The sequence below is a fragment of the Eretmochelys imbricata genome, chromosome 7, assembly GCF_965152235.1.
Source record: "Eretmochelys imbricata isolate rEreImb1 chromosome 7, rEreImb1.hap1, whole genome shotgun sequence".
Classification (NCBI taxonomy): Eukaryota; Metazoa; Chordata; order Testudines; family Cheloniidae; genus Eretmochelys; species Eretmochelys imbricata.
Genome location: NC_135578.1, coordinates 39,939,952 through 40,211,395, shown reverse-complemented (window position 1 = coordinate 40,211,395; position 271,444 = coordinate 39,939,952). Strand labels below are relative to the sequence as shown.

The 271,444-nt window shown below is 42.9% G+C and overlaps 1 protein-coding gene across 1 annotated transcript; it reads left to right on the top strand.

The window, feature by feature from the left end:
- Nucleotides 1–27,892: 27,892 nt before the first annotated feature.
- SLC6A11 (solute carrier family 6 member 11) lies at nt 27,893–201,728 on the top strand. The gene is made up of 14 exons (XM_077821422.1): nt 27,893–28,112; nt 32,326–32,460; nt 32,621–32,761; nt 34,384–34,474; nt 66,789–66,921; nt 92,943–93,077; nt 155,533–155,636; nt 172,121–172,245; nt 175,477–175,589; nt 177,617–177,754; nt 193,267–193,369; nt 194,169–194,269; nt 194,970–195,140; nt 201,576–201,728. Exons 1-14 carry the CDS (start codon nt 27,893–27,895, stop codon nt 201,726–201,728), a joined length of 1,863 nt encoding a protein of 620 aa, XP_077677548.1.
- Nucleotides 201,729–271,444: the final 69,716 nt, after the last annotated feature.

Genomic DNA, 271,444 nt, shown 5'->3' with positions numbered 1-271,444 from the left:
GAAGATCTTGCCAACTGATTTTTGAGATGCAGTGAGAGCTGATCAGGGTGGTTTTTTTTCAGTTCTCAGTGCGTATGTCTACATTGCAATTAAAAACCCGTGATTGGCCTGTGCCATATGACTCAGGCTATAGGGGTTGAGCTAAGGGGCTGTTTAATTGCAGTATAGATGTTCGGGCTCAGGCTGCAGCCCAGGCTCTAGGATCCTACAAGGTGGGAGGGTCCTAGATCTTGGGCTGCAGCCTGAATGTCTACACTGCAATTAAACAATCTCTTAGCCTGAGCCCCACAAGTCAGTGGCACGGGCCAGCTGTGGGTGTCTAACTGCAGTGTAGACATATCCACTGGGGGCTGTGACTTTGACAAGTCAGTGATGAGCTTCCACTTGCCCAGTGTTATGCAATGCAGTAAGCACCCTGACTGTGCTGACAGCTGGTTCATGGACCATCTAGATGTTTGGTGTCAAGACAACCTGCTTGCTAGAGGAGTGATTAGCTGAGTTGGCCAAATGTAAAGAGAGCAGGGCTGTGGCTACATGCAGTGGGCAGGGTTGGTCATATACCCCAGATTGGATCATTGGAAGATATATTAATGAATTTCAGATTCAGCCCAAGTGGGGAATGAAGGCACTGATTTTCCACCTACAAGAGACTTTCAGTCTCTCACTGGTGAACTGGAGAGTTCAGTTCTGTAGTTGTTTTCAACTCCCTGAGTCTCACTTTGATTTTTTGGGGGTGTGAAAACATCCATAGGCTGAGTTTTGCTTCAAATCTAAGCTAGTGAGTTTCACCGGGTTTTGACAAGAATGATTAATCAGACCTTCCCTTGAAAGGAAGTCCTCAGCAAATCTTGTCTGAGTTTAGAGTTTGTAATGAAACCAGGCAAGTTTGGACTGGTTTCTGGATTCATTGCTAACATTTTGCTCAGGTCTATGAATCACCCCTTACAGCAATTAGCCATGGTATTTACATGTTTGCTACATAAATTAACATGGGGATCACTTCTGATGCTGACTGGACTTTCCATCAGTTCTTTACAATGCATATGTAGAAAAAATCAGATGTCTCGCTGAAAGCCTTTGATTGTACTGCTACTTACACCAGTGCAATACAGGATTAATTTAACTGAAGTCAAAGATGAAAAACTGGTTTAAGTGGGGTGGGGCTCATTATAATCAGAGAAAAGTTCACACTGCAAAACTCAGATCTAGATCCAGACCATATCACACAACAGCCCTCCCCATCCTCACACTGATTAGAGGTTTTTGTATCTGTGAATTTGATTTGGCCAGTTATCAAGAAAGGGGGCTGATTGCAAAAGTGGTTTGACCCTGACTTGAGTTTGGCTTGTTCAGGGGCATTCAGACCTAGGGAGTTTGTTATTGGCTGGTGCACAACAGGAGTGTGGCCCTCCCTCTGGCATGTGGGGGGCATGCTCACTTGCTGGTTTGAAGGGTTTTGCTATTGTTCTTTTAATGCAATATGTGAAATCTGCTTTGCAGTTCGAAGTATTTTATAACCTTGACAATCTGATATTTAGTAAGCTACCTAACATGAAAAATGTCAAATAGCATGAATCTGTAGGTTGTCATCATGCTAGAATGGGCAAAGTAAAGTGCAAAGGTCCTCAGATGTTCAAGAACCTCAGCAGTCTGAAAGTTAAAGTGAAATGCAATGAACATGGTGAAATATTTTAACAAGTTTGATTTAACATTGCATTAGAAATATGCAGTGAGTATAAAATGAACTATTTTTTTCAGCACAATAAATATTACAATAGTCCAGAAATCATTTTAACTTATTTAAATCAATATGTTGAAAATATATATTTCCTTTACCTTTGTCTGCAAGGCATAATTATCTGAAAATAAAGTGTTGCATCCATTGGGAGGCCTCAGGAGGTATGAACTGAAATGGATAAATGGGGTTTTTGGTGGGGTGAGCTAGTGTGAGAGACTGATGCTAGTTCTAGTCATTATTTATTGTTATTACTCATTTTATGACAGCACACATGATCTAATAGGCGCTTTCCCAATATTCTTGAAAGGAGATAGAATGTTCCCTGTGGAGCTCACTCTCTATGGAGACAGAGGTCAGGGGAAGGGGAAGAATAAATGGGGGTGGAGGAGTTGTTAGAACCATTCAAATTTTTCCCTTGGAAAACTTTGACTTTTCATTGAAAACTGAAGAATTTTAATTTTTCATGTCAAAAACAGACAAACAACACAAACCAAATCAATTTTGGGTTTTCGATCTTCCAACAAATAGTAATGACAACAACAATCAAGGAAAGTAGACAATTTCAATGGCATTTTTCATTTTGTCAAAAACCCAATTTTCCCTATCAAAAAAAAGTTTTGATGGAAATTTTTTTGACCAGCCCTAATTTTTATACACAGTCTACGTGGCACGGCAGAAGCAGGACTTTGAGAAGTCATTGATATTGTCTTGTTTTGTTCACATGTTAAGCCAAACAGGCTCACCAATATTAGTGTTCTGGAAGAGAAAAAGACCACGAGTATTGAGGCAATGATCATCCTTCAGCAATTCCGCTGGATTGGTCACGTTGTCCGGATGCCAGACCATTGCCTCCCAAAACAGGTCCTGTTCTCTCAGCTGAAAAAAGGGCACTGTAACGTGGGTGGACAATGGAAGCGTTATAAGGACTTGCTGAAGGACAACCTAAAAAGGTGTAATATTGACATTGATACTTGGGAGACACTTGCCCAGGATCGCTAAAATTGGAGTGAAGTCCTATGTGACGGTCCCCTGCATTTTGAACTTGCTTGCCGACAAGCTGAAGAGGACAAGAGGTGCAAGAGAAAGGAGATACTCACTTCCAATCATGGTCAACAGCCTCCTGCTGATCCTGAAAACATCTGCCCCTATTGTAATAGAACTTGTGGTTCAAGGATTGGCCTTATTAGCCACCTGAGGACCCATAACTCCCATGGAAGTTGATCATACTCGGTAATGAGTGATCACCCATCATTAAGCCATTGAACACCACCTACACTGTCCACAGAGTTGTTACTTTGGTTTATTTAATGGGGAAGTAGAAGAAGCACAAGAATTTTTGTTCAGGTTCCATTTGAACTCAGAATGGAGCTTTATTTTAAAAGTCAATTAAAATCCAGACCTGGCTGAAAAAATGGGTCAGAAGTTTCATGAAAGTTTAGTCCCTTTCTTTATTGATTTTTTTAAAAAAAAATATTTTTATTTATTTTAAATTCCAACTCTATAGCTGGTAAAAAAATGGATTCATTTTTTGCAAAACTTTTTTGACCTATTTTTTCAATCTGAAATTTCAAATTTCAATTTATTTTGATCAGCTGTCATTAAAACACAGCTTAAACATGGCCGCTGCTGCACTGCTTTTGCAACGGATTAGGTCAGCTAGAATGGGTGGAATCAAACATGTTCAAACACTGTTCTTTCCTAAGCCCTGGCATAGGATCATGTTTTCCTCAGACATCCCTCAAGGTGGCTGCACCATCTTAGGAAAATATTCCCCTGGACGAGAGCCTGTTAGGGCACTACGTTTAAATGTATATTGATTCAGAGTGCGGACAAGCTTTAGTTTCCATTTGTCACAACTCAATTTACTTAACTGCATTCCTGTGTCATTCATTACCTGCCAGAATGGCAACATTCTCCTGGCTTCTTTTAAAACAATGAAGTGTTGATTAACCTTATTGGATTTTCAGCAAACTTTCTGTGAAATTGCTCAAAGGATGTTTGAGTAATACGACAAAACTACAGGTTAAGTTTCGACTAAGCTTTTGAAAGTGAAACTCAAATGTCTGTTCCTATTGTGGATTAGGTGACTCATTTGAAGGGATAGATGAATCTTTTAATGGTTAGGCCAAGATTTTAAAACATGACTATTCATTTTGGTTGCCCAAATTGGCATACCTTGAAGGAGCATGATTTTCAGAGGTCAAGTGCACAGTGCTTTCTGAAATTAAGATTTTTTTCCCCAAATCACTAGTAATTTTTTAAAATCTCAGTTGCTGTGCATATATGTATCCAAAAGTTTGGATGTTTGAGGTTTTGCAAAATTTCTCTAAACCTCTTAGTTCTAGACACTGGAATGAAAATGTCAGGAGAAGATTTATAGCAATGTTCTGATACTCTTAAAGGCAAGTTGGGGAAAGAATGAAGATATTCTTGAAGGTAGGAAAAAGGGGAAAAATAATAGGGGATATCTGAATGCAGAATGTGAAAGGGGGTGGGATGATATGATTGAGTGGCCATGTGTATCTTAGGGACTTCAGGTTACTGATCTAGCTTCCAACCCCACTCTTCTTTTGATTATTTTTTTTAAATGCTCATTGTGCCCAGTAATTGACAAGTGTAAGTGGTTATGGTGGGGGTCTGTTGTTCTAAGCTTTCAGATTGCATGAATTAGAAAGGATAGAGGGTTTAGGGAGCCAAGGTAAGAGTCGGTAGTGATTTCAGTTCATTTTGAAGGGATGACTGGCCACAAAGCAAAGTCTGATTTCACTCGTAAGATTTGTAGTTTTTTTAAGGTATTTTACTGTGCACAGAGCAATGGATGAGCACATTTTTAAACCAATCAGAATAAATACATTTAAAGTAAGTAATTAATATAGCATTGTCCACTCTTCCCAAACTGGCTGAATGTAAACCCTCTCTATATGTTGTGGGCACTGCCATATTGGGGCTGTGTAGGGAGGAATGGGTCTCGGTGACTGAGGGAATATGATGCTGGAAAAAGTAGCAATCCTGTGTCGATTTTCATGTGTATAATGGGGTTGACTTTCACATCCATTATATTAGGTGGGTTCTCCTCTTGCACTCTGAAGTGGAGCTTGGGGAATGCCATAGGTATGGAGCCTTTTGGAAATAGCTTCTGAAGGATATGTGTTGCTGTGAAGACTGAGGAAGCAAGGGAATGGTGGGTAGACACTGGACATATGCATGAATGCCCTAGCCCTCATGGATGTACTGAGATGCATGAGCTTTCTTTATGGACTTCAGGAAAAACATAGGTATTGGAAGTAGCATCTTCTGCGGGGGGTAATCTCTCCTCCAGCCACACAGATGATAGAAATTCTACAAATTGCAACACATAAAGATTTCTGGCCCTTCTGAAGGTTTTCCCTTGGAAGAAACGAGTGGCCTTCAGGTTGCTTAATTGCAGCGGAATCTGAGCACCCAATGGAATTGGAAGACAGGGATTTGGGGAGAAGAATACCATGTTCTCTATGCCTGTCTGTCTTCATTCCTCCCTAGAGCATTGTATAATTGGCCTGGATCATAATACAAATTTTGGATTCGCCTGAAGCAATCTAGGATTGGCCACTGCCAGAGGCATAATGCTGGATTTGATGGCCCAGTAGTCTGATCCACTATGGCAAATCCTGTGTTCCAATGCACTCTAATAAAGGCATAAGCCTACAGAGAAAGAAATGTAAAAGACCAAATTGATTCATGCCTGGATGCTTTAATATGTCAACTGGAAGGTGTGGCCTCCTGCCCTTGGGATATATATATATATAGGATGTGGTGATTTGGACACTATGGCTTAACTTCAGTTGAAAAATTTTGCCTAGCTTTATGTGAAAGAGCATTCCCAATAGATGGCACTGTTGAAACTTCATCTATTGTCTAGTCCAAAATGTAAATATACTCCATGGATCTGGAAATCTGGGAATTAATTTTGCATCCTATTTTAGAAAAAAATAATAATTTATGAGACTTTGTCTGGAGCCTGGCTAAGTGAGATTCCAGATGGGAGATGTACTAAAATATGCATTTAATAACACAAATGCTATCAGGTAATTCAAGTTTAGGGAGGGAAGGTGATGGAGGAGAATTAAAACATAAATAGTGATGGGTTAACCATAAAATGTTTGAGTTCTGATGCTGACAAGACCAAAGTTCATAATTGATTTTGGTATTCACTTCCCAGCACAGCTCCCAAAAGTCCTTTGGAACATGCACCCAACACTTTTTAAATAGTTGTGAGTTGGAAATCATTCTGTGTACTGAATTATTGAATACTAATGGCCTTCCTCTTTTGTTCCAAAGTTTCCATATCTAAGTCACTGGAGTTCTCCATCTGCCTCTGTCTTCAGCTCCATACCTTTGCTGTGCAGAAGAATATCTGAAGCATTTTGACATTCTGTGGAACGCATATTTATATCAGGCAGGCTACAGGACTGTTGTTACATATTTCAGTCTGCCAATTAGAACCTTTGTTACCAAAAGGGAAACAGAACAGCGTTTCATTTATAAGATATGGCAAGAATCCTGTGTTCCTATTTCACATTTCTAGTAAAATGTATAAGATAATTAGAAGATGGTACATGACTCTGGACTACATGCCTATTCTTTGACTGTACAGATACAAATTCTGGTGCATAAAGATCTCAGGTAACTTCACGTTCAACTTTTGGGATTGCTTGTTCTGAACCAAATACTGAACATGCATCTGATCTCCTGTAACAAATATAATAGGCTCTGAGATTCCCCCATAACCAACTGACCTGCATTATGTGAGACATTTCAGAATGTGATGGCACCAGAGTAAATACAGCACTTGCAGGTTGTGCTTCTATAATTTAAAAAATGAAAATATAAGGAATTGCCTTCTGGCTGATTTAATCGAACATGGATTGCTGTGGATACCAATAAGATGAGCAAGTGAATCAGGACCCAGCTTTGGATGTAGACTGCTCTGGGGTCCTTCCAAAATATCTACTTGTGTGGCCCTAGGTATACATCTTTCAGTAAATGATGCAAAGTGGGAAACAACTGGTTCTAAGATTTTGGCACAGTACAGAAGTGTGGGGAGCTAGTTGTAGAATGGGGAGGTGGGAAATAAAATTATCAGAGCATCTTCTTGTTCAATCTCTTTCCATTTTGTGTTGCTCCTTTTTTTTTTTAACTCTCCTCTCTCTGCTACAATCACACAAATCTATTATCCAGCAGCCTGAATGACTCTTTTGTGTATCTGTTACTCCTTTTTATACTAAATCAACAGAATTGGTATCGAAATAATTTTCTGTGAGTGTTTGACTTTTAGGAGAATATAAAAGAGATCATGACTAAAGAGCATTTTGTGCCAAGCCATGGCACACATTAGAGTTTTGATGTCTTTTTCCCAATGAGTTACCAAAGATACCAAGGCTGGACATCCAAGGATTTATTATTTTATACTTTTTGTTTGAAAGTCAAAAACAATAACTCAGAGAAATATGTAGCAATGGGACAACTTCTTTTACCAAACCTAGAATCCATACAGAAATCCTGGATTTCTGACTGTGGGCAGAAGTTGGAACTCTGGAGGTACAAGTGTCCTTTATCTCTTGCAGAATGTGAGTGAGGAGGTCCTGGGGTGGTGGTGATCACTTATTATTTTATTTACTTGGTAGTCCCAGAAGCAAAAGGAGAACTAACTTTCAAACAAGAGTTTTTTCTCCATAGTAAGAGTTTCCCTACTGTTAAAAATACACATTTGGCCAGATTTTCAGCAAATATAAGCCATTTTTCAACAGGTGAGGAAATGGTTCCTATTTTAAAAATCAAATGGGTATTATAAAATAATGTTTTAAATTAAGGAGAAAATATTTAATGAAACTTGAAATAATCCTGTGTACCTCAAAACCTAAAAAAAGAAAAATGCTAGAGGTTTCTACACCGAGATGTTCCCATCTCTTGAAATAGATACTTTATTTTTTACCTTGAATGTTTGAGTCTTGTTTCTCATATGAATGTAAAATAGCTTAAAAATACAGAATATGTGATTTTAAACCTGGATGAGCTGGGAATAAAATAATGTAGTAGATGTTGGAGATAAAATTGCTTCCTGACAGCTTCTGCTATGAAGTAGTATACAGATTTGATGCCATTCACTATAGTACTTCATGTTTCACATAAGTTTCTGAATGCAGCTCAGAAACTTTCTTTAGTCCCTTCATTCTAATGCAACCCAAACACTTCCTGAGCAAGCCATTAGGCAGCAGCCAAATTTTGTTTCAATCAGATGGACACGTAGATGGGTTGTTTTTGTGTCTGGCCAGTGTTCTGACTGGTAAACAGAAAAGAGGACTTAGAACTTCAGGATGCAGTTAGCAAAGTAGCAGTGAAGCAAAGGATTAAGAAATAATGTGTACAAAGAGCTACGTACACACAAGAGCTATGTGAACAGCACAGCACCATGGAGAAGCCAACCCAGAGGGGCCAACGGGTGTCTTGCCTTAAGGCTGTCACAGCAGTCCCACTGAGCTCAGCCATTGCAACACAATCACAGACTCACATTACAGGTCAGTGTTACAAACCCGTGTGACTGCCAGTCTGTGGTAAAATTGTCCTGAGGAGCCACCTTTGTTGCAATCCAAAAACAAAACTGTTTAACAACACAGAGGCAGACTGGTCTAGTTTGCTTGACCTTGCATGGGAGTTCTACAGGGCGATTGTGTGTTGTGTGAAGCACCCTATTACTCTTTTGTGTTGGCTACCCAGAGATTTGGGTTGGAGAGCAGCATCTACTACATCTCCTCCTATTCCTCCCCCTGCCATATACACAAAAGTACTTAATTCATGGAGGATAGGTCCAACACCTTGGTCATGTATGCAACCACATGCTCTGGGTCTCCCTAAACCTCTGACTGCAAGAAGCTGGGACTGGATGACAGGGGACGCATCACTCAATAATTGCCCTGTTCTGTTCATTCCCTCTGAAGTACCTGGCACTGACCACTGTTGGAAGACCGGATAGTGGGCTAGGTAGACAATTAGCTATTCTTATGTCCTTATATACACTGCAGCCGGAGATGTAATTTCCAGCTTGGGTAGACGAACACATGCTGGCTTTGCTCAAGCTAGAGTTCTAAAAATAGCAGTGTAGCTATGGCTACACTAGTGTTGGCTCAGGCTAGCCACAAGAGTACAATGTCAGCCTAGATCCCAGGTACATACTCAGGCAGCTAGCCTGAGCCACTGCCCATGCCCCTGTGGCCACATTGCCATTTTCAGCATGCTGGCTCAATCAAAGCTTGTGCATGTACATTTACGCGAGCTGGAAACTGCACTGCCAGATGCAGTATAGATGTACTCAAAGGGGTGGGAGTGGGTGGACCCTTGGCTCTGGCAGTCCAATGTGCTGGCTAGCCTCACTGTATAGACCTGGTGCAGTATATTTCCCACAAAGAGGAGGGTAACAATGCCCTTCTCCTTATTGAAGTCTCCTGGCAAAGCCTGATTGAGCCCTTAAGCCAGGAGTAATCAATAGGCAGACTGTGGGCCAAATCCAGACTCTCAGATGCCTTTGAACAGATTATGAAATCTTTTTATTTACTTACTATTATCATGTTTATTATTATTTTGTATTATTTTCTCTAGAGTCTGGATTGTGACTATACCTTAACCAAGAAATTTGGACCTTGACAAAAGAATAATTGATTTACCCCGCCTTAAGCTCTTAATAACATGTATACAGCTTAAAAATAGAAATATATTTATAATTACAAATGCATTTAAATCAAAATATCTGAAACCAGTTGCACCTACTTATTAGTATTGTTACCCCTTTTCAATCGGAGCAACTGTTCAAAGCCCTGGGGATGTTCCAGTTGAAAGTAGAAATTGAGGGAATCTGGTATTTGATTTGATGCCATCTTCTTCATTTACAAGGAATGTACCACCAAGTCTGGTGTCTCTGAATGCAGAAGGAACCAAGAACAGAAACAGCCGTTTCTTTGCTTACAGCCCCCAATCCTCTTTAGGCAGCAACAGACCCAAAAGCTCTCTTGTTAGCTTTTTCCAGGGTGACAGTGCTTACATGCTCCCACTTGGTGTTTTTGCTTCTCCTTCTCTTTCCATTCTTGTCTGTCCTCAGTTTTGCCTCTCCTCCCCCACCCCCTACCTACGAAAACTATATATTCAGCCTGGGTGGGTTCACGCACACTTTTTGTCTTAGGTAGGGGCTTAGGCTTACAGTTATGTTGATTGAAGGGTAAGTTCACACCCATTATTCTCAGTGAGGGATTTAACTCAGCCCATAACAAGGTTTCACTTAGTGCATAACAGTATCAGCATAGGACCTGATCCGGCAAGCATTTATGCACAGGAATAACTTACTGTGGTAGGAGGTCTCATTGAAACACACTATTAAAATAAAGCCAAAGGATAATAAAACAGTGCTGCTTCCAGAGAGAGAACAGCAGTTAAAACAATCCCCATTGGGTTAAACCTAGTTCCTCTGATTGTATATATGGTCCTTGGCTTTCAGCAATATAGAACATATTTTTAAACATACCTTAGTTAAGGATGCCTTACTGTGGTGTTGAAGCAGGTGTAACTTGTAAGCTCAGCAAGCTGACAATACAAGAATCTTACAGACCTCTTTGAAGAAGCAAAGTATATAAGGTCTGTTGAGAATATGTGTTAGAGATAGCAGGCCTGGAGACATGTAGAACTTAAAATACCACTGGATGTAAGAAATTACATGAAAACAGTAGCTAAATACTTCTTGTACTTTATTTTTTAAAACAGGAATCTTAAATGTAAAAACCTAGTATTCTGAAATATTGAAATTCAGGAATCTTGTATTTATTCTTCACACTGACAGTATATTTTTTCCATTCTTGCTGCCCTTGTAAAATAGAAACATTAATATATTGTTCTCGTAGTTAATAGATGCTCTACATGCAATGTGCACTAGTTAAGTTGTCACATTTTTGGCACAACTTAAATTTTTGTTTTGTACTGACATTTGAGTACTTGTTTTCTTCACCTTAATGCTGCATTAATGCTAATTTATTTGCATTTTTTTGCATTGGAAGATTGAGATAAGTCATTTACATTTGCAGCATTCATTATATCTACCACAAATAACTAGATTTTAAAAAAATAAGACATTGCAGTACTATAAATTTCTAACTTAGGGATAGGTTCCAACATCGGATGAATAAAATTTCTTCTCTCGTTTTTAATTGTGCTACTCTTTACATCCAATGTAGATCTGAGGTTGATGTGACTGGATATGTTAACTTTTGGGGAGGGGGGGGAGAGGTTTTAACTGATGCATATTTTATGTCCTGCTGTTCAGTGACATTTACAGAATGTAAGAGACAAGAAGTCCTTGAAAACACTTGGGGCATAATGGCAGCATTCTTTTATGAATACCTGGAGACCAAGAGTTTAGAATCCTCTTGGCCTTCTATACACTGGGTTTAGTAACACTTAAGACTTTTGACACTATACTGCACATTTTTTGAATGGTGAGAGAGACATTCAGGCTGTGACATCTTTGATGCTTGGCTCTATGAACAGACCCAATTAATGCACAAGAGTGAAATTCTCTCCTCTGCAGAGGGTCACCATGTGGTTTATTCTTCACTTAAGTCCTCAAAATATGGCCCTCTACAGGGTTTGAATTTCACCTCCCAGTGAAATGACAATCAACCTCCCAAGGCTAATCTGGGTTTGGATTTGAAATAATACATGCTCACAAGCATGTGACTCAGGTCCCCAGAGTACTTCCATCCTGGGCTAATGGAACCTTAGCACACACAGAGGTCATTTCACTTTGGATGGAAAGATAAAAGCAGTGATGGATATGGAGCCATTGTAGTGTCTCCAAAATTAAAGTTGTGAAACCGTTTCCTTTCTCAGCCTGATCTTGAAGCCCCCTCCAACTTTGTTACAGTTCACTTTGGTCTGAAATTTTGTACGCTTGGTTTTATGCCAGAAGAGATGAATCTGGGGAATATATGAGGTTAATCAATGACCTTCCTCTTCCTGCTTTAATCATGGAATCAGTCTATATTTGACTGCATCCCATGTGCAAGTTAGAGTGGCCTTAAAACTGCTCTAACTTGAACCTGCTTTCAATGGCCATAGTTAAGCTTCTGGCCACTATGGCCTATTACAATATGCAAAGCTGCAGTCTGTGCCTAACACAACAGAACTTTTAAATTCCAAAGTCACCATTACAGAGTTTAGAAGTTATAAAGATCTAAAACTCTGGATTGACTGTGAAACTGGCTGTAAACTCTGTAGTAGTCGGTGTGAAGTTTCTAAGCCCCATATCAGTTAACTCCAGACTTTCCAGGCTTCTAAACTCTGAAACATCTTCTGTGCAGTTACTAAACTTTGGAATAAGTGCTAATGAGTTCAGAAACTCCAGACTAATCATTCTAGAGCCAATCTTAATATATTACAGTATGAATAACAGGTTTGGCTTAAGAACCTGAAGTGAAGTCCTTGCCAGTGATTTCAATGGGGTCAGGATTTCACCCTTGATTTTCAGATACTGACGCTATATGATGATAACCAGGCAGGTGCGTAGCAGGGATTGTTGAAATCATTAATATTCATTGTTTATTTAGACCTTAAAAAATCCCTTGAGATTGTGCACACAGCTAGTCTATGTGACTCACCTGGTCCCGTCACTGCTATCCTTGTCTTCCTTCTCTTCTCTCTCCATCTTATGTTACATGTGCTTTTTGTGTTTTAACCTAGACTGTGAGCTCTCCAGTGAAGGGACTGATTCTTACTTTGTCTTGCTGCATAGCCCAGTGCAATGGTGTCCTCTGATTGGCACGTCCTGGCAGTACTGTAATCAACGTGATTAAATAATTATACTAATGATAAATCAGTGGGAACAGCAGGTGCTCAGCACCTCTGCAAATCAGGCCTTTAAAAGAGAAATAAGGAGGACCTGCTTCTTCCTCCAAAGGAAACCCTTTACTGATGAGAAGAAAACACTTCAGGTAAAATTTTCAAAGTCATTAAGTAACTTGAGGGAATGTTTTTTCAAAGGCACAAATGTCAGTGAGGCACCTAATGCTCTTTGAAAGTCAAAGGGAGCTAGTCACCTAATTACCATTTGTACCTTTGAAAAGTTCCCCCTTAGGCACTTAAGTGCCTAAGCCACATAGGCTCCTAAATCCCACTGAAAACTTTACCCTTACGGCCCAAATCTGCAAACCCTCCACTTATAGATATTTATAGATATTATTAGGAGAGGTCTGTGTGCTGAGAAGCTCCAGGACTGGCCCCAAAATGATGCACTGGGTGAAAACTGCAAGTACAAAACTACACTGGGTCCTGTAATATGCTAAATAAATAGATAAATTCTGGCTGTCACCTCAGGTCAATTAAATTCTTCTTCTCAATGGGTCTTTTCCCCTCCTTTAAACATAATTTATGTTTAACATCTGTAATTGGTGATGACACTGACTTTACAGTGTAAAATTTATGGACACTAAACTTACATTAATAAATCCTGGTGCTGATTAATAACTTTTACTTATAATTGTACCACTGCTTTTCTTCTAATTCATTTACATGGATACTGTTACACTATAAATACCTCTCCATTGCCCCTTCATTGGGATAAGTAACAAGTATGACATCTGGTAATGAATCCTATTGATGCCAGGATTCATCTTTGCTTCATGACTTTGCTAGCTTAAACACAGTTCTAATCAGGGTGCAGGAGTAGCTCTTCTAGCTATAAAACATTCACAAAAAGTAATCTGCCAAGCTGAAATTAGGACTTCCAATGGAGTCTTTTAAAAATTGATACCCAGGACATTGTAGCTACCATAAATCATCAGAATGACAATTCTTAACCCCAGTTAAACCATCTTCCTTCCTTCCAAGCCAATGGGCTAAATTCATCCCTGGTATAGGCTCTCCTGAACCCAATGGAATTACACCAGGGCTGAACATTAGACAACATGCACAAATAGAGCCCTGGGGCATTTGCCATTATCTGTCCCTTGGGTGACATTCCTAACCTTGCACCTTTTATGTTATTTACTGCAAAAGTCTACCTATTCTCTGACTTGCCTTTTCTCAATGTCCCCCTAGATTTATTTATCTTTAACTTTCCTCTGCAATGTTGATTTCTCTTGCGAAAAATAAAAAAAAAAATTACACATTGGCCCATCATGGAAATGACTTTCTTTTGGTATCACAGACCATTTCCAGGGATGATTAGACCTCTGTAATTCTAAAAGTGTTAGGTCCAGATTTTTAATGGCATTTAGGCATTGCTGGGCTCAGCATTGCAATGCCTAAGGCTTATTTTCAAAAGGGATTTAGGCACTTAGGAGCCTAAATCCCACTGACATCAGGAACAATTCCAGCGTTGCTATGCATAGGACCTTTTCTACATGCGAATGGTATACTGGACATATTCTACAATGTTCTGAATAATAATCATGTGCTTTCTGACAATTCAGAGTTCAAACCATTAACAGGAGTTTCTGAGAGGTTTTTTCCCCCCATAAGATTTTGCCAGCAAATTTGTTTGTTGTGACTCACCTGACAATCAAGTAGACACCATCCATTGCTGGACAGCGAGGACAGCAAATTGGGCATGTATTTCTTCTCTTCTCTTCCCGCCACACTCATCAGTAGTTGGTTTTTGAAATATGTGCCAGCAAAGTAGGCATCTGTACCTGCTGCTTTTTGTTCTACTAGCAGCTCAGAGCTTTGTAAACTGAAGGATAATCTGTGCTGTTTGCAACAATGTACTTTAATTATTGATTTTCCTTTTTAGCTTTAACTTGATATGGGGAAAAATAGCTGTCCAACCAACAGCAAATTATACATGTTTCTGGTATTCTTATTCGTGATCCACTTTAGAAATGTGTCTTCTTCTTTCAGCTCTCCAACTGATCTCAGCAGAGTCGAAATTAGTAATTAGCAGCTAGTGCCTCCATCCCCTATACATCACATGCTGCTACATGTTAAAAGTGTTTGAAATATGATAGACACAAAGAAGTTCACACCTGAGGCTGTACACACAATGATATTTTTAGCGAGGACGACACATTGTAAAATTCCAGCATGCTCTCTTGTTTATCACCCAAAACACAGTGATGTTGCTATTGTAGGGCATAGGAGGGTGAACCATTACAGCAGAATAATGTAGTCATTTTGTTCTGTTTTTTTAATAAAATTCAACTCATGTTTTTCAGGTCTATTAGCTAAAGTGCTTGTTATTCCTTGCATCACTGAATATAAATTTACAGGTATTGAAGCAGTGCTGAGTCAACTGTTAAGAAAATGTTTTAATAAAGGGAGTTTGTGATCCAGTACTAAAGTAACTTTAAAAATCTGAACATGGGGAATATAGTTAAATTTAGTCAACACAACTATAAAAAAACAGACAAACAAAAAAGACCCCCAAACCCCTCTTCCATACTTTTCACTAGCAGTATACAGGAGTGAAATTTGGCAGAAGCATCCACAATATCACATTCCCTTCTCTGCTGGAATCTTATTGAAGGCAATTAATTCTTAATTAGCAATGCTCCAAGAGACACCAGAAGAAAGGCCTATTTGCGGACTTGTTCTGAGGTGTCATCTGTAACGTATATAAAGGAGCTGATGCAGTAGCAGCATGTCTGTTTAGGCACATCAGGCCAGCTTGCATTCTGTAGGAATTTAGCATTCATCACTGTAATGAATACCAGCAGTATCCTAGAGTGATAAAAACCAATCCCATTAAAGATGGACTAGGTATTTCTGAATGTATTAGCACTACAGTGCCTCACCTTTTCTTCCAACCACTGCCACTTCAGCATCGAATGCTTCTTCTCCAGCATGGCCAAAACTGAAGCATTTCCACCAAAAATGGTTTGACTTTAGTCACAAGGATTGCATAAACAGAGTGATTTACAAACATTTAGAGGACAAAATTACTGCCACAGACTGAAGAACTAGTGCCTTTACTGTGTTGGGGGGGATGGAATTCAGATGTATGTATGTATGTATCAGAAATGCTAGTTGAGGAGTTAATCATATTGCCACAGATTACTGATAGAAAGCTATGGTTTCTGAGTAGTATTTAAATAGCAGAACCTCTATGGTAACAACTTTCTCTAGGTGTCTTTTGGTTTTTTGAGTGGAAGTATGCCAGAATGCATCCTGTCTCCTGAGTATCAACTACATTGCTATGCATAACGAGGAGGCAGAATGGTCTAGATCAGTGGTTCCCAAACTTTGACAACCCGCAAACCCCTCTCACTAAGATGTCAAGTCTCGTGAACCCCCTCCTAAAAATGAATATTTCCAGGGATTTTCTCCTTTACCTGAGTATAAATTAGAAAAGCAGTGATCTTGGAAATATAAAATTGTTTTTTATGATGTGCTGATTACTATGTATTAATTATTATTTATCATGACAGTATCTTTATTACATTATGAAAACAGCAACACTCTTCCGAGATCTCACTTCCGTCACTTGTATCACTTTGAATAAGCCTGTTATATGACAAGGCTCCTAGGTTTCATCAAGGAGTATCCGATGTGAAACAGCATGCAGGGATTTAAAAAGCCAACTTAAATCAAGAATTCCTCCTACACAAGCATTCAGGTCTTGAGCAGTCCAGGCAAACCACACACATTACAACGAAGCTTAAACTTGTTCTTCATCATCACTGTAAAAACAACAAAAAATATCTACCTTCCTTTGCATTTCTTATAAGGAGTCTTGAAGTTTAAATCTCTGCAGTGTGATAGATATGCTGGCTTTGATCTGCTTAGCTCTTGGAAGTCCAGGGGCTCTGGGCTGCTGGCCCCGGGGACAGCTCTGTCCGCCATTAGGGAATTTTTTCCCGAGAACCCCCTCTAACATTTCACGAACCCCAGTTTGGGAACCACTGGTCTAGACTCAGGTCGGCGGGTTCTCTTCCCAGCACTGCCACCAAGCTGCTCTATGATGTCAGGCACTTCTCTGTGCTTCTGTCTGTCCTCCCAACCTTTCTTTATTTAGACTCTATGCATGGGGGGGGGGGAAGGGGGACAAAGAGACTGTCCCTTATGATGTATTTGTACCGTTCCTAGGACAGTGGTTGAGGGAATTCATATTCAAGACTCAGGCGTGATCCTTTGTGTCTGGGCGGGGAGTGCTGGATAGGCACTTAGCTCCTGGGGTAGAAGGAGGGAGATCCTCACATTGTTGTGTAGCACCGTTCTGGTGAACTTTGGTCTGGTGATATTAAATGATGAAAAGGGTTATGTCCAGCTCTTTTTCACTGGACTTGGTGTGTTGATCAGACTTGATGTATTGGAAGATTTGCTGTCTGAAAATTGTGTCCTGCTGGACATTACACCTTTGATCCCAAATCATATACAAAGTAATACAATACTGGGGTGACGTATTACTGCCACTTTAATTAGGAGTTAACTGTTATGCTATCACCCAGTGGATCAAGAACTGGAATGGGAGACAGAAAAACTGGGTTCTGTTCCAAGTTTTGCCATTCACTTACTGTGTAACCTTGAATATGTCACTTAATCCCCCCTGTGTCTTGGTTTACCCAGCTAGAAAAATGAGGATGATAATTACCCATCTTGGTAAACCCCTTTAAGGTATATGCATAATCAATACTATATCAGGGCTAGTAATTAATGTTAGATACAGCATAGTATATTAAGACTAGTTACACATTTTTAAATATTTGAAATTACATTTGAGTTTTCTAAATTTTAGGAAAAACTGATATAAAGTTCAGTGATGTTCAGAAAAATGATTGTGTGTTTGTGTGTGTGTGTGTGTATAACTACTTCTATGTTTACTTTCTTTCTATATCATTAAGTAGCTCAGGTTGCAAACCAGAAGAAGATTTTTTTTAAACTGCCATTATTACAAACTCAACCTGAGTTATGAAAATCAGCATGAAGCCCGAGTAAATGGGCTTTGCATAGAAGAACTGCCTTCCCCTCCACACCAGGAAGTAAGGCACCGGGAACTTCAGCAGTGAGCTATGGTCCATGGGTTACTGCAGATGCTGAAGCCCACCATGTCCACTCCCCCCATTTGGAGTCAGTGGTTCCTCTGCAATGGGTTGGTCCACTCACCATGCTCTAACTCTCTGCCCACATAGATCCCAATCCTATGGTGCACCAAGAATCTCGTCTGTTTCCCTGCTCCCTCCCATGCAGTAGGAAAGAGACATTGCTGTAGGATTTGGGACCTTCCATTCCTGCCGAGAGCAGCCACTGCATTCTGGCCTTCACTCTTCTGCCTTCTTGCAGCATCAGCAATGCTAAAAATTCTGAAATCTGCAGCTGGCTGAGAATATGTGCAGAGGATTTGAACTGCAGCTTTCCTCAAAGATTTATCCTTTTCCCCAGGTTGTCCAACTCTCACATGAGACCTTGTAGCAAACATTGGCTCAGTACATTGATGCTACATAACTCTCTATCTCTGCATGGGCACTGTAAGTTCAGCCTCTGCTCTGGAGGAAAGTTTGAACAATATTGCCAGCTGGGTGCATGGGAGCTACTTTACCCTGAGCTAAGCCTGGGGAAATGGAAATATTGCTGCTGGGTAAAGCTCTTTGTCATGAGGATGCTCTCTCTTCCTTTGGTTCATCACTTACGGAAGGGACTCATTAGCCGATACAAAGTCAGAAGAGGTCTCTAGATACCACGCTGAAGCTCACCCTTCCTACGCAAAGCCCCCTAGGTTGGACATGGTTCAATAGTGTTTCTTTCTTTTTCCAGTTGAACCAGGCTGCACTCGTATTTGGCACATCAAAACCTCCCAGCAGTAACATTTCCCCCATGTGAGCACAGGGCTGGATTGTTGTAATTCCCTCGCAGCTGGACTTCTCCATTGCTGGCACCTTCTGCAGCACATCTGCCCCATCAGCTTGAACTACCGTTTCCACAGGAGGCCTACCATGTGTGCTTGGCTGCCCATTGATTTTTGAGATGCCCTGTTGATTTTTGAATGGTATAGGCCCCGGCTATGCTTGAGACATCTTTCTTAAACTTGGCCTGATGCATATCTGACCCCACTTGTTGCTGAAGGTTCCTATCACTGCATCGCATCCTATGTGAGTAGGTGGCAGGGCCTTTGCTGTGGGAGGGGTCTAGAGGATAGAACCCATTTTCCCTGAAATCCATCTTTCTCTGTTCCTTTGAAAAAACATTTTAAAATATTGTTATGTCAAGGGTGCTTTCTACTTTTGATCATAATTGCTTACTTGGATAGCTATTTCCTTCCCTCCCCACACCGCATTGCCTTTTGCCCTTTATCACCCTGTCTGTGTGGACACCCTTGACTACTGGATTTTTTTGTTGTTGATCTTTTAGAGGGTGGTCTTTTAGGTAAATGTGTTTCAGTGCTTTTCGGGCAGTGCATAGGGGCCTGCAGTGTAAGTACATTGGTTTAGTAAATCATGGGACCGATTGTGCATTACTACATCATCTAATTTTACAAACTTTCTATCATTGGAAGATAAGGTAATGAAACTGGCTTTGCATAATGATAATAATTATAATATATTGAAATACAGAATAAAAGGCATCCCATGCTGATTTAGTACAGGAGAGGCAATTTTCTATTAATATAAGGGATGTCCCTTGTAATATGGCAATCCTACCCCACACCCTCTCTCAGTCTGCAGAGCAGGAGTCCCTGAAAAACACTGGAAAGGGCTCTCATCTTCGTAAGGAAGCAAAGGGAAGTATAAGGAACCTTGTGTGGGGTTTTTTTTTTATGGTTTATTAACATTGCTTCAGTGAATTAAAATAGAAACAGCTATTCCAACATGTTAGTATTTTTAAAATTGGAAAAATGTGCCTGCTTTGTAGCACAGGATGTTACTGAGCTGCCATACACAGGAATCAGGCCTAATGCCAGGAAGAGGGGTGCTATGGAGTAAACACAGGCTCCTTTTGCCGGCTGAGGGGTCAGGCTGACATGCTAATAATGGAGTTGTATTTAATCTTGCTCAGGTGATGTGATGGTGAAAATGAGGCAAGGCCTTGAGGGTGGAAAGTGTGAGGTAGGAAGAAAAGGGGGAATCTTTTAGGCTGTAGGAGCCCACAGGAAAACAACAAAAGATGAAACAGAGATTTTCCTGGCTTTCTAGAACTCTAGACTGAGTGTGTCTGCCATTGTGATGAATGGATTAGAGATGGGAAAGATACATATCTACAACAATAGCTGTTAAGCCTCTGGAAATAGAGCTTTGACAATCAATTGGTGCTTAATTTAAAATGCCTGTTATCCACTGCAATGAATAAATCCTCTTATTTTCCATTGTGCCAAATTGCTTGGACACGAGTCAGACAGGTTATTGCTGTTTGTCTTAAATACAATCTGTGATGGTCTTGCCAAAGAAGCTCAATCACATTGTAGCATACACTCTGAAATTGCCTCAGACTTTTGATCCCACGTAATTTGTCAGATCAGTATCATTAATGAAATTCCGCTTCTGCTTTTCCTTACTGTTGAGTAGCCATTTACACACTAAAAGCTTGATCCTGCAAGATCTTTGCACTGGATCTTTGGACAATTTTGCTTACACCAAGTCTAAAATGAATCTTTTAGAATTGGCTAGGGTTTTTTTTTTTCAGTTATATAGTGATAATGGGATTTCACTGAAGCCAATAAGGTTGCACTGGTGTAATAGGAAGCAGAATTTGTCCCAAATAGGCCAAGTCCCTTCAATTCTAAAATTGTATGACTGACCACTAATCTGTCTCTGGAGACAGCCATGCTGACACATGAAAATCTCTTCAGACTGAAATGCTGCTCACCCTGGGACTATTCATAATGAGAATACTCCTTTGCACAGGGATAGATTGTCTCATCTCATAGATCCTGCCTAGCAGAAGTAAAAAAGTTTACAGGTAGGAGTGTGCACAGTGCAGGGCGAGGTCTCCACTCTCTTTCCTAGTAACATAGTACTGTGCAGTGTGCTAGCAATGGAGGCATGAAAGAAGCTGTGTTGCCTCCCCTCCACACCCCCACACCCCAAAAAATGTTGCAAAAATGTGTGTATCCACGGTGTACAAGGGAAGCAAAATGTAAATCTGCCTTGAGCAATTTTAAAATATGCCTTCTCCCACATGTAAGGGCAGTGCACTGAGGTGAGAGAGATCGCCTCATGGTTCACATGAAGTGCGTGTGTGTCCAGGGTGGGGAGCAGGTGACACTATTGTCCATTGTGCACAACAGGAAGAACAGTGAGTTCCAGCTGTCACAGGACAGTCTGGGTGTGGTGTGCTCTGCTCCAGGACAGTGCTGTCTGTTTTAACTCCATGGCAAGACTCTGTGTGAATGCTGTGTTCTCTGTGGCTCTTTCCCAGCATGCTTGGGGCATGTTATACTCTCATGTATATTGTTTTAAAAATTTATGGCACGTGGGACTATGCACTGCCTTTGTCTGGGTAGGAGAAATATCTGTTCTCCACATACAGGCCTTGGCGTGGTTTCCTTGATAGTGGTAGGATGGAATTGGAACTCCTGTTTTGATGCATCATTTTAAACAATGGCCTTAAGTGAATCCACTGGCCCTTTTCCCTGTGGAGAGGAGGTTGGAAGTAACAACAGCTGTGAAGGCTGCTGCTGCCTTGATGCTCAGCTAGCAGCCATGGAGCAGAGAGTGGGCAGGAGGAATTATCCTCCTCCAGTCTTCCCCAAGGTACAGCCAGGCTATTCGGGGAGCGTCCTGGGCCCAGGATCTGCCATTGCATGAAAAATGCAGTTTTAATCTTTTTAGTGTAGATGATCATCTTGCTGCAAGCAAGCAAGATTGTAAGATAAATCAAACCTTGAACACCAGTCTCCTGTCTTATGGTACAGCTTTGTTGCGAGATTTGCTCTCATCGAGTCGGTGAGTTCAGCTGTGATTCCATGCCATGTGCAAAGCTCCTGCTGGACTTGGGCATGAATTCATGATGAGAAGAGTGAGCTGAAATTCTGGGTCAGTAGAGGAAGTGAGCTGCAACTTACATTCCAGAGACAGTTTTTTCCTCCACTCAGATGAAGTTTTCAAAAAAGGGCAGAGTGAAAAAATCAGTTAAAAAATGTGGGAAGCTTTGCACTGCAAACACAGATCTGTGCCTGTGCTACAGCATTCACGGGGGCAAGCAGTTTAACTCCCTCTTTGAACCCTGAAACTGATAGGGGACTGAACGGCTCAGGAGCTCAGGAATGGGGTACAGCACCGACCACTGTGAGGTCACCAGCTCAAATCTTAACCACTTCAGTCGTGAGCAAACACTCACAGCATCTCAGTTTTCCTGTTGCCTTCAGTGGGCACTGGTTCAGGCCACTGATGCTGACTAACCTTAGTCCAGTTCTCAGTGGAAAGCTATCCACCATAGGCAGTGGGTATCGTAGGCTGGGGGAGGCTGTGCCTCCCCAAACAGCCTAGCATGGCCCCGCCCATGCTCCGCCCCCAAGCCAGGCTCCCTCCTGCAGTTTCCAGTGGTCTTCCCTGGCCCAATCTGTCTGGTGTCTGGTATCTGGTGCTGGGGCCATGCTGCCCGCTCGGGCCGCCTGGCGCACTGGGGCTGGGGCCTTGTCCCCCTAGCTGCCCGGCGCTGGGGCCGGGAGTCATGGTGGGGTGCTCTGAGCTCCTGGTAGGTAGGAAGGGCAGAAGGGGAGGGAGAGAGGGGGCGGAGCGGGAGGGGTGATGCCTCAGGCACAAAGGGAGGGGTCGGGGGCTAGCCTCCTCCAACAGCTGGGTCACCAGCTACCCATACTGTCCACGTCATAGTTGACCCTAATTTGAACAGTGCCAATAGGGAGTCCAAGACCTGACCGGAGACTACACTGGCTTTATATCCCGGAAGGTGGCCCCTCCAGGTTAGGCACATTGGCATGGCAGGGTGGAGGAGCTTGCAGTACATCTCTCCATGCAGTGTCCGTTCTATGGATAAATAGAAAACTTTGTTCCCTCATGCTGCAAATCTGGTATTTTACGTGGGCATTGTATTCAGTAGTCCCTAGAGTGTGAGGGACAGGCGGGAGGAGAATAGAACTCATTGGCCATCATGAGTGACCAGGGGACAGCAAACAGGGGAGTTTGAGAGAGGGAGAAGGAGATCCCCCTGATGAATGAACAAGGTGTGAGTACTATTCTTGGGGTGAGTGAGTTTGTTTGGCTGTTCGTGTTTTTCTTTCTTTCAGGTTATTTCAGTTACAGAGTCAGTTGGGATTATGTGTTGGGGGGACTGTTTGAGCTTTGCTCCCTGGATTATCCTTGATCATCTTTGATCAGCCTCAATCAGCCTTGTGATCACCCTCCCCCATCAGGAGGTGGGGCTGACCTAGGAGAGATGGCCTTAAAAGAGAGACGCTAAGTGACCAAGTTTCAGAGTAACAGCCGTGTTAGTCTGTTTTCTTTAAGCGACCAAGGAAAGCTAGCAAAGTGGGGACCGCAAACAGGGGACTTTGGGAGGGAGTTTGTGGGAAGGAGACATAATAAAATCGCTGTGCTTAGGAAGGGCTGCATCGTCAGTGCCAACGCTGCTCCTGTCTCCTCCACCTACGCCTGTATCCAGACAGACAGCCTAACCATGGATGCTTCTACCCAGATCCTGGTGTGGATTTGCAGAGGCTGTGGCCTAGATTTCCCACTCACAGACATCCAGGCTGGGAGGCTGTGGGGATCATCCAGTGTGAAATATGCCTGCTGGTGGAATCGCTCAGGAAGCAGGTGGGAGAGCTACAGGAGAAGGTGGCTAGGCTGAGGAGCATCTGTGCCCACAAGGAAGTCCTTGAAAGCATTCATATGGAGCCAAAGCTGAAGAAGCTATCATAGGACTGCTGTCACACCACCAGGGGGAGGAGGATATGGCTTTCTCACAGGGAAGACACTGGCTGCTGGTTATTTCTGGCAGCAGGCAGTGCTCCATCCCTAGTCCCAACCTACCCACCATGGTGATGGAAAACCGATATGCTGCCCTGGCAACAAGCAATGAGGAGAAGCCATGTGCCCCCAAGGCTGGGAGGATGGCAGCCAACACTCCCAGGCGGATCCCTCTTCAGAGGGGGACATAGGCACCCATCTGTCACCCTGACATGGCATCCCGAGAGGTATGTTGCTTGCCAGGGGCCCATATCCGAGACATTATGGAGGGATTGTCAAGGATCATCCAGTCTTCTGACTACTACCCCATGCTACTCATCCACGTGGGCAGTAATGGTACTGTGAGGTATGACCCGTACAGGGCTCTGGGAGTACAGGTGAAGGAGTTGGGAGCGCAGATGCTGTTCACTTTGATCCTTCTAGTCAAGGGTAGGGGCCCAGGCAGAGACAGATGCATCCTGGAGGTGAATGCCTGGCTGCGAAGATGGCCAGGTGGGCTTTGGCTTCCTTGACCACCAGATGCTGTTCCAGGAGAAGGTCTGCTAAACAGAGATTGGGTCCACCTATCGAGGAAGGGGAAGAGCATATGTGGATACAGACTGGCTAACCTAGTGAGGAGGGCTTTAAACTAGGTTCGAAGGGGGCAGGTGACCAAAGCCCACAGGTAAATCAAAAACATGGAGACCTGAGAAAGGGTCAGAATCTGGGGGGAGCATGAGCTGTTATAGCAGGGATAAGGGGGAGAGAAGACAGAACTGGGGGACGGGGGAATCAGATCAGTACCTTATATGTCTGTATATATACTAATGCAAGAAGTATGGGGAATAAGCAGGAAGAACTCAAAATGCTAGTAAATAAACACAACTGTGACATAGTTGGCATCACAGAGACTTGGTGGGATAATACACATGACTGGAATATTGGAATAGAAGGGTACAGCTTGCTCAGGAAAAAGGGAGGTGTATGTAGGGACAAAATTAGAAAGGCCAAGGCAAAGAATGAGATCAAACTAGAGATATAAAGGGTCACAAAAAACATTCTACAAATACATTAGAAGCAAGAGGAAGACCAGTGGCAGGATAGGCCCATTACTCAGTGGGGGCGGGGGGAAACAATAACAGGAAATGTGGAAATGGCAGAGATGCTTAATGACGACTTCAGTTTTCACCAAGAATGTTGGTGGTAATAGGATGTCTAACACGTTGAATGCCAGTGAAAATGAGGTAGGATCAGAAGCTAAAATAGGGAAAGAACAAGTTAAAAATTATTTAAACAAATTAGATGTCTTCAAGTCACCAGGGCCTGATAAAATGCATCCTAGAATATTCAAGGAGCTGACTGAGGAGATATCAGAACCGTTAGCGATTATCTTTGAAAAGTCATGGAAGATGGGAGAGATTCCAGAAGATTGGAAAAGGGCAAATAGAGTGCCCATCTATAAAAAGGGAAATAAGGACAACCCGGGGAATTACAGACCAGTCAGCTTAACTTCTGTACCCAGAAAGATAATGGAGCAAATAATTAAGCAATCAATTTTCAAACATATAGAAGATAATAAAGGTGATAACTAACAGTCAGCATGGATTTGTCAAGAACAAATCATGTCAAACCAACCTGATAGCTTTCTTTGACAGGGTAACAAGCCTCATGGATGTGGGGGAAGCGGTAGATGTGATATATCTTGACTTTAGTAAAGCTTTTGATACTGTCTCACATGACTTTCTCATAAACAAACTAGGGAAATGCAACCTAGATGGAGATACTATAAGGTGGGTGCACAACTGGTTGGATAAGCGTTCCCAGAGAGTAGTTATCAGTGGTTCACACTCATGCTGGAAGGGCATAATGAGTGGGGTCCCGCAGGGATCAGTTCTGGGTCCGCTTTTGTTCCATATCTCCATCAGTGATTTAGATAATGGGATAGAGAGTACACTTATAAAGTTTGCAAACAATACCAAGCTGGGAGGGGTTACAAGTGCTTTGGAAGATAGAATTATAATTCAAAATGATCAGGACAAACTGAAGAAATGGTCTGAAGTAAATAGGATGAAATTCAATAAGGAGAAATGCAAAGTGTTCCTTCCTAAGTGGAGTAATCTGTTGCACAAATACAAAATGGGAAATGACTGCCTAGGAAGGAGTACTATGGAAAGGGATCTGGGGGTCATAGTGGATTAGAAGATAAATATGAGTCAACAGTGTAACACTGTTATAAAAAAAGCAAACATCATTCTGTATTAGCAGGAGTGTGGTAAAAGCAATTCTTCCACTCTACTCCGTGCTGATTAGGCCTCAACTGGAGTATTGTGTCCAGTTCTGGGAGCCACATTTCAGGAACGATGTGGACAAATTGGAGAAAGTCCAGAAAAGAGCAACAAAAATGATAAAGTTCTAGAAAACATGACCTATGTGGGAAGATTGAAAAAATTGGGTTTGTTTAGTCTGGAAAAGAGAAGACTGTGATGGGACATGATAACAGCTTTCAAGTACATAAAAGGTTGATACAAGGAGAAGGGAGAAAAATTGTTGTTCTTAAACGCTGAGGATGGGACAAGAAACAACGGCCTTAAATTGCAGCAAGGGTGGTTTAGGTTGGACGTTAGGAAAAGCTTCCTAACTGTCAGGGTGGTTAAGCACTGGAATAAATTGCCTAGGGTGGTTGTGGAATCTCCATCATTGGAGATTTTTAAGAGCAGGTTAGACAAACACCTGGAAGGGATGGTCTAGATAATACTTAATCCTGCCATGAGTGCAGAGGACTGGAGTAGATGACCTCTTGAGGTCCCTCCAGTCCTACAATTCTATGATTCTTTGTTAGATTTGGGTATTAATAAAAGGTGTATTAAGAAAGATCAGAGGCAGGGGTGGGACCATTGCCCCGAGCTGGAGCATAGATTAGCAGTGATGGAAGCTGTGCCCATGAGGAATGAGTTGTGAGGAGAGATTTTGAGAAGGAACAGGACCAGCACTGGGTAGGATGGGGGCCTAACTGGCCCTAGTGCTCCCTTCACCCAAGTAAAAAGAAAAGGAGGACTTGTGGCACCTTAGAGACTAACCAATTTATTTGAGCGTAAGCTTTCCTGAGCTACAGCTCACTTCATGGGATGCCTCAGCCAGGTAGTAACTGATTAATAATAAACAGCAGCTGCTGCAAGGGTTGGGGTTCTGAGCCCTTCCAGAACTGGGTTTGGCTGTGGGCTACAGCTCTTCCCACTGCTGCCAGCACCACCCCGGCTCTCCCCTGACAAGCACAGCTGGAAGCTAATGCAGTGAGCTCCCCTTCCCCTACCTGCTCACAGCTCCCTCCTCTCCCGGGCTGCTCCTTGGGGCTGGGTGCAGGCTACCTGCCTTGCCTGGAGAGCTCGGAAACACCCCCCGCCCGACACACACAGCTAGAAAGGCGGGGGGTGGGGGTGATGGTCAGTGGCAGGGGCGGGGGAGCGAGCGAGCGGGCTGGGATGCTCCAGATGCGATGCAGGGCGGAGGAGGCGGTGGGCAGACGGCACTGGGTGGAGGGGGGAGGCGGGTGTTATACCATCGCTCCGGGAAAGGCTGAGCAGTTGCAAATTCTCCTCCGCCGCGTGGGTAGCAGGGAGCGTCCCATCCCCTGCAGCCGGGAACCGGGCAGCAGCTGACAGAGAGAGGATAAGGCGCCCCTTACCCCTGCCCCTCCTTGCACCCTCCGTCCCCTGCCTGCCTGCGCCGCCGCCGGGCGCCTGCAGCTTCTCGGCTCCAGTGCAACAGGGCGGACGGTGGCAGCCCACGGGGATCCGCTCAGAGCCCAGCCGAGACCCAGCGACCCTGCCCCTCTCGCATCAGCACACGCAGAGCCCTGGGTGAGTAGTGAGGGCGCCTGCTCTTCCGGGGAGCCCAGGAACCATTCTTCCCCTTCCCCCTTGTATCTGTGTGGAGCTGGAAGGTGTATGAGGCTGCAGGTCAGATGTGCTTGGGCTGGACTCGATGATAGCTGAGAGGTTTGCAGAGCTGGGATCCTAGCAAGGGGAGGGATTTCTGAAAGGTGGCTGTCGGGGTCTTTAATTCTCCTTACTGCACCTAAACGATCCCACACCACCACCTTTTTGGGGCAGGGGGAACTTGTCTGATCTAGCAAAGTTGGCATCTCCTTCACTTTTAGCACCTTCTAGCAAACCCCTGTATATTTATAGGACATGCAAAGCCAAAGATCAAATGAGGGATTTGTGAGTGGTCATTTGTTGTTTTGTGAAAGTGATTTAAAAATCCATACTTCTTTCTTATCCCTTCCCCCCCCAGGCTGCACAGAGTCATGACCGCCGAAAAGACTATTCCCATAATTAATGGCAAGCCAGAAGATACTTTGGACCCTGAAGCCTCAAATACCAACCTGGTCCACAGCAATGATAAGAAAGTGCACGAAAGAGGCCACTGGAACAATAAGGTTGAATTTGTGCTTTCTGTGGCAGGGGAGATTATTGGGTTGGGAAATGTGTGGAGATTCCCATATCTTTGCTACAAGAATGGAGGAGGTAAGATGGCATCACATGTAGATTCACAGCTCACCATAAACACATGGTAAATAAACAGTAAACAAATGCTTTGAGGTGTCTTCTTGCATTGGTTGTAAAAAATGGGTGTTTATAAGAGGACTTCAGTGCTCACGCCGCTATGGAAGCATTAAGGATTGTGTGGCTGTGTAAAATTATGGAATATTTTACTTATTTTTTTGGAAAATGTTTTGCAATTTCCTTTTGCAAGTTTTTTGCATCTAAGAAATGTCATGTTTTTGTGAAGACAGTAATGCACTTACAAAATCTTGTGAAATTAAGTGGAAACCACATTGTACAAAAATGGCCAATGTGACTCAAAACTATTTGCACCCAAATGGTCCCATTTTAGTACAAACATCTCATGAAAAAGAGACTAGTACACTACTAAAATGGGACTACATACTATATGTTTTTGTGCATGTAAACATATACACATGCTTATTCTCCCAAAAACTAAACAAAACAAGAACAAAAAAAAAATCCTATTAGGAAAAGCTACAATATAAAGTAATTGTTTATTTTCCAAAACAAGGTACTTAGCAAAGTACAATTGGTTTTGTTTTTTTTTTTCTAATGGTTTAATGGCTACATGGCAATCAAGGACTGAACTTCTAGGAGGATTGTTTTCTTATCATACCTGCATCATTGGTTTCTCCTGTGTTAAATCAGAGTCCCTTTAAATCAATTGCACCCAAGTTAGTTCACTTATTTTCTTCCCAGATAGGGTAGGAAAGGACGTTGAATTTGTTAGTTGCAGAAAGGATACTAGTCACTTTATTAAATATTAGAAATAACATTAGATACATGAAGCTGTGGAAGACAATAATAGAATGTAACTTAAGGGAGAAAAGCACAAGTTCAGGTTATGCATATTTTAGGTATTATTTATAGCTTGTATGAAACACATAGGATATAATACAGTTATGAATAAACACTAAGCCTGTGATATAGCTACCAGTGGAACAAAGATTAATCAAAATAAAAAGTAGTTTAGGAATATGGTCAGCTGGATACAGACACTCTTCCAATTCAGGCCTAAAACAGTAGTAAAAGCAGATAGCTTAGGAAGAAAGCAATGTGCTTGGTAGCTGATATGTACACATGCATAAAAAGACCTATTCATCAGTAGGTTTTCTCTGCCAACAATGCCAAATTTATCTCCATTGTCACTCCACTGAGTAACACCAGGGATAATCCTGACCCATTTTTGTTTGGTACATTTCTAAAGACTACTTTGCAGTATAGGTATGTTGGCTTTATAATGTGGCTTTAGTTCCTTTTATTCCTGCACTTTGGCAAAAATGAGATAAAAATAACTCTGCTGTTCTTAAGATGGTGCATGTTGATTTCTGGTAGTGCTTTTATTATATAAAGATAACAATCTGGGCATGAAATGCAAAACATATTTGATGCTGATTTGTAAGAATTGTCCCAAGGGTTTTTCTGAGAAGGTGGAAGAAAACTTTGAGATATAACATTTTGAACACACCCTTATTCCCGTGGTACCCTTTATATACTTGTTACTTACATGTGTAGTATATCTGCATATTCTAGCTAGTCAAAATGTGAAATTGCCATTTTCACAAATGTTAGCTTCACATTGAAAATACTTCAGTCGTGTTTGCTGTGTAATTAGATGGAAACACATTTAAAACAAATAATAAACTCCAGCATCCTGAAGACAGAATGTAATGAAAAAATTTGACAAAATCCTGGCACCATTGATGCCAATGGCAACATTTTGTTACCTTCAGTGGGGCCAGGATTTCACCCAATCTGCTCTCAGCTCTTTGTGCAACCCCACTGAGCGTAGGTGCGATGCTGGAACTGAAATCAAAATTTGGTTTGTTTTATACATGCATCTATGTGTAAAATGCAGGTCAGGATGTGTGAAAGAACAGTTTTAATTATCTCAGTTTGTTTATAAGCATGGGAATGTGGCTTATTGGTGATAGTTGATTGTCCAGTAAGATAAATTGCCTTTTATAATTTTAGATCAGTTATTGTTTAGTTGGCTGACTGATAGTTTATGTGGAGAGTAGAAAGCATGGTTCTTCTCTCAGTTACACTGGTGTAAATCTCTTGAAGTCAGTGGAGTCAGATCAGCATAAAACTGGTGTAAGTGAGAGGAGAATCAGTCCCAGAGAGTCAAATCTCACACTCCTGACTTAAACAGGTACTTATGCTAAAGTCATCAGGACTATGCATTCGAGTAGGCCAAGCAGGATTTGACCAGACCAGCAATTCTCAAACTGTGGAGGTTTTACTGGAGGGATCTGCAGAATTAAGTATTTGGAGAAACCATGCATTAGAGGTTGGGAGAGGCAATGGTCCCTGAAGAGACCTCTCTTTAGTTATGGGTCTGCAGACTGAAATTGCAGGTCCACATGATGCCATGCTATACTTCTGAAAAGCAAGCATACTTTGTTTTATCTCCTGTTCTAGATCCAAGTGAGTGAAACATAATTCAACATTGTAATTTCCTCTGCTTTTTTTATGATTAAAACACAGAATCTCTGGTTATTTATACAACTAAAAAGTTGTCCTGAAACAAATTTCAGAAACATTGGTTGGCTGTGAAGATTCAGAAAGTAAGCACATTTTATTGGAGACACAGTCTAAAAAGGCTAGTCAGTAAAGATACTTGCATTTTCAGAGAGCTGGTTCAGGGAGATGCCATTGCCACTAAAGCTCTGCAGTGTGTAGGAGAGGTGGAGTAGTGCGTGCTGTGGGTGGCAATATTTTAAAATACATACTGAATTAAAAAAGGGAATGCGACTGTGAATTTAACTTTGTCACTTTGAAATGGACCTCGTGCTGGTTTAATTATTTCATTTAGTCTTAAATGAAGCTCCAATTAAAGTATGCCAGGGTTGTATGTTCAGGAACCTCAGGCAATATGCTGAGGCCTGGATTCTGCTATTCGAACTCATGGTGAGTAGTGCCTTATTCTGCCAGTAGCCCTCCTGAAGTCAATGGGACTTTTCACAACCACTATGCCATGTGAGTAAAGGTGGCAGAAAATTAGGTCCTTTGAGCATTAGTTCCCCTGGTTTGAATATAAATCGTCTGATCCATCAGTGTGTTTATTAGCCATCTGTGGTATCTCTTCCTCCTCCAGATGTATTTCCTTCTTCCCTTGCTTGGGTCTAAACCTGCGGTCTTTGTGTGCTATAACTCACCCCTGGACTCATTAGCAGAGTAGTGTGCTGGATGGAGCTCTTTTTCTGTGTCTTCTCTTCTCACTTGCTCTCTTTCAAGTGAAAAAGCTTCATCTTGTTTTTAGCTACATGGGTTCTGTTCTCGATAAAATCCATGGGGATTGGACTAAGATCAGAGATCAGAATTTGACCTAACACAGTTATCCTTTCTCACCTCTGTTAATGTATAACCCATTCTGATAATATTTATCACTCCATTTTTGCGGGTGTTGAATGTAAATATTTTTCAATATGACTAAACATTAAAGGAGTGTTTGTTTTCAAATTTTAAATTACAGTAGTGTACTATTTCTGCTATACCTTAGTCAATAAAGGAAAGAATGGTATTTACTACTGTACAACTCTTTGGCACTTACTGTACTTATATATTAAATATTTCGTATTTAATTTTTCCTGTGGGAAGCTCAGAAAGTGCATGGATGCTTTGTTATTTTTCTAGTGTGTGAAGTTAAAATTTTTTAATTTCTGGTGTATATTTTCTTCTGATCAAAGGCTAAATCCTGTAAATAGTCCCATTGGTTCTCTGTCTGTCTATATGATTCTCACCATCATAGTACCCAGTGCCTCACAATTCTTAATGGATTTTATCTTCGCAATTAACCTGTGAGGCAGGGAAGTATTATTTCCATTTTAAAGATGGAGGGAGAACTGAGGCACAAGGTGGATAAGTGACTTGCCCATGATCATAAAAGAAGTGTGAGGCGAAGCTGGAAACTGGATGCAGGTGTCTTGTCCTCTGGACAATACTGTAGGAGTAAAGTGAATAGACCGACCCATAGAAATTAAGTTTCAGAATTTAGGGCCTGACCCTTTCTCCCATGTGTTGTGCTTCCTCCATTGGCTTCAGTGGTACTACTGAAGGGAGTTAGGGTTTGTAGGATCCTTTCTTTGTTAAGGAAAGCAAATTTTTCATTTTTCTTTCAAGGATCTTTGTTTTCTCTAACCAGCTCCCCATTGATGTTTGCTTGTAGGTGCTTTCCTCATTCCATATGTGGTTTTCTTTATTTGCTGTGGAATACCAGTATTTTTCCTGGAGACCGCCCTGGGACAGTTTACTAGTGAAGGAGGTATTACATGTTGGAGAAAAGTTTGCCCACTGTTTGAAGGTAACAACCAGTTCTTTGTTCTTTTTTTTTTTTTTTTTTTTTTAATGCATGATATGTTTCAGCAAAAATAATGTTAAGATATGCAGAAAAAAGTATGGTCTTGGTTTGAAAAGCAAACGGTTTCTGTAATTAATTTCTTTTCTTTATTTTTTTTCTCCAGGTATTGGATATGCTACCCAAGTTATTGAAGCACATTTAAATGTTTATTACATCATCATTTTAGCATGGGCTATCTTCTATCTATTTAACTGCTTTACTACAGAGCTCCCTTGGGCCACTTGTGGACATGAATGGAATACAGGTATGTCCCCAGCAAATTTAATAGCTATAGAAATACTTGCAAGTACTTGATTGCTAAATTAAACTGTAGGGGCCAAATTTTTTGCTGGTAGAAATTGTCTTAGTTCCATTGAAATCAATGGACATGTGAAAATCACACAGCAGAGAATTTGGCCCACAATATTTACCAGTGTTTCCTGAAGAGTCCTGGTGTAGAACCTTGCTCATGCTTTTGTGGTGGTTTGTTTTTGTTTGTTTTTTTCTCAACATTGTATAGACATTAGTTCTTGTCAAAATGTAATGATACTGTACAGGATCAGAAGCCCTAGGCTTTTCTTAATTCTGAAAGATGCTATGGGCTAAATTTTGGGATCGCGACTCAGGACCGTGTCGTACGTTCACTTTTTTACACTCAGAGAATTCAGCTTAAAAACTGATGGCACAATATGGCTCTCAGTTTTTCATCAGTCCTTATTCAGACAAACCCCCAGTGAAACCAGTGTGTGTCTTGCCTGCTTAAATACTGAGGGAAAAATTGAGTAAGGATCTTTGTATCTGAACTTTTTATTCAGAGATATATAACTTTGTTGTATTGTATTTTCTGACTGTACCTGGGCCCACTCCTGCAAACCCTTAGCTGCACAAATAGGACTATTTGTGTGATTGACTGCTGTTGTGTGAGTGAGGGTTTGCAGGATAGGGCCTGTATTTGGAAGGTTTATCCTAACAAGGATATTCCTTTATCAATCTGAATGTTTAAGTACTGCATTTCACTTGAAATGAAGATCATAATGGTTAGTGGAACTGAATGCCCACTAATACTTTCATCCTCTTGTACAGTGTATTGGTTGTAGTTTTCATGCCATTGATTTTTTTCCCATTCCACCCCTTATATTACTGTTTGCCCTCACCCTATCCTCACACCCTACTGTGGCTTTATGACTTTGACTCACTTCCACTGGGCCCAATCCTGCATTCCATTCACACCCAAAACATACTCTGAAGTTCATTCGGATGTGTTAAGAATCCAGGATCAGGCCGACTGGTGGTGGTAGGATTCAGTGTCCTTTTTCTCCTCCATGCAGTGACACCTAGCCAGTATTGATCATTGTTCGAATAGTATGTGTCAACTCAATAATGCTGAGATGCTTTGATCTCGTCATCTTTTTTCCCCCTAACAGGGCACCAGAGAGTAAATTTCTCACTTGCCACATTAAGGCCTGTGCACATATGTTGCTGGCAGAAAGTGATTCCTGAGCCAACTGTTGGCATTGGGATTTGAACCTTAGTTAGCCAGTTGGAGCTGGCTGTATGTTTTAACTCCCTAGCAATCACACCAATTCAAAGCTTCTTCTGCCTCAAACACTGCATTGGCTCTTGCAATTGTAGCTTTTCATTCAAAAAGTACAGTAGGTAAATGTAACATGCTGTGCAGGAATATCTTCCTGGGATGAGTCTGTGTGATTCAACGACCAAAGTACACTGTAACAGAACTGACAATTCCATACTATTTTCAAATGCCGGGGAAGCCTTTGTTTGCTAAGGGTCAGTTCAGTTAGACTGGTGGCATTACATGATGAACATACTCTAAGCAGACAAGTGTATTGCAGATATCATAGCAAACTTTTTTTTGTTCTTTTATAGAAAATTGTGTGGAATTTCAGAAACTTAATATGAGCAACTGCAGTCAACTCTCTTTACAAAATGCCACGTCTCCAGTCATGGAATTCTGGGAGTAAGTGTACATAAACTTTCCTTTCCATTCAAGTATTGATTACCTTCCAGTATTTTTGACCATGCACACCTAAGTCTGACTCCTGCAGCCATAGGTGCTGGTGCTGGGGGTGCGGCAGCATCCCCTGGCTTGAAGTGGTTGCCATTATGTACAGGGTTTACAGTTTGATTCAATGTCTCTCAGCACCCCCACTATACAAATTGTTCCAGCATGCCTGCCTGCAGCCCTTAGCGATGTGAAAAGCTCAACTGGAAACTGTTCTCACATATAGCAAGAAGGTCAGAGTAAGAGTTTAACTTGCTATAGGATAATGGAAAGGAGACTTTCTGTTCTGTGAATAACATTTTCTGTTTCCTATGGAGACATTATTTTGACATAGGGCTCAATCCTGCGCCTCGACAGTGCATGGGAGTTTTGCCACTGACTTCAGAGAGAGATTTGCTAGAAGATGGGGGAGAGAGCCGGTGATTTAAAATATTTGTTATCTAGTTCTTCAGCGCATCTTTTTCTTGTAAGAGATGCCCAGTTTACATTATTTGAGATAACTGCTACAAGCTTTTCATAAAGGCAAAGTTGCAATGGTCTGTTAACATACTACACCATACATTACTTGTTCACGAACTGGTTAATATTCTAAGAACCTGGCTAGAGATTCTGTCTTGCCAGCTAGGGAGCCCTCCTCCTCTGAGTATGCTAGGGAGGATGATTGAATTTCTAAATATCTATCCTCTTTTTGGTGCTTCTCTTGTGTAGGTACTTGGTGTAAAAGCTTTCTCATTACCAGGACACTCCCTGTTTTACTATATCACAATCTCATGGGAAGAATCCTCACATTTTTCCAGTAATGTGCAATACAGAATCTAGCTGATAACAATAAAAAATAAATTAATGTGTGGCTCTACTTAAAATGCAGATCCTTTACCGGAGCATTAAGTAAGTGGGTCAGGGGATCTCTAGGAAGCTGGCATGACAACTGGTATTTTAGCTATTGTCTTTCATTATTTTACAATGAAGAGTCTTACGATTATTTACTCATCCCTAATAATAATAGGAATGGTTTGAGTGTCTTGTATCTCCATGATTCTGATTTACTAGCTAACATAGTGATAGTGAATATTTATTGACAAACTGAAGGCTTCTTTTAGTGATTTTTTTACTTTGAATTGTATTAAATTGATTATTTTTCAGTAATGGTAAATTTAACAAAGGGTATATATAACTGTACATTTGTTCTGTGGAAGACAGTGTACATGCAAAGGACATGCAAAGATTGAAAGCATTGTTTTTAAAACAATGTCACTATTTAACATTACTAAGTATTTTAATGGCACATTCTAATCACAGTAATCTGCAGACAGGACCTTATTCTGAAGCTGTTCAATGTATGGAGTCTTAATCACAGCACTTAGACATGGAAAATACTTATTAGGCCATGTATTAGGACCAGCTCCCAAGGGAGACCTCTGCATTGACATAATTTACTTTCATGTCAGCATGTGCCATTGTCTTTAGCTTGGGCTCAATTAGCCACACCATGGTGAATTATCTGAGCTTTCCATGGCAGGGGCTATTGTCTAAGTATGTGGTATTTGTCGTAGAGGTTCATTTCAATTGCTGAATATGACTACTGCACCCTTGAAGTACCACAGTCACATCAGTACAAATACACCTGCCCCCGACTTATTGTCAAGGCAGGTGGAATGTGAAACTGAGAAGTATTGCAGGCTGAGAGAGGGGGCATGGAGGATACATACAGGAGGATGGTCCATACAGGACATAGTGGAAATAATACCAGCCAAGCTGTGAAAGGACGGTTCATCTGTTGGACACCCTGACCAGAGATACAGTGGCCATCCTTCAAAACTATTCTTTGATAATTAGATCTCCTTGCCACAGTGCTTGAGTAATTCTCCATGCTTTCAAGAGTTTATTTAAGAAAAGATGAGTAGTCTTTTCTACTAGAATCTCACTAATCCGCCTACTTTATACTGTATGTCAAAATACAGCCACCTACCCACTTCTCAGGAAAGATTTCATAGTAGAGTAGTGGGGAGAAGTCTTGGCTTCATTATTTTTGCAAACAGCATTATGGTACATTTACTAGTAGTGTAGGATAATTAAAAGTAAGTTGTTATACAACTATCCTAGTAAATCAATAAAGTATGATTTGTGATACCTTTGCCTTGTTTTTCCATTTGCTTGTTCATTAATTTCAAAGTTCAGCAATGCACAATGGGTCACTCAATTATCAATACAAATTGGCAAGTTTCGTTATATCAGTATAAAAGGCCTTAAAACAGATTTGTGGCTTATATCCCTGTGGTTACATTTTGTTATGAAACGCGCTGCTTTGGACTGCCTAAAGACAGTGCTCCCTTGCTAATATGACAGAAATGCAGACATTGTTATTCTGTTCTTTGCCTCCTAAACGTAAAGATAAATATGATAATACAGTTTAACATGGACCTGAGTCACAATGGATTTTGAATATTCTGAAGTTTGGAGAGATTTGGGTCTGTGGCTTTAGGTGAGAGTTAGAGGCCAATTATGAAATTGGAAGGGGTGCATATAAGTTTAACTGCATGCTCAAAAGTTTTTAAAGCAAAAACATATGACAGCATAATTAAAATATTATTTTAGAAGAAGGTTCCTAATTACCTAGTTTCCCTAGTGTAGTAAACCCATACTTGATTTGTGACATCAGATAAACTGTTCCAAAGTAACCTCCATGCTTTCTGTGAGCATACCACGTCTGTTAAGTAACCTTTTTGTTATTTCTCTAGAGCTGCTTTTCCTCTGTTGTGGTGTGTAGATAAGCTGCTGATAATGCTAACAGTTTACTAGCCAAAAGAGCTTAATAAAATTAAACTGTTACATGTTTTCCCTGGCCAAGTAAAACTGATGTGGCATAGCTTTCTCCGTTGGAGTCTGAACAGGCTATAATCCTGCTGAGGAAGATGTTTGTCTAGTTAAAATTTAAGTAGATGAAGCATTGCATGGTTTCAGAAGTTATCAGAGACATGATCCGGAACTGGGTAAAAAATAAACCAACCAACAAATTTAGGAATATATTTGTTTAAAAAACCCCAAAGAATTGTGGTTATTTTCTAATGGCTGGACTGTTATTAGATTTAGAATGACCAGATGATTACAGTTCCATTATGTGCTTTGTGTCTCAGGCATTTAATTACATGCATATAGAATGACCTAGTGATCTATAAATTCAAAATTGCAGTGCAGTTTGCAAAGAGAATAGTAGTTAATAAGTAGTAAATCCATTACAAGTTTAGTGAAATTGTACAGATAGGTGTCTTGTGACTCATACCAGAAATGTAATTGTACTTAACCAGAGGTCTTGTTTACACAGTACTGATTTGCTTTGTAAATATTAGACTGTCTTGTGCTTGTAAAAGGAGTTGTCTAGATTGCTTGGGGGCTGTAGTGCTGCTCTGAACAGCTACAGCATGGGTAAATCACTGGCTTTTTGTTCTGTGTTTGCACAACATCTAGCACAGTGAGGTCCTGGTCCATGTTGGGAGGTCCTAGTTGCTGTCGCAATACAAATAATAAATATACGTTGGCTCATCCAAATGCTTCATTGTGTTCTGGAGACGCCACCTCTTGGAATGAGGGTTGTTCAGTCTATAATCATCCAGTCCGGATTTAGACTGTCAACAAGGGTGTCAAATAATATTCACAATGATGCTGCTTTCTTGCCGTGTGCATTTCTAAGTCATGTAGAGTCGCTATCAGCTGGGAACTTAGGTCTATACTGACTCAGGCTGGTTTCAAAGTAGAACTTTAGAAGATAGAGATTCCTTATCCAGATACCGTCTCCTAAACAATCCAATCCTCTCTTTTTAAATAGCTAATAATCTGCAGGACCTTTTTAAATAAGACAGTAAGAAGCAGGTTTTCTATGCTCCGCCCCTCTCCTATGGAGTTTGATCCTGTGCCCATTCAAGTCAATGGGAAAACTCCCATTATCTTTAATGGTGCAGGGTCAAGCTGTGTTCAGCACATGTGATTTTCCAAGAGAAGGAATTAGGGTGTTATGTATTCGTGGAGCAGCATGCAAAGGGAAGTAGACAAATGTATAGATGTGGGGGAGAGAGAAAACAGAGATAAGTACAATTTTCAACTCACAGGCAGATGCTTCAGTGGTCATCCTTAAAAAAACTATCCTTTGATAGGTAGATCTCCTTACCACAATGTTTTTGTTGTTCTCTATACTAACAAGGGTTTATGTAAGAAAAAAATTATCCGGCTTGAAAAGTTACAGTATTAGAGATTCATATTTGCATAATGCTGTATATTTCTCAAGTTACTGTTATGGGTCTAAGATACTTAAGCTAAAAATATTCAAGCTAATATTTATAAAGGGTACACAAGTTGCTATATATTGCAGAGCAGAACATAGCTGCATCAGATATCAGCGGATATTAGTAACAGGGGCTGAAGTTGGACTTGGCTTTGAATAGGTGTAACAAATATACCATGTGCACAAGAATCCTAGGGAGTATTTGTGCTTTGGATCCTTGGGAGTGCTGGGGAAGGCTTTGCTTCTGATTTTGCAAAGAAGATACCCATCCATATCAGAAGCCTGGATCTTTGTTAGATAACACAGGGCTTTGAGGCTGAAAATGGATAGGAATCTTCAGTGGGTTTGAGAATAGCAAATACAGCCTTGGGCATTCCCAGATCTCCTGCTTCAGCGCCCAGGAGTAACTCCATCTAACTGTATTGGTGATAGAGGGAATACCCAGCAGTGGAATGGGAAGGAAACATTCCAGTAGTAGCTCTGACTCACACTGTGATGAAGTTAACCTCTCCCAGAGTTGAGCATAAACCCTGTGTCTGCCCACCATTCTGTCAGGTACAGACTCTCTACTTCTGATAGTGACGGTGGTGGCAGTGGTGGGGGAGATCTGCTTTGTGTAACTCAGTATAGCACCCTGTTTCCCTCTGGTGGTGGGTGGGACACAGAGAGAGGTTAATGAGCCTGCTGCAGGCATGGCTGGTAGAGAGAGGTCTCTCTGCTCAGGCAATAGAGGCTTTTGCTTTTAGAACCACAGGTCTCAGGTTCAGTCCCTGCTGATGATGATCCATGCTGTGATGTGGCATTAAACTTCAAAGGACTGTGCGAGTTAATATCTTGGCTTGTGAGCCAGTAACTGATTGCTGCTTATCTATGTTCACATAGCCAGGAGGGTGTGATCCTGCTGGAGATGTAGCAGGCCAGGCAGTGGAGAAATGACTCTGAATCTGGGAGCTTTGATTTTATGTCCCCTTTTCTGCTAGGCCAAGGGTGACCATCCCTGGTATTGATTTTGAGGTTTCATCTGCATTTGTAGGTTTCTCGCTGTAACTTTGACCAAGGAGGTCAGAGCTGCAGCACTGGGAGAGTCTAGGAGCTTGAGGAGGGCTTTATATTCTCACCATTTTGAAGTACCTTGTGAACCATGGCCTAGATAATGCCGCGATATGTTTTATATGTCATCTAGAATTGGCATTCCTCCAAGCTGGGTAGTTGACTCAGTCCAAATTCAGGGACCTGATCCCCATTAAACTCCAGCGTTGGGCTGTGAAAGATGTTCGGAGCATGTCCAGTTTACTTTGAAGCGTAGGTGTTTCTTTCAAAGGGTTAGGTATCCCAGTCAAGGTGCTCCAGAGAGAACTTGTTTTCTTATATCTCTGAGGTAGTGACATGTGGGGTTTCTGGCATCTGCTCTTCATCCAGTTGGATGCTCATGCTGGTAAAGGTTCAGGTAGTAATAGAGGTGAAAGGCCCACAGGAGACACTGGATCAGCCTGGAAGGATGGAGCAGGTGAGATTCAGAAACTGAGAGGGGATTCAGTTTGCTTGTTCAATCCCTGCAGGCCAGGAAATCTTCTTGCAAACATATGGGAGAGTCCAGGGAGCCTATGGGTACCATTTCCACTGCTCCTGTCTGTTACCATGGTCTGGAACTAGAGCTTCAGGGCCCTGGGAAGAGGGCTGTGCAGACAAGTCCTGTGGTACTGAGGTTGATTCCACCTCAATAGTTTCCTTTATTGGCTGATTTCAGAGTAACAGCCGTGTTAGTCTGTATTCGCAAAAAGAAAAGGAGTACTTGTGGCACCTTAGAGACTAACCAATTTATTTGAGCATGAGCTTTCGTGAGCTCAGGTATGTATCTGATGAAGTGAGCTGTAGCTCACGAAAGCTCATGCTCAAATAAATTGGTTAGTCTCTAAGGTGCCACAAGTACTCCTTTTCTTTTATTGGCTGAGTAACAACCCAGACCTGAGCCAAAGAAGGCCTGGTTGTTAGCCTGTCATTCTCTGGAGGGGGTGGCACATCCTCAGCATTTCCAAGTCAAGCCTAGTTAGAAAAAACCCTTTTTGTCAAAGGGAAAGAAAAGGAGCTGCTCTTGGTAAAAGTCAAAAAAACAAAAAAACTCCTCACAAAGTAAAAAAAAAAGGCTTTTAATCCTATGAAAAGTCATTAACAAGTTTGGGCCTGATCGTGAGGTGCTGAGTACCCAGGGGCATTCAGCGCCTCTCAGGACTAGGACTAGCTGTGCATGTCTTGAGGAGAACATTATGCTGTGCCAGACTCACTGGTTTCTGTCCAGTTCACAGGAGGCCATTTGAAAATGGTCTTTTGTTTTGATTCACATGAGCTCTTCATCTGGTTTGATTACAACTGGAGATTACAGTCAGAAGTATTCACTGATTTGGGATGCCCTATTTGAAGTGTCTATGATCTGATTCTTCTGAGTACTCAGCATTATTTAGCATTTTGTGTTCAGACACAGCTCCCATTCACTTCAGGTGCAGTACTCAGTACTCCTGCAAAGCAGACCCCAAGGTTTCAAGTTGGCACCCAGAAAATAAGAAACACACAATTAGTGACCACGTGTGAAAAGCTGGGTTTACGTGACTTGCCTAGCATCACACAGGAACACTCGGGCACAGGCAGGGATAGAATTCAGTTTCCCAGGAAAGCATTCAATTGTCTTGATCATAAGGCCATCATGTCTTTTGCTGCAATCCCCCTCCTCATTCACTTCACACCTTCCAACTCCTACCCCAAATGGAGCAGGCCATCCAACACTTTTCTTCACTGCATAGGCTGGGTTCATTCCCAAAGAAGGATGATACTGTGCACTGAAAGAGGCAGGGTTCTGTGGAAAAATGAGTAAAAACTTTTGGGTACTTGACTTTGCAACCTTGATGTTCTTTTAATATAGTGTTTTTATATGTAATTTCCTAGGTTTTAAAAAAGCAAACTGAAAAAGCAGAAATTCCATCATGTGGCATCATATTGACTCCAACATGGTTCATCAGGAGGGGTGCAACCTTAAGATCCACACAAGACCTCTGCCTCTTGAACTAATGGAGTAACTGATAGTGGATTGACTTCTTTATGTGGACCAGCACTAGATGGTGATGGGACACTTTGCCAGTGGGTTTCAGAGAGATTTGCTGACAGCAGAGGAGTGATAAGATTCAGCACTCTTGGCTTCCATTTCAGGCTCTGGTGGGGAGTGTGGTGTAGTGGGCACAGAGTTGTCTACCTATTACCCTCAAGTTTAATCCCTTTTGCTCCACCCCATCCAATTTGTCCCAGTCCTTTCTCTTACCCATCCCTGGCTCCTCATACCAGTCCCATTCTCCTTGCTTACCCAGTTCCAGTCTCCACTCCTCAAGCTTCTCATCCTAGTCTGCTTACCCAGTTAGTCCTAGTTTCCTCCTTAGGGTTCCCTATCTAAGTTCCAGTCTCTCCTGCCACCACTCCCAGTCTCCTTGTCTAGCCAGTCCCAGTGCTTTTCTTTTTGCTCCTCATCTGATCTGTCTCTCCCTTTCTCTCTGGTCTTTCCCTCAGGTCATTCCTTCTACCCTGCTCCCTTTCCCCCTTACTGGCTCTACATCCCAGGCTCCTATTCAATCTTAGTCTTCCTCCTATCCTCGCCCCTTCTCCTTGTCCTAGGATCCCCCTCCCCTGGTTCCTTGTTGCAGTCTCTTTGCCCAGCCAATCCCAGTTCTCCCCCCACCCCACTCCCACGCAGCCTGGCTCCTCATCAGCTCTTTCTCTCTCCTCCTCCTCCCCCTGTTTCCTACCCCCATATTGTTTCCTAGTCCCAGTCACTTTGTCTAGCCCATCCCAGCCTCTCCTTCACTACACCCATCGTCTGCCCATCTCCTTGCCCAGCCAGAGCTGCAGCTTCTGCTACCCTCACTCCCAAGCCCCCAACTCACAGTCCCTCTCTCCCTCTCCTCAAGTCCCAGTCTCACCAGGCTTCCTGTCCCAATCCATTCCTTGCCCTCCCTCAGTAACATGTAGGAGCTGTGACAGGATGGAGCATGCTCAGTGAAGATAGAATCTTCAGCGATTTTAGCTGTTAAACTCTAAGAGGTCTCTATTGAGCATGTGTGAACATCAGTTTTTCAACCGCTTATAATTTGCCTAAATTGGAGTGGATTTTCACAAAGATGGCAAAAGGCACATCTCTGACACAAAGGCTCCCCACCTTGCCAAATTTTAACTCCCTGCTCCAAATCATGGAATCGTCTAAAAAAAATCAGATTTTTTTTTAACATTGCAAAGCAATTATATTTTCATGGCCTCTCTCTCGGAAATGTCTACACTGTTTTGACTGAAACATTCCAGAAAATCTTAGCCTGACTCAGACAGTGAGTGTGGAAAATTTCAATCCAAATGGTTAAAGTTTGGCAAAGGTATAAGCAAATGAAAACAGGGTCTTATAATAGGAAATTATGGGCAACCTAAATAATAGTTGGTGCTCCCAGACCTGCCTATAATACATAGAAATGCCAATTTCCAGGTATTGTTAGCACCTTGAACTCTTTGCTAGAGCAGAACAATCTATTGATACTTCATAAATCAGCAAATTTAGCTCCTTTTTCTGATTGCGATTGATTCACAGCCTTTGAGTTGTACTTCTTTCTTATCTTTTCAAAACTATGTCACAAATACTTCATGCAATAATATTTCAGTCCAGATGTAGTTCAAAAATATTCACTTTGACTATTCATTCTTTGTAAGGCTAAGATTTTGTCCTGGGTATTTTTAGTAAAAGTCATGGGCAGGATGCGGGCATAAACAATAAATCTCAAAAGCTGGAGCCCCACCTCCTGAGACGGAAGCTGAGGAGGTCACATACTATTACAGAATCCATGACTGACTGGTAGCCTTAATTATTTGTAATCTCTGATTGGAATTCACAGTGCCTGGGTGGTTGCCATGACGAAGTATGGGGAAAGTTGTGCCTTTGATCTTGGCAAAAAATGTAAGTTTTTGACAACAAAGTTAAGTCACATGATGCCATATTTTAATAGAATTGTTTTATTTTCATTTGCAAGCAAAGTAAATTGCTTGTGAGCATATAATTACTCAGTAATAATTCAATCACATGTAGATAGAGCAGAACAACAAAATAGTGATAAAACTGAGAATTTTAGAAACAACTGGCTAATGTTTTTTGTATTGATAAACTGTGATGGACATACCTAAATTATATGGCTTTCCACCTATCTCTCAATAGTATTATTGAGTGCCAGTTACTGCTGTGAACTGAACATACTGAGACTGAATATATCTCCTGTCTTCTCTAAACAGATCTTTAGACATCCTGACAAAAGGAATGTTCTTCAGAAGCAGTTTGTGTGCACCTAGGAAATTTTAAAGCAATCCTTGAAAGATCGGGGAATCACAAACCTTAACCCTCGCCACAACAAGATTTGGCTGATCAATAGCTCAGTCAAGGCTTGACCCACATCACAATTAAGGCAATGGGAGTGTTTCCATTGACATCAGTGGGCATTGGATCAGTTCCATATAGGATTAGTATTATTTATATTACAGTAATACCTAGAGACCTCAACTAAGAGAGGGTCCCATTCTGCTTGGCGCTGCACAAACACATATGAAGAGATAGTCCCTACCCTTCTTATGCATCCTGATCATGTTCTTTCTAACATTTGCATCTAACCAAAGGGCTAAAGCTTCTAAAATTGCTGAGTTTTTCTGTACTTTGTTTCTGAGAACCTAATAACTGTATGTATTCTGCAAGGTGTGCTGCTTTGATTAAGTGCTGCCCGAAACCAACACTTCCCCTGTTAGTAGATCACACTGAGGCTGTCTTAGTTCTTTGAGAAAAGAATGGGCCATTGCCTTTTGCACAGGACAATCTGAAAAGTAACATTTAATAATTTGTGCTAGATTGTTCCCCTCCTGTAAATGGTTTTTCTCCTTTGGTCTCCCACGCAAGTGAGTAGTAGTGCAGTACAAGGGACCTGAATTACTGTGGAATGGGTTTTAAAGATCTTTGGGATGACTTAAACTTGTGGATGGCATTGTACGTCATTAAATTTGATACTTACAGTTACCCAGAAATGTGTCAGGGGCATCTACTGAGTTTTACTCACTCTCTTGAAATTAACAGACTCAGGAATGACACAATCAGGTAGGATTGACTAGCGGTGTCCCCAACTAACTTTGCAATCAACATTAGGCACCACAGTCCCATTCAAAACATACCTGTTGTCAAGGCTGATTCCCCACTCTGGCACTTCGAGTGCAGAAGGTGGGGGCCCTCAAAGATTTTAAAAATTAATACTTGCCATTCTAGGCTTGTATTAAACAACCAAGGTTACAGCTTTTCTCCGACTTTGGCTTGGTAAACGCTGCCACCACCCAAATGCAAAAAAATCCCTTGGACCCAGGAAGGAGCACTTGGGAATTCCTTCCTGTGGGGTACGCTCAAGCCCTTTCACACACACCCCTCCAGGGAAGAGCTGAGAAAGAAAACAAAGGAAATTAGGTGTTGCTACCAGCTAATCAAACAACATGCACAAACCTCTTAGGACACCAAAAAATCAATCCTGTTCTTAAAAAAGGTAAATATTATTAAAAACAAAAAAGAAAGAAAGTACATCTGGAACTTAGGCTTTTGCTAAAGTTTAAAAGAGCAATTCCAAAAATTAGGCACCCAAAATAGCTTTCTTGGGGGTTCAGCTTAAAGGTTCCAAGCAAACAAAAATATCTGATTAAGCACAGAGGAGTCCATTAGCCATAAGAAATAAACAGAAATAACCCTAATCACATCTTTCTAAACATTTCTCATCTACTTACACATTTGGGAGTTCCAGATAAGTAGTTCTAGATATGATCTGATGATTTATGATCATACCAGGCTTAAAGCTGCATACAGCATTGCTGCTCTGTGTCTCCGCTCTCCGGAGAACAACCACAGACACAAAGGGAAAGCTTCTTTCCCAATTTAAAAAGTTCTAGCCTTCCCATTGGCTCTTTTGGTCAGGTGCCCCCCTCCTTTTTTTTTACCTGGGGGACTTTGTTAACCTTTTACAGGTAAAGCAAGCAGAGAACAGCCACCAAGGGGGACTTTATAGCTAACTGGCTGGTTCGGTGTCCATAAAAGGAGCTACCCCCTCTTCATTCAACACACCTGTCCTTAGCATAATTTGTTTCATTGCATAAAATAAAAAAGTCCTATGTTATTAAATAATCTTGAGATCTGCTTTGTGGCTTTTGAAAAAGTGCAGGCAAAGACAAGAGTCACAACTGAGCTGTAGTGATGAGGCTGATATTTTCATAAAGAGTATTTCCCAAGTATAACTTCTGTGTTGGTTGATCCAGGAAATTAATTGGAATAATTACCAGGATATCGTTCTCAGTCAGTTTGAGCAGCTCAGCATGGGGTTCCTGCTGTGCAGAAGAAGTAACCAACAAATGCTGAACAGTCCTTTTTTTTCTGGCAACAGTTCTGCAACATTTTGAAAGCTTGATCCACCTTGATTTATGTGTTGTATTGACCAGATGTTTGTAACAACCAGTTTTCCTGGTGTAATCTACAGGAATACTGCAAGTAGGGCAGAAGAGCTTTCTACCACCTCATTCCTGGAGAGCTCTCTGCACTGTGCAGTTGTCACCTCTTAAGTTCTGCTACTTGGGGAAAATGTTGCATGTACCCCTCAATGTGGAATGAAATAAAAAATTTTAACATTTTTAAATTTTAACAAGCTGTCTTAAATATTTCAGTGGGGTGAGAGCAAGTGCCATTTGATTTGGAAACAGAGTGGTAATATTAATTTACAGCACTCATGCTTAGGTTTCAGCCCTATGTCTTATCAATTACAAAAACAGATTAATATGTGGAGAGAAAACCCCTTTGGAGATACCTAATGCACCAAGATAAACAACAAACCATAACATGAATTCTAATTATCCTCTTGCTTACACCTATTTTATCGGTGTATCTCCATTTACTTAACTGATTTAGATCAGTATAAGTGTAAACAAAATCAGGCCCGTTTCTCTCCCTCATATCTTTTGCCAACACTCTCCGGCCCTTCTTCTTTTTCCTTTATGACGCTTTTCCTGGTGAGGGTCGTGGTGGCAGCATGAAGAGTAGGGAGAACCAGACCTCCCTTTCCTCCACAACAGGTTTCATCTCCTCCTGGGGGATTCCGCAGTGTTGCCAGGCCATCCTGGAGATATAATCCCTCCAGGGTGCGCTGGGTTGGCCTCAGGGCCTCTGCCCAGTGGGATGTGCCTGGTAGAGTTCCAACAGAAGCCTTCCAGGGGGCATCCTTACCAGCTGCCAAAACCACCTCAACTGGCTCCCCTTGATCTGGAGGAATAATGGCTGTACTCCAAGGCCCTCCTGCATAGCCGAGCTCCTCACCCTGTCTCAGAGAGTAAGCCCAGCTACCCTGCAGAGAAACCTCATTTCGGCTGCTTGTACTTGCGATCTTGTGCTTTCGGTTATTACCCAAAGTTCATGACCATAAGTGAGGCTGGGACGTAGAATGACCTATAAACAGAGAGTTTCGTCTGAAAACTCAGCTCCCACTTCACCACCACAGATTGGTACAGTGTCTGCATCGCTGCCACACCAATCTGCCAGTTGACCTCACGCTCACGCTTGCCATCACTCGTGAATAACACCCCTACATACTTGAACTCGTCCACAAAGAGCAGCTGCTCCCCCCCTCACCTGGAGAGAACAGTCCACTTTCTTTCAGGAGATTTGGAGGTGCTGATTCTCATCCCAACCGCTTCACACTCGGCAGTGAAACGTTCAAGTGAGCGTCAGAGATCACAGTTTGAAGAAGCAAGGACAACATCAGCTGCAAACAGCAGAGATGCCACCTCCGAGTCCCTGTACTGGATACCCACAGCTTGGCTGCTCCTTGATATCCTGTCCATGAAAATCATTAACAGGAGTGGGGACAAGATGCACCCGTGGCGGAGTCCAATGCTCACCTTGCACAAACTCGACTTAATGCCAAGAATACGAACTCAACTCTCACTCTGAGAATAGAGGAACCGGATAACACACAAAAGTGGCACTGGCAACTCATACTCCCACAGCACTTCCCACAAGATATGTTGAAGAACACAGTCATATGCCTTCTCCAGGTCTACGAAACAAAGGTAGACTGGATTATCAAACTCCCACAACCCCTCAAAATCTGTGAGACAGCAAAGAGCTGGTCCATTGTTCCATGGCTAGGACGGAATCCACATTGTTTCCCCTGAATCTGAGGCCCTTTACTAGTTATTCCCCTCCTTAAGCAGCTACTCACACCTCCTATGAAGACTCTTACTGGCTGCTTCTCGATGCTTACCTGGTCTTACCTCAACATGTTCAGGTGAGAGTGACTTCATCCAATTTCATGGAAACAAAGGGAAAATACTTTTGGTCTGTGGGAGTGAGTGCTGTTGTTCTCCATCACAATTCAAAACATGCTCTTCTGCTGCAGGGCTGTGGTGTTTGGATGGGATGATCCTGAGAGATGGATTGAGTTTTAGTGACTATCCTTCCCTGAGCTGCCAGACTGCAATGGGACCATGTAGATGGACCCTTTCTGAGATTCAGGTTCCAAGGTGGTAAAATAAGGCTAATGATACCAACCTACATAGTTGTGGACATAATATGAGTTGTATGTTTTTAGATTTCACCCTCGTTCAATATTGTACCCAGTTTGCAAATGGGAATACTGAGGCAGAAGGGTTGAATGATGTTTGTATAATGTTCAGTGGTGTTGTAAAAGGTGAGCAAAGTGCTACAGAAGTATGATCTTTTATTAAAGCCAGTCAGCAGCAGAAGTGGGGACAGAACTCCAGACTTCCCAGATCCCAGCTTTATGGTTAATCCACTGGACTTGGGATAACATTTCTGGTTTTCGTTTTTTTCTTCTTGCCTGTCAGCTCTTCTTCATCCCTGCCTCTGGAGGGACACTACCTCTCAAGTGTCCTGCATGGTGTGGGACATCCCACATCTGGCCCCAGGTTTTACAGTTGTCCAGAGGTCTCTCATTGCCTTAGCAAAATCCCACTTTGGCACCTGGACACAATCACTGTCGGCAGCAGTGGTGGATACCTTCTCCTCCCCTGCTGCAAGCAACAGTGCCTCCTCCCTGCTTCCTTCTGGGGCAGTATGCAGCTGAGAAAGCACATGGAGGCTGCTGGGGACTAGGCCAGGCTGCAGCAGTGGGGAGATCTGTTGCGGGAGGAGTGATGGGGTTTCTGACACAAAACACAACAATGAGCATTACAGTAAATGGAATTTTTATTTTACTGTAAATAGAGACTTTCTACAAAAAGAATGCTTTTAGTACACAGAATCATTGTTTAGTTTCATTATGATAAATTCCAGGCTATTTACATGCTTGCACATAAATGGTTTTAATAAAAAAGTGTGTGTAATAAAGAATAGGATGTCCTTCTCTGTGCCCCTGTTTTCAAAGAGTAGTGTCCCTCATTGCCACTTATTTTGAGGGTCACTGGCCCCTCCTTGCAGAGTCCAGGGGTTGAGAAGTATGCCAGTGCCCCTGTGCTAAAGTTTGACCCATCACCTTCTGTTTGTAATTTGTTTGTTTGACTTTCTTTGTTAGAACTCTTCTGAGTGCAGGCAGGACATGCTGGTATGATGGATTTGAAGAGAGAGAGATTCTTGGCCAATCACAGCATGCTTTTCACATTGGTGTGCTATGCTGGCAAAAGATAAAAAGCTGTCATTAATGTGTGGTTATTGTAGGAGGCTGCAGCACATTGCTTGGTGGCTCCCCGGGAGGTATTGTTTTAGAAAGTTATAGACTCTCATTGGCCCAGTTCAGAGGTTTCTGCTCTGGCCTATGTTCCCCATTATGTGGAATCATTCCTGAGCAGAGGGACACCTGCGGTGAGGTGGTGTAGATTCCCTCAGAGGCACAGCACAAAACTTGCAGCCTGCCAAAGAGAGGGGTCAGGTTGCTTTAAGACACCTTTGTGCTGTCCCAATTCTGGGCTACTCCAGAGTGGCCCCTGGGGCAACTTAGATCACCTGGAGAAAAGGAGGGGATTTAAGCACTGAGAGATTCCTTTGGAAAGGGACATGGGGAGGAAGAGGAACTGCTGTCAAAAATGCTGAGAGAGCCATAGGAGATATTGGGAGAGAACCAAGAGTCCGCAGGATGTCCATGAGTGGGAGAAAAGTCATATGCTGCAGAGAAATGAAGGAAGATGAGGCCTGGAGACTTGGCCAGGAAGAAGTTACCATGACCTTGGTGAGTACAGATTAAAGAGAGTGGAAGCCAGACTGGATGGATCAGGAGCAAATCAATGGCAGCTAATGCTTCAATCATATCTATATGTGCCCATGTATATTTCTGCTTTCTTTTCCACTAGCTTTCCCTTTGGTTCTCTGTTTTGCGCACAGTCTTTTTTCCTGGCCACTCCCTTTGTCCCCTTCATGCCAGCACTGCACTTGAAGCAGCTCTCTAAATCCTGTGCACAGATATCCTCCTGCTTCTTTTGCAAAGCCTTCTCCAGATGTATTTCTTTGAGTAACTTTCAACATTGATCTCCATGCCTGTCGTGTCTCCTCCCCATTTTGTCTGGACTGCTGGTGTATCTGTATATCTTGGGGGGAGGGATAGCTCAGTGGTTTGAGCATTGGCCTGCTAAACCCAGGGTTGTAAGTTCAATCCTTGAGGGGGCCATTTAGGGATCTGGGCCAAAAAATTGGGGATTGGTCCTGCTTTGTGCAGGGGGTTGGACTAGATGACCTCCTGAGGTCCTTTCCAACCTTGATCTTCTATGATTTTATCTGTCTGTATAAACTTTCAGGCTCTTCTGGGCAGATTTGGGTTTTGTTTTTCTGATCCTTCCCCAAGCTCAAGGAGGGTCTGAGAATAGAGACTAGCTCTAGCCCTACTCCAATACACACTGTTAAAGCAAGTCTAATGAACTCATGTAGGATGGCATCCAAGTAAATAAAGTGCTGATTTTAATGAGATGTAGACTTGAATAAGAATGCTTGGCATTTCAGCAAGTGCCATGAATCTTCGATAAGATGCACTGAAGTGCAGGTTAATCTTATCCTAAAGGTTTTAAATGCTGTAAAATGAAAAATAAAAACAGCCACATGCTGAACTCCATCATAACAGGGCTGTGGAGGGAAAACAAGATGTGCTGACTGATAGGAAGGGTATCCTGGTTTGGAGTATTTCATAATATTCAAATGACATGGATAAGTCACAGAAATATGCATTGAGGTAAATTTTTCAGAGCTGTACACGATGCTGTAGCCATGTGACTGCCTCCCATTAACACCACCCCTAGGGCTTGTGCTCTGTCTACCACTTTGGAAAGAATTGTACAGCTAAGTCGCTTTCCAAAGGAGAATTCATACATTTTGGATGGAATTTTATTTGCAGGTCCTGATCCATTTCTAATAAGTACCGTACATTAGCCCATTTAGTAGTCATGGAGTATGGACATCTGGAGGGGTACCACTGATAACTGGCATAGCCTATTTGGGAGTACTCTTGTAAGCCTTTGAATGTGTAGATTCCCTCAGTGGCACAGCACAGAACTTGCAGAACTTCCACATTCTAGCGGAATTCTGAAGAAGTAAAAGGGAATGAGCATTCTAAAGGAAACATGTACATTCCATGGATTTCAGATCCTTTACTTGTCCATTTTCGAAAGAACCAAAGGGTGCTAGCTACTCAGTTTCCATTGACTATCAGTGGGAGTTTGGCACATACCCTTCTTCGGTACTTTTGAAAATCTGAAAATTCATACCAAGAATACATATTTGGGACCTGATTCTGCTGCCCATGAATCCAATGGAAGCTTTGCCACAGACTTTCATCAGCAGACGAGTAGGCTGTTGGTGGTGTCCACATTTCTCCGGCAGATGGGTTATTTCAGTGCTTGCTGAGCACTCGTTGCAGTATCACGATGTTAAATAATGTTTGCATTTCATTGCCCATTTTACTTTATTCCATTTTTGCTTTAGTATTATTACTACAAGATTAATTTTACAAGATTAGAGAAGGAACTTCTCAAAGGATTCTATTCCTTTTCAGGTTTCAGTGGTATCCGTGTTAGTCTGTATCAGCAAAAAAAAGTGAGGCACCTTAGAGACTAACAAATTTATTTGGGCATAAGCTTTCGTGGGCTAGAACCCACTTCATCAGATGGATGAAGTAAAAGATACAGGAGGAGGTATAAATACATGAAAGGATGTGGGTTGTTTTACGAAGTTTACCAAGTTTTACCAAACTTCAAAAACAGACTCCAACGTGAAGCTGCAGAACTGGAATTAATTTGCAAACTAGATACCATCAGATTAGGCCTGAATAAAGACTGGGACTGGTTGGGTCATTACAAAACCTAAACTTAATTTCCCCAATACTCATTTCTTCCGACTGATACTCACATCTTCTTGTCAACTGTCTGTAATGGGCCACTCTCTTACCACTTCAAAAGTTATTTCTCCTCCCTTGGTAGCCAGCTGTTTATTGACTTATCTCGTTAGACTGACCTAACACTTGGTAAAACAACCCAACTAACAAATTTATTTGGGCATAAGCTTTCGTGGCCTAGAACCCACTTCATCAGATGGATGAAGTAAAAGATACAAGAAAGGATCCTTTCATGTATTTATACCTCCTCCTGTATCTTTTACTTCATCCATCTGATGAAGTGGGTTCTAGGCCACGAAAGCTTATGCCCAAATAAATTTGTTAGTCTCTAAGGCGCCACAAGGACTCCTCGTTTTTATTCCTTTTCAGTCATTCTCATTGTCAAGCATAGAAAATAAATCCCCACTTTCTGGCTGATAACAGAATCAGTATGCTTATTCATCTCTTATTTTATTTTCATGCTAGTACTTTTGTGCATGGAGTTTTTCAGACTGATACACCCAGAAAGGGTCTCTGTAGCAAAGAGTTCACACTCTGCTTCTCTCCTCCTGCAAAGGAAGTAGAGGGTGAATCTAAGACTGAAGCCAGTGGGACTCCACGTAGACATATCCCTGAAGAATCGGGTATAAATGCATATAATATGTAGACAAAGAAGAGGGCAATGCATGAGGCATTTGAGTTGTTGAGGTTTGGCAGACATCTAGTTTCATTAGGATATATATTTGTTTGCATTATTTTAAGTTTGCAGTTTGCTATAGAATAACGTAATTCACACTCCAGGGATTAGAGTAGTAAGCATTTTCCTATTTAAAAATACATTTGTAAATTTCACGTAGAGGGGAAAAGTTCCATTCCCCTTTTACCAAAGTCTTGTGCCATGTAGCTCCCAGCTAATGTGGATTTATTTTATTCTGTAGCTAAATAGTTATTAAATCCAAACAGAAGAGCACTCGGAGAGAGTGACCCACCATTTGCTTTATTCAACACATTAATAGCTACTCTTTTGTATATATTACATGTAGGGCATAGAATCAGATGAAAAATATCTTTTGACTTGTCTTCTCCTCTTAAAAAAGAAAACCATCTCCCAGATTCTGTATCAGAGATATATCAGGTTTGTAATAATCACTACCTCTGGTGCCTAGCCCAGTATTGTATTATACTCTCTATTTTCATTAACAAGTAGTTATGAGACCTGACATATAAAAAAATGTCCTAAGAGTAAAGAAGTTACAGAAAGTGACATAAATGCAATTATAAACTGGGAAATATAGACAGCTGTGGTAATAATAAGGTCATATTAGTTTCACTAAGAAGGATGCATTTTTATTTACCCTGTGCTGGGAAGTAACCACTTCATTGCTGCTGAATGTATCAGGCATATAGTGCAAAATGCACATCTAATACTGTTTCTTATACCTAGTATGTCACCTTCAAAGGGTTGGGGCCTGATTCTCAGTTATGGTAAGGCCACATTATGCCACTTGGACACTGTAAAATGGACGTAGAGTGGGTGGAAATTTACAAGCACATTATAGCCCTTGTAAAGCCCCTTTACACCTCACAAGCAGCATAAAGGACAGTAGTAGTGTGAATCAAGCCCCTAAAGTTGGCATTTCAAAGGATGTTACTGCATCTGATCACTGCAGAGGCTAAAGCAGGAACCAGCAGAAAAAGTGTTTAGTTCTTATTAACCAAGATACTCAAGTTCCTTTTTATTTAAAAAAAAGTTAATTAATTTGGTGCTCACAATTAATAACAAATAACATTGGCTTGAACTATGAATAACACTGGGAGACTTGGTGAAAATTTCTTTTCACATCTCTGCCAAAGCATCTCAGTCCTGACCTGAAGGCTCCTGTGCTTTTTCATCCTTTGAGCAGTGACAGACACACTGAATTATTCCACACAGCAAACCAGATCTCCCTGTCTTGTCAAGTTGAACTAGGAGCAAGATCTGGCCTGGGAGTGGCAGTGTTAGGAAGGTGCCTGTGAGGCATTTGTCTGCACCTCTCACTGTGGAGCTGTCTGGGGTGCCAAATTGACCTCCTGCATCAATTAGAGCAGTCTAAAGGCTGCTCAGTTACACTAGCTACAACAGTTTTCTAGGGACTGCTCTGCTAGCCAAGGATTTTTGGAATGTACTGTGGTCTGGCACGAGCCCTTCAGCCCACATCACACCCCTCTCCACCTCTGATATGATCCTGTGCCCAAGTGGAGGCTACACTGGCTTTACACCACTATTCCCTCTCCATCAGGGTAATCCCCAGCTGCCTTTTTAGGACAGCTCTCCATTGCCTTTGCAGTATTTTGGCACAAAGGGGATAAAGCCTGTGTGTTGTATTTATGTTTTATTTTTATTAGACAGCCCACTCATTTTAACTTGGATATTAATACCTCCAAGCACTGTGGTGGCAATGTGGTCCTATGGTTTTGAACCAATGGGAGGAAGGTAATATTTTTGGCAGCTGAACCATGTAACAGGAAAAGCATACACTGTATACTTCCGATATTAGAACCAATTAATGCAAGAGTTAGACCAAGGTTCATAACTGAAGCAAGAAATCCAGCTTATCAGACCAGCTGGGATCTCTGTAATAGTGGCAGTCAATTTCTGGTGGTGTGGAGTTCACTGATATTAAGCAACCCCTGGCAGTAGGCTTATGGAGGAAGTTCTGGAAAATGATCCAGTCTGTGGTCCAGCAACAGGCTGAAGGGAGGTTTGGCAATCTAGCTAGATAGATGTACTGTGCTCATCAGTGTGGTACCAGAGTACCTTACCGAATTATACAAATCTACGTAAATGAACTACGAAGACCTACTTTTTTTCTTGTCTCACCCTATTCAGGGCCAGAAGGAAAAACATCACTTCCTTCTTCGAATCATCTATTCTTATTCCTCTCCCCACTCCTAATTATGTCTATGATGATCTTATGAGCTTATTTGGAGCAGCCTAATATGCTAGACTAAAGAGAAATCAAGGGCCCGCAGATTGTGTGTTTGTAAAATACTAATAATGATAAACCACTACAGAGCTGTGTACATTGCAGACAAAGCCAAGCCAACTGAAAGGTAAGCAATCACTGGTACATTTTCAGAAGTTACCGCTGAGTAAAATATAACTTGAAAAACTGTCCTTTTCCTTGATTCACTGAGTTTTACATGAGTAGAGATGAACTGTGTTGGAGTTATAATCTGCCATCCTTATTTATGTTGAGTAGCACCTTAACATATGAGTAATCCCTTTGTGACCATCCACACCATAAAACACTAACTCATTGTGAATGAGAATGGCAGAATCCTTTCAGTTTTGAACTAAATTGCTATTTTTAATATAGTAGAGGCTAGCAGTGGCTTCCAGTCGTACAAGTTCCAGTAGATACAGTGATCTGGACTATTACTGTTGAAGGTGTATTATTTTTGTAACAGCATTTGCATGCCTTGGCCAGATTCTTAATTGGCCTGTGCCTTTTGCAGTGCAAAGTGAGTGTAAATTGCTACCACTTGTAGCATTTGACATCCACTTTACACACATGTGGACTGGCTCACGTGACTATCCAAGGTGCTGGGCAATGGAGAATCTGACCCCTAATTTTAAGTATTTTTCAACATCCTGATTAATACCTAGAGCATGAATGCCATTTCCCATTTAAAGAGTTCAAATCCTGGAATCTGACAATTCAGCAATGGTGAAATTACCCTTCTCCCTGCCTGTGTTCCTTACAGGCTATTCTGAACTGTTTTATTCAATTTTAGTTTAACTGACTCAAGCAATGGAACTTCCACCGCTTCCCTGGCAATCTCACTCATTACGTTTTCTAACAGACCTGATGGTTAGGCAGATTATTTTGGACACATGTCCTCCAGTTCCCTTTGCTCATTTTCACCGTTACTCATAGCAATAAGTTTTTGGGTCATCCTAGACCATTCCCACCTCTCCCTGTGGTTTACACCCTTCAGATACATAGAGAGTTACATTTCCCTGTTAGTTTCCCTTTGGCATAGAAGAGAGGCTGCTGTTACTTGCTGCTCCGGTTCAGAGAAGCTCCAATGCTCTTTAGTAGAACACGTTGTTCTGATAGGACCAGCAGAACAGCACCAGAACCTCAGAGATTCCCTGATGCTGCTTCCAGTCATGCAAACAATTGCCCCAAAAAGGTAGTGGAAGCGCAAGCAGAAATTGTTCACATTGGTGGTGCACCTGGGAGCAGAGGAGGGGCAATGTCAAGTGGGCCTTTGTTTCTTTTTGTGAGAAGGTCGGAAAGTGCAAATGCTGGGGCAATATCCTTACAATGTGCGTTGTTTATAAACCTGGTCTGTGATTATGGAGGAGGCTGAGCCCTCTTCTGTCAATAACCTGGCCCAGGCACCCTGCGTGAGATAAGCGTCTGCTTGGTTGATGTGTAATGCGACGAATGTCACTTTACTCGCCAGTGTGTTGCTGACAAATGTTTCTGTCGGACTTTCAGTGTGTTTGGAATTCCTGGAACCATCCAGGTTTCTTTCTCTGGTTTAACACTGGGCTTTCCAGCTAAGGAGGAGTCTTGCTGACTAATTAGAAAGCTGAATGAGAAATTACAGCCATTTGTGTGACATCTGAAGTTAGGGACTTGAAAGATTAAAATCTTGTAGATGGCAAGGAGAAACATGCTCACATGGACCAGAAGTACATTTTTACATGCTGTACTCAAAATAATGTGAGATGTGCTATAAATAAACAATAACAAAGTACCTAGGCTCTGGAGAGAGAGAGTTTGAGAGATGGAATTAGCAAAGTACATATCATTAGGGAGAAAATCCTGCATGGGCACAGAGGGACTGGTATTGTTCTGTTGAATGGGGGAAGGCTACACAAGGTGCTGAGCATTGTCGGTGGAGAGTAACATCCAACTCCATTGTGGCTCCCTGCACGCTGCTGCTTCTCAGTAAGGTTAGGGACAAGGCAGGCAAAGGCTGGGACCACTCCTGCTCCAAGGCCTTGTCACAGGGTGACTAGCCCTTTAAGGAGAAAAGGGGTCATCCCCACTGTGCAGTAATTAGCTGCTTCCCAGCCTGCGGGGGTCTAATGGGGTTATGTGTTAGCCTGATGAACAGTTGGGGCTCATAAAAAAGGGCTGCAAGAACTCAGTGAGGGAGAGGAGCTACAGGAAGCAGGTTGGGCTTCTGTGGGTGGCCCTGAGGTAGGGCAGGAAGGTTCCTGGGAGAAGCTGCTAAAGTCCTTTGGGTGGGAGGCAGTGGCAACCTGCTGCGAAACAGGGCCTGCAGGAAGGAGGAAAGCCCTGTAAAGCAATGCTTAGCTAAGAGAGCAAGGGGGAATTCTGCAGGGCCTGGGGGTAGAGGCCAAGAGCAGGGGACTTTAGTAAGTGGTAAGACTGTGAGAGCGATGCCTGGGAGCTGGTGCTCAGTAATAGAGCAGGGCAGGAGTTTAAGGTAGCCCAGAAGGGGCCAAGAACTGAGCACCAACGGAACTACAGAGTAACGCCAGAGGGGAAGAAGAACCTTTTGTTTGGACTTTTAGTAGTCCCATCACCATCACCCAACCCGCATCACCAACACCGAGGCATGAGGAGAAGATCAAGGGGATGCACCCCATGGGAGGAAACCAAAGCATGGCCACCTTATGCCCTGAGGGAGTGCCCTTCAGGCAACAACTCTGTGACAGGCGTGGTGGGTAGATTTTCTTTAACCTCGACTCCCAGAGCAGTGAGCTGGGCTGGGCTCTGGAGAACTTGGCTGTGAATGAATATAAAATTCTTGCTGTGTTCCTGGGTGAAGAGATATGGATAAGTAAGTGAACCCAAGAAGCCTCCTGCCCCAATTACTTGTAAAGGAAAAGCACCTTGTAAACTATTCTAAAGCAGTGAGTAGACACTAAGGGGTTTTCCCAAATAGATTGAATCTGTTTCTCAGCTTTTCCAAACCATGAAATAATGCAATAAGTGGCCTGGGACATTCCTTTCCACAATATGTTGGCAGCAGTTACATCTCCTGCTATTCAAGTTCCATCTCCTGCACATTAGAAAGCTTTACTGAAGAATCCCTTTCCCAGGAAAATGCAGTGTTCCTGAGAAATGTAGTGCCCTGAAGAAGTGCACTCCTGGAAGCTGAAGTAAACACATTATCCATCTTTCAAAATCACAGTGCTCAAATTGGGATGAAGAGGTTATTTTTCAGCTGTGAAAAGTGGAGGTTAGCACATAATCACCTATCCTCCCATCTCTGCCAGTTCTAGCACTGGAACGTTCTTTTTTCTCTTTGTGGTTTTCTTTGCTGATTTACTAAATGTAAGGTAGCTTCCACCCCCAACCCCTCAAAAAAAAAAAAAAAAAAAAAAGACAAACAAACAAACCACACATACAAAAACCCTAAATACATTTTCAGTAAATGTATAAATGCCTTCCCTCCTTCAGGCGTTTTATCTTCCAGAGCTTTGCTATTGCACAGGTGTGAAAGCACGATAACTGAAAAGGTGCACGAACAGAGATAACCGGTAGTCACAGGGACTTTATAGAAGTTAGCGATGGGAGAGAGATCCTGGGCTATCTACATTCCTTTCCCAACACAAGAATGGTCCCTCTTGGACATTTTCCTCTGCTAGAAACATGTTCCCTAGCCTCCTTCTCCCACCCTACCCCTCATCACTTGTTTCTCCCACACATTACATCTTGACAAGCTAATAATATAAGGTCTTGGGAGCTGCCGCAGCCTTTTACTAGATGCCAGTACAGTGCTTAGCACAATGTTGCCTAGACCTAGATGGAGCCTTTTTGTGCTACTGTAATGCAAATTATGTTAATTTGCCCAGCCTAGTTTTAAATATGTAAGTGATAAAACTCCCATTGACTTCATTGAGAGCAGAGTTAGGCCAGTGCTGAGTACTCTTGAAAATCCGCCCGTAAGGATCCTGTGGTACTGTTCTTTGTAAGGTCTGGGTTTTCCCCCAGTGTCTTTGGCTGAATGTTTTCTCGGTTATTATGTTGTGCCAGTGAGCTGCTGCCCTCCACTGCGTGGGTGCCTACTTTTCAGTGGTTCTGTGTGCGTGTAGCTTTGAGGTCTTTTAGGATGGATACATGCTAAGGGGATGTTTATTAGTTTTAGCGCTAGTATTTCCTTAATGCAGCCACCCAAGGTACCTCGCAGCCAGGCAAAGCTTTCAGTAGGTTACATAATTAAAAGCGCAATTAAATCTTAATGTAATCCATGACCATGTGACATGAACTCACATTATAACTGTCAGCTTTGTGGTTTACAATGTCTTACACTGAGAGACAGAACTTCAGTGAGGATTAAGTAGAGCAGCGCCACAGAAGTCAATTGATCAGTGATGTTTTACACCAGCTGAGAATCGGGCTCTGAGTGTTGTGTAACAGTTGTTTGCATTGTGCTTGTGTAAAATGAAATCAGATTGTATAATTACTGTCTAAAGGGGTCATCACAAAACTGTTATGTGTTTCTCATGGGTATCTCCTGTATCTCACTGGTTGTTTAATTTCACGAAAGATAATAAACATCAAAGGCAAGAGAGTATATAGAGAAAAATAGCAAAGATGGTTAGATAGGAATTTGAGAAGTTGCAATAGCCATACTGCATCACCAGGTTTAATTTCCCAAAATTTCTTGCTGCTCCATTATAACACAATGCACTGAAACAGACTATCTTGCTTTACTCTGTTACACTGCACCTACAACTTTCAAATGGATAACAGTGAATCAGTATATCCTCCACTATTATAGTTTTTATCCTTGGCTACAGGGTTTTGCATGCTGGGATCAAAGCCAGGCTCTCTCTAGCTGTGTTTGTACCTTGTAATTGCAGGCAGAGTTCTAGCCTGGTTGACTTGGTTGGAGTGAATGGTGGGATGTTGTTTTTTTTCTGAGAACTGGTCTGGCCATGCCTTGCTATGGATTTTCAAGGTCCTGACATGGACCACAAAATAAGGAGGCTGTGCTGTTTAGGGAGACTGTACTGGATGAAACCCAAGTTGAGTTTAGATAGGGCTGTACGTACTTCTGTAGGTGATTCTACCCCTATTGTGTTCCAGGTCCCTGTGTATTAAACCTCTGTGTCTCTGAGTCAGTCTTCAAGCCTTACACTGAGTAGTATATTACTCCACAGACACAAGGGGACTATTTGAGAACATAAGTACTTAAATGTGGCTACGTGTGGCAGATTCAAACGTTGAGTGTGTGGATACCATGAGGCCAAAGTAACATCAGCTTCAAGTACCAGAATCCAGCAAAGAGTTCATGGTGTTATTCTATAGCACTTACTGGCCGGATTCTCTGGTCCCCCAACTTTACTTTGTACATGGTGTATGCCTGGTGCCAGTCAATTGGAATGACTAGCATGTAAGTTAGTAACCTGCTCTTACTTGCATGGAGCAAAGTGAACTTAAAATGCCTAGTGAATCTCCCCTGTTTAGGGGGAACCTTTCCTGGCACAGTGCTGGCTCAGTCAACCTACTCCAATCTCTTCTACTGCAGCCTCACCCCTCCACTCAAATAAGAACCCCAAGCAGCATGTTGGGGAGGAAAAAGGAGTTGAGGGGATATTTCAGAGGAGACGAGGGGATGTGGCAGAGTTAGATCCCATCATGCCTGATTCTCTGTTGGCTGCATAAGGTCCCAGAGGATTTACGCAGGATCCGCTGCAGTTTTAACTCACACTGGGGTCGGAAACTTGGGACAGGCCGCAGGGACTTTCTTTTTGTTCTTTGTCACAGTGTTTAGAACAATGGGGTCCTGGTCCATGACTGGGGCTCCTAGGTGCTATGTTAACACAGATGATTAATACTAATAATAATTAATAATAAAGGAACTGTGGCAGCCCCCCTGTTCACTGCACAAGCTCTGCTTAGATGCAGTGGAGAATCGAGCCAATACGTATTTTTATGGGACATAAAATACTTCCTCTTTTTTTAGTGATGTAAACTGCAAAATACAAGAATATGAGCAGATCTAGCCAAAGGTGGCAGCTAGACTGAATTGAAATTTTACCAGGACAGTTTTCAATCCTGAATGCTTCCTTCTTTTGAAAGCTGTGCTTTGCTGTCATTATTTAAGCCAGAGTCTCAGCAGGAGAGCTAAGGAACTGGAACTAGGGGAAGCTGTGTTGTGCCTGGTGAGAGAATCGTGGCTAGACCTTGTGCGAGGCTTTCTCTGTCTTTCTCCCATATATTCTTTGCATACATTGTACTTCGTGGTTTAATTATATGTTCTGTGCTTGTTGCTCGTGGCTTCCTAAGGGAAAAAAATCTTTGTTTTGTTTAAACAAAGAACAGACAAAGCAAAGATTTTGATGTAACTGGAAAAGCTTTGAATACTCATTTAAGTGCTAGTAACTCAAATTGATTGGCACCATGTGTCTTTTTAAAATGGGAGCAGCATGGCTAATCACACTGGTGCGGTAAATATTCTCCACACTCTTCTTTGCAAATGCCTGATAGTGATTAAGTGATTTTTAGAGGCCTCAGTTTTGGGGGGCTCAAATTGAGACACCTTACAGGGACGCAATATTCAGAAAGTGCTGAGCACCTACCCTCTGAAAACAACCCCTTTAAAGTGTGTCAGGTTGAGGGCCCAAAACTAGCTACTTTTGAAAATCCTTCCCTCAGTGCAGCAGTTATTTCACCAGTGGTGATGCTAGGCATAAGCACAGCAAAGCTGCTGAAGTGGCTCCCAATTTAATATTGCCCCCAAAATACTGTTCATCTGTTTTAATGTGGACTTGTTAGCAAGTGTATTAATATGTGTTGGGTTGGTATATCTTTTGGTTTGTGGAAACAATGCAATTTAGTATTTTTAGGGTGTGGCTGAGGGATAAGGGGACATTCCTGCTTAGTGCCCCCAAGGGGCTAGCATCGCCTCTGCATTTCATGACCAGGGATTTTGTGTGCAATAAGAAATCACCTTCTAGCATGTGAATGTCTGGCCATGGAAATACAGAATAGGTATCATTAATTTAAAAGGATACTAAAAAAAAAAAGCTTCAGAGCTAAAGAACAATTTAATTTTGAGGAATTGCTTTGATTTGTTGTTCAAATTGATAAATTTGAGATCTGGATTTTCTGTTTTGAAAAAAACTCAAAAAAGCAAAATTTGTAGGATTCAACTCACCTAATAACGCCAAATTCAGACTTAGAGTCAGAGATAGCAACTCTAGTGGTTCCAGTTGTGGTTTTCTCCCACATCATGTTTGAAATTGGTCCATAGGTCTCCAACTGACTACAATGAGCATGGACACGTGCAACCACAGCAAGATCAAGCCCAGGCTGTTGAGTCCTTTCAAATTTATTTTTCAATAATGCTTTTACTAAATTTTGAAAAGTTGTGAGAAAGGAAAGCTTGAGATCAGTTAGCTTGTAAATGCCTTTTGTTACATGTTTGTACAGTGCCTAACAGAGTGGGGTCCTGGTCTATGACTGTCCCTAGGTTCTGCCACAACCCAAATGATACATAAGGATAATTGCGATAGATGTGGAGGAAGAGTCCTTGCAGTAGCATGATGACACAGATGATTCTTTGTTTCATCCAAGGCTGGTCCAAGCAAATCTGGGGCTCTGGAATTGTCCTGCAGTGAATTCCAGTCATAACCAGAATGTTGCGGGTGAGGTACAACTATGTGTCATAACACACCATTTCTCAAGGAACTAACCCATCTCCCATGTTATTCAGTGTATATTGCAGAGTAGGCTCCTTGGCTAGATCATTTTTAAACACATGGCAGAGCAGTGTCAGTGTGCTGTGTAGCTCTTGCCTTTGGGGCATTGGAAATTCAGTGTCTGTTCTGGAGGAATGTTTAATTGATATTACCAGCTGGATGTGTCAGAGCTACTTCCTCCTCAACCCTGGGAAAACAGTAGTCTAGCTGGAGGGATAGGGATTGTTGATATGAGGGCGCTCTGGATGAAGGCAATGAGCAAAGTTAAGAATGTTTAGTATCACTATGGCCTATCCCTTTTCCAGGAAAAGGAATATGTCAAATATACTTTGGAGGCTTCCCCCCTCATTTGCACAACTTTTTTAGGTCTCTTATATATTATGTGAAACCCCACAATGGCAACAGAAGCCTCCTTGATCACAAGGCTATATTCCCTTTTAGTATGATTTTCTGCATGTTTATTCATAGCATGAAATATGCCAGGAGGCAGCAGATGTTTGATCATTGCTTGGGCAATTGTTATCATGTTATACCCATCTTCCACTTGCCTACCTGTAAAATGGTGCATTGATTTTTAAGGTCACACTTCTGGGTTGTTGTTTTTGGTTTTTTTTTTAGAGGAGGATTAGGAGACAAGGCTGGAAGTCATACTGAACCTAATGCAGCATGCACCACAGCTGTTCCTATGCAGTTGAGAACTGGATACTTTAAATGGGCCTTTAATCAGCACATAGACTTTGCTCTGGAGCCAGGGAGCTCTGGCCTCATTTTCAGTTCCAGTGTGCTGATAAATTCAAAACCTTTCCTCTGTTCTTGCTCTTGACTTCATCCTTCCCTCTTCAACTGAAACACATCCTTCATCGAGTACTGCTTTGTTTGAGAGAGAAAGTGAGCTGGTAGTGACCCCTGTTTTGGTAGCCTAACACTCAGGGGTGAAAGTGGACCAGTACGGGGGAGGGCCACCGGGAAGGCACAAGGGACAGCAATGCAGCGCTTTAACGTCATTGCCACTTTTTCTCCCCACTGCCTCCCGGGCCACTGACTGGGGTGGGGGGTGAGGGCAGCTGCACCGGGTCCAGTGATTTAAAAGGGCCCGGGGCTTCTGGCTCCTGCTACAGTGGCAGTGGCCAGAGCCCCAGACCCTTTTAAATTGCTGCCGAAGCCCCAGGCTGACCCCCCCCCAACCCTGCCCCTTCCACCCGAGGCCCCGCCCCTTTGGCCTCCATGCTGGTAAGAATTTAATATTACTTTCACCCCTGCTAACACTTTCCATTATGAAAGATTCTTGCAATTTTTTGAGAAGCTCTAACATCTCCTTTGTTTTCAGCAGGACTTTGAAATTCAGCAGGAAGAAAGCCCTAGCAAAGTTACTTTTCTTTGACCCATAAGACTCCATCCAGGTTTAGCTGAATTAAAGGCTTCGCTGAATTAAAAAAATGGTTAAAAATGACCATTTCCCTTCTCTCTCTTGGGTTTCTGAGGAAAATTTGGTTAGTGCACCAAAATACCTAAACAGGAGCATTCTAAGAAGCTAGGTCCATGCCTCCATCAAAGCAGCCGCAGCAGTAACAGCAGTATAACACTGAACCTGGAACATGTGCAAGCTGCAGAAGCAGCTGTTGCAACAGTGTGAGGGTTGGAATGGGTGAGAGCTTGGACAGGCTTTTGTCTTCACAACCAGAGCATCTGACCCAGTACATGGCTCCAACATCTTGTCTCCTACCAAGGGTGGCAGTGGGAAGGGGGGGGCAGAGGTACCACATGGGGAAGGAGCCTGTCTATTTTGGGGGGAAAAGAGAGAGAGCTGGGTCAGGCTTTCCCCAACCACCACTTGGAGGCAGTGCATGGCATAAGTGAGTCATCTCTCTGGGATAACGGCCTTCTCCTGCTGTCAGCTAATGTACTTAGTCCTTCAGTTAAAATTGTCGCAGTCCGAGCAATGGTGGTGAATGGTCAGGGTTCAAACCCTGCTCATGATGCAGAAGTCATTAGTTGTACAAAAAGTCTTTCTTTTTTTTTTTTTACTTTTTTCCTTTAAAAATAGGAAATTATATTAAAAATAAAACTGTTAAACATTATTTATTTGTCTGTACAACCTTAATTCACCCTGTTTGTTCATATGCATTATGATACAGTCCTTAATTACATGATCACAGGTTTCCCTCCCCCAAGACCTCTGCCTCATTCAGTACTGGGTTGGATGCACCAGGGAGCAGAGTGAAGGTTTTTAATGTAGATTTTTTTAAAAAAGGAATAACGTTATATAATGTAAAATATTTGGCTTTAGGGAAGCATATCCAAAGTTATCTGAGTGCACATATGTAACCCATGCAGGCTTGGTTTGGCACTCTGTCCCCCTCTAGATGGCACTTAGCCCAGCTAGCAATTGCTGAGTCTACTCCAGCCTTAGCTAAGAGCCGTGTGACTTTTAGCTCATGCATTAGAGACTCATTCACTAAGCTCCAGAGGTCCCAGCTTCGATCTCAGCTGCCGACGACCAGGACCTGTCGGCATTACGCACAGACAGATAGTAGAAAAAATTAATAATGATACATTGAATCTAGTGTCTTTAACACAGGAAATGAGTACTTATGAACTTTAAATTAATTAATCTTCACGGTGCCACTGAGAGGTAGGTTAGTGAATGTCTCTAAGATTGCAGATAACATTGAGTGCAGATCCCCAAGGAAGCTTTGTTCAATGAATGCGTAGAAGTTTTAAGGCAGCAGATGAAAGGTATACAAAGAAGGAAAAATGAACTAGTCCATTCTTTCCCACTTGGCAGATTTTATGTGAATAAGGATTGGTCTCCCTGGGCCTGATACTCTTGTATCACTCCAGTTTTACATCACATATGCTGAGCTGCAGAACCCCATGTTGTTTCTGTGACCAGAATTGATGGAAGCTTAATAAAAGGGTGAAAAGGGACCTAAATGGTTGAGAGTAATTATTCTGCAGTATGCCATTGGGCACATGGCTAATTACTTGCTAGAAGCAGTTTAGAGTTCACTAAGCACTTTGGTATCTATGGATATGTAATTAATACAAAATGCCATTTTAAATCAACCTCAACTGCTGACTTCAGACCCTGACAGAGTCAGCCTTCACTGCTCTGGTAAATTCAGTTTCCTTTAGAAAAGTCTTTTAATTCCCCATAGATGCTCTCTTAATTTTAAAAGGAGATGAAATCCCTTAAAGGGATTCATGAAATGGATCACTTGTGCAGAAAGAAATTCTTGTTCCTACTCGTAACCTCTTTATTCACTGTATCACAGAGTGTTATGTTTTATTTACAGGGTAGGAGTGGGGGAGGGGGTTGGCAAACAGAGAATTGGCATGATTTGTGATTCCATTATTGTTTCCTACTAAAAATCAGAGCACATAAAAATGGCAGCTGCCTGCCCAAGACAAGAAAATAATTCTAAAGTTGGGGAGCTTGGTCCTTGGCTAAAGTAGTGCACTGAGATTCAGGAGACTTGGATTCTATTTGTGGCTGTGCCACGGATTTCCTGTGTGAACTGGAGCGAGCCACTCACTTTCTTTCAGTTACCCATCTACAAATGTGGAAAACTAGACTGCCTTTCTCCCACCCTTTGTCTGAAATGACTATTTAGATTGGAAGCTGTTATGGGCAGAAGCTCTCTATCGCTATGTTTGTACAGTGCCTGACACAATGGGGCTTTGTCTCAGTTGGGGCCTCTTGGTGCTACTGTAATACATATAATAATAACAGCAGCAGTGAGAAGTAGGAATCACATTGCACTTACTACTTCTAAGCCCTTCTTTCTCAGCATGGTGCATTCTCTGTAGGCAGTTGCCAGTTCTGTGTCCAATTAAAGCAGCCTTCCTTTGACCCAAATGCTGTATAATTATTTTGTTTGTAGTTTTGCTAATATTCTAGCATTTCACTATCACAATTTTTTGTAGACGCAGGGTGTTAGCCATATCCGATGGAATTGAACATATTGGGAATCTCCGCTGGGAATTGGCATTATGTCTCCTCGCTGCTTGGACTATCTGCTACTTTTGCATTTGGAAAGGAACAAAGTCAACTGGAAAGGTAAGACTGAAAATGCTCTGTGTCCTCTGGGGCACTACAGGACTTGTAGTCTCAGAATACATGTGAAAACTAAGGGTACTTAGCTTGAAGAGGAAGAAAATGAGAAGACTTTCCTACTCCAAAAAGGAAACCTGTAAATGTGTGGGGCTTGATTCTCTCTTACCCTGAGCTATGTGATGTCATTTACACCTGTGCAAAGTGGGTGTAAAATGCTACCAAATCAGAACAGTAGTGTCATGGGGAGCTGGCCCCATAAGGAGAGAGGGGTCTCAGTCTACCTGTGACAAATATAGGTGAGGAGAATGAAGGTCATGTGACCAGTGGGTCAGGTGACCCAATCAAGCCTGCAGTACATAAGGAAGCGACCTGGAGAGAGGAGATGCCACAGATGGTTGCTGCCAGATGTAAATATTGCAGAGAGTAAAACGGCTCCTGCTGGTCCCTGAGTCAGCAAGGTGAAGACACCCATGGGGAGGAGGCCTGAGGAGAAGGCAAAGAAGGCCAAACTCCAGGCTCGGAAGTGCTGGGAGAATAGGAAGATGGATTTCAGAGTGGAGGGGCTCTGCCCAGCATGAGACTGACATTATGTTATGTTAATAGACCAAACCCCAAGAAAGGGGGTGTTATTGGACACACACCTTTGTGGAAGTTACTGAGGAGTGTGAGTGAAGAGGAAATGGAGGCAGAGTACCATAGAGCCACCCTAGGCCAGGATGGGGCACTCAGGAGGTGACCGACCCTGTTTCAGGGAGCATTTTATATCCACCTTGCACTGGTGTAAATGTCTATACAAGATGCAGGCAATGGAGAATGAGGCCCCTTGCATTTTGTCAGTTCTGTTTTGGGTGAGAAAGTGCAAGCTATGTTTTCTTCTGAACACACCATATCGGACTATATAGACCTTTGCTGTGTTAAATTTACAGATGAGACCAATGCCAAATTCTAAACCTCAGTTGCAAGGCTTGGGTGAATTTTAACAGGGAGATGGGCACACAGCATCCAAGATGTGAATTTGGTCTTAAATTGGAAGGTGTTGCAAACATCAGTGATGACAGGGAAATAAAACAAAGACACCAACAGAATTTAGAAACATAGGCAGCATATAACAAAATTGAATTCATCTGGAAAAGTGAAAACTAACACCTCTGGAAATAACAATCCCCAAGAGAGATATCAAGTGGGAGGAAGAAATGTTGAAAGCAGTCTTACTGGAAAAGACCGAAGGGTGATGATGGGTAACCAATTAGATGAGAACTTGCAATACCATATTGTGCCTTATAAGCCAGAACAAGTCTCTGCTAAATATGCAACAGAGACATCGCTTCACAGACTAGGGAAGCCATCTGGCACTGGTGAGATTGCACATGGAATAGTGCATGGAGTACTTCAGTAACAGAAAGATATTGAGGAACAGGAGAGGATTCATAGAAAGAAGACAAAACTATAAAGAGTCTGGAATGCCTGGTTTTAGAGAGAAGATGATAAGAACTAAAAGTGTGGAGAGGTGGTGGTGGGGGTGGGATGGTGGAGGGAGGAATGAAGCAATAAATGTCCACGTGTATTTGAAGCATGTACACCAAGAGGTACAGGAATGGTTTAGGGGGCCACAATGAATGGGATGAAATTGAGCAAAGGTGAGTTTGTTGACTGTCAGGAAAAATGTCCTGATAATCAGATCTATCAGGTTGCAGAGCAATCAGTCCATAGGGAGGGGGTGAAAGCCCTATCAATGGGGAGTTATTTTGTGTGACTATGCAAAACACTTTTGATTATACTATAGGGAACAGGCATGGACTGGCAGGCAGAAGGCTTGGGTGACCTCAGACAGCAGGTCTTTTACATCTCTGCTTTCTATTGTTTTTCATACATGTACTAGGGCATGTTCCTTTAGCTTCCTCTATTTCTCCAGAAATGGATCTCTGACTTAACCTGTGAAAATGATTAGTCTAGCTGATAGACAAGAAAGCTGTTTTAATACCATGGCGCATACCAGAGCGCAGTTACAAAGGAAGAAGAGATGCTAATATGCAGAAGGAAGGAATTGTTTTATTTAGGTGACATTTTGATAAGCGTGTTCAGCATGAGGGTGGCTGTGGGAGGGCCATTTTGATGACAGCCCGATGGAAAGTCATTTCTTTTCTATTCAGTTGAAATGTTTTGGTAACCTGTTAATTAAGCAAATAGCCAAGCCATTACAAAGATATTGAGTGTGGGGGGAAAGGGGGGTTTGATGGGAATTGAGCATCCAAATCCCCTATATGGCTTTAGAAATCTCAGCCTGAAACCAAAAAAAGTTGAAGCTGGAATTCTCTGGGAATTAGGAGGCAAAGGCTCATTACAGACTCATAACACTTCGGTTATTTACAGCATTTTTGTGCTCAAATAGTTAACAAACAACTAGGCAGCTGCATATGTAGACACATATGAAAATTTAATGAATAATATCAAAAGTCCAGCTCTTGCTTTATGGTAAAACAGTGTCTTTTGTTGCTCTGTTATGATAACAATGGACTGTGTTTTGGGGACTCTTTCCATATATGCAGCAGCAGGTTAAAACTATAATTTCCTCAGGAGCGCTAGGTTTGGGGGCATATCTACTGTCAGGCTGATACATCGCTGCCACAGGCAGGTATTTTCTGGTGGCTGTAGGGTGGGTTCAGATCCTCTGTACCCGAGTGCATTTGCTGTAGTTTGTGGTGCTCACTGCTACCTGTGAAATGGGCAGTAAGGCACTGTAGAAGCCTGCCAATGTAGGAGCCTATACGGGCAGAATGTCTGTGGGATGTAGCTCACATTCAGCACTGCCCCTTTCCCTCCATTGCTGCTGCTCTTATCGGAATGGAAGTATTTCACCTCACGAGTTTTCAGTATCATACCTTAGTTCTGATTAATAATTAGGCCCTTCACCGGAGACTCTTTTCCAGTGTCTTCTCTAGGCGAGTGATGCATTTTTGTTCTGTAAGAGGAACTACCCTTTCTGGGGTGGCTGAAGGATTTCAGCCCTCTGAGAATTATTGTTCTTTCTTCTAACAGAGGACTGTGGGAATGCATGTCTTCTCACTGCCTCCACTGACTAGTTGGCCAAGTTGGTACACCACAATACTGTGTTGCTGTCAGCACTTCATTATGATTAGGGATGACAGAGTGGTTTCTGGGTATGCTGCAGTTTTTATTCCTATTATAATGGTGTTTTAAGTTTCTTTCAAAGATCTTCCATTTTTAGTCATTGACATGGGCTTACACATAGTGTGTGCTCATTTTTATCTATATGTGCTGGGAAAATGTAGGACACTTCCAAGTTCTGTCACTAATAACAGTCATCTCTAAAGCAAAACAAGACTTGTATTTTTTTTAAAAGTACATCTTAGGTATAGCTTCAGAATGTACAATTCTTTCATACTGCCACTCCCGCCCCCAAATAAAACACCAGTTGCTTCCCTACCACCATATTTACTAAATATTAGATAACTACATTATGGGCCTGAGTCTCAGCTGGTGTAGATCAGTGTAGCTTCCCTGACAGCAGAGCTGGCTGGGAATTGGAATTTCCATTCTGTGGTAAAATGCCAACATTTTGGGGTGGGGGGGAAAGATCTTTCTGAATTAGAACAACAAAAATGCTGAAATTTCAAAATTTCCCACAAGATAAAAATTCAAAAAAATTTCAGTTTGGGACCATTGAAACTTTTTGATGTTTATATTATATTAATATATTTAATATTTATGAATTAGATCTGGTTGGAACATTTTTGATGAAATATGCTGCTTCATCAGAGTTGAAATGTCTCAGGGAGATGTATCAGTTTCAACCAAGTTTTCAACAGAAGGATTTTTGAGATTCAGGATGGACTCTCTGGCTGTGGAGCGAAAGGGAGAAGGGGTGAGAGGGTGAAAACCTACCTTTTGGATCCAAAAAGTCATGTTTTTACGTAATTCTGTTTCATGAAAATGTTCAAAAGGTTTTGGTTGTGTTCCACATGGAATGAAAACCAATTCTGAAACCTTGAAAGTTGTCACAAAAAGGAATTGTCATCTTCCGGACAGCTGTAATATAAAGATATTAAAATATTTATGTTAATATTGCATTATAAAAGTCAAAATGATAAAGTTGAAATAAAACATTTTCAACTTTCTTGAAACTAAACATCTTGACTTTTTTCCACTCAAAATTTCATTAAAATAGCAACATTCCCACACATTTCTATTTTGAGGAAACTACAGTTTTAATGGGAAATCTTGTTCAAAACTTTTCAACCAGCTAAAATTGACATCAATGGAGCTATGTCTCTTTACTCTCACTGAGTATCTGGCTCATTGATAATTTACCTTTAGATCAGCTTGCTGTTATTTGACTACTTGCTTACATACTTTACAGACTAATAATGCAGTGAATGGAGCAAGATCAAAAGGAGCTAAAGGTGGCAATATAACGAGACACAGAAACATAGGAATTGCCACACTGGGTCAAATCTGAGATCCATCTAGTCCAGTAATCTCCATTCAACAGTGTCTACCACCAGATGTTTCTGATGAAAGTGTAAGAACCGGCAGTAGGCAAATGTGGGGTAATCTGCCTTCCAAATTAGGTTTTACTCTGGTCTCTAGTAGTTAGAGATTGGTGTAGCATTTTTTCCAAAATGTTTGTTTTCATTAATGATGATAATCCTGGATATTCTTGTTATCCCTATAAATTCCTTTTTGAATCTTGCTAAGTTCTTGGCCTCAATGGCTTCCTGTGGCAGTGATTTCCACAGTCTAGTTACATGTTATGAGAAAAAAATATCCACTTTAATCAGTTTTGAGTTTCCCATCTTTTCATTTAATTGGACGTTTCCTTGCTCTTGTTCTATGAGGGAAGGAGATCCGAAGCTTCCAATCTATCTTCTTTACAGCATTCAATATTTTATGTACTTTTGTCATGTCTCTGTTGTTTGTCTCCTTTCTGGTCCTAACTATCCTAAATAAGTTTCGTCATCTGCAAATTTTGCTATGTAGAGAGATGTGAACGAACCACGTTTCTCACTTGAGTCCTAACTTAATCTCTTCGGGCTGGTCTAAACTAGGCAGTTACATTGGTAAAGGTACATCTCACAGAGGTGTGAAAAATCCACACCCCTGAGAGACGTAACTATACTGACCTAACCCCTGGTGTAGACAGCACTAGATCGATGGCAGAATTCTTCTGTCAACCTAGCTTTTGACTCTCGGGGAGATGGATTATGTACAGTGACCAGAGAGCCCATTGATGTAAGTAGTGTCTACACTGAAGCACTACAGCTGTGCTGCTGTAGCATTTTAAGTGTAGACATACCATTTGTGAGAACAAGGCTGTATCCTTCCTGCTTTCAGCAAGGAGTTGATTATTAGAATAATGCTTCCTATTCCTAACATACAGGATTCTGTGAATGCAGCTGGAGAAACTTCAAGGAACCTTACCATTAATAAGACATATTACTAATAATATATTGCATTGCTAGAGTGCTTATTCATCATACAGCATCGCTGAGATACACCCATTCAGGGCTGGGGAAGCAATAGTCAGCTAGTGTGCAGTCTGCTGCATAACCACGCGGGAAGTGAGAAGATTTGGGCGAAGACATTTGGACATACCCATCGTCTTCTAAAATATGCCACTGTTTTTAATGCCCTATAAAGAGCCCCTCTTCTCTACGCTATATGTGAGCTTGTAATGAGAAAGGGCTGAAGCAGTGCTGCAAAAATTAATCTGGTTCCAGGCATTCGTGGTGTTTCAAGCCTGAACTGTAGAGCACTGAGATACCCCTCCAGCTTTGCATTCTTATGTATAATACCCTGTCCTAATATTTGAAAAGCAATAACAGACCAGGAGGAAAAGGACTATTTAAAAGTGAATCTAGTACAACAAGGAGCAGTAGGCTTGGATAAAAGGACTCTGTTTAGATGGTGAGGATTAGACACAATTTAGCTCTTCAAGTAATTAATGCAATAAGCATCCCTCAGTCACATGCAAGATCAATTTATGGGATATTGTAGAATCTTTCCTGTATGCTGCAAGGAGCCAAGATAGATGAGCCATTTCATCTCTAGCAACTAGTCCTTGGAATACTTCTGATGAAACCTGATGGCCTGATCCAAAGTCCATTGAAGGCTCCCATTGATATCAATGACCTTCAGATCAGGCTCATAAGGCAGTACTGTAGCTAGTTATCCCAGAAGACAAGGCTTTGAAGATGGAGGATCTTTGTTACAGATATTAATTCCGTATCAATTTGCTTGTTACTGGGTTAGCTAATGGCTCAGTGTTTGCTTTTGGTTTATGATTGATCATTTTAATTACTGGACTCACCAATGAAAAGGCAATAAATCACGTGATCAGATAAATACTAAATTGCTAAAAGCAAACAACCAACACGCCCCTGCCCTCTACAAAGCAGTAAATAAATGCATTAAAATCTCGTATTCATGCCAATTTGCTCTCTTGATGTGCTTCATAGAGCAAATTGGGATATGATTGACACAGTCCATTATGATATGTCTTAATGGTACTTGTCTGGAGAAATCTTGATTGTGGGTGAAAAACTGCTTTTGGGCAGAGAAACCTTTTTTAATGAGTTTTAAAACAACAAAAACCATGATATCTGTCTGCAAAATTATGGGTTGTATTTTTGCCACGTATGATTTAACAAAGAGTCAGAATTTCCCAATGTTAAGTGTTAAATTAAAAATGTATTATTGTGCAACACTGAAATCTGAGGGTGAGTTAATGCTCTGAGTATCACAATACTCACATAACCACCGGGATTATGACCCATGAGTTTGGATGGATTCAATGATTCAAATAAAATAAAATACCACCTCTCCCATTCCTTTGCCCAAAACTTGAGTCAAACCCAAATGGAAAGTTATCCTTCTTTGGTTTGCAGTTCCCCTGTACCTCTAGGTTCTGACCAGGACTGGAACTGGCAAAGTACAGCACTTTGTGAAAACCTCTTATGGAATTTCAGGGACCAGCTGGAAGGTACAGAAATCTCTCAAAAGAGCTAGTTCCTATGAGTTCATCAGCCCTATTTTAGATATTGGAGTGGTTTGAATAACCATCTGAACATTTAGCTGCTTATCCAGACTGTACTTAACCTGAGAACCTTTTGAGGTTCTCCCACCGCTTGTTTTGAGTTACCTGACGTTAAACACTACCTTAATCCATGCAGTGGTGTGATCATCCGCCATAACAAATAGAAGCAAGAGGTGGTAGATTACAAAACTCAGCGGGGCTGACTCTGAGGGACTAAACTAAATAAAAACAGAAATGTTATGCTATCCCAAGAAAGGGCAGGGAAAACCACCTCTTCAGCAGACAGCAAATGTCTACAAGAAAAACCTTCATCATCAACACTGGTGAAACATAATGCTTCCTGTGAGATTCTCTGGTGTTACTGTATACAATTGATGCACTCAGATACTTAGTGATGGGAGCCAGCTAACAACTGGATAAATAAGATCTTCACATTACCATAGAATGTGTGAGTGGATTGATTAAGAAAGTCCCATGAGTCAAAACATGGAATAATAGAATAGATAATTATTACACAAATATCTTCTCATTAAATATTTATAACACATTTTCCCTAATTATCATTACCTTCCTGTTTTGCATTACAGTTCTAAAAAGGATCCTGCTTGGTTAACATAATTGTTTGCAACTCATTTTAATAAGATCCCTTAGAGGCTTACTCTGCAGTGCACTTACCACACAAAAACTTAAGGACAGGAGAACTGCTGAATTGTTTATTTTTGACCTTTATTAGTCATTCTTGTATTCTACTTCCTACCATGGCATTACTGAAAAAGGTATAGAAACCTTAACAGGGCAAAAGACTTCCTTGTCCCCTAAAGGAACTATGTTACACTTTTACCTACAGTAACAACATTGGTTACTGGGTTGAAAGTGAGGGCAGAATTTGGCATTTTTTCCTTAAAGTGCAGACTTTCCCAACTGCTTTCTATATGCATAAATATCTAAACCTGTGACATTCAACGCAGCTCCTCAGATTAATGGCTGTGACTGAAGCTTGTTGTGTTCTGCTTGATTGGGGTTAGCAAACTTGGTTTGAGACAATAAAACTTCCTAATGGCACCTGATTTGGGGGGTTTGTCACAACATGAAGCTCAGATAAGGGTAAAGATTCATGAATCCCTTAAGTGGGCTTATTCGGATTAATGGTTTCAGGTCAGACTCGGTGACATTCACACTTTCTAGCAGCCAGATCATTGCACTTTTACTCAGGCTGAATAATGTCTTATGCCTCAAGAAGTCCCACTGATTAGTATGATCTGGTCCTAGGTAGATTTTTAGTCCAGGGTAACAGACCCAACAGACCTAGATAGTTAAGATACATACTTGATGAGCATCTGAGCTTTCAAGTGCTTATCCTAATAAATTAAACTCCAAACCTTTAAAGACTCACAGATCATTCGACAAATGAAGTTGAAACTCCACTAGATCTGGTTAAAGTTTTATTTTCTTGTCAAGGGAAATCCATGAATTTAGACGAGGAGTTTATCCGTACCTGTCAACTTTAAAAGGCAATATTTAAGCTGTCAGACCCAGCATTGGCGGAGTATAAAACCATCCTTAGCTACAGAATTCAACACATTCCTTCCAGTCGTCTCCATAACCTCTCCCCTTCCTCACTCACAAGCACAGCTGGATAGTGTGAGGTGATTTATGGGCATCTTTTTGTTCTTCCTGTCAAATTATTTGATTATCCAGGTTGGACGAGCAGAACAGAGGACACAGTGCTAGGGGAAGAAAAATCATTTTCTTTTCTCTCTCCTTTTGCTTTACCTTTTCAAAGAAGTGACATTGTTTTCAGAGGCAAATGTGACATTTTTGATTTCTTGTACTAGGCATTCAGCACTGGAGGATCTGAAAGCTTAGCTTTCACATAATTACCACCTGCTATTCCCTAGGGTTCAGATCTTGAAATGGATCTCCCTGGGCAGAATCTAGATCTGTATTAGTGTTCTTTTAAGGAACAGCCCTCATGCAGCTTCCCAGCACACATGGGAGAACGCCCACTATTACATTCCTTTATGCTGTCCAGCATACTCCCTATTTGCATGCTGATCTCATTCTATGTGCCAGTCAGGGCCATAGCTCCATCATGTCAGCACCTTGTCTAGGGTGCTGTGATTGGAGTGGGCTGTGCAAGGAGAGGAAGGTGCCTTTTAACTTCTCCCCAACTGTATGTATATCTGCATAAGGCCATGATCTGGCCTCTAATTTACTGCAAGGGAATTAATCCTCTTAAGTTGGGCGCAGGGCTATATTGGTCCCATTAGAAAGGTTGGTAGCAGACTGCGGTGACTTTACTCTGCCCCATATTTTAGTGTCTTTGAAATTGTTGACCTCAATATCCTGCTGTGCAGAAAGGCTTTCGGTTTGAGACTACAGTGACCAGTTCTGATCTCACATCAGCTTTACACTGCTCTGACTCCATTGACTTCAGTGGAGTGACTGCTGATTTATAATTGTGTAAGAGAGACCAGAACAGCCAAAACAAGAAGAAAATTGAAAAGTTGATACAAATTTGCTAGGGATTGGAGCAAAGTATTTAACTAAACTCTGTGCACTGCCTTCCTCTGAGTCTAATATCCACTAGGCTCTCCCTGAAAACTCCTAGCAACATATCTTGTGTGTGCCAAAACATAAAGGTCAGAAATAGCTCTCCATACCTTTTGCCCGTCAGTCAGCTACCCTCCCATCAGAAGGAGTTAAGCTCTGCTTGCCAGCAGTTAAGACTCAGTCAGTAGTCCCACACAGAAAATGAATTTTGCAATACAAGACTACATAAAGACTCTAATGGATTCAATGAGGCAGAAAGAAAGAGTAAAGGGACAGAAGAAGAAAATAAAAGAGAAAGATGTGTGGAAAAAAAAAAGTGGGGCCCATTGTAAGGGCCCAGGAAAAGGAACTAGGCAGCAATGATTATATCTCCTGAAGTGTCTTTTGTTTCAGCCTGAAGTAGTAGCAAAGAATAGCTCTTCATGGTGAGGCTTTAGCACTCAGTCCAAGATTGATCTCTGTATTCAAAGGAGGAAAGTAGAACGTTCATGAGATGCATGCAGAGTTTCTGCTTTCCAACTGCCTCTGTGTGAAGTTTTAAAACAGCTACTGAGATTTTTCCCCCCCTCCCCTGTGCAGCTCTGAGCATTTAAGGACATCTCTGAGCTGTTAGCTAAGGAGATCTGTATGCAGTGCTGGCGAGCATTTTTCACAAATTGTGGTTGGTGATTGTGGACAGCTTTAAATTGTAATATTAAATCAAGATAATGCAATATCTGTTTCATTTGTTTGCCGCTAGCTTTCAGTAGCAGAGGTCCACCTTTACTAGGAACTGTGGCTTAGAGGATGTCGACACTTCAGAGACTATATCAGCATAGCTACTTCTCTGTAGCTATGCCGGCTTGGTCCTGAAGTGTAGATGCCACCTACACAGATGGAAGAGTTTTTTTCATTGGTGTAGGAATACAGTAGCTATGTGGATGGAAGAATTCATTATTCTACCAACATAGCTGCATCTGCACTGGGGGTTAGGTAGCATAGCTGTGTCACTCAGCAGTGTGGTTTTTTCACAGCCCTGACCCAAGGAACCTATGTCAACCTAACTTTTAAGTGTGGACCTATGGCTACACTAGAGAGCTTACAGTGGCACAGCTGCACCGATGTAGCTGTGCTGCTGTAAGCTCTCTGCTGGAACTGCTCTAAGCCAACAAGAGAGAGCTCTCCCATTGGCTTAATTAATCCAGCCCCTTTGAGCAGTGGTAGCTTCTACTACCCAAATAGCACTGTCCACACTGGCACTTAAGTCGGCATAAGTTATGTCACTCGGGGGTGGCTAATTCACATCCCTGAGCGAATAATTTATACCGACGTAATTGCAGTGTGTACATAGTCTTATATTAGATAAGAGTCGACTCCAAGTTCATTGAAGTCAGTGGGAGTGTATCATACCCTAAATGTGACAGGAGGATAGCTTGGCGTCCAGGGCCATGTAAGAAGGCTGGGGGAAAGGTATAATGCAATGTACCAAGCCAGGGCATGAAATAGAAACAACCCAACTGTTAAAACAAAATGAAAAGTATTTTCTGAAAATATTAAGATGTAGACAAACTCAATGAAATAAAATCAGACATCTGCCTCAAGGAAAAGCATATTGTTTTAGTAAAGGTACCATAAATGAACTTGTACCTGGACCGAACTTTCTGTAAAACTTTCAGACACTTTAACATTTGTTTAAAAATTAAACTTCAAGCCAGCAAACAAGATTTTAGTGTCTGAATCACTTCACTCCGTTTCTTCCTCATGTTATTTCTTTGTAGTTTATCATGTTCCTCCCCAATCAATTACTCCAAACCCCTCCCCCACAAATAAACACATGCAAACAGAAAAATGTCAGACGGAAGATGGGAGCCAAGCTACAAAACAAGACAATAGGTCTCTGAGGGGGCACATGCGATCTGTAGGTAGCATGGCATTTCAGGTGCTAAAGCATTGTTGGTGGTGGTTATTTTGGGGGGCTTGGCGGGTGAAGTACAACTTATATTTCTGCTGGGTAACTCTCTGTTCGGTTCTATGAAGCCAATATTGTTAAAACGAAGATTGCAGAGTTAGGCCAATCAACAGCCTTGTTCCGCACATGCAGCACCCTTGAGTATATGCCTCCTATAGACTTTAGTTTACATATTAGGAATATTAGACCCATTTTTAATAGAAGCAGTAAGAATTCCCCCTAGGAGTTCTGAACGTAAAATATTATGTACCAAGATTGGAATATAAACCTCAGGAATACTCACATCAGCATGCCGTTTATTGTTTGGATTCTCTTAAAGATACTTCTATTTGATTTTCCTTTGGTCAGGTGAAATAAATTACTTAGAATGAGCCTGTGAATATACAGGGTGGCCAGCGCCTCACCTGGTGTAAATTGACATAGCTCCATTTGCTGAAGATGTGGACAATTATTAGCATTATTACAGGGATTTCTGTGATATCCATCCTCCTAGTATCTGAGTACCCTACACATGGATTAGAAATACATCAAAGTTCCCTGGTGGGAGTGCTGCTCAATTCCTTTAGTCCTACAGGCCAGTCCAGTAGCTTTTTCTGCAGAGTACTGGATTTCTTTGTATTGGTTATTTTGTCTACAGTGTTGCTCTTGTGAGATTTACAAACCTTAATTCTGTATATCTCACTGAAGTCCGCTACAATGGAAGCAATACAAACCCAGTGTAAAGAGCTGCGAAAGCCTAATGACATACCTTTCTACCTGAGCTACAAAGACAGCTTCAGTGCTGGAGCTTCCATTGCTACATTGACAGGTTTCAGAGTAACAGCCGTGTTAGTCTGTATTCGCAAAAAGAAAAGGAGTACTTGTGGCACCTTAGAGACTAACCAATTTATTTGAGCATGAGCTTTCGTGAGCTACAGCTCACTTCATCGGATGCTGTAGCTCACAAAAGCTTATGCTCAAATAAATTGGTTAGTCTCTAAGGTGCCACAAGTACTCCTTTTCTTATTGCTACATTGGTTACTCTAAATATTTGGCACTCCCAGAGTGATGTGGTGGCCACAAAACACCTGCTACTCCCTTCTACTGAGCACTTCGAAAATACCTACGTTGAAAAATCGATAGCAGGTCCTAAGCATATATGATCGTGCCATATGGCACTTTACAGGGGGGCACATGGCTCTGCTGTTTCAATGGATCACACAAAGTGAGACATAACTTAGTATTTCTTGAAGTTGGGGTAAAATGTCCACATTTCCTGTGGGTGGCAGGTACGTGCCTTGTTATCTGAAGTAGCAGACATTCAATGCTATACAGTGTTATTATTTATTATGCTTCTACTGCCTAGAGCCTCCAGCCAAGGTCAGAGAGAGCCCTGTTGTGCAAGCTGCTATGTAGACATGTAGTGTGAGTCTGTGTGTGACCCAAAGAGCTGACGATCTAAATAAGCCAAACAGACAGAAGATGGGAGCAGTGTCATCTCCAGGGGAACTAAGGCACAAAGAGATTAAGTGAGTTGCCCAAGGGTGAACAGAAAATCTTTGGCAGAGCTGGGAGCTGAAACCAGATTGAATTCTAGCCCAATGCCTTAACCACAAGACCTTCCTTTCCCTCATATTTACTCTGCATCTTACTAGCCCTTCGCTCAGGTTGGGAAGTTCAGCAACCAGGGCATAGGTGATTGAGCAATTGGGAACAATGGCTGTCCTAGTGGAGGTACTTTTCAGACAGTCCATTGATATAATAAAGGTGTGATCCACAAGAATACTATGGTTAATGTAATAGGTGCAGGGAGCTGAAATGCAAAGGAAGGAGGGAGACGAGGATATTTGTTTATATTTTAAGTGGTGAAGCTATTGAAGATACACTTGTGATTGCAAACATTTTACAGTAAATACATCTCACAACAGTGAACAGGTGAAAAGGACCTGGATTCCTAAGAGGAAGAAACAAGACCAATTTTATTTCCTCCTTTGGGTAGACAAGTGAATGCCCTTTCTTTAAATAATAAAAGATAGATTGTATATTATGATGTAAAAGCATGAATTATCTCAACACACAACCCCATTTCATGATCGCAGAAAATGCAAAGAGGGAGTGGATTTCTGAGATACTGCAATGATGTCTGTGTTATCTACAGAGGGTGACATTAAAATATTACCCTTTACCAGCACTCACTGCACAGCAGCTTGTGAGATATTTCTTATTCTAAAGTATTAAGAAATGCTGTGGTATCTCACAGAATAGTGGTAATGGCTTTTGAGTGCTGAAACTTTAACACTGACTGCTGGATGTCAGTCTGATTGCTGAGAAGATTGATGGACTATATAGAGAGAGGCCGAACATGGGATTGTGGCTGATGCAGAATTGCAAAGAAAATTCCCTTTAAATGTTGATGGTTCAGGCTTTTAATATTTGTATTTAGACCAATAATATGAAAATGATATACCGGGACAAAAACGTATTTATGTGTTCTGCTAACTAAGTACCGCTGTCATTCAAAAATAAACTGGCTATGCCCTGTGCTGTAGCCAGGGCCCGCTTGGCATAGAGGTAGGGTGAAGGGGAAAACTGTTGCGGCTTACTGGCTCCACCTTAGTTTAAAGCCCCTGACTAGGTTAGCATAGCCTGGGGCTTAAACTAACCTACGTCAGTTGGCAATGACCCCCAAGAGACCCTCCACCTTTTGGGAATAGCTGGAGCCACAGCAGCTCTGGCTGTGATACCTTCCCAAACATCCCCATGCTGGGGGCGGGGGGAAGTGCTCTATGCTGGTTGAGGAGATGCAAGCAGTTCCCTTTAGTGCTGCCTAATCAAAGGAAGAGGAGCACAATTTGTAGGGCACAATTTAGCAAATTCCTTGTTAGTATAGTGGTTAGTATCCCCACCTGTCACGCAGGAGACAGGGGTTCAATTCCCTGACAGGGAGGCAAACGTACCTTTTGGGGGGAGGGATAGCTCAGTGGTTTGAGCATTGGCCTGCTAAACCTAGATTGTGAGTTCAATCCTCGAGGGGGCCATTTAGGGATCGGGGGCAAAAATTGGGGATTAGTCCTGCTTTAAGCAGGGGGTTGAACTAGACGACCTCCTGAGGTCCCTTCCAACTCTGTGATTCTGTGAAGAGAGAATCTGTTCATGTGTTTTAAACCTGCTTCCAGCTAGGACAGCCAGGGCAGAGCTTTGCCTTCGGGGGAGTTCAGTGAGGGATGCATGTGCACATCCAGTGGTAAAATTGGCCTTTAGAAAGCAAATTCACATGCTGCATAATTCGTCTCTCATATTCATCTGTGTAACCCCACTGAAGACTGAAAATTTGCTTGGTGATATTGAGGGATGAGTTTGGCCCATTGTAAATTCTAGCTGAAAGTCGAACTAGTGGAGATAGCTGGGGTTGTTCTTTACCAGCCCTGTCCAGAACCACAGCCCCTGTTAAAAGCTGTCTAGGCTAGATACTGGTCTCTCTGCATAGGTGTAACTGAGCTCAGCATCTGGAAATCCTGGAAGCTTTTGGCCTAGTAACAGCTTTGGTTTAGAAGAGCTTGTGCTTTTTAAAGACCCTTAAAGACCATTTAAAAAACAACAGTCAACTGATTTATTGGTCCCAACTGATATTTAAAATTCATCCCTTGGATTTCAAGTTGACTTTTACTTGCTTAAGTAGCAGAATTTGATTTTGAGGTATTTGGGGCTGTGATGATTTCCTGCTTGATGGGGGTTCTCCATATTTAAACATTTCAGCTTTGCTTGAATTATTGAGCTTTTCCAAGATAGCAGATGAAACTTGCTGTTGTTGCATCTCCGTTCATACCCATCCTCCTCTTCTGTGCCCATAACTGTAATAGTTGGCATTTCCTCCTCTTTGTACAGTAGATTTTAGGAAATGCAATAAATTGCATCTGTAGGGCACCTATGAATAGCATTTCACGTGCCACTCTACAGTAAAACGTCCACACTCTCATTTATGGGGGAGATCATTTTTAATTTAAGTGAGTAGCCCTTCCAGGTTGAAACCCCTGTGGGTGCCAGGGCTACTAATGAGCTTACAGTGGGGTGATTTATTTTTTATTTACACTGATAGATCTGTACCTGCCTGCCAACGTGTGATGGCTCCTCTTGCTAGAGGCCACATCCATCTTCCATTTTGAAATTAGAAATGTTACACCACAGATGTTCTTTTGCTCCACAGGTTTTGCATTAAGAGCACATGCCATTTGAGAGAGCACAATAGTTTAACAAATTAGTAATTCCCTCTGGGGCAGATTAGTATTTGCAATCAGCTGTACGCATGCCTTTTGTATTCACTGGCTCTCTTTGATGACAGTGGTTCCTGAGGTAGGTGTCCACTAAATGCCACTTTTTCAAAATATAATTTTTGGGGACTGGGGAGCACTTCATTGATTCCTGCTGGCATGTGTGCGGGGATGGAAGTTGCACCCTGTGCAGTACTGAAGACTGGCGTCACAGGGCAGCTCACACCTGGTGTATGGCCTGATGCCCTCCCCAGAGATTCTGACAGATTTATGTCACTGTTGGGGCTTCACTGAAGCAGACGAGGTTGCCTGAGGCATGCTCTGGGTCAGCACATATCCCTTAATTTCTCAGTCAGGCACTCTCCTGGCCATTTTGGTGCTGTGCTGATGATCCGAGGTCAACCAGGCGTTCTGGGGACCTTGCACTGTTTTGACTTTCCCCACCCCACTCCGGGAAGACCTTTCACCACCGGTCTTCAGCTAGGGCCTGCGCCAGCAGAAGCCAGTGAAAACCTGTAAATCAATAAAGACTGGAGCCCTTGTGCTAATAATATACAAGGTATATGCAGGGTCAATGCCACTCGTTGGGTAAGGGATCAAGGGCAACATATTTTGTTCCTGAGTTACCTCCTGAAATATTTATCATCTAGGGGATAATCTACCAATTCTCCTCTTTGGGTATGTATGGCCTGGTAGGAAACCGAAGCAGTGTGGTACCACTGAACAGGTAAGAAAGTACACTGGATCCAGCACGGGGAAGTCTGAAGTCTTTCAGAGCAGACTCCATCCATACGACTACATGAATGTTTTGGGGATATGGCTAGTAGGTCTGTTACTACGTAGATCCACTGGCTAACCCCTGTGTAAAATTGGGGAACAAGTTCCCCAGGAGTTAATGCTGGCCTATAACATTGTCCACTAGGTAGAGCAGTTTTGCGTAGTTACCTGTCTCCTGTGGAAGCTACTCCGCTTATAGTGAGCTGCCTCACTTAGGTGGCTGTTTTAATTAGAATTCAGCCCACAGAAGAGCCCTGGGTCTGCTTTCCAGCTACTCTGAGTTTGACAGAGATCTATTTCTTTATTGAACCCAAATGGAACATGACCTATGAACACCACAGAACTAGAGGAAAGTTTGAAACTACAGTAGATTCAGATCTGAGCTTCAAGGCTCCAGTTGAGCTGCATTTTTCTGCCCAGTTTTTTTAGAACTGCATGCTCAAAATTGCATTTGCAAAATGCATGAGTGTAATCTGAGTGCACATTTGTTGTGGTTCTTCATTTATTGTGGTAATTGTGCATGCAAAAGGCCAGTTAGATATATAATTGGCTATTTACCTGTACAATTATCACAATTGTCACAGTTGTGTGTGCAATTAATTGTTCATGTAGTTTATACAGATGCATTTTTGCATGCACAATGACATACATTTGGGCCTTAATAAACAATTGAAAATTATTTTATCAGCATCTTTGGTAGCAGCAACCTAGAAAAAGTGTCTCATTTTGCCAACATTTCTGTTTTCTTATGTCATGGATTTTTTTTCATGTTACCATGACATAATAGTAAAAACGTGTATAGTTTTCCTTTCTTTTAAATATGGAAAATCCATAGTAGAACATTTAATATATTGGATATTACTGAGGCATGAATAATGCATGAACTGATCCTCATTAGAACATCATCATCTCCTTTCAACTTTTTTCTTTATTAGGGAGGAAATGCTATGATTAGAAGGTGAGGCAAACACTGCACACACAAAAAAGTCAGATAAGTTTGTTCAAGTTTTCAGGGAAATCTCTCTAACTATGTGTGTGTCCTTTTTTATGTTTGCTTTTTTTGTATATTCTAGTGAAGAAGTTTGGTGGCAGGAATCCTTTGTCAAAACAGTGAATTTTAACCAACTGTTGAAGAATATACATACAAAATTAAGTCTGAATTTGTAAATGCAAGTTAGGAATACACTACGTGATCTATGGGGTCAATCAAAACTGACCACCATAGCTTGAATATCAAATACTTACAGTTTCACATCTTTTAGAAAGACATTTGATCATGATTTTAGCAGCCTGTGGACACTACAGACAAACCAGTAGGCAGAAATTATTTGGGAAATAATTTATAGTAACATACATTTGGGGAAATTGTATGTTATTTATAGAAAATTCATTAATACAAAACAAGTTAATTGGTCAAACACATAGTTCACTACATGTTGTTGGCTGGGTTCTAGCTCCAGTGCCTAGTCACTGTCTTCCCCTAGTGCCTTTTCATACCATTCCAGTTTTAACCTAGGATCTGCAGCTGGGATTGTGCTGGCAGACTCCCAGTGCCCACAAGATTTTTGATGCAGGATCAGAGTCTCAGTCATCAGCAAGAGTATCTCTAGCCATTTTGCCATCCAGGATGGACCCCCAACCCCAAGCAGCCAAGCTAACCAAATGAGCACCCACCTGAGCAGCACAAGTGACATGATGCCCCCTGGAAGTTAGTGCCCAGGGTGACTGCAACTCTTGCCCTCTCCTAGAACCAGCCCTGGTCAGCAGCACTGACCAAAATCTTCCACCGTGGTTTCCCTGTTCATCTCCTGTAACTTCTGAGAGACACTGTGGCCACACAGCCAATAATCCATGTATAGTGCAGTGTTAGCATCTGTGCATCTTTCTCTGATGATGTCACGGCACACGTAGAAAGTTTTTGCTTTTTCTGAACATTGCACAGTTAACAAGTTTCTTATGTAATTTCAGTGAATGTCCTTTGCTGGCCTTTATTTTCTAACTCACCATCTTGAACTCAAAGTGAATTTTCCCCATCTCTGATGTATAATCTTCCTCTCTCTGAGCTCATTACTGTCACTTTTCTTACCTGCTTGGTATTTGTACTGCATTCTTCTCCAAGAGAAACTGTTTGCAATCATGTATGATTCATCAGAGTTTAGGAAGAAGAAAAATCTACATTTGTAAGCAGTCTGATTAAGAATGGTTCACAACACAATTCTGCAGCAGATTGCTCTCTGTGGATAAACATACCCGGATAAAAGCAGATGATGGTGAATAAAACTGCAACATAGAGAATGCAAATAGTGAAGTTAGATGTTTGGCTGGTTCTCTCCATTTTTGTGTGATTTCCCAATAAGCAAAAAAACCCTTTCAAACGTCGTCATATTCAAAACTGACAGTTTTGCTGCACGTGTTGATATTGGAAAGGGAAAGATCTTGCACTATATCACAGTATGGTATGATTATCTGCAACAGTTAGTGGTTTGGAAAGGAGTTTGAATTTATAAAATAAATAATTTTGGGGTGGGGGGGACAGGATAGTGCAGGAGTTGATAATGGGATCTGGACCCTTCTCCTGTAGGTTCTTAGTGTAAATCTAGCCCAGACTGGTAGCGCCTTAGGGCTTGTCCACATGGGGAAATTGACCAGTAGAATTCTAGTGGTATAAGTATACCCCTAGAGTTATGCTGGTATAACTCCTTGAATGGACACTCTATTCTGGAATAAAAGTGACTATTTTTGTGCAACAAAAGACATGCAAAAATAGAGAAATAAAAATCACTTTCATTCTGGAATAGTGTGTCCACACAGGGACTTATACTGGGTATAATTCTAGGGGTATAATTGTACCACTATAGTTCTGCTGGGCCATTTCCCTGTGTAGACAAGCGCTGAAGGTCATCACCTGTTCAGTAGTCGGTGTGAAATACGTTAGTAGTGTCAATCCAAGTATAAGAGGAGAGGTATCTACAGTATGCCACAAAGAGCGTTAACTGGCACCCCTTTTTGGCATTTGCAGGAGCGGGGAAGGACGCAGTAGACAGGGAGCCTGAACCACTACATTGCCCGGAAAGGTGTATCTCTCAAAAGCCAGATTGAGGTATATTGATGGGGGAGCTTGCCCTGACAATGAGATGTAGGCACCTGAATCAGTTAGGTATTGCAATGCTGCAGGCAGCAACACCTAAATAATTTTAAAAATCTGGGCCTAAGCGAACTTGAACACTTTCATTTTGTAAAAAACTTTGTATCACAGTGTAAATAAAACACAGAATGCAGTTCAGACAATCTCATTTCCCACGATCTGGCATATTGTTTTGTGTTCTGTACCATCCAACCTGCAGTGATGGCCAGTAAGGATCTACACAGGAAGCAACTGGAACCATCTGAAGTTTTAATGTAATTGACATCATAGGAACGTAATTGTATTATCTTGTGGTGACAAGAGGTAATGAAACTCGCCAGTGTATGAAAATTCTTCCTTCCCCACCAAAGGACAGTTCAGCTGTGGTCACAGCAAGAGCGAAGCAAAGGATTAAAGTTCACTGCAGCCAGTTCCCTATTTTAGATTCGTCCTGATAAAAGTTGTTGTGATGGAGCATGTGAACATCAAGCTGACATGTTCTGTTGTAGCTGCGGCCTGAGCAGTCTATTTTTAACTTTTCTGGCTGTGTGGCTAAATTCAGTGTGCTAAGTGCTGCTTCCTCTCTCTCAACAGATAATCTGTGTTCCCTCCTGGGGTTAGTTTTCCCTATTGCCATCTCTCACAAGTTGAACCTGCTGCATCACAATCTGTGTGCGGTGGTTGTTCGTCTGGCCATCCCAAAGACTAGCTTTTCACTTAGAGTAAAATTTTCTGAGTCGCTGAGGACCAGATTTTCAAAGGTATTTAGGCACCTAAAGGTGCAGATAGGTGCCTCGGGGGATTTTCCAAAGCTTGTAAGTGCCTAAAAAGCATTGAGGTCAACGGGTGTTGGGCACCCAGACGCTTTTGAAAATTCCAGTAGGCTCCTACATACCTTTAAAAAATGTGGTGTTGTGTATCTAACAACCATTGAAGCCTTTAGATGCCTAAATACCTTTAAAAATCTAGCCCTCTGCAATTTAGGAACCCAAGACACATTTTTCAAATGAGATACAGGCGCTTCAGAGCCTCAGGGCTTGTCCACATGGCCCTGCAGCGCACACTGCGGGGGTGTAAATTGCAGCGCTAGTGCAACCAGGTAGCTAGTCCAGAGGACTCTGTTCACACAAATGAGGTACTTTTCAGTTTGCACCAGCAGCGCCCACACAGGCAGGGCCGGATTTCCAATTCGGCACAGTAGGCACATGCCTAGGGGCGCCGAAAAGTTAAAAGTGGGTTAAAAGTTTCATTTTTCACAGAAAACATGAAGGTCAGCGGTAGGCTGGGGGTGGAGGGCACGTCAGGTGTAAATCCAGCCTTGCGTGCAAGCATGCTGGTGCACCCAGCAGTTCACGCACACACCCCCCTGTAGTCTGCACTGCAGAGGTGTGTAGACGCAACCTGAGTTCCATTGATTTTCAATGGGCGTTAGGCGCCCAACCTGCATAAGAGCTTTTAAAAATCCCAGTTGGTGCCTAACTGCATCTTTGGGTACCTCAATACCTTTGTCACTCTGGGCCTTTGTCATATTATAATAAAAGAACTTGGTGCCAACACAGGTGTGTCAGAAACGTTTAGTTTGCTCCCAAGTGCTCAGATACCAGCATGGCTCCGACATCGCTGAGAGCTGGAAAAAGCATTCCGAGCATCGACATGCTAATTAACACACCAAGCAATTAAAGTCAATTAAAACAGGGTTCAACGTAATTAGAAACAGTTGTGTTCACATTTACATTCAGATTGGTTTGACGTGTTGAAAGAAAAGAAAACAATTTCAGGCAAACTTTTAATGCCTACAGATGTGATGATAATAATAACAACACTTTGATTTCTAAAGCCACCCCCGGTCACTTCCCTGGGTGCTGTACAGCATGATAAACAAGAACATAACGAGAATTCCAAAACAGGAACCCCAAGGAGTCCAGGGGCTCAGCAGGCTTGGAGATGCAAGCTGAAAATCTGACGACAGCCTGTAATGGAACTAAGTTTGGGGGGTTCCTATCCCAGTCCCCATTTCAGCACATCACAAATCCAGCATCTTTCACTGGCCATTTCAGCCCAAAAGAGCTCGGAAATCCAGCAGTTCCATCGCTTTGAGTGCCAAAGTCGCCCTTGTTTTTATTTTAATAGCAATACCAACTGGCACAAAGGGCTGCCACAGCCTGTAAACACCTCAGATCCTTCCCACCTGTCCACAGGCCTTGCTCTTATCAGCACTCCTCTTCTTTATCCTCTTACCTGTGGTTTGGATTGGGTTCATAGGCATATGGTAGAAATGATGTGCTATGTACCTCGCTCCTTGCAAGGCAGTAGTAGGGGGAGGAGAGACCTCAGAGAGCCCTCCCTCTCTTAATGCTGCTGCACAGGTACAGCTGTATTTTGGCTCTTAGGGACTGAAAATCAAGGAGCTGGGGGTGAGGTTTCCAATACCTTCAGCAATGCCAGAGGCCCCAGTGAGGGCATTTCTGGGCAGGGCAAGGCAATTCTCTGGGGTTTTACGCTCCATGCCAGGATGGCTGTATGGGGGAGTGATAACTGCACTGCTGTTATGCAGAGGTATCCTTGGCTGATCTTCTCTTCTCTCCTCCCTTGCCTGTGGAAGAATTAATTTCTGTGGCGCCTTCTCCTCCTCCTTGCAGCTGAGACTTATCAGAGCTGTAATTGCATCCTCGGTGGAAAACTGTGTGTATAGCGAAGTTAGGCTGGTGCGCCCTGGGAAGAATATCTATGTGTCTGAAAGGGCAGTCTGCATGCTGATGTAAAATGATATGGTGCAATGGCAGGCTGCATGAGATGACAGATTGTGAAGTAATATGACATAATGAAGCAGGATGCAAGAAAATGTTACTCTTTCAATTCAGGTATAGTGACCCCAGCGTCAGCCATTTGACCTGATTAAGTGACTATTGGTATTAACAGCAGCCATTAATTTTAGGAGAGAGGAGGGAAGGGAATGCAGTGCAGAGAGACTGAAATTGCCGAAATGAATAAACAAAAAAGCACAGAAACCTTGTTGGGCTAGATCCTGTAGCCTCTCCATGCACTGAGCTGTCACTGAAGCCAGGAGAGAGCTGCAGGATCAGTCTCATTCACTGCATTTCATCCTTATTTCCTTTTATTCCTTTTTATTTGTCAGCCTCATTATGAAAAAACAGCTGTATGGAATTTTGTCCCTTTGTTGTACCGGGTTAGTGAACATTGAATCACTTGGTCGTGGGAGATGGCTTCTCCATCAATTGTGAACAGTAACCGTACTTAGCACGTGAACAAGGCTTTCTGTTTTTATTGAATCCTTAATTAATCCATGCATTCCTCTGAAAGGCAGGGGGGTATTAGTGTCATCTCCATTTTACAGAGAGGAAATTGAGGCAGAAGACATGGCCTACATTTTCAAACAGGATTAGTGATTTTAAGTAACTCCGTTTTTGGATGCACAATCTGAGACACATGGAAGCGGACTGATTTTTAGGGGTTGGATGCTCAGCATTTTCTGAAAACTAGGCCCATTCTGTCTCTGTGTGAGCACCCCAAGTCTGAGGCAACAAAATCACTAGTTGCGTCTCAAAATCTATGCCTGAGTAATTTACTGCCACAGAGCGAGTTAGTGTCAATGCCGGGATTAGAATTCAGGATTCCCAGTCTCCTAGTGCTTTGATCAGACCTTGGGCCATGCCTGTTTAAGAGGAATTTATTACCCTGACATCCTGATTAAATAATTAAATAGCCATTGTTGGCCCAGATCGTCCCCTCCTGCAGAGGGAATCATCCCCTCTTGGAGAACCCACCCCCAAATTGAAAAGGCTGCAGATTGCTTAGGATCTCTCAAACCTGAGAGATCCTAAGCAATCCCCAGGAGGCCTAGACCATTCAAGCAGAGGCCCTGTGCCTCCGCACAGGCTCTGGCCCTTGTTGCCTTCTCCCATGTGGCAGTGTGGCTCTGTTGGACGCCCTCCAGCCATCACCCCCAAGACCTCTAAGCGTGACTTCATGGAGAAGATAATACAGCTGTCCATGGGACTAGAGACAGGCAACATGTGTGCCCCATGCCCCCAATGCTGCTCTTCCCAGTCCTTCTCTTTGGCTTGCTCAGCCTCCATCCTGTGTCTCAGTGCAGACCCTGGAGCCATGGAGAGGAGTCTAAGGGAAGGTGGATGAGAGGGCAGGAAGATGGCCTCAGCTGGAGGACTGTGTCCAGTTCTGGGTGCCAGACTTTAGGAAAGAGGTGGATAAATTGGAGAAAGTCCAAAAGAGAGCAACAAAAATAATGAAAGGGTTTAGATAACCTGACCTACTTGGAAAAGTTTTTTTAAAAAACTGCATGTTTAGTCTTGACTTGAGAAAGGAGAAGACTGAGGTGGGGACCTGATAACAGTCTTCAAATATGTTAAGGACTGTTATAAAGAGGATGGGGATCACTTGTTCTCCATGTCCACGAAGGTGGGAGAAGAAGTAATGGGCTCAATCCTCAGCAAGGGAGATTTAGGTTAGATATTAGGAAAAACTTTCTAACTAAGGGTAGTTAAGCTCTGGGACAGGCTGCCCAGTAAAGGCTGTGGAATCTCTGGTCATTGGAGGTTTTTAAAAACAGATGGGACAGATACCTGTCAGGGATGATCTAGGTTTACTTGGTCCTGCTTCAGAGCAGGGAACTGGAATCGATGACTTCTGAAGGTCCCTTCCAGCCATACATTTCTACATTTCTATGATGGTTCTGGAGCTGCCCCGTGCACATCGCAGGGAGTGATGCTGTGCTTGTCTCATTGTATAGCTTACCGCGTTGCCTTAAAGCTCAGGACTGGAGGTATTTCTGTGTCCTGGAAGCTTCATTTGTAAACTCGTTCTTAACTTTACCTTTTGTAGGAGGATTACACAGAATTCTTCAAATCTCGAAGCAAAAGCTTGGCATGATATTGTTATAAAATGTGTGTTGCTGTGCAAATATACATAGTGCTTTACAGACACAAGATACTTTCCATGCCCAAAGATCTTATCATCTAAATGGAACAAAACAAACAAATATAAGCCAAAATACTGCCCAGGATGGCAGGTTAGCAAAGAGAGGGTGTGGGTTTATTGAGGAGGAAGAGAGTGTCAAGTTTTGTTTGTAACTTGGCCAGAGGGCGAGTCACATCTCTCTCACAGATCAGTGAGTGGAGAGCTGAGGAGATGCACCTCTGGGAAGGAAACTGAGGCAGAGAATTCCTGGAGAGCCCCAGATGGCCAGGGGAGGGAGGGTTGCTATGGGGCAGGCACATTCCTACCACAGTGGGTTTGTTTGAAGAAGTGGGTTTTAGAGACTTGATTGCTCTGTTTTACCAATTAATCAGCTACTTGTATGGGTTGTGATTTCTCATGATCTGTGTTCAGTAATTTATTGCAAAAAACCCCAGACTGTATAAGACTCTTGAAGAGAGAGAGGTGGGGGCGGGGGGAATCCACATTTTCTTCCCTTGGTTATACTATTGTTCTCACTTTTCCAAACATATTTAGTACCAGTAATAAGAGTAACATTGTTTCCAATATAGGCTGCTGCATAGTTAATATGTAATACAGCACATTATTTTCCGGCAAGTCAATTCATTTCTCTACTGTACCATATCTCGTTTAATTGTTCTGTAGTGAGCCACAGTAACTTACTTGGAGAGAATGTCCCAACCAATGTTTGTGACTGGAGTTGGGTGAAATTTTTTGACCATTTTTTTTTCTCAAAAAAGGCAGATTCAGCAACAGTTTGCAAATTCACCAAAATATTTCAGCAAAACAAACACGCTAAAAAAAAGATAAAAATTTGAAATGTTTTTTTTCAATATTGTCAGTGCAAAAATTGACTTTCTGTTTCAAAATGTCCTTTGATAGTATTTTAAAAAAGTCAATAATGTTTAAAAATGGTCAAAATTGAAACAAAACATTTTGTTTGACCTGAAATAATTTTTTCAACTCTTTGCTTTTTCCAGAATTTCAGACAAACAAACAAACAAAAATCTGTTTGACTCCAAATTAATTTTTTTTCTATTTCCCCACCCCACCCCCAAGAATTGCCAGTGAACTGAAAAATCCATTATTCGCCCAGCTCTATTTGTGATTCTTTGCCCATTTTCCTGCCAAGCCTAAATTGTTGAAGAAGGAATATGCTTGGGGATGAAATTCTTCCCTCTGCAGAAGACCAGTAAGGCTATTAGGTCTCAAAGTATCACTCAGGGGGTGCATAAGATTGTGCGGGTATTTATATCTGGATTACTATTAGAGAAACAACACCACCTTCTTCTTGTTTTTGTTTGGGAAAAAAAACACATTTTCTGATGTTTTACTTCTTCTCGCTAGGTGGTATACGTAACAGCTACATTCCCGTATGTCATGCTATTGATTCTTCTGGTTCGAGGAGTAACATTACCAGGGGCTTCTGAAGGAATAAAATTCTACTTGTATCCTGACCTATCCCGATTGTCTGACCCACAGGTAGGATCAAATAACTAATGTTCAAAACTTGCTCTGTGTTCATTGTATCTCTGAGGTGGAAATCTTTGGTGCTTCCAATTTTTCATTGCATTCAAAGTTGGAATACACAAAAATATAGTAGATTGTATATAGATGTGTTTCAATTTGAAATTCCTAACGGCATTAAAAATAATTATTTGAAGTAGTTGTAGTATACTGTAGTTGTGTGTGTGGAGGAGTAGAGGGGTTGTTTGTTTATGTTCATTTTAGTGGTACCTTAGCATGTCACAGTTGGATTTTCAAAAGTGTTCAACACTGGCCTAATTCTGCCCCCACTGAAATCAATGGGAGCAGTGTTTGACAAAGACTGAGCATTTTTGACATTATGCACCATTAGTGTGTATTCCAAATAATAAACCTCCATGGAATGGTTTAGATAATCCGCTTCTTTTTTTAAAAATTAAAAAACAATAAAAATGGGTTGACATATTTGGTATCTTTGCAAATAAAGCAGCATAGAAGAATGAAAAATCTCTAAACATTTTAAAGCACCAATAAATTCTTGAAAGAAGAGAGTGTGCCTTTTGAGTCACTTCCAAAGCAGAGATCATCATATAAATGCTGGGTTAAACTGAGACCTCGATGACAGATTAGCGGAACATAACAATTATGAATGTCATTTGCCTGGTATCTAAGAGAGAAAATGACACAGCTCTCATAGCTGACAGGTTGCAGACAGCGCTTCACTTACCAGGGTTGACAGCATAATAAACATTAGACTATGTTACTCCTGGAGGTGGTTATGACATTAGATGGACCCAAAGATGTAATGGAGTTGAAAAAGAGGTTTGGTACTATTTGTCAACATTCATTTTTTGAAGTACTCCCTTCTGTCCAGTGAACTGTAAAACATTTTCAGCAAAAGTATGTTTTGACATGACAACACAATGAGCCTTCAAGTTATTTCCCTGTAGCTTCTGAAGCTACTGAATCATGGAAAGATCATCCTAATGAAATAGTATGGCTAGGTAAGAACTTCCAACTAGAATGGGACAGTCACATTTAAAGACATTTGGAAAAATAGATCGATTTGACGATTTTGAACTTCTTGTTACTGAAAGTAGATATTTGTTGCTATTCTAAGCACAAGTGATTGGGAGGTGAAGGGAGAGCAATGGAAATAAAATCTGACATGCCTATTTGTCCGATAAAGGAGGGTGGACTAACTGAGAAAACTGTTAGGATCCCATGAAGTTCTGGTCTCCTTGTTCTCTGAGTTGTTCTCCACCACGTATAATAGACCCATATATTGCAATGACTTTAGTAAGCTTGCTCAATTGAAAGTCAGTTCACAAATCTGACTGTCAAATGTTTATCTGAGAACTTGAAAAGTTTGCTTTGTCCAGCTTTGATTAGCATTGTTCTGCCTTCCTGCATATTTTTGACAACTGATGTTATTCAAAGAGTCTTAATAATGAGTGCACATTCTGCATTCTTCTCCGGCAATACATCACGATGACTTTCCCCCAGTGTCGAATTCCTCAGGGAGCCAGAGTTACCAACCTCCAGGGCTGCACAAATCTAATGAGGAGAGGGGGCAGGCATGCTGCTTAAACATTGCTGCTTCTGTCTTCCAAGGGGTGCATGGGAGGCCTGTTAACAGGATTTGTGCATGTACATGGATTTCTCACATGCCACTGTGAACACACGTCCCCCATCCCTTGTTTATTCATGGAAAAAATTAATAGAAAGAGGGTGTGTGCAAGCTCTTTTAACCCAGGGCAAGAGTAGCTTGTTTGTCAGTTTACAAGGGGTTTTTACATGCCTATTTGCTATACCATTTCCATTTGTAAGGAAACCCACTGTTGCCATGGTAATTGCTGGGCACACATGGTGTTATGGTTCTCAGGAAGCCTTTGAAACGCAGGGAACCTTCTTAAAAGACACGTGTGGCCTAGTAGTCTGCCTCCCACTCTGCTGTGTGTATCTAGGTTCTGTTTAGAATGTCTTGGGAGGGGAGTATTCAGTGTTACACTTTCACAGGTGAACTTTCCCCCCATTGCAAGGTGATTGCAATCAATCTATATCTATGCTTCATCCCGCATTATTTTAAAAATGCAGCCCCTACCCCTCCCTATAGATTAGGAAAAAAGGACGAAGTTGAGACTGAGATCTAATGAGAAATATGGCAAGATGGTGTAATGGAGTGGAGCGGGTTGGAAGTTTTTGACAACATAGTTTTTTAAAGAAATATGTTGTATTGTCAAAGCCAGAACGTTTCCCAGAGAAGTATCAACTGAGATGGGGAAGGTTTCTGGGGTCCTCATGGAAATCTCTGGCCACTTCCCAAGAGAGGGACCCAAAGTAAAAGCCCAACTTTCAAGCCAAAACCAGATGTTTTCACATAATTCCATTTCACAAAAGCATTTGAAAGATTTTGTTTCCTTTCTAATGCAGAACAAAAACAGAAACCTCAAAAGTTGTCATGGGATGGAATTGTTGTCCTCTGGTCAGTTCTAGGATGGAGTGTTTAAAATGGAATTTGGAGTGTCATCCAGTTTGGAAGTGCTTCTTTGTTGTAGCCTTTTTAGTAGTCAAAGAATAGGAGAGATGCTGACAGTATGCATATTAATGGAAATATATAATTAATGAATGTTTGCAACGTATGAAATTCTTGCATTGTGAAACAAAATGCCATAAACTAGATAATTATGGAATCTTTTTCAAAGGAGCAAGAGGAAATTGATGGGACTAAACTTCACATTCGTGCTTCCAGTTTTTGTCTTTACTCTTGTTTATTTGGATTTACTCCACAATTTCCAAGTATAATGCATGTGTGCTCGTAAAGGTTGTTTTCCTCTTCAGCTGGAAGTCTGCTTAAGTACCGTTCCAGGGAGACGACTGTGTTTCTGTGTTAGGAGAGCAGTATTTGAACCACGGTGCCAAGTATGTTTACTGTGGATTAAATAAAGCAAGTTTCTCTTCAAGGCACAGTTTAGTTTGAAGTTCTTGCATCTTTTGTCTTTGTGATTTGCATTCCATGGTTTGTTATAGCTTTCTAAGCAGCTATTCATCTGTCTTTTCAGTTCCTCTGAGCTTTCAAGTGCTGAGTTCTCTACCTCATTTTTATATTCTATCTTTTCAGGATGGCTGGGTCCTCCTGCTCTGAAAATGCCATCTTTTGTTCCTTCGAGCTGTAAAGCTTATACACTTTTACATTGTCATAGCAGAGTGCCGGCTCTGCTTTAGTTAAGATTCAGATGCACTTTCGGTTTAAAGGATGCCGCCAAATGTTCTAAATACTTATGTGGATTGTCCTTCAATGTCCTGTGCCTCATCAAGGTGCTGGGTATTGTTTGTGGGCTCAATCTGAGGTCATTTGAGCAAGGAGTTCCTGGGATACTGTCCTCTGAAAAGAATCCAGCATTTTATCAAATCAGTTTTTCCGTGTGCGCATCTGGGACTCGGACTCTGGCTCTGACTGTCCCCCAACTGATCTCAGTCACTCTACATTGACCTCGTTAATTACTTGGATGAGAGAGCAGAGAGTATGCTTGTAAAATTTGCAGAGGACATGAATCTGGCAGGAGTTGCAAGCACTTTGGAGGGTAGGATTAGAATTCAGAATGACCTTGGAGAATTGGAGAATTGATCTAAAAGATGAAATTCAGTAAAGACAAGCGCAAAATGTGGATTAATCTACTAGCATTGATTAACTAGAGGAAAGATGAAAAGATTAGGATAATGTAATTGTGTTTCCTGAACAATGGACCTGAGTGTGCTAATAGTCAAGGCATTCCTGATAGGCAGCCCCCTAGCATGAGGGGCTCAGAACTTTTTTAGATTCTTATACTTGTTTGGTGCAGAGCTAGGGAATATGTGGGGATGGGAGCAGTGAGGGACAGGTGGGGATGGGAGCAGCGCTGGGAGTGTGAGGGTTATGAGAATGCAGAGAGGGGAGGGTGGATTAGGGGGTGGAGAAGTGGGAGAAATAGAAGAAGAGGTTTTCCGTTGGGGCAAGGAGAGATTATGGGGAGGGAGGAGGGAGGAGATACTGGAAGGGGGAATATGGGGTGAATGGCTGGCTGAGTTGGGAAACACAAGGGCCTGTCAGCCCCACATTATCCCCTCCCACATTTGTGCTAGGATACTGGCGGGGGGGGGGTCTGATGATCCCTTCTCTCTGACCCCTGAGTGTGTGCCAAGATCTTGGGGGCCTTGCTTCTCTTGGAGGGGCGGTCTGAGCACCTCTCTCTATTCCCCATGTGAGCTGGGGTCTTGCAGGAAGGGCTGACCCTTGCGGGAGAGTAGTCTAAGCCCCTCTTCCTGGCTCCTGTATGCCATGATCTGGGGGGTCCTGCCAATCTGAATGGGGAGATGAGAACAGCATGCTTGGTGTATAAACCAAAACCAGTGTGCTGAGGAGCTGAGAATGGGCATGTCTGACGTATACCACAGGGCACTGGGAAGGGGGGGGATGAGAATATCCACTGAGATGAATGGAGCCGGTCACACCTCTCAGAGGTATTGTTTCAGGCAGCATTCATTTCCATGGGGTGTTCTCATTTACCTGAGAACATCTCATTGGACAAATGATTGGGCCACTCTACGTCTCTCTGAGTCCTGGTCTGCACTAGGAAATTAGGATAGTACATTCCCATTTTACAGATGGGAAACTGGGGCAAGAAGGGCTAAGTGACTTGCCCAAGGTCACACAGGAACAGTCATGGAACAGGGAATTGAACCCAGATCTCCCCAGTCCCAAGTGCTAACCACTGAGCCATCCTTCCTCCCATGCCTCCTCCCACATCTGTCCTCACTGTCTCCATACTAATCCCTGCACTGTTCCTGCATCCTCTACCCTGTTCCTCCACCTGCAGGTCTCACGCTGTTGCCTGCATCTCGGTGCCGAGGATGGTTGGGGAGGGAGAAGCAGGCTGTGCTGCACAGAGAGAGGGGAGACGAGAAGATGATGAAGGGGCAGGATAATGTGCAGCCAGTGCATTCTGTAGCTAGCTGAATTGTTGCCAAGGAGCCAGAGGCAGAAGAGTGGGAGAATTGGGCTGTGGAAAATGGGGATGCTGAGAAATCATTTTTTTAAAATAGCAAGGAAATTAAGGGCTCAGAAACTTAATGAACCCAGAGTGAAGGTTTCCCAGTGATGGTTAGTGGTCTTCCAGGATGTAGAGTGGCTTAACTTACGTTGCTGAAAACCAGGAAATGACACGTTAAGGTACAAGCCACACCCACATCGCAACCTTAATTCTGTCCTCTTTGAGCAATCCCCAGTATGCCAGTTATACACACACTAGTACTCTACTCTTACAGATACCTCTGAGACATTGCCTCCACTAAGCCCTGGAGACCACTGCCTGTGTGCCACCAGACAGCTGACAATCCCCACAGTGAGAGAACCCTTGTCTACACCTCTCTGGAGGCGACCTACAAAACTCAGTGCTCAAATGACACACACTTAATCCCACAAGGTACAAATGCATCTCGCCTCATATTACAGTCACTGATCTGCCAAGCTGCTCCACCTAATCCCTCCACCATTCAGTACAGCTGCACCTAACACAGTGAGCACAGCTGGAATGCATGCAGATAAATGATGGAATTCAAATCTGTGGAGCACAACTCGAGTAACAGCACATACCCTCAGAACTTCCTCCTGTCTACTGATTATGGCATCCCCTCCCCTTACTGAACTATTCCCAGTGGCTATTGCCAGCTCTAGGGGGAGGAGATCAGGTTGCATTGTGGGGTGGGTGGCATGTAGCTTAACTCTGTATTTCCTGGTTTTCAGAGGTGTAAGTTTAGCCACTCTCCACATGCTGGAAGACCACTAGCCAGCACGGGGCAATGTTAACTCTGCATTAATGAAATTTATGGCCATTTAATTATCAGTTGTCCCTGACTGTTCCTTGGCTTTGTTGTCCAGTTGCTCAGGTGTTTCTTTAGAAAGAGACAAGCAAGTGTAAACAGCAGAGCTTCTAACAGATCCAAAATATGGGTTCTCTGTCCCATGGAATAGTGCTGGGGTTTGATCTAAATGGCTGTAGTAAAGGTGTGGGAGGGGAGGTCTCTATCTCAGGTTTCAAATAGCTGCAGTTTCTGATTAACCATCTTAAATAAACACCAGTAAGATGAATTTTGAGTGCCAATGTGAAGGGCTGCAGTGAAAGCCCTGGGGGTGTCAGTTCTCTATTAACTGCTTCACAGTCTCCTGCTAATGTGTCTGAGGCCTGGCCTACACTAGAAAATTAGGTTGGTTTAACTACAGTGGCCAGGGGTGTGAAAAATCCACACCCTGAGCAGCGTAGTTAGGTCAGCCTAAATCCCCATGTAGATAGCGCTAGGTTGACAGAAGAATTCTTCTGAAGACCTAGCTGCTGCCTCTTGGGGAGGTGGATTACCTTTGCCCATGGTAGAACCCCCTCCTGTCAACGTAGTTAGTGTCTACGCTGAAGTGCTACATTGATGCAGCTGTGCCACTGTAGCGTGTTAACTGTAGACAAGCCCTTAATTCTTGAGTGGGAGGGGTTGCTTCTAGGAAAGAAGAGGGTAGTTTGGTCTGTGTTATCGATTAAGTCCGAAAACTCTCTGCTGAATCTGCCAGAAAAGGTTACAACTGTGGTAGAGGCTATAGACACGGACACTGGGAACTGGGCTGAGACCACCAGCTCATTCCACCAGCTGTCAGACAACTTTGGATACTGCTTCTAGTAAAAAGAACAGGAGAACTTGTGGCACCTTAGAAACTAATAAATTTATTTGAGCATAAGCTTTCGTGAGCTTTAGCTCACTTCACCACAGCTGTAGCTCACGAAAGCTTATGCTCAAATAAATTGGTTAGTCTCTAAGGTGCCACAAGTACTCCTTTTCTTTTTGCGAATACAGACTAACACGGCTGCTACTCGAAACCTGCTTCTAGTAGTGGCTGGCAATGCTGGGAAAAATTTTTGCAGTCCATTACTGATCCCAACAGCCATTAGGTCACCAAACATGCACTGTTGTATTCAGACAGCGATCACTGACAATAACGATAGACTCAATGCCTTAATACGCACAAAATGATACTCTTCCCATTAATTTTTCTTTCAGTTAGGTAGTAAGCTGTGCTCCATGGGCAGGGCATGTGTAATTAAATGAAACCGTAGGCCCTGCTGTATTGAACAAGAATTGGTACTTCAGTGAAGCCTTTGTTTTGAAAAGCAGTACATCAGAGTCTAAAACTTTTTTAAAAACTCTGTATCTCCTATATGTAAAGGCATCGGTAACAAAATGTGTATTGGTGACCATCCACACATGTTCTGACTCTATATCTATTATGGACAAGAATTGCAAGGAGTTCCAGCTAAAGTAGAAGAGGGAATAGGGTGCAGGCCAACATGATACTGAGCACTCTGGCCCTGATGCGCTTAACATTAAGCATAGGAGTAGTCCCCTTGAAATCTGAAGCTCAACACCTACTCTCTGAGAATCAGGGCCCTTTAAATCTCAGTTTGGCCACTGAAAATCACTAGCCACTTTTGAAAAATTAGGCCATGGAGGGAGTTAGTGTAAGTGCTGGGATTAGAACTCAAGATTGCCTGGCTCCATTTGGTCCTTTATCTTATGACACGCATCTTACCCTAGCAATTTACATTAGCACTAAAGCTGATGATTCCTAAAATAAGAGAAGCAGAGAAAAACAAACACCACTTGTTTACTGTATGCTTGTGTGTTAATTATTGGCTGTCCACCTGCTGTTTTATTCATTTTAATTGCTATTATTATTTTTATGAAAATATTCATTATAGAAATTAGCTGAGAACAGTATCTTTAGGGAGGAGTATGTCAGCATATCTAGAGTCACATAACCGTCTCTGAACAATAAATGCGTCCTACAATGCTGAACAAATTTAATTAACCCTTGATTTGGGAGTGTATCGTGCATTATTATACTTGTCCATGAGGAGGAAATGCAGTTTGTAATCTCCCTCGCATTTAAATACATGTAAATGTCATGCATATGAAAATAAATGAATGGCAGGGCAAAGTGTTTAGGAAGAGGACAGGTGTCAGCTTAGATACATCTACAGGACCTGAACTGTCTCGGTGCAGCTCGAATGAGTTTTAAAATTCATCCGATGTTTCTTGAGTGATGGGAAGTAGATCTTGCAATAAAACAGAGGTGTTTATAGAATGAACAGCCCTTGTCTCAGTCTCACATTTGATAAGAGGGGGCCATGTGGTGAGGGGAAGGGGGCCAATAGCTTCCAATGCCCCCAGTTGACTTTCATTGGTATTTTTCTCTGCCCCACTGCTGCTCTGCTCCATGGGCCTTCTGAAGAGCAGAGCATCAAAGCCTCTGCACCTTCTCATACTCTGTAACAAGCAGCAGAATGAACAAGGAACACATAGGAATGCAAAGCAGACAGGTAGAACTGATGGATGCTACAATGCCAGTGAATAGCAAGTGGATTCTTTGTTGTAAAATGTGTCTGAGAGCCTGGTGGTGGGGCTGACCCAGAAGGACTGTACTTGGTAATATCAGAAGGTGAGATTGACAGAAAAGTCCAGAGTATGGAGGGAGGCGGTGACAGGAAGGAAAGAGAAGGGGAAATTCACTTAGTCTGGAAATTTAAAAAAAAAAATCACAATAAATATTTGGGTGGATTGGAGGGAATGTATAAAAATATATTCACAAGTAAAAAATATTACTCACAACATGTGTGTATGTATATGTAAGCGAAATACAGCAGAACCTCAGAGTTATGAATCCCACGGGAATGGAGGTTGTTCGTAACTCTGAACAGAACGTTATGGTGGTTCTTTCAAAAGTTTACAACTGAACATTCACTTAATAGAGCTTTGAAACTTTACTATGCAGAAGAAAAATGCTGCTTTTAAATGAAACATTCACAGAAGCAGTTTCCTTACTTTGTCAAATCTTTTTAAAACTTCCCCTTATATTTTTAGTAGTAGTTTATGTTTAACACAGTAATGTACTATATAGTATTTGCTTCTTTTTTTGTCTCTGCTGCTGCCTGATTGCATACTTCCGGTGCCAAATGAGGTGTGTGGTTGACTGGTCAGTTTGTAATTCTGTTGCTCGTAACTCTGAGGTTCTACTGTATATATCTACATGTGTACATGTCTATCCATATGGGCAGACACAAACACGTGGTATATAAAATGTAACCACCAAGATACGAGTTCACAGCAATTAACTAATACCAAAGTAACATAACATGCACATAGAATCATAGAATCATAGAATATCAGGGTTGGAAGGGACCCCAGAAGGTCATCTAGTCCAACCCCCTGCTTGAAGCAGGACCAATTTCCAGTTAAATCATCCCAGCCAGGGCTTTGTCAAGCCTGACCTTAAAAACTTCTGAGGAAGGAGTCATGCACACACGACCTTAACAAAACCTGGAACCAGATGTGTGATGTAGTACAAAGATAACTCATGATCTCATGTTTCTCCCATTTGTCGCCCGTGTCCCTACTGTTCCGAGCTGGGACCATGTCTTTATTGAGCTATATGTTTTGGTGCTCAGTGAACAGTCATAAATAAGAATAATAGCTTACTCTTCAGGTAAAGCAAATGTTCAAAGTGGAAGCAAATTTGACATAAATACTGTATATGTTTAAATATTGTTTAAACCTCCAGTGCTTCATTAGGAAATTGGTCCAATAGTTTTTGAGTTTCAGGTTATTATCTTCAGAAAGAACAGGAGGACTTGTGGCACCTTAGAGCCTAACAAATTTATTTGAGAATAAGCTTTCGTGGGCTACAGCCCACTTCATCGGATGCATGCAGTGGAAAATACAGTAGGACGATTTTATATACACAGAGAACATGAAACAATGGGTGTTACCATGCACGCTATAACGAGAGTGATCAGTTAAGGTGAGCTATTACCAGCAGGAGAGAAAAAAAAATCTTTTGTAGTGATAATCAAGATGGACCATTTCCAGCAGTTGACAAGAACATGTGAGGAACAGAGGAGGGAGAAAAATAAACATGGGGAAATAGTTTTACTTTGTGTAATGACAAATCCACTCCCAGTCTTTATTCAAGCCTAATTTAATGGTGTCCAGTTTGCAAATTAATTCCAATTCAGCAGTCTCGCATTGGAGTCTGTTTTTGAAGTTTTTTTGTCGTAATATTGCGACCTTTAGGTCTGTAATCGAGTGACCAGAGAGATTGAAGTGTTCTCCGACTAGTTTTGAATGTTATAATTCTTGACGTCTGATTTGTGTCCATTTATTCTTTTACGTAGAGACTGTCCAGTTTGACCAATGTACATGGCAGAGGGGTATTGCTGGCACATGATGGCATATATCACATTGGTAGATGTGCAGGTGAACGAGCCTCTGATAGTGTGGCTGATGTGATTAGGTCCTATGATGATGTTCCCTGAATAGATATGTGGACACAGTTGGCAACGGGCTTTGTTGCAAGGATAGGTTCCTGGGTTAGTGTTTTTGTTGTGTGGTATGTGGTTGCTGGTGAGTATTTGCTTCATGTTGGGGGGCTGTCTGTAAGCAAAGACTGGCCTGTCTCCCAAGATCCGTGAGAGTGATGGGTCATCCTTCAGGCTAGGTTGTAGATCCTTGATGATGCGCTGGAGAGGTTTTAGTTGGGGGCTGAAGGTGATGTCTAGTGATGTTCTGTTATTTTCTTTGTTGGGCCTGTATTTTCCACTGCATGCATCCGATGAAGTGGGCTGTAGCCCACGAAAGCTTATGCTCAAATAAATTTGTTAGTTTCTAAGGTGCCACAAGCACTCCTGTTCTTTTTGCAGATACAGACTAACACAGCTGCTACTCTGAAACAGGTTATTATCTTATTATCCTTATAAAAAAACTTTGTCCTCTCCCTCTGTCAAAAATAGCATATCATTATTTATTTAAATATCTGTATACCTAAAAACTTCTGCACAAGCAATACTTAAAGAAAATATGATTCAGCAAAGTTGTTAATGATTGTTATCTAATTATACTTACTATAGTCAGGGTATATGACAGGTTTTAGGATCTTGTGTAAATGTACAGAGCGATTATGTTATTGGAATAAATCATGTATTGTACAAACTGGGAGGATAGTTTAGTATTTATCTACCTTCCTTTAGCTGTTAACGTCCAGATTTTTAAATGCTGCCATGTTTTAGCTACAATATTTACAGCAATAACACCATTCTTGATATTTATCTCTAGCAGTGGAAAAAATACCTGATGAGATTCAACTCTCAGCACTGGAAGCAAGCAACTATTATAATTGCATTGCCATCTTGAGGCTGAATGTAAGATATGTTTTTAGTGATAGAAGCAAATAACAGAATTCTCTTCTAGCTTTAAGGGTGGGAGTAAATGAATAATGTTACATTTTAATATGTATTTCCAGATGACTATAGAAATGGCTCTGTTTGGTTTTAGCAAGAAACTGTGTAGGAAAGGTAATGCACCTTTTATATAATGTTTACCAGAAAGAAAAAGAGTCTCTCTTTGTATGAAAAGAAAAGGAGGACTTATGGCACCTTAGAGACTAACGAATTTATTTGAGCATAAGTTTTCGTGAGCTACAGCTCACTTCATCGGATGCATTCAGTGGAAAATACAGTGAGGAGATTTATATACATAGAGAACATGAAACAATGGGTGTGACCATACACACAGTAAGGAGAGTGATCACTTAAGGTGACCTATTACCAGCAGGAGAGCGGGGTGGGTGGAGGGGCGGAATTGGTTTTGTCGTGATAATCAAGGTGGGCCATTTCCAGCAGTTGACAAGAACGTCTGAGGAACACTGGGGGGTGGGATGGGGTGGGGTGGGGAAATAAACATGGGGAAATAGTTTTACTTTGTGTAATGACCCATCCACTCCCAGTCTCTATTCAAGCCTAAGTTAATTGTATCCAGTTTGCAAATTAATTCCAATTCAGCAGTCTCTCGTTGGAGTCTGGTTTTGAAGTTTTTTTATTGAAGAATTGCAACTTCTACGTCTGTAATCGAGTGACCAAAGAGATTGAAGTGTTCTCCAAATGGTTTTTGAATGTTATAATTCTTGATGTCAGATTTGTGTCCATTTATTCTTTTACGTAGAGACTGTCCAGTTTGACCAATGTACATGGCAGAGGGGCATTGCTGGCACATGATGGCATATATCACATTGGTAGGTGTGCAGGTGAATGAGCCTCTGATAGTGTGGTTGATGTGATTAGGTCCTATGACGGTGTCCCCTGAATAGATATGTGGGCACAGTTGGCAACGGGCTTTGTTGCAAGGATAGGTTCCTGGTTTAGTGTTTTTGTTGTGTGTGTGTGGTTGCTGGTGAGTATTTGCTTCAGGCTGGGGGGCTGTCTGTAAGCAAGGACTGGCCTGTCTCCCAAGATCCATGAGAGTGATGGGTCGTCCTTCAGGCTAGGTTGTAGATTCTTGATGATGCATTGGAGAGGTTTTAGTTGGGGGCTGAAGGTGATGTCTAGTGGCGTTCTGTTATTTTCTTTCTTGGGCCTGTCCTGTAGTAGGTGACTTCTGGGTTTTTTCCCCACCGCTCTCCTGCTGGTAATAGGTCACCTTAAGTGATCACTCTCCTTACAGTTTGTATGGTAACACCCATTGTTTCATGTTCTCTATGTATATAAATCTCCCCACTGTATTTTCCACTGAATGCATCCGATGAAGTGAGCTGTAACTCACGAAAGCTTATGCTCAAATAAATTTGTTAGTCTCTAAGGTGCCACAAGTACTCCTTTTCTTTTTGTGAATACAGACTAACACGGCTGCTACTCTGAAACCTCTCTTTGTATGGCAATTGCTTGGATTCATGGGCAGCAGACTGTAAAACTGCATTTGTATATATTTACCCATGCTGATGCTCTTGATGATGGCACCTCTGTGCCTAAAAATTTCCTGTCTCTGAGTCCTCACCATATGCTGCCGAGGTTAGCAATGGGGCATGAGTAGATCCTAACTTGACAAGTGAAGGACAATTGATTGGAATGTATTCTCAACCTCCTCCTTTCCTACAAAGAGAGAGTACTGATGGGAAGGACTCAAAATGCTCTATGCTTTAAAATGAGGTTTTTAAAGGGGAAATCCCCTCGAAAATATCCAGTTGCTGTGGTGCTTAATCATCTGGGATATTAAAAGAGAGAAACTTGCACAATAAAGAATAAATGGATCAACCTTTTACTGAACACGTCCTTCGAAGTGGTAAGAAAAGATCGTCAGCTCTGAAGAAAAGGGTGGACATAACTCCTTGGAAGCCTGGTTTGAAAAGAGGTCACCCACCTGAAAGTTTGAGCCATCTAACGCTGCCAGAGTCAGCTACACCTTTGCTGTTTACTGCATTAATGCTGGTTGCATAAGTTTATACAGCCAATTTTTCAAAGATTTAAATGGAAAAAAATAGTGAAGAGAAGAGGACAATATTCTGCTCTCAGTTATATTCCTGCAGCCGTATTGGATCCCATTTCCCACTAAATATATATGTTTTGTTTACAATAGAACCTCAGAGTTACCAACACATCGGGAATGGAGGTTGTTCATAACTCTGAAATGTTCGTAACTCTGAACCAAACACTATGGTTATTCTTTCAAAAGTTTACTACTGACATTAACTTAATACAGCTTCGACTCTTCACCATGTGGAAGAAAAATGCTGATTTTAACTATCTTAATTTAAATTAAACAAGCACAGAAAGTTTCCTTATCTTGTCAAACCTTTTTTTAAAATTTTCCCTTTATTTTTTTTAGTACATTATGTTTAATGCAGTACTGTACCATAGTTCCTTTTTCTTTTTTCTTTTGTCTCTGCTGCTGCCTGATTGTGTACTTCTGGTTCCTGATGAGGTGTGTGGTTAACCGATCAGTTTGTAACTCTGATGTTTGTAACTCTGAGTTTCTACTCTATTTGACCAGTTTCTTGTATTTCCTGTATTCTTTGCCTCATTGGGGATGGTCATAGGGTGACACTGGCTCTCTAAGGGGGAAGAGGCCAGTGTACCTATGACTGGTCAGTTGACTCCCAATTGGGCTTAAGCGATGGCACCTGGGCCACAGAGAGGAGGTGACTGGGTGAGTCAAAGCCTGTGAGAAGCACGAGATGGGTAGGTGAAAGCTGCCTAATACTGGAGAGTCAGTGCCTGGGAGGACTTGGAGAGAGGCAGGAAAGCAGCAAGGAAGAGCTGGCAGGAGTTGCTGGGGAGAGAGCTGAGTTTGGAAGGAGAGCAGTAACTGTGCACCGCCCAAGAGGCACTTGGAGGAAAGCTGTTGGGCAGAGCTGACCAAAGCTGGGGACCCCTGACAAGTGAGAATCTCAGGCAGGGGCCCCTAGGAAAAAGGGACGGTCTGGCTTGGGCAGAGGAAGCTGAGCCTAGAAGCAAGAGGATTGTTGCAGAGGGCGAATCCCCCTCATCAGGGGTAGGATTCCCAGGCAGGGACCTAGAGGAATGAAAGCAGTAGGGGAGGAACCCTCAGGGAAAAGACTCCTGTAAAGGTCTGTGAGAAGACTGGTCACTGGCAGGCAGGGAGTCGGGGCCTGCCAGTGACCAGTGAGAGTGGGGCCCTGGATCAGGGGCCAAAGGACCTGACAACACAGTGCTGCTGTTGACTCCAGGATGGGTGAGCTGGGGGTGATGTCCCTGGAGATGGGAATGGGAAAAAGCTGCTGTACCTTTATATGTTTACTCTGGCTTTGTCAAGAATGGTTTTATTCTGAGGGTTTGGGGGGAACTACTGGACTGGTGTAGATGAACAAATTATGCCCAGAGGCAGGCTTTGTGTCAAACACTGAGACATGGTTCCTTTCCTGGGCCAACAGAAGGGGAATGAGGCAGGCACATCTGTTGAAATGCATCCTGGCTCAGGAGGAGACATCCTAGGCAGGGCTGCTCTAACAGCATGTTTTACATCCAAGCAAATTTTGAGACATGGTAAATTCTCGGAGGGAGAATAGAAATGTTGGAAACTTGTGCAAGGACACAAGCAGTAAGAGTTTCAGAAGGGCCCTCCGCTAGATACCTAAATATGTATCTCCAAATTTGCTCATGAAAACACTTGTATTTGTCCAAACAAACAACACTTGTTCATGAGAGACAAGGTGAGTGAGGTAATATCTTTTATTGGAGTAACGTCTATTGGTGAAAGAGACAAGCTTTCGAGCTTCCAAAAAAAGCTATTACCTTACCCATCCTGTGTCTCTAACAGCCTGGGACCATCACAGCTTCAACACCCCTGCAAAGCAATATTGCTTCATGTTAACCTGGAAGCTAAATCTCTTCCCCTGCCCCCCAAAATGTGCTGATACAAATGTATAGGCTGCTCAACACTACTTAATATGGAACTGCTCTTTTAAAAATCCTAATTACAAAAGAATTGACATTATTGAACCAAATTCTGCTCTCAGTTATACATCTGCCACTCCACTGATGTCAGACTTTTACTATGAGATAAGAACTAAACAGCCTGTTGGAAGTTTATGGTGCAGTTTTTCTTACATTACATTTGTGCATAATCTGGGTAATGCAAAACCATTCATTCTCCCATGTTTTATCCCTAGTATTACAAATTATTTGTGCTTTAAACCACACAACAGAACAATCTGTGATGCTACAGAATTTTCATGCTCAAAGGACAGGCCATAGAACAAATAGACCTGGGGCAGATTGTTCCCAACTTCCCTAAGGAAGAAGCCCCCACAGCAGGCCTGTGAGCAGATTTATGGTCCCTCCAATACGCCGTTAGTGCTGAAGTAGAATTCTTGTGCAAATTAAATACCCTTGTGTTTTAATGTACACGTTTATTACAGTTTGGTATTTGCATACAGTACTAATTATTACTTCCAATTGTAAAGAATTTTTAAGTATATTTGAGAGTTTATGGGATAAAGGCACTCTATAAAGCTAACTCCTTATTCATTGTTGTATACATTTGCATGAATGACTGACATTGATTTTTCTTCCAATGTACAAATCTGATTCTTCTTCATGCAAAACATAATGTATCGAATCGTGGCCTCATTCACACAAAGTGTAGATCCCACAGTTGAATACAGGGACTGATCCCTGAACCTGCAGCAACAAAACCTCAGGAATCTATTATTTGAGCTAACAAGAAGCTTCAACAGTTGGAGGTTGTAATAGGCTGTGTAGTCAATGGGACAAGCCACTAGAGGGAGACATGAAACTGAATTAGGTCAAAATATTGCAGTAACAGGGAGAGATTTTTCAAAATCATTTCAATGGTTGCACAAGCAAAAAATGCCATATTGTGCATAGATAAACAAGCACTGTCAGGGAGATCTGAAGAATTGCTGTCGCTTCTCAGAGTCCAGCTTTTCAGTTTCTCTGAAAGCAGAAACTCTCTTGGACTTGCATTTATCAAGGCAAAAGCTGTAGATAAAATGAAACTTACTTCCAAAACCAGTCAGACTGGATATAAAGTAATGTCAGGTGAGGCATGGAAGTTAAAAAAGTTGGAAGCTCTTGAGCACATTGAGAATAAGGGCAGTAAGAATAGGGGATGCAGCCTGTGAGCCGTGGCTGGAGCAGGCATATAGGTGTTAAAGAACAAAAGAGAAACACAGGAGATGAATAGGTACTTCAGAATTTGATGATAGTTTTTTTGTTAATGCTTCAGGAAATGCCACAGAAAGGAATGAAAAGATTATTGTGCTCGATGAATGGATCATGGTGTGCAGAAAATCTGAGCTTTACTTGTGAAGGACAAAGGGTTATATCATTCACCTCTCTAGAGCTGGGTAGGAAATAGTTTTCAACATTTTTTCCTGTCCCAAATTTCGATGAAAAATTAAAATCTCAGAAAAATTCCTTGAACCAATAATAATAATAATAATAATAAAAATGTTCATTTGGAGAATTTAGGAATGAATATTTTGTTCTATTTCAACCCTTTAAACCTTTTTATGACATAAATTAAAAATTATATTTTTTATTTTATAAATTAAAATGTCAAAACAAAAAGTAATTTCAAACTGGGAAAGCAAAAGGCTTAATTTTTGAAAATGTCAAAACGGGACTTTTAGACAATTTCAAAACTATTTTTCGAATCAGAACTATTTTAAAATCTGCCCCTTTTCCACAACCAATTTTGGTTGTGACAGATCTGATATTCTGACAAAAACACGTTTCATCCGAAAATTCCCGGCCAAAACTAACCTCTACTTAGCATGCTCAGAGGCCAAATTGCAAAACAAGTATTTAAATATACATACTATGGTTTCTGCGTTCCACTGGCAGAACAGCCTATCTGCAGTTGCATTCTTTGCTGTGGCCCTCTTTGCTAATAGGAACACAGAAGCGGAGATGCATGCAGAATGCTGTTACTTCCCCACCCCATCCTTTTCTTACCCAGTTTATATATCTATATAAATATTCATATGTGTGTTTTGAGTGTAAAGAAAGGCTGAAAAAGAGAGAGAAAGAAGGAAAGGCAAATGGGGAGCATTAGGTCACTGGCAGTCAGCCCTCCTGTGAATGTGAAAACCGGCTTCCCCTTCCATCACCAAAAATGGCAGCAATTGTCAGTCATCATCCAGATCGGAGAGAGCAAACTGGAAGGGGCAAGACACATTTGTATACTTGCAATTGAGCGTGTTTCGATGCTAGTTATCTTGAATATTTACTTTCAGTTGCTGGCCATTTATCTGATACTGTAGTTTCATTATTCTGGATTCTCTTGTTTAAATAATTGAAGCAGACTGGCTTGCCAACTGAATTTCTGCCTATAAACCATAAGCCCATGATGTACTAAGCAATGAGTGCAAAAATGCACTGATGATTACCACTAAAGCTGAGTGAAATGATCATTATGGGCCAAATTCAGATACCCTTATTGAGTGGTTCTCTAATCAGCAATGAGTCCCACTGAAGTACATGGAACTACTTGTGGAGGAAGATGCTATTCTGTGTAAATTAGGCTATCTGAAATTAGCCTATCCGATACTAAAAATCCATGTGAAATTTGCAGAGAATCATCCAAAGGTTCATGAACCATTCCAAGGAACGTGACCTGAGTTCAGAGGGAAACTGACCTGATTGATTATTCATTTTTATATTGAAACCATGTGAAACTTACATTGCCACACTGTTATGAAGTAAAACTAGCCTTGGGACCCAGGAGCAGCAGCTTAATCTGTAAGAATTGGCAAAATCGAGTCCCTGATGCTTTTGACTGGGCTTTGCCTTTATATTTCTCTGCCAATTTAAACCTGGAATTTCAAATAAAAAAATGGAGAATGTATATGTGACTGCCACTCTCTTGGCTGACATACTAGGGATTGAGCTGGGGGCCCTCAGAGCTAAAACCATGAGCCATGGCTGTAGCTGTGGGCTGTAACGACTCATATATTCCATGGATTGGCATGGAGGGGGACCTGTAACACACTCACCATTGCATTACACATCAACACAAAAGGAAATGTTGGTCCCAATCCATGTGAATTCATACAAGATTGGCACCAAGAAATCCAGGTGCTGCAATGCAAATTTCAATCCCTTGATTTTCATCCTAATGCTTTTTTATCATCTCCTCGGCATGGAGCTGTTTGAATTTCCTGCCAGCTTTGTGGCATCAGTGGAGGGAATGCATTTGAGTGTAGGGATGAGGAAGTGAGAGGCTTTGTGAACCTGCTTATTTCCACAGCCCCTGCCTTCCGTTGGGTGGTTGGGGCATTAATGGGAATGGGTGGAGTCTTGGCTCCACCCCACAATGTGTCAAGAAGATCAGCTGAATCAGCATGCTGGGGGTAGTAATTTACTTCTGCCATATATCTGCAGAGCATTACACAAAACACCTCTTGGAGCAAGGGAGGAGAAATAGAAGAGAGGTAATGTGATTTTTTGTATAATCGACTGGGAATTACAAGCTAAAATGATCTCTGCTATATTTTGATCTTCACCACAGTCTCAGTACTATATAAATAAACGTAGGCAAAATTAGCCAATATTTACTTTCCTGAATGTTTTGAGGTGTGCAGCACATCCCTTTGCAATGCTTATAGACCACTAATAATAATAATGCTGATACTTTGCATTTATATAGCTCAGCTCACCTGTAGATCTTAACCATACTTACCTGCCTGTGTAAATCACCCATTTTGCAGATGAGGGAACCAAGTCACAGAGAAGTCAAGGTGACTTGCCCAAGGACATAGAGTTAATCAGTGGCAAAGCCATGAATAGAAGTTAGGTCATCTGACTCTTAGCTCTTTGCTTGATCCATTAGACCAGTGGTTCCCAAACTTGTTCCTCCACTTGTGCAGGGAAAGCCCCTGGTGGGCTGGGCCGGTTTGTTTACCGGTCACGTCCGCATGTTCGGCCGATCACGGCTCCCAGTGGCTGCGGTTCGCTGCTCCAGGCCAATGGGAGCTGCTGGAAGTGGTGGCTGGCGCAGCGAACCGCGGCCACTGGGAGCCGTGATCGGCCGAACCTGCGGACGCAGCAGGTAAACAAACCAGCCCGGCCCGCCAGGGGCTTTCCCTGCACAAGTGGCGGAACAAGTTTGGGAACCACTGCATTAGACCACAGCTGCACTGATCCAATAACCAGTCCAACAATGATTATTTTTAAGTAAAAAAGAAAAGGAGTACTTGTGGCACCTTAGAGACTAACGAATTTATTGGAGCATAAGCTTTCGTGAGCTACAGCTCACTTCATCGGATGCATTCAGTGGAAAATACAGTGGGGAGATTTATATACATATATATTTTCCACTGAATGCATCCGATGAAGTGAGCTGTAGCTCACAAAAGCTTATGCTCCAATAAATTCGTTAGTCTCTAAGGTGCCACAAGTACTCCTTTTCTTTTTGCGAATACAGACTAACATGGCTGTTACTCTGAAACCTATTTTTAAGTATTTTTTCACAGCATACTCTGTCATTGACTATTGTTTTAAATGACAGTAGCAGGCAGCACTAACTCTTAAAAGGGGCCTGATGTACTAACCAGTGAAATAATCAGGGACAGATTAATTTAAAAGAGTTGTGCATACAGAAGTTTAGAAGCTCATTTGAACCTGTCCAAACTATCTAGCCACCCCTTGAGTCTGCAAAACAGGGTCAAAAAATCTTAAAATACTTCCAGTTTGGAAAAGAGTATGACAGCAACCCTCGGCTGAGTATTTTGATACTTCCAGTTATGTTCAGAACCAGTTGTGAAGAGGCATGTGAACATTGAAAATGGTATACTTTGTACCCCACTGTAATGGTTTAGTATGTGTTTGGAGTGAAGATTTGGATCAGGTATTACCTCGTTTCAACCAGTTCACTCATCCCAAGTAGTAATACACTAATGCCTTTTTTTCTTTTGGTACTATGAATATCCCTTGAGTAAACTAATACAAATACTGTAAATCAACATTCTTAGACCCAGGGGCTGGTTGCACGTGGGGAGGAAGGGACAAATTAGGCTAGATAGAAAGAAGAAATTCTTAGTCGTCATAGCAACTGAGTAACAGAATAGATTTGCAAGATAGCAAGATAGAGACACCATTGCTACAGCTGTTTAACGCATTCATGGAAGTGATGTCATGGGTAGGCTGAAAGACTCAAGTGTCCTCTATTTTTGACCTTCTATCAGTGGTTTAGATTGTAACTTGCACTATAGGCCCATGCAGAGATGCAAAGAGGAACGAGACCCTTGTGTGGACTGCTCAGATCTTGGGTTCAGGCATGTAGGAGTAAGTAGGTAGGGCAGGAGATGGACAGGGAGTGGGAGGGGAGGGGCATACAATGAGCAGAGCCTTGGCTATACCAGTGCAGCTAAGACTGCACCTGATCACTAATGAACACTGTCCTCTAAAGCCAAGTTATGTGCCAGGAATCTGGGATGTTGTCATAGCAAGCCCAGAGCAATGGCTTGTGCAGTCAGTCCCAGCTCTTGAATGTAATTTTTTTAAGAATAACATATTCTAGGTTATCTGGAATTCTGCTCAGTCACAGCAAGTGATTGAGAATCTGCCTGACAGTTCCCAGATTACTTGGTGAGAAGCTATAAATTCTAACACTGAAATCCAGTTCCAGAAAAGGCCCACCTGATACAACAGATAGCAGCATCAGTTCCCAGGATGACTCTCAAAAATAAATGCATTAAAAAAAGTCATAAAGCAAATGAGTTTTATAGCTGCAGGGGAAGCTTGTCTCTTCGCTGTAATATATTAGCTTTTGAGAAGTTAATTTGGAAAACAAATATTGTACCACTGATATCTAGGGTTTGTTTTAAATTCTCATCTATAATATCCTAAGAACCATAGGGCAAGATTGTGTTCTTCTTGATATACGACCTGGAGCTTGGCATGGTGCATAAGCTGCATCAACCCAGAAAAAACTGAGGGAGGCACTGTGCCTCAGAGATACTGCTCACTTGTCCCCTGGCACTGACGATGGTATAAGGCAACAGCAAATTACGAGACCCTCTTCAGTGCAAGGGGAGCAAGTGAGCAGTGCCTCCCTCTGCTTTTTCTGAGATGGTGGGTCAGATCCATGCTTGCATCACTCTGGTAGCACAAAACCAGCTGTAAAAATGGTGCATCCTCAGGCTACACTCATTTACCCCATGGATTGGACTCATCCCAGAACACAGAGCAACTCAGTTTGCAGAGCAGCTAATAGAATTCAGGTCCCAGACTACACAGCCTCATTGCAGAGTTCTCTAAAACTGAGGCTTTCAATGGCAGTTTTTCCCTAGAAAGCCCAACCTTGCTGCTCCAGAATCCCACGTGCCCTCCTGCCCACAACTGGAAATGGAATAACAATCCAAACACTGATTTATTATTTGAGGCTTAGCAGATCAGAGGAGAGGAGAGGGAGGGATAAAAACTGCACAAGTACCTGGAAAGCATAATTCAATGAACACAGCAATCGCTCATTCACTAATCCATTGGGAAGAGCTAGGAAACTAGGGCATGGTGATGCTCAGTATCACCACACCTAACTTTCAGGGACCTAGAAAATCCCTGGGATTCACAAAGCCTGAGTTCAGCACCTCAGCTCCCTATACAATGAGTGGGGAGAGTTAGGCGCCTGAGAACGGGATTCACAAAAGCCAGCAAGCTAGGAGGCTTCCTGCCTAAGCTAGACAGTGGGAGGTGCCAAGGCAAGGGGTGTGTCCTAACCAAGCCCCATCCAGGCTGCAGTGAGGCTCCTACCATGGCTTGAGATTCTCAGCTGCAAACCCTCTTTTGGTGATAGGCACCCACCATTTTTGCAGGAGGGAGAGGAGCTCCATAATTTTTAGCCCAGTCGTTAGGGTACTTACTGGGATGTGGGAGATACCCAATTCAAATCCCCCCTCCATCTGAGAGGAAGAAAGTATTTGAACAGGGATCTGTCTCTTCTCAGATGCATTTGCTAGACACTAGGCTATAGGATGTTCTGATGTCAGGGCTCTCTGTTTTTCCTGTTGAAGTTGCTCCACTCTGGATAAATAATTAAATTTATTGGAGCAGGGAGACTAGATCCTGGGTCTCCCACTTCCCTGGTGAGTGCTCTAACTACCAGGCAACAGAGTCATGCTTGCTCGCTGGCCTTTAGGGAGACACGTCAATATTGGTGAAAAATTATATGAAAACAATTATTATGACTTATTTTTATAAGTATGTGATAGCCAGGCTGCTTGGAAATCCAACAATACATATGTTTAACTAGTTAGGTTACAAAATATTAAAACTAATCAAAGATGAACCAGGAGGTTTCTGCTCCTTGCCAAGGACAAGCAGACATCAAGAAGACAAACAATGTAAAACATTCATGTTTTAGGTTGAGGTCTAATTGTAAAAAGGAATGTAGGGTGTGTTATCAGAGCCAGAAATGTAGGTTGTCAAGTGGCCATTCCAACCCCCCTTTTTTAAAGGAAAATCTCTGCTTGTGTTTTTGAAACTCCAAGAAGAACTCATAGTTGGAAATGGTTTAAAATGTTGTTGATTTCTTCAGTGTTGAAACTACACACACCTTTGTGAAATGCATACTTGCAAATATGTTAGCTAAATGCAAAGCTCCTAATATAACTTAAAAAATCATTTCTATGTAAATGGTAAAATGCTTTATCTACCAACATGGAATCTAATTACCTTGCTAATCTAATTATTAATATATGAAGCCATTTAAGTATATAATATTTATATTAATGGGGAATTAATTACTGGAAGTGCACAAGCAAATCCTCGCCCAATTCAGGAAGACAAGAAAAATTGTTGTTCCAAAATATTGTCATGTCAACAACTTAAGCTACAAGACTTTCTAAAAGTTATTTAATTTTAAAGAACTGTCTTGAGAACTAATTTTTTTTTTTTATAAAGAACAGGAGTGCTTGGTCTTTTTGAAAACAGAATTTCATTTCATTTCAAACTCCAGTAAAATTGAAAGAATATCTCCAAGAATAGACTGAAGAAAGAAAAAAAAACTTTCAAAGCTCGTTTTAACTCTGTCTAATTCAGTTTTCCTGCCACAAAGAAGAACAAAGGTGATTAAAAAAAAATGTTGCTTATTCATTAATAAACTACATATTCATGAGATGAAGAGACTCCTAAGGACAACCCATGAAGGCATGGAGTCAATGAGAGTGATTGCAACTAACTTGAATCTAAACAAGCCTGAGAGAGGTGTATTTTCCTATAATTTCATGAAAACAGGAATGAGACGTGTATAAAAGATTCTGAAGTGAGTACTCCCTACACACACACACACACTCCCTGCTACTCTGATTCGACAGCAAGCACTCCACAATGCATCTTGTCCATATCTACAAGCAAGCTGCCATAGACAGATAAGAAAAACAGGAAGAAACTAACCTAAGCAAAACGTTCCCAAAATTCCAACGTGGATTGGTGAGAGAAAGTTAACTAAGTCGCTGACAAGGGATTAGCTGTGCATGCTGGTAATGGTTTTATTGGGATATGAAAAAGCTGTTGTAACTTAAATTACTAACCACTTCTCCTGTTAATCATCAAATGGGTTAGGCCATGTATTCCTGGTGGGGAGACTGGGACTAAACATTAGTAAATAGACAAATAGCATGATTTAATTTGATTTAAGATGCTAAATACTCATAATTGGTCTGTTTTAAGAAAGCTCCTTAAATGACTTCTTTTTAGTTACTAATTTAAATATTTTCTTCAATTTCATAGGGCTTAGTTAAGATTGTTTCCTTTGCCCAATCATAAACAGTTTAGGTTATTACTAACTAGACAATCTTCACTTGCCCTTAAATTATTTTGCCCATACATAAACAGTTTTGAGTATCCAATAAAATACTAACATTGAATTCACAATAATTTTGGGAAATAATCTACTCTGATCTTAACTTTCTAAGTGAAAGGTGTCCCCTCCTCCCCCAAGGCATTTCACTCTCCAGGGTTAATCTCAGTTAAAAGCTCTCCGCAGAAAGACATACAGAAGAGATTATAATGGAAGTCACCAGTTTATCACTTGCACTCTGTCATTTTTGTTGGTTTTTAATTTTTTTTCTTTCTTTAATAATAAAATAGCCAGGATTAATAGTGCGATTACTGAGAACATAGGAACGGCCATACTGGGTCAGACCAAAGGTCCATCTAGCCCAGTATCCTGTCTTCTGACAGTGGCCAATGCCAGTTGCTTCAGAGGAAATGAACAGAACTGGTAACCATCAAGTGATCCATCCTCTGTCACCCATTCCCAGTTTCTGGCAAACGGAGACTAGGGAGACCATCCCTGCCCATCCTGGCAATAGCCACTGAGGGACCGTTCCTCCATGATTTTATCTAGTTCTTTTTTGAACTCTGTTATAGTCTTGGCCTTCACAACATACTCTGACAAAGAGTTCCACAGGTTGACTGTGCGTTGTATGAAGAAATACTTCCTTTGTTTGTTTTAAACCTGCTGCCTATTAATTTCATGTGGTGACCCCTAGTTCTTGTGTTCTAAGGAGTAAATAACACATCCTTATTTACTTTCTCCACACCAGTCATAATTTTGTAGACCTCTATTATATCCCCCCTTAGTCATCTGTTTTCCAAGCTGAAAAGTCCCCGTCTTTTTAAAAGTTGAAAAGCTGTTCCATACCCCTTACCATTTTTATTTTGCCCGTTTTTGAACCTTTCCCAATTCCAATATATCTTTTTGGATACGGGGTCAACCACATCTGCATGCAGTATTCAAAATATGGGTGTACCATGGATTTATATAGAGGCAATAGGATATTTTCTGTCCTATCTATGTCCTTCTTAATGATCCCCAGCATTCTGTTAGCTTTTTTTACTTCTGCTGCACATTGAGTTGATGTTCTCACAGAACTATCCACAATGACTCCAAGATCTCTTTCTCGAGTGGTAACAGCTAATTTAGACCCCATCATTTTATTTGTGTAGTTGGGATTATGTTTTCCAATGTGCATTAATCAACATTGAATTTCATCTGCCATTTTGTTGCCCACTCACATTCATTATTAATCCACAGTGTAACAGCTTTAAGATTGAACCGGGGGAAGGGTGGCGAGGAGAGCATAAGAAAGCATGTGAATGACTCTGTAACATGGTGGTTAGAGCACTCATGTGGGAGACCCAGGATCCAGTTCCCCTGCTCTAAAGAATTTTACTTATTATTTATACAGAGTGGATCATCTTCAACAGGAGAGACCTAGGTAGCCCCCACCACACACATCAGAATACCCCATAGCCCAGTTGTTATGACACTCACCTGTTCAAATCCCTTTTCTCCCTCAGGTGGAGGGAAGAATTGAATCAGGGGTCTCCCACATTCCAGGTGAGTACCCTAACCACTGGGCTAAAAGTTTTGAGGGAGCTCCTCCTCCCCCTCTCAACCCTCTCCTCCCAGCCATTTTGTGTAAACTCATCTGTAGGGGCCCAATCCAGAAGGCATGGTCTGAGTGTACTTGCCAGATCAGGCCCCGCAGGCAAGTTAGGTGGAGGAATGACTATCTTTCCCTGGATCATATATCGCTTTGGGGCTTAGGCATCTGGATGTATCTGGAAATAACTGTACAGTTCTGAGATGTGCTCTGACTTGGTAAGAGCAGGCTGTAGCTGAACAGAGTAAAAGGGTATAGTGTACAGTTGTCTAATTAGTAGATCTGCTATGTGTATATGCTCTGTAACCGAAAACTATTAATTAATGACTGATCTACCAGCAGTGTTGGTGTTCCCAGGCTATAGTGCAAAGCAGCTTTAAGGAATTCTTACATGTACTTCCCAGGCTTGATGATTCATTTTAAAGTATTGTGTCTAAGAAAGACAAGTAAGATGCAACCTATTCTGCTAATTCGTACATGGGAAGTACAAATGCAGTGTTGTTTAAACTCATTTTGTGTGTGCTTTATATAGTGAAGAGGCATCCACAGAGGTTGAGACTGGGGATGCTTAAACTATGCAGAAGAGGTTTTATTTGCCTTTCATTTCTTGTCTTCTCCTCGATTGTCATCCCAATGGTTCCTTTCAACCCACTGGTGCTTCTTCTATCACTGACTTGTTCTGTTAGATTAGCTCCTATATTTATAATACATGAAAAACATTTGACTGAACTCTTGACCATCATTTACAAAGTCAAGTGTACAAATCACAAAAATCAGAGTACCGGACACTAATTCCTGTAAGTTGTGTTAGCCAATTCCAAAACACCATTCACAAATAGACTTGACTTTATTTTCACAGTTTTCAAAAGATCCCAGTGTCATACATTTCCATGGCTCAAAAGTTCCAAGTTATTAAAATCTCAGACGTGGAACTTTATTTAATATTTGCTGAAAATCCACTGTATCTTCTCTTTTTGCAATAGCCTAGTACATTTCTAAGGAGTTATATGTAAAGTTGCTTTCCTGATACTAGAATGAAGTGTACGAAATGCCTTTAAATCAAGCATCAGGAAGAAGAAAATTCTTAGGAAATATGGCCCCAGTTCAGCAAAGCACTTAATTAAATCCATTCCTATTCAGCAAAGCACATGACTATGTGCTTAACTCTAAGCATGTGCTTAAATTGCATTGAATTTGATGGAATTTAAGGGAATTGCTCATATGCTTAACTTTAAACACATGCTTAAGTGCTTTGCTGGTATGCAGTCTAGATGACAAGACAAAAGTCTTCTAACAGCAGCAATCCCTGATTCTATGATGAGGCACCAGATACACAATTAACTATCCTATGACAATACGTTGTTTGCAGTGTTGTTGTAGTTGTGTTGGTCCCAGGATAGATGAGACACGGGGAGAATGAGGTAATTTCTTTTACTGGACCAATGTCTGTTGGTTGGAGAAACAAGCTTTTGAGCTTCACCGAGCTCTTCTTCAGGTCTGGAAAAGGTAGCCAGAGTGTCACAGCATAAGGGGTTAACACATGCTACAAGAAGCCACTTAAAATGAAGGGGGAGGGAGCAATTTCTCCCACCCTGTCAATGAGAATATGATTATTTTAGCTGCTAAATGTGCATCACCTATATTTAGTCTCTGGTGACATCTCATAAACTAACCCTGTTTGTTTTCTGCTGTTCTATGTATGTGGATAGTACAAAAGGTCAATAAAAGCTGCAATGGGGGAAGGCAACTGGAAGGTATGTTTCCTTTCTCCTGCACAGCCATCTCACTCCACTGTGCACATGTCCACGCAGCAGATGGACACTAGATGGTGAGGAGCCAGGGAACAGCTGCTCAAAGTACACGCTCCCTGAGAGAACTTTTCTGGGCTATGTAGAAAAACTGGCTCCAAACCGAAAGGGTAAAGGCAAGATGGTAATCAGAAGGAGGTGTTTGGAAATACTGGTGTTTTGCAATGTGCGAGGATTAGAAATGAATCTGATATGCCATGGAAAGAGCCAGGAATCCTAATTTATTATTTAACTTATTTCATTAGTTAATGATATAGTTCATCTATCCAAAATAAAGTTGTAATGTATATTATATCTACAATTATAGTTATGATTTTAAATTGATTCCATTACCATGTCCTAATGTAAATTTGCCTCCATGATTTTTGTTGTATAAACTCAGTTATGTTAAATGGGAAATCTCAGTTACTATTTTAATCAATTGAAAATGGGATTTTTTGGTAAAATAATAAATGTTGTTTCTGGAGAATGATGTTATAAGGATTATTAGTTCTCTGGGAGAAAGACTGTATCTTTATGTATTTGTACAGCACATGGCCCATTCCTAATGGGGCTTCTGAGGGGTAATATAAATATTAAATGATGAAAAGAAGAAGAGTAAGCAGTGTAATAGGAAAAGTATATAGCCACAATCTGCAAAGACTTTACACGTTTAACTTTAGGCACACAAGTTGTCCAGTTGACTAGAGGACTTATTGGTACTGCTTATGTGCTTAAAGTTAAACATGTGTTTAACCAATCTTTCAAACATTAAGATGTCCCAGTTGAAATCAGTAGTGTTACTCACATGCTTAAAGCTAAGCATGTTCTTATGTACTTTGCTGAATACAGATGCGATTATTTATGTGCTTAAGTGCTTTGCTGAATGAAGGGCCTTAAACAATATTACATTATAATAAATTACATATCTATGTGGAGTTCCATTTTGGGGTATTAACATGTGATAGCAATGCCTATATAGCAATGTAACTTTTTGCATTTATTTTTCACTAGGGTTCGGTGTTGTGTTTATATTTTGAGATTACTCTTGTAAGATGGGTATTTATTTTGGGTCTGATTTAAGGAGGTTATATTATAACTGATAAGTATTATGTTTAGATTTATTATGTGGTAAGTGTAAAAACTTATAATTTCCTTAACTATCAGCGTGCTTGCTTCTGTAATTGTGATATGTAAATATGTTGTTACTTGTCCTTGACTGGTTTATGAAACAAGTGTTTGGTTTGGGATTTCTAATTTTGTTTGTTTGCTTGTTTGTATTACATCTTTCATATTTTCTTTTGACACTGGGCCAGATCCTCAGCTGGTGTAAATCCAATAACTTTAGTAGAACAATGTCAGTTTACACCAGCTAAGGTATGACCCACAGTTTTTAACTTTGAATCAAAAGGATGGGTGTGTATACATTATATTAAACAGGAGTGAGAGGCATTGGCTGAGCTTATAATTGGTCCTCAGAATCGTGCCCCATTCAATGCAAACCTGATAAGATGCACATGTTCATTCCATAGCTAAATTAGCTGTGCATATTCACAGCCTACTTTCACTCTGATTGTTATTAACAGGTACCAACAAGTCATAGCAAAATAAGTACAGTACTAGACCCAAAACTGGAACCCAGCTTTCTGGGTTTTACAGCCAAGGCCAAACAAGTAAACCCGGGCCAAACACTCAACTTAGAGTAACTGAGGCATATTTTATCTGAAAATAATGGCTAATCATAATGCTTTGCAGTTAGAGTGCTTTTTACATTTGTAAAAAGAACAGGAGGACTTGTGGACCTTAGAGACTAACCAATTTATCTGAGCATAAGCTTTCGTGAGCTACGGATCACTTCATCGGATGCATCCGATGTATACATGGGAATGCATCTGATGAAATGAGCTGTAGCTCACGAAAGCTTATGCTCAAATAAATTGGTTAATCTCTAAGGTGCCACAAGTCCTCCTGTTCTTTTTGCGGATACAGACTAATACGGCTGCTACTCTGAAACCTGTCATTTTACATTTGTGGATCTCAAAGCACTTTACAAAGACAGGTAAGCATTGTTAGCCCGATATTACAGTTCGCTTATGTCAAGGTTCCTCCCCCACTCTGAACTCTAGGGTACAGATGTGGGGACCTGCATGAAAAACCTCCTAAGCTTATCTTTACCAGCTTAGGTCAAAACTTCCCCAAGGTACAAAGTATTCCACCCGTTGTCCTTGGAATGGCCGCTACCACCACCAAACTAATACTGGTTACTGGGGAAGAGCTGTTTGGACGCGTCCTTCCCCCCAAAATACTTCCCAAAACCCTGCACCCCACTTCCTGGACAAGGTTTGGTAAAAAGCCTCACCAATTTGCATAGGTGACCACAGACCCAAACCCTTGGATCTGAGAACAATGAAAAAGCATTCAGTTTTTTACAAGAAGACTTTTAATAGAAAATAGAAGTAAATAGAAATAAAGAAATCCCCCCTGTAAAATCAGGATGGTAGATATCTTACAGGGTAATTAGATTCAAAAACATAGAGAACCCCTCTAGGCAAAACCTTAAGTTACAAAAAAGATACACAGACAGAAATAGTTATTCTATTCAGCACAATTCTTTTCTCAGCCATTTAAAGAAATCATAATCTAACACATACCTAGCTAGATTACTTACTAAAAGTTCTAAGACTCCATTCCTGTTCTGTCCCTGGCAAAAGCAGCATACAGACAGACCCAGACCCTTTGTTTCTCTCCCTCCTCCCAGCTTTTGAAAGTATCTTGTCTCCTCATTGGTCATTTTGGTCAGGTGCCAGCGAGGTTACCTTTAGCTTCTTAACCCTTTACAGGTGAGAGGAGCTTTCCCCTGGCCAGGAGGGATTTCAAAGGGGTTTACCCTTCCCTTTATATTTATGACACGCCCCCCAAATCTCAGCTAGGGTGAAACACTGGCTGGGATTTCTTCCTGGAGCTCTAGGAAAAACAGAGTTAATAAGACACATGCATCTCTAAATATACTACCAAGTACATAAAGACTAACAATATTTTCCACATCTCAAGGACGATTTTAACCAGTTGATTCTGGGAAACTTTCACGGGAGAGTGCATCAGCCACTTTGTTAGAAGCTCCTGAGATGTGTTGGATGTCGAAATCAAAATCTTGGAGAGCTAAACTCCACCGAAGAAGTTTTTTGTTAGTTTCTTTGACGGTGTGAAGCCACTTTAGTGCAGCATGGTCGGTTTGCAGGTGGAAACGCCGTCCCCAAACATATGGGCGTAGCTTTTCCAGAGCGTAGACAATGGCATAACATTCTTTTTCAGTGACTGACCAGTTGCTTTCCCTCTCAGACAGTTTTTTGCTGAGAAACACTACAGGGTGGAATTCTTGATCAGGTCCTTTTTGCATTAAAACTGCTCCCACACCACGCTCGGATGCATCTGTGGTTACTAGGAACGGTTTGTCAAAGTCTGGGGCCCTTAGTACAGGGTCAGACATGAGTGTCGCTTTAAGCTTGTTAAAGGCCTTCTGACACTTTCCGGTCCACTGAACAGCATTTGGCTGTTTCTTTTTGGTTAGGTCTGTCAGTGGGGCAGCGATTTGGCTGTAGTGCGGTACAAATCGTCTGTAATAACCAGCCAAGCCTAAGAAGGATTGAACCTGTTTCTTTGACTTTGGGACAGGCCACTTTTGGATAGCATCCACTTTGGCCTGTAGGGGGCTGATAGTTCCTTGACCCACCTGGTGTCCAAGGTAAGTCACTCTGTTTAGGCCTATTTGACACTTCTTAGCCTTAACAGTTAGTCCTGCCTCCCTTATGCGCTCAAGGACTTTTTGTAGATGTTCCAGGTGGTCTGCCCAGGAATCCGAAAATATGGCCACATCATCAAGGTAGGCGACTGCATATTCTCCTAATCCCGCTAGGAGACCATCTACAAGTCTTTGGAAAGTGGCGGGTGCATTTCGCAGCCCGAAAGGGAGTACATTAAATTCATACAGCCCGAGATGTGTGATGAAGGCTGACCTTTCCTTGGCAGATTCATCTAGCGGTACCTGCCAGTACCCCTTTGTTAAGTCCAAGGTAGAGATGAACTGGGCCCGTCCCAGTTTCTCTAACAGTTCATCTGTGCGTGGCATTGGATAGTTGTCTGGGCGAGTTACAGCATTTAGCTTACGGTAGTCCACGCAAAAACGTATTTCCCCATCTGGTTTGGGAACTAGAACCACTGGAGATGCCCATGCACTTTCAGAGGGGCGGATTACACCCATCTGTAACATATCCTGGATCTCCCGTTCTATAGCAGTTTTAGCTTGAGTAGACACCCGGTAAGGTTGGACCCTAATTGGGTGAGCATTACCTGTGTCAATGGAGTGGTATGCCCGTTCAGTCAGTCCTGGGGTGGCTGAGAACGTTGGCGCGTAGCTAGTGCACAGCTCCTGGATCTGCTGTCGCTGCATACGCCCAAGGGTCATGGAGAGGTTCACCTCTTCCACACCACCAGCACATTTCCCTTCGTAGTAGACACCTTCAGGCCACTCAGCATCATCTTCTCCCTGGGCTGTAAACTGACAAACCTTTAATTCTCTGGAATAAAAGGGCTTTAGAGAATTAATATGGTACACCTTAGGCTTCCGGTTGGAGGTGGGGAATGCTATGAGATAATTAACAGCTCCCAGGCGCTCCTGGACCATGAATGGCCCTTCCCACGATGCTTCCATTTTATGGGCCTGGAGCGCCCTTAAGACCATGACCTGGTCTCCTACTTTGAAGGAACGCTCTCTGGCATGTTTATCATACCAGGCTTTTTGCTCTTTTTGAGCATCCTGTAAGTTTTCTTTAGCAAGGGCTAAAGAGGTTCGGAGGGTGTTTTGTAGGTTGGTTACAAAGTCCAGAATGTTAGTTCCTGGAGAAGGTGTAAATCCCTCCCATTGCTGCTTCACCAACTGCAATGGCCCCTTAACCTCACGGCCATATACAAGTTCAAATGGGGAAAACCCTAAACTGGGATGTGGTACAGCTCTGTAGGCAAAGAGCAACTGCTGCAACACTAGGTCCCAATCATTGGAGTGCTCATTTACGAATTTACGTATCATGGCCCCCAAAGTTCCATTAAACTTCTCCACCATGCCATTTGTTTGATGGTGGTAAGGAGTGGCAACCAAGTGATTTACCCCATGAGCTTCCCAAAGGTTTTTCATAGTTCCTGCCAGGAAATTAGTCCCTGCATCTGTGAGGATGTCGGAGGGCCAACCTACCCTGGCAAAAATGTCTGCTAGTGCCTGGCATACACTTTTAGCCCTGGTGTTGCTTAGAGCTACTGCTTCCGGCCATCGGGTGGCAAAATCCATGAAAGTCAGTATGTACTGCTTTCCTCTGGCTGTCTTTTTCGGAAAAGGACCCAGAATATCCACAGCTACTCGCTGAAATGGAACTTCAATGATGGGGAGTGGCTGGAGAGGGGCTTTGACCTGGTCTTGGGGTTTTCCCACTCTTTGGCACACCTCACAAGACTGGACATAGGTAGAAACATCCTTGCCCATTCCCTCCCAGTGGAATGACCCCCCCAAACGGTCTTTGGTCCTGTTCACCCCAGCATGGCCACTAGGGTGATCGTGGGCTAAGCTCAAGAGCTTGGCCCGGTATTTAGTTGGAACTACCAACTGTCTCTGAGGATGCCAGTCTTCCTGGTGTCCACCAGAAAGAGTTTCCTTGTATAAAAGTCCTCTTTCTACAACAAACCTGGATCGATTAGAAGAGCTGAGAGGCGGTGGGTTGCTCCGTGCCGCTGTCCAAGCTCTCTGGAGGCTTTCATCTGCTTCCTGTTCGGTCTGGAACTGTTCCCTTGATGCTGGAGACATCAGTCCCTCATTGGATTGTGGACCTAGGCTTGGTCCCTCTGGAAGCAATATAGGGGATGGAGCTGTTTCTGTTGACTGTGAACCGCTCTCCGCTGGTGCACTATGTTGGGATTCAGGCTCCGGCTGAGCCTCTTGTGTAGGGTTATCGGCTGCTGCCAGTTCAGGTTCAGTGGAGCCCTCTGGTGTTGAGGTTGCAAGTACTGGATTCAGTGCTGACACAGGGTCTGGTGTTGGTTGTTCAGCTGGTTCCGGTTCTGGGACTGGTTCCGTCTGGGTCTCTGGGACTGGATCCACTACTGCTGTTGCAGACATTGGCCTAAGGTCCAGGTCCATCACCTCTGACTGGGTCCTGATAGCAGTTTCCGGAACAGAGCTAGGCCTCACGGCTTGTTTAGCCTGGCTGCGGGTGACCGTTCCCACCCTCTTGGCCTGCTTCACATGATTGGCCAAGTCTTCCCCCAACAGCATGGGGATGGGATAATCATCATAGACTGCAAAAGTCCACATTCCTGACCAGCCCTTGTACTGGACAGGCAACTTGGCTGTAGGCAAATTGAAAGAGTTGGACTTGAAGGGTTGAATCGTCACTTGGATCTCTGGGTTGATTAAATTGGGGTCCACTAAGGAAGCATGGATAGCTGACACTTGTGCTCCGGTGTCCCTCCACGCGGTGACCTTCTTCCCGCCCACACTCACAGTTTCCCTCCGCTCCAAGGGTATCTGGGAAGTATCTGGGCCTGTGGACCTCTGGTGTGATTCCGGTGCAATGAACTGTAATCTGTTGGGGTTCTTGGGGCAGTTGGCCTTTACATGCCCCAGCTCGTTACATTTAAAACATCGTCCAGCTGACGGGTCACTGGGGCGAGGAGGGTTGCTGGAGAACGGGGTGGCAGGACGATAAGGGGTCTGGAGGGTTCTTTGGGAGGTAGGTGGGGCCTTGGGCGGCCCCCGGTAATAGGGTGTGGTCTGGGGTGGTCCCTTCTGGTCTCCGCTCCAACTGCGACCAGTTTTCTTCTTCTCTGCCACCTCCACCCATCTGGCTCCAATCTCTCCTGCCTCGATTACAGTTTTGGGTTTCCCATCTAGGATGTATCTTTCTATTTCCTCAGGAACACCCTCTAAGAACTGTTCCATTTGCATTAGGAAGGGCAAATTTACTGGAGATTCAACACTTGCTCCTGATATCCAGGCATCCCAATGTTTCACAATGTGGTAGGCATGTCGGGTAAATGACATGTCTGGTTTCCACCTTAGGGCTCTGAACCTCCGACGAGACTGCTCGGGTGTTATCCCCATTCTGACTCTCGCCTTGGATTTAAACAGTTCATACTTGTTCATGTGTTCTTTAGGCATTTCAGCTGCCACCTCAGCTAAGGGTCCACTGAGCTGCGGCCTCAGCTCTACCATGTACTGGTCAGTAGAGATGTTGTACCCAAGGCAGGTCCTTTCGAAGTTTTCTAGGAAGGCCTCAGTATCATCGCCTGCCTTGTAGGTGGGGAACTTTCTGGGATGGGAAGTGGTACTTGGAGAAGGATTACTAGGGTTTGTTGGGATATTCTGCTGAGCCTTTATCTTCTCCATCTCCTCCACATACTTCCTCTCTTTTTCCTTCTCCTCCAGTTCTTTGTCCCTCGCTTCCATAGCTCTCCTGTGAGCAGCCGCTTGGTGTTGTTCTGCCTCCCTTTCTTGTTCCTTCTTCAGCTGCATGAGTTCTATCTGTCTTTCATGTTCCCTTTGTCTTTCCTCAGCCTGAAATTTGGCTAATTCCAGCTGTAGTCGAGCTGAGGATTTGGTCATTCTAACCTCTCTGTTTTTAACTAACTTTACACCCGAGGTTTAGAAATAAACAAACAAAACTTGGCTGTAAAATTTTGCTGTGCTGGAATAGAATACCTATTCTCTGATAGTGATTGTCAGCCTACAGAAAAAGACAATTCCCTTGTCTCTGTTCTGGGCCCAACTTAAAGCAAAAAACCTCCAAACTACTTGGAAACCTGCTTACCCAGCCCAAAGAAAAAGCAAATGGGTAGAACACACACCCCCTATTTACTTTTAGGAAGAAAAGAAAAAAAAAAACCTCTGGGTTGGAAGACTGTGAATTTCCCTGCAGGAGTTAAGTACCCTGCCTCCAGGCAAAGAAAACCTGCAATTCACAAGATAATCCCCTTTTGTCTCTGCTTGGCCACAAAGCAGGGAAAACCCAAGATGCTTTCAGTTTCAAAGCTGCTTCAAAGCCACAGGAAAAAAAAATTCCTTTTTAAAATCTGTATTTCTAGTTCAAAAAATCTCAACTGGATCTCAAAATGATTTCAGGTTAATCCCACCACTATGCCACCATGTCAAGGTTCCTCCCCCACTCTGAACTCTAGGGTACAGATGTGGGGACCTGCATGAAAAACCTCCTAAGCTTATCTTTACCAGCTTAGGTCAAAACTTCCCCAAGGTACAAAGTATTCCACCCGTTGTCCTTGGAATGGCCGCTACCACCACCAAACTAATACTGGTTACTGGGGAAGAGCTGTTTGGACGCGTCCTTCCCCCCAAAATACTTCCCAAAACCCTGCACCCCACTTCCTGGACAAGGTTTGGTAAAAAGCCTCACCAATTTGCATAGGTGACCACAGACCCAAACCCTTGGATCTGAGAACAATGAAAAAGCATTCAGTTTTTTACAAGAAGACTTTTAATAGAAAATAGAAGTAAATAGAAATAAAGAAATCCCCCCTGTAAAATCAGGATGGTAGATATCTTACAGGGTAATTAGATTCAAAAACATAGAGAACCCCTCTAGGCAAAACCTTAAGTTACAAAAAAGATACACAGACAGAAATAGTTATTCTATTCAGCACAATTCTTTTCTCAGCCATTTAAAGAAATCATAATCTAACACATACCTAGCTAGATTACTTACTAAAAGTTCTAAGACTCCATTCCTGTTCTGTCCCTGGCAAAAGCAGCATACAGACAGACCCAGACCCTTTGTTTCTCTCCCTCCTCCCAGCTTTTGAAAGTATCTTGTCTCCTCATTGGTCATTTTGGTCAGGTGCCAGCGAGGTTACCTTTAGCTTCTTAACCCTTTACAGGTGAGAGGAGCTTTCCCCTGGCCAGGAGGGATTTCAAAGGGGTTTACCCTTCCCTTTATATTTATGACAGCTTAAGTGCTAAGACTTGAGGCAGTTTCACTGGAGGCACTGTGGTCTAGTGGATAAAACATGGGTTTAGCATCTCAGGGTTTGGTTAACAGCTTTGATCTAGGTCAAAGGGGCATTCTGGGGTGAATACAGGAGTCGTCATCATTCACCAGACTCTGGAATTTCCTTTCAGCAGGCTGATCCAGAGCTCACAGATAACAATAAGCTCCTTATTTTTGTCTCCAAGAGCTTAACTGAATACAAGTTGTAGATAGTTTTGAAATAATAGCAACTTCTTAAATATTTAAAAACTACCTCTTCCATAAGCCAATAGCAAAATCTTCTGATATTTTAAATGCAGTGATTTCACTGAGCAGACAGAGTGACATGAAACAGCACTGGGTGTTTTGCAATACTTATTTTAGCAAAGGCACTTTAAAGGATTTTCATTTCAAATACTACTCGCTTAATTTAATCCAAATATAAAGAAAATCGAGTTGCCAATGAGAGTTAGCCCTGAACATGTGAAAGTCTGAGAACTGAGAAGTACAGAAGGCAGCAGAATCAGCCTTGCAATGATTGCATCTTTAAATAGGGGGAGACTACCATCTCTCCATAATAAACCATATACACTTATGGAGCCAGGATAAGAACCTTGGTCCCACAGCTCTAGAAACACAGGCCTCTTGTACTATATGTAAAGGATGAACTATAGACTGGTCCTTTTGTACTCTCTAAGCTGAAATAGTCACTCATCATGGGAAATACACCTCTGTGCAATGGGTCAGCTCAAGGCCTAAGCATCACTTACACCCTCCAAACACAGCGTATGTAAAATTCAAGGTGTGCTTCTACTGAAATCAAGGGGGCAGGACTGGGTCCAAAACTATCCACATACTTATACTTATTTTCTTCAAATACAGCTGGTGCAGGAGTTTTCAAGAAGATTGAACTGAAATGAAAGAGCTGAACTGTACTCTGTTAATTCTACAATAAACTCAAGTGGTTTCAGAATTTTTGAACTGCAGCTGCCGATGGCCTAATTCCAGCAGCTGGGCCCGAACCCAGTTGCGAGTTGCCCACCCTTGGCAGTAAGCCTGTGTAATCTAAAAGGGGAAATCATTACTGTTCATTACTTCTGGGGGAGTCAGCACTCTAGGCTTCTAATTAATTTGCCTTTGGGCTTTTATGCCTTTGGCAATTACTGGAGAATGGCCGAGCTGTGAGTTAGAAAACCATGCTCTGATAACTGCCGTTCTTTCCACTTTCCATGCATAGTCAATGGAGACCGACACTAGCTTACTTATAATCACTTGCTAAGAAGACAGTAGCCATTGGAAAGGAAGGCTGTGTGACTAGAAACTGAAGCCATAGGTAACCATTACCGAGAAAAGGAAGTGGTTTCTATTTTCCAGTAGACTGTACTCCCCAAAATAGCTGCAGGTAGGTGGGTAATCTCATGTGCCCTAATCTGAGAAAATGTGAATCAAGTGGTTAACCCAAAAACAGTCATCACAGGCTGGTCTAGTTATTCCCTCATCAGTATTCCATGTAGTTTTCTGACTGTAGGAAAAACAACAACAAACATGCAATGATCAAGGAGAACCCTTTCTAAGAGAGCTGTTTCGTCCCCTGTCCATCATTTCTCTCTTTGTCTGTCTGTCTGTCAACTTCTCCCTTTACTACTCCCCCATATAAGACATGGTTTGTGGATGGGTAAATTTAGACACAAAAATGGTGCATGCATCAGCTAAGGCAGTAATGACCCCTCCATTTTAGGAACATCAAACAATAGTTTGTAGAGAGAGTACGACCATGTGTCGTTTGACACAAGTACTCTACCTAACGGCAATATTCTTCCCTCAGAAGTCAACAGGATTTCTCTGAATGCATCCAAAAGCAGACTTCTAATCATAGGTATGCTTGGATAAGGTTTATTATACCTATTCTCTCAGGCCTGAAGGTCTGAGATACAAACAGGCTGTCTAGGCCAGATTCTGGTGTTAGTTACAATGATATAAATATGGAGTTAACTCTGACTTCAGTAGAGTTTCTCCAGATGTACTCCAAGGTAGGTGAGATCAGAATCTGGCCTTCTATCTCTTTCTGTTACAGGGTGTTACGTTTGGTAGGATTATCCCAGTACACGTGCTACTGTTACCCAGTTACCCAGTACACTGGCTCCTGCCAGTTCATTACATCTTGGAAGATTTTAGGTTAGGAAGAAGATTTTGTACTGTATTCTGATGTGGAATGTTAGTGTTGACTTCAGTGGAACTAGTCACCTGATTTAGGTTTATTCATATTCATAGGTCAATTCATTTATTAGGGCTTCAGGGTTGTGCCCTTAACTGGAACAGAAAGCACACAGAAGAGCTTTCACATTGTAACCGATATAGAATGTTAAGGATTTTGGAGGTGACTTGGGTAGAATTTTCAAAGGGGCCTAAGTGACTTAGGAACCACAGTCCCCCTTTCAAAGTGATTTAGGCACCAATGCCCAGGTTTTTAAAGATCTGTAAGTGTTGTGCCACTCAGTATTGCAACACCTAACACTCATTTTCAAAAGTGACTTAGGCACATACGAATTCACTGACTTTCAGTGAGTCTTAGGCTTCTAAGGGCTTAAGTCACTTAAAAATGAGAGTTAGGTGTTGCCTTCTTAGTCAGGTAGGTGTTGCAATACGGAGTGGAGCAACACCTAAAGACCTTTGCAAATCTGGGCCTTAGGATATAGGTCCTATTGCAAGTCAAAGGGACTTAGGAGCATAAGCGCCAAACTCGCTTTTGAAAATGGAACTTGGTTCCTAAGTCACTTAGGAGCGTTTGAAAATTTTACCCTAAATTTTAGGCAATTATGTGGTTACAAAAACCTAACAAAAAAAAAAGTTAATATAGCGTGCAGCATTTCTAATGAATCTAAGAGCTTATCATCTGAACATTACAAATGGAACAGGTCTTCTTAGTACCTAACATGTTGCTGCCCTCATAATTCACATCTGACTAAATACAAATAGTTTACTTTGGATATCGTCTTTGGATATATCTACACTTTGATAAAAGACCTGCAGCACAGTCATAGCTGGCCCGGCTTTGCTGACTTGGGCTCACCAGGCTTGGGCTGCAGGGCTATAAAATTGCAGTGTAGACATTTAGTCGTGCGCTGGAGCCAAGGCTCTGAGACCCTCCCCCTCGCAGATTTTTTATTCCAGAGTAGACATGCCCTTCCTGGTCAAAAGTACACAATTTTAGTTTTTCATTGTTAGGTGAAACAAGGAGCAAAGTGTTATTTTCCATTAATATAATTTTCATAGAAGAGCAAATAATTTTTTGTTCAAAATTATTTGCCAAATAGTAACACACTACTATGTGTTAATTTTTGCTGGAAACATACCACATATGGTATTGTTAGTTACCTGATGCAATAAGTGTGATTCTTAGAAATAGGTTTCCAGTGCAAGTACTTCTGTAATGCTCTAGTAACATCAGTAAGTACCATATGTTTTCCTACATGTATCATGTATCCATTCACATTTTGTTTTAGTCAAAGTTCCTATGGTATGTTGTCATTCATCATTGGTACTTGGGTAATGCCTAACTGAAGAAATTTATAAAAACCGTTCTGTGGGAAATTGTATTCAGTCTGTGCATAGGACTGTATTAAAATTAGTGAACTATAAATCAGACCTTTGTGCTACTGTATCTCAGCTTTATTTCTGTTTTGAATTCTGGAGATTTTAGGCATCCTAAAAAGGAAAACTTCCTAAATTAAGCAGGAGTGTTTAAGCATTTGGGTTAATTAGCAAGTTTTTTATGTAAAAGTTCTACTTAATTTCTAGGGATTTTTATTTTTTTCATTTGAATTATAATGCATGAGTTATATATTTGCATTTTTTAAATGATTTGCAGCCATGGCTGGATGTGCTCCTTTATATATTTCCACTGTCCCCTTGAACAGCGAGGATGTTGATGAAGAATCTTCAAGAAAAGGCACCAGTCATAACGGCCAAGGAGGCCAGGCTTCTTTAGCGTAATCAAAATGCCACTGGGACATCTTCTAAAACTATCACCAAAGAAGGATCTGCTTCATCAGTATTACATCACAACTGGCATCTGTGTATTTGATCACGTGGCCTTTGAAAGGGACAAGCTAAGGAAGGGAAGGTACTCTATGAGATCTCCACCACATTGGCCTGAAAGAAACCTTCTAGAACAGTGTTTCTGAAACTTGGGACCCCGCTTGTTCAAGGAATGCTCCCGGCGGGCTGGGCTGGTTTGTTTACCTGCCACATCCGCAGGTTCGGCCTATTGCAGCTCCCACTGGCCACGGTTCGCTGTGCCTGGCCAATGGGGGCTGCAGGAAGCAGCGGCCAGTACGTCCGTCGGCCCGTGCTGCTTCCCGCAGCCGCCATTGGCCGGGCAAAGCGAACCATGGCCAGTGCGAACCACGGCCAGTGCGAGCCGCAATCGGCTGAACCTGCGGACGCGGCAGGTAAACAAACCGGCCCGGCCCGCCAGGGGCTTTCCCTGAACAAGTGGCGTCCCAAGTTTGGGAACACTGTTCTAGCATATAAAATAAAATAGGCCGGGTTTGCATGTTGTTGCATACAAAAGGCTGTACAACTAATTTTGGTTAGGAGTCACAGGTCCCTAGTGTTCAGGCAGGGTGGTACATTAGAGACACTGAGCATAACAATACTGAAACTCCAGTGGCTGGTCACAAGCCTCACAGTATACACAGGAACTGAGGAATATCATGCATATAAAAAGTAAATTTCCAGATCAATAAACGCAAACCTTGAAGTTGTCCAACATAGCCAAGATAAGAAATTACCCATCCTGGAAACTAAACCTTGTTTCACAGCTGTCTGAGGTTCTCAACTCTGTACCGTTTTAATTTAAATGGTCTTTGTTCATCTGCTGGCCTGTTTCCCCAGCCCTGCCCCCTGGAAGGACTCATGCTGCACCCAGAGTCTTTTCAAGCCCTTCCTTCAGAGCACAGTTTATACTTCAAACACAAAACAGTTCAACATAAATTCCACATGGAAACCCAGTCTTTTCCCTGACCTGGGATGGTCTGCCAGGGCCCAGAGACCATTCCCCTTGCATTTCTCCCTCTACTCCAGAGCCAGCCTCCGGAGCCAACCTTCCTCCTGCAACTCTCCTTTACACTCACTGTTTTTTGTAATCACTTAATCAGTCTCAGCTTGGAGGTAGCTGATCAGTGAGGCTGGGCCTAACTCTCATTAAAGGGCCAGCCCTCCTATGACATACTTCCTGATAACTGTCTCCTCCACAAGAAGAACATTGGCGCTATGGGCCTTTTCTCTAGAGGAGGAATGCTACACAACAAATCCATGTTAAGAACAGGTCCTGCATTTCTTTCTAAAATAAATACCTGTTGTTCACAGGAAATTGTGTTATCCTCTCTCTGCCCAAACGTCAATAATCCAAAAGTTAAAGATCGACATAAAGGCAACATGTGAAGGGCACTGAAGACACTCCTCAAATGGAGAGGAGGAAGAGGAAAGGTCAGCTGCAATCTTTGGAGTGTTTTTACATCATGTACAGAGCCAAGAGGATTCAATATCTGCCAACACCACGTGTCTGAAGTGTTACATCATTCGAGCGTACAAGGGAACCCTCCCCCATGCCCCCGCCCCCTGCATGATGGCATCGGGCCACACTTCAACAGAGGTACACAACATCACAGGCAGGATGAATGGGTGCTCTAGAAGAGGAATCCAGCAGCTTGGCTGTAATGCTGTAAGATGAACCATTGTTAGTCAGCTGAAAGTGCTCAGGCAGAGGAAGTCAAAGGAGGGCTGACCTCAGGCACTGTTGCTATCTGTCCAACAGCTCTGCTTTGAAGATGATTGGTGGAAAAGCCTATGATGCAGCACGTTTTCAATTTCATGCGCCCGTCAGTTCCCTTAACCTTTGCCAGCCCAAATAGTGCATTTACTGAAATCAACCAAACAATAGAAAGCTGCTACCGAATAAGTAAGGGCTTTGTCTTTCTTACAGTATTTCTTTAAGGTTTCTTCAGGCAGCTAGAAAATGTCCCATGAAGGTCAGTTGCCTGTCAAAGCAGATTGGTTGAATACTTGCCATAAATGAATGTAGAGCTAAACTAGTCTCATTCTTATCCCAGAGGAATTAATTAGATTGTTTCTGGTGATCTGAACTGAACAAAGCTATAAAGTTTTGGATGATGCAGTGAAAGGAACTGATTCTCAGTAAAGGCCCGATGCTTCACAAGGATTTGGTACCAATGATATATCCCTCTGTCATCAACACACTCTCTTCTAAGAACATTCCTCATTGACTGAAAATCTAGAATGTTTCTTTCCAAAGAAAAGAAATGGATTTTTGTTTCACTTCATTGTGATACCTTTCTACGTTCTGCTACAGCCACCCAATTTTCAGTTCATTTAACATAAGGACGTAAATATTTTCATAAGAGTAAATCATGGGTCTTAAAGGTTCCCCCAGAGACCATACGATCAGCCATAGCTCCCATCTAAATGAGCTTATGTGCCAGAAAAAGCAAAATCAAACAATGCAGGGTCAGAGCCCACCCTGATTTTAAAATATATATTTACTGGGAAAATCTGCATCCACATTGTATATGAGGCAACTTACCTCCATATGCATTCTAGCCAATTATATGACCATTGTCTATAAATACTGTGTATGACGATGAAGCCTTGTATTGAGATCGGTTTCCCATTGCTGAGAAGGGTGTTTTCCCTGGGAGATGTTTAGAAACGTGAAATGGCAAGGCAGTTGAAAAGCTAGTGTATTGATTTGAGGTATGTCCACAGTTGAAGCTGAGGTTTGATTCCTAGCTTGCATAGACATACTTGTGCTAACTCTGTGAGGTAGCAGGCTAAAATAGTAGGGTAGGTGGGGTAGCATGGGCTATCCTTTCATAGTGTGTGCCTGTGGGGTTCAGGTGGGTTTGTACTTGGCATGGCACTGCTGCTCATGCTATCCTGGCTACAGTACTGTTTTAGGGCACTAGCTGGATGAGAGCTAGCGTGAGTGTGTCTATGCAAGCTGGGAATCTCACCCCTAGCTCCAAGCATTGACACAGTCATGGTCAAGAATTTGGTTCTGTTAGGATAAGCACCCAATAGTTTGTTACACCTTTCCACTATATCTTGGTTCCCTCCATGGGGATTCCACACTACAACACCAACAAGTCACTTTAGCAATAAAGGGGCTGTCATACTGGATCAGACCAATGACCCATCTACTCCAGTGTTCTGTGTCTGACGCTGGTCAGAACCAGTTGTTTCAGGGGAGGGTGCAAGAAACCCCTGATCTAAGGAATAACGTAGTCAGAGCTTGGCCCCTGAGAGCATATATTTCTTATTGTTGGTGGAGGGAGGAAGCTCAATCTGTGTTTCCCCTGTCAGAAACAGAAGGGCCCAGCATGTATGGTTGTTTCTGTATTAAACCTGCTGGTAGTAAACGGGTATTGACTACACAGGTGGAACTATAATCATACATTGCACCGTGTGCTATGCTGTTTGGATTGGGCACCAATTGCAGCCCAACAGAGAGGCTTCCAGAAGTGGCAGGCTCCACAATAGGAGTTGGTGAACGGACCTTGGGATGGATTCCCCAAACCTCTGGGCTTTTCAACTTCCCAGTGGTGGGTGTGAGATAGGGGGTAGATAAATGAAGTTCCCTGCAGCTCTAAAAATGTTTGAATTTTGTATGCTTCAAAGCGTGGGTGAAAGTTAATTCAGGATAATGTTACTTAAATTTGCCCATCACTAACTTTAAGAAATTACACAGATGAAGGGAGATGTCTTCTAGTGGTGTTGAGTTCTGCAGGAATTGTGCAGTTGAGTAACTGGACGAATGTGGGGGTTGTCCTCTATGGGGCTAGCAGCACAAGAAACTGGCAACAGCATGATCTGTTGCAAAATACTTTAACAACTCAGTTATCTGCAGGACTGTGTAGCCTTTTATTTTATTTAAAGTGAATTTTGTAATGTGGTATTACACCCCCGTGGGTTCAGCTCTGGCTGCTACAGTTTCAAGCTCAAAAGAATGAAAGTCACCTCTGCTACTTGCTTTAGATTTAGAGTCTCTAGGAACACATACAGTGTGTTCAGTTTCACAAGTACAAAGTCTAGTCTATTTTACAGGTTTTATTAAAGTTACAATTAAAGATATGATTACTCAAGCATATAGAAATTCTATAAAGACCCATGCACAAGTTGCAGATATAGTTCTACTCACATCCTTAACCATAGTGTTAGGGTCTGATGGGTCTCTCATGGATTGAACATCAGTAGAGGGATGGTTCCTGCTGGAGTTTCCCATAGGGAGTTCAGTTTTCCCGCTCTGGCCACCCTCTTTTTATAATGTGATTCTGTCTATACCTACATTCTGTGCATGTCCATAAAAGTGTCAACCCTCTTTTTCTCTTTCTTGGCCTGATGTCCCCATGAAACTTCAGGGACCCTGATTTTTACAGGTTGTGTAGGCTCTCTTCACTCTCATTAGCATTGGCGCACAGCCTGTATCATGTGGTTAAGGCACATGTTAGAAACAGATGTGCCTTTACAGCATTTTTATGATTTAATATTAATCTTCTGGCTAATTCTTTGCAATATTACCCCATGGCACCTCTTTTCCCATAATCTTAGGGCATTGGGTTATTCTTCTGTCACTTGTTTATGTCAGCATTTCTTAGCTCCAAGGCCTAACATAGCTAAGTTAAAATCTTGCAGGTCTCGCCCTACCGGCCTTGCATTTCAGCCCTATTTAGTTACCTAATACATGATTATTTCCTCTCCATACTGATCAGTCTTATACTTCTGTAATCAGGGCTGTCCCTAGGGAGGTGCGGGGCTTGGGGCGGAAGTGACAAATCCATCACTTCCAGGACCGACCCGTCACTTCCGGGACCAACTGCAATGGCCAATTGCACTGGCCCGCAGGGCTCCCCAAAGTGCGGGGCCCGGAGCGGTCGCCCCAATTTGCCATACCCAAGGGATGGCTCTGTCTATAATCCTACAATTTAACTCTATTTAGCATACAATGATTACATTAGTTAATCATAACCATACAATAAATGAACAATAAACTAAAATCATTCGCTACAATTGGAGGATGCCCTAAACCTAAATCATGGGAGGATCTTTTAACCGGGGGTGCCAGTTCTGCAAACTTCAATCTTGTGCTCAGGGTATGCTTGATCTGATTATAGAATTCAAAGCCTAGAGGTTTTCTGCCGGCTCCTGTTGTGCCCTGACGAGATAACTAGAAGTGGGGGATGCCAACCAGCAGGTCCATAATCAAATGAAATGCACTTCAAGCACTGAAACCTGCAATCAGGGCTTGGAGACCAAAGACTACAGAGCCAGCACTCTTGAGATCAGCATATTCACCCTTGGTTTACAACCCCTTAAACAGCCACACTATCAGTCCAAAATGAAATCTCTGTAACCTTAGTGATCCCAATGAGTATCACGATAAGAAAGGTGATTTTAGATTATATTGTTTTAGTGAAGCTGCCCTATAAACCCTTGTGGACCCTATTTTTACAGGCTGACCAGTAGGACAGCATTTTGATGGGCAGCTTTGGAATTATGCCAAGGCCCACTGAGACTTGACCCAGGTAGTTCTAGTAGAAATCTCAATACATTTCACGATGGGTCATAATTTCTCCAGGTGCCCGAGGGCCTTGGTCATGAGAGGCAGTCAGAGTAAATAAAAGAGTCCTTCCTGTTAATTCCAGAAATAACTTTGGTGTTCTGAGCTCCAGCAGCTGACTTTCAACACTGGTTGGCCCCACAAAAACATACTACCACTATGAAGTCTACACTAGGAAAAGAGCCTGCTCCATTTAAGGGGAGGTACTTTGCCACGAATCATGCCTGAGCAAATTAGCATTTAAATATGTGTAAAGTAATCTGAACTATAGTGTTGGCCTCTGAAGGCAGCAATGAATAAACAAAACCTTGAGTATTTAGGTCTTTCTCCCCCTCCGCTCCCCTTTCGCAGAATGAATATACTGTATTCATCAGCGTCTGCAAGTAACATTAGCAGAAGGTAGGAGAGTGACTGCCTAGCAACCCACAGAAATCCCAAAGAGAGGTGGAAAGGAAGCGATTTTCATGTAATTATTCACTTATACAAAAGCTGTTGTCAGGTAGACACTAGAAACATAGCTGTTTTATTATTCTCCTAACCTACTTTTAATCTTTTGACAATCACTCCCATTAAAGAGGGAGAAAAGAAAGAGCTTAATTCAGCCATTTTCTGCCTGGCCATTTAAGTTCTGTTTTGCTCTCTAATGAAGGCTCTGCTTACAGACGCTGTGTTGTTTAAAAACCTCTGGGTAGTAAACTTAGGAAGTAAACTCAGTCCTGTATCCAAAACTCAGCACTTTTCCTGCCGTTTATCCACAATACACAGTTCATATTTTGTCTTGTTTTATTTTCCAATTTAGTGAGTCCTCCTGGCAAGTTAAAAGGGTAACAAGACAATATATGCATTTAAAAAGCCATGAATTGTTTTGGTGGGAGGATTAAATGAGTTTATTTATGTTTGGAAACATAGTTGGTGGAAGCGCATTTGGATCTGATAATTTCATTACTCTGTTTGAAGTTGATGAGCCAAACTTTGCCCTGAGCTACTGCTTCACAATTCCATTGATTCAACTGCGATTGCATGGCTGCTACTGAGGGCGCAGTGTTAATTCCATCCCCAGCTTCTGGGTGAAGCTTAAAGTGTTACTTTCCGCCTATAATGTCATTTGGGTCCTAGCTAACCTCTCTTGCATGGTGCGGAAGTGCTTGGAGCTGATAGCCCTGCAGAGGGGGTTTGGTGGTGGCAGGGCAGTTCAGTGAAGGGCCTTTGATTTACACCACATGCACCACACTTCCACAACGGGTCAGGCTTTTAAGGTCGGGCTTGACAAAGCCCTGGCTGGGATGATTTAATTGGGGATTGGTCCTGCTTTGAGCAGGGGGTTGGACTAGATGACCTCCTGAGGTCCCTTCCAACCCTGATATTCTATGATTCTATAACAGGCCCAACAGAACGTTGATTTGATGACCTTGGAGCACATTGCAAGGCCTGGTTCCCAAGCTTGCCTTAAATTGGTCCATTCAATGGGACATAAGTGGATCGAAGCAGAAGAATTTTTTTGTTGTAGTAGGCTGGGGGTTTACTTGTGCATGTCAGTGCAGTGGTGTTTTATTATGAAATATGTGTAAGTTACTAGAATTTTTAGATAGGAGCCTTTAATTAAAGTGCCATTTTACTCTGAAAAGTGATATGAAAAATTGCATCATTGGCTCATTTTGTCTTCCGAATAAAATCTACTTAGTTTACTAGTAGAAAGATTGTTGCGGGGTGGGGCGCTTTCCCCATAGCTGCCACCCTGGAAACTCATCCTGGAATCTGAAAGCCGGACTCTGCTGAGAAATCAGGCCCTACTTTTAAATAGTTATTTTTGAGAGCAGAACAGTACTTTCAGTTGAAATGAATTTTAATTCAGTTTGGTTGCATAGGTACAGCTTAGGGCAGAATTTCAAATAATTTCAGTGGATTGCTTGGCTGTAACTGAAGGCAGAATGTCAGTTGATTTCAGTGGAGATGTCCCATGTACAAAGAAGAAGAATGAAGAAGAAAGAAAAACTGGTTTAGTTTTCATGTTCAGACTGGCAAATAGGATGTCAATTGACGTCAGCACTGCATTTTTATGAGACCTATGCAAATAGAATCCCAAAGTATCTGAAACTAAGCTTGGCTCAAGTCTGAACATGGAAATGTGGCCAGTTTTAATTTCTTATTATTTCCACTTTTTCTCTGGTCATGAGCACCGGGACTCTGCTTTTGAAAGCATGAGACTGATGGGTGAAATGTGAACTAGTGCAAAAAGGTGTCTGTACAAACATCCAACACACGATGGTAATGGTGGAGTTTACAACCAACGATTCCAATGCACTTCAGTCTGGCCGTAGAACAGCCCTCCACTTCCGATCCTGGGTGTCCCTTGAGAAGAGACTGCTAATTATTCCATGTTTTGCCAACTTGTGTGGGTAGCTTTGTAATTTGGACAAATATTCTCCATGAATGAGCCCACCAAAATTGCTTGAATTTGAATTATATCTGCAGTAGCATGCTTGACTGTGCACTAATGATTATTTTATATTTTATCCGTCTGCCTTCCATCATGATGATGAATATGTAGACAAAATCTCAGGCTATAAAGGTGATGATAAAGGATAGAAAGGTAATAAGGGGAAATTTTTAAAAAGGCTCCGAGAAAGATCAGCATGTCTGCTTGTTACCTTAAGTTGAGCATTATAGTCTTTTGTTGCTGGTGTCCTTGTTAATTTTCTTGAACCTGTTGGGCTAAACAAAGTACTGCCATTTTTCTTCAGTGCACCAGGCTTTCAATTCTTGTGTTCTAACACTGAGACTTCGAAAAGCTGGTCTTATAAACAAACCAGTCACGATAGCTTTTGTCTAGTGGAGGTAAGCCCATGGTCCTAGAGTGCAGAAGAGCCAACTATTGGAAACTAATTACATAATATGGCAAAAAAAAAAAAAGAGCATGAAAGAAGAGCAGTGAGAAACAATGATGTTTGTGAATTACTTAGCGATCCAGCCATCACTGGGTGCGAGTGCAGCTGATGTAGACATACCTGAGCTACCTTTAGCCTAGCTCGCTTGGGTACCAGAGCAGTGAAGCCACAGCAGCACGGGCTTCAACACAAGCTAACTAACCGAGTAAAGTGCTCAGGGTCCGGGTGCTCCACTGCTCAGTATCCGTTCTAACTAGATTAAAGCTAGCTCAGGTGTGTCCACACGAGCTGCAGTCCCACCCAGTGATTGCAGAGCTGATATACCCACAGTGTATGTATATTTATGCATGTATGAATATGTGTTAAAATAAACCTTGAAACATAGCCCAAAAATATCACAGTAACTTCTCCTTCTCTGTCAGACTCTCCACTGAATTACAGGTGTTCAGACAGCCTGAGCACCAGGTGTTTTTCTGCAGAGTTACAACAGCAAGGTCACCTTGGTTTTCAAATTCAGTTCCCATTTTGTCAAACCTGGTAAATGGCTACCTGGTAAATGACAGTGAAATCAGCAGCAGGCTTTGGCTGCATCCCCAATGGATAGAGTAGAATATACCCAAACTGACTCTAAATAAAGGATGGGAGGAGCTGGAGACTTCAGCGGTTTCCCAAAGATATAGGAAACCGCAGAAAGTTCATCATGTTTTTCCCAAATACGTATTTCAGGACTTCTAAAGAAGAGACTTGTATCTGTGCAAAACCACTCAGGACTCTATTCTGACTGAGGGCAGAGGGGCACTGAGGTTGTTTGCAGGCCCACAGGGCCAGTCTCAGACTAACTCAGAATGCTGGGTGGAGGTGGTGAGGAGAGGAGGGAAGCACGTCCAGGGCAGCATCTGCAGCATCATTTCCAACAGGTGCAATATACACTTCCCGCTACTTTGGCTCCACTCCTCTGGTTGGAGAAGGAGGTCCCACCTCCCACCTGCTCCCTTTGAGGTGACTGTGACACCCTTTTCAAAAGGCTTTTGGGCTCCTTGCTTCCATCTGGTCAGGATTAGCCACATCCAAAACCTAAATTGCCATAAAGATGTGCAGGTTGGTTATTTTGTTAATCTGAGGTTCCAGCTTCTACTGACAGCATTTTGGGCCTTGGCTCTCACTCTCCACACGTTCTCTCTTCACTTCCATAATGCTGTCTCTGTGCTCTCTGGGCCCTTGTATTTGTTTTGGGGTTTTTTTGGGGTGGGGGAAGGGGTAGTTTGTTTTTCACCCTAAAAGCACAGGGGTAGGATTATGAAATTCTCTTTCTCCTCCTCTTGCCTTTTCCATCTTCCATGGTTCTGTCTTTTTGTCTCAGATACATTATCCTCCTCCCCTGTACCAAATCCTTTTTCCTACCTGTCAAACCTTTATCTGCTCGTTTAGATCACATTATTGCTGCCTCCCATGTTTGCTACTTAATCACACTACCTCTCATTTATTTATTTCACATACAATACTTTTGATACTGATGTGGTTTAGCAGGGTTACAATAGGTCCTGACAACACCAATGAACTAAACTACTACCCCCATGCTTATTACTGCAAAGCACTCAGTTTTTAGAAGATGACTTAATAATTCTAGAGCTTGAAATCTCACACGGTTCTACAGTTGAAAGGAATTTTCACATCTTTCCAGTCACTCCCCATGTTGTATGAGTTAGCTAAGCATGAAAGCTAAACCTTTCAAGGTGCATGGAACTGAACCTGGCTGTTTTCCAGCAGAATTGTAACACCCCTTTTACAATACGTAGTTTCATTCAGGCATTCTTACTATTCCAGTAATCTGTGGCTGCTTTGTTCCTTCACCTTGAACTTTTCTTTCTCAGACTCTGACAGTAAAGACTTTTTTTATTATTCAGATTTTTTAGTCAAAGGAAAAGTGCTCTTTAAAATGTAAATAATACAAAGACTCATCAGAATAATGTATAATTTATATTAAAAGAAAACTATAAAAAGATTGCTCATTCTCTGATAAGAAGATGGATAATAAAAGACTTTTAGCATTTGGAACATTATGTTGTATAGAGCCAGTTCTGTGTTTAACTAGAAATGGTTGTGAGTTCTTCCATATTCTAAGATTAAGTACCTTATTATGGAGTCATTGTTAATGGCTCCATAGTTAAGGATGCTTTGAGCATTGCGTTTGAAGTAGGTTTTCAATCCCTTTGTTAAGGATGAAAAAAATGTGCCTCTTTCTCAAATATGTATTTTTGGGTACATATTTAGGCTCTGATCCTGCAAACATTCATGCTGTGCTTAATGTTAAGAAAGGGAGCAATACCAATGACTTCAATAGGACACATGCAAGACCAGGGCCTTCAATTTTTATAGTTCCTTATAGCTCATGCTGTCATCTTTACCATATGGAAAAGATCAAGTAAGACAAACAAAGCAACCTTAAAAATATAGAAATTTTGTTTTATGGTAAAATAGTTACAGTATTTTGATTCTGTTCTAATAATGTATGAAATAAACACAGTTGATGGATGTTGAATTACTGCTCCTGTGTCAACTGTTACTCTGCAAATTATCATGCTGCTCTAATGTAATTTGAAATGTAAAGATGATTTTTCTTTGTACCAGGTGGAAGGTGCTAAACTTTCTAACTATACTTTGCAAAGTGAGAAAACCCAAAAGAAAAAAGGACCACTTTTGGAAATTTGATCCTCCTGTTCTAATACTTTTACAGATCCTTCTCCTGCACAATGCAAAAACTCAAAATGTTCCAATCTCCATGTTGTGGGCCTGACTCTGTAAGTTACTTAAGCACATGTGTAACTTTAAGCACATGAAATCAATGAGATTACTCAAGTATCTAAAGTTACAAACATATTTAAATACCTTGCTGAATCGAGGCCTTAGACATGCTCCTTACATCAGCTGTATATGGTAGACGAGTTAGAACATTCAAGAAGTAAAAAATAAATTAGTTAAGACCATTGTTTGTCTTAACTGTTTCTACCGATATCACGGAAGTCAAACCATAGATTGATGGTTAAATGTTCCACAGAACATTTAGAACTTTAGATGACAACACTTTGATGTCTAAAACTTTGCAGAAGAGAGAGCCCAGAAAGTCCCTTCTCCTGTGGAGGTCAGAAGAGAGGGGAGTATTTTCTGCTACTTCTTCCTTGCAGTTTTCTGAAATCTTGGCGGAGAGAGAAGTCTGAAAATTTTGATCGGATGTGGGGAAAGAGCTCACAACTCTTCCAAATTTAAAAACAGTAGGAAAGAGGGAATTAAAACCTTTCAAGGCCCTCCCGCACTCCAACAGAGCTCAGCAGTTTAATCCCTTTTCTTTTTAAATCCCCTTAAGGTTTCCAGGTACTGTGTGAGTGTGTACACGCGTGCAGAAATAAGAAATTTCCACACAAAAAGTTGTGTTAACTTTTCGTTAAGGTCACTCCAGCGATTAGTATAACCCTTATGTAAACTGTGTAACACAAACATTACAATACAAAAAATCAAATAAGCCCTACGGAGTAATAAGAAGGAAAGGCCTAGCTAAGGTAATTACATTAATAGTTCATTACCCTTGCAGTCTGTACATTTGGTCAAAAACATGTAAACATTCTTCTTCCACATTTCATAAACAACCTTCACTCTGACCCACACACATATATGTTAAGTTTTGTAAGTACACCACTAATTATACTTTACAGAGTGGAAGATACCTTCAAGTGTAGAACTTCCATTGCATATAATGGAGGTGCTGGTCATGGCTCCATACTTAAGGATGTGTTCAGTTTTGCATATATGTATTGTCCAAATACTGAGAGTTTACAAATTCAGAAGGCAGCATACATACAAAACTGCACTTGCTGAAGCTGTTGTTTTCGCAGTACCTAGGTCTTGTTTCAGTAATGATTACATTAACAGCAGTGCAGTCCTGCTTGGGGTAAATTAGCCTAACCCTGCTGCTGCTGTATTCACTCCTCCTGCTGCTGTTCTCTGTGTGCAATTAGGCAAATACTTTCTTGTCTAAACACTGCTTGCTCCTTTGAACCTGATGCCAATGATGTTTCTGCCCATTTGTTTTGTATAAATGCCACCATATCTTTCCTTTTCTCCTCACACCTTCTTATTTAAAAATACACTGGCATTGTGTTTGGTGGTGTTCTCATCTGTTGACTTGAGGAGAAAAGGGGAGAGGCAATTCATGGCACAATCAGAAGAGACATATGAACCAGTTCTCAGACTACTGTTACCATATACGTGAAACATTCCAAATGGGGTTCAGGAATAGAAATTTGCACAGGGAAATAGGGGTGGAATGGGGATGAGAGCAGTTCATTAGCAACATTCACTGTATTGCCATACTGAGCACATAATTTCCAAAAATCGTATTCTCTTCTGGTCATGTTCTTATGCCTCTCCTATCACTGTTGGGCACAAAAATTAGGAAATTAAATCAGGAAACTAATACCTCTCAAAGGAGACTGATGTCTGTCCTTGCATGTAATCTAGTGCACAAGCAGAGAGAGACGATACACGAGTGGTCAACCAGTTCTTCTCTTTTTCCTGGGTTTGTTGAATCAAACATTCAGCCAGTGGAGTCTGTGAGATGTGTTTACCCTGCTTGGGACATACCATAAACACCGTTTCCAGGAGCCAGATTTTTAACAGCCAGGCAATGGGCCGCTGACACTTCTGCTCCAGATGTTCTGCAAAATGAATTCTGAATGGAGGTGTCATTTTCACTTTTATGTGCTCTGATGTGAAAAATAAGAAACCATCCAAAATTTCAGCTGAAATGGAATGGTGAAAGTTTTCATATGATCATTTGCCACTTAATTAATTGCACACCTCTTATTTTAGTCATAAAGATCAGCTTGAAACAAATTTCTCTGATTTTTCTTTCTTGTCAAAGGTGTGAAATAGTGTTCATCTTTTGAGTTCCGGGTGGCTATAGGTAACAAATGTAAAAGTTCATAGAAGTGCCAGTTAGAGTCAATAATAACGAGACCGACAGGTTTTATGTGGTCACAGTAGGCGTCTACTGTAATTGAATAATAGTTCATGCTGTATGCAGTGCTGGGAAAGCCAAAGGACACACTCTATACCCTTTTGGTTTACTTACGGCTTCAAAAGACAGCCTGCATTCAGACAGTGGTCTGAAAATGTTGAAATCGTGTACAGTGGGAGTGCCCACAGCTTCCCACAGAGAGCAGAAAGAGGAAGGCACACTGGCACATTTTCAGGGAAAATTCTGATTTCTGTGCCTTCCCTTCTATTAAACTATTCTCTTAACGTGCGCTGCACGGTGCCATCTCTTGTACAGCAGCGGTAAGTGCTGGGAAGTATCACCCGTAGGTCTGTGAACAGATATACTGCCCCAAAAGCTGTTAAAATGAATGAACTTGAGGTAGCAATGGTTATAGAAATGCACAGACTGAGTAAAATGAGAGACTTTCATCCTCAACATTTTTACACACAAACAACCTTAAAAGTAATTAAGGTTCCAAGGTCAAGCTCTCAAAAGTTAGGAAATGTCAGACTTAAAGTTACCTGTACAATGTTAATTTGGCAACTGACCATGCATTGTGATACAGTCTGTAATTATGCACTTACACACTAATTTTTCCACCGGATCCCTGCCTCATTCAGTGCACCGGCTGGATGATGCTCACTGATGGAGCAGCTATTCAATATTTTGTTTTATCCGCATAGTTCAATGCGTGGTCCCAGGCTTTATTTACTGTACACCATTCAAACTCTGCTCTGAAGACAGAATTATTCATTTTCTCCTGGGCTTTTCTCTGGCACTTATCACTGTGGTAGCTAAGTGCTTCACAGATATTCGTTTATATTCCAGCACCCGTGTGAGGTAAGCAGGTGGTACTATCACCATTTCATAGATGAGCAACTGAGGCAGAGAGAGGTTAAGGTCAAAAATATCCACTAATTTTGGCTCCCCATTTTGAGATGCCTGTGGCCTGATTTTTCATAGAACTTAGCATTTTATAGCACTTCCTTTATTAAAAGCCCAGCTCCCATTGACTTCAGATGCAGCTGTTAGCGCTCAGCACTTCTGCAGATCAGACCCCATGTGTTTCAAGTTAACCGTCCAAAATTCAGGGAACATTATAATATCCAGTGCTTGTTTCTAAAACATGAGCGAACCACGGTTTTGACACCAAATTGTGGCAAAATATGAACGTGATTCTCATGTGCGATACTGTACAAAAAGAATTTGCTGCGTCTGGTTGCTCTAAGGGGTGTGTTCACCCCACTTTGGGAATAAAGCATTGTATACTCTCTCTCTCTTTCTCCCTCTCTCTCTACAGCTTTGGGCAATATTGCTGCTGGACGGCTATCTGGCAAATACAAGCTCAAACACCTGCGTGCCAGCCAGCTCTTTGTAATTAACGCTCGGGTTGTTCTGGTCTCATCTGCAGAATTCATCACATGCCAGTGGCTAGCCTTAGGGCTAATGTAGTGTAGGGAGACAGATAGAAAAAAGAAGAATTTCATTCTTCCTACTCTAATCAGAACAAAAGAACCTAAGAATGGTCATGCTGGGTCAGACCAATGGTCCATCTAGCTGGGGTCCGTGCCAGATGCTTCAGAGAGAATGAACAGAATGGGGCTAAAAATTGCAGTGTAGACATTCGGTCTCAGGCTGGAGTCCAGGTTCATCCTTATGGGGTTTTAGGGCCTGGCTCCAGCTCGAGCCTGAATGTCTACACTGCAATTTGTAGCCCCCCAAACCCAAGTCAGCTGACCCAGACCAGCTGTGGCCATTCTGAGGGTCTTTTACTGCCGTGTTAGACATACCCTAAGTGTGTTGTGGGGGAGTCTGGAGAGGTAGGGTCATAAGCTGAAATTGTATCCAAGGGCTTATCTTCACTGCAACAATTAGCTCATGTTAGTACAGTTGAGTTACTGGCCTCAAGTTAGCCAAGCTCCAGTGAAAGGGCCCACACTTCAAAACAACACTGAAGATACACAGAGTGATTGGCTTAGCTGCTGCTGAGTTGTGGTAACTCGAGCTCTTGCTTCTCCACTAAGTTGCTAGCTGGAACATCAGCATCACTGGAGCTTCAAAATCCCCTCACCCCCTACCCTCCAGTGGGCTAGCTAGCTCAATCTTAAAGAACCACTTAACTTGAGCTAAAGATTTGTCTGTGTAGTGGAGAGTCGAATTAGGGGTAACACTCGAGTTATAACTAGAGTTAACTCTGCCAAAATTTAAGGAGTAAACAGGATGATCTGGGTAATTATAGGCCTGTCAGGCTGACATTGATCCTGGGTGAGATAATGGAGTGGCTGATGGGGGACCTGATTAGTAAAGAATTAAAGGAGGTTAATATAATTAATGACCATCAGAGTGGGTTTGTGGAAAATAGACGCTGTCAAATTAACTGGATATCTTTTTTTGATGAGATTACAAGTTTGGTTGATAAAAGGTAATAGTGTAGTGAAATATACTTAGACTTCTGTGAGATATTTGACTAGGTACTGCACACTTTGATTAAAAAACTAGAATGATATAAAATTAACATGGCACACGTTAAGTGGATTAAAAGTTGGCTAACTGATAGGTCTCAAAACATAACTGTAAGCAGGGAATCATCAAAAGGGAGTGTTTCCAGTGGAGTCCCGCAAGGATTGATTCTTGGCCCTTTGCTATTTAACATTTATATTAATGACCTGGAAGAAAACATAAAATCATCACTGGTAAAGTTTGCAGATGAAACACCAGGCTGCCAAAAACTGGGGGAAGTGGTAAGCTGGGCACAAGCAAACAATATGCATTTTAATATGGCTAGATGTAAATGTATACATCTAGAAACAAAGAATGTAGGTCAAACTAACACAATGGAGGTCTCTATCCTGGGAAACAGTAACTCTGAAAAAGATTTGAGGGTTGTGGTGGATAATCAGCTGAGCATGACTTTCCTGTGCAGTGCTGTGGCCAAAGAGGATAATGCAGTCTTTGGATGCATAAACAGGAGAGTGTCTCAAATAAGAGTAAAGAGGTTATTTTACATCTTTATTTGGCACAGGTACAACTGTTGCTGGAGTACCGTCTAGTTCTGATGTCCACAATCAAGGAGGATTCTGATAAATTGGAGAAGGTTCAGGAGAGAGCCATGAGAATGCTTAAAGAATTAGAAAACATGCCTCATAGTGATAGACCTAAGGAGCTCAATCTATTTAGTTTAACAAAGAGAAGGTTAAGAGGTGACTTGATTACAGTCTATAAGTACCTACATGTAGAATGAATATTTACTATTGGGCTCTTCAGTCTAGCAGAGAAAGGTAGAACTTGATCAATGACTAGAAGTTGAAGCTAGACAAATTCAGACTGAAAATAAGACATACATTTTTAATGGTGAGCGTAATGAACTATTGGAATAATTTATGAAGGATCATAGTGGATTTTCCATCACTGATAATTTTAAAATCAAAAGTGGATGTTTTTCTAAAAGATCTGCTCTAGAAATTACTCTGGGGGAGTTCTGTGGCTTGTATTATGGCAGAGCCATGGATGAAGCCAAGAGAGCTGTTGGAATGTTGTGAAGAGCTAGAATTGCGCAGGGGAGCAGCCAGTGGGCTGGTGAAGTATCAGAGATGAGGAGGAGGAGATTGGAGTCAACTGATAAAGTGAATTGGAAAATCTGAGGAATATTTTTACCTTAGAGGATTGAAAAACATTTCAGAAAATACGAGAAGCTTCCGAGAGATTTGGGGAAGTTTCAGTGAAGTTCAGAAAAGCAATTTGGGAATGAAGGGACAATCCAGATGTGCTTGGGAGATATTGAAGAGACTAACAGGAATACTAGAATGGATTAGGCTACAGCTAATGAAAGTCACGGGCCTTTTTTAGGCATGTCTAGTGCTTGCCATCAAATTGTTAATATTTTCTTACAGTTATCACACTCTGATCTCTAAGATGTTGCAGTATTTGCTATTCTCAGTGAAGGGGAAAATACTGGGTTACAATTACATGGTAACTGTAGGTAAATGTTGACTTTGTAATGACTGCTACTGTTTGTGGCATGTGAGACAGCTGTTGAATGGTTAATGGTATAAAGTGCAGACTGTTGGAATTTGTTCACGCATTTAATAGCTTTTTAGGGTCTTATTATTTATTCACATTATTATAAATTGTTATCACATTACTGTAGGTACTACAATACATTCTTTCAAGTGCTAATATTACCAGTATTTAGAATAAAGCATGTTTCCTGAGGGTTAAGAATGCAGTAAGGGTATCTGTTACCCAGTTGTTAAAACCAGTTGAGTAGATTTTTTAATAACAGGCTTGTATCCAGTTACTGTTATGAAATCTTCATCAGTTCCTTGTAGACAAGGCCTTGTGTTTTCTGTGATTTTATGACTGCAGAGTCTACCACAGAAGCCATCCCTTGCATGTAAAATAATTAAGGTTTTTAACTTTACAGTTACAGAGATAACCTTAAAATGTGAACCAAGTGTGAACTGATGTAGTGTTGCCTTCCTGAGTCTGCTCTGAGAGTGCCCATTCATTTCAAAGGCTGTTGGCTCTGAAACCTAATTATGGCAATTTTCAATGGTGACATTGTTAAATCTTTCACTGCTGGTCTGAGCCTTAATCCACAACTCCAGTCTACCTATCTCATATTCCTAGGTGTCAGAAACCCTGGCTACATTACTAAGCCGCCCATTTCCCCATCGGCAAGTTCTACAATGCAGTTACTCATTTTCAGTGCCCTATTCTGCAGCACATTGAACACAGCAGATTTATGCACAGCATAAATCAAATTAAATTTAATATCAAATTGTATAAGTGAAGGGAAACTGCATTGATTATGTTATTCAATTTAATATTTAAGTCAATAAAAAGCTTATTTAAAAAAAATTACCTGGAATCACTATATAATTTGCAGTCTTACACCAGAGGTCTGCAAAACTCAAGGGGCCTTAACGTAGAATTTAGGTCAAGCTTTCCACAGAGTTCACAGAGTCTGGCTTATACAGGATACCCCATTTAAAGTGTTCCCGAATATTTCAGTGTTGACTCAATGTTAGCTGTCACTGTCTATATTGTGCCATTTAGAAAACAGGGCTGAAGCTGCTACAAAGGAACCCCCCCCACCACCATTTCAGGGCCAGGCCTTGGACTGGGGCATGATGTCTCTCAGAGCTATGTATTCTAACCAGGCCTGGAACCCTAACTTTATCTGAAGAGGGATGTTCTCCCTACTTCACTTCCCAAGCAGCTCTGTGGTCCTGACTTCGTATTACGTGCCTATCTGTCCCTCTTTCACATCAGGGCTGGCCTTCCTCAGGAACAGTCAGGCCGCTGTGGTGTTGACGCGAGCCCTCAGGAAGGGTTAATATGCATTGAAGGTTGTGTAATGTTGGGCCTGCATTTGGCCCTCTACTGAGCAATATTGTGCAACAACTAAAACAGGGGAAAATGGTAATGGTCAGATTCTACATCTACTGATCCAGCTTCCTGGGTTTTGTTTAGACTTAAGAAACTCATTCTCTTTCAGTTGACTGATGTTACTTTCAGCTTTCTGGGAGCTTCCAATCTCATTAAATAGCCTGTCTGTCAAAAGGCTTTCCCTGTGCAGTTTTTCCCTACCAAGTGGTAAAATTTTGAGATGTAATCAGCTGTATCTTATTCAGCATGACAGCAATGAAACCATTTAAACCACTGATGCAAATCAAATGTGACCCTAATGCCGTTCCTAAACAGAAACACTTCCAACTTCCAGCAACTCCAGAAACCAAAGCCTCTCTCAGTCACGTGTCAAATAAATATGTCCCTTGTATGTTTATGTATTTCTGTGCCTTTGATTACTAGTGCTAGCCCATTGGGGGCCCTAAGCAGGAATATTTTTGGCATCCTCCTCCACACAATACATACTAATAATTAATAGGGGGGCCCCATGAGCTGCTCGGGGCCCTAAGGAATTGCTTAGTCTGTTTATACCTAGCGCTGGCTCTGATACTGTGATTGGCTTGGTCCATACATGAAATCTTTGAGTGTTATCTGAATCCCTTCTTGCCTCAACCTTACAGCCCCCAAAACATAACAGTCAACATTATATTATCTTGTTTTTAGTCAGGTTCCTTCTCTGCAAAACACTTCAATTGTTGTGATTAAAAGTCCTCACAGAAGTCATATAAAACACTAACTCCCAAGTGTGCAGCGTACTTCATTGGGTTGGACACAGGAGCCAAGAGCTGCTGGTGTGGCTCCTTTGTGTAGCTCTGCTGGAAAATTCTAGACTTACAGCTGGCCACAGGAGGATTCCCTGCTAACGTAGAACCAGAATAACAGGGCCTGCAGTGCTCCACCACAACTGACAAATGACCAGAACTCCCCTACCTGCCACTGATCTCTGGCTGCCATTTCAGCCTCTGGGGGCCATTTGAAGACTGCATCATTTATGACAGCTGCCCAGCATGTATGTACAGCCCAGAATAGGGAAAATGTAAAGGCCACCTTTAACTCCCCTCAAGAATTGTGCTATGCTAAGGAACTGGCCCAGGATAGGTAAGCTTTCATTTGTAGGTCAACAGAGCAAATCCAGATCATATTGGTAGTGGTTAAACAAAACTGCCCAACCCTGTATATGTAACTTCTCTCACCATCCAATGATGTTAATGTTGTTTGCTGATTTCCAAGTCCTAACAATTATTCCTTTGGCAAGCTTGCTGACCTTGGATATGAACAATTCCTGCATGTAATTAATATCTGGAATACTTGGAGTATCCCCAAGGTGAAAAGGTTGTGCTCAGCAAGATCTGTACATAAATTTAAGTTGAATTGCCTGGTTGCTTTGTCCTTACAGAGAAACATGGAGGGAAACCGCCCCGCCCCACCGCCACAATCCACACTTCTGACTAGTCTGATTATTGCATCTGTTGAGCCTGAGCATTCTGTCCCATGGAATGGGTAGCTGTCACTGGGGAGTTAGGAGTTAGTGCTGTAAAGAAAAAGATGAATGAAGGATTAAAAGTTCCACAAACAACAAGTAAAAATAATTTCAAGAATCAGTTAAGGCTAAATATTCTCACCTGTTTATATCATTTACAAAACCCAAGCACTCAGAAGCAAGGAACTGGATAGTTCAGAACATGATAAATCTTACACTGCCCACATAATAAAGAAATTACTCTTATCAGGTATTAAGTAATGTGTATATCTACAACCAAGGAAGTTCATATACAACCAAAGGCTGTATGTATGAATACATAATTGTTATGATTTTTGTTTCAAAAAAAGATTTTGCGTTCTGTTTATATTTTGAGATTATTGGTGAAAGAGTAGTCATCACTTTGGGTCAGAGTTAGGATTGTTGTCTTGTGATTAAATGGCAATGACTTGCATGAGTTTGGGATGTAACATTATTCTTGAGAGGCTAAGTGGCAAATGAGTTATCTCTAACCAGTGCCACACTTGTAATAGAAATTATTTTTAAAATCTAATAATAATAATAACAATATTTATCTCTTATATAGTGCTTTTCATTCATCCATCAATCTCAAGCAAATCCCATTATCCCCAAATGGTGAAACTGAGGCATAGAGTTGCCCAAGTCACATGATTTTCCAAGGTTACATAGCAAGCTGGTGGCAGATTCAGGCATAAACCCAGCTCTCCGAACTCTTAGCCCATTGCCCTATTCATTGGATCACACTGCCTCCTGTGTTCGCGAGTGCTCCAATTTCTGAGTTGCCAAGCTAGCCATTTAAAGCTACTTTGGGGCAGGTGCTGTCTGTCTATTCTGTGATTGTGCAGCGCCTAGCAAAGTGGGGTCCTGATCCATGACTGGCGTTTCCAGGTGCAGCTTCAATACAAATTACACATCATAATTATTTGCCTGCTTTTTCCCCTGACTCATTGTTCAATTTCCATGAATCTGTGAATGATGTGCATTTTGGGTATCTATTTAATTAATCTCAAATGATTTTTTTTAAAAAGTCCCTAGCTATCCCATAGGGAGGAGGCCAGGGGACAGACCCTCAACTGATATAAGTTGTCACATCTCCGTTGACTTCAATGAAGCAGTGAGGATTTGAACTTGCTGAGGATCTGCCGCACAAAGCCAAAGTATCCTCTTACTTACACGGTTAGACACTTGTGAAGTCCATTTGACTTCAGTTGAGTTAGTCCTGATTTGCACCAGTGGGTTTAAAAGGAGAATCAAGCCCATGTTTTTTCGAATTTAAACAAAGTTTGACAGATATTTACAATTACCTCGTGTAGTTGCCTGTGAGAAAATAAACAAGCTGAAAGCACAAACAACGATGGTTCTTTCTTTCCCTTTGATAACGCCTTTGGTTTCTGCCTGCAGGTCTGGGTGGATGCTGGCACGCAGATATTTTTCTCTTATGCCATCTGCTTGGGATGCTTGACAGCCCTGGGGAGTTACAACAACTACAATAACAACTGCTACAGGTAACACATTTGCTTTTAATGTAGGCCTCAATCCTGTAAACACCTATGCACTTAGCTTCATTTGTATGTGTAGCCCCACTGGCATCAGTGGAAATCTTCTCATGAATATAGTTAAGCACATGCATGAATGTTTGTTGAATCAAGGCCTTATTTGGGTAAGAATAGTCTGGGGGAAAGCGGGTGTCTGTTTTTCAAGTCATGTGCATGGAAGTCTGAATTGTGTGACTCTTATGGACACCAGTGAGCATTGCACAGCCTCAGTCATCCCATAAAAGTATTGGAGCTCGTACCCTTATTGGTCTAATTCTATTTTAAAGCATTGTAAAAGTCATACTGAAATATTTTATACATATATCTGCTTTTTAAAAAACTCCCATTAAAACAAGTGAGCTTGGCTTACCCTTTGGATGCCGTTCTTCTTGAAGTTGTACTGGATACTAGGTAAAGCACAATAAAAGGGCCTAATATGTCACTGGTATTCTTTTTTTAAATCAATGGGAGTTTTGCTGTTGACTTCAGTGGGGCTTAAGCACATGCTTAAGTGCTTTCCTGAATCAGTGCCAAAGGTAGATATGTGCCCACATGGTACTTGAGCCTGTGCAAAATTCCATTGATTTCACTGGGGTGTAGGATCAGCCCCATAGAGAGGAGCTTAGGTGCTTGCCCTTTTTCTCGAGTAGTAATGAGAAGTAAAAAAATAGGTGGTTTATCCACTCTGCTCTCTGGGCCAGACCCTTTGCTGGTATAAATTGGTGTAGTTCCATTGAAGGTTTGGAATGACATTGATTTGCATCAGCTGAGGGTCTGGCCAGGTACCTTCAAAATCAACATAATATCCCCAGTGGAAAATTGTGGGTGATTAAATTGTTTTCTCAGTAGTGTGGAGTAATGCTTTGGCCAAACAAAGTACAGCTTTTTCTTTTTCATTCTGTCCTGCGACATCTCTTATAAAAACTACTTCAATCACAGCCCCAACGGCTGCAGTAGTATTCATTGTATTTTTGTAATCCAGTACTGTACAGTGCTTGATAAAGGCTAAGAGAATGGATAAAGGCTCACTCTGAGGGCAGTAAGGTCTCTAGCACACTAGTTGCTCCCCAATGTCTCTGAAATAGTGGAATTTGATGATAGCAGGGTAAGGAGACTGAAACCACACTGGAGGCTCCTTGGCCCTCTGGACTCTTCATTTACATAGGCTAATTATGACTCTTCAAGAGAAATCACAAAATGTTAATATTCATGAACAACCACAGCACATTACTTATGGCACCTGGACCAGTGTACAGTCCTCCATGGAGGTAGGTTCTTCCTGTGGTAGTCCATGGATGACTTAAAAGGGGTAATGATTTGAAGATTAAAGTTAAAGAGGAATAGCTCAGTGGTTTGAGCATTGGCCTGCTAAACCCAGGGTTGTGAGTTCAATCCTTGAGGGGGCCATTTAGGGATCAGGGCAAAAACTGGGGTTTGGTCCTGCTTTGAGCAGGGGGTTGGAGTAGATGATCTCCTGAGGTCCCTTCCAACCTTGAGATTCTATGATTCTATGACAGATCCATTCCAAAGGTTAGAGAGAGGAAGACAATATAGAAAGCCATTTGCTTAAGAAGTAGAGGCTATGGCTTTGTATATACCTTACACTGTGTGACTTCAAATTCAGTTGGTCCTGATTCAGGAAAAAGTATGAACGTGGCCAGTTACACATGATTTGTCTTGTGGTGATAAAAGAGAAATGAATGCCTATGATGAAGTGAAGAAAACCTGCATATCACATCGCTGTCCGGTGGGTTTGACTTAGCTTTCAATCAGTGCTATTCAAAAGCACAGAACACTATCCCCTGAGCTAATGAAGAACATAAAGTAAAGAGCCTATGATATGTCATTAAACAGTACTTATTCTATCCAATAGAGGGCAGTGGCACAAGTATGGTCTAGACAGCATATTACAATATCAAACCACTGACTTCCTCCATGCCAGTGCAAAGCCCAGGAACAGCATGTGCTGACAGATTTATTTTTTGCAACACATTTTACTGTAGGATTCTCTCTTTTCTGAGGGAGCGTTGCAGTGTAAAATAATGAAATGGGAGAGAAGAGACGCCCAGTTGAAAAGCGATATAATTTTAAATGGCATCTTCTTTACTAGAAACAAGACAGAAAAATCTGTAGGTATACCAGCAAAAGAAATCAATTCACTGGCATTGTGAAGGGCAGTTGCCAATGAGGAAAAGCAACATAATTATCAACAATAACAAATTCTTCAAATCCATCCTTAAAACTCTCCTGTGCTGTGATGCCTACAGAAAACTGGTCAGTGGGTAGGCCGCTGTTGTCCTGAGACCACTGCCTAGCCTGCTGACCAGTATGGTCTCATTGTTTCCTTGCAGTCCCCCATCTGTCTGTCTGTTTCCAGCTGTTGTCTCTTGCCTCATACTCAGACTGTGAACTCTTTTGTTCTGTGTTTGTACAACGCCTAGCACAGCGGGGTCCTGATCCACAACTGGGGCTCCTAGGCACAATGGTAATACCAATAGTTAGTAATAATTCTCTTCTACCCGGTATGGCTGGTGTGCTACTGCTCACCAGTCAATCCCAATACCTCACAGAGACACTGCTTGTGACCCAGAGCAGTCTGTGGACCCGAAGGGGGCTGCCATTGGCCAATGGATTCTGCAGCGCCACCTCAGGTGGTCGGGGATACAGCCAGCATCCTCCTGCTTCTGTCTACATTTTGGTGCCTGCTGGAAGTGCAAAGATTCACATCACAATGATGGCAATATCCAAGCCACATATAAAGAAAGAGAATAAGGTTTTTGCCACATTAAACAAATCCACAATTTTAAATAGGGGTGGGGGGCACAGCAGCTCCCTGCGAATGGGGGGGGGGAGGGATAAGAGGGGGAGTGAGAGGAGGCGCTGAGACTCCGTGGGGGAAGGAGGCGACCGGCTCCAGGCTGGGAAGGAGGGTCCTGAGGGTTCCTATCTGCTTCCAGGCCCATTCCAGCCCTTCAGGTCCTGCTCCCTGCTTCCCAGCCCCCGCAATGCCTGCTCAAGCCCCTCTGAGTTCTGCTCTCGTCCCCCCCGCTCCCCAGGTATGTGCAAGTTTACGTGGGGGCAGAGCTCCCACAGTATTTCCATTGTGGAGGTGCTAGCCTCCCCTGCCATCCCAATTCTGCTGCCCCTGATTTTAAAACTGTAGTGCAGTTATAGTATAGTTCTACCTATGGGACTTTGTGGCCCCCCATGCTGGAATATCTGAGCACTTCACAATCTTTAATGGATTCATCCTTACAACAGCCTATCAGGTAGGAAAGTACTGCTATCTCTGATTTCCAGATGGACAACTGAGGAATAGAGATGCTAGGTGGCTTGTCCATGCTCGTACTAGAGGGCTATGTCAGAGCAGGAAATTGAGCCCCAGTCTCCTGAGTCCTAGCTTAGCAACCTAACCAGTGGGCCATCCTTCCTTCCTTCAGCTCTGAGCGTCTGCATCACTTTTTGTTAGCCTCATTCATGGTTACTGGCTTCCATATCCACTGTGACAGGGTCGGGCCAGATGGCTACAGGAGAGTGATAGAAGGCAGATATATTAGCCGCAGGTTAAGTAGGTCCATTTTTCCCTGGGTAAGGTAACAGGGAAGGTTCCAGAACAATCAGGAACTTTTTGGAAACAAGGCAGACAGGCTGATTAGAACACCTGCAGCCAATCAAGAAGCTGCTAGAATCAATTAAGGCAGGCTAATCATAGCACCTGCATTTAAAAAGGAGCTCACTTCAGTTTGTGATGTGCGTGCGAGGAGCTGGGAACAAGAGGTGCAAGAAGCTGAGAGTGAGAAGGCGTACTGCTGGAAGACTGAGAAGTACAAGCATTATCAGACATCAGGAGGAAGGTCCTGTGGTGAGGATAAAGAAGGTGTTGGGAGGAGGACATGGAGAAGTAGCCCAGGGAGTTGTAGCTGTCACGCAGCTCTTACAGGAGCCACTGTAGACTGCTGCAATCCACAGGGCCCTGGGCTGGAACCCGGAGTAGAGGGCAGGCCCGGGTTCCCACCATCCCCCCATCCCTCCATCTCCCAACTCCTAGTCAGACACAGGAGGAGTTGACCTGGACTGTGGGTTCACGAAAACGGCCAAACAGAGGGCTGACGTGAATCTCCGAGGCAAGCAAATCCGCCAATAAGCGCAAGACCCACCAAGGTAGAGGAGGAACTTTGTCATACCACACAAATCCATTCTTGGTACTTCTTTAAAATTTACAAACTGAGCACAAACTACAGAGTGCTTAGCTTCCAGAAACAGGTCCCCAGAGTGGAAACTTTGTTACCCATCCTCAAGTCTTCTTGCCTCTGTGGCTGGCAGAGCAGAGCAGTTTATTTAACTCTTCAGCAGAAGAGAGTAATTCCTATAATGCCCTTGCATTGCATAACGAAATGTCCTTCAATATAAAATTTTGTCTTGAGGAAATGCTCATAATTCACAGTTTGAACTACTACACTTTGCTTTAGATTTAACAGCATAGTAAGGTTTCTAGAGGCAGATTACTCCATCGTTTCCAATATACACCATTTTCCCTCAGTTTATTGCCTCATTGTTTAGAGTGGGTTATTGATTGATTGAACACACAGAAAAGTTAAACAGAAATCAAAGTCGTTTGAAAGGTCACTAGGGTAGTGGCAAAGAAGACTATTTGTGACAAGAAAAGGGCTAAAGTGTGAAATGGCCCTGGGTATGGTTTGGAAATGCAGCATAGAACTGTTACATCATTAAGGATCCATTGAATTTACAGCCATGAACGTGTGTGATCAATGCCTACCTGTACCAATCAGGGGTATTTTTCTGATCCTATACATTTTTAGTATGAAACACGTAATTCATAAAGATAATCTCTGGAGGTCAGAGAGAAAGTAGCCAATGGGAGGAAGAGCCCATATCTCACAATCTAACTGTGATTTGTCTATCTTGGGGAACTTGGATAACCACTGCCAGTGGCCTTTTGAATAAGAAATGGAGTTTTATAATCCCAACAAATTTGGTATTATAATTTATACTAGGACAGTGGTAAAATAACTGATGGCCCGATCATCCATTAATTTACACAGGAGTTAATCAGGAGTAACCTCAGTGAAGCTAATGGTGTGTAAATGAGGGGAGGATCAGGCTCCTACACTGTGGTTTCATATTAGGGTCTTGAATGTCTAGTAGGCTAAGTTACCCCAATCAGTTCTCACCTTCTCATGGGTAGGCTTCACTTTAACGACTCCTGACCCTGGCAGTGAGAAAGGGAAAATGGTCCTATTCCCACTACACCTGCTCTGTACCTATAGAGGTGGCCCATAATTTCGCAGTGTCCCTAGCAACTAGATTCTAGGAGAAATGCCTTGCAATTAAGGATGCAGGTTTCTCATGTCAGGAAAAAATCATGGGTAGCATAATCCTGTTTATCTGTGACTCTTTTGTGTCTGTGACTCCCCACACAATGGTAGCTCCTGTGAGGCTTGGTCCAGCTTTCTGCTTCAGACATTTTGATCAGGTGTGTGGGGTTGCAGTGCCATGTATGACGAAGGGGTGGTGGGACCCAAAGTGAGAGCTTCGAGTTCCCTCACAACCCCAGGGCCCAGCCCCAGGAGCCACCGCTGCCCGGGTTGAGTGTGGGGAAGGTTTGCTCTTCGCCCCCGTCCCTCCAGCTCCTCTCCTCAGCAGGCTGGGATTCGGGTTGCTATGCAGAGTCGGTGCCCCCTAGAGTTGTTAGGGGATTTTTTAATCAAAAATCTTGGCTCGGTCACTAAACCTGTGACTTTTACTAAATTTACAATGGCTGCACCGTGATTTTTTATTTTAAAAAGTGTAATGATAAATCTGCAGCCCTATTTATGATTGTGTGGCCTCATCCACCCAGCCCCTTTGCACTGGAGTAAGCCGCCCTGTGGCATGACACATTTTACATTGGTACATCATGTCTAAATTAGAGGTTAACACTAATGCACCTACACTGGTGTAACCATCTTGCATTCCCCCAAAAAGTGAAGACAAGCCCTGTGTGCCTTAGCATACTATTGCTGGGGAACCACTGGGTGTGTGGTGTCACTGTCATGACAAGGTAGCATTTTACACCCACTTTGCCCAGGGGTAAATGACTGCACAGTAGCAATGGGGAGATTATGAGTGGCACTGACCAGTTTCAAATAGACCCGGCCTGTTGACAAGTGGAAGGATGGTGGGTGGCATCTGTGCTCCTCAAAGGCAAGGAGATGAGTGGAGATAATGGGGGACTATCGGGACTCCATGTAGGATTCAGTGGACCTCTTCAGACAAGGGCCAAGAGAATGCTTAGCAGCACTCTCCATCCTTCAGTATGTGGAGTAGCTGATAGGTGCATGTCTTGAATTATTCAGATGATTTAAAACACTCTCATTTGGGATCACTTGAAGCTTTCATACAAATTTGATGGTTTCTTTTCATTTAAAATCACTTTGGATTTCAGTGGAGCACTGATGCCTTCCAGGCAAAGACATGGATAAAAATTGAAGGAAGAATTAGATAAACTTAAAAAGAAAAGGAGTACTTGTGGCACCTTAGAGACTAACCAATTTATTTGAGCATAAGCTTTCGTGAGCTACAGCTCACTTCATCGGATGCATACTGTGGAAAGTGTAGAAGGTCTTTTTATACTCACAAAGCATGAAAAAATACCTCTCCCCACCCCACTCTCCTGCTGGTAATAGCTTATCTAAAGTGATCACTCTCCTTACAATGTGTATGATAATCAAGTTGGGCCATTTCCAGCACAAATCCAGGTTTTCTCCCCCCCACCCCCACCCCCCACACACAAACCCACTCTCCTGCTGGTAATAGCTTATCTAAAGTGACCACTCTCCTTACAATGTGTATGATAATCAAGGTGGGCCATTTCCAGCACAAATCCAGGGTTTAACAAGAACGTCTGGGGGGGGCGGGGTAGGAAAAAACAAGGGGATATAGGTTACCTTGCCTAATGACTTAGCCACTCCCAGTCTCTATTCAAGCCTAAGTTAATTGTATCCAATTTGCAAATGAATTCCAATTCAACAGTCTCTCGCTGGAGTCTGGATTTGAAGTTTTTTTGTTGTAATATTGCAACTTTCATGTCTGTAATCGCGTGACCAGAGAGATTGAAGTGTTCTCTGACTGGTTTATGAATGTTATAATTCTTGACATCTGATTTGTGTCCATTTATTCTTTTACGTAGAGACTGTCCAGTTTGACCAATGTACATGGCAGAGGGGTATAGTAACAGCTGTGTTAGTCTGTATCCGCAAAAAGAAAAGGAGTACTTGTGGCACCTTAGAGACTAACCAATTTATTTGAGCATAAGCTTTCGTGAGCTACAGCTCACTTCATCAGATGCATACTGTGGAAAGTGTAGAAGATCTTTTTATACACAAGAAGCATGAAAAAATACCTCCCCCCACCCCACTCTCCTGCTGGCAACCTTAGATAAACTTGCTTCCAGTATAGGCTTGTTTTAAAATTTGTTGGCTGCACAAATACTAATTCCAGGCCAAAAACAAAACAGTCATTGAGCTGGATTCAAATTTTACATGTCTATTGATTTCTTTGGAGGAAAAGGAGGAAGGAATTAAAGAGGCTGTTGGAGTTCTTAAAACTCATTTGCATGAGGCTGAAAATTCAAATTTAAGGTTACACCGGGACAGGAGCACTTACTGGGTCCCTGATGAACAAAGGGTTAACACAATTCATGGTTGCCCTGCTACTACTTTGTGACAGTTATGTTGGTGCACAACAGCCCAAAAACAGCTTCATGGGGATGACCCCAGTACAGAGGCCTACCTGATCAGGTACAGAGCTAGCCCTGGCCCCTACCCTTCTTCCTCCTACAAGAGCCCCTGGTACAGAGGATGTATCAGGACATGGCGGGGAGCAGGTGGAGAAAGAGGGCATGGAGGTATAGCTTGGGCAGTCCTGTGCCTTAAGTTATTCCCCAGCTGCCACAAGGGGAACTTAGTCAATTGGAAAAAGAGGGACTGACCTAACTAGTGCTGGGGGCTGGAAGCTCCAGAACTGGGTGTAGGGACTGGAGCTTCGGTGGTGAGGCCTAATGGTTAGAGTCAGGAGCCTGGAACCAGAGCAGGGTGCCAAGCTGAAAGTCAGAACTGGATTCAGCATCAAGGAGAGGGTGTAGGACCTGGAGTAATGCAGGAACCGGGAACACACCAGGGCCTGGGATAAGGAGGACAGGAACCAGGAACATGCTGTGAGGCAGGGCTCAGGAGTCAGACAAGTAGGCAAGGTCCGTACTACCAGCCAGCCAGGGATTCCTCTAGTTGCTCAGACAACTTGCTGTACCTCTTTCTGGTTTACTTAGAGCTTTCCAGCCAATTGGGTGTGGATTTCCAGCTTTATGGGTGCAGCCCTTTGCAAGCTGGAGCTTCACTGGCCTCCTCCTCCAGTCATTCGGATGAGTAGCTGGGTGGTGGCTGTGGTCTGAGCACTGCCTGGGGACCTGTGGGCCCATGTTTGAGACCTACAATCCCTCACATCACCCCGTCCCCTAACATTCCCTCTGGGCACTAGTGAGCCAGGTTCTCCAGGGTGTTTTTTGTGGAAGGCATTTACCAGAACAGGAGTGTGAATAGTGTCTATCAGTTCACAGGAGCACTCTCCAGGACTGTAGCCCTTCCGAACATAAGAAGAGCCATACTGTCTCAGACCAATGGTCCATCTAGCCCAGTATCCTGTCTTCCAACTGTAGCCAATGCCAGATGCTTCAGAGGGAGTGAACAGAAGAAGGCAATCAAGTGGTCCATCCCCTGTTGTCCACTCCCAACTTCTGGCAGTCAGAGTCTAAGGACACCCACCGCATGGGGTTGCATCCCTGATCATCTTGCCTAATAGCCATTGATGGACCTATCCTCCATGAACTTATCTGATTTGTTTTAGAATCCCTTTATAGTTTTTGCCTGGGAATGAGTTTCACAGGTTGACTGCATTGTGTGAAGAAGTACTTCCTTTTGTTTGTTTTAAACTTGCTGCCTATAAATTTAATTGGGTGACCTCTGGTTTTTATATTATCTGAAGGAGTAAATTACACTTCCTTATTTACTTTCTCCACACCATTCATGATTTTCCAGACCTCTATCATATCTCCCCTTAGTCATCTCTTTTCCAAGCTGAAAAGTTCCAGTGTTTTTAATCTCTCCTCACCTGAAGACTGTTCCATACCCTTTGAAACTATAATAAATAACAGAATTATCAGACACATAGATGAACATGATTGGTTGGGGGGAAGAGCCAACACTGCTTCTGTAAAGGGAAATCATACCTCACCAATCTATTTTAATTCTTTTAGGGGGTCAACAAACATGTGGACAAGGGGATATAGAGTAACTGGACTCAGAAAGCCTTTGACAAGGTATTTCACCAAAGGCTCTTAAGCAAAGTAAGCAGCCATGGGATAAGAGGGACAGTCCTCTCATGTATCAGTAACTGGTTAAAAGACAGGGAACAAAGGGTCAGAATAAATGGTCAGTTTTCACACTGGAGAGAGGTTAATAGTGGTGTCCCCCAAGGATCTATACTGAGACCAGTGCTGTTCAACATATTCATAAATGAACTGGAAAAAGGGGTAAACAGTGAGCTGGCAAAATTTGTAGACGTTACAAAATTACTCAAGATAGTTAAGTCCAAAACAGACTGCTAAGAGTTACAAAGGGGTCTCACAAAACCGGGTGGCTGGGCAACAAAATGGCAGATGAAATTCAATGTAACTAAATGCAAAGTAATGCACATTGGAAAATGTAATCCCAACTATGCATATAAGATGATGGGGTCTACATTAGCTGTTACTACTCAAGAAAGAGACCTTGGAGTCATTGTGGATAGTTCTCTGAAAATATCCACTCAACATGCAGCAGCAGTCAAAAAAGCAAACAGAATGTTGGGAATAATTAAAAAAGGGATAGATAATAAAACAGAAAATAGCATATTGCCTCTATATAAATCCATGGTACGCCCACATCTTGAATATTGCGTGCAGAAGTGGTCGCCCCATCTCAAAAAAGATATATTGGAATTGGAAAAGGTTCAAAAAAGGACAAGAAAAGTGATTAGGGGGATGGAACGGCTGCCATATGAGGAGAGATTAATGAAAATCAGACTTTTCAGCTTGGAAAAGAAATGACGAAGGGGGGATATGACAAAGTTTTATAAAATCATGACTGGTGTGGAGAAAGTAAACAAGGAAATGTTATTTATTCCTTCTCATAACACAAGAAATATGGGGTCACCAAATGAAATTAATTGACAGCAGATTTAATATGAACAAAAGGAAGTATTTTTTCATACAACGCACAGTCAACCCATGGAACTCCTTAGGATGTAGTGAAGGCAAAGACTATAACAGGGTTCAAAAAAGAACTAGATAAGTTCATGGAGGAGAGGGCCATCAATGGTTATTAGCTGGAGTGGACTGGGATGGTGTCCCTAGCCTCTGTTTGGCAGAAGCTGGGAATGGGCGACAGGTGATGGATCACTTGATGATTACCTGTTCTGTTCATTCCCTCTGAAGCACCTGGCATTGGCCACTGTCGGAAGACGAGGATAGTGGCCTAGATGGACCTTTGGTCTGACCCAGGATGGCTGTTCTTATGTATCAGTGCAGTGAGAGAATGGTTCCTGAATGTGTGGCTTCAGGAGTGATATGTAGAAAACTAGGTGTGTTCAGTGAGAATGGGGCAAGTCTAGTTCAAAGGTGACTGGGTTAATTTGCTGGCAAACTTGGTAGGGGCTAAGGAACTGGTAATCAATTTACGAGGTGGCCTGTTCGTGTGTTGGTTTTTCATCAAGAGCCAGACTCTCCTGTTGTTGGCAATCCACATATTGTTTGTAGCTCTTCTGGGCATCCTCCAGGTGAACTTTTAGGTCATCTTGGTTTTAATGTCTCTGATTTATCCAGTCCAAGGCTGTGGGTAGCTCTGGGTAGAACTGAGGGTAGAACCTGTAGTTTTAAAAAAACGGGCTTTGCCCCATAGACGCATGTTCTGTGTTATTGTGCATAAACTCTACATGAGATAGCAGCAAGGATCAGTCATTCTGGTGGAAGTCTATGTAGCATCAAATATAGTGCTCCAGGAATAGGTTGGTTCTCTCTGTCTGACCATTTGTCTGAGGGTATTAGACAGAGAAGAGGCAGGAACAGATACCTACAATCCGAAGAGTTTCTCACCAGAAATGGGATAAATTGTGCATTGGGGCTGGAGGCAATGGGCTCTGGGAGGCCATGGAGGCAGACCAATTCATCCACCCAGAGCAAGGTGGAGAGTAGGCCAATGCAGGGGATGAAGTGCACCATCTTTGTGAGGTGGTCCACTACTGTTAGAATGGTCATGAACCCACTGGACTTGAGTAGTTCTACTACTAAATCTAAGGCAATGACTGTCCAGGGGCCAGGTGGAGTCTCAAGGGGTTGCTGGAGTCCAAGGGGTTTTCTGTGTGGCACCTTGGAGCGGCCACACACATTGCTAGAAGCCACATAGGCCTGCACTGTGGCCCACGTGAAAGGCCACCAGAAAACACAAGAGATGAGGTGCTGAGTTTTAAAGTGGCCAAAATGTCCTGCCGAGGAGAATCATGACATGCTACAGGCTGTAGTCCTTGGAGGCCCAGGGGGACATATGTATGCTCAGTTACCCCATCTTAGCTAAAATGGGATTCCTTAATTATGGATTCCTGCTCAATGGAGGGATCTCGTGGGCCAAGGCTGATTGCATGAGGGTGAGCAGATCTTGGCAGGGAGCCACTCACACCCAGAAAGTTTTGAGGCTTGAGGATGCAGAAGATTTTTGGGTTTGAGTCCTTTAGGTTAGTGTAATATTCATGCTGTGTTGCTCCAATTGTACTTCAGTATAATGCCATTGATTTCAGTGTCGTTACAGTGGCACAAAACTTGAGCAATGTAACTGTGAATCAGAACAAATACATCTGTTGTGTTTGGTTAGTGCTCTTGTGGAGCTGAGGAAATGGGATATATGTAGCTTTGGGGTTTTTTTCATGTCTTTTTGATCCACCCACCACCTCTGTCCATGTCACATAAGCTACTTAATATCTCCGCTCAGTCCTAAGAGTTTTGTATCCCTGAATATGGCAGCATGTGCTACGTGACAATGTAATAAGACTTAGATTTGCAACTTTAAATTCAGGGAATTCTTCAGAATGACTGTTTGTTTCCCAAATGTGGTCAAATGTGCCTGAGACACTCAATAAAAGGTGGTCAGATACTATGATGATAGGCTTGGTAGGAAAGCATAGATAGATTAAATCTAAACACAAAGCCGAAGGTTAATGTTTCCAATGTCAGGGGTGGCAGGTTTGTAGAAATTTTGGTGGTGCCCAGAACCTGCCCCCCGAAACTCTGCTCCCCACCTGCCTAAGGCTCTGGGAGGGAGTTTGGGTGGGGGAAGGAGGTCTGGGGTCCAGGCCCTGGGCTGGGGCAGGGTATTGGGATGCAGGCTCTGGGAGGGAGTTTGGATGCAGAAGGGGTGAGAGGTTGGGTTCTGGGAGGGAGTTTGAGTGGGGGAGGGGGTCTGGGGTACAGGCTCTGGGTTGGAGTTTTGGTGCTGGGTGCAGGCTCCGGGCTGGGGCAGGGGGTGAGGGGTGCAGGCTTTGGGATGGAGTTTGGGTGTAGGCTCTGGGCTGGGGCAAGGGGTGGGGGTGCAGGAGGGGGTGAGGGGTGCAGGCTCTGGTAGGGAGTGCGGAGGGCCGGGGTGCAGGCTCTGGGAGGGAGTTTGGGTGCAGGCTCTGGGTTGGGGGTGTAGGAGGGGATGAGGGGTGCAGGCTCTGGGAGGGAGTTTGGGGGTAGGAGGGGGTGCTGAGGGAGGGGGTGCAGGAGTGAGGGCTGTGAGATGGGGCTGGGGATGAGGGGTTTGGAGTGTGGGAGGGGGCTCAGGGCTAGGACAGAGGGTTGGGGGTAGGGTGGGGCTGGGGATGAAGGGTTCATGATGCAGGAGGGGGCTCAGGGCTGGGGCAGAGGGTTAGGGTGCAGGGGAGATGAGGGCTTTGGCTGGGGGTGCGGACTCGGGGGTGAGGCAGGGCTGGGGATGAGTTTGGGGTGCAGGCAGGCTGTCCCCAGGGCTGGGGCCAGAGGGGAGGACTCCCCCCAGCCCTCTCCCCACTGGCAGCAGTGAGCTCTGCTGAGGGGGGAGGGCCTCCCCTGTGGTGGGTGCTGGTGGGGGGAGGGCTACCATCACATGGGGCTTCCTCCCCTGCTGCTGCCCCTCACTGTAGCCTGACTTGGGGTGAGGGATGTGGCTGCCCCTTGCCCAGAGTGGGGAAGGAGCAGTGATTGCGGGAAGTGGGGCCCTCTGTGCTGGTGGAGGGTCCCTCCGGAAAAGGGAAGGGTCCGAGGTGGAAGGGCAGGGTAAGGGCAGCCTGCCCTGCCACAATGGAATGGGGGGCACTAGGACCATGCGGCAGCAGTTGATGCCAGGAGCCAGCAGAGTGGAGACAGCATGGTGCTGCGGGGGAGAGGCAGGGATGGGGCCCCTGGGAGGCACATGGGGGGCAGCAGGAGGGGCCAGGGGAGAGACCAGGCCCCGAACATTGGTGGAGCCAGGCCTCTGGGCCCTGAATATTGCTGGAGCCCGAACACTACGGGCCCATATAACTCGCTGCCCCGTCCAATGTATATGTATAGACAATCAGGCTTACTAACTAGATTGAGTGTCCAATTAGTTCCTTTCTCATTTTTTAGATTCAGGGAAGATGTGCATTGATTAAAGATAGGTGTGTGTTTTGTTTTATGGTAGTTCTGTGGGCTGTATTCTACATAGTACAAGTTATGATCCAGATGAAGAAGAACTGGAAAGTCCTCCAGTTGGGACCTTGGCCCAGATCCACAGCTGATGGAACTTTACATTTGCAATCTCGTGAAAATTGATTTCCATTGCTGAGGATCTAGCCCATTATGTTTCTTGTTTGTACGTAAAGCACCACAAATACTTATGACTTCTTAGGATATATAATAAACAATAATAATCCAAGTGCAAAAGTGTTCTTTAGTCTTGAAGATGAAATATATTTTGAGAAATGTATTCCAAGTACTTCTTGTTAATTAAATAAATTGATTTTTTCCCTTTTGGAGGAATTCCTCTTGGGGGAATTCCCCCGAATGTCATCTTTATTTCTTCCATCCTCCACCAAAGGCTGTGCACTGAGTTACCTTTTCCCTCCAGGTGAGAGAGCCTAGACTGGGCTCTCTCCAGAGTGATCAACTCAGTGTCTGAGTAAACTGAAAAGAAATGCTTGTGAAGTGCCCCTTCAGTCTGCACACTTCCAAGTATGCACAGTACACAGTGCTCCCACCCTGGAGACAGAAGCCGAGAGAAACTGCTTTTCAGTGTATTCCTTCTTTGATTTCTTTGAAAAGTATCAAACAGTTCCAGTGGCAATTACTGATTTTCTGAGCTAGTACCTGGGGGCATAATACCACCATTCACAATGTATGACTGGATGGCTTTCTATAAACACAGGCATGTACACAATATTAAAAATAAATGAATAACAAGGTAGAATTCAAGTGATTGTCAGAACCAATTTGAAAAAAGTCCACTCAGCCTGATGTCGAGATGGTGTTAGAGAGGCCAGACGTGAAAGGCAGTGTTGCCCAGTGGAGATAGACTCAGGCAGGGGGCCAGGGCAGCTGGGTTCTATTCCTAGCTCTGACATAGACTTGCGGTGTGATGTTGGACAAGCCACCCTCTCTGTGCTTCTGTTTTCCCATCTCTAAAATGGGGACGCTAATATTTATTCACCTTTGTACCATGCTTTGAGATTTATGGCTCATAGGCAATACCTAAGCACTTAGTGTTATCTATTGCTGCAATTAAATACAGGATAGTCTATGAAACAGACATCAGGAAATATGGAGAGATTATCAAAGTAACCATAAACCTGAAGACTGATCCGTGAGGAATGATGGTAGGATAAAAATCTTTGAGAAAAAGGAAAGAAGAGAGATTGGCAAATAAGTTTTAGAGAGATTGGCAAATAAGTTTTGATATATTTGTTGTATGTGATTAAATAAACTCCAGGGCTTGGAGAACATATACTAATTATCTCAGTGGTTTCAGGAAGGCCCCATGAAACTGTGAGAAAGTTGTGTGGCATTAATTATGCAGAAACGAAACCTTTTAGACATTTATCTGGGTCATCTGTGCTTGTAGAAGGCCTGCTTTTCAGATCCCTATAGTGCTGAGAAAATCAGGAGAAGGCAGAGGTCTGGCAGAGATTCTGGCTTGCCGTGTGTGCATTGATCTTTGAGGATCCTAATTCACTTTCAGTCAGAAATCTTAAGCTAGTAGATTCTCAACTACATAACCATTTCTCACAGCAAATGACTCTTAAAAGAGTGGATGTCATGATAAGTCATATCTGCCTTAGCACTCATCAAGGCTAAAGTGCTATCTGAAAATAGGGTGAACAAGGTTTCTCAGCTGAGCTTTCAGCAAATATAACACATTTTCCCAAAGGATTTTCTCTCTTTTAAATGTGGTTTACTATTGTGACATTTCACATGTTAGTGAAATATTTCCCCACATCACCCCATTAAAAACCTCAACTCTGATATTGAGGGATCACATATAGGGTGGGAGAGAACAGATCACTCTCTAGGCTCATTCCATCCCTAGACTTTTCTGAGGCTGCCAAGAAGGGCCTCAGTGGTGATTTTTGTGATGAGGACATCTAAGAAACAGATTTGATTCTGAAACAGACTGAAGGCCAGATTCTCAGCAGGTGTAAATTGGCATAGTTCTATTGCTGATCCACTGGGGACCTGGCCACAAGTGTCATTTTAGGAAAGTCACCAAACGGTCATTGGACTGGAACAGATAATTATTTGCTTTATATACTGAAATATTGACTAATGTCATGTCTACACCATTGAAGATCTCATGGCACATTTTGTAAGACTAGGGCTTTGCTCCAGAGTCCTTTGCTATATTTTTCACTAGGCATTTATGCCTCTGTCATTTTCATCCCAGTATGGCTTCTTTTTGGTGGCAAGTGACTGCTGTACATGTATAATTTATAAAGGGCTTTGGGATCCTCTGGAATAAAATGCATTCTAGAAAGCTAATGAAGTAAATTCTCATCCAAACCTTTTGAGGTGTCCATTTCTTCCACATCTTTTTACGGTTTTACTGAAAAAAAAAGAAACAAAAAGAATGGGGTAGGACAACAGACTTCGTATTTAACCAGCTACAATTACAGCAAGAGTTGGAAGCCATCATCCTGCTGACAGGTATACACATGAGTAAATTTATCAGTGTGACTATTCTTGGGCATAAGATTATTCACATGCATAAGTATTTGCAGGATTAGAGTTTAATGACGTGTCTCTGGAGTTTTGGGTTATGTTTGTTTTACTGTGAAGTCTGATTTAAAAAAAAAAACCCAGCCACTAAAGATAAAATGAAGGTTTTTGGCTTATTTTTCAGGGACTGCATTATGCTCTGCTGCTTGAACAGTGGCACAAGCTTTGTTGCGGGTTTTGCTATCTTTTCGGTCCTTGGTTTCATGGCTTATGAACAAGGGGTGCCCATAGCAGAAGTTGCAGAATCAGGTAAGTTTCATAAGAAGATTTCATGTGGGTATACACAATATGCATGATTGTTGGTGTTCATAAAGTTTGTCGGGATACTCTCTTGCTCTCCAGTAATTAGATAGGTTAACATTGATCCAGGCTGCATTGTGTACAGTTTAGAAAGATGCTGTTATTTTATGGCAATGCTACTAATTAGAATGACTGCTTGTAAAATGTGCACTGGTATCAATGTAATACTTTTGTGGTCACATATCTATATGTGAATAACATTAAAATTATCATAGAAAGCAGCAAAATCCAGGAAGTTAAGAGGCCAAATCCTGGCTACATTGTGCCAACAAGTTGCTATAATTGGACAGCCAAGGATTGTCATGGGGAATTTCCAGTACATTATCTCCACAACCCACTCTGGCCTCTCATCCTGTCTACTTTTGTCCCACCCCGGTTGAGCTATATAGATGAGATAATTCTCCACAAACTTTCCATATAAGAAATCATTCAGATTTCTTGTAAATTAGATGGACCAAAATACACTGAATTGTTTGCTTCTTTTTATAAAAGAATCAGTTTTATCATTATCAAAAGAGCAACAAGCCAGATCCTCAACTGGTGCAAATCTTTGTAGGTCCACTGAAGTCTTGCTGAACAAATTGATTGATACCATGAAGTTCTCATAAGCAAACTAGAGAAATGTGGTGTAGATGAAATTACTATATGGTGGGTGCACAACTTCTTGAAAGACCATATCGAAAGAGTAGTTATCGGGAGGGGAGATGGGGGGAATATATCTAGTGGGGTCCCACCTGGGTCTGTCCTGGGTCTGGTACTATCCAATATTTTCATGAACGACATGGATAATGGAATGGAAAGTATGCTTAACATTTTTGAGGCTGACCCAAGCTGGGAGGGGTTGCAAGCACTTTGAAGGACAAGATTAGAATTCAAAACCACCTTGACAAACTGGAGAATTGGTCTGAAATCAACAAGATGAAATTCAATAAAGACAAGTGCAAAGTACTACTCTTAGGCAGAAAAAAATAAAATGCACCACTACAAAATGGGGATTAACTGGTGAGGCAATGGTACTGCTGAAAAGGATCTGTGGGTTACAAATTGGATATGAATCAACAATGTTAAATGATGCAGTTGTTAAAAAGGCTAATATCATTCTGGGGCACATTAAGAGGAGTGATGTATGTAAGCCACAGGAGATAATTCTACTCTATTCAGCACTGGTGAGGCCTCAGCTGGAGCACTGTGTTTGGTCTGGGCACCATACTTCAGGAAAGATGTGGAGAAATTGGACAGAGTCCAGAGGAGAGAAAAAAATGATAAAAAGTTTAGGAAACCTCACCTATTAGGAAAGATTTAAAAAAACGGGCATGTTTAGTCTTGAGTAAAGATGACTGAGTTGGGACATAATAACTGTCTTCAAATATGTTCAGAGCTGTTATAAAGAGGATGGGTATCAATTGTTCTTCAAGCCCACTGAAGGTAGGACAAGAAGTAATAGGCTTAATTTGCAGTGAAGGAGATTGATTTTAGATATTAAGAACAAATTTCTAACTATAAGGATAGTTAAGCACTGGAACAGGCTTCCAAAGGAGGCTGTGTAATCCCTGTCTTTTGAGGCTGTTAAGAACAGGTTAGATGAACATCTGTCAGGGATGATCTACTATACTTGGTTCTGCCTCAGCATGAGGGGATAGACTAGTTGATCCCTCGAGGTCCCTTCCAGCCCTACATTTCTGTGATTCTATGATTTATACCTGCTGAGGATCTGGCTCTATATTTCTAACAGTTGATTGTATCTCTTAATGCTATCAATGATCATTCATCAGGAAATATGCAGTTAGGGGATTTGGTTGATGCCTATACCACCCAGAAAAGAGCATCTTTGTTTACTATGCTGAGCCCATGAGATTTTCAAGATTACTGGACGATTCTCTCTCTACATTTCACAAGTATTGTTGCTTGGGCTTAACTTGTAGGAGGAATCTCAACTAAGACTGGCAGTGTAGTAGTTCTTGTTCTAGGTCTGGAAAGCCACGGACTCTCTAAGGATCGCTTAGCACCCAGTCAGAACAATGTGAATGTTGGGTATCTCCAGGAGGAGAAATGGTCTAATGATGGATTCGTCAGAAGGAGAAATGGACGGAAAATGAATTTAAGGAACTGGGTCAAGTATAACAAGAAACTTGTATAGCTAATAACATTCACTGATATTGCTATGGCAAATATATGTTATTTTTTTCCCTAGGATGACTGGTTTAGAATGACTAAACTAGATAGTGCAAGGCTAACAGAATAGAAATGCCACTGGAAATTACAGGGGCTTGTAAAATACCGTATTAAGTGAAATAGCTGTAGTATGCTCATGGTCTGATTATAGCAGCACTATCTCTGCTATCATTGCAGGAATGCATAAGTGCTGCACTAGCTTTGTGTCTGTGGTTTAATGGGGCAAGAGTGAATGGGTGAATAGTTTAATGAGGCAAGAGACTGCAATTGCGGAAGGGTGAGGACAAGAGATAGACTGAGCAGAAGGAAATGTCAAGATGTTGGTGAAAAACAGCATGAGGGAGAGAGCAGGTGGACATTTAGCTAGGCTGGAGAAGGGATCATTGCTGTTCAAGCTGTTCTATAAAAAAGATGTCTGTATATAGGTTACTTAATACATAATGTGCCAGCAGATGGCACTCAAGGCTACATAGCAATGTTCGTAGGTTTTGTGGAACCAACAGAAGTTGTGCTTGCTGTGTGCTGCAAATGGCTTCCGACATGCAGTTCTTAACACTTGCCATGGTGCCACTCGGTACAGTTTCAGACAAATTGTTCTTTTAATGCTGAGCAGGGTTATCACAGAATCGCTACCGCCAAATGGTGACCCTGGCTGTTCGCCTGCACAGGGAAGCCAGAGGGTGCAAGGAACAGAGCTGTCTCCATAGAACCACAACCCCCTCACCCCAGTGCTGCACATGTGGGCAGGAAGTGGGGGGAGCCTTCATTTTGCCCCTGCAATCAGCCATCTGGCACAGCTGAGCTGACGTTTCAAGGGAAGTAATCTGTGCCTGGTATAAGGCTGGTGGAGAGTATGTCCCCCCACATCCAACAGTTGCTAAAGCATTTATAGCAGTGCATTTTTAATTGAAGTCTAGCATGCTCTCTTTTATTTAGCTCTTCACATCTGATTTATCACATGAGGAATGTTAAAGTATAAGCAATTGCATTTCTTTGCTTCCTTTTCAGGACCGGGACTTGCATTCATTGCCTACCCAAAAGCTGTCACCATGATGCCTCTTTCTCCTCTATGGGCAGCTTTGTTTTTCATGATGCTAATATTCCTTGGATTAGATAGTCAGGTATGAATCAAACATCACTTAAAAAAAATGTTGGGTCAGATTATCAGCATATTTACAGCTGCATAGCTTCTTTAATGTCAAGGGAGCTATGCCACTTGGTACCTGATGAGGATCTGGCACTGTTTAAAGCCTCTATTTCAAGTTTCTTATTTGATTATTTTTTTAAAAAAAAGCAAACCTGTACAATATTGAAGATTCCTTTATTATTAATTGTAAGCAATGATTCATCTGAGTTCTGCTTTTAATATTAATGTCAGGATGGTATGCAATTTCATCAACATTCAGTAGAATTTACAATACTGTTCAAGTCCACTAATTGTAAAACAATGACAATGGTATGTGTTTCTTTTCAAACCAACATGCAAGCAATTTTGATCACTGAGGAGAAGATACTGAAAATGAAAGTGCTTATGCTATACCTTCATATTTCAAGATATGATGGCAAGAAAAATGTAAATATGTAATGCAGCAAAGTGACAGCACTATAGCCATTGCCCAAGTCTATGTAATTATAGAAAAATTGCACAAGAGTTGCTTCACCAGACATATTGTACAGTAATGAGTGCCTCAATGCCCCTCTGCTATGTATATTGGCCAAACTGGACAGTCGTTACGCAAACGAATAAATGGACACAAATCAGACATCAAGAATTGTAACATTCAAAAACCAGTAGGTGAGCACGTCAATCTCCCTGGACACTCAATAACAGACTTAAAAGTGGCAATTCTTCAACAAAAAAGCTTCAAAACCAGACTCCAATGAGAAACTGCAGAACTGGAATTAATTTGCAAACTGGACACCATCAAATTAGGCCTGACTAAAGACTGGAAGTGGATGGATCACTACAAAAAGTAATTTTCCCTCTGCTGATACTCACACCTTCTTGTCAGCTGTTGGAACTGGGCGATGTCTACCTTCATTGCATTGACCTTGTTAGCACTACAAAAGTAATTTTCCAAACCGGATAGTCACCCCTCTTGATATTCACCCCTTCTTGTCAACTGTTGAGAATAGGCTTCCACCTTAATTGAATTGGCCTCGTTAGCACTGACCCCCCCACTTGGTAAGGAAACTCCCATCTTTTGATGTGCTGTAATATATATACTGCTTACTGTATTTTTCACTCCATGCATCTGATTAAATGGGTTTTAGCCCACAAAAGCTTATGCCCAAATAAATTTGTTAGTCTCTAGGGTGCCACAAGGGCTCCTTGTTGTTTTTGCTGATATAGACTAACATGGCTGCCACTCTGAAACCTGTCATAGTATCTAAGTAATCTGCATATCTGATTCAGGAGATAAGTCTGATTGTATGCTGTACAGTGAAGCTATGTGGTGTTTTGTTTTGTACTGCACTTCAGGATCATTAAAATTAATGTTTCATAAGGTCTACACATTTCCAAGACGCAACTTGATGTAGCAGAACGCAAAAGGGACTGGAAATTACGAACTTCTGAGTGCTGCTGTCAGTTCTTTCAGTGACACATTGTCTGGCCTGTGTTGGGACATTTAACCACTCTGCTTAGTTTTATTTCATCTGTAAAAATGGAGAAAAACACACTTACCAACCTCTGCAGGCTACTGAAGATAAATAGCTTAACACTTTGACGATTACAGTGCTGCTTAAGTGCTGCTTATTATTCTTTTAAGTGACAGTTCAACAGTTGCACCGAGTGTGCAATTCCTCATGTACACTCATCTCAACTTTGGGGCACCATTTAAGCCCCATTGAAGCACATGTTTTAAAGACTTAAATATTGTGCTGGGCCTGTGCTCCACAATGAATTTCACTCTGAGATTATGATAGTTTTTACTTTTTGGAATTTGGCTTTGGCCTTGAAAGCCATAGGTTTGGACTTTTTGACTCTGAAATTTTGTTCTTCACTTTAAACAGTATCCTTGGGGATTTTTCAGTCTCTCTCTTTGATGAGAATATAGGGGGGAACTTGAAGGGGTTTTTAGCAAATCCAATTCCCCTGAGTAGAAGAGATATGTATCTTATTTGGGCTTTTTGTTATTTCTTTCAGTTTGTGTGTGTTGAAAGCCTTGTCACAGCTGTGGTGGATATGTACCCAAAGATTTTCAGAAGAGGATACAGAAGGGAACTGTTGATTCTTGCTCTTTCGATTGTGTCATACTTCGTTGGCCTAATAATGTTAACAGAGGTAAGATGCCCTTTGTTTCTTTTCAAAGGTACAGCCAAGGAAACAAGTTGGCTATTTTTAACCATGACATATTCCAGGCATGAGCACTTGAGATGAACAAAAACTGTAATGTTGGTCAAATGAGTACAAACCGTTTAAGAGACTGTTCTTAACTTTTGTTCAAATCTTTAACTGCACCTGGAGCTCAGCAAATATTGTAATCAGTGATGCATAGCCATTGGCAGGCCATCTATTCTACACCTCCCATCCATTCACAGGGATTGTTGTTTCTCCCCGATCACTCTGGGCTGAACCAATCAGATATGAGGGTATTTGTTACTGACAGCCAGGAAAAGCCAGCCACCTTCTTGGGAATAAGAGCAGTGGTATATATAACTGAGAAAAACTAAAAACGAAATTAGTGGTAGCTTAAGCGCATGCTTTATTTAAGCACATGTATAGTCCCTTGTAAGTCAGTGGGACTACTCACGTCCTTAAAGTTCACTATGTGCCTCAGTGCTTTGTTGGACTGTGGCCTGGGTATGCAGCTCTAAGCGCCTGTTTGGTCGTGCCCCGCTGATCAGAATTCCCCATGTGCTGCAAATTGGTTTTGCCATTTTGAAGTTCTGCTAAAGAAACCTGTTGACATTAAAAATATCTTCAAGGCATCACTCAAATCAGGTACTGACCATATAGTAAATGTGTTCTTGCTTGTCATGGCTATTACTTTAGTGAATATAGATGATATAGATCTATTCTCTGGCTGGTCAAGATAACAGCAATAAATAAATCTTGGGAAAAGTGAAAGGGTTTGGGGTTTTTAAAAACCTACTTCGATTCACAGTCTCTGACAGTGAGTTCTTTTACACAGAAATCCTCACTGTCTTTTAACCCATACACTGTCAGGCTGAGCATTCCTCTCCTCCCTAATCCTCTTCCTTCCCCAAAGCAGGAGTCCCACCTGGGTACATATTTGCATTGCTGACCTATGCCGGAGTCTGTGCCACTAAGTCTTCATCGCTGTTACACACTACTCGCAGAAATAGTACCAAGTAATGACCCTGACCCAGAGATGAGATGCAGTTGCATGGCTATGGCTAGGGGCTGAGACCTTTTCTTGCTCTTGACTCTCCTGCAAGGAGGTGTGGTGGTCAGGAGGGTGAGCTGCACCCTTTGTGCATATAAGAGCCTCTGGTTTGCATGTAGCTCTGGATTGTGCAATGATATATTTGTCCGCTCTGTGTATTATTTCAGTGTTCTCATGGCCAAACCAATGCACAGAAACAATAACTATGTGTTCTTCAGGTGGTGCCCACTCCGAAGCCCACAATGGGAGCTTTCCCATTGACTACAGTGGGCTTTGGATCAGGTCCAGGGATACTATCACTTCCATCCCTAAAGGATGTTGGTTGGCACCACTCTTTGTGTGTGTGTTTGTTTTGATTTATCTAGTCTGTTTAATCTGGCTATCTAGGCATTTCTAATGCATCCATTGATGTTGCTAATACAGACTGAAGGCATTCCAGGAAGTAAAGTTATGTTTGAACTGGGAGAAAGTGGATGATGAGCTTGGTTTGCTCCCTGGGCATATCTACACTGAAGTCAAAGGTGTGATTGTAGCTCAGGTAGGCATATGCATGCAAGCTTTACTCTAGCTAGCATGGCAAACAACAGCAGTAAAGACATGGTGGCACAGGCTTCAGCGTGAGCTGCCTGGAGGCCTGGGTACATATTTATGTTGCTGACCCATGCCACAGTCTGTGCCACCAGGTCTTCGCTGCTGTTTTTAGCTCTGCTAGCTAGATTAAAGCTAGCGCAGGTATGCCTATGTGAGCTGCAATCACACCTCCAATTACAGTGTAGACGTACCACTCAGTTCTTCAGTAGGTCACCAGCTAGTAAATCTGTTGCTGTGGTTGCTGTCTAATGTACTCAAAGCAGGTGTATTAATAAGAACTCCTACTAACTACTGGGAAAGTTCATGATGCTCAGTAAACCAAGGAAAAAATAGCATTTACCCTTGTATCTGACTAGAAATGGTTATCTTAATCCGATTCCTCTGGGAAACTTTCAACCGATCAACTGGAATGTCAACATTAATCATGATCCTTTACTGTAAAACCATTATTTGATCACTTCTGTTACAATAAGAAAAGAAGTACTTGTGGCACCTTAGAGACTAACCAATTTATTTGAGCATGAGCTTTCGAAGTGAGCTGTAGCTCACGAAAGCTCATGCTCAAATAAATTGGTTAGTCTCTAAGGTGCCACAAGTACTCCTTTTCTTTTTGCGAATACAGACTAACACGGCTGTTACTCTGAATTCTGTTACAATGTGTCCTAGCTTATCTGTATTGTAACTAATTATAAATACAGTGAAAATACTGAATACACTACAACTGAACCAGGCAGCCAATAAAATACAAATTAATAGCTACCCAAGAGCAGATATGCATATGCAGTAGAGGTTCGTTAATGTATTATGTGATTTAGAATGTTGCAAACATCAGGAGAGAGGCCATCAATCACCATTTCTTAGCCTTTCAGTTTCTTTGGAAGAATAACAAAGCGAGAGTGCTTTAGAAGTTGGCCATTTTCTACAGATAATGACAAGTTTGTTAGGGAACAGATATCCAGAGTCTGTGCCTCAGCTTGTCAACACTTGAAGAACATACTGAATCAAATTACTGCTATTAGGCTAATTAATGGTTCCATGTGTCAGGGAATTATTAGCTTAATATAGGTGGAAAAAAAGTGATTTTTAAACATTTGTTTTATTATTCTTTAATACAAAGTCCCTGTAGTGACCAGTTAAGGATTATTTTTGGTGTTGTTTAAATGCCTCTGTTCAAGTATACACTGTTTGGGGAAGTTGCCCCGCATTCTGATATCAGCTGACACATTAGCTTGGGAGGCTTGTACTTTTGAGCTCTAGTCCACTTTGGCTTTTTTGATCCTTGACTTGAGTGACACCATGGAGTTGTTCTTTAATGTCCACAAGGTACCTTCAGCAAAAGCTAAAGGTAACCAAATAAATTCACAGCACAGAGTAAATCCTTGGTGCGTGGAGAGAATTCAGGCTGTCAAGTCAGTCTGCTCATTCTGAGTTCTCAGTGCGCTAAAGCCCATGATGCCACTACTGATTATCACTCCTGTTTCTCATTTCTTTTGGCACTAAATAACTTCCAGACACTTTATAAATTTTCAGAGGACTGTTTAGTTTCACTTCCCTATAAGCATGCATACAGTGTGTGTTGTAATTGAAAGGCGGATGATGGGCTGGATTGTGGCTCACAGACAATGTAGCCATCCAGAATACCTCCACAGACCCTTGGGAAGCACACTGAGCAGTGGTTCTCAACCTTCCTTCTTCAGGTGACTTGCCCAAGGTCACAGGAAGTCTGTAGCAAAGCCAGGCATTGAATCCACGTCACCGGAGCTTCAGGGCAGTGACTTAAACATGCACCCATTCTTCCCTTATGGCACCTGCTCCCGAATTGCACCTGTGCCCCCTTCCTCCATGGCCAGTTCTAACCCCAATTTTGTCTCTTCCTCACACATACTAGCCCCAGATTTCCTCTCCTAGGGCTTGGGAGTCAGGAAGCACCCAACCGGGTTGTCTGATTTGTTAGAGCTGCGGGCCAGGTCAGCTGCTTGGGGCTGACTTATAGGGCCTCTCTAGTGTGCCAGGTTAAGCAATCCACTTCTCATGGCTGGAGAGAGATGGCCGCATTTTCACACGTCTCTTCGGTGTGTGCTGGGTTGTAGGAGTCTGTGCTGCACTGGGGAAGAAGCAGAAGGAGCAGACGGGCAGCTGCAAGCTTGCGGTTGCTGTCTGGGAGTTTGGCTGCACGGTGCAGCGAGGAACACCATGTGGTGCTGTTGTGCTGAATTCTCAGGCAGAGCCTGCTATGGAAGCAGCCTCTCAAGCATGCCATCCAGCTAATCTTTCACCCCTTTGTGCAGAGAGCAGGCACAAAGCCTAAGCACCTTTTAAATGGGTGATTTGGGAATTAATGTTAAATTCATTGCTCAAGAGTGAATTTTACGCTCCGTTTCTAGATGCTGGGGGATTTGGAATGGAGCAGCCCTCCAGACAGCCTCAGGAGCTAACCCGCCAAGCAAATGCCCATTTTGCAGTGGCCATTGCTGGCCTGAATTCATTGATGTAGATTATCTTTGTTGCTTATGACTAGGGAATTTTGGAATATTCCCTCCCACCCCACCTCACATACATACACAAATCCCAGATATGGCTGCAACTTTCACCCAAGCAACATTGCAGGAAGTATCTAGCTGCTCGCACCATGGACCTGCCAGCACCAATGGACAATCAGAATGGCAGTGATCCTGCACCAAACTGTCAGCATGAAGGAAAGAGAGGGCACAGTTTTGTGACATAGCTGTAAAACTTCTTCAGCAAGACTTTAAAGCCCACAGACTATTACTGTCTGAGCAAGGGGCTTCAAGCCTGAATGCTTATTCCTAGTATTGCTCTTCCCTCCTCCTTATTCCTGACATCTATAAACATATGGGCTTTTTTCATCAAAAAGGCACTTCCCTGTTCCTTCAAGGCGCAGATCAGTGACTGGGGCACCAGGAAAATTTTTAGTGGAAGAAGTAGCAGAATCTTTATGACTGTGAGGCTGGGTAACCCAGGAGATGGAAGGTTGTGCTACTGTTTCTGAGGTGGTTAATCCAAGTCTTTGGTGCCATGACCAAAAAAGAAAGACAGAGAAAGGGGAGAACTACTTGAGTTTTTACCATATTCCCCTTAGAACAGAGTTTCCTGCCAAAGTTTTCAGGCCTTCCAAATGAAAATAAAAAATCCTCATCAGACAGTTGGGTGCTCAGAATTATCTGGGAGAGTCTTCTCAGAAATTTCCAAATTTCTCATCTTCCTCCATTCTGTCACCCCTTCTTCTTTGGGACCAGCAAGCAGGCAGTGAAGGACTGACCATGTGCAAGCCCATTTCTGCATAGGGTCCAGGCCTTACTGATAAAGAGATTTCATCATTCTACAGGGAAGCTGGTCACAATATTCCTGCACTTCTCAATATTGTGGACCAGTTACCAATTCCAGGCAATGCCTTTATAGTTTCTCCTGTGCCTTGCTTTCTTACAAGTCTGATGGTATCTCTGATGGCCAGTCTGTGACAGGAAAGTAACAAAGGACTTGTTGATAGCCCACTCATATGAGATATTATCTGCATATACTGATCAAACCTTCCAACTGTTTGACTCCCTCGTCTTCATCATCTGTTTACAGAAAGGAAATCCTTAGTACTCTCTCAGGATCTGGCCCACCGTTGGGCATTCTAGCAGACATTCCTGGTTCTAGTCCAGTTGCCCCAAAAAAGATTTCACAATGTGTATTTCTTCTGGAAGCACCAAGTATTTGTCCGCCAGGGACTCTAATACTTTGTATGATAGTGACTGGTTGTGGAAACAATTCCATAGTGGTGATGCACCTCTATACTCTACATATTATCTTGATTTATTAGTGGATTTTCCAGAATCAGTGCACCTCCAAGGGAGCTCAGAAAGACCCCATTCAATTCTAGTCAAATGGTTATCTGAGGAAGCTCATCACTAAAACTTACTAGAGTTGTTAGTAGTTAAGAAGGTGATTCTCTCTCTATCCTTTAAGATTCCTTCTGGATTTGGCTGCCAGGGGTGTGAAAAGTAATGATTGGACCTCCATGGCATACTGGCAGCTCCATGCTACAAGAAGAAAGTACAAGTTAAAACTACTAAATTAAGCAAGTGAAATTCACTTGCTTCTGGAGTGGGAAGTTTTGTGGATTATTCATGGTTTATGTTGGAGGTTTACAGTAGTGCCCACTGCCTCTGGGGTGCTTTCTAAGCCCTGATCAAGGACAGACTCTGCTGCAAAGAACTCACAACATAGGGCATTTAAGATGCTACATTCTCAAGCAGTTAGAAGAAATGTAGTGGCCCAGGCACCCATAGTCTCTCAAACGCCTAATGATGTCAGTTCAGCGTCACTGAATCTCCTAGTCCTTGAGAAATGTCTATGCCAGGATCCTCTCAAACTGCCAACCTACAGCATCTGAGACTCTTGGCAAGGAACCTGGGAGGTTTTGCCTTGTAGAGGATGAATAATCAGCAGAACTTGTGGACTTACTGCTCAAATCTAGAAACTATCCACAAATCTGGGCATTTCAGAGGATTCTGAGAATGTGGTCCTAATGGTGTTCTTAAAAGATCAGGAAACCCATTTTGTCTGACAACTAGGGATGTGTTGGAGTTTCTTTTAACTGTGCTTTTGAGTGGGTCTTGAATTCAAGCTTCCTGAAGGTCCAACTCTGTGTTAGAGACCTTATAGAATATTCTTCCAACATCTAGCCCTTCTTTACAGCATTCTCACATTTCCCAATTCCTTAAAGCTGTGTCTCTGCAGAGATGTGGTCAGAAGAGTAGTAGAATGATTTGATGCTTCAGGTAATCTCTGATACTGCTTTTTTAAATATACAGAGTCTTCCCCATACTTTCTATAAATATGTTTTCCTTTAGTAAGTACTGTGACACTGGCAGACCAGGTGCCAGCTGACGCCAAGGCCCTGAGGACTCACGTGAACACTGGCCAATATATAGCTGGAAATTATTCTGGCTCACTTGTGTGTTAGCACTGTTTAAAACAGATGTTAAGTTTATAAGAATGTGTTTAGTGTTTAGATTTTATGAAATGCTTGTAGGATGCTACATATATTGATCTCACTCATAACATCTGTAACCTGTGTTATAAGGTTATATTAAGGGTAGGTCTACTCTTAAACTGGTGCAGGTGTGCTGCTGTAGCAGTTCAGTGAAGATGCTACTAGGCTGAGAGGAGAGCTTCTCTCACCAGCATAGTATATCTACCTTTGTGAGAGGCAGTAGTTGTGTTCATGGGGGAAGCCCTCCCGTCGACGTAGCACTGTCTACACTGGGTGTTAGGTCACTATAACTGCATCACTCAGAGGTTTGATTTTCACATCTGTGAGTGATGTAGTTCTGCCCGTGGAAGTTTGTAGACCTGGCCTTAGTGTTTGCCTTATAAACCTCTGTAACGGTAACTCGCCAAACAGGAAAGAAGCATTAACTCATGTAAAACACTGAAGGTATTAGGCCCTTCCCACAATAAGGCTCACTGAAACCAAATGAGCCATTGTGAAACATCAAAGAACAAAGATTTTGTTGATTGCCCCCCATACACCCCAACACCCATGAAGAGGAGATGTGCTTATGGACTCATTCCATCAGCTTGCACTCTAGGGGAAGGGAATAAAAGTCCCCAACAAGGAGAAACTGTAGCTCTATGCTGCTTGACTTTGGGAGGGCAAGATTTCTAAGCATAAGCAAGGGATCCCCAGCAGCTGAGCCTGGGTTAGTCCTAAAGGACATATGGAGCTTGCATATTACAGCAGCTTCTATCACCTTTTGAAACCTAAGATGGCAACTCATAAAATTTGATTTTTAATTTTTGTTTTTGTGAAAGTGAAACTCTCTTCCCCACCCCCACCCCCAAAAATCATTTTGAATGGACAGAAACTTTATGGTGGATTCAGAGCAATTTTCTTTTTGAGTTTTTTGTTTCAGTTTGGTCATTTTTGGGTGTCTTTCCTGGGTGTGTGTATTTAATTGGAAAAATTTCAAAATGGAATGCTGTTTCATGAAACTGGCCAAAATGAAATGTTTCTACTAGGGCTGTCGATTAATCGCAGTTAACTCTCGTGATTAACTCAAAAAAATTAATCACAATTAATCTATTTTAATTCCACTGTTAAACAATAGAATGCCGATTAAAATTAATTAAATATTTTGGATGTTTTTCTACATTTTCAAATATATTGATTTCAATGACAACACAGAATACAAAGTGTACAGTGCTCACTTTATATTATTATTTTATTACAAATATTTGCCCTATAAAAATGATAAAACAAAAGAAATAGTATTTTTCAATTCACCTCATACAAGTACTGAAAGTGCAACTTACAAATGTAGATTTTTTTGTTATATAACAGCACTCAAAAACAAAACAATGTAAAACTTTAGACCCTATAAATCCACTCAGTCCTACTTCTTGTTCAGCCAATCACTAAGACAAACAAGTTTGTTTACGTTTACGGGAGATAATGCTGCTTGCTTCTTATTTACGTCACCTGAAAGTGAAAACAGACATTCGCATGGCACTTTTGTAACTGTCATTGCAAGGTATTTACATGGCAAATATGCTAAACATTCGTATGCCCATTCATGCTTCTGCCACAATTCCAGAAGACATGCTTCCATGCTGATGACGCTCCTAAAAAAAATGTGTTAATTACATTTGTAACTGAACTTCTTGGGGGAGAATAGTATGTCTCCTGCTCTGTTTTACCCACATTCTGCCATATATGTCATGTTATAGCAATCTTGGATGATGACCCAGCATATGTTGTTTGTTTTAAGAACACTTTCACTGCAGATTTGACAAAACACAAAGAAGGTACCAATGTGAAATTTCTAAAGATAGCTACAGCACTGGACCCAAGGTTTAAGAATCTGAAGTGCCTTCCAAAATCTGAGTGCGACAAGGTGTGGAGCATGCTTTCAGAAGTCTTAGGCCTTGTCTACACTATGAAATTAGGTCGAATTTATAGAAGTCAGTTTTGTAAAAAGCATTTTTATACAGTCAATTGTGTGTGTCCCCACACAAATGCTCTAAGTGCATGTAGTCGGCGGAGTGTGTCCACAGTACCGAGGCAACCGTCGACTTCCAGAGCGTTGCACTGTGGGTAGCTATCCCACAGTTCCCACAGTCTCCGCAGCCCATTTGAATTCTGGGTAGAAATCCCAGTGTCTGATGGGGCTAAAACATTGTCGCGGGTGGTTCTGGGTACATATCATCAGGCCCCCCTTTCCTCCCTCCCTCCCTCTGTGAAAGCAAGGGCAGACAATCGTTTTGCACCTTTTTTCTTGAGTTACCTGTGCAGACGCCATGCCACGGCAAGCATGGAGCCTGCTCAGCTAACCGTCTGTCTCCTGGGTGCTGGCAGACACAGTACTGCATTGCTACACAGTAACAGTTTATTGCCTTTTGGCAGCAGACAGTGCAGTATGACTGTAGCCATCGTCGACGTAGTCCAGGGTGCTCTTTTAACCGATCTCGATGAGATCAGGGGCGCCTGGGCAAACATGGGAGTGACTCAGCCAGGTCATTTCCCCTTTAAGTTTCGTCTCATTGCGATTCAGTCCTACTGGCAGTGCACTGTCTTTTAATCTGCAGCCAGCAGAAGACGATGGCCAGCAGTCATACTGCACCGTCTTCTGCCGAGCACCCAGGAGATGACGATGGCTAGCGGTCGTACTGCACAATCTGCTGCCAGCAAGATATATAAAGATAGATGAAGTGGCTCAAAACAAGAAATAGACCAGATTTGGTTTGTATTCATTTTTCTCCTCCCTCCCGCCATGAAATCAACAGCCTGCTAAACCCAGTTTTGAGTTCTACCTTGAGGTTTTGAGTTTTATCCTTGAGGGGGCCATTCTGTTTTTAACAAAGCCACCCCCTTTGTTGATTTTAATCCCTGTAAGCCAACCCCATAAGCCATGTTGTCAGTCGCCCCTCCCTCCATCAGAGCAACGGCAAACAATCATTTCACACCCTTTTCCCTGGATTGCTCGAGCAGGAGCAGACGCCATAGCACAGCAAGCATGGAGCCCGTTCAGGTCACCACAGCAGTTATGACCATTGTAAACACCTTGCGCATTATCGTGCAGTGTGTGCAGAACCAGCATGTGAAAAACCAGGCAAGGAGGTGACGGCAGCGCGGTGATGAGGACATGAACACACTTTTCTCTAAAACCGCGTTCCCCCACAATTTGGAGATCATGGTGTTAATGGGGCAGACTCATGCCATGGAACACCGATTCTGGGCCCGGGAAACAAGCACAGAGTGGTGGGACAGCATAGTGTTGCAGGTCTGGGATGATACTTAGTGGCTCTGAAACTTCCACATGCGTAAGGGCACTTTCATGGAACTTTGTGACTTGCTTTCCCCTGCCCTGAAGTGCAAGAATACCAAGATGAGAGCAGCCCTCACAGTTGAGAAGCAAGTGGCAATAGCCCTGTGGAAGCTTGCAACACCAGACAGCTACCGGTCAGTCAGGAATCAATTTGGAGTGGGCAAATCTACTGTGGGGGTTGCTGTGATGCAAGTAGCCAACGCAATCACTGAGCTGCTGCTATCAAAGGTAGTGACTCTGGGAAATGTGCAGGTCATACTAGATGGCTTTGCTGCAATGGGATTCCCTAACTGTGGTGGGGCCATAGACGGAACGCATATCCCTATCTTGGGACTGGATCACCAAGGCAGCCAGTACATAAACCGCAAGGGATACTTTTCAATGGTTCTGCAAGCACTGGTGGATCACAAGGGACGTTTCACCAACATCAACATGGGATGTCCGGGAAAGGTTCATGATGCTTATGTCTTCAGGAACTCTGGTCTGTTTAAACAGCTGCAGGAAGGGATTTACTTCCCAGACCAGAAAATAACTGTTGGGGATGTTGAAATGCCAATAGTTACCCTTGTATCCTTGTAATAGTATATCCCTTAATGCCCTGGCTCATGAAGACGTACACAGGCACCCTGGACAGTAGCCAGGAGCTGTTCAACTATAGGCTGAGCAAGTGCAGAATGGTGGTAGAGTGTGCATTTGGACGTTTAAAGGGTTGCTGGCGCAGTTTACTGACTCGCTCAGACCTCAGCGAAACCAATATTCCCATTGTTATTGCTGCTTGTTGTGTGCTCCACAATCTCTGTGAAAGTAAGGGGGAGACGTTTATGGCGGGGTAGGAGGTTGATGCAAATCGCCTGGCCGCTGAATATGCACAGCCAGATACCAGGGCAGTTAGAAGAGCACAGCAGGAAGCAGTGCGCATCACAGAAGCTTTGAAAACCAGTTTCATGACTGGCCAGGGTACTGTGTGACACTTCTGTTTGTTTCTCTTTGATGAAAACCCGCCCCCTTGTAATTCCTTGTAAGCCACCCACCCTCCCACCTTCGATCACAGCTTGCTTGCAAAGGAAATAAAGTCACTATCATTTAATTGATTATAAAAATAGGGAGATAACTCACAAGGTAGCCCGCATGGGGTGTGGGAGGAGGGTAAGAGGGAAGGAAAAGGCCACTTTAAAACTTGTTGAATGCCAGCCTTCTGTTGCTTGGGCTGTCCACTGGGGTCGAGTGGTTGGGTGCCCGGAGCCTCCCACCCCGCGTTCTTGGGCATCTGGGTGAGGAGGCTATGAAACTTGGGGAGGAGGGAGGGCAGTTAAGCAGCGGCTGCAGCGGCAGTCTGTGATCCTGCTGCCATTCCTGAACCTCCACCAGATGCCGGAGCATGTCCGTTTGATCCCGCAGTATCCCTAGCGTTTCCTCATGCCTCCTCTGATCTTTCTGCCGCCACCTCTCCTCACATTCATCGGCCACTTTCCTGTACTCTGCAGTTGTGTCCCTCCACACATTCTACTGAGCTCTGTCAGTGCCGGACGACTGCATAAGCTCAGAGAACATTTCATCGCGTGTGCGTTTTTTTCGCCACCTTATCTGAGATAGCCTCTGGGACGGAGGAGGGAGGCTTGAAACATTTGCAGCTACTGGAGGAATAAAAGGGAATGAAGTATTTAAAAAGGTACATTTTACAGAACAATGGCTGTACGCTTTCATGGTGAACAACACTATTCACATTACATAGCAAATGTGATTTTGGTACAAGGTCGCATTTTGCATCTTATATTGAGTGCCTGTGGCTTTGGTGTTAGAGATCACACACGCAGGGCTGAGCAACACAATTTGGCTTGCAGGCGGCCATGGTAAGCCATAGCCTTTTGGCTTCTGCAACCTTCATAACAGCAGCCCTCTCCTTTCCCATACCAAGCAAAGCCCATTGAGTTGGCCATTTACTGCTGCAGTCTTCCTGTTAACGTGCAGCAGAAACCAAACTAACCCCCTCCCCGCATCCAGTTCTCTGGGATGATCACTTTTCCACTCCCCCCACCGCCTGGCTGGTATCAGGGAAGATCTCTGCTAGCCAAATGCAAACAGCTCAGTGCCAATGGCCCCCCCTCCCACCGTGTGGCTAACTGTGGGGAGGATTTATTTTCAGCCACAGGCAAACAGCCCAGTAGGAACAGCCACCTCTGAATGTCCCCTTAATTAAATTCCCCTATTTCAACCAGGTTACCATGAATGATATCACTCTCCTGAGGATAACACAGAGAGATAAAGAACGGATGATGCTTGAATGCCAGCAAACACCGGGACCATATGCTGCCAGGCTTTGTCATGCAATGATATCAGATTACTTGTTACTAGCATGGTGTGGTAAAGTGTCCTACCATGAAGGACGGAATAAGGCTGCTCTCCCCAGAAACCTTCTGCAAAGACTTTTAGAGTACCTCCAGAGGAACTTCATGGAGATGTCCCTGGAGGATTTCTGCTCCATCCCCAGACACGTTAACAGACTTTTCCAGTAGCAGTACTGGCCATGAATGCATCCCAAGTCTTCAGGGCTACTTAATCATTAAAAAATGCTTGCTTTTATAACATGTATTATATTTAAAAAGGTACACTCACCAGAGGTCCCTTCTCTGGCTTCGTTGGGTTGGGAGGTTATTTCAGTCAGGGTGATAAAAAGATCCTGGCTGTCGGGGGAATGGTGTGCTGTGTGCTCTCCCAAAGCTCGTCCTCCTCCTCCTCATCTTCCCTATCTGCAAAATCCTCAGCTGTGGCAGAGAGTATCCCATCCTCAGAGTCCACGGACAGGGGTGGGGTAGTGGTGGCGCCCCCCCCTAGAATTGCATGTAGCTCAGCATAGAAGCGGCATGTCTGGGGCTCTGTCCCGGAGCATCCGTTTGATTCTTTGGTTTTCTGGTACGCTTGTCTGAGCTCCTTAAGTTTCACTGTGTTGCATCCCTGATGTAGCCTCTATCCCTCAAGGCCTCGGAGATTTTTTGAAATGTTTTGGCATTTTGTCTTTTGGAACGTAGTTCTGATAGCACGGATTCTTCTCCCCATACAGCGATCAGATCCAGTACCTCCCGTTCAGTCCATGCTGGAGCTCTTTTTCGATTCTGGGACTGCATGGTCATCTGTGCTGATGAGCTCACCTGGCCAAACAGGAAATGAGATTCAAAAGTTCCCGGGGCTTTCCCTGTACACCTGGCCAGTGCATCCGAGTTCAGAGTGCTGTCCAGAGTGGTCACAATGGTGCACTGTGGGATAGCTCCTGGAGGCCAATACCTTCGAATTGCGTTCACACTAACCCTAATTCAAAATGGCAATGTTGATTTCAGTGCTAATCCCCTCGTTGGGGAGGAGAGAAGAAATCGGTTTTAAGAGCCCTTTATGTCAAAAAAATGGCTTCATTGTGTGGACGGGTGCAGGGTTAATTCAGATTTAACGCTGCTAAATCCGACATAAACTCATAGTGTAGACCAGGCCATAAAAGAGCAACACTCCAATACGGAAACTACAGAACCTGAACCACCAAAAAGGAAAATCAACCTTCTATTGGTTGCATCTGACTCAGATGATGAAAGTGAACATGTGTCAGTCTGCACTGCTTTGGATCATTATTGAGCAGAACCCATCATCAGCATGGATGCATGTCCTCTAGAATGGTGGCTGAAGCCATATGGGGCATATGTATCTTTAACATATCTGACGTAAATATTTTGTGACACTGGCTACAACAGTGCCATGTGAACACCTATTCCCACTTTCAGGTGACATTGTAAACAAGAAGCGGGCAGCATTACCTACTGCAAATAAAAACAAACGTATTTGTCTGAGTGACTGAGCAAGAAGTAGGACTAAGTAGACTTGTAGGATCTAAATTTTTACATTGTTTTATTTTTGAATGCATATTTTTGTACATAATTATACATTTGTAAGTTCAACTTTCATGATAAAGAGATTGCACTACAGTACTTGCATGAGGTAAATTGAAAAATACAATTTCTTTTGTTTTTTATAGGACAAATATGTGTCATCAAAAATAAATATAAAGTGAGCATTGTACACGGTGTTCTGTGTTGTAATTGAAATCAGTATATTTGAAAATGTGGAAAACATCCAAAAATACTTAAATAAATGGTATTTTATTGTTTAACAGTGCGATTAATCATGATTAATTTTTTAAATCACTTGACAGCCCTAATTTCCACTTAGTTGAATTCAACCTGAATTCACGAATAGTTTTGCAGCCTCAAAAATGTATTTTTCAGCAAAAATATTATTTGCCAAAAAATATTCTCCCAGCAATAGTACAGAGAGGGGGTTACAAAAAACAAAAGAGTCTTTGTTCTGGGAGGATGAGGAGGAATAGCTTAGTTGTAAGGGATCATGGAGCACAAGGTGACCACTTCAGAGAAGGAAAAATTACAGGCAGGCTAGTGAATTTTACTTCTTTGTGCCATGTTAGCTTGGCACAGTTGTACTACATACTTCAGCTAATCAGGGAGGACCATTTAAAGGGATGTTATGCATGGATTGCATGCAATGCTTAATTTGTAATGAAAGAGGTGCTGGGGCTCAAGCAATTCTTTTACATTCATAACTGATGAAGCAAACCCAGAGGTGTCGGGGCTATGAACTGTCAAGCATAGAGGTGCCAGGGTTTGGCCCTGGCACAAATTAAGCCCTGCTTGTATGCCACCAAAGCCCAGAAAAAAACGACTTCTATTGGCTTGTGCTTTGTAGATGCCAAATGAAGATTTTGCTGAAGTAGGACCCTCTTTGCCTGTCACGCTCTATTTCTGCAATGTTCATATTATTTAGGGAGCTCTATTTTAAAACCATTAGAAAAGCAGCTTTTCATTTGAAAAGGAAAGAAATTAAACAAAAGCCTACCAGTAAGTCACCATTAATTAATTGATCGTTGTTACATGATAAAGACTTAGATGAGCAAAGCATCTAAAAGATCTTGAACTAAATGCAAACCTTGTGTAAGTGGGTGCACCTGATTATGAGACCATGTTCCATAGGAGTTACTGTTCTGTGAGTTTTCGCAGGATTTAGCTAATGCTTTTTACATAGTCGTGTAACAGACATTTGAAGAAATCTGCATATTTATGTGAAGGACTTAGGAGATCATAAGCATTTTCAGTCATTTGAATCTTGGTGCTGTAACAGTGAAGTTGAAAATAGGATGGAATGCGAAGAACATTTCAGAAAAGGATGAAATGTCATGCTCCATTATTCTAAGTTCAGCTAGAACACAACGTTAATTCTGATGGGCCTTGTTCCCGTCTCCCTTCCGCCCCCAAGACATTTACTATCTTAATGCAAATGTGCAGTATTTAACAGGCTAAGAGAGTAGGAGAAAAGAGCCTTCACAATGACAAATCACTGACAAATTATCATCCCTCATTACTGAACGAGAATGACTGTGCAATTAAAATCATATTTGTGCTTTGAAATATTCCCATTAGACCTCTGCAGTCTATTTTGGTTTCCCTTTTCTGTCTTTTGTGTTTAAGGGTGGAATGTACGTTTTCCAGCTGTTTGACTCCTATGCAGCCAGTGGAATGTGCCTTCTTTTTGTGGCTATATTTGAGTGCATCTGCATAGGCTGGGTTTACGGTGAGTTACTGAAGACTGCTACATTATTGTGTATTTATGGAAGTCATACACTTATGGCCTTAGTTTTAGGACCAGATTTAAAGTGACATATGGCCCTTGTCACACCATAACAGGGGCCTCCATGGCTCTGTCCTTGTATCATGGCTCTGCCTCCCATTAGGAGTGACAGTGGCAGGAGGGGACCTCTCCCGTCCAAAGAGGCAGGAGCAGGGGCAGGGCTTTCTTTCCCTTTGAGGTTCCAGGAGTGGTAGCGGGGGTCCCCCTCACTCCCTGGCCAGAGAGGCAAAAGTGTCAATAGCAGGGTCCCAGCTCTTGTTTCTGGCTGTCTGCAGACTCAGGCAGACATGGTTGCCTTGGTTACAAGCAAGCCACCTTCTTAAGCTTCTCTTTGCAGCGACAAGGGCTAGAAATGTACTTTTGTAAAATGAAAGCTGGGGTTCTGATGTCACTCGTCCCCAGGACCAGGGGCCTTAGGCATGAGGCTGCACCCTCTATGTCTTTAATGGGCCCTGCTCAGACTGATACTAAGAAGAAGCCATTAGGATTTGGCAGCTGGTTGGTCCTTATTTCCCACTGGGCAGACGCATATCCCCGGCACTGCCCTTCCTTTCCAGCCTTGGCATCCCGGTATTCAGGGAGCACACTGAATGTAATGTATGTCCATCCCGGGAAGGGCCTCGTCACAGGCATGTCCCTTCTAACTCTTCTCATTTCCAGGCTAAATAATCCTAGTCTTTGCAATCGCTCACAGAAACATTCTATATTCAGTTTTGGTTTGGTTTTTTTTTTTTTTGGGCAGGCAGCAATCGCTTTTATGATAACATTGAAGATATGATCGGGTACAGACCATTGTCATTAATTAAATGGTGTTGGATGGTCCTAACTCCTGGTATTTGTGCAGTAAGTATTAATCTGAATAAATTGGTCGGGAATATGTAGGTTTTCTGCAGATTATTTTTCCAGATGTTTGAGGCTAATGAATTTCAGAAATAGTAAAGTAATTATTATGGCATTTGGCATATATTTTAATTGAAGAAGCTTACAGTAGATTTGGTAAGAATCAATGTTAACTTAATTTTCCCCAAGCACATAATTCTAATGCTTCCCGTAACAGGAAAAAGCAAACTCCTCAGTTGGACATCTGAGATTTGTGCATACAAATATGAGCTTTTTCACATGCAAAACTGTGGGTGCAAATGTAGAGACTGGCTCAAGACCAATACTGTTGCCCTTATTTTCTAATAGTGATAGATTTGAAACCATCTTGCTCATTTCTCCTAACACCCCTAGATTACCAGACCCAAAACTTAATCTCTGCTCTGCAGTTATGCTTTGCCATCAAAGCGCAAGTTTTATTGTCAAGTGAAAGGTAAATAGGATTTAAACTTGAAAGGTGGCTCGCTTCTGTGGAAGGAACTGAGATGTAAATTATTTGAGATGGACATAAAAAAAGAATATTGGTGTCTGTCTCTCTCTGACGTCAAAGCTTACACTACTTCAGATTCCCGGAGGACAGTAGACTGCCTGTGCAGTAATTTTATTTTTTTCCCTAGACAGTGTGGCTTCAAACATACCTAATATATTTCTCACTTTACTTCAGGGAATCTTCATCTTCTTCCTGGTGAAATATAAGCCTTTGAAATACAACAACGTGTATACATACCCAGACTGGGGCTATGGGATAGGCTGGATGATGGCCCTCTCATCCATGGTTTGTATACCTTTGTGGATCTGCATTAAGTTGTGGAAGACAGAGGGAACCATTCTAGAGGTGAGACATATTTTTGGAATGACATTTATTTATGCAGAAGTGGGTAAAGGAGCATGACCCCTTCTCTTCTGATGACTAAGCACAGCTCAGACAAAAAAGGAGCATTCTTCTTCGTGCTATGGTCCACAGATCCATCACAATGGTATGTCCACCTGTTTGCAGGCTGGGGGCAGAAATATATTTGGTGGTCACTGGCTCCAGGGTTATGCCCCATCCCCTGAAGTTCCCTCCAGTTTTCTCTCCCTCCACAGCAGCTGGTGGCTCACTGAGCCCTCCCTGCTGCAGAGCTTGTCTAAGGGAAATTCCAAACTTTATTTCATGTTTTTATACTAACAATTCAGCTCAATAATGTGTCTATCTAATTCCCAGCTGTGTCTGAGGGCTGCATTTGGTTTCAGGGAGATGATCCTGTCAGCTCCGCCTCCCCCTCTGAGGTGTTTGTAGTATCTGGTGCCCTTACGGGCTTTAGGGACAGAGTGATGCTGAAAAAAGCCAGTGACAAAAGGAACAGTGTGTGTTTCCTGCTCCCCATTGTATTGTGTCTCTACTAGGGCAGCCTGGCTGGCTCTGTGGGCAGAGAGCAGTTCTCTCACAGCCCAGTCTGGCTGGGGATCCCTTGGCCTCAGCCTGGGGATAATCCTCAGCACCCGGTTCCCTGCTCACCCACAGGGAGTGCAGCCTGGGGATAATCCTCAGTGCCTGGTTCCCAGCTCACCCGTACGGAGTGCGGCCTGGAGATAATCCTCAGCACCCGGTTCCCTGCTCACCCGCAGGGAGTGTAGACTGGGGATAATCCTCAGTGCCCCGTTCCCTGCTCACCCACAGGGAGTGCAGCCGGGGGATAATCCTCAGTGCTCGGTTCCCTGCTCACCCGCACAGACTGCAGCACAGCAGATTCATGCAGAATAAAGCAGGCCCTATACTTGTGCTGATTCCTCAGGGTGTTCACACCCTCCCATGTCCTCCAAAGGGAAGTCTTCCTCCGTAGGGGAGGAAGACCAATAGTGCACATCAGCATTAGAGAATCAGACTGTAATATAAATTCAAAGAAAGAACAAGAGAAGATTAGACACTTTCAGAGAACAGTGCTCTGTGTATTGTAAACAGCACTTCGGAGGTGTGCTCCTGCCTGAGACAAAGCTGTATGCAGTGGTGAGCTGGAGCCGGTTCCCACCGGTTCGCTGGAACCGGTTGTTAAATTTAGAAGCCCTTTTAGAACCGGTTGTTCCGCGAGGGACAACCGGTTCTAAAAGGGCTTCTAAATTTAACCGGCCAAAAGTGACACCTTAGGAGCTGACAGAGCACCCAAGGGGAAAATTTGGTGGGTGCAGAGCACCCGCAGCCCCTGCTCACCTCCGCTCTGCCTCCGCCTCCTCCCCTGACCATGCCACTGCGCCCTGCTTCTCTGCTCCCCCCTCCAAGGCTTCCCCACCCCAGCTCACCTCCACCACGCTCGGCCTGAGCGGGAAGCCACCGCCTGCTTCTTAGCCCTCCCAGGCTTCCCGCCGAACAGCTGATTCGCAGGAAACCCGGGGGTGGAGGGGGCGTGGAGAAGCAGAGCGGGGTGGGGCGTTCAGGGGAGGAGGCGGAGGCGGAGCAGAGGAGAGCTGGGGCCGGGCGGGGGGGAGATGCTGGTAGGTGCTCTGCACCCACCAAATTTTCCCCATGGGTGCTTGAGCCCCGGAGCACCCATGGAGTCGGCACCTAAGGCGCCACTTTTGATGTGATCAGTGGGGGAGTGGCCGCTCCCCCGCTACCCCCTAGCTACGCTCCCACACCCCTAGAAGCCAGAGGGACCTGCTGGATGCTTCCTGGGAGCTGCCCCAGGTAAGCATCGCCAGGACTCCCCACCTTGCCCCCCGGCAGGTCCCTCTCGCTCTTAGGGGTGGGGTGGGCACCCACTACGGTGGCCCACGAGACCCTCCTGCCCAGTTCTGGGGGCAGTCAGGGGACAGGGGAGGGGGGTGGATGGGGCAGGGATCCTGCGGGGGGGAGTCAAGGAACGCGGGGGCTTGGATGGGGCAGGAGTCCCAGGGGCCGGGGGTGGGCAACAACCCCCTCATGGAGTGAGAAGGGAACCAGTTGTTAAGATTTTGGCAGCTCATCACTGGCTGTATGTCCTTCCATGCCCTCTAAGAGGGTAGAATAATGGGATAGGCATTTCCTGCCACATCTGAAAGACTGGGAAAGTTTAAGGCTGTCATCCCCAGCTGCTGCTGCAGTCATCATTATTGGGCTATAATGCCCAGCTGCTGCTCTGGATAACCAGGCCCTAATGTTGAGATTATTGTTCCCAGCCTGTGTTGAAGGTTGCCTCCACCTCTACTTCTCCCTCCCCAGCATGTCGCTATGGACTGATGAGAGGGATAGCAACCTGGGGGTGGAAGAACCAGGAGGCAGTAAGGGGATTCTTTCTACCCTGGCCACCATTTTGTAAGCCCAGATGATTCCTTAGTGTGTGCCAGTCAAAATTTACTATCACGGATTGATGTGGTTAGTTTTCCTGGCAATCAGGGACTTGGTGGTTCTAACTGGGAGAGACTGTTATCTGAAAGAGTGGCCTCACGATATGGTAGTTCACATTGGGAGTCAAGTCTAGTCCCCTCCTTTCGGCATGAAAACTCTCCGGGGGCATCAGACCAACAATGAGAAATAAACAACAAATATGAATGGTCTTTGGACACCCTAAGTGCCCCCACCTGCTTTCCCAAGCAGTGCTAACATGGGCAGCCAGTACTACAAGCATGATCCCTTGCAACCTAAAAACTGTATGCTTTAGGGCTTCTCCCTTGAAAGGGGGAAAAAGTGGGATTCACGTCGGTTTCATTCATATATGTGGGGCTTTGTTCCTTGGGATCAGACTCACAGCTATTTTACTGATACAATGGGAAACTTTATAGAGAGCTGAGGCTATTCAGAATAATCAGAAAAGTCAACTTATACTCCTGACTCTTGCCTGAGACTATAGAAAGGAATATACAGGTTGTATGGCAAGTTGAAGCAGTCCATGAACTACTTCTTTGCAAGTGGTAGCTAGAACAAGCACAGGGTCAGCAGCGGCCTTCTGTTGCCTCAGCCTGTCAGGGTCAGCATGTCTCTGAACCGGCTGTGTCAAGTTAGCCAGGCATCAATTGGGAGTCTATCTCAGTCTGAGAGCAAAAGGGTTACTTATAGCTTTGATCAAATAAGGACCTGGTCCATAGAGGTTATCCTATGGAGCTGTGCAAGAATTTCAGGAACCACTTTGGCCCAGTCCCACTCTCAGCAACCCCATGGACAGGAGACACCATGAATGAAATCATCCATCGTCTATTTCAGAACAGAACATTGCAACCCATTCCCGATCCTATTTCTAGCCTCAGAGAATCAGAGACCAGCAGAAAAAGACCTGATTTAAAACATCTAAATAACTTCCTCATGAAAGTTTGTCTTCAAAGAATTTCCATTTACCATCCTTGGACAATTCTTATGTTTTGCTGGTGGATGGTAGCCTTTTTCTTTTCCCAGCTTTGATCGTTACTGTTTGATTTTACATGTGCTCCCAGGGTCGCTCCCCAGGATCTTGGTAGTAATAATGCTGACTTTAGGGAAGAAGGAAATTCACATATCACCTCCCAGACAATTTGTACGATGAGGGTTCTGTACAGCTAGAATGCTGAGGCAAAACCCCAGACTGATACCGTTCCTGGAGTATCTTGGATTCAGGACAAACAAACAGACATGTGGTGCCATGAAAGGCAGTAATAGGCCTGGGCAAGAGATGACTATCTTCATGTACAAGGTCTCATCTCAGAAGAATGCTATCAGAAGGTGAAGATATGCATAATGGAAAACAAGTGGTGTTACAGAAACAAAAATCCAATTCTTGGAGCTATTGGGAATTCTGTTCTCATACATAAACATGCTTCAAAATTTCAGGGTTCATATGATACCTATACAGTAAATCTGAGTATCACCTTGCCATCTGACTCCATCTCATCTGTTGGCAAAGATCCAGCTCCAGCTGTATATTCTCCCATCCCACAAATGGTGAATGCAGACAATCAGATTTTTACTTTTTTAAAGGGATCTTCCCAATTCAGTTTTGGGAACGGGTACTAGGAAGAGGGAGCACAGCATCCACCGGCTAGAAGGCAATGATTAACTGAGGTCTGAAATCACTGCTCTGTCCAGGGGCAACAGGTCTATTCTGGTCATGACAGTCAACGTGTCTGAGAGGGTTCTCATAATAACTGGGAAGACCAGAATCAGCTCTACCCCAGAGAGAAATTTTCCTGTTTGCGGGGAGTAGTTTCTTATCTCTGTGTGCACTGCCCATCAAGGGGAAGATTAACACCAAGACTTATATGGCAGAAGTCAGATTAACAGAGTGACTGCAACACCCAGAAACATCTCACTCTTTGTAGGTCAGTTTGGTGGGCTGGTGTTTGACCTCTCTGCATCTGGAACAGCAAATTAAGTGTCCTGTGGCCTCTCTGTGTCAGGACCCAAGATGTGAGGTGACATTTGCAAAGCTGGGCAAGATCCCTGCTATATGTCTTCGCACCTTTTCCATGACTGCGCAGGAGAATCCAAAAGATGGGAGCGAGTGGCAGTGATACTTACAAAGAGTTATACTGGCTGCGGAGGCTATGGCTTTCAGGGCTGATTAATCTAGCATTGGATCGTTGGATGTTTCTATCTCACAGAGAAGGTGCACTTTTGCAAAACCCAGTGCTCTTTCCTGGACCAGACAGCTTTACAACATATACTTGGATAAAGAGATTATTGCTGTTGTGCACCCCAAAGAGAAGGCAACAAATAGAACTGATTCTAATGGCTGGTGCAAAGTCCATAGTTTAATACCATGTTAAATCAATGAAATGGAGCCTTGAGTTCTCCCAGGAGGGCTTTATTGTGGGTCATAAGAGTGTCCAAGCAAAAGGGTCAAGTCTCTGTTGAATAATGTTCTCAGTATGTTCAAGAAAAGGTAGCTCTGTACCAATCCCACATTAAATGCTTCCTTACGGCATCAGCCTTATTCTAACAAGATCATAGAGCACGATCATGGAACCCCATTCTACTCCTTACAGCACTATCCAGATTTTACCGAGCAGAAGGTGGTGTTATACTTCTATCCATTAGAGTAGGCCCCCGATGGCTACTTTTTTTTTTATTTGAAGTTGGGAGTTTTCACTAACAAGCATTGTTCTTTAATTCAGACAGCTAGTCTTCATAGCTATTGTAGCATTCATTTCCTAAGTGAATTCAAGAAATATTCCTTCTTTGGTTAAGCATCAAAGTCCAGTCATTAAGAGCACTGACAATCTCAGGGCAAAGAAGTCATGTCTCCTGTACTGAGATCTATTAGATGGTCATTGTTTCACTGAATTCTGTGTATTGATCATCCAATCTTAGCCAATGTCATTTCGTCATTTCCTTTCTTTTTGGTGGCAGAAGTCTTCCTCATAGCTTAGTGCTCAGGGGAAGATGGAGGAGAGTTATATCCATTTCGTCTCAGATGTCCATATTTATAGAATAATCCTGCTCTCCTTCCTGGAGCCATACTTAATGAAATTGCATTGTAATGGATCTGGGAATCTTAGCATGCAAAATGTATCCATGCCAACCTGAAAAATGTCCTCTCTTTGAGTAATAAAATCCATTGATCTGGCCCACCCTGAAACAAATGGATCATTCAGAATAGAGATGGAATTTGACATATCATTAGGTGTGACTTATCATGCTTTGCATTAGGAGAAATTGTTGTGCTTTTCCTCAAAGTATATTTAGCACTATCAGTAATTCAGTAAAGCAGATTGGAATTATTTTGGCTATGGAAACTCTCTCACCTGAAGGCAACTTAGGAGGCAGGGCATTCCTCTGCTGCCAATGAGTGACAGGTCTGACTCTGTCCCAAAACTGCAAGCAGGCTGAAGTACCATTGTAACCGATCTGTGGACCTTATTTCTTAAAGAAAGGATATTTTTAGGTAAACACAGATACATTTTCAACTGTAGCTTCTGTTCAATATTCAGACTCCCTATGAAAGGCTCTTGCAGATCTGATCTAATACTTTTCTCACTGCATCTTGCTGGACTGCATCAAATTCACCTGCATAAGTGGAGCCTTCATCTTTGTGCTCACCCTCTGCAGAGGAATGAATATTGCCCTGCATCTATTGTGAAACTAAGCTTTTGATCAAGCATGTGAGGGTTTGCTGTCATCTTCGAGCCCTTGGATTGGAATGCTGTGGAAGCGGGTGGTGTGATGTGTAGCCTGTTACACCGATTAAGTGGTTCACACAGGGTTCCAGTGGAATGAAATGGGCCTGCAGAGAAGAGAGATTCTATAGACATTCTTGCTATGAGGAGATGATGATGATTCTGGCTGCATGTGTGTGTGTTTCTGTCTGAGAGAGAGAGATAATGTCTTCCATTTTCTCCAATGTTTCAGAAATTCAGGAAGCTGGTCATACCTTGCCCAGATCTGAAGATGAGAGGAAAGCTTGGAGCAGGGGCATACGCTGCTACAGTAAATGATTGTGATGCCAAACTGAAAGGCGATGGCAACATTTCAGCCATCACAGAAAAGGAGACACATTTCTGAAAGAACTTTCTTTTTGTGTGTGTTATTTTTTGTATAAATAAATAAATAAATAAATAAATACTTCACTTAATTATAGAGGCTGCTTGTTTTGCACAAAATTTATTAACCAGTTAATTTTAAAGTGAACATTGTACACTTGTTTTAAATGATTTTTTAATTATTATTATTATTATAAGTAATGATTATATAAAAGAAAAAAGAACTAGCATAGTACTGTATGTTAGTGATGACTTGTAATATGGTGATTTCAGTAAATGTTTTATAGACGTTAGAAGGACCTGTATAATGTGCTGTAAAACTTTTCTACTTGGATTTTTTGGAAAGCATGGTATTGTATAAATATATCTGTTCTAATCTGTAAGCATTTCAGACCATTTCAGCTACTAATGTATGTCTATAAAGGGGGTCACAATGACCTTTTGTTTATATTGGAGGGAGTTTTGGGGGACTAGTAACTCAGCTGCATCATCTTTCTATCTGAATGTGGGATTGACCCAAAGCCCACTGAAGTCAATGGGAGTCTTTCCCATTATCTTCAAGGGGACTTGGATCATGCAGTTTGTGAATGAAACTCTGCACCTGAACCCTGCAGTCCTGTCATCCGAGTCAGGACTGCAGGCTCCGGCCTTGTACTTGGCAAAGCACTACTTCCATGGTGAGTACTCTTTCTGGAGCCGAAAGGAAATACCACCTCATCAGTGTCTTCCCCCATGCCTGAACTTCTCACCACAGCCAGGTATAGAAATGTGGTGGAATGAGTCCCCCTTTGAATGATTATTTTCCTGGAGACATCTAGAGGCTATTTTTTAAAGAGCTCTGAATTGTGTTGTGAAGTGAGTGGTGTCTGATCTCACCTATGCTGCTTCCTGGAACATCTGAAGCTATTCCATGTTGTCTCTGGCTAGCTAAAATTCCCTACATTTTGTTATACTTCTCCCATTCCCTGAGCTGAAATGTATTTGTCTTTGCTTGCAAAACAGAAAGGGAGTCCCTAGGACAGTTTCCTTAGCTGGAGAGGATCTGAGGAGAAATGGAACTCATTTTATAGAGATTTCCCCCTTCAAATGAAATCCAGAAATAAATTATGACAATACAGAGCACTTATATGGCTCTTTTAATCTTCAAAGCACTTTTGAAACAGTACTGAACACAACTGGAGCAGTTGGCTCCTTACCTGCACAACAGCCCTGTGAGGTAAGTTATATAGGACATATTTTGCAGATGGGGAAATTGAGACAGGGGATGTGACTTGCCCAAAACTACAAAGGGAGTAGGAACTGCATTTTGAAATGATGATTGGGCCATAGGGGTTTCCAATTAACAGTCCCGAGATCAAACCACTAGACTATCTTGTGCTCTCTCCCTCTGTCAATATTGCAAACACCACTACTATACAATTTCTTTTCCCTCTCCCCTCAGGCTGACAGGATACATCTGACTCAGTGGCTGGGTGGGAAACTGGTGAGTTTACTGTGTCACATAGGCGTGCCTCACCTAATGTGCAAGCAACAGCATAACAGAATATTGGAGCAATGTCACAGCATCTCCTGCTCAGACGGGTTGAAATTCACCCATGCCCGGAAGCCCAGCACAGGGAACTATTAGGGAAAGCTTAACTGGGACTCGTAGTACAGAGGCTTCATGCGAGCCCACTGCACAAGGGTGGATTTCACTCATAGTTTCTAGTTCATTTTAACATTACATAGAGATGTATAGTATAGATTTGACAGTTTATTGTTATCTTAAGATAATTTGTATAGCTCCTGTAAGATATTCAGTAGAATCATATATCCTCAAATCAGATTATGTAATCTATATACTTTAATGGCCTTTTTTGCAGGGGCAGGGGGACTGGGAATTGAAGAGAAAACTGTTCTTGTATCAGCCTAAAACCGTAGTCCAAAATTTTTTGTGGGACTGACGACTTTGGATGCCTTAATTTTTGGGTGCTCAACTAGAGACATCTTAAAGGGGCCTGACTTTCAGAGAGTGCTGAGCACGTACCTTGTGAAAATCAGGTTCCTTTAAGAAGCTCCAGCTGAGCAAACAAAAATTGAGGTGTCCAAAATCACTAGTTACTTTTGAAACCCTTGGCTGTGATATTTACTGAAGAGAAATGTCATCAAAATTAAAATTGCAGCTAGAGCTAGTTGTAGAAAATATTGAGATGCATGTCCATCCTACTGCTTGATGTTGGAAATATGTACACCCCAGAGTTCAGAAATTAGTGCCTCTTTGCAGTACTAGCAGATCATGAGAAACACAGTCTGTCCAGCATCCTTCTCTGATCCTCATTCTTGTTCCCCCACTGAAGGGGCCAGACAACTAGCTCATCAAAAACAACTTGCAATCTGTGGGTCACCTTGCCTAGGAAGGCATTCTGTATCTAGCATCTCCAAATGATCCTGTCTAGTCTCTACTCATTTCCTAATGAGTGGTGAAGGGTGTAGAAACCCAAGTCCACTGCTTTGCTAGGGCCTGACTCTGCAAACCCTTAATTGTGTAAAGAGTCCTTACTCTCATGAGACCCAATAACTTCAATGGAGCTACTCATGCAAGTCAAGATTACTTATGTGAGTTTGCAAGAGTAACTGTTGAAATGTGCCAGTTTGTAAGTTAGCCACTACACCAACTGTCCATCCCATAGAAATGAGATGATAATTCCAGGTAATTTAGCGTAGCCATTTAAATCAAAGCACATTTCACGGCTGTTGACTAAGTGAGCCATGCATTTTAGCTTGTTAATCCACTTTGGACTCATCCAAATATCTCTACAGGTACTGTGGAACCTTCCTACTCTGCTGCTATGAATCATTTCACCAACAGCTTTATACACATACATATGGTTCGGCATGGTCTAAAGTATTATACAGTGTTACTAATGTGATGTGCTTGTAAATGTGTGCTTGTAATACCTGACCCATTTAACAATTTACTGATTTGTTTTTTAAGATATGTGGGGTTGGGGTTTTTTTGTTTCGTTTCTTTTTTTGGAGGGGTGGGGGGCAAATTTCCTACTAGTATTTGTGAACTTTTTTTTAAAACAAAATATGAAGGAAAAAAAGCAATTATGTCATAGGGATGACTTTTTTTTTATATGCAGTAGAAACAATATTGCCCTTTTCTGAGTATTTGCTGTATTATGGAGGAAAAAACAAAACAAAACCCAGAAACCGAACAACCACCAAGGTTTATGTATTGTTTTACACACAAAAAAAATCTATTTGGTATTCGAATGGCACAAAGTTTTGTCTCCTTATTCATTTTTTAAAATTAAAGGAAACGGGCAAAACTGTATCTGATGTCCTTGGTTTATATCAATGTCTCTCACTAGGTATTTATATGGCCCTCATAATCACAGTCACTGGTGTATTTTATCCTCACAACACCCCTGTCAGGTATGTGTCTTACAGATGAGACACAAGATTGGTTGACTGACTTGCCCAAACTCACCCAGAAAGTCTGTGGGTGAGTCCAGGTCTCCTTAGTCCCAGTCTTGTACCCCATCCACTTGATCGTCCTTTCTACTCCAAATATAACTGCCTCTATCCTGAGAATTTTTCCTGCATCACTGTCCCACATTCCTACTGAGATGATAATTTAGCACAGGCTGATAATTTTGCATGTCAGGCTGATTAAAAGTTCTGATAGATAAGCTGCTCCCCATCCTCAGAGGTTGATATGTTCTGTGCACATATACTCTGCCATGGGCAAGTGTCAAAAGAGTGGTAAGGGTGGGTTGGGTTGGGTTGGGTAATAACCCACATGGTCAGAGGATTACCTGAATCTTATAGTTATGTTCTGCGAAGCCCAAAAGGTCTGACTGGACCAGAAATTCCATGGGAACATCCTTTTTGGTGGCTTATGGACACTTACACTTCCAGGCATGGCTGGAAAATGGAAGCGTAAAGCTGCATGAAAATACAGAGGAAACGATGTTGGTTATAGTTCTTTGAACCCTTGAAAGGGGTTGGTTGGGACTCATTTTGAGGGATGGATGCTGAGCCAGCTGTTGGCATTCCTAACCCTGTGGTCTGCATGGATGTGTGGGAGCTAGCAATAGAAATGCTTTTATTTACAAAGAAAAGTCAGTCTTTAGCCCATTTCCTCATGAAGTTGAAAACATAAACCAATATAAACTATTTACTACAGCTAAAAGGACCAAACAGCTGGGCTCCACACTTGAAGCAAGAGGATGGGTGATGTGCCTAAAGATTTCCTTCCCCAACGCTCTTTATGTCAGTTTCCCCAATTGTTTTATCTTATTACCCTATGGACTGTGCCCACTCCTTGATTTCTCTTAAAATTCCTACAACAAACTCACTGCTCTGTAGTGTGGCCTGCCATTTCCACTTCCTTGCTAGGTGGTAATACTGGTTGGGTACTAAGTACAGTCATTGCTTCTTGGTCTTCCATTCTTTTTTTCTGCATCTCTGCCCTCCTCTCTTAGTGGACACCACCATTGTCATGATGGTTGTCCATTCCATGGAAAAGAAGGACTTGAGCTTGTTTGCCATCACCTATTAACAGAAACCAAAATCTCATACATTTTCTCATAGGAGGAACAAAAATCTGGTTTAAAAGCCAGGGACATGTTCTAGCCAATAATTGTTCCTCATGATATTATCATGCATAATGTACAGGCTAAGTATGCCTTCTACTACATAGAGATTAAACTGAATGACTGCATGTCAGAGGACCTATACTTGTAATGCCTAATGATGAGTCTCCTTCTGCCCAAGGGATAGGGATCTGTGCTTTTTGACTAAGAGGATCCCTGTTGCTCTTGTGGAGGGAGTGTGCAGCATAGTGACAACCAGCAGGTTGTAGGAGTGGGTTTGTTACAGTATAACTGGGCCTGCCTTCCTCTAAGAGTTGCCAATGGATATTAAGTTAGTCAATGTAGTTAACCATCTATCCATCTGTTCCTAGGCTCTTACTCACTATGGAGTTGTGCTGCACGTTTGGCAGCTTTTCCCAAATCTTATTGTAAATCATAACCTTTTAGTGAAAAGCCTGGGTTAATCCATCATTATTTTAATAAAAACACCCACTGTTCTCTTATCCTGTGCACGGATGGCTCACTTTTCCCTTCTCTCCCAAAGGGTGAACAGTCTGCAAAGAAGGCAGAATTAGTGGCACGCCATGCTCAAAAGAGCAAGCGACACATATTCACACAGACAACCCCAGGGGCAGTTCCAGCTTGGGTTCATGCCATTTGTTTGGAATATAGCTCTGCTCTGATCACTAACCACCGTCATTAAGCACGGCATCCACTGAATTATATGCAGGCACATGTGCAAAACCAGACCTAGAAAAAGGCAAGACAATGCTAACATTCTATTTTGTTGTCTCGCCTACTTCTAGTTCTGATTTTGCACATGTGCCTCCATGTGATTCAGTGGATGCCATGCTTAACGATGGTGGTTAGTGATCAGAGCAGACCTATATTCCATCTAAATGGCCTTGTATTAGTTGCATTATCTAAAGTCTTCTCCATTTGGAAAACACTGTATCCTGCAGCTTATTCTAATGTGGAAGGAGTCAATGTGGCTGCTTTGGGGTTTACTTACCCCATCGGTGAATCAGCACAAGGGCTGTTAGTAGAAACAAATTCAGTTGTGGGATTAGTGGGTCATTCTGTTGCTGCAGAGCATTACAAAGAGCTCCTACAGTGTTTTTTAGTGTGCCTTATAGAAATATAGTGATTCTTTTTAATAGGGGGTCAATCTGCTTAAATATCTTCCCAAAATTAGGTTTGAAAAAAGAAACGTCTGAACATCAACAGAAAACTGCCCATGAATTCTCTTTTAATTTTAGTTTGTTTTCCTGTAGAATCGGTTTTGTTGCTTGGATTTAAATAGCCCCTTGCAGAATTTGCAAACATTGCAGCATTGAGCTAATGCATGAAAACCTCGAAGGGGAAACAGACTCATGATGATAATGGAAGTAGACTGCTCTGTTTTGATTGTCTAAGCAGAGAGAAATACAACAAGGAATGAATGGCATTGAACTGGGCTTTAAAAAAAACCTTCCATTTGAAGTGAGTTGTAGCTCACAAAAGCTTATGCTCAAATAAATTTGTTAGTCTCTAAGGTGCCACAAATACTCCTTTTCTTTTTCCATTTTAATAATCCAAGGCAACCATCCCTGCCTGAGCCCCAGAATTCTGGCCTGGGTCCCATGGAGATGCTAACCTGTCTTGAGGCAGTATTCTTCCTGCATCTCCTCCCAGCTTCTAGTGGCTGCTGCTCCTGTGGCTGCTTCTCTTCTTTCTCCCCATGCAGCATCTTGCTGCTCTTCCTGTGGAAGTTGCTCTGCTCACTGCATCATCCCTGCTTCTGCAGCAGGCGGAGACAGCCACCAGCTGCCTGAATGGATTCGTCAGACTTAATGAGCAGCCGCCGCCATCCTGTTTGGCGAAGGGCAAGGAAAGAGAGGAGGCACTGATTGGGAGGAGGATGCCAAGGGAGGTAAGGTCAGGGAAGGGGAAGATCCCACAGAAGAATGGAAAGAAGAAGTTGAGACCCTTGGGAAGGCACAGTGGGAGAGAGAGAGAGAGGGAAAAAAGAGAAGAGGGAGATGCACCATGAAAATGTTGGAGGAGGAACAGGCCTGCTACAAGTTGCTGGAGGAGTAAATGGGCCTACTGATCCCTGGGCTTCTCTCTCCCCACCAACGAAACAACATAGAAAGGGAGTGAGGACCTGCTGGGGAAGAGAGGGTCTCCATCCAGATCTGTTCCCAAATGCTGAGTTCTCTGGTTTCTCCCATTCTTAGGCTTAATCTGTGCCTCCCTGTGATGGGGTGGACGAGGCCCAAAGGCCCCCTACTGGAGGCCGCAGGGTTCTGCCACATGCATCCCAGGTAAGGAGGAGTGGAGAAGTCCTCCAAGTGCCCTAGAGTGGGTGTGAGGAAGCAATCAGAGGGGCTGCTGGAATGGCCAATCAGAGGGCCAGGAGGGCCATATAAAAGGAGCTGGAGAAGAAAGGACTGGGTGCCTGGCTGAAAGAGCAGCAGGACCAAAGACAGTTTTCTGGCAGGGCCTGGGGGAGCATCGAGGGAGCGCCTGGCTGGCTTCGGGGATTGAGTAGGTACTAAGCCCAGTGAGGGTTGCAGGAAGATAATGTTTCCTGTGAGGAAGCCCTGGGGATATGGCCCTATACCAGGGTCAGGACTACTAAAGACTGAGTCCAGGGAGGGCTAGAGAGAGAAGCCCGGTGGACTATATACCCTGGAAGGGGTCTGTTGTTGTTCACAGTGTGTGTGACTCAGCCAGAGGGCTAAGTTGCTGAACCCCCTTGCCCCCGCAAACCACTGAAAGGGGTCACCAGAACTGAAAGAACACAGATACACCCAATCAGAAGGGCATTCACGAGAGGTGGGTACTGACCCCGTTACGCTCCCTCAGTACTTTTGCATTATGTATATGGTTTGCCATACAGATGTCCGCATGTACCAATGGAACATCTTAGTACAGTAAATGGGGTAGAGAATGCAGGGGTTAGGGGTGGTTTGGTTCAGTGAGTGAGGAGATGGGGAAATAGCTAACAACAGCCTGAAAATGGCATTAGGCCCTGATCCCGCAAATGTAAGCATGGGAATGGTCCCGCTATTGTGCGGAACTTTCCTGGCTTCTGCACTACCCTAGTGAAGTGGGCTAGTGAAAGGATCTGAGTCCTTGCTCCCACTTCCTTTATCCAGAGGCCTCCCTCCCTTGAGGACTCTCCTTCCACTCTCCTGTCTGGCAGAGTCCCCGTAACCCTGACAAGGCTGGGCCCAGGATTCCTGGGGGGCTCGACCCCCAACCCTGCTGTGGTCACCTAGGACAGGCTAGGGTGTCCCCACTCTGGGGTTCTCTCTCTGCACCTTGCACTTCCCTTACCAACTGATCATTTTATACAATTTAAAGCAAATACAAGTTGTTTAATTAACAATTAATTTAAAAAAAGAACAAGGAAAGGTTAAAGGAAAACATCACCTTGCTCTGTGGCAGGGAACATTACAAACAGGAAATGGCCCACCTTGATTATCATACACATTGTGAAGAGAGTTGTCACTTTGGATGGGCTATTACCAGCAGGAGAGTGAGTTTGTGTGGGGGGGGCGGAGGGTGAGAAAACCTGGATTTGTACTGGAAATGGCCCAACTTGATGATCACTTTAGATAAGCTATTACCAGCAGGACAGTGGGGTGGGAGGAGGTATTATAATGTCTGCTGCAGTTTCCACGGTATGCATCCGATGAAGTGAGCTGTAGTTCACGAAAGCTCATGCTCAAATAAATTGGTTAGTCTCTAAGGTGCCACAAGTACTCCTTTTCTTTTTGCGAATACAGACTAACACGGCTGTTACTCTAAAACATTACAAACAGTGTCTCTGGAATGTCAGGCATTTCACAGTCTGTTCCTTGTAGGTCCCAGGCCTCCTTCTCAGGCCCTGGCTGTGCTGCAGGTTGGACACTTACAATGGTGGTGGCCACATACCTCTGGGCTTTGGGCGCTGGGACCCTTCTTCCCAGCGTCAGCCCCCCTGTTGGTTTAAGATCCCCCTCCCAGTCTGGCCTGCACAGACCCTTGGCTGGGGGTGTCTTTCTGCTCTGGGCCCTTTGCCCAAGGTCCCCCCTTGGCTGGCCCCAGTTGCTCACCACACCTGGCTCTGTGGCTGCACCTCTGTTCCCTGCACAGGATCTGCTCCAACTCTGACTTGCTTCCTGGGCTGCTTTTGTGGCCCCTCTGGATCTGGTACGGCTCTGCTCCCCAGCTCAGCTGGGCCCCTGCTGTCTCCCTAGCTGAGCCCCACTCTGTCTGACCCAGGCAATTCCAGCTCACATGGAGGACAGGACCCGCCTGACTCCCTGATTAGCCTGCCTGTCTGTCAATCAGGCTGACCTGGAGCATTGGCCTCTCCCCTTTTGGTACTGGGAGCTAGCCAACCAAAACACCCCCACTGAATGTTAGTAAGGGGACAGCCCCTTACACAAAGACTTACACATGGGATAAATGGTCAGGAAATGAGTGGTTTCGTTAGGTTCAGTACAACTAGTCATAAGTCTTTAAAAGTTAAGCATGCGAGTAAGCCTTTGCCACATCTGCGTGCTTTACTTCAAAGGGCCAAGTAATTAAGACAGCCATGTCAAACAACCTAGAATTCACCAGAATGCCGGTGCTTTCAATAGAGAGACACGGTGGGTGAGGTAACCTCTTTTATTGGATCAACTCTGTTGGTGAGAGAGACAAGCTTACACTGATCTCATCTTCAGTGCCTTCAACAGTCAGACTGCAGGTTTGCTTCTGAAGTTGTCCCTGGATTTTAGTGTTTAAATATTGGCAGGTACAGCATACGATCTAGAGTGGTGTTATTAACTGAGGAAGTATTTTGTAAACTAGTATTTTTTTTTTTTTTAAAATTACATGTCCCTTTAACTGCTTCTCAAGAGAGTGGTGAATGTTAAGAAAATGAGACACCCTGATTCCTGCACTCTGATATTTTGTCTTTTCACGCAATGCAGTGTAGAATCTCAAACACTAGTCTATTTAGTGGAATGATTTTGAAGTCCAAGAGGGTTAGTAAAGTATGCAGATTGACTGGATGCTAAAATAGACTGTATTGTATTGGAAATTTTTGATCCTAGTCAGCAAAAAATGCAAGAGTATCAGGAAGTAACAATTGTGAATACTAGATATTAGAGCAAAATGTAACCTATCTGGTAGCAAAGGTATTAAGCAACGCCTCATAACTGGCAGCCAGATAAAAGCAACTATGATTTTTACATTTGATATTTAGCAAACGATCAGACTAACCAAACCAGGAGTTCCAAGAAACATGCATTCTAGAGCATAGGGAACACCTGCCATTATCCCATTTAAAACTGCTATTAAGACTGAGGAATAAATTAGGTCAATGAGTTTTTGTCATGTCATAAGTTAAGTCTGTTGAGGGTCCTGTGGCTTAAAAACTGGGCTCTCCCCACTTTTGTGTTTTTTAGAGGAGAGATGGGGAATGAATTCAGTTGCTATGCGCTCAGTGAATATCGCCTCCTTGCCCACTCCAGTCTCCCCTCCCCCCCCACCAGTAAAGTGCAGGGACTCACCCTGAAGGGTTTTGTTTTGTTTGGTGAGTGGGGAGGGAGGTTGTAATGGCAGTATCTGTGTTAGCAGCTGCTACCATTTCACCGGTGGCTGTTTCCTGTGTCTCTATCCCTGTCTTGAGGGACCCAACCCAAGAAACATCTGTGTAGGTGAATTGGCAACTGTTGTTACCAAGGCAACTGCATCATCTATCACCACAACTCCCTTCCATGCCCTTCGCCCCTTCTTCCCCCCCACAAGGAACTCTGAGGCCTCTCAATCCTTCAAAATGGCTCCTCCCACTCTCTGCTGTAGGTGACGCCTCAAGGGTTAAGCAGGGGTGTTAGAACAATTTTTATAGTGGGGGTGCTGTGAGCCATTGAACCAAACTGTAAGCCCTGCATATAATGGAAACCACTTAAAACCAGGGAGTACTGCAGCACCCATGGGGCTTACCATGACAACAGCCTGTCCTAATGGAGCAGATGTCTCTTGGGAACGTGCAGGAGATGAGCATATGGAGTCTGCGAAGCTTTCTCAGGCCCAGCAGAGAGGTCAATGGCTCAGTCAGCTTTAGGGCACGATTAAGAGCCCAGACCCCTTTTTTGCTAGTTCTTATGGCCAGCATGGAGTCAGGCTGGCCAGCATGGAGTCAGGCTGGCCAACACAGAGACCGGATTTGCAGCCAGGTCAATCAAGAGTGAGTCGGCAGGGTTGTCACCTCTGTAGGACCCCTCATAGCAAAGAGGGAACTGCGGCTCCCTTGGGCCTTCTTCCTGGTATTTTTAGGCAAACCCTGTACATATCAGAGACTCCTCCACTTCCTCCTCCCACCTTCTCTTCTATCTTTTGGGAAGTGTTTTTTGTATCTGTCTTAAGAAAATTAATATAGCTCCTGACAGAAGCGAAATGTTACACACCATTCCAGGCAGGTGTGAATGGGGAGCACCAGTGATTACCTGTTCTCATGTGAAGCAGACACTGAAATTTCCTCCAGACCAATATCATTTCAGCACCATTTCTGGGGAGAAACGGGGACACTTGATGGTTGGTTAAGCTCAGCCTAAACCTGACATCCCCATGCAACTATGTATAGCCATTCTCCACACCTGCTGCTTAAAGGAGTCAATCTGGAGTCAAATCCATCACCAATTATTTCTAGTACTTACAAGTGTCTGCAAGGATGGATTTCTAATTAGGCAGAGTAGGAACATGCCTAGGGGCACCTAAACATTAGAAGTTTGCTGGCCCCGGCAGGGGGCCAGGCTGGCTGAGGGGGAGACTGCCCCACACAGCCCAGCTGACAAGGTCACCTCCCAGTGTGGCCAGTGAGTGAGGCCAGGGAGCTTGTGGGGGGTCTCTGGGCAGTCAGGGGGTGGGGGATGTTGCGCAGTGGGGCGGGTTGTGGGGGAGGCCTGTGTGGTAGGGTGCTGGGCAGTGAGGTGTCTAGATGGGGCACTGGGCAGTCGTGGTGGTTGCGCTGTGCAGCAGGGCACCTAAAACTGGCAGGGGTCCCTCACAGCTCCCAGCTGCTGCAGGCCACAGGGGGCCCCCAGAGCTCTGAGCTGCTGTGGGCAGCAGGGGTACCCCACAGCTCCCAGACCCCTTGGCTGGTGGGGGGGCTCTGAGCTGCTGTGGTGGCGGGGCCCTCCACAGCTTGGTGGTAGGGGGCCCCTGGAGCTCCGAACCATGGGTGGCGGGTGGGGGTCCCTGGAGCTCTGAGCCCCTGCAGGGGGTTGGGGGGGGGAGCTTGGAGCCGGGGTCCCCCCAACCGCTCAGCTACTGGGGGCATCTAGGAGTGTGCAAGATATAAATGTGGCCTTGCGTGCCCAATGTATGGTGTATTAGCGTGAGCCGTATTGTCAAAAGACTTGTTTTCCATAGCATTAGGTGGCAGCACAGGCCAGCAGAAAATCATTTGCTCTACTGCCGAACAAATGACTCAGGAATGAGGGGAGAGCAAGCAGGCTTTCTCCTATTTCAAACTGCATGCTTGAGTTACATTCAGATTTTCTTCTTGACAGCATGTGGTATAAAAAAATCCATCATTGTTCACCAGCAACTCATTGAGGCATCAGGATCAGATTGGCATGGCCTTGCTAAAGAGGCATTTTCAGCGTGAACAGGGTGACACGCTCATATAAAATCATTCTTGTAAGTTTACGAAAACCAGTAAAAATACCAAGGACAGAGATGATGAACATGCACAAAAAACATGTTCTTGGAGGCCCTTCAGAGCAGCTAAGTTTCGGTGGAAACCGCTTCTGAATCTTTTATTTTAAGCTGATGCTGTAATTTCCTCCAGATAGAGAATTTTAGCAGCATTTCTGTGGAGCAGAGCACTGATACTTTCTCCATAAGATAGAAGAGGCAAATAAAGAATGTAGCTTCTTCACAAAGAAACTGCTACATTCTGCAACTAAACAGCATATCAAGCTGAGGATCTTAGTTAAGAGGAAAAAAATAAATAAAATGCGATATTTTTCCAAAGCAGAAATACTCTTGTTATCTTCACATGCCCTCCTGCTGTCTGACAGTGGAGAAGAACCTGTGTCAGAATGTAGCTAATACCCATCTTAATTATGGAGCAGTAGTTATCATAACTAATTTTTGAAGCCACAATCATATTATCACATTCAAGAGTGTTTAACATATCAATAAAGAGGCATTTGTAAGTATTAGTGAGGTGCTCAGCATTGCCTGGAAAACACCTGTGCTTACTATTGTGGTGGAGGGATGTCTGGTATTTCTCACCTGTTCTAAAACTCAGGCTTCATAGCATGCAGCTTCAGAAAAAATGCTAGTTCTTGTGTGTGCTCAAACCAAGAATGGTGACAAATGTCAAATGGGTCAAGCCTTCATTAGGACTATATGAGATGTTTCCCCTCTCCCCCCAACCCCAAATAAGTCAAAAATGAACATGGGCTAAATGTCTCAACATAATTAACTGTAGCACCCAGAAACTCTATACTTCGTAGGGAATATAAAATAACATAGGCACATCATATACATGCGGTTTTATCCAAAATGATCCCTAAGCACTTTATAAGTGAAGGCACCAATGCTGTAATTGGATCCACACTGGTGGACCCTGTGTGTTTGTCAAGTCCCATGAACACCAGTGGAACTCCATGCAGGTGGACTCTTATTGCAAGATCATATGCATACACCTGGTAGGAAAGTAGATTTGAACCAAGAGCCCTCACTGCACCAGCCAAGGAACAGGGGGTGTTGTAGGGAACATTCCCTCAAGTAAGGGAGAGGGGGAGCTCTGCCACCCTATTCCCCCTTACTGTAACCCCTTCATAAAGCACCACTGAAATGCAGCTAAATTTTTTATGCAGTGACTAATTGTACATACATGGTGCCAATATTGACTTTACCACAGCTATATGGCTAGCGTGAACTGAAAGCTAAAATGTTTCTACCGATATTACCCAGTGGAATATAGCGATTTACAGAGAGTCATTAGAGACAGCGATGTTAGGGAGCTCAGAGAAAGCTGTTATGGTCCACTAGGTCAAACTTGAAACATTTCAAAGACTGACTCAATGGATCAGTTTAGCTCCCAAAGCACCATTATAGGTGAAGTGAATGTTATGTATCTCATTTTGCTGACTCTTGTGTTTTATCAGGGATGGCTGGGATATGTATGAATTGTTTAGGGTCAAGCACAGGGCTATGGTTCCATGGGCTCCAGGTTTATATAAGTTTTGGTGGTGTTCAGAACGGGTCCAAACAAGTGCCCCATGCTTTGGGGGGCCCTGCACTTCACGGGGATTTGGATTCCAGGGTGGCCTGGAGGGCTAGCGGGGGGCTTAGCAGCAGCGAGCGACCCAGCCCCAGCCCGCCCCTGCTTTGCTCCCTCCCCACCCCCATTCCACCCCAAGCCCCTTCCCCCCCAAACTCCTGCCCCGCCTCTTTCCGGCTTCTACCCCCTCCCACGAGTGACACTGGGAGCCGGTGGAGTGGAGCGGGGCGGGCTGGGGCCGGGTTGCTTGCTGCTGCTGTTGCCAGGCCCCCTGCTAATCCCCTAGGCCACCCTGGTCCCTGTGTCCCCCGAAGCACCGGGCTCCCCAAAGCGGCGTAAGCCCAAACATTGAGGGAGCCGGGCCCAGGTTCCTAAATATTGGTGAAGCATGGACACGAAGGGCTCATATAACTCGCCGTGTATGTATGGCTGGTGTAATGGGATGAAACTAAGCAAATTTTTTTTTTTAATTCCTAAATGTCAGCAACTTTCCAACAAAATTGAACTGTGATATAGCCTCCCAAGGGAAATTGTGGGAGGTCCATCACATTGGCCATTTACAATTGGGTTGGACAATGCACTAGGAAATATACTGTAAGCAGAAGTCCTATATTGGGGCTTGACTTCAATAGAACTTGCGTTAACTGAATGTCTGCCACTAGAACAGGCATTGGATTAGGTCTTTGGTGCCCTATTCTGTTCTGTTTCATTGCTAAATTTGTATAAGCCACATTGTGAGGTCATTCCTCTGAGTAAATAATTAAAAACAGAGTAAGGCCCTCCAAGTTTGCCCTGGGAATTCTGTGGTTGATTAGATAAGCACATTTCCCAAGCAGTGCACCATATTGTAGGATGAATATCAACACTGCATTGCATCACTTACATTCATCAATTGTTGATGGAAACCATACACACACACAATCTCAGAATGTTTCCAAGTTTAATCTTGGAACAGGGCCCTGAAAATCTTTAATCTGAATTGTTTTGTCACCTCTGAGTAAGATATTTTGTCTTTGTGAGACATAAATATGTATTCCTTACAAATTTCACATGGAATGGTAATTACAGTGCAGCTCTGAATAAAGAGCCTGATTTGCAATCATAAAGAGGCCCTCCTTTCATTACTGCTTATAAACAACTGTAAAAGATGGAAGCTATTTAAAGCTCCAAATCTACCCTGTATTTCTCTTGACAAGGTTGCACATTGACTCCAACATGCAGATTGACAACTTTCTGGCATTTTGGAATGTTCCAACTGCAGTAAATATGTGGTTCTATTTATTTTAGAACTCCGTTCCCCCAGCAGCCACTGACTCTCACAAGGAAGAGCTGAGAGCAATATTTGGCATTTGTTTCCTGTGCATTGCAGTTTTCCTGGTTCATTAACCTTCTTTATGTAGATGTAAGTTCTGAGTCTGACATAGGTTATTTTGGGGCCTTGTCAAAACTAGATTTGTCTAAATCTGGGCAGTGTTTGTTTTTGAAAATGTAAGATATTGCTAAAACTTTTTATTTTCTTTAAAGCAAATCTTGCATTTTTTTCAGTAATTACATTTGTATTGGAAATTCACATCCCAGAAGTCATTAGCTGCACTTGTGGAAGAATAAAAGGTGACAACGTAGATGTTTGTGAAGCATCAAATGTAAGACATTGCGCCATATCTATTTTCCCAGATGCAGAATGGAAGGAAAACGCATCATCACAAAGTGATGGAAATTGAACATCAGGTCAGCTGTCACTAGTAAATAGATTGTGTTGATTATTATTACACATACTGACATTGGACAGCATAGTGCTGTACAATAAGCAGAATTTGCTACAGAAAACTGAAATTAGAGCCCTCAAGTAAAAATTTATGTGTGTATATATATCTGACATGAACATATAATACAAGCCAATACTATAACATAACCTGAGCTGTACATAAGCATATATAATAAAAGCTGTACTATACAATAGCAAAAAAAACCAATCCAGCCTTGTGATTAAGACATTGGACTGGGACTCTGGAGATTTGGGTTCAGTTCCCAACCCCGCCACAGACTCTCTGTGTGATCTTATGTAATAGGGTGCTCGGATGGCTGTGCCTGGCAGACTAGTGGTTGGCACACCTGACTTCCAGCCTCTTGCTTCCCTGGCAGAGGTGCCTCAGTCATTACGGAGGTGTGGTAGGGGGAGCTAGGCCCTCCTTCTCCCCTATCTGCTGCACTGGCCTACTACTTACCTGTTTCTTCAGTTGGGGGCATGGTCCTTATAGCCCAGTCTGTAGTGGCTCAACTCAAGGAGCGCCCTCTTGTGGACCTTTTGCGGTATCCTGCCACAGCCTCAGGTCCCTCTTGGCAGGGCAAGCATAAGAGTGGAGGGGCCTAACCCCACAATTTCTCTGCAGTTCAAACACACACTTTCCCCACTGCTGGGTACTCCTGAGTCAGGGATGCAGTACTTCTGTCTCAGTAACTCTTCTGGCTGTCAGGCTCCTTGTGATGCTTCCCTCATGCTGAGAGGCAGCTAGCTACTGTCTCTTCACCAGTCAGACCTGAACTGAGCCAGGCTCCCTCCTTTTCTTCCCCTCCAGAGCTGGTGTTGGCCGCCGGTATAGCGGGGCAGGGCTAGCTGGATCCATAGGCTCTCTTGAACCCTTTTCCTGCTGGTGTGAGGTTTCTCATCCCGACTGCATTTTGGTCAACTGACTCAGTCTCTTTGTGCCTCAGTTCCCCATCTATAAAATGGGGATAATAACCCTCCTTACATGTTTAGATTCCATGATTGTGGTGCAATATAAGAACCCAAATAGAACTAGTGAAAACTGCAAAACAGATGTTCGCTATTCACAAATGTTCCACAAATGAATTTTTGGCTGCACTCCTGGTTTTCGAGCGGCATGCCTGGTCAAAAAGGGACCCTGGCAGCCGGTATTGACCGAGCCACTAAAAGTCTGGTCGGTGGAGCAGCAGGGCTAAGGCAGGCTCCCTGGCTCTATGTGGCTCCCAGAAGCGGCTGGCATGTCCAGCTCCTAGGCTCAGGAGTGGCTATGGGGACTCTGTGCACTGCCCCCACCCAAGGGCCGGCTCTGCAGCTCGCATTGGCCAGGGTTGGCGCCTGTGGGCGCGGGCAGCATGCAGAGCCCCCTGATCCCTCCACCTAGGAGCTGGATATGCTGGCTGCTTCTGGGAGCCATGAGTAGCCAGGGCAGGCAGGGAGTCTGCCTTAGCCCCACTGCGCCATGGACCGGGAGCTGCCTGAGGTAAGCATCGCCCGGCCAGAGCCCACACTCTAACCCCCTGCCCCAGGTCAGAGCCCCATCCCACACCCTAACTCCCTCCCGAGCCCCCTCCTGCACCCCAAACTCCTCATCCCTGACCCCATACCAGAGCCCACACCCCCATCCAGAGCCTGCACCCCCTCCCACAGCCCTCAGCCCCAACCCTAAGCCCCCTCCCACACTCCGATCCCCTCGGCCCCAACCCAGAGTCCCCTCCTGCACCCCAAGCCCCTTATCCCTGACCCCATACCAGAGCCAACACCTTCCACCGCAGCCCCCACCCTCTCCGACACCCCAACTCCCTGCCCCAGTCCTGAGCCCCCTCCCACAGGTGTAACTGCTTTAATACATTTAGCTGCACTGTGACTGCACGTGCAAATCAAATATTTACATGAGCCAAACCTAATTTGCACATGCTAGCATGGCAATTGTGTGTGCAGCTTAGGCACACAAATGAGTGGGTATAGATGAGTGCACACCGTTTTGAACATTAGCCCCAAAGTATTTAACCCTTTTCCCAATCCATCTCCCCACTATGAAAGTCAAGAGAAGACTGTTCCAGGAGTTAACACAGTGACTCCTGTCCACTTTCAAAGGTTTTAGGTCTGCAGAGATTAGCTCTATCACACTTCTCTGAACCTCAGCTAGTTTGGCCTCCATTTTTTCTGAGAGCAGACACAGGAGAAAAAGCCCAGCAGCACAACGAGAAAAACAACTTTACACATCTGCTTGAGAAAAGCAACCGGGAAGCCCAGATTGATTTTCTTTCACGTTTGCAACTCTTGGCTAGGCTTAGTGAAAGCAGGTGGAGAATAAGACGGAGCAGAAAGCGAGCAGCATCAAGGGCTAGATCCTGGATTCTTTGAACACACTAAATACCCATTCAAGTCATAGTGAATTTGTGTACTGAAAAACTGCAGGCTGCTAACTCGTCCTGTTGTGGGGCTCATGCAACATGAATTAACTATAGAGAACAAGTGGAAAATCTATAATCCAATATTTGTTTTCTCTTGCGTTGCTTTATCAGAATCTGATTGTTCTGTCCTCACACACATGCTCACTTTCAAACGTTCAGGCCTGAGCTCAGTCTTTCCGTTCCCCTTGTTGATGTTGAAAAGTTGATGTGCACTTTTCTGCTGTTCAATGCTTAGCGGAGGCAGCTTCACTGACGCACAGTAGATCTGCCTCAGGCTCACTTCATTCGCATGTACTCCCCCCTCTGAAAGAAATCACATTAAGCGTTAGATCCTCACTGACCTCCTTCTCAATATATCATACAGTTCAGCAGATCTATTTGTTCTTCAGTATGGTAGACTGAATCTCCAGTTGACACCATGGTGTCACTGGATTTGTTTAATCTGAGATTATATCATGACCCTAAAACATTCTCCTAGACTCTCTGGAGCTAATTCTAAATCCCCATAACCAAGGAGTCATTCTGTCACCTGAGGCTCTTCAGTCATATGGAGATACCCCTCTCCTCCACATCCCCACCTCCCATGAGTAGAGGAGCTGCTATAGAAGCTCCTCACCCAAGGCTGCTTTTTAGCTAAGGGGAGGCCTCGCTCAGATGGCTAATCCCGCCCTCTGGCTGCTTTGCACCACAGATGTTCAAGGCCCCTGGAGCTCAGACCAGCAACTGGCTTTGAAGTTTTAGGGAGGCTGTAGCTTATGTATTTTAACACACTCTTAATGTAAAATACTAGCTTTGAAGGTTGTGCAGTTGATAACACATGAAGTGAGGCAACTGGATTCTCTCTACAAGTTGAAAACACACACTTCTGTATAGTAGCGTTGTTCCATTGGCCACAATGCAGTGATGCCAATTTACACCAGCTGAGGATTTGGACAAGTAGGAACAGCTGATGTTGGTTGTTAAGGAAAATAGCCTTCCAAATAGATTACATGTGCTAGATGGCTCACAGCCCTTCCCCTCACCCCCAAACCCCAATTCATCATTATGAACACCACTATTCAATTACTTGCAATTTGGTAATGACCTCTAGCGTATATGCCAGTTCTAGAAATATAGCAATAAATCTATGTGCAAAAGGAATTCAGGCCTTGTGATAGGGTGTCTTCCCCACACTTGCCCTCAAGGGGTTAGGGTGGGCCAGAGGGGCCAATTAACCAATTAGGCTGCAAACCAGGGGAAGTAAGGCTGAGAGGAACACCTTAGTTAGGGGAAGCTCAGCTGGGCAAGAACAGGTGGGGTTTTTATAAAGCCAGGGAGCTGATAGTTGAAAGGGGCTGCAGGGAAGTAGTTTGCAGAGACTCCCTGAGTAAAGGGAGGTATGTTTGGGGCTACAGAGGAAAGTAGTCTCTAGTTACTTCCTGAGAGGAGGGGTGTTTTGGGGCTGGCAAACCCACAGAAGAGGGGAGCCAGCAGATAAGGAAAGGCAGTAAGATCCAAGATGCCACAGACCTTGGCTGCTGGTTAGAGGGTCCTTGAGCTGGAACCCAGATTAGAGGGCAGGCCTGGGATCTCCTACTAGCCACTGGGGAAGTGGCTCTATAGGGAAGTGAATGGGAAGACTGCTGGAAAGGAAAGACTTTGAATCCCTGGGAAGGGGGAAACATGTAGTGACTTGGCTGCAGGGCCAAGTTGTGAAGAGGGAGCACCCTGATTTGGAGAGACAGCCATGTGTGTAGCAAGGAGCCAAAGTGGGATTCAGACCTGGAAAGAGCTAATTCCCAGAATGTCCAGAAGGATGCACCACCTGCGGTGACTAGTCCTGTACAGTAATGTGAACTATGACTCTTATTCTAATGGATTGGCCAAGTATGTGCTGTTATAAAATGGGCAGTGATCTGTCAAACTTCCATCAACATCACAAAGTGGGTTTTGAAAATTAAAATTAAGTAACTGAATTTCTAAGGAGGCTATAAATTGCATCTCTGTAGTTGAGATGGATAAACAATAGGTGGTTGGAAGCTTCAGGCTTGTCTAGTCATGAACATTAAACTGGAATATAGGGCATGAATCTAAAGCATCTTAACTAATCCTGATTAACTGCATGTGTGGATGTTCTGATTCTGGGATAACAGTGCCTTAATCTGAATTAGTTTAGTCCATGGAATAAGGCACTCTTCTTCCGGAATAAGTGTGTCCACATATTCCAGAATAACTATCTCTGATTAATTCCATAACTCCCCTCTGTAGACAAGCCCTTAGAACAGATAAATGAATTCCAGGAATTATAATTTCTATGCAAGACTTTAAGGCTATTTTCCAGAAGTTCAAGAGGAGCAGCCTTCAGTTATATTTGTATATTACTGTGCATAGGATGAGTCATAAGTGAATTCCTATCTCTTTACATGTCCACTATTTCTCTGACCTCTCAGTGGATATAACAGTATCACTCATAGGAGAGACAGAGCCTAATCTTTCATAAGAGCAACAGTGTATTTGGGTACCTGCATTTTCATTTGGACACGTCTTGTCTTTGTCCTTAAAGCTAGTTATTATACACTCACATTTCTCCATGTCTCTCTGAGCTCTATCAAAATGACATTCCAATAATCCAAAGCGCACACAAACACATTTAGGATTGCTGGAATGAATATTTTATGGGCAGTTCACTGCTAACCTCTTATATCTTCAGCGTTACCTTCCGTAGTCAACATCTGCCAGGGCTTTGTTATTGGTTACAATGTGCCAGATTCCCAGTTTCAAGGGACATGAGCCTTTTATGTCAATTGCCTCAGTGAATTAATAACATTCTCAAATCATTGCGTGACCTCTTTTGCCTCATCTGTGAAGCATTTCTTTAGATCATCTTTGAAGCCTCCAGGGTAAGCTCTTGTGTTGTACCTTTAAGAGGCCACAGAGGGAGGTAAAGGTGGCTTTAAGCCAACTTTGTGCCCTTATGGCTTTTGGGTGGCTCCAGAGGATTAATTTAGGTAGCCTTTTTCCAGGTGCCTATGAGCAGTAGCTCTGGCTGAAATTCCTGCAATGCTGTGTGGCCTCACCCCTTCCTATCTCTGATATGCCTTTCCCACCCTGGCCCTGCCCTGGCACATCCCCTACAATAGGGTTTCTGTATTATATGGGAATTGTTGGTGGGGAAGGTACAGGATGACCTACCCTAACTGGGTCTGATTTATCACTGTTACACCAAATTACATTGGTGTTAACTGAAATAATGTGATAGGGACTCAGGCCCAAGATTATTACGGGTTTTACATTTTGCCTCATTAATGCTATTGAAGTCTTCACTGAACTTACTGTAGACAGTACAGTGGTAACATTCATTCTTGCAAACTTCTATGGGAGAAATTTAATTCTCCCCCTAAATCCTTTGTCATTCAGTGGCAATTGCACTGGGGTGGATTTTATCCTAAAGTCTATTAAGAATTAATTTGTTTAATAATCAGATATATGGAAGCAGGTTTCTAGGCCTGGTCTACACTAGAAAATTAAATCAGGTTAATGCACAACTCTGAGCAGTCTAGTTAAGTTGCCCTAATTCCAAGTATAGACAATACTAGGTCAGTGGAAGAATTCTTCTGTCAACCTAGCTACTGTTTTTCAGTGAGGTGGATTACCAACACTGACCGGAAAATCCCAAAGGTAGTGTCTACACTGAAGCACTACCGTGGTGCAGCTGTTCTGCTGTAGCATTCTAAGTATAGATATTCCCTTACTCAAGACCAGGAAGGTTGCAAAAAGATCCCAAAGTATGACAGAATGATAGTTTTGGACTCTGATGTAAAAGTGCTTGGCCTATGTTAATGAATTCTGGAGCAGCTCTCTGCTGATTGCCATCCACAAATCAGAAATATAGCTTTCATGTCTCACCAAATTCTTGAGTTTATGCATTTGGGAAGACAAATACATAAACATGGCTATTGAAGCCATCAGGCCAACATTTGCACACTTGAGTGCTTCAAGTTGGGCACCAAAATCCGTATCTTTTTTCAGCGGTTTTAAGCATCTGCAAATCCAGGTGACTAAATGGTAGCTCTGAGCATTCAGCAACTCTGAAAATCAGGCCATTTATTTAAGGCCATAAATATGGATTTAAGTATATAACTTCAGGCTCCCAATTCTGAATATTTTAGTTTGTTGCTTTTCCTTCTGATCTCAAGCTATGTTACTAAGGGATCTTGCAAAGCATTTTTTTAAAAGCTCGAAGTATAAAAAGTATTTGAACTTTATCTGTCATATCTTGAGGGATCCCACAAGCAGGATCCATTTAACCAGCCACTGGATGTCACTAAAATGAAACGTAAAGTATATTGGAAGTACAATATGTTACTCTAATTTGTTGTTGTGAAAGTGTATCCAGCACATTAGGCTTAGTATTCCTGAGTGCCAGGAGGACTAAATCAGGCCGGACTTGCATATGCTCTCAAAGCATCAGATATTCTTTAGGAAATGTATGGCTGCTGTTTGTTGTGTCTTTGTTGTCTCCATTGTTATTGGTAGGGCCGTACCAATAACAGCCATGAAAAACACGTCATGGACCACGAAATCTGGTCCCCCCCTCCCCCAGTGAAATCTAGTCTTTTGTGTGCTTTTACCCTATACAATACAGATTTCACAGGGGAGACCAGCATTTCTCATACTGGGGGGTCTTGACTCAAAAGGGAGTTGCGGGGGTGGGGAGGGGTCACAAGGTTATTGCCACCCTTACTTCTGTGCTGCCTTCAGAGCTGGACAGCTGGAGAGCAGCGGCTGCTGACTGAGGGCCCAGCTCTGCAGGCAGCAGCACAGAACTAAGGGTGGCAATACCATACCATGAACCCCTTATTCCCAGCCCCACCCCGCAGCCATCACCCCTGCACTCCAACCCTCTGCCCGAGCCCCTCCCAAACCCCTCATCCACAGCCCCACTCCAGAGCCCTCATATTTTTACGTTATTTTAAAAAATATATATTGGCTTACACGGCAGATGTGGGGGTGGGAACTTGGACCTGTCCTGGGCACCACCAAAAATTATACAAACCTGCTGCCCCTGGCCACCAGTAGCAGCACAGAAGTAAGGGTAGCAGTACCGCAACCGCTCTCCCCTACAATAACGTTGCAACCAACCCACAACTCCTTTTTGGGTCCATACACCTACAATTACAACCTCATAAAATTTCAGATTTAAATACCTGAAATTATGAAATTTATGAACTCTTATGACTGCGAAATTTACCGAAATGGACTGTGAATTTGGTAGGGCCCTAGTTATTGGATATGTTCCTTATTAACCACAAAGAAAGGATAAAGAGAAATTCATTTACTGAAAAGAACCCTTCAGGATGACAAATTTACATTTCAATCATTCCCTGGCCTTTCTCAAGATTTCTGTCTTAGTCCGTAGCCTGGCATGAAAGGCAATATAAATGCCAATGTGACTTCATTACTGTTTGTGTCTGGTGTATGACTCCATCTAAAGCTGGACTCTCAAAGGAGCCTAAAGGGAGTTAGGTACCCAAATCACATTGAAATGTGGTCTTTAGTATCTTTGCATAGTGTCTGAACCAGGAGGTGCATCCCCCTTGAAGCCAATTTTTAATAGAAATTAGGTTTTGGCCTACAGTTAGCCTAACTGTAGAGGAATATGGGATACTGAGGTTGCTAGTGTGAGAAAGTTAGAGCTAAATGAGAGACCATAAGATGGGGAAAACTGAAGTTAACAAGGACCTGGACTAAGCCATAAAATGCTCTATGATCCGATGAAGTGAGCTGTTGCTCATGAAAGCTTATGCTCAAATAAATGTGTTAGTCTCTAGGGTGCCACAAGTACTCCTTTTCTTTTTGCAGATAGAGACTAACACGGCTGCTACTCTGAAACCTATGATTTGGTTATAACTGGCTTTTACAGGGCTTTTAATGAGTGTTTAAGAATTATGAAATGTCTTATTAAAATGTTATCTATATTAACTGTATGGGGAGGATATGGGATGTTAATTTAAATGTGTAATATAAAGAGCTAGTAAGGAGGTGGAAGAAATATAATTCTGATAAGGGGCAGTTTAATGTTAACTCCTGTTATAAAAGGCATAGTTCTGCTAAATTGCAGGAGAGTTCCAATTAACATCAAAAAGATACTGTTAGGTTCCAGGTTTATAAGGTGTATTTCACTCCGTCAGTGGACTGATCACCTGTTACACTCAAAGATGAAATAGGTAAGTGTGATTGTAGTGTTGTATAAATGGTAATTGCATGCTTGCTTGCATAACTGATCATTTTGCTTTTGAATAAAGTTTGGTTTATCATTCAAGTCCCCATGCTAGTGGTCCCCTACTAAATATATTTTTTTCTATAACTGACCTAGCTGCTTGAACCTAAAAACTAAATTGGGTTTTACTGCTCTTTTATTAATTGGGAATATTTCAGCATAAAAGCAACTCTAGGTAACAACCAAGTCACAAAAATTGTTTTGATGCATTCCTAACACATCTTCAGACACCTCAGAAGCATTGCCCTCTAGAGAGGTCCAAGTCCTGTTACTCTAGATGTTAACACCGGTCATAGAACTGATATCTATCACAGAACTAAATTAAGAGATACCTTCGTCATAGGTAAGGCTACGTTTCTGTCATGGATATTTTTAGTAAAAGTCACAGGCAGGTCATAGGCAAAAATTCATGGAAGCCCTTGAGACTTGTCCCTGACTTTTATTAGAAATACCATGGGGAGCAGGGGGACTTGGGGCTACTCCAGCCCTGCTACTGCTCCTGCGGCAAGGTCTGACTGCTGCTGCTGCTCTAGCCCCAGAGGGACTGACCCAACCGCTGTTCTGGCCTTGCCCCAAAAGAAGTCACGGAGGCCCCAGAAAGTCACAGAATCCATGACCGAATTGTAGCCTTCGTCATAGGGGCTCTATTATCAGAAGTGTCATATTGCAATTAATAGGGGAATTCTCTCTAAACAACATAGTCTGTCATGTTCTGGGGTTGGGGAGGTGCTCTGAGTCCCAAGGCCAGAGTAATCTGGCCCTAAACTCCACACCACTGGAGGATCCCCCTCTAATGGGGAGCCTATCTAGGATTTTTTCATCCCATTCCTCTCTAGAGGAAATGGGGCATGCCTGGGATGCCCCTATGAAACACTTCCCTAGAGAAGTCCCCAGATTATTCTAACATGGTGCACACAATGGCAGCATCAAGTTCAGGGGAATGCAAAAGTGAGCTTTAAGCACTCTTCGGAAATCAATCCTTGATCAATGCTTGGCGCAGTTTGGCTGCACTCTAGGAACTGACCCTCTGCATCAAACTTTTCTGAGATCATCGGTGTCCTTCCAGGGACACCAATACTTAGCTGAGTGTTCATGGGAAATATAATTATCTGGCCTGTGTTTTTCCCGTTCTGCCAAAACAACTTCAGGGCTTGTAGTTTCATTACCTAAATATGTGAAACAGAGACCCCAGATAGCCCACATAGGACAGACAAAATACTCTGAATTCATGTAAGCCCTATAATATAGCAGGCTAGTAGGTATTCCGCATGCTGGGGTAACTCTTTATTTCAGTTTTATTCTCAATAGTGAACTTTGCTGCTGGTGGAACAGTCCCAGACTGATCACCCAAAAGACTGCAATTTTCTGCTTATTCACTGAGCAGGCACAGCATGATGCAACAGGCTCCAGTGGACACTTATTTCACCCAGGCAGCTGAACAGCCATCGGAAGACAATTTTTGGTAATTACTGACCTGCAATTGAACCAGTGATGGAGAGGAAAGGCTCTGGATCCCATTACCAAGCTCATCTCGGTAAAATCAATGAGCGTTCTCTCAGTGGCATATAAATAGATGGACTCCTTGATAAATGCCAAGAAGGCTGCTCAATTTCCAAAAAATCACTCCATTCATTTAAGTGGATGTTTTTAGGTATCTCTCTCTTTATTTTCCATCTTACCCGTGTCTATCTTCCTAACATCACTTGTACAAGGGAGAGATCGCCTCTCTCTCCCACAGCAGAATCCCAGTTCCTCCTCCCACATACGGAGTGCAGGAAGGCTGCTGTTACTGGAGCAAAGGCTCCTGTCAAAAGGAGAATCTTGCAATTTGTTCTGAATACGTTCAGGCTTGGGCTCAGTCTGACCTTCCGTAGCCGGGATCCTACCAACCCAACCTGGGTCCATGGGAGCCTTATTCTGAGTGGCCCGAGCCGCAATGATCCTATGAGGAGTAGCCACCTTGGTGGTCTCCGAGGGGAAGGTAGTGTCTGAGATGGCAACGTCTGTGCCCATTCCTGGCTGAATAGATTAGGGTTAGAGTTTTGAATTGGGCCTGGAGATGAATGAGGAGAGAGTGGAATGCGCTGAGCAATGCGTGACAAGCTCATGATGGCCTTCATAAATTGAGGGCAACTGTTGGGTGCTCTGAATTACATTTTCCTGCATGCCCCAGGGAGAATAAGATGCAGTAATTGAATGTGGAGGGGCTGAAAGCGTGGTTTTCAATGGGAAGCTTCTCACCTGAGAGGAACAGCTGCAATCTCCTGTCCAGCTGAAGAAAGATGAATGCAGAAATAGCAAGGGCTACAATCTGGAGGTTCAGGACTAGTGTAAGGCCCTGGTGCACCTAACCCAAGGCTTCACATTGTCTAGATCGATGATGGTGACTGTGTGTTAAGAAGCTCCTTGAAGTGCTTTCTTTTCCCTGCCGTCACCACTCCCACCTTATGCCAGCTGCTCTTCATCCATCTGCTTTCTTCTCACCGGCATAGGCATTCAACACCTTCATACAGTATTCAGTGCAGAGACTTGCTCTCTCAATCCATCCCCAACAGCTTCCAATCATAAAAAAAAAAAAAAGTACACACTCTGGTTTTCATACGATGGCCCTGTGTTCTGGGAATGTCCTCCTTCCAAGCTCTTGAAATGTGCCATTATTTTGTTTAATCACATTTGTGTTTTGTTTATATCTACAAAATGTTTGAGACCTATTGCTGCACTGAGTAGAATTTGTTTTGTGTTTATCAGGAGCAAACAATCCAGTGGAATGAGTGATCAGGGTGTGGAATGAGCAGTTATTGGAGCTGTTCTTTTGGTTAGATTGAATGTCAATGCCACTCCTTGTGTTTTATAAACTCCTTCAAATACTACGTTGGGGTAAAAAGTTCTCATCTCTGGGAAATAAGCACATGTTGCTGCTAACTCAGAAGTTGAGTCAAAGTTGAGGCAGCATTGACACCAGCAGGCATTTTTTAAGAAGTGCATTTGTCCCTTGTTTCAATATGTTGCAACTGCAAGTGTCCTGATTTTGTTGGTTTCTTTTACTACTATATTCATAAAGGGTGGCAATTCCTTTTGTGCATATGTTTAATAGGAAATGAATGTGACTTTGTCTGCTAAGCTCACTTACAAGGACTTTAGCTTTCATTAAATCGAAATAGTGCCATAGTTTGATTAAACTATAAAAAGTTCTCCTGTTAATTTCTTACATGAAGTTGGTCTATTTCAAGAGCATTCTGATTACTCTCTTGATTAGAAGCTTGATTGTATTGGCTGACCAGTAGATTTAACTGCATTATTGTAAACTGCATGTGGGCCAGAAACTGATGGTCAAGAATGATGAATGAATAAGCAGCCTCCATTTATAGTCAGATTAATATCTGCTTAATACCTTTTTATCTATTACTTTAGCAGTCTCTCTGATGGGGGTTCATCTGTATACAGTATTATAGCATATCTGCCATGCAAAGACTTAGCGCTAGTTTGAGGGGTTCTGACCCCACGCTGTGTGAAGCCCAGCTGTCCCAGGAGAATCACTGGAGTAATTGTGCCTCAAGCAGGCACAACCTCTTCAGGGCAGCGCTTTGCACAAGGTGAGCAATCTGCTCCACTCGTTAGGTTGGCAGACTGCTGCTCCTCCCTCCCAGCCCACCGGCCCTACTGTCACTGGAAGGAGCCAAGAGAAGGAAGGGGCAAAGCCCTACCTCCTCCCTGCCCGCTTTTTAGAGTAGGAGCAAACAGTCCCTGCGCTCCTCAGTGTTATTGTGAGTGGCCCTTGCACAGTCATGCTGGGTGGGAGATGTCTTACCTGCTCCTCCTCTGTGCAGGCATGCAGGAGCTGCTCTCAACCTGGGCCTTGGACTGCAAGCTCTTTGGGACTGTGTGTGTACAGTGCTTAGCGGAATGCAACCTCTAGACACAATGGTAATCTCCATACTCCATTATAATATGTGTGGTTTGGCCACAGTCTTTTCCATGGGACCGTCCACAAAGGATTTTTTTCATCAATGGAATGTGAGTTATAGGAGGAAACTTGTTCTATACCTGCTGCTCCCAGTTCCCTAGACAAGGTCACTGGGGAGCTCAAAAGCATTGCACCTGTACAACAGCAATGCCTCTGTGCCATGTGCCAACCTGTCATATTACTGGTGCTCCTATTTGTTTGCAGTATCTCCTTCCCTGCTCCTTTTCACTTCTCAGGGCGAACTCATTCCTGTCCAGAAGGCCCATTTCTGGGTCAAACCAGGAAGTAAAGAGGTGTATGGAATTTAAATACTCCATATTTGCTTCCTCCTCATTTCCCCCCCCCCCCCCCAGTAAAAGTTAACCAAATCTTTATGAATCTCCAAGTTTCTGGGTCAATTAAGTTTGAGAACAAAGGGAAAGTTTGGGCCAGTTTTACTGGAACTGGTTTGCTCAGTCACTTTGCTATGGCACGATTGGAAATGCTATGGGACACAGCTTATTCAGCTTGAGGTAATGCAGCATGAAGTCTAAACTGCAGATGATGTGAATCTGGGGACTGAATGCCTGCTGTTGGATCAGAGAGTAGGGTTTTAAGCCTGATTTCCCCCCCACACACCTGCCCCATATTTTCAGTCAGTGTATTCTTGTTACAGGGCACATACAACGCTTCAGCAGCAAGAGGTTTGCAGGCACAGATACCTCACGGTATGCACTGCCCAGTGCATTACCATTGTTTTTGTAAGACACCCTGTATTGGTTACGTTTCAAATGAGGCCAACTCTCCAGCTAAGAAATCAAATTGGATAAGCCTTTTTCACATTGAACTTTTTGTGACACTTTGAATAACCTGTCACTCATGGAAGTGAAATCTCAATCTTTAATTTATTTCTGCCTTAGCTTGCCTAATTGAAACATCTTTCATTGGGTGCTTGCCCTGACAGGTAATATCTGGCGGTAGAGGTACAGCATTTAGACCCCTCTTTATAGTGTGAAGCATTAAAAGCTAGGTCTGCAGACACAGGCCTTCAGTAAAGGCAATGAAGTGACTTACATCAGCTGAGGATCTGACCCTTAAACTCCTCCGTGTCATTTTTTTAACGTCTTCCTTCATCTAGTGCAGTTGGTGAAGATGGATGTGATACCATGATGTGCTGGCCATGGGCATCCTTGGTGGGACACTGTTGTTCCCACACTTTCCCAGTTGATGGGTGGTGGGAGGGAATGTGATGGCTTGTATGGGAAGATAAGCATGAGAACCCTTGCAAAGTTAAAGTGAAGGTCTGATTGGGGATCAGATTCCCAGAGGGTCGTGGCTGTAGAGAGCACTGACTAGACTCTAGCTGACATTCAACTCGGTACAGAAGGTCAGTATGGGACTAATTCACCACTTCAGCCCTGATGCCTTTAATGGTGCATAGGCCTCTTGCTGAGACTCTGGGGTTGGGTGGGGATTTTATCCTTTACACACAAATGGATCATTTCAGCCATCATGTGCAAAGCTGGCTCCTTTCACCAGTGCCAAATTTACCTGGGTTTGAAGGGGAACAGGGGCACATGAGAGGCTAGTAATATAATATAGTTATCTCACGGGCATTCTTTGGAGTTCATCAACCCAATTCCCTCTTCATGTGCATGACAGTAGATAAACTGTGGTGATGCTCCTGTGTCCATAATACAGCAACCCAAACGTAATTTCTACATCCCACCTGCAGTATATGTATACAGGTATCTTTAATTGCTATGTCACCATCTTTTACGTGAGATCTAAAGCCACATCTTCAATCCATTGGCACGTTTTGCAATGCGAGGTGAAAGGCCAAGGTCTGGCTCTACCCCTCATCTTGTCTGTCTCCTGTAGCGATGGCTAGATAAGATGCTGTTCCCTTGTCCATGAGAACTTGATCAAATAATGTTGCTGTCACTGTTGTTGTTGTTCTTTTGCTCCCACCCTCTATACTAGAGACGGCTGTATTTCACTGCTGGGTGAAATGGTCCCTATGCCTGAGAGGTAGTGTAGGTGAGTGGTTCAAGTATTGGACTGGCACTTGAGAGACCTGGGTTCTGTTCTTGGAAAATGTTGGGCACATCAATTTCCCCTCTGTGCTTCAGTTTCTCCATGTGTAAAATGGGGATAATGACACTGACCATCCTTTTAAGGTGCTTAGAGATCTAGTGCTAAAAGCTTGGTGGTGGTGGTGGTTCTTTGATGACCTCAAGTAATTAGGAGCTTGGTTTCCCTCATCCAGAAGATGGCATCTTGCAGTGCCCTATGACATCAGTTCTAACTCAAATGGAAGAGCTCCACATTCTGCATCACCTTAGCATTAATGTGGCAGCCTTTTAGAGGGCTGTAAGGTCTGTTGCAATAACTGGGCCTACAAACTTACCTTAATGTGAGCTCAGTTGCTAGAACATTTATAAAATGTCACAATGACTTCTAATAAGAAATGTTGATGGGGAAAAGGGGCAAAAGGGAGACAGACTGAATTAAACTAAATAAAAAGGCCTACGGATATAATTCCAGGACTGTGTTCAGATGATGCCTGGTAAACAGTAATGTGGGACCAGAAATCCAATGAACCACCACTGGTGTGCTGGAAATTAGACCTCATTGGACAAAATAAGGAAGGGATGGGCTATTCAGAAAGAGAATTTGGGTGGTGGTGGGGGGGGAGGGGGGGCGGGTGGATGCAAATGCTGGCTGCCTGAAAGACGAGAATGGGAAGAAGCAAACTTTACTATCATGGCTGTCACCCCACCATCTTCTGGGACCTCAGGATCCCCAGTGACCCCATTGTGCCTTCATCATCCTGACCAAACTGGGCCAGAGAGAGGGACCCAGATGTTGCCATCACCTCCATTGTCTCCAGCTAAATCCCAAACACCACCTGGGACATGAGACTGTCTTTTCCCCAAGCCCTTCTACAATGTGTCCTTTTCCTTCCTTGTCTTCTCTTACCCCTTTCTCTCTCTCTCTCTCCTTTTTCCAGTGCTATCTAATAAGAGTCTGGCTTAGCCAGTCAAAACTGCATATTTTGCGACTCCGCTTCTTAGCTACATTTCTGGTCACAGGCTTACAGCAATGCTCATCACAGCTCGATGCTGGTACAAGTTGCCAGGTCGCGGAGTCGCTGATCAGACCATCTGCTGTGCCTGCGTTTCTCCAGCAATGAGGCTGCAGTGAAAGTCAACACCAGAGACAAAAGCTGCATTTTCTGTCTTTGCTGTTCTGTGTGTCTCTTTTTTTTTTTTTTTGTCTTCTAGGAAACAGGGTCAGATTGACAGCAAGAGCAATAACTAGGACTCAGCCCATCTCAACTAGCCTTTTCTCTTGTTTCCCCAAAAAGAGTGTTAGTTATTACTAGCTAAGACAGTCAAATAGGGATTTTCCTTCTAAAAACCCTCCAGCTAGAGGGAAAAGGGAGGTTTTGAAAGTAAGTCTTTATACTTTTTAAAGGTTTTAACTGTTTTTCCTTTTGTGTATTTACTAGTGTTTGCCATGGTACTAAGCAGGCTGAGGCTTCGGTGTGCCAAACACTGAACCTTGTTTAATGCTATTCAATGTTGACACTTTCTGACTCTCTTGTCCAATATATTCCATTGAAATAATACAATAGGTCCCCCATCTGTTTAGTGAGATGCCACAGCCCTGCTCAGTGGGACGGTATGAGGTATAGTGTGTTTATAAGCCGTGAGCTATTTGGTCCTCATCAGCACCATTTAAAGTGTTTTCTCCCCCTCCACCCCCGCCCCCCTTGTAATTTTTCTTAGGTTTATAGAGATGTCCAGCTGGGACCATTATATGTAGCTGGTCTGGCCTCCTGCATAACACATACAGAAGATTTCACCCAGTTTCTGACATCAAATTCAATAACTTGTGGTTGGACTAGAGCATATATTTGAAAAAACATCCTGGCTTGATTTAGAGGCTCCAAATGACAATGAATTTACCACATCCTTTGCTAAGCTGTTCTAATAATTACCCTCGCTGTTAAAATTTTGCATTTTCTATTCTTGAGTTAAAGAATAATTTAGTTGGATTATACTTTAAGGGACTGTCACAGCATCTCCAAGTCCTTTTCAAATAGATGATTTCTTTGCCATTTGAAGTATAGATTCTCAATCAATAAGACTTCAAATTGCAATTAGCTTCAGGAGATTAAATTACCTACCTCATGATAGCAATGGTAGCTTTCTCTGAGACCTCATTTCAACAACAACAATTATTTTCATTTAATCAATACATCGCTGCTGTAATTTAAGATTCTACCATGAACCATTTTGCACATTAATAATGCTCTCACTACCACCGCAATAGTCAAGCCCATCAACCAACATGCCAAATTTATGTTGATCGTATGGAGAAGAGAAGGAAAAATCCTGATTTGCTATTTGAAAGAGAGTCAATCATTTAATTGCTACATCAACCATAATTAGAAATCATTAACTGTTAATAATGTGTTTAAAGGACTCAAAGCATTACTCTTGGTGAACTATCATCCATCCAGTTCATTACATGCCAGACAAGCTTTCAGGATTTGTGAGAGGATTCAAAGTGGCAGCATAAAAGCAAAGAAATACATTTTCTAATCCTATATTTCCTTTTTTTTTTCCCACCTCCGTTACTGCTGGCTCTGCCGGCAAGCAGATTCCATTTTCCAGAGGAGAAGCGTGATAGCTAAAATAGCAGGGTTGCCAAGAAGCCCTTTCAAAAGGATGTTTGCACTTTATTTATTCTGCACGTTTTATTGCACACTCTGCAAAGTTTTTAACCACTTGCTTCACAAGGTGTCCTCCAACCATCTCTCCTTTAAACCCATCCTAAGTCCACAAATGAAATAAAAATTATTATTACAGGAATGCCTAGAAGCTCATTATGCCATGTCTTCTACATGCTCTTAATGAGAAACAATCCTCATCCCAGACAGCACTGCCTCCTGAAGTGAAAAGGGGTTTTCTCATGGGAGGAATAAGAGATGGAAGGGGAACTGAATCCTGACCTCCCACTGGGAAGTAGGGCATGGGATGGCTGGGCCATGGACTACAAAGTAAACTAGGTCCACACTTGTAAAGTAACTGTTTTAAGACTTGTAAATTCTAGTCTGAATTCTGTAGTGTGTACCATACAAATCAAGGCAGCTGTAAATGCCAGGCACAGTGGGTTTGACTAAAACAATGTGATTGGTTCGGCAACATTCTTTCCATTGACAGTTGGTAGATGCCAATAGGCTAGCTGGTCACTGACACAACACTTGTGATAGGTAGGCAGCTAAAGTCAGAGGAACCAAAGCACAACCTTCCAGATGCTTTTTGGCCAAGAAGGAGTGTTGTGAGTCCTAATGATCACTGCGAAAATTTCCCCTTGCCAACACCACTCTTCTTGTGCTGGTTGTACAGGAGTGTAGTGGTGCAAAAAACCCCAAAACCCTATATGCTATTGGAGTTGGGTACATATTGCTCACATCCTTTTCCTTGTAAGGCAAACCCAGGAAATACCTAGGTTGGCAGCTGTCCCCACTCCTCTCCTCCAACAACCATCCACATTTGGAACCTCTTACTGGATGCTGGAGAAGCACCCAAATATAGGTAAATAAAGACAGAATTGGTGTGGCAGCAGTTGTTGGATGGCAGGAAAGACTTCAAGTCACAAGATTCCTATGCTGGCAGCCCTCTTGTTAGTCTCAGTTTTTTTGGATATCTCTACAAATGTTCTTTTTCTTGCTGTTGCAGCAGCTTTCAGCAAACAGCCCTTGTTAACCCCCCCCCCCCCATTTTCTTTGCTATAGACATAACCTTAGAAACTCAAAGGCAACATACTGAAATCAGAAGAAGAGACTGGAACTGGATTCCCCATCATTAAGGCATGTTTCTTCCAAGTTTTCTCTGTAAGTCAGTGCCTTGAATCTTTCTTTTGTCATGTTTCTAAGTTATTTTGGAATTTCAGCAGGAATTCCAGGTCTCTTGGACATTTGTATATCCATTCTTGTATAACCCTTTCTTTTGGTGCTGATGGACAATGAATCTTTCTTTGTATTAGACCAAAGATTGTTTTGGTTCCCTTGTACCTAATAGCATTACATCCATAGATGGTAAGGGAGGAGTGGCATACAGCAGAATACTAGGGCATGGAGGTCCATATTAACCGAGCACACTTTTAGCATGGATGTATGTCCGTGCACGGATGTTGGTATACACTCCAGATCTTCTCATCAGAATAGTCTTCAAAAAGGATAACCCCTGAGATCCCCTGGGAAAACCCACTATTATGTGAAATAGAGTTAATGTATGTAATGCTTCCATTTGAACGATCATTGTATTAAGCTTATTGCAGCCTCTTTCTCTTGAGGTAATAATCTTTACAACACTTTTACAATGTAGCATTGCCCTCTGTTTTTCTAAGGTGTAAAAACTAAATGCTTCTAGGGTGGCTAGTAATCACTTCTGACTCATCCATATGTCAGAACTTCAAAAGGCTTGGAAGTTTGGTCCAGAAGCCCATGAAAATGAGTGTCTGTATAAATGATACAAACGTTGGACATATTCTCCCACCCTTCTCATCCTCTCTTGCTATCACAGGCAGACCCTTTCTCTGTCCCCCTGACCTGCTGTCCCCACTTCAGGTATAAGGAAAGTTCCTCAGCTGGTATAAATTTGCCATAGTTCCACTGAAGTTAAACACTGAACTAAAGAAAGAAGCTTTGCTTCTAGCTTGCTTCCTTCTGGCATGGTGGCAAGGACCATGACTGTAGTGCCTTTTTTGTTTGTTTGTTTTAAATGTTAAGAGCTTATTTTAAAACCTAGAGATGTTCATTTTCCCACCACACATTTCCAATGCTTGTTTCATTAGTTTTTTTTTTCCTAAGGCAATTAAACTGAAAGCTTGAGAGATGTTTTATACTTTCCCAATTCTCTCCAGATGGATGATACTGGAAAAATGATAAGCAATTTGAAAAGAAATTATTTCTGGATTTTCCTGGATATGAAGTAAACAAGTGTGTGTGTGAGTGTGTACTCTCCAGCTGGTATTGTCAATACTGTAAGAGTATTGCTAGGCAGGTATCATAATAAATAATGATATTGAACTCTTAGAAAATGGCTTGTTCGATGGAAAGCCTTTTGTCAAAATGATTTGCTTGTTTACTAAAGAACTCAAATCCGTTTATAAAGTCAACCGCACCAAATCTCAGCTTTGTATTGGTCAAAATAGTTTACCAACATTTTGATGGAGAGCTACTTCTGAAAAAATGGCATCTAAAATTGCCAAAAAAAATTATTCATTTTTAATTCTAGGCAAAATATTCGTCATGACAAGTGAGAGAAAAAATAAAATAAAGTTACTTATTAGCAACTGTAACAAGAACAGAAAATGATGCCACTAATGTCTATAGTGACTCTCACCATGGAAAGAGAGCCACAATTATCAAGATCAAAACAAAAATTATATATTCTTCTTGCAACAACAGAAACCAAGAACCAAACAAGTCAGTTAAACTTGTAATTTAAATAAATGAACCTTACATCCTGCCCCGAGGCCACTGCTGGACATGGGCTGTGATGGATTTCATGAGGGGCAATTCCAAAGGCCGGTGCCCTAGCTGAAGGAACCTGTTGGTCAGCAGGAGTTCAAATTAATAACAAGACTCTCAACCCAACTTAAGTGGTATCAGGGATACAGAGTGAGATACAGTCCCTGAAAACCAGGTTCAACATCAGCTGTGTGCTAGATACTTGCGTATAAATAATACATAGCCATATTCAGGGCTTTCAAGATCATCTTGAATTGAACAAGAGCCCAGTCTAGACATGGTGTCTATAAGGAATGTAAAAACAATGCCAACTTGTACAGCTGTTCCAATTGTCTGTAAATTTTAAAACTATAATTTTTAATAATTTTTCTCAGATTCCATGAAGACTTCAAATGGCCATGTATACTGGTAACAGGGGAACTGTTTAGCATAAAATTATACTGAAGTAGAATATACTTGATCATACTATTAATGTGTCAGCATACCAAACCAATAACCCTTTTTGGCAGAGGCAGGCAGGAGGGGGGTTCTGTACCTATATGACTGGGGCTACACATACACTCTGTCTTCCAGTTACACTTTCATTACTGTTCGCTCTGGTGGGAACTGAAGATTAGGTAGGTTTCTATGCTGCCATAAACTGTAGCAGTTTTGCATTATTGTCCAACAGCTGATGTAAATTAAGTCATGCTGACTTACATCAGCTGATAAACTGCAGTATCGTACTAGCTGAGTGATGCTTTTTCCATAGTCTCCTAGGCATTTGTGTTTAACTCTTTTGTTTCAAGTTTTTTCTCTCCTCTGTAAAATGACCAGTCAGGGTCCCCTACTGCCAAAGCAAACTGAAGAGGGTATCAGAGCTATATGGGGTTGTTTTAAGGGCAAACGTATATCCAGCTTTTTTGGGGGGTGGGAGAAAAGTAGAGCAAGTTGAAGGTAACTGTATGTGAACATGTAGAAAGATCAGCTGAGTGCTATGGGGCCTAGTGTGGGCATCAAAGGCCAGATTCTTAGCTAGTGCAAAGGCCAGATTCTCAGCTAGTCCATTGAATTGATCAGCTGTTCAGCCTCACTGAACTTGTGCTCAGTGCCACTGAGGAAAGCCAGTAAGATCTAAGCCATCTTTCTGGCCCAGGTCTTGGCCAGCTGAGAGCTGAAATTGCCCCAGCCTCATTTAGTACAGACCGTGGGGAGGGGTCGGGGGGATGACTGACATAGAATTGTCACTGCTGGCTCTGTGCTACTCAGGGATTTCTCCCCTAAGAGCACTCATAGGGTGGCTGTTACAGAGCGAAACAGCCTTAGTCTGGGCCAAGAAGCTGGTCCAATGATGCTTTGTTTTAGCCCAGCTGGGTATGTGGCCTAGAGAGATGGTCAAATGACCTTTCCTAAGGAGGATGCAGTTATAATCCTCATCTATTGGAATTGTGTGTGATACGCATGCCCTACCTTCAATTCTAAACAAAAGGAGAGCATTGGAATGTTTTATTCCTGGGAATGTGAACTCTTCTCACTCTAGTCTTCTGCCCTCATAGATCCTGTGAGTCCATGACTGGACTACATGAAGAGAGTGGCAAGCACAGCATATGTTCCTGGATTGACTCCCCAGTTGCTAGTGAACAGCTGTTCAGAGCCCAAGTGGCTGGAAGCAGTTTGATTGTCTGGCTGAAGGAAATTACTGACCTGTGCACACTATACTTAGACCTGTCTTCCATAGGGCTTACTGAAGGGGAGAGAACTGTCTGCTGCTCTACAGTAATAACTTGCCTGCACTTTATCTACAGTATCATTACATATTATTTAAGCAGGCTGAAATAAAACAACCAAACCTGCCTTTTTAGCAGCTGGCAAACCTAGCTATGGTGCTTACTGAGGAGGCTGTTTTCAGCCAAGGGGCTGGGCATTACATCCACAATTAACCACAGTGACAGGTGTGCACACAACTCTTTAGGGCAACCTTCATGTAGAAGAGATGCATGAGGCTGCTTAGGATGCCATGTTCAGGGAGGCACAGGGCATGGGCTCTTCAAAGTTGGCTGGCTGGCATTTTTCCATAGAGCTCTGTGTCTGAAGACCTAGAATGTGTGGGCAGTTCTTGTCAAGCTGGCCCTCCCTTCACCATGCTGAGGGGCTGGCTAATTAAGGCACATGCTCTAAGCTGCCCAGTGCTTTCAAAATTTGGCGAGGGTGTTGGTTTACCTAGGGATAAGCATGTGTAGTTTTTTGTTTTGTTTTGTTTTTCTGGTAAATCTCCCTGGTCATAGAGATCCAGGAACCATCATTCTTCAAACATGTCCCCTTTCCATAGTCCTCTCCTTTGACTTAGGCTGAACCTAAAAAAAATTACAACTATCACCAGTCTAAATATCTTTGGCCAGAGGAAATGGGAAAGGCTGCCTGTTCACCACCATATAGAATGATGGATATGGGGTGTTGACTTTCCTTGTATGGCCTCTGCAGTCTTCATGCTCTTCCTTTGAAAAGCAGTTGTTACATTTAGTCTGATCTAATGCCCATGGGAGTCCTTCAGTTGAATCCAAAAGGCATTGGATCAGCTTCTTAAGATCTTCCACGTCCCCAAAGAATGATGACAGGACTTGATCCATAGATTACACAAGTAATCTTTGCAATCAAGAAAGCTTTAACTCAAAACTGTTTGCAGTGATGCTGTAGTTGTGTTGGGCCCAGGATATTAGAGAGATCTGAAGAAGAGCGGGGTGTAGTTTGACAGATTGTCTCTTTCACCAACAGAAGTTGGTCCAAGACAAGAGATTACCTCACCCACCCCATTTCTCAACTCAAAACTAGTATTTCTGAGGTTACTTCAGAGGACAGCCACTTTGCTGAAAAGTAACATCATTTTCAACCCAAAACAGAAAGCAGTAAAGAACATTGTCAGAGTTGCTGGCCCTCCGAAGGGGTCAGGAACTCAGCCTACCTGTGACATGCTCCACAAGGGGCAATGAGGCAGTTCAGGTTGACCTGGAAGTAGTTAACCCACTGAGTCAAGGACGAGCTGGGCTTTATAAAGGGTTATACATGCTCAGTTGAGTTGGCTAGGAAGCTACTCCCAGTGGGGGTCTCACTCTCTCCAGGAGCCTCTGTTCTCTAGGAACAGTCCCCAGGACACAAAGAGAGCTCCTAGGGTGAAAGCTTCTCAGTGGGAGGTGGTGAGGGAACTCACCAGGAAAGGAAACCAAGGAAGAACGTTCCTAGGTAGGAAAGGCTCTGAAAGAGAAGAGATTAGCAAAACCACCTTCCAATGGACAGACTTTACCAGGCAGCAGCAGAAGCTGTAGATCAAAATAATTATACCCTGTTTTGAGGAAAGGTTGTCATGGTTTGATCTCTGTGGTGACCTTGGCCTAAAGGGAGAGACCCTAAGAGGCCTGACTCTGGATCAAGAGGATCTCATTGATAAGGGACCTGGGCATAATTGCAGTGTTGCATAAGGCCACCAGGGGGTGCTCCTGGGGGTGAGGGCCTCCAATACAAAGATGGAAAAACCTTTTATTTCCTGATTTCACAGGAAATGAAATCACATGGAATACCGTACTGGATTTTTCTTAAAAGAAATAAAGATTATTTTTATCTTAGTCCTTAGACTGGGAATTTTGTTTTTTGCCCTATAGTACAAGCCTGGCATTTTTTGCAGTGGAATGTGTGTGTATAGTTGCTGAACAGTAAAGGGGACATTACTCCGTTTACTACGAAATGTAGCATTCTTGAGCTACAGCCTCCTTTTTGTGTTTGCTAAATGGGAATGTGCCCTGATCAAATGCGTTAGGTGACTTTAAACTTTTTATTTATATACATGTTTGCATATACGGTTCTCTATTTTTACTTCTCACTGTAAACCACATTTAAGTGTTGAGCTATTTATTTTCATATGCTCTTCATTAGGGTACCACTTTTGTAAAGCACTCAAGCAGATGCTTACCTGTACATCCCTATTCAGCAAAGCACTTATACACACATTTAAGTTCTGTTGGAGTCAGATAAATGTGCTTTACTGAATTAGAGCCAGAGCTAGAGAAGGTAAAAAGCAAATACAGACAGTGGAAGAGTGGACACATAGAGCCAAATTGAGAGCTGAATTTAAGGGAGTGTAAGTTGGGACATCTTACATCATCTTCTAGTCCAGCATGTAAGCTACACCAGTGCATGCTTCCTTTTGATTCCTAGGGTCTGATCTATAGCCCCTGGAAGTCAGTGAAATGAATGGGAGTCCTTCCAGAGTGCTAAAATTTATCTCAAGCCCACTTGGCACTCAGTCACTCGGACCCACATAAAAGTTGCACACCCTTCCATATCATCTTTCAATATTGTCTCCATCTAACTATCTCTATGGGAGCCCACTGCTGCCTTCTACACACCAGTGAATGGGTGACAAAGTATTTTCAAAATAAAATCAAGAGGGGTGGGGGGGAACTTCTTGAAAATAAACACTTTTGATTGTATCCTATTGTATCTACAAGATTTTGCCCTCCTGCCCCCCCCCACACACTTAGTATTCTACAAAAGGGACCCTGGAAAGTTGGGATTGCTCAGTGCTTGGACAGAATTCCACAGAACAGGAGATGCATAGAAAAAGCTTCCATTGACTCTGCCTTGCCTTGGTTACAAATAATCTATACTTTCCTTTCGCATGAGGATCTTTATATTTCTTCGCCTTCAGAAAGAGGAAAAATTGATGTTTAGTTGTAGCCTTTGTTTGGCAGCTAAACAGGAGCAGCTCTTGCCATTGTTCTGAATCTACACAGAAGCCTGCTCACTCAGACACCATGCATGGAAGTGTACAAAACCTGCAAGCTATAATTTGATTGAGTTTATTGCTCCAAGGACACTTCAGCGCATTCACTCGCATACAATTTGTTCCCCTCCTCTCCCTAGCCCCTAACAATACTGATAAAATTTCTTAGGATCTTGTGTATTCAAGGGGGGGGGGGAAGCCACACAATATGGTTTGAATAGGTCTTTTGTGAGAATACCAGCAATACAATTATTGGCTAGTAATAAAAATTCAGTCTGATATTGGACATTGTGTGAGTGGAGTAGTTTTTGTAACCAATTTTGTACTGGGTAGTAAGGATGAGATAATCCTTCATGGAGTTGAACGCTCTGGCCCCAATCCAGCGAAGCACTTAAGCACGTGTTTAATTTCAATCAATGTGACACTTATTTATTACAATGCCAAATGCAGAGTTCTTTCTCAGTGTGTATTTTTTTTTAAAAACTCAGGCTAAACTCCCAGGGATTTCCATAATAAATTGCATTTATTGTTGATTACATTATTTTCAAGAAACATCATTGAAATTCTAAATTCCAGTCAGCTCCAAACTGCACACTTGCCTTTCCTCACCCCCCACCCATAAAATGAATTGCACCCAAAGATGTGCGCTTCTGTGTATCTTGTGTGACCCGGCACCAAGCAGTTAGAGATCCACATAGCCAGCTTCGCACCCTCAGTTCAACAGCAGATGCAAAATGCCTGGTTTGGATTAGTGAGGGATGGTCACACCTCCAGACCAGCCATAGATGATAATAAGCACTGCAGACCACTTCTACATGTGAGCAGTGATGGATACAATAGAATCCTCCTGCTGCTGCTAACCATTTTGCTGCAAGGCTGGCACTGAAGCCAAATTTGCAAGCGCTCAGCACTCACTATTGCAGCCAGCCTTTCAAAAAGTGTTCGGAACCCAGCAGTTCCCATGGTGATGATACTTTTTGTGTACTGATTTTGGTGCCTGCAATCTGAAAATCAGGCCCATACAGCACATCTAAGAAGATCATAGATGCAATTAGATAGTGTGGCTTAATATATTAAAATTTCCTATTCTTTCATGTGGACACAGAACCAATGAGATGCGGGATAGGGGCCATGCAGAACACTGCACCAGCTGCTCCAAGTTGAGATCTCTTTGCCCCCACAACTCCAGAAGGTGTCTCCATCACACTCTGCCTCTCTAAAGTCATATCTCAGCCAGCAAGGTGAGCATTTTCTAAATTGCCTTTTGTTCAATGTATCCCAGAAATCCTTAATTTCCAAAAATGTGTCAGGATGTCTTTCTTTTAGTTTGTGTGGTTTATTCCAAGGATAAGTAAGGTGTAGTTTTAGGAGCTTGCACTGCTCCATCCCAGCCAGCAAGTAAACATGCCCTATATGACATATACACTTTACTCCAGGGTGTAGAAATTTGAGGCTCTCTTCCACAAATGCCTCTGGCATCATGCCTTGTTGTGCTGGGATCAAAATGCCTGGCTTTTCATGCTACTTTGCCCAAACTCCAAAACTGACTGAGAAGGAATTCAGTGTGCAATGCAACGTTTTCAGAATCCATTTTCAAGTTAAATTCATGGGAAATAAATTGAAAATGTTTGTTTTTTTAAAAGAAACTTCCTAAAATATTTAAGAGTGTCAGGTAGTAATAAAATTACACTCCTTCTTTTTGAAAATCCTTTATCAAGAGTTTCCTCCTAAGAGCCTGTGTTTGTCAAGCTAAGTATCATCCCCAGGTGTGGTAGGGCCCCTTTATTCCAGCAGGAGGCCCTTTAATACTGATGTATAGTCAGTCGTCTCATCTCCCATGGAATAATGTTTCATCCCTGTCCAGTATCTGGGTTAATTGTTATAGAATATTTTGCCTCAGTTGGCATTTTCCTTTCTCTAATACAGAAGGGACATATATGGAGCTGGACAAATGTTCAAAATGACTGTAATTACTATTTTTTATGACAGACGTGTTTTCTGTGTTACCAGGCACTAAAATATTAAAGTTTGGGTTTGCATGAACTTGGTTTTCCTGTTGTTGAAGCTCCTCGGAAATATCTAAGGGCTGGGTTTTCATTAGGGTGTGTGGGTATATGTTTCTACAGGATTCACTAGAACCAGAAATATTAGAAAATACCCTGTAACTTCCCTCAGGTGACCTATTCCAGTCAAAATCCAAGTTGAGCGAAGAGTAGATTCAGAGTGTTTGCGGACATCCAAATAAGCCCAACATGCTCATAGACAGAATCAATGTGCAGTTCACAGATGCAAAACATTTCTAATGAACCCAAACCACTGCAGGTTTAAAATCTACACACCTCAGACCTGAGCCAAGACCCATTTTGAATATTTGAGATTCCTTTGCCATGAATTGTAAGAGGTAGAACTGTGCATATAGCTGAAGTTGTCAATACCCTTGTCTTTCATTGTTGGACTATTTGCTCTCATACCTCTGATTAAAAATGAATAATAATTTAAAGCAGAGGAAATAGGATGAAGTGCTTTGTGGAAAAAGTGGAAGCGTGTTTGATGGAGATTAAAATAACATTCTTGCCATACTGGCTTGAATAAGAAGGTACTGAGCTCCTAACCTAGAATCTGAATTTAGAGTAGAGGTGTGTTGGGAGCCAGGCAACTGATTTGGTCCCACCACTAGAGAAAGCAGGAGCACAAGTGTATAATACATTGGATACTATTTACACTGCAGTGACACCATACTCACAAACTGTAAGTGCAGTTAAATGTCTGATTATAGGATTTTGTACTAGCTATGCTTATCAAAAAGTACAGCATAGGAACGTTGGATCTGCTCTACCAGATCAGTGGTCCATCTAGTATCAAGTCTTTGACAGTGGCCAGAACCAGACGCTTCATAATAAGGTGCAAGAAGCCACATAGTGAACAATTACTATTACTGAGTAATTGTAGTAGAATGTATTAATTATGAAACAAACAGAATAATACTTCTAAATAATGCATTCATCCACTTAAATGTCTGGTTATATGAACTAGTAGTAATTATAGGTATCAAAGTATAACCACAGTCTAATTACACCACACTGCAATTAGTAATAGATGCTGTATTATAAACTAGTGTAATTAATCACTGCATTATAAAGCATAATCAAAAGTAGTAGTATGATCTGTGAATAGAATTTTTGTAAATTGAAAATGGGGTGTTTCGAACAGTTAGAATCCCAAGAGACTTTTTTTGGCGTCTTCATCCTAATCCTCCTCTTTTGTATATAACTTAAAACCACATTTAGCACTTTGTATTCTGAGGATAAGCCCTAGATTGGAAGTTAGTGTCATAACTGAGGTTTGTTCCCAGAAATGCATATCTTCACAGAAACATCTTACATTTTTTCCTGGCTGAATACATTGCATAGAAATACTAATGAAAAGGGGGGATTTCCTCTTGGGGCATTTGAGTGGAATGTTGTCCTTGGTCAGCACAGACTCTGAAGATATGTCTATGGTGCAGCTGGGAGCATGCTTCCCAGACGGCGTAGACAGATGTGCCCATGCTACAGCAGCCATACTGCTGTTTTTAGCGTGCTAGCAGGAGCAGAGCTAGTGCATGTCTGTCTATCCAGGCTGGGAGGCATGCCCTGAGAGGTGAAGTGATGCTCCCAAGGTCATATAGCATGTTTGGAGGTAGAGCTGGGAACATAACCCAGACCTCCTGTGCCTAATCCAGGGCCCTATTCACTACACTCTCACAACATCAGAATAATATAGAGTACATGACTCTGGAAGGCAGTGGAGAATCTGGCCTTGTATGTAGGGAGCAGATAGTTTAAAGGCTGAATTTTCCCTGGCTGGTCCCTCTCAATCCACCTTCCACACAAATAAATGACTGGCGGTGCTAGTACTACTAGTACCTCACATTCACGAGTAACAAACTGAATCAGACGTGTTAGGAAATAATAAGATCTAGATTTGGAAGTATAAGAGTGTTCAGCCAGAAATTAATTGCTCTTGTACCAAGTCAGATGTTTGCAGTGCAGCAAGTGCATTAATAGCTGGGCTCACATACAATGCTTTCAGGGTAATAAAGAGACTGAGCATTCGTTGTAGCACTTGGAAACCAGCTGATCACCCTGCAGTCAGACTGGCAAGTTCATGACAATGAAAAGCAGAAAATTACCCACAGCAGTCCCCATGCAGGCTGGCTTCAATAGGAACTTTGTAGGCACAGGGGCTGCAGGATTGGGCCCTTAATGTGATTATTTTAGTCTTCATCTTAAGAGCATGAAAGAATCATGAAAGAAAAGGTGATGGAATCTCAAAGGAGCCTCTTCCTCATCTCCAAAGTCTGTGTGTCTCTAAATTGTGTGCATTGAAATTCCAAATATATTCAGTACATTTTTAAAAAAAAAACCTTTTGATGCTAGAAAACAATTCACCCCCCCCCCATATATAATATATATAAAATCAAGCATACATTTCTGTCTCCACTGTAATTATAATCAACGCCTTCTTCTAAGGAGATAAAAAGGGAAAGTGGGAAGCAGGAAAAGGAAAATGTTAGCCTTTTCATTAGGCTTTTATGTATTTAAAGAATTTACATTTTTAACCAGTGGCAAATTTATTTAATACTACATAAGCTCTAAGGATCCTTTTTTGGGATAAACAGCGTGAAAGCTGTCATTTTGCAACAATCATCTATTTTCTGTTTATTGGAAGTTTGCTTTTTTCCACAATGTTTTGTGCCTGGATGGAAATATTTGTTCAAAGTGATAATTGTCCACCAGCTTACTTTGGAATTGATGTGGAAAAGAACTCTCTTTGGTGACACATGCAGCACAGATAACTAATTCACTTGTGGTAAGGGTTGCGCACCCAATGGGCGAATACTTCAGGTAAGGAGTATATAGGCTTTTCTGGGAGTAGTGTGTATCCAAGGAGAATACAAAGACCACTTGATGATCGAAAGGGAAATCAGTTTGGGTAATTATTGCTTGCCCTGATTTGTTCAGGACTGAAAATAAAGGTTACAGTGGACTGGATGATTGAGGAGATTGCAAATAGGCTGTAAAGCCTTATACTTCTAATGTTCGGGATTAAATCCAAGGGTGTAATAACTGAAAGTTATTCACATCAGAGGGCAGTTTTGTTCCTATGCAAAATTAGTTGGTCTCATCTCAGTTTCCAAGTGTTTACATCATCACTACAAATGACCTTTGGGTCAGGTCCTTGGGACTGGCTATTTGGCTCCCAGTTCAGCTCAGGGTGGGATAAGTGCTTTAAATCACATTGATCTGGTCTTCAGGGCCGTTCTAAATTATGTTCTCGGGGTGCGGGGGGTGGTTCTGGCAGCTGGAGATTGTCAGAGCATGTGGGGAAATGCTAGCCATGACACCTTTTTTCCCCAGTCATATCTGCTAGGTTGGGCCAGTCAGGAAGGGGCAACGTAGAAGTCACTATACTAGACCCATCCTGCTCATGCTGCCAGCTTCAAGGCCGCTTTGTGTTGCCAGAGTAGCACAAGGTAACTTTAACAGGGCTTGGAATCTGGCCCTCTGTGTTCACGTTCTGTCACTGCCGCACCTCTTGGGCCGTGTCTACACTCAGGGAAACGTGTTACCATGGTGGAGCTGCACCCAGTGTGAACTAGGAGGTCTGAAAAATACCACTTAAGGGAAGGCTGCATTTTGACAGAGACAAAAAGAAACAGAGAGGCTAGTGATGCTGGGCTATCAAGATGGGCCTCCCATTGATCTGAACACTCCCTAAGGGAAGCTGAAGCAGTGCTCACTGAGGGAATATATTCCAACACCTCATTCAGGTGTGAGTACACCACAAACTCTATAGGTCTATCTCACATCTGTCAGACATTCCTCCTGCAGCTGTCACATCTTTACACACCTAGGCCTGTTTGGAACAGTTCACCTTTCAGGACATCACTTACAAGTGTATAGTACTAATGAGCAGTATGTTTCTCTAGTACCTCATTGAAAAACTGACAAAAACCCAGACCAACCCTCCCATCTCTATTTTGATTGATTGCTGCTATTTAGAGAAGCCACATTTGGAGCCAGTTGGCCCTTCAGATAATGAGGAGGGAGAGGGCTAGGAATAGGAATGGATAACTCTGGCTCTGTCCCACGGAATAGTTCTTCTTACTGTTGGCACCAGAGGCTGAGAGAGACACTGGAAGTGGACAAGGGAAAGAATAAGAGTGACTGGAGGCAGGGGGCAGAAAGCAGGTCAATTTTAAAAAGTACAGCTGGGTGAAATTTTTCAGCCAAATAGTTTAGTCACTGAAAAATGCAATTTCTGGTTGACCAAAATTATTCATGTTGAGTTCGGCAAATAGTTTTGGCCAAAAAGATATGGGGGAATTTTTTTTTATTTTAATATTTTGGTTCAACTTTTTCTAATGGCGATGTTATGACTTTTTGTTTCAAAATGTTTCATTTTGGGATTTTGCTAGTGTCAAGGTTCCTCCCCCACTCTGAACTCTAGGGTACAGATGTGGGGACCTGCATGAAAAACCTCCTAAGCTTATCTTTACCAGCTTAGGTCAAAACTTCCCCAAGGTACAAAGTATTCCACCCGTGGTCCTTGGAATGGCCGCTACCACCACCAAACTAATACTGGTTACTGGGGAAGAGCTGTTTGGACGCGTCTTTCCCCCCAAAATACTTCCCAAAACCCTGCACCCCACTTCCTGGACAAGGTTTGGTAAAAAGCCTCACCAATTTGCCTAGGTGACTACAGACCCAGACCCTTGGATCTTAAGAACAATGAACAATCCTCCCAACACTTGCACCCCCCCTTTCCTGGGAAATGTTGGATAAAAAGCCTCACCAATTTGCATAGGTGACCACAGACCCAAACCCTTGGATCTGAGAACAATGAAAAAGCATTCAGTTTTTTACAAGAAGACTTTTAATAGAAAATAGAAGTAAATAGAAATAAAGAAATCCCCCCTGTAAAATCAGGATGGTAGATATCTTACAGGGTAATTAGATTAAAAAACATAGAGAACCCCTCTAGGCAAAACCTTAAGTTACAAAAAAGATACACAGACAGAAATAGTTATTCTATTCAGCACAATTCTTTTCTCAGCCATTTAAAGAAATCATAATCTAACACATACCTAGCTAGATTACTTACTAAAAGTTCTAAGACTGCATTCCTGTTCTGTCCCTGGCAAAAGCAGCATGCAGACAGACACAGACCCTTTGTTTCTCTCCCTCCTCCCAGCTTTTGAAAGTATCTTGTCCCCTCATTGGTCATTTTGGTCAGGTGCCAGCGAGGTTACCTTTAGCTTCTTAACCCTTTACAGGTGAGAGGAGCTTTCCCCTGGCCAGGAGGGATTTCAAAGGGGTTTACCCTTCCCTTTATATTTATGACACGCCCCCCAAATCTCAGCTAGGGTGAAACACTGGCTGGGATTTCTTCCTGGAGCTCTAGGAAAAACAGAGTTAATAAGACACATGCATCTCTAAATATACTACCAAGTACATAAAGACTAACAATATTTTCCACATCTCAAGGACGATTTTAACCAGTTGACTCTGGGAAACTTTCACGGGAGAGTGCATTAGCCACTTTGTTAGAAGCTCCTGAGATGTGTTGGATGTCGAAATCAAAATCTTGGAGAGCTAAACTCCACCGAAGAAGTTTTTTGTTAGTTTCCTTGACGGTGTGAAGCCACTTCAGTGCAGCATGGTCGGTTTGCAGGTGGAAACGCCGTCCCCAAACATATGGGCGTAGCTTTTCCAGAGCGTAGACAATGGCATAACATTCTTTTTCAGTGACTGACCAGTTGCTTTCCCTCTCAGACAGTTTTTTGCTGAGAAACACTACAGGGTGGAATTCTTGATCAGATCCTTTCTGCATTAAAACTGCTCCCACACCACGCTCGGATGCATCTGTGGTTACTAGGAACGGTTTGTCAAAGTCTGGGGCCCTTAGTACAGGGTCAGACATGAGTGTCGCTTTAAGCTTGTTAAAGGCCTTCTGACACTTTCCGGTCCACTGAACAGCATTTGGCTGTTTCTTTTTGGTTAGGTCTGTCAGTGGGGCAGCGATTTGGCTGTAGTGCGGTACAAATCGTCTGTAATAACCGGCCAAGCCTAAGAAGGATTGAACCTGTTTCTTTGACTTTGGGACAGGCCACTTTTGGATAGCATCCACTTTGGCCTGTAGGGGGCTGATAGTTCCTTGACCCACCTGGTGTCCAAGGTAAGTCACTCTGTTTAGGCCTATTTGACACTTCTTAGCCTTAACAGTTAGTCCTGCCTCCCTTATGCGCTCAAGGACTTTGTGTAGATGTTCCAGGTGGTCTGCCCAGGAATCCGAAAATATGGCCACGTCATCAAGGTAGGCGACTGCATATTCTCCTAATCCCGCTAGGAGACCATCTACAAGTCTTTGGAAAGTGGCGGGTGCATTTCGCAGCCCGAAAGGGAGTACATTAAATTCATACAGCCCGAGATGTGTGATGAAGGCTGACCTTTCCTTGGCAGATTCATCTAGCGGTACCTGCCAGTACCCCTTTGTTAAGTCCAAGGTAGAGATGAACTGGGCCCGTCCCAGTTTCTCTAACAGTTCATCTGTGCGTGGCATTGGATAGTTGTCTGGGCGAGTTACAGCATTTAGCTTACGGTAGTCCACGCAAAAATGTATTTCCCCATCTGGTTTGGGAACTAGAACCACTGGAGATGCCCATGCACTTTCAGAGGGGTGGATTACACCCATCTGTAACATATCCTGGATCTCCCGTTCTATAGCAGTTTTAGCTTGAGGAGACACCCGGTAAGGTTGGACCCTAATTGGGTGAGCATTACCTGTGTCAATGGAGTGGTATGCCCGTTCAGTCAGTCCTGGGGTGGCTGAGAACGTTGGCGCGTAGCTAGTGCACAGCTCCTGGATCTGCTGTCGCTGCATACGCCCAAGGGTCATGGAGAGGTTCACCTCTTCCACACCACCAGCACATTTCCCTTCGTAGTAGACACCTTCAGGCCACTCAGCATCATCTTCTCCCTGGGCTGTAAACTGACAAACCTTTAATTCTCTGGAATAAAAGGGCTTTAGAGAATTAATATGGTACACCTTAGGCTTTCGGTTGGAGGTGGGGAATGCTATGAGATAATTAACAGCTCCCAGGCGCTCCTGGACCATGAATGGCCCTTCCCACGATGCTTCCATTTTATGGGCCTGGAGCGCCCTTAAGACCATGACCTGGTCTCCTACTCTGAAGGAACGCTCTCTGGCATGTTTATCATACCAGGCTTTTTGCTCTTTTTGAGCATCCTGTAAGTTTTCTTTAGCAAGGGCTAAAGAGGTTCGGAGGGTGTTTTGTAGGTTGGTTACAAAGTCCAGAATGTTAGTTCCTGGAGAAGGTGTAAATCCCTCCCATTGCTGCTTCACCAACTGCAATGGCCCCTTAACCTCACGGCCATATACAAGTTCAAATGGGGAAAACCCTAAACTGGGATGTGGTACAGCTCTGTAGGCAAAGAGCAACTGCTGCAACACTAGGTCCCAATCATTGGAGTGCTCATTTACGAATTTACGTATCATGGCCCCCAAAGTTCCATTAAACTTCTCCACCATGCCATTTGTTTGATGGTGGTAAGGAGTGGCAACCAAGTGATTTACCCCATGAGCTTCCCAAAGGTTTTTCATAGTTCCTGCCAGGAAATTAGTCCCTGCATCTGTGAGGATGTCGGAGGGCCAACCTACCCTGGCAAAAATGTCTGCTAGTGCCTGGCACACACTTTTAGCCCTGGTGTTGCTTAGAGCTACTGCTTCCGGCCATCGGGTGGCAAAATCCATGAAAGTCAGTATGTACTGCTTTCCTCTGGGTGTCTTTTTCGGAAAAGGACCCAGAATATCCACAGCTACTCGCTGAAATGGAACTTCAATGATGGGGAGTGGCTGTAGAGGGGCTTTGACCTGGTCTTGGGGTTTTCCCACTCTTTGGCACACCTCACAAGACTGGACATAGGTAGAAACATCCTTGCCCATTCCCTCCCAGTGGAATGACCCCCCCAAACGGTCTTTGGTCCTGTTCACCCCAGCATGGCCACTAGGGTGATCGTGGGCTAAGCTCAAGAGCTTGGCCCGGTATTTAGTTGGAACTACCAACTGTCTCTGAGGATGCCAGTCTTCCTGGTGTCCACCAGAAAGAGTTTCCTTGTATAAAAGTCCTCTTTCTACAACAAACCTGGATCGATTAGAAGAGCTGAGAGGCGGTGGGTTGCTCCGTGCCGCCGTCCAAGCTCTCTGGAGGCTTTCATCTGCTTCCTGTTCGGTCTGGAACTGTTCCCTTGATGCTGGGGACATCAGTTCCTCATTGGATTGTGGACCTAGGCTTGGTCCCTCTGGAAGCGATATAGGGGATGGAGCTGTTTCTGTTGACTGTGAACCGCTCTCCGCTGGTGCACTAGGTTGGGATTCAGGCTCCGGCTGAGCCTCTTGTGTAGGGTTATTGGCTGCTGCCAGTTCAGGTTCGGTGGGGCCCTCTGGTGTTGAGGTTGCAAGTACTGGATTCAGTGCTGGCACGGGGTCTGGTGTTGGTTGTTCGGCTGGTTCCGGTTCTGGGACTGGTTCCGTCTGGGTCTCTGGGACTGGATCCACTACTGCTGTTGCAGACATTGGCCTGGGGTCCGGGTCCATCACCTCTGACTGGGTCCTGATAGAAGTTTCCGGAACAGAGCTAGGCCTCACGGCTTGTTTAGCCTGGCTGCGGGTGACCATTCCCACCCTCTTGGCCTGCTTCACATGATTGGCCAAGTCTTCCCCCAACAGCATGGGGATGGGATAATCATCATAGACTGCAAAAGTCCACATTCCTGACCAGCCCTTGTACTGGACAGGCAACTTGGCTGTAGGCAAATTGAAAGAGTTGGACTTGAAGGGTTGAATCGTCACTTGGATCTCTGGGTTGATTAAATTGGGGTCCACTAAGGAAGCATGGATAGCTGACACTTGTGCTCCGGTGTCCCTCCACGCGGTGACATTCTTCCCGCCCACACTCACAGTTTCCCTCCGCTCCAAGGGTATCTGGGCCTGTGGACCTCTGGTGTGATTCCGGTGCAATGAACTGTAATCTGTTGGGGTTCTTGGGGCAGTTGGCCTTTACATGCCCCAGCTCGTTACATTTAAAACATCGTCCAGCTGACGGGTCACTGGGGCGAGGAGGGTTGCTGGAGAACGGGGTGGCAGGACGATAAGGGGTCTGGAGGGTTCTTTGGGAGGTAGGTGGGGCCTTGGGCGGCCCCCGGTAATAGGGTGTGGTCTGGGGTGGTCCCTTCTGGTCTCCGCTCCAACTGCGACCAGTTTTCTTCTTCTCTGCCACCTCCACCCATCTGGCTCCAATCTCTCCTGCCTCGATTACAGTTTTGGGTTTCCCATCTAGGATGTATCTTTCTATTTCCTCAGGAACACCCTCTAAGAATTGTTCCATTTGCATTAGGAAGGGCAAATTTACTGGAGATTCAACACTTGCTCCTGATATCCAGGCATCCCAATGTTTCACAATGTGGTAGGCATGTCGGGTAAATGACATGTCTGGTTTCCACCTTAGGGCTCTGAACCTCCGACGAGACTGCTCGGGTGTTATCCCCATTCTGACTCTCGCCTTGGATTTAAACAGTTCATACTTGTTCATGTGTTCTTTAGGCATTTCAGCTGCCACCTCAGCTAAGGGTCCACTGAGCTGCGGCCTCAGCTCTACCATGTATTGGTCAGTAGAGATGTTGTACCCAAGGCAGGCCCTTTCGAAGTTTTCTAGGAAGGCCTCAGTATCATCGCCTGCCTTGTAGGTGGGGAACTTTCTGGGATGGGAAGTGGTACTTGGAGAAGGATTACTAGGGTTTGTTGGGATATTCTGCTGAGCCTTTATCTTCTCCATCTCCTCCACATACTTCCTCTCTTTTTCCTTCTCCTCCAGTTCTTTGTCCCTCGCTTCCATAGCTCTCCTGTGAGCAGCCGCTTGGTGTTGTTCTGCTTCTCTCGCTGCCTCCCTTTCTTGTTCCTTCTTCAGCTGCATGAGTTCTATCTGTCTTTCATGTTCCCTTTGTCTTTCCTCAGCCTGAAATTTGGCTAATTCCAGCTGTAGTCGAGCTGAGGATTTGGTCATTCTAACCTCTCTGTTTTTAACTAACTTTACACCCGAGGTTTAGAAATAAACAAACAAAACTTGGCTGTAAAATTTTGCTGTGCTGGAATAGAATACCTATTCTCTGATAGTGATTGTCAGCCTACAGAAAAAGACAATTCCCTTGTCTCTGCTCTGGGCCCAACTTAAAGCAAAAAACCTCCAGCTACTTGGAAACCTGCTTACCCAGCCCAAAGAAAAAAAAAAATTCCCTTTCAAACCTGTGCTCCTTGTAAAACAAAAAAATCAAAATCCTAAAAAAAAACCCCTGCCACTTTTGTCTCCAGGCAAATGGGTAGAGCACACACCCCCTATTTACTTTTAGGAAGGAAAAAAAAAAAACCTCTGGGTTGGAAGACTGTGAATTTCCCTGCAGGAGTTAAGTACCCTGCCTCCAGGCAAAGAAAACCTGCAATTCACAAGATAATCCCCTTTTGTCTCTGTTTGGCCACAGTTTCAGCTTTCAGTTTCAGCTGCTTTCCAAAGGAAAAAAAAATTTCTTTTAAAATCTGTATTTCTAGTTCAAAAAATCTCAACTGGATCTCAAAATGATTTCAGGTTAATCCCACCACTATGCCACCATGTCAAGGTTCCTCCCCCACTCTGAACTCTAGGGTACAGATGTGGGGACCTGCATGAAAAACCTCCTAAGCTTATCTTTACCAGCTTAGGTCAAAACTTCCCCAAGGTACAAAGTATTCCACCCGTGGTCCTTGGAATGGCCACTACCACCACCAAACTAATACTGGTTACTGGGGAAGAGCTGTTTGGACGCGTCTTTCCCCCAAAAATACTTCCCAAAACCCTGCACCCCACTTCCTGGACAAGGTTTGGTAAAAAGCCTCACCAATTTGCCTAGGTGACTACAGACCCAGACCCTTGGATCTTAAGAACAATGAACAATCCTCCCAACACTTGCACCCCCCCTTTCCTGGGAAATGTTGGATAAAAAGCCTCACCAATTTGCATAGGTGACCACAGACCCAAACCCTTGGATCTGAGAACAATGAAAAAGCATTCAGTTTTTTACAAGAAGACTTTTAATAGAAAATAGAAGTAAATAGAAATAAAGAAATCCCCCCTGTAAAATCAGGATGGTAGATATCTTACAGGGTAATTAGATTAAAAAACATAGAGAACCCCTCTAGGCAAAACCTTAAGTTACAAAAAAGATACACAGACAGAAATAGTTATTCTATTCAGCACAATTCTTTTCTCAGCCATTTAAAGAAATCATAATCTAACACATACCTAGCTAGATTACTTACTAAAAGTTCTAAGACTCCATTCCTGTTCTGTCCCTGGCAAAAGCAGCATGCAGACAGACACAGACCCTTTGTTTCTCTCCCTCCTCCCAGCTTTTGAAAGTATCTTGTCCCCTCATTGGTCATTTTGGTCAGGTGCCAGCGAGGTTACCTTTAGCTTCTTAACCCTTTACAGGTGAGAGGAGCTTTCCCCTGGCCAGGAGGGATTTCAAAGGGGTTTACCCTTCCCTTTATATTTATGACAGCTAGATTATTTTAAAAACAAAACAACAAAAGAGTAAAACATCTGAAAACAAAATGAAATGGGCAGAAAAACAAACAAACACCAATCTTGTTTTAGGTCAGGTGAAATGTTTCTTTTGGCCTGAAATGAAATTCTTGCGGTTTTTGTTTTGGCAAGAAAAAAACCCAAAAAATCTTTGACTTGAAACAATTTTTTATTTTTATTTTTTTTACAGATTTTGGTTTTGTTTTGTTTAGCCGCCAAACCAATTAATTGCTCAGCTGTAACAAAAAGGCACCTTTGACTGAAATGCTGTTCTTGTCTTTTCCCCTGCTCTGAGTTTGCCATGTGAACAGCTATAAGTGTAAATCTGAGGAGGTTTCTGATCTTTGTCTCAGCATGTAGTGGTTATTTACCATTCCTCAGGTTTATATCCACCCAGCATATGAAAGCAATTCTCATGCCTAAGAACCTGCCTCTGCAGGACGTAAGGTCCCATTGCCTCATGGGATTTAGGTGCTGAAGGGACCCTCCAGGTGCAGATGTCACGCTTTGCTTGTGAAGGGCAGAGGGGGAAATCAACCATCTCTGTGAGCACTATCTGCCTCTGCTCTGAACCCTCTAGAGAGTCCTCTTGGGGGTTGGCCAGGGGCAAGAAGAAGAGAAGGTAATAGGAGAAGTACAATGCACATTTACTGACCCCATGCCCCACAGGGAGTGTGCGAGGGACTTAATGCAGTGAGAGATTTCACCCCCACCCTCCTTGTGGAATATTTCCCTTTGCCGATCATTTCATTGGGGTTTGAGAGGCCGTTGCCAGGAGGAGCCATGTTCCCTGGATGCTGGAGTAGGAGCAGTGGACTCCAGAGCCAAATGTGTGTCTGTGAAGAAGGCCTGGTTTCTGGGAAATCTTAGAGGGTCTGTGGGCTCAGAGCTCCCATTAGGGAAATGTTTAATACCTGTCCCGCTAATGCTTTTGAGAAAACATGGTGAGGGGAAGTCTATACCTATCTTTTTCTCCCCCTATGACAGAGAGAGAACATGCACCAGGCCTTCCACCATGATACAAAGGTGGCTGAAGGAGCTCTGATTCCCTTTAGCAGGGTCTCCTAATTCCCTTTGTATCTGTAGAAAGAAGCAGCCTGGACAGAATATTGTGGATGAGTGTGAAAGGGAGTTAACACACACGTTTGCGTAGGGGTCTGGGCTGGGACACCCAGCAAGGCGGGGAGGAAGTCTCGCTTCTCTGGTCCTGGGTCAACAGGGCAAATGGACTGCCTAGCACTGAGGGCGAGAACATCGCGAGTGCGCATCCTGCTCAGATAAGTGAAGTCCTAGGGGGAAGTACCTGACTATCGGATTTGTGGTGTTGGACTTCATTAACCATTGGAAAGGGGATTGACTTTATGGTGTGGATAGAGGGGTAAGTTGATAGAAGACATGAGAATCAACACATGCAAGAACAGGTGGCTGAAAGACCAGAAGGTGTCAGGTGTCAGAAACTGGGACATAGGTGGTCATGCCTACTGGTTGGAGCCCAGATGCCAAAGACAAGGGTCAGAGCTGAACTCAGGAATCAGAGCTGAGGGCAGGAGAAGAGACAATGGGTTCAAACTACAGAGTAGCAGAGCTTAGATTAAATCTGAGGAAAAATTTCCTGACAATAGAACAGATGGCCTAGGGAAGTCATGGAAGCTACTTAGATGCCTTAGACACAACAAATCCTGGATCTTGGCCGGGGGTTATAGGAGGTATGGTTCTATGATTCTGTGGTTAGCTGGAGTGGGTCAGGGCTGGGCACAAGCAGGCACAGGAACTATTGCAGCCATGGGCAAATACTATGAGCAGCCAGTGAGCTGCTGGTGTGCTTAAGAGCCAGCCTGTTATCTTGCTCAGCCAATCAGGTGGGCTGTTCTGTCGGGCTGTTCTGTCAGGCTATCTAGCTGTGCTCATTAGGCTGTCAGGAAACTGATCAGGTGCAGCTGCAGAGCCTTACTCCTAACAGAGGGTCATCAGGAGGAAGCACTAGTGAACCAGGCTAGGGAAACTGAGGCAGTGGCAGAGTCTGACGCTGGGTGAGGTAAGACCAGCACACAGTGTGGAAGAAGGTTGGTTGGTTCCAGTCTGATTTCTGGCACCCTTGTTCCCTATTTTTCTGAAGGGGTTGTGTTTCTTGATTCATGGTTTCCTTTGTAGAGACTGGTTTCAGAGTAACAGCCGTGTTAGTCTGTATTCGCAAAAAGAAAAGGAGTACTTGTGGCACCTTAGAGACTAACCAATTTATTTGAGCATGAGCTTCCGTGAGCTACAGCTCACTTCATCGGATGCATACCGTGGAAACTGCAGCAGACTTTATATACACACAGAGATCATGAAACAATACCTCCTCCCACCCCACTGTCCTGCTGGTAATAGCTTATCTAAAGTGATCATCAAGTTGGGCCATTTCCAGCACAAATCCAGGTTTTCTCAACCTCCGCCCCCCCCCCACACAAACTCACTCTCCTGCTGGTAATAGCCCATCCAAAGTGACAACTCTCTACACAATGTGCATGATAATCAAGGCGGGCCCACCTTGATTATCATGCACATTGTGTAGAGAGTTGTCACTTTGGATGGGCTATTACCAGCAGGAGAGTGAGTTTGTGTGTGGGGGGGGGGCGCGGAGGGTGAGAAAACCTGGATTTGTGCTGGAAATGGCCCAACTTGATGATCACTTTAGATAAGCTATTACCAGCAGGACAGTGGGGTGGGAGGACGTATTGTTTCATGATCTCTGTGTGTATATAATGTCTGCTGCAGTTTCCACGGTATGCATCCGATGAAGTGAGCTGTAGCTCACGGAAGCTCATGCTCAAATAAATTGGTTAGTCTCTAAGGTGCCACAAGTACTCCTTTTCTTTTTGTAGAAACTGTAGTTCAGAAAACCTGTCAGGCTGCATGTGAGAAACCTGTGTCCACTTGAACCACTCAGCAAAGGGTTTAATGTGTTTTGGTGAGGATGCAGCTGCCTCACATTTCATCATTGCCCAAATAGAACCAGAGCACCCTACAGGTTGGATATCTGCAAATTACATGTTGGAAAGTCATGTTGGATGATAAGTAACACTTCATGGGCCTGATCCAAGGCCCACTGAAGGGCTAAACCACAAATGACTACTGAGTTTGATGTATGCAGTGTTGTTGTAGCCATGTTAGTCCCAGGATATTAGAGAGACAAGGTGAGTGAGGTAATATATTTTATTGGACTAACTTCTGTTGATGAGAGAGACAAGATTTCAAACTTACACAGAGCTCTTCTTTAGGTCTGGGGAGCTCGAAAGCTTTTTTCTCACCAACAGGAGGTGGTCCAATAAAAGATACTACCTCACCTATCCTCTCTCTCTGAATTTGTCAAACAGGCTTTGGCTCTGGATGGGAGTTATGTTCTTGTTTTAGGATCCAATCCTGCAAGGTGCTGAGCTCCTCCAAGAAGCTGGTGACCAGCCTCAGCTCCCCTTGATTTCAGTGGGAGTTGAAGGCACTTAGCATGTTGCAAGACTGGGTACTTAGATCGCTGTCAGGATGCTAGCTATGACATCAGTGCAGACAGTTTAACTGTCAATCAAATCCAGCTTCCAATCAAATTCCAGTGCATTTTCTTTGGGGGAGTCACCAAAGAACTTGATAGAAGCCACTGACACCAATGCTGTCATGGTAACCGTGGATGGGTGGTAAAGCTCTCAAGTGATCCCCAAATAAGCATCAATTTTGACAATAAGCAGTAAGTCCTGGCAACTTACTACCTCCCTCTCTGCTATCAGGGCACCCCTGAAGGCCTGTTCCTCCCTGTGGCAAGTACAAACCTTTGAAAGATGTCCAGTTATGAAAACCTGGCAATATGCAGCCATGAGCCACTGCATGGCAAACGCAGGAGTTCTAAAGTGTGCTGTGAAGTGCTGATGGCATTTCTTTGACTGCTTCACAAAGCCTCGTCCTCAACATAGCTGCTTCAATAGTGAGCATCTTCCCTTTATAGGCTGAAAGGCACACAGTCCTGTCTTATCTTCAGCAAAATGGTCTGATCTCCTAGAGACAGTGCTGGTTTATCTGCTTGTCTGGTGACTACTCACCCAGCACAATGACTGAGGAGTAATCTACTGACCACACTTAAAAGCCTTTAAAAAGACACTGGAATCCTATACATAGGAAGGAGAATTGTCTGATCTTTTCAGGTTGTACTGTAACAGATCACTAAGGGCTTATCTACATAGAGAGTAATTACAGAATAGCTATTCCTGGTTAACTCTCCCTGACTAACTTTGTGGATTTTCTTATTCCAGAATCAGAGTGCTTTATTCTGAACTAGCTTAATCCACACAAAAGGCACTTTTATTCCAGAATAAGTGTGTCAGCACAAGGAGTTACTCAGGGATAGCTATTCTGCTTTAAATTCATGCCCTACCTGAATCCAAATTAACTTCCCTGCATAGACAAGCCCTTTGACCAGTTGAAAATGTCAATCTCATCAAGGCTGTCTTCACTGAAAAAAAAAGTGTGTTTTCATAAAGATAACTATCTTGATGTAAAATCCTAGTGGAGACAAGGTACAGGTAGATTTTACCTGGGGTAGGGAGTCAAGGTCAACTTTATGCCCTCCTCCTAAGGTTTCTCTTGATGTGGCTAGTCAAGGGGAAAACTTCTTGTGCCTTGCTTCTGTTAGGATTTTACATCATTAGGTGTCTTGATGTAAAAAACACATCTCTTTTCATAGTGAAGACATAGCCTAAGACACTGCTGAGCTTGCAGTGATGAACTGGAATCTCAACCCACATCTCAGTATTCCGTGCTGACACTAATTCATCATCCTCACAAATGCCTCATTGTATTGTTTTTATCATTATTATTCCACAGAGACGGGAATTGGTTTGTACTAAATTCTGTTTAATATGCAAGGTTGCTCAAAACAATGAATTGCAGTTTTTCCAGGGGAATATTGGACATGATTACTGGGTTTTTTACCTAGCAGAGCTGGCTAAAACATGCAACAGAAAAGATGCAAAGATATAGTCAACATTTTGTTGGCACTTTTTGTTGAAATTCCAAATGTTAACCTTTTTCATTGACCTTTCAGTAATAGAAAAATTGTGACGAGCTCTGTCTTCTATTTTCCCCCAAAGTCCGCAGCATTGTTAGCTCCCAGCAGAAACAAACAGAAGTGAAGTCAGTTTCTCATCCCAATGATACCTCCAGCTGAGCAGCAATTTCCTCATGAAGGCACTGTGTTTGTGCCATTGAATCTGAAGTAATATCCTGACTAGAATACAGTGGAACTTGAATACACAGCTTTCTAGGCCAGAAATAAAGACTATTTCTGTCCCCACCTCTTGTTTAGATTTGAGCTAAATCCTTTTGTTTGATTTTTCTGTATCTGAATATGCGTTCGCTGTTTCGCATGCCCGTTGTAACGCTGCTGACACTATGCCATATTACTGACAATGCAACTGCAATTGACTTCAGTGGACGCAGGAGCGTACTCCAGACCCTGAAATCCTTACTAATGTGAGTAGTTCTTCCTCCGTCGACTGGCCTTATTGTTCGCTGCCTGATCATTTTAGTTCTTTGCAGTCTGAAAGTCAGGATTTAAAAATAAATTAATAATAATTTACCCTGTTCTGCTGAAACAGTAGGTGTAGGACATAGGTCTGATACTATATAGTGGGACTGGCTTTCTAGAAAGCAGAAGTAAAGATTATATTTAACTGTTCCCTTGTCTGTGATCTTGGAATCTACACTCAGCAATGGCTTCATTGTTAGCAGTGACTCTTATCTGGATTTAGGAGCAATGACATCACTGAGAGCGATTATTTTGAGGCGTCTGGTTATTTTCATGGGCCCATCACTAGACATTGCTCCTGAGAGCACTGACAAAATAGTTATACATTTTGAAAAGTAGTGACTTTTATACCAGCAAAGCAGTAATTAAAGCATACAGTGTAAAAGTATGCTTGGGAGGGTGTCCTTTATTATTAAGAACAAGCATTCTTAGGCTCCAAAATATAATAGTTAGAATCAGGAGCAAGATCCTCCCAGCAGGCTTAGTGCTGTTGCTTGGCAACCCTTCACACTAGCTTTAAGATGTTTGTGCTGTGACATGACTGGCAAAGACACTGTAGCTACTGCCTCTTTTTTCAAAAAAATGGCTCAAGCAAAGTTTTTTGATGACATGTAATACAGCAGCTAAATAAAAGGGCTCATGATACAGGTAAAATAATTCTTTGACCGTGGGCCTAGCTCTCCTCTCCCTACTCCCTTACTCCACTGAGCTCAGTGGAGTTACTTCTGATTTACACTGACAGAAGGGAGGCTGGATTCAAGCTCCCTGCTTGCTTTCTTTACATATTTCCCAAGAGGAAAACAGGAAAATTGCTGATCAGTAACACATGGTAGATACCCAGGTAAATGTTATAAATGACACACTGCTGCTTTTGGTCCAGCATCTTAACATGTAGTTTGGGACATAATCTGGGTAATTGGTGCAATATGGTTGTAACTCAGTGAAAAGCATGTTTTCAGTGTAGCTTCTTCAGGTATTCATTGTGACACTGTTACCTCTTGGCATGTTGCAAGATTGGGTACACAAACAGAGGCTGTAGGAATTGTGTGCTGTGGCTATTTGTATTGTTGGTTCAGGAGAGTATTCAATGCAAATATGCCCTGTTTGGTTACAGTGCAATGTAGTTTTAGCTGTAGGCTGTAGCTATTTGTCCTTCGTTCATATGTATTTTAAACAGTGTAGTGGCTGAAACCCAGCAATCCTCAAACAGATCATGAAATTGGTGGACGTGTTAGTTTGACAAGCTAGAAGATTGAAGCCATTTATTTATCCACTGAACCATCTTTCCATGGGCTGCTGTGATCTAAACTTCCCCATCCCTCCACCCTGAGTTGAGTGTCCACCTATAAGGGGAGAGGCATGGAAACAGAATTCTATTTGAGCCTTGGTGTCTTTAATGAAACTGCCAACATAATGCCAGTTTCAATGCTAGTCTTTAGTTGGAGACACCTGTCTGCTATTAATTGAACTGTAACAATCCATTTCACTTGGAAGATCCATTAATTGTTGAGAACTTTCAGTCACTGTCAACCTATCCTCGACTTGAGCCATTCTCTAACACAGAGTCTCAAACTGTGTTCCACGAGCTCCATTCAGATGGCCCACAGACAGTTCCCTCTAAGGTGCGTGCCTGGGCAGCTGCACACCAGAGAATGAAGGGCCACCCACCTAATTAGTGGAGTTGCGCAGGCATGGCTCCACTAATTAGGTGCCTGGACCCTGGAGAAGATGCACATATGAGGTGGTGGCCTTGGGGGGAATTAGGGGTAGGTGGGAGGGGGCAGCAGGGTGAGAAGAGGGGGTGGGGGGAATTTGGGATGTGCAGGGCTCCAGTGGCCAGAGAAAGAGGTGATTTTCCCCAGCTCCAGGGCTGCCGGGGAGAGATGGCCCTCCTTCCCAGCCTCAGCTCTGTGGCTGCTATAGCGGGGGAGAGACCCCCCTCCTTCCTAGCCCCAGCTCGGGGGCTGCTGCGGTGTGGGAGAGAGGGCACATGCATCGCATTAAAAAGGTAAGACTATTGATATTAAAATTTGAGTTGTGTGCTTCTATTTGTAGAACAAATAATGTTTATTAAGTTTTTTTATATATATAGCGCTTTTATCCAAAGTGCTTTACAATAGTTAGCTAACATTTGGAAAGATCATTAGGTGGTTTGCCAAGACCCTCAGCAGTTTCCAAGTGATCCGCGAAAAAAAATGTTTGAGAACCACTGCTCTAACAGGTTTGAAGAATCTTGTTGCCTGTTATGAAGACCTGGAGCCATCCAGTCCCTAATAACTTTAAGAAAATCTTTAAAACCTTTTCCTTCTAAAAATATAAAGGAGCAGCTTTAGCTTACATTGCCAGGAAACTCCTTTAGCTGAATAGGTCCTTCCAGAGACACTGAAGAGAGGGTTCAAATCAACTGTATCCATTGGTGGTTTCTCTCGTGCATATGTGGTAAAATTAGGTGTGGGTAGATGAATTCCCTGGTCCTGATTCTCCTCCCACATAGTGTACTCCCATTGACCTCAACAGAGCTATTTTTGATTTACACCCCTGTAAGTAAGAGGAGAATCCAGCCTGCTATGTCTTGAGATGCAGTAGCTCATTTATGCTGATCTACCAGCAGTTCTGCACATCCCCACTGAAAACTAGAGCCTCGCCATAGGACTGCATGAGAACAGCAAGGAAACGGTTTCTGTACAAGATGGGAAAGATGTTAGGTAGCTAGAGATATTGTTCTTTTCTGACCTTCATCTTTTTTCTCACTCAATTATATTGCACAAGATAAAATCCTTCAGCAGCACACAGAGGCCCAGATATGCTTCTGGGCAATCCCCTTGCATGGCTATATTAGTAGCAGTGTAGTGATGCTGCTTTTGACAGTTTTGCCCTCTAGGTTTTTTGTCTGCAGACTATATTTATATACCCTGGCCTGGGAGCTATGAGAAGCATTTGCAAAATAGAATTCTTCTTGACTTCCTCATAAAACACAATAATTAGCAAAGGACTGAAGTAAATAATCTGCAGTACAGTCTGCATCTCGTGTGGGCCACCATAGGAAGAGTAATGTAGGCAATGGCTTGAATCTCTAACTATTTATCTCATTTTGCACTGTATTGCAGTACGTTTCTAATGTGAAACATTGCATTATGTCATTAGAGCTGTATTATATAGAGTCATCATAGGACACCGCATGCCCTGCCATATGACATAATGTAAAATGACGTGATGAATGTTAAAGACAATATTGCCATACCTAAAGGTTCAATGGCAAATGCCTTTTTAAAAGCTGACCTTCTAACTGTTCTGTATGTCAGCATTATGAATGAGGTATGGTGGAGGGAAAGTCTGTGAATGATATAAAAAACAAACAGACATAGTGGTTTACCAACATATCTAACATGAACATGCAGCGTGTATATGCAGCCGTAGGTGAAATACAGTGGGACAGTTCCTGAAATCTTTAAGTTCTTAGGCCAGGTCTACACTACAGACCTATATTGGTATAACTACATCGCTTAGGGCTGTGGACATAGTTACACTGACCTAACCCCCTGTGTAGACAGCATTATGACAATGGGAGAGCTTCTCCTGCCAACACAGCTACTGCCTCTCAGGGAGATGGATTAACTACTCCAACAGGAAAAGCTGTCCCCTTTGGGTAGGAGGGTCTTCACCAAAGTGCTCCTACATTTGCTCCAATGTACTTAGAGACGGGTTGCAGCCATGAGCAGGGACAGACTGGCCAGCTGGGTCAGAAGTTAAGGTACTGTACTAGAATCATATACCACACATAGCTCTCACCTACCATCTTCTCCTCATCAGTACAAGCCCTGCTCTGCCCAGCCATCTTCTCCCAATGCAGCAGACATCCTTCCCTGCTCTACACTCTCATGCATCTACTCTAGTGCAGGCAGACTCTGCTGTGCACCTTCATTCATCCTTCGAAACTTCTGTCTGGGAAGAGCCTCCTCCAGGCATCACCATCTTCTACCCCTGGTGTAATCATTCAGCATCAATAAACTATTCACCAATGCTTCCAAAATCCCAGCATGCCTCCATCCCCTAGGTTTCAGAGTGGTAGCCGTGTTAGTCTGTATCAACAAAACAAACGAGGAGTACTTGTGGCACCTTAGCCCTGGTCTTCCGGGGGTGAGGGGCGAGGGGAATTGATCTAAGTTATGAAACTTCAGCTATGTCAATAATGTAGGTGAAGTTGACATACTTAGATCAACTTACTGTGGTGTCTTCACCGCGGTGAGTCGACTGCTGCCACTCCCCTGTTGACTCTGCCTGCGCCTCTCGTGGCGCTGGAGTACAGGAGTCGATGGGAGAGCGCTCAGGGGTCGATTTATCGCGTCTAGATTAGACGCGATAAATCAATCCCCACTGGATCAATTGCTGCCTGCCGATCCAGCAGGTAGTGAAGACATACCCTGTCATAAATATAAAGGGAAGGGTAAACCCCTTTAAAATCCCTCCTGGCCAGAGAAAAAAAATCCTCTCACCTGTAAAGGGTTAAGAAGCTAAAGGTAACCTCACTGGCACCTGACCAAAATGACCAATGAGGAGACAAGATACTTTCAAAAGCTGAGAGGAGGGAGAGAAACAAAGGGTCTGTGGGTCTGTCTTTATGCTGCCTTTGTCAGGGATAGACCAGGAATGGAGTCTTAGAACTTTTTAGTAAGTAATCTAGCTAGGTATGTGTTAGATTATGATTTCTTTAAATGGCTGAGAAAAGAATTGTGCTGAATAGAATAACTATTTCTGTCTGTGTATCTTTTTTGTAACTTACGGTTTTGCCTAGAGGGTTTCTCTATGTTTTGAATCTAATTACCCTGTAAGGTATCTACCATCCTGATTTTACAGGGGGGATTTCTTTATTTCTATATACTTCTATTTCTATTAAAATTCTTCTTGTAAGAAAACTGAATGCTTTTTCATTGTTCTCAGATCCAAGGGTTTGGGTCTGTGGTCACCTATGCAAATTGGTGAGGCTTTTTATCCAACATTTCCCTGGAAACGGGGGGTGCAAGTGTTGGGAGGATTGTTCATTGTTCTTAAGATCCAAGGGTCTGGGTCTGTAGTCACCTAGGCAAATTCATGAGGCTTTTTACCAAACCTTGTCCAGAAAGTGGGGTGCAAGGTTTTGGGAAGTATTTTGGGGGGAAAGACGTGTCCAAACAGCTCTTCCCCAGTACCCAGTATTTGTTTGGTGGTGGTAGCGGCCAATCCAAGGACAAAGGGTGGAATATTTTGTACCTTGGGGAAGTTTTGACCTAAGCTGGTAAAGATAAGCTTAGGAGGTTTTTCATGCAGGTCCCCACATCTGTACCCTAGAGTTCAGAGTGGGGAAGGAACCTTGACATACCCTTAGAGACTAACTAATTTATTTGAGCATAAGCTTTTGTGGGCTAAAGCCCACTTCATCAGATGCATGCAATGGAAAATACAGTAGGAAGATAGATACAGAGAACATGAAAATAAATAAATAAATAAATAAATATATATAGTGTGTGTGTGTGTGTATATATATATATATATATATATATATATATATATATATATATATATATATATATATATAAAATAAACACAGAGAACATGAAAAAATGAGGGTTGCCATACCAACCTAATGAAACTAATTGATTAAGGTGAGCTATTATCAGCAGGAGAAAAAAACTTCAGTAATGTAATCAGGATGGCCCATTCAAACAGTTGACAAGAAGGTGTGAGTAACAGTAGGGGGAAAATTAGCATGGGGAAATACTGTTACACCTTCTTGTCAACAGTTTGAAATGGGCCATCCTGATTATCACTACAAAACATTTTTTTTCTCCTGCTGATAATAGCCCACCTTAATTTATTATTTTTGTTAGAGTTGGTATGGCAGCCCCCATTTTTTCATGTTCTCTGTGTGTTTGTGTGTATATATATATATATATATATATATATCTTCCCACTGTATTTTCCACTGAATGCATCTGATGAAGTGGGCTTTAGCCCACAAAAGCTTATGCTCAAAAAAATTTGCTAGTCTCTCTAAGGTGCTACAAGTACTCCTGTTCTTTTTACATCCCCCTAGGTTTCTCAAATAGCCACATTGTAATGTCATCCCATCCAAAGAATCCTGGACTCTGCGGAAATCCTTACTGAATGCAGAAAACCTCTTGGGAAGGTAGGGAAGTGGTGTGGAGAGTGAAATATGCTGAGATGACTGGAATAAACTCAGTCTTGGACCAGTGAGGGAAGAAAGGAGGAGGGGCAGCTGAGGAGGGTAGCTTAATTTAATAATAAATGGATCTATTCTGAATCTTAGAGTTGAGGGCTGAAGTTCAGTCCATCTTATTCACCAGTAGCAAAATGACTGTAAACTCTGTAGTATGCACTGTAATAAGTTTAGAGACTAACCAATTTATTAGTCTCTAAGGTGCCACAAGTACTCCTTTTCTTTTTGCGAATACAGACTAACACGGCTGTTACTCTGAAACCTGTAATAAGTTTGCAATTGCATAGTAAATTCCCAGGCCAAATCCTGAAATCTTTACTCACTATTTAATCAGTCTCTACTCAGGAAAATCCCACAGAAGGTCAATCTTGAATTCAGAGGGAGTTTTCTGAGTAAGGGCTTCTGAATTTAGCCATCAGCAACAAGGTGTAACTTTACTGTAATAGATTTATGATCAATGAACAACTTGTTATCAAGTTCCAAAACAATTCTCCTTCCTTGTATATTTGTAACTTGAAGGACTTCTTGATCTCCAGATGTTTCCTTTAGACTGAAGACCAGCTGTATGAAAATGCAGTTATGTGGTACAGCATTTACATTTCAGATACATGGCCCACAATTACTGTACCCTAGGTTATTTATTCCCTGTGAACTACAGTCATGCCCACTCTCTCCAATACTGTCCTAATCTCTGCTTTTCACTAATGACGGAAGTGGTTCATCAGTGCAAATCTCTGTGACTCCCTCTGTTTTTTATTTGTGTTTGTTTCTTTATCACTTGCAGGTAAGTGGGTGATAATATTGTCATTAACATTTGCAACTCTCTATGTCTGGTTGACTAATGATTAAACAAATCAAGCCAAAGCTGCTTAACACAGTAACACAGTCCACTCTGCATTAGAATTCTGACTGCAAAACTTAAGAGAAAAGGTTAATACAAAACCAACAGTGTGGATAGTAAAGAAGATTAGAGGTGACATGTTGGCCATAAGCTCCGCTTTGGGCTTTGGAAAAAAATAGAACAAGGTTAGTTCTAACCTTGAAATTAACCTTTTTCTATTTTTTTTTCTGCAGCCTGAAGAAAGCCTAACTGCTGAGATGTCACCTCTTATTTTAGTGTGTGTATTTCAAACATATACTTTGATCCCATTTTTATTTTTGAGTCCTTAGAGTTATCAAATCCAGAGTGGCCACTGTGCTGAGTAGTGTCTTTCACTGAGCCAGATGAGAGATTAACGCACTTGCTTTGGTTTTTAAAGTATTAGTTCTGTGTCTCATATCAGTTGAACCCAGTGGAATGGTGTAGTATTTACCAAGATTATCTTTTTCAGGATCCTTTTATTTGTGTGTGTGTGTGTGTGTGTGTATCTTCCTATTTATTCCTTTTTTATAGAAATTATAGAATATCAGGGTTGGAAGGGACCTCAGGAGGTCATCTAGTCCAATGCCCTGCTCAAAGCAGGACCAATCCCCAGTTTTTGCCCCACTGCTATCCTTCCCCCCTAAATTGATATAGCTCCACTGATGCAGAGATTCTGTACCTTAATACTATTCCTTTTTCAGAACAGGTATTCTGTATTCATTGAAAATATTTCTCTTTCATTAGAATACCAGGGTTGGAAGGGACCTCAGGACGTCATCTAGTCCAACCCCCTGGTCAAAACAGGACCAATCCCCCATTTTTGCACCACTGCTCAAAGGAGGACCAATCTCCAATTTTTGCCCCAAATCGCCCTCTCAAGGATTGAACTCACAACCCTGGGTTTAGCAGGCCAATGCTCAAACCACTGAGCTATCCCTCCTCTGAAATCTAAAGTACTCTGATTCGAATTGTTCAGCTTTTGGCATGGCATCCTAATATAGTCAGCTGCAGCAATGAATATTTGGAACTTTTGCAATCTATTAATAGTCTATTGAACTTTGATGCTATTGACACTTGTAATCAAGTAGACCACTTGAGAATGTGCACATCCGTGCATTTAGCTGTTGATCTAATTTTCTGGATGAATTTTGTGCTGTGATTTCAAAGATGTTTCTTTACTTTGCTTCCAGTAATTCTTTCTTACTAAATAAATGCCCTTGGGATTTTTAAGGACGTTAGGATCATCAGTTTAGCTGAACATATTTTGAATTTTTTAGGGATCACATAGTATATAATACTTTCCATATGGAAGCTATGGGCCTGATTCTGAATGCACTTATGCCAGTGGGTTTAACCTCTGGCCTGAAATGTCTGGATCAGATAGATGCTGTTAAAGTCTCAGCTAGATAAATCATTGTGGCTCCATGGAAGTCAGTGGGACAATAATGATTTACAATGGCTGGAGATCTGGCCCTATGTGTACGTCAGTCACAATGATAGAGAATGATATGAGATGGGCCAGATCCTCAGCATACTTAAACTGCCATCACACCACTGAAGTTATAGGAGCACATGTTTTCTGGGGCTTGGCTTCTTACCTCTGCATGAAGTCATTTACACCAGTGCAAAATGTGTGTGAAAAGCAACTGCAGAGCAATAGCAATCCATGCTGAATATGTGCTAGTGCAAATTACTGCACATGGTGAAGGACAATGGTTAGATCGGACCCTTTATTTCTGATATACATGGAACACGGTAGGGGAGGATATGGCTTATATACCTCTACCAGTGATTCACATGAACCCTTCTGATAGGTGAATAAACCAGAGACATACTAACTATATGTTTACTAGGAGAATTAGCGCAATTCTGGTCAAGACTAGGCTACAATGCCTCTTATCACAAATCACCACTGGGACAATTAGCGAGACAACATGGGCGAGATAATATCTTTTATTGGATCAACTTCTGTTCATGGGAGAGACCAGCTTTTGAGCTACACAGAGCTCTCCTTCAGCTCTGGGAAAGGTACTCCAGGTGTCACAGGAAAATGCAAGGTGGAACAGATTGTTTAGCATAGATAGTTAGCACATATTCTAAGGGGCTATTCAAGGTTGAGTGGCTCATTACTACCTCTGCAGTTATAGGACAAAAAAAAGGGGGAGGAGGGAAGTGGGTTACAGGCTGTTGTAATATGCCATAAATCCAGTATTTCTGTTCAGTCCATGACTTTTAGTGTCTAGCAGGGTTATGAATTTAAGCTCCCAGTCTTGTGTTTTGAAAGTGTTTTGTGCAGGTTTCCTTTGAAAATGAGGACTTAGAGTGATCACTTTGTGAAAAGTGTTCACCCACAGGTGATAGGGTGTTTTTTTGTCTTTTATCATTGCTGTGTGAGTTCATCTGAAAGCGTAGTGATTGTCTGGTTTCACCCGCATAGTTGTTGTTGGAGCATTTATTGCACTGGATGAGGTACACCACATGTTGTGATCGGCATGTGTAGGATCCATGGATCTTGAAAGGTATGTTGTGGTGGAGTGTTGATCACTGTAGCCAGGGCCGTCCCTAGCCATTTGGGTGCCCTACGCAGCCCTGCCCCCCACCATGGGAGGGCTGTGTGGGGCCCCAGGCCTCCTCCCCCTCCACCAAGGTCTGGGAGGCAGAAGCTGTGGGGGGGCACTTTTGGGGGCCCCACGGGCCCAGAGTGACCCAGGGGATTAGTGGGGGGCCAGGAGCAGCCCGCTCTGCTTCCCCTGCCCCAGCCTCAGCCATGTCGCTCAGGGAACGGGACTTGGGGAAAGGGGTCCCCCCTGCCGCATTCCCAGTAGCAGCAGGAAGCGGAGCAATGCGGCCGGGAGCTGGTGGAGTAGAGCGGGCTGGAGCCGGGTTGCTCTGCTTCCTGCCACTGCCGGTG

Excerpts from the sequence above, each read along its gene's own strand:
- SLC6A11 (XM_077821422.1), top strand. The coding sequence starts at position 27,893 with ATGACCGCCGAAAAGACTATTCCCATAATTAATGGCAAGCCAGAAGAT. Across the intron at positions 32,762-34,383 it reads TGGACATGAATGGAATACAG|AAAATTGTGTGGAATTTCAG; the intron begins GTATGTCCCCAG and ends GTTCTTTTATAG. Across the intron at positions 195,141-201,575 it reads CAGAGGGAACCATTCTAGAG|AAATTCAGGAAGCTGGTCAT; the intron begins GTGAGACATATT and ends CCAATGTTTCAG.